This window comes from Rhipicephalus microplus, chromosome 6, assembly GCF_043290135.1.
Source record: "Rhipicephalus microplus isolate Deutch F79 chromosome 6, USDA_Rmic, whole genome shotgun sequence".
NCBI classification, from domain to species: Eukaryota; Metazoa; Arthropoda; class Arachnida; order Ixodida; family Ixodidae; genus Rhipicephalus; species Rhipicephalus microplus.
Window position 1 is genome coordinate 52,536,309 of NC_134705.1, and position 288,358 is coordinate 52,824,666.

Sequence of the window (288,358 nt, forward strand, 5' to 3'; positions counted from 1 at the left end):
TTTTGAGCGACACTTTATAAAATGGTGCTAAATGTAGGATAGATGAAATGTTATGTGGGCTTTAATGTCAAAACCACCTTATGAGAGACGCCGTAGTGGGGGGCTCAAGAAATTTAGACCTCCTGGGGTTCTTTACCGTGCACCTGAGCACATGGTCTTGCAGCATTATAGCCTCCATCGAAAATGCAGCTGATGCAACCTTCGACGATGGAAGAACGCGTTTGATGGCCTACCACCATCGTTATTAGATACTGTCAGTAGAAAAAGCCCGCTCCGGAGGCGGCTACAACTCGTATCTGCTCCGAGGGTGGCTAAGGCGTAGCATTGAGATTGAGCCGACGCCGCCACTGGCTACCCACCGCTTCCACCGGCAGCATTCATTTTTAAAGACGATAGTCTTTTAAAGACGACGGTCTTCCTTCGGGACCTTCAGCGTGAAAAATTTGGTCTGTCTGTCTGTCTGTCTGTCTGTCTGTCTGTCTGTACATTTGTCAGTTTGTACACTCTTAACGGCATCGGGTACTTGAAACGGCCGACCCCATCCGCCGCACCCACCTATGTTGCTCAAGGTTAAGCGTTCGTGCTTGTGCAATTGTCAATTAAAAAGCGATAATTGCGCATGTCTGGGGCACCATAACAACACTTATATATACTGCATGTGCGTCTCTTAGTAGAAAAGGCATACGTAACTAATTCTAAGAACCATAGCGCCTATCACGCCGCGCTTACCAGGCAACGCTTGCACGGAAAGGCGAGTGTTTCCAACGCTTTGCTAAAACGAAACGGTGGTGGCACCTACCGGTCGCCTTGCGTTTTACACCTTAACACCTCTGAGATGGGCGCGCACACCCGTCTCAGAGCCACGCGTTTTGTTTTCTAAGACAACTGCGAAATGGCGCTTATGTCTTACGTGTGACCTCACTTGATGCGTTCGTTCGCCTCCGCTGCACGCTCGAGCCACTCTAACACAGCAGCTCTAGTATACCATTCATCGATTTTCTTGCGCAGAACATCAAATAAATGTCTTGTTCACTCTCTCCACACGCAAGACTATCGTCTTTCGACGACATTTGCAGATTACGTGCCGATACGGAGCCAATTCTTTGGAGACGATAGTCTTTCTTGAGAACCTTCGACCAAAAAGTTTTCTTCTGTCTGTCCATTTGTCTGTTTGCCCACATTTGACGATGCCGGTTACTCTAAACGGCACCCGCCGTAACCCAAACGGCCGATTCCATCAGCAGCGCCAACCAATGTTGCTCAAGATTCAGCGTTCATACTTGTGCGATTGTCAATTAAAAGCAACTATTGCGCCTATCTGAGGGACCATAACAACACCTATATATTCTGTATATGCATCCCGGCTGCGGCTGCTGCATTTCCGATGAAGGCGGAAATGTTGTAGACCCTTGCGCTCAGATTTGGGGCATGTTAAAGAACCATAGAAGGTCGAAATTTCCGGAGCCCTTCACTACGGCGTCTCTCATAAACATATGGTGGTTTAGGACGTTAAACCTCACATATTAATCAAATCAAGTTTCTGAATGTGCGTCTTTAACTAGAAAAGGCATACATTAGTATTTTTTGTTCGCTTTCTTACACCACCGTGGCGGGAGCTTCAACGGTACATTTCAGTCATCGCTAATTGTATTTCACATGTGACACGACGAACAAGCATGCTTGGGTGTATTAGCAGTTTAAATAGTAAACATGACGACCGTCAGCACGCCGGACAAAGTGGCTAAGCCTCCGGGGGAAGCGATTGCGATCGGTGGAACTTTCTAAAAGTCCAAATGAACCTGCAATTCTCAAAGTCTGGATGGCTGCTGTTCCACGAAAAGCTTTCCAGGTGACAATCAAGACCTACATTCACGATCTTTATCTCGATTCCGAGAACCTACTCAAATGTTGTGAGCATATCTTAGGCGAAAACAATGTCAAAATTCCAAGTGGCAGGTGGACACTTAAGCTCTGTACTGTTCCTGGAATTTTCTCGAATATTCCTGCACACGTGCAATCCAGTGGCATTAAAGTACAAAATAAAATCACCGAAACGTAGAGAAACCACGAGTTTTGAGGGCCATGTGTCGGCAAGTGATGCTGATGTGCCCTACTTTAATCTGGAGAACAGCAATGTTGACGAAGCCACTGGCGTCTCCTGTGAACCAGAGTTAGGCCCAAGAATGGCAACTTGGTTCTCTGCATTACAAGACCAAACAAAGCTGTAGTCATAGATTGTCGAGCTTATGCAGGAAGAAAGTTTTTTTTTTCAAACTCGCTTTTCGTTTTGAGCTGAAAGCTTCAAAAGTGAAGTTAGCCTGTGGGTAGCGCTACAAAACCGACTAGCTGCCTTTGCCGACACCCTCACGCCTTACACAAGTGATAAGAGAATACATTGCGAATTTTGGTTCAATAAGGCTTCACTAAGCAGCATCAGCTCTACTGCTGGAGGAAGGTCAGTCATTAGTTTGTCCACTTGACTGGTAGATACTTTTCTGAGCTGTGTTTTCACTTTCGGAATGTCGTTCTTTGCTTTTTGTCGGAAAACTGTGGCCCCAATTACCGTCTTTTTTACGATTTTAGTAGTTGAGAGAAATGTTTCGTGAAGCCTTATGGATTTCGTAGGTTTCTCTTTTTTTTCTTCTGCTGTGCTCACCGCTTCTTCTTTGGGCTTTTGCTTGGTGAGCATAAGTCTTCCCGTGACAGTTCAAAACACTGGGTGCTCTTCCCCACGTCCCAAATCTTCTGGGCTGATGTTGTGGTCGAAATAAAAGAGAATAAGCTGCTATAACAGCCCGCGCATATTTTTAGATGATTACCATAACTTGGGAAACCTGGTACTATCTGCAAGCTCGTGAGTTTGAGCGGACTTCCCAAACCATTTTCGCTGTATGTGCTTGGGGTAACTGTAACTGTATGTGCTTGGGGTAACACGCTGTGTAAGCGCCGAAACAAGAATTGTTTATTCCAGATATTGTTGCTGTATTTATGCTGTGTGTCTTCGCGCATGCATGCGCGTACGTTTGTAGCAAGTCTGCTCTTTAGACGCCATGATATGGCACTTCCTTTCCCTTAGACGAAGCCCAGTCTGTCAGGCTGCCTTCTTATGTGCGTAGAACGCCTGGGAAGTTCAGACGCTGTCGATGCCCTTGCACCTGGTTCACTCGGTAACCATGATGTGCCCAGCGAAAAGTCGGTTGACATGGTGTCACCCGCCAGAGGTTGGTCCTGTGAAGGTGGATCACGTGGTGAGGGTTGTTGCTCAGAAGATCGGGTTGCGCAGAGCTCCTGCTTTGCAACCACTGTGCGGTGCCGTAGCCGCAGGTGATCCACGTGACGACACCATGGAGAAACATACTTACATAAAGAGCGGACACTCCCGTAGGGCCCTGCGGCCCAGCTACTGCGCTGCTTTCAGCGTCAGGAGTGGCTGGTCAGACCCGATAATGTCTTTCGCATGAATAAAATAAAAAAACATTTTCTTTCTAATGCTGGGATTTGAACCCAAATCCTCATGCTCTGAAAACGAGTGTCTTTACCATTAGGCTCCACACCTTTTTTTTTGCTTTATTGCCTGTTTATAGGCATATACATCAAACCACAAGCACAACAAAAACAAGCAGTAACAGTGCGACAGAAACTAAAATTCCCTAAGTGCTGCCAAGGGCTCTACCCTCGACAACCACTCAGGTAAAATCTTCTCAGTTTTCTGCAGTTCAACAAACTTGGCCATACATTCACAGAAATACATTCATGCAGGCCGTGCATCCTGATCGCGATAGAAACCCGCCATACCGGCCCGCCATAAACAGTGAAGTCCACATAGCATAATCAAATCAAAAGACATTCCCTCTTCGTCCACTATTGGCATAAATCCTATACCTTAGGAATTTAAAGGTAATTCTTTCTTTAACGTCCTTTGAAGTACATCCCAAAAATAGACTCCCTCCCAACAATGAAAGAAAACATGGCCTATAGTTTCCGGTTTTTCACAGATAAGGCAATTTGTCCCCTAGGTGAGTAAAAACCACGGTCTGCTTAAAATTTCCTGACAGATAATGTACATGTGTGCAGCTTGAAAAAGAAAGACTTCGCGGCAGGAGCCACTTGCATTCTTTTCACTCGTTTAAGCACATCTTTCCATTGACCTCCAGTGTACATGGCACGGTACAGATGTACAGGTAAAACAACATCACACACATCTTTGTACAACTTCTTGCGAGTCACTCAAAACCAATATTCATTGAAAAATCTAACAGATAAAAACCGTACACTTAGAATAACCTCCTTAATATACCCGCGGACAGCACCGGTCATGTCATTTGTGCTAACCACATATCCAGGTAAAGCCCGCATTAGTCTCATTTGGCACACTGTACGTAAGAAAGGGTCCCTTGTGTAGCGAAAAAAGAAACAACCTTTTTACGACTTGGCGTATAAAAAGATGCGTTAAACACAGCCCTGCGTGTTTCACTTTTCGAAACAGATTAGTTTGACTGCATCTCTCCTAGTTCGAAGCCCACACGTACACTGCGAAGATGCGATAGAGCTTCTGTATCTTTGCCCTTGAACAATGCAATACTTGCATCACCTACCGAAGTTTTGAGGCAAAGAAAACATTACAGACAGTCGCCCTCGAAAACACCGACAGATAATTACCGTTGCATCTATTGGATTTCGTCCGGATCTCTTTCGCTTATTCTTGCTAGTAGTTCTCATTATCTTTATAAAATTGCAGTGGCACCCCAAGGTACTTGGAAGGTGTGGTCACCCATTTACCATAAGCAAAATAGTCTGGTTTTGACGACCACTCTCCATGCCAGAAACCCAGGCACCTTCTCCAGTTTACTAGACTGACAGTTACATTACCGAACCTTTTGAACACACTGATGGTAGTGGTAACACTATTTCGATTGATACAACGAACAGCCACAACGTCGGTATATGCCAAAATTTTAACTTCGGATTCTTGTAATCTAATGCCACGAACGCAACTGTTTTTAGTTATTGCTGAGCAAAACGATTCTATATATAAACTGAAAAGTAGGGGACTTAGCGGGCAGCCATGGCGGACACAACGCTTTATGTTAATTGTATCTCCTAGCGTCTTATTGATTGCCAGTCGGGTCGTGCAGTTCCATTATGCCATAGATACCCATCTATAATTACAGAACCAACGTTGACATGGTCAAGACTGGCGAGCAGAAGGTTGTGCGAAGCATAATCAAAAGCTTTCTCGAGATCAATCTGTAGAATGGCTACTCCTACTTGATTGGCATTGCTACACTCGAGCACGCAGCGCATCTTGTGTATAATGGTCACACTGGAGCGTCCCATAATCCCACATGCTTGGTGAGGCCCTACCAATTATTTGATAACCCCTTAAAGTCGCCGTGGTAGTACTTTTATTATTACTTTGTAATCACAATTATTTAGTGATATAGGGCTATACGTATAAACTAAATTTACTTCTCCGAGTGTTCTGTCTTAGGTATCAAAACTGTATGTGCTTCACTAAAGGATCTAGGGAGGCCATTAAGTTTATAAGCTTGATTGAAGACATCTGCAAGTACTTGGGATAATTCATTTTTTAACTCTTTATAAAACGAAGCGCAAAGCCCGTCCAGCCTCGGAGATTTACCAGGATTCATTTTATCTATAGCTCTTTCTACTTCCGTTGGCGTTATAGATAGCTCTATAGCTAACTTGGTGTCATCTGACAACTTTGGCATCCTGCTGAGGAACTTTTGCTTAAATGCCTCCGAATCAATGGGCGTGGCAGCGAAGAGTTTTTTGTAATGTTTGCCAAACGCTCATCCTATGCTCTCATTGTCTGAAACTTCCATACCGTTGACTTCAATGGAATCTCTATGATTTCGTCTGGCATGACTCTTCTTTTATCCAAGCGCTTGCTTCGTCGGGCAATCGTCTACAGTCATTAATGTTGCTCTGGCTCGCACAAGCGCTCCGCGATAGCGTTCCTCCTCATATACCTTTATCCTTTCTTTGATACTCCGCAAATCGTCACCATATAATCCAGGTGTTTTGACATTCAAGAGCTGTTAGCCTCTCAAGTGTTCGTCTAAGCTCTTTCTCATTCTTTTCAGATTGAAAAGATAAAACGCTAGATCTCTCTATTGCTTTGATTTTAATTCGTTGCTTCAATAGGTTCCATTTTTCTCCTATTTTGTCCATACACTCTATGTTAATATTACTAATTTCTTTATCAACTGATGCGCTCAACGACTCATCCCTTAATCATTTTCCACTGTTCCCAAGAAAGGCGTTCCTTTCATTTTTTGACCCGCTATTGCATTTTACTAGACAGTGATGAGAAAAGGAAACAAAGACAACATTATAACTGCTACACTGGGCTCTCGCATCTGCAGTAAGGTAAAGTCGATCCAATCGGGTATTACTTGTGCCCTGAAACTGGGTATACTTCACATCTTGAGAACTATACAGACACTCCGCTACATATACTAATTCGTGTTCAATAATTACCTGCGCCAGTACATCACTGCTTCTGTCTTTAACGTTCCGACTGCTGATCTATCACTTTCATTCAAGACACAGTTGAAATCACCCACCAATAAAAGTTTCTTACCAGTACACATATGTTGTCGGAAATTGAAAAACAAAACTCGATCTTTCCTGGCCCATAGTTGGAGCATAAACACATATAATGGGCCATTCAGTGTCACAATAAACGATATCACGCCATACTACTCGGCCTGACGAGCAAGAAAAGACATTTTTTAGGATCAATCCTGGCAGTTTTCTAACAAAAAAACACATCACCCAGATGTGCCTATGGCCTGGCTACCAGTGGCAGAATACCGTGATGTAAACTTAAGCACCATGCTTCCAGTCTTCTCCTCACCTTCAACTTTCGTCTCCTGCACTCCAAGTACATCCGGATTTTGTTCCAAAAACAACCGATAGACTTGACTTTGCTTCTTCTTTGAAGCCAAGCCTCTAAAATTCAGTGTGGCGAAGCTAAATGATACTCGAGGTGCCATTTCAACCATGTGGAGTAGTTAAGCACAGAGCATGGCGCTTGCCTTGCACGTCTAGCGCTACGCAAGACGCCTTCGGGACCGGCCAACCGCCCGGTTTCACTGCACAGTAGAATTGATTTGTTCACAGCTTTCTTGTCCATGGTGCCACCAGCTCTTGCTCTAATGCTGGTGCGCCTTCCAGACGGCGTCTTTGCCCGTGGTTCTTCCACGCTACTTGCACTGTTTTTGTCTCCCGTCTTCACAGGCTCTTCCAATGGTCTTTTAATGGCTGGAACGGCACCGCTAGGCCAAGGACGCAGCTGGCATTGCACGTGTTTCCGTTCACCTTCATGTCCACACCAACGCTACAAGAGGCACCATCGACTACTTGGCCTTGTTCCGACGCATGGGCAGACGTTCCGGTTACTTCACAGCCTGCGTCTGTCACTGCATTGTCAGCTGTGTCGGTCGCTACATCTGCAGAACCTGATCGAGTGCCCACAGGTGCCTGTGTAGATTCGTCTACTGATGTTGTGGATGTGCAGTTCAAACTTGCTGCGACTTGATCTCCGCAACCTTCAGCTGCGTCCTCCGCTTCTGTCACGTCCATAATGTGTTCCGACGCATCCTCGGCCTTCGTTGACGTGGTAACTGCGCCGCACGAACGGACGCATTCCGCGTCCCCATGCCCGGAACGCTGGCAGTGAGAGCACCGCGGCACCTTACACTCGCGACGCATATGTCCCGTTCCGCTGCAACGCAGGCATTGCATAGGCCGACCTGGGGCTACCACTAGGACTAAGTCACCGGTGACTTCTAAAACAAGCTCATTTCAGTTCTCTTGTGGCAGGGACGTCTATATAAAAGGTCGCTATAGAGTCGGATGTGCTGCTGCGACGTCCGTACCTTCAAGGCCAAGCCCTGGCCGCCAGCCTATGGTCTCTCGTGTTGGACCTGTTGGTGCCCACGTGGGAGCTGCTGAGTGGCACGGGGTGACCTCTGCATCTGATTAGCTCGTGCTGTAATAAAGTATTACTATCTCTTCTTTTCTCCACAGCCCATGCAATAAAGAGTTGTGGAATAGCCCTTTGTCACAAAAACGATGACGAGAAGACAATGTTCAGATGTCTAAAACACGGGCACAGAAAAAGCGATGGTAGGAAACTCTTGCTGGGCTCTTGCTGCAGGTGTCCGCATTGCCAAAGAGAGAACAAAACAGTATTACCGAAAAAAAAGGCCCCCGCCTCCCCGAAGAGAATCGTGAGGAAATGCGAATACATTGCGTAGCGTCCACATTGGCGTCTAGCGCGTGAAAACCCAGCGTTAGGAGAACATTGCTTTTTCTTATTGCAATGGCGCTTATGAGGACACTCTCGGCTAAATTTTCTCGCCAGCGTCGACGTCGGCGTCACCGTCGCTCACCGCATATGTATGCGTATCTATGTATATGAAAACGCAAGAAAGCAAAAAATCCAGAAAATGACTCCGGTGAGTGGATTCTAACGTGGAAACTCGAAGACGTGAATGTGAAGCATTGACCACTGAAACACGAAGAAGCACGTCTATGAACGTTCCAACGGCAAGCTATTTACATCTACCACTTGCCGCTGGTGATGCGCATCTCAGGGGAGAACTATCGTATTTCCAGTATTTCCAGCAAAGTAACGCAAAGAGCGCGCGTCGCAACATTGTCACGCCGTGTCAGCGCGTGCTCTCATTTCCCACGCGTACTTCACCCCGCGGAGAGGAGAGGTAACACCCACTCGCACGTCCTTATCTCGCAGTGGGGAAGAGCGTACTTTTTTGCTGGTCTTTGGCCTTCAGTGAAACGATTCTGTTGTGGTTTCCGGGCCCAAAAAGGTCACTGCAATCGCACAGTCTCCGCTGGCAGAAAAGAGAGCGCATTTCAGACACAGCATAGAAACAAGTTAGATGCTTATTCGCGTTAATCTGTACCTGTGACTACATTTTATTCATTGTTTGTGTGGGCAAGACAAGAGGCTCGTTTCGATCTGCTTCCCATTTTGCGTGTGACCTTCCATTTTTTTGCTATTGCATTCACTGCTGACCGTTTGTGGCAAAGCTGTGAATTTTTTAGGGGCGAAGCTTTTTATAGCGGCACCTGTTCGTCCGTCGTAGCCGTTGCAGTATGTAGCAAGTATAACACCTCGACCTCCAAGAAAGTGCCGGTGAGAGATTTCTTCTGTGCGTTGTTGAACAATAAAAAATAATGCTGAATGTATATGACAATGGTTGCTAATAGGGAATGAAAGACAGGAGCACTCGGCTTTTAGTTAACGCGCACACTGTGATCCCCATTAGCAGCCATTGACATGTACATTGAGCACTATCTAACAAGAAAGGGTTGCTACATTATACTCACTGGATGTAAACTCCTTAGTTTTAGAAAGGTTTAGCGAGCGTTGAGCTGCAGTGCCATGAATACAGTGAACTAGTATATACCATGAACTCGAGGTGTTTAAAGGCAGTAAGTAGGCCCGAAGTGCAAGCCGTAAGAAAGTGTGCGTGTGCCACCTCTCGTTCAGTCCTTCGATTGTACGCTGGATGGCGGTTCTTCTATATAGAGAATATATGATGAAAAGATGCGAGATGGTGGTACTTGGTGTGTTGAATAGATGGACGAACGTACACACAGACAGATGCATAGATTAACGCATGAACGGACGCAGGGGCGGATGTATGGGCAAACGCGGGGACGGACGCACGAACAGACGCACGCATGGACGGGCGGATGGACGCATGAACGGTAACACGGACGGACGCATGGACGGACGGAAGCAAGAACGAATGGACGGATGAATGCTTCGCCCCACTCTCCATCATTCTCTCCGTGGATATGCTGCCAATTTTTTTCTTACACCGTGCAGCCAAGAGCGCTTTTTGCCGCACGTGGCGTTTTTCTGTCGCGAGAAAGGCGGTATGCGTATCCAGCTCTAGTAGCTCGCATGAACAATTAAAATTACTATGAAGTGAGCAAAACAAATAGCGTTCTAGGCTTGGCATTGGCGTTTCACAGCGGCGTCTCGAGCATGTATTTCCGGATATTCTTGAGATGCGCCGAGGCAGCAAACGGTCGAAAGTGAGGCGCGAATGAATGAGAAAGTGGGGCGCAGGGAGCAGAGAGAGCTAGCGGCGAGAAAAAGAACGGCGATTCACGGCACCTGTCATTGTACCTGACGGCCATGTCAGCGTCTTATCAACACAAAAACTACGCAAACGCTGGCCGCACAAACGCCACAAAGGTATTTCAAACGCGCTGCATTGAGGCGGTAGCAAGTCACGTTCAAGTGAAGAAGGTGGGGGCTGCTTTTGGTAGGGGCGAGAATTAGCGCGTGCGCCGCAGCTGTTGCTTAAATCTGCTGAAGCCGAAGCGTGACATGGTGGGGGCTGGAGTTGCTAGGGACGTGCGCACCCACAGTTGTCGCTATGGGAGAGGGCGGTGGACGGGTCCCGACAGGAGCCTGACATAGCCCGACTACGAAATTCATTCGCATTTAAAAGCAACAAGCGGAAAAAGACGAAGGTGAGGTGGCCTTGTCGGGTGTAAACGTTCGGACAGGATAACACATTTTGTCGGCACCTATTCTAGCTTCAATGAACGTGGTACATCAATGCAAGAAATATCCCACTTCTGATAGCCTGCAGACGGAAGAACACACACCATAAATAGCCTTCTTTTCCTCAAATAGAAACAACAACAAAAAGTGTCTGCTGTAGATGTAACGAAGGCAGCTCCGCCAAGGCCAAACTCAGAGATGCTCTGATGGCTCGACCTCTTTTGCAACCACACTTGCAACGTGCCATTTGTTATTGCCCTAGTTTTTTAGCTGTAGCTCGATAAATCCTTCAACGTACCATTTATCACTCGTAAAGTTGTATTTCGTAGAATTTCGTGATTTTTTGTAGCATCTTGCCATCCCACCTGCGTTCAAACTAATCGAAATATTGTTTCATTTTCGTTTCCTGTGTTCTCCTTGAGGCTCTGGTAAAGCGTGTAAAGGCATTCTTCAAATATTACGCTGCTAAATAAAACTTACTTGTGGTTCCGAGCATGCAACTTCTTTCATTAGGTCCTCAGTATCATAGACTTTATCAATAAATTTTACAAAAATTATACACTTCACAATGCAGGAAGCAAAACCACGCATGAAAAGCTACTGTAAAGCTGTCCCCTCCCGCCCGCAAGCGCACACACACAAACGCAGATACAAAGAAGCAGGTACAACTTTCATGTTACCTTGATCACTCGCCACTGTGACTGGGCGACAACCTGCAGTGCCTCCTAGAACAAATACAACATAGCTGTTGTGAAGTTTTCGCATGCGTTTGCCTTTTGCTTTTCGTATATGACACAGTCGCGGTGAAACAGCTGCGCCAGCGGTTTTTTTGCATTCCTTCCGTCTCATTTGCCAGTAAAGCTTACCAGGCGGCTTTTCGGGGCTCTTTCGTTGTTTTCCTTGTCCTAGAAACAGAAATTTCTTGAAGTTGTGAAACTGGGTCCGGTTTTCAAGAAATAAAATTTGCTGGAGTCTTTAGTTACTTGCGCCTGTTGTATCAAGAAGTTGTGTAACTGGTATACTCGGTGAAACTTGTGTTAAACTAATTGTGTGTATAGAAATGTCGACCCGAAGTACAAAGGCCACTCTAGACGGTGTAAGAAAATCTGTGCAAGTCTAGCCTCCGTAATCACAAACGCTCCTCCACTCAAGGGCTCCCCTCGACTTGATGAAGGCAGAGCGTGCTCTTTCACTCAAGGAGCCGGTGCGTTTATTAAATGCTCCACTAGACTTCATTCGCCAAGAGAGGCCTCGGAAATGCTCCCTTCACTTGAGTAGACTGCATGGGCCGAGAAAAGCGCCTGATAACAAGAGTAATCATAACTGTGGTTAATAAATGCCTGTTTCTGTACAATAAATGAGTGTTTTTTCTAATTATTCTTTTTTATAAATTGACACTAGAGCAAAGTGTATGCATTTAGAGTGGTAGCGCAGTTTTCTTAAGCTTTGAGCTGGTATAGAGTTAGCGAAACCCCCCCTTAATGTCTGGCAACAGCTACACCTAGGCAGCTGAACGAACAGCTGATAACGTTTCGTCTGCTGCTGAACGTTTCCACGTGTTTAGTTTATTTCGTCTGGTATGCGTCTGCTGATCGCGGTTTGTATTTACGGTGGCGTCTGCGTGGGTTGTTTGAGATCCTGCTTTCGCTAGGGTGACTAGTAAACTACGTGAGGGGTGACAGTAAGCACAAAAGGCGGTTTGTTGCTTTGTTCACTTTCACTTTGCTGAAATGTTTCTGATCACTAGTGTAGCCACCGAACGGATAACGCGGTGAAGTGAATGAATGAATCAATAAACTTTATTTAAAAAGTGCGGCAGTTTTCACCGGGCGAGGTGGGGAAAGAGGGAATTAATCCCTGTCTCTTCCCACTCTCGGTCGGTTATCATGGCGGCGCCTCGGGTGACCGCTCGGAGTCCTTGCACCCGGGCGGCATCTTCAGCTTGCCGGACGGCCCAAAGCTGGTCGGCCAGCTCGTCGGTTGTGAGCGCTGCCTTCCAGTGGCAGCGCAGCTGACACCAATTATCGGCAACTGTGTCAGTAATTTTTATTATATATCACATTACATTGGCGTTTCGGCTTTTGTTTGTAGAATATGATTGCTGGGAATACCTAAATGATCGTGGTGTCTATGCTGTATTCCAAAGTGATGGCAGTACATAATTTATAGAAGTTTATTGTTCTGTAAATCATAAAATTTAAGCCGCTTCTGCCTTTTGGCGCAGTTCTGCCTTAAAAACGACCGTGTGAGTTCTCTAAACCTTGCAGAAAGTGTTGTCAAGAAGCTGAGCATTTTACCCTGCTGATTTAACGAAGACCAGTGCAACAAAGTGGTAGAAACTGTTCAAGGCTATTGCAGTGATCACGGACATATCTAGGCAGAACCCTGTAATTAAAATATACGCTATTGATGCAACATTACCATGTCTGCACATTGGAACCACGCCATCTCAGTTTCGTGGAAGGGGAGTCGTGCTGCTGTACATAAAACAAGTTTGATTTTTGTAGAACTGCTTTCCTGGATAACTGCAAAAGGGGTTTTTGTGATCCTTTCTCATTCTGAAAAGACCAGTATGACAATAATTATGTATTAATAAATGAGCAAACCAGTAATTGCAATTGGCAAAATGAACCCTTATTCCATGTTGCTGATGAAGAGCCATGTGGCAAACACAAGAGTGCAACTGCAAAGTGTTCATAATTCAAGCTTATGCAGCTGACACACAGTCAAAATAAAGTTCGAGATCGTAAGACATCATAAATAAGATCGATGTAGCGTATCTTATGCAGTGCACCATAGCGTATCTTATGCAGTGCAGCTGCACGCATTCACTGCATATTTTGTCCTTTTGTATACTGCCGTGCAAACTCTGCAATGCATTGCGAATACAGCACATTTTAGAAGACCATTCCTCTGTGTTCTTCTGTCGGCAACCTGGCCCCTGCACAAAAGAGGCAAGAAACAATATTAGAAAAACCCAATAGCTAGGACGCCAATGCGCGTTTTTTTTTACTTCTCGCGGTGCACGCATTCATTATTATTTCTTGCGATAATGAACAGACATGGCTGTGTTATTCAGCTTTGACTATTTTGATACATGCTTCGCTCAGGCACTTGGGCAGCTGACCAGGAGTATGGTTATGTAATTTCATTGCACGAATCAGTGGCGTAGCCAGCAATATTTTTTCGTGGGGAAGAGGGGGGTTCAACTGTATAAAACAACCATATAATGCATCTGGAGTATTTTTATTTCATGCGCTTACTATTTTAAACGACACTCTATGCATTGTTGCATACATACACGTTTCACAGAGCACCAACCTCTGCTTGATTGCCTAAAGCTGCGTTTCGTAGTTACGTGGAATTGTGAGCTGCATAGACACTGTATATAAAAGCTATGTTTCACGCGTAGTATTAACAACAGCACACTCATTGGGCCCAGTCGCATTGTGTTTTTTTTCTTAACTGTTTCTAATAGTGATCTGACCTAAGCAGGGTGGAGATAAAAAAAAAGGTAACATGGAACCCATTTTCTCGTTCATACAGACAATCATCTGATGAAGATGTGCTTAGCCGTTTATTCCGGCTAGGGCAGCTAAGAATCAGCGGAGATAAAGCTGCTCAAGAGTACGGTGTATGCAGCACATCAAATGTTTGCTGTTATGTTTCCTGTCCACTTGTTTGTCAAGCTTCCGCGCTACGCTTGAACTGGTGTGGTTGGCGAGCTTCATCGGAGCACTTCAAAGCACTGGAGTCCGCACTGATTCTTCGAGCCCTCACACGATGAGTATACGCATACCCGTAGGCAGGTAATCCAGTGTCTCATGCACGGAACACAACACATCATGGCACTAGTGAGCACTCCTCTTGACACCACGCCCACCTTATCACCACAGTAGCCTCCTATTGCGCTTCTTTTGACACCACACTAGCCGTTGCCGAACCGTTCAAAGACAGCTCCGTAGTAAACGCGTGCCGTCACTGTCGAAAGAACACTGCATTGGCAGCCCAAGTGATCGAGAAACGCCGACAAAGCGAGACGGGCTCCGCCATGGACGCGGTGTTGGCGCAGAAACTTCACTCGAGGGACAATTCAAGGCTGCTCGATCACTTCCTGGAGAATATCGAGAAAATGCTCGAGATTTTTTCAAGTGAAGGAAGCTTTTCAAGTGAAGAGCGGTTTGTGAATGGGAAAACGCCACTCGAGTCGAGAAGAGTTTGGGAATAAGGGGTAAGTGGCAAAATATGCAGTGCCACAGTGTTGCGTAAATGTGTATATGGTGGATATGTCACCAAGCTGACATATCCACCGCAGTTTTGTCACTTGGCGTAGCAGCATACAACTCAAGGCCACGGATGCCTTTACCAGCAACGGAAGCAGTACATCAGTGGGAGGAGTTTCAAGAATCCTATAGTGTGCTGAAATAGATTCCTAAGATTACGTTAAAAAACACCGGGAGTTAACTGAACAATATATTTCGTATTTTACTACCAGAAGACTGATATTGAAAATCTAGGGCTAAACAACAAAATGTTCCTGACCTTCGACCACGTAGTTAGGATTGAGATGATGGATGTAATCCCGATGGTTCAGACGATCACCGCGACACATTGAAGGACAGGACTGCTTGCTCACTTCCTCAAAAACTTCGGTTTATTTACGCACTGACACTTATTTACAAACAATGCATGGGGGGGGGCACTAAACTAACCGCACAGTAAGCACTTGCATGTATTAATATCAACGTTGGCGTTACTTGCCGAACCCTTCGTATGTTCCACACATCAACACCGAATTTTCGATGAAGTATCAACCCCAGATCACAGTCTGCACTAAGCACTACCTCTGTCCTCGCTTCCCGATCTCGTTCTCGAGCACAAAGCTCCATTTTTCTCCAATTATTTTCATTAAATGCCTCCTATATTATCTGAGACAGCCTCATGGGACGAACCCCTACTCGATGCTCCACCAGTGGAGCAAACAACTTGCTTTCCTCCGAGCTGGGTCTACGCCTCTACGTTCCCACACTTTGCTATCTTCCGAGCATCGTCTAAGAAGAACTCCGTCAATTCAACGACGTACCGCCTAAATGATACTTTCGAGCGACAACAAGCCTGTCTAGACGGCCAGTCGGCTGTCGGGCGTTAGTAGACACGATTGTAGCTGTATATTCACACGTATTGCTACAGCGTGGCGCCACATTATATTGTTAGGAGCCGTATCGCGGCAGCGACCACTTATTTCTCAGTCTGGCTCACCGTGAGAGCGCTACCACCGTTCGGGTGACTCCGCAGCTGAAGATGAGATGAACAAAAACTCACGGGGTTCGACGAGAAAGACGCGTTCCGAGGAGAACGGCTTAGTCTACGTCTTGGAAGCCTCTTTTCATTAACCTTACTTTGCGTCGAGTGCCGTCTACTGAGTGGCCTTGCTTCACGTGTCCCCAACATAACTTCTCCTAGCCCAAGAAGGTTGTATATACGCTTGTTGTACATACAACTTCATGAACCGTATGGGGAGAGGGGCGTCATACTAGGCGGGCTGCTGACACTTCGATTCGTGTGCAAGCATCATACAAAAGTTATTAAAACAACAACAAAAACATGTTACAAGGCATTCACTCCAATAGTGATTACATCTTTACAAAGCGCTGTCACAGAAGTGTTCTTCTTAAAATGGTTGTGGTCCCCCAAACGCACAAAGTCATGCAGTAAATCATGAGGAAGGGCACACAATCGAAAAAGAAAGTGCAGAGAAACGCACTCTAGTAGTCACAACCGCGCAATTGTCAGATCGTATCTCGCTGGTTCGACCCTGTCCCGTACATTCCTTTGTGCACCATGCCGATTAATCGACATTCAGACATCGTGCCCTTGCTACCTGCCTAAATATAACAAACTTCCAAAATACTACTTCACAACGTGCCAATTTCGTAGTAGTCAAAAAAGAAGAAAAGAAAAATACTTCAATCCGTCTCCCTAAGCTTACTCTACTGATCCCCGCTGTCCAGTCGCAACAAGGCATCGGCGCACTTATTAAGACATCTCTTTATGTGAAAAAAAAAGAGATGCCCTTCTGTGGTGCCAAAACCAAGCGGGTCAGGCGAGCACCAGATCATATGGTGCGGGTCAGGTACGCGAGTGGGTTAGGTGCCGTTACGTCCTTAACTCTGTCACCAACTGGCCGCAAGTCTGACAGGCTGAGTGTCCACATGACGGTAAACAACGCTTTTTTACTTGGCAACTATTCTAGTTGCTGAGGACTGATAATATTTCTGAAAAAGACGATTGGTCTCTTTTCTCCGTTTATCCCTTGAGAAACATGGGCCCCTATTGACTTTTTTAAGGTACCTGTCACAATTGTTATCTGGTTTCTCAGATGCAGGACGCTTGTCTTTAATACGGCCTTCAGAGTCAGCGCAACAGCATTGAAACCTTCAAGCTCAATAGGAAAGTAGGTACATAGTGGTTTGTAAGGTCCGTGAATGGGCTCAATAACTCTGAGTGTGCGGGTATCTCTTTTCAATAATATTTTACGTGTGTCATCACACTGTGCAGGTCTCTTTTAGCGCATGGAGTGTTAAGTTGACCCTCCGCACCTAACCTATCGAACTTAAGATAGTGACAACTGTAAACAATGTGTCCGGGGTAGCTCATCTGCGTTTGTGGCAACGAACATCTTTCCAGCTTCATCTCAAGGCCCATTGATATTATAACACCCAGAACCGAAGTTAGTGTGAGCCAAAAGTATGCTCTCGGAATGCACTTATTTGTTTTCTGTCCTATAAACATTCCCCGCTCACTGTCCAGTTCGTGCTCGCATGTCATCCGCAGTTAGCTTTCTTTTTATTTATTTGATTAATTTGAAATACTGCAGCCCAATATAGGGCTATATCAGTAGTGGGCTATATTTACATGAACAAAATACACTGATTACAAGGTTGACATCAAAAAAAAAGATTTATTATAACAGTGCGTCTACAAATTCCGACAACAATAGTTCACGAATACTACCGGGTAAGTCATTACATTTAAATAACTCTAGGAAAAAAACTGTTCTTGAAAATGTTCGTGTGTGTAAAAAAAGGCTTTAAGTTGAGGCTGTGGTAACGTCTAGTTGAAAGAGTATCTGCATATGAGATGTAATCATCTGAAGATAGTCGACAAGATGAGTGAAGAAATGAATGCAATAGCTTCAAAAAATTGATATCCCGTGTGGTGGATAGAAGAGGGAGTTTCAAGGAAGTCATTGCTGATGAAGGTGAAAAGTTATAATCGTAGCGATGGCAAATGAAACGAACCGCCTTCCTTTGAACAGATTCAATTTTGTTCACGTCGCATGTTATATACGGGTTCCAGACACATCAAGCGTATTCTAGTATAGGGCGTATGAGCGTTTTATACAACAGTAACTTGGTGCATGCCCCGCTGCAGTGGTCTAGTGGCTAAGGTACTCGGCTGCTGACCCGCAGGTCGCGGGTTCGATTCCCGCTGCGGCGGCTGCATTTCCGATGGAGGCGGAAATGTTGTAGGCCCGTGTGCTCAGATTTGGGTGCACGTTAAAGAAACCCAGGTGGTCAAAATTTCCGGAGCCCTCCACTACGGCGTCTGTCATAATCATATGGTGGTTTTGGGACGTTAAACCCCACAAATCAATCAATCAATAACTTGGTGCATTTCGGAGATTTAGATGACGTACGATGCAGGTAACCTAATGTTTTCAGTGCTTTGGATGTGATGTAATCAATATGCCGCGACCATTGTAAGTTGTGGGATAAGATAACCCCAACGAATTTATACTCTTGTGCCCGGGGAATAATTGTGTTTTCGGTAGTGTAATCATACAGCAATGGAGAAGGGCTGTTAGTGAATGAAAGCACTACAGTTTTCTGAAAGTTAGTGCGCATCTGCCAAAGCCTGCACCATGTGCAAAAGCTGGTGAAGGAATCCTGAAGTAAGGCATGATCGCTAGGAGAAGAAATTACTTGATATAAGACGCAGTCTTCGGCATAAAGACGAACCTGAGACTTCAAATTCTTCGGAAGCTCATTTATAAATATTAAAAATAATAAAGGTCCTAGAACGGATCCCTGTGGAACACCCGAAGTTACATCGACAGTTGAGGACGAAGTGGAGTGGAATGACCCATATTGAGATCGAGATTTAAGAAATCTAGCTATCCAGTTGGTGTATCGAGGGTTGTTTAAAATAGCATCAATTTTACTTAGCAGCTCATTTTGTATAACAGTGTTGAAGGCCTTGGGAAAGTCTAGGAATAACGCGTCAATCTGATTGCCAATGTCAAGATTGCTGAATATGTCATGCGCAAATTCGGCCAGTTGTATTAGTGTGATGAAACCACGACGAAAGCCATGTTGAATGTTCAAGAGTAGGTTATTTGACTCAAGATATTCTGTTATATGATTGTGAATGACATGCTGAAGCAGTTTACCGGAATTCGAAGTAAGTGATATCGGTTTGTAGTTGGACAGGAGTTGCTTGTTACTAGACTTATGCAAGGGCAAGACTTTGGCTAGTTTGCAGGACTGGGGAACAGTGCTTGAAAATACGGATTTTCGAAAAATGATTGACAAATAACGTGCACACCTCAGAGAGTATCGTACAAAAAAGCTGTTTGGAATGTCGTCGGGACCAGTACACTTTTTTGTGTCTGACTTAAGAATCATGTTAAGGATGCCGTTCTCGTTAATCAATACATCATCAATAGCGAGCTCATGATTAGGGCTTCTCAATATTAGGAGAGAACTGTTGTCATGCGTGAATACAGACTGAAAGTAGACATTGAAAGCGTTAGCTATTCCAAGTGGGTCATAAATAGCCTTACCGTCTAGCATAAACGATATGGTATCAGTTTTAGTTGGTGATATGGAAGTCCAAAATTTGCGTAAATTGGATCGAAGTAATCTTGGAAGCTCTACTTGAAAATAAAAGTCTTTAGCTTTTTGCAATTCGGTACGTAGTTGCAGCCCGGTATTATGAAATTGAACAATACTGTCAGGATCTTGTGTCTTTTTTGGCGCCGCAAACGATGAACGCTACGTGATGTATGCAGTATAGTGCGATTCATCCAAGGGACTTTGGGATTTCTTTTTTTAGACTTAAGGGGGACAAAGTTATTATTGCATATTTCAACGATGCGCTCATATTCTTCAACCAGTTTATCAACGTTTTCGCCTTCGCGAACACCAAGCGCTTGAAAAGGATCAAAATTAAATGCAAGGGTGTCGGTTATTGACGCGTCATCAGCACGAGAAAAGTCAGGGAAATGAGTAATATTGAGCTGTACTTTAGTCATTTGAGAGGGTATTGAAACGAGCACAGCTTTGTGGTCAGAAATGCCATCGATTACTTCGTACTGAAAACCAGTTTCAACTAGATGAGAACTTAAAAAGACCAGATCAAGGACAGATGTGTTTCGGGTAGGTGTTTGCACGATTTGAGTAAGACCAAGGGATAATAAAAGAGATAAAAGTTCCCTATAAATGGCCAGATCATGGCCGGTGCAATACAGAGTTCGCCAATCAATATCCGGAGCATTGAAATCCCCCATCAACACAATCTCCGAGGTGCCGAAGTCCTGTTCGTGCATGAACAAGCTAAGCTTTTTTAAGGTTTTTATTGGAGAACCAGGTGCTCTATAGCACACACCAACAATCATAGACAGCCCTTTTAAGCATAGCTTACAGCAAGTAACTTCGACATTAGGCGTATCAGGGAGTACAGAAAATTTTATGTCCGAACGAAGAAGAAGAACGACACCACCCCCTTTACCACAAGATCAGTCGTTCCGTATTGCTACATAGCCTGGGGGTGTAAATTCGGAATCGTACACGTCGCTGTTTAACCAAGTCTCTGTTAACGCAATTACATGGAGTGAATATGATGATACAAGAGCGATTAAAGGTAAAAACTTGTTCACAATGCTTCTTGCATTCAAACACAAAAACTTATACTGCGGTTACATGGCCGCAGTCAACAAGAACTTGCTCCGGCCGTAGAAGTAGAAGTGCTTTGTTGGTAACGCGCTTTAGCGTGTCTGTATCAGTGTCCCACATGTAGCGTACATCATCAATATAAGCCTGATCGTAGCGTAGTTTAACTCTGCATCCCTTATCACGAAAACTTCCCGTAGCGTCCCACAGTTTCTTACGTAAGGCGCGCACGTTTGGTGATAAATCCTCAGTGATATGAAAACCAGAACCTTTCAGTTTCATGACGTTTTTCATAATCCGCATTTTTTCCCTGTAGTCAAAAATATTCAGTATAGGGGGCGCGGTCTCCCATCCCGTGGTCGGCCCACACGGTGACAGCGCTCAATATCTGGACTTGTTAGTTTAAGATGCTCTGTTAGTACTTGCGAAACAGTATGCAATAAAGAATCAGTTCATCGTTTCCTCACGGACATCTCGCCCCCGGTCTCACTACCTAAAGCCTGCACTTGCATCGCAGCCCCGGCAAATGAAACCTTTGTATTTGGCTGCTCTGGCACCATATCTGCTTTCATTTCATATTTACGATCTACCGCCTGAACGATAACTTGCTCCGTTGTTAATATATGAACCGCCAATTGTGCCGACCGTGCTTGAATCTGCTTGAGTTCTCCAGAGAGCTTGGCGTTAGTAGGGCATGTACTTCTGCAACTTTATTTGTGATTGCACACAGTTAAATCCGCCCAGGGGCAGCTCCTCTTTCACAAGTGTTCAGCCCCAATGGGAAGTACATCAGGTCAGCCTGAACGGCATGTCCAAATGCTCCTCTCAGGCATACTTTCCCTATTCGCTGGTGTTTTGTTACAGCAGGGATTAGCTCCTCTCTGTGAATGTTTATGCTAGATCCTGAATATAGACACGCTTTAAACGTGTTATTCCGGTTTACTAAAACAACCCATGTTACCTTGACGTACTAATCATGTCTGCTATATAAACTTTGTCTTCTGTCATAGGTTCGAACACTACTTTCGCCATCAACCATTCAGGCGGGTGTACTTCTTGCCCCCCTTCTGCTGCCGATGTTTTTGGTGTCGCTTGCGGGTATTGCCTTTGATAGTGTCCACTTTCCCCGCAAGCATAGCATCGGAGCGTCGCCTTCTCGTTTCACTAGCGATGGCCGATCCGCTGCGTGGTGATTAAATGATGCCCCCCCCCCTTCGATTTAGCAACGTTGGTTTCGCCCCATCTTCTGCTCGCCGTGCTTTCGTCATATTTCTAAGCAAGCATCGCTAGAGGCAGGGGCCTGGGCCACTCTGCTGTCTTATTTCGTAGGACGTATGTCCACATGTCTTTATTCATTAGCTGTTTGACGCGATCGAAAATCAATAATGCACGTAGCTCCTGCAATGTTTTCATCTCCCTGCTACCAAGGTAATAGTCAAATAGGATCTCAAGCATACTGACAAACTGCCCCCACGTCCCACCTTCTTCTGACTTGTGTAAAAACGGCGTTTGTATTTCTCGGGAATAGCTTCAGTTCCTGGAGGATGAGGTCACAAATCTCTTAGTAAGAAAAGACTCGCTCCTCAGCTCGGTTCGCTACCAATATCAGAGATTTCTCACCCACTGTCGCGTCACTTTCTGAAGAGTTCGAACAATATATGGTTGCTGTTGATGCAAAATTGGAGAAATTTTCTGCATCACTGGACGCGCTGAAACTCGCATTGGTAGACAGCAAGTCTGCTGAAATTAAGGATCTACAGCGTGAACTAAACGAGATGAAACTTTCCATGGATTTTATGAATAAGACGTTTGAGGCTGTCAAGGCGGAAAATACCACCCTTGTTGCCAGTAACAAGTCACAGGCTGAGTGCAGTCATCGCCTTTCCAAAAAAGTGTCTCAAGTCGAGCAATACTCACGTTTAAATAACATTGAAATTAGGGGAGTTCCTGTAACTCAAAACGAAAACTGCTCAGAGACCCTGGAACTAATCGGAGAGAAAGTCGGTTGCCCAGTGACTCCTGATGATTTTGATACTGTGCATCGGGTCCCCACACATGTAAAAAATCAACTGAACATCATTGCCAGGTTTCGGTCACGAGACAAACGTTCCAGTTTCCTTTCTGAAGCCCGCAAACCCCGTCTTGCGGCCTCATCCCTCAATTTCAATGATCGCGAGAATTCACCCATTTTTATCAATGAACACCTTACCCCGGAAAACAAGAGATGGCTCGGAAAGGCGCGCGCGCTAAAGAAAGACAAAACTGGATGTTCGTGTGGACCGAGAACTGTGTTATTAAGGCGCGTAAAACAATCAACAGTCGTGTATTTCGGGTACTGACTGACCACGACCTTGCAATTTTTGAAGAGTAGGCTACTTTCCTTGACTGTGTAGCTTTCTCTCTTCTTCTGTAATGAATTGTGCTTCACCAGCACTGGTGGCTAAATGTTTAGGTAACGCGAATGTTTTCAGCGCAATACATTTCAGTGCTCGTAGCCTTAAAAAGAACTGTAACAAGATTTCTACACTACTTCATACTTTGAACCATCATTTCTCCATCATCTGCTTCTCCGGAACCTGGCTTACTTGTGAAGATCGCGATATGTATGGCTTTGCCGACTATGGTTGCGAATACGATCATCGTAGTGGTAGCCCTTACGGGGGCTCTGCCATTTTCGTTTCAAACCAGCTCTCGTATTGTCGACGCAAAGATCTAAGCATAAATGTTCCCAAATGCGAATCTGTCTGGGTTTAACTCGATCCAATTGATTCTTCAAATGTTAATAGGACAGTCTTTGGCTCCGTTTACCGCTCTCCTTCATCTAATGCAGCTCATTTCTGCGATGCACTTTTTCTTGTGCTTGATAAGTTGTCTTTCGAAAACAAAAATGTGTTCATCATGGGTGACTTTAACATCAATCTTCTTGACTCTGCGAATCCTATCACTTCGATCTACACTAGTGCCTTTTGTAGCTACGGTTATGAGTCACTGATAAATACGCCTACACGTGTTGTAGATCATTCTTCCCATTCCCTCCTTGACCATATTTTTTCTAATCATGATTCCCCAATAGAAGCTGGCACTATCGACTGTGATATTACCGATCACTTCCCCGTGTTTTTTTACTTGCACAAGCAGGAAAAAAACAAAACTGAAACCTTCAAGCATTCTATATTTGATCGTGAAAAATTTTTAAACCTTGTATCAGAAATAGACTGGTCCAGCATATTCAATGTCTCGAATCCTGATATCGCTATACAGCAATTTTCTGATGCAATGATCAATGCTGTCGGTGACTTTACAACAATAACAACTTCCAATAGGCGTTACACTGCCCCTCGGTGCCCTTGGCTTTCAAATTCCCTTCTTCTTGCCTTGCGTAAAAAAGATAACCTATACAAAAAGATGAAGCGCAAACCTTTAAATTATAATCTCCGAGCACGTTATAAACGCTACTCTCAAGTTCTGTGCTCGCTCCTTAAAGCCGCCAAGCGCCGCTACTACGACAATGAATTCAATAGGTGCGGTAACAAGATAAAGAAAAAATGGAAGTTAGTTAAGAAATTCCTGAATAACGCTACTCAGCACAAGCCCATCAAATCTATTGTTCAGGGCGACTCATCATTTACTGAACCTGCAGATATTGCTAATGCATTTAGCAATCATTTTTCGGGTGTATGCTCACAACTTCCCTCGTGCCCTTATTCTTCTGACCTTTTGCGTTGCCCCCAATCGTTTTTTCTATTTTCTACTTGTTCCGACGAAATCGAAGCTACCATTGCAGGATTAAAGACTACCAGGCCTGGCTTAGATGGTATTCATGGGTTCCATTTGAAACTTGTACGTCGACTTGTTGCGCCACTACTTTGCTATACATTCAACTTAATTTTTAAAACCGGATTATTTCCACAGTCCTTGAAAATAGCAAAAATTGTTCCTGTACTCAAAAAAGGTGATGCGCGCTTTATGGATAATTATCGACCCATTTCTATTCTTTCCTTCTTAGATAAGGTTCTAGAAAAACTTATTGAGACCCGTCTTTCCCGCTACCTTAAAAAATTCAACTTACTCACCCCCTCTCAGTTTGGTTTTCGTGCTGCCCTATCAACTAATATTGCGACTGCATGTCTAACAGATAAAATTAAGTCTTTCATTGATCACAGCGACGTTGCTGCTGCTGTTTTCATAGATTTTTCAAAAGCATTTGACACCATTGACCATGACATTCTTTTCACTAAACTGGAGCGTTACGGCATTACGGGTCCTGCTCTAACTTTGTTACGCAGCTTTCTTTTAAACAGGCAACAAATAGTTTCTGTTTCCACAGCAACATCACCCCCGGTCACAGTTAACAGAGGCGTTCCACAAGGCTCAATCTTGGGCCCACTTCTTTTTTTAATTTACATTAATGACCTTCCTCGCTGTTTAACCTCTTCACAATGCGTACTATATGCTGACGACACTACCATCTTTAACTCCCACCGAAACATGTGTACCTTAACGCAAATGCTCCAAGCTGACCTATTTTCCCTCGAGCGATGGTGTCTCTTCAACAAGTTATCTATTAACGTTCTTAAAACTTGCTTTCTGCTTTTTAGTTCCCCGCAAAGAAAAATTTCAGAGTTCCCTTCCCTGTATATTTCCGGTATTAAAATTGAACTTCGTCGTAGCACTAATATTCTTGGCGTAATAGTCGATTCTCACCTTAAATTTCATGAGCACGTAATCTTCATTTCAAAGAAAGTTATGGTCGGCATAAGAGTTTTGATTAGAGCTAAGCCATACTTCAACTTGCAAACTCTCCTAACTTTGTATTACGCTTTTCTCCACAGTCACCTAAATTACTGCATTTCTTCCTGGGGTGGTACGTATCATACCCACATCGCCCCATTAATAACACTGCAGAAACAAGCGTTACGCATCATTACATTTTCCCATCGACAAGCAGAATCTTCCCCGCTGTTCTATCAGCTCCGTGTTTTGCCCCTTCATCATCTGTTCAGGTACAGCATTGGTATTTTATTTTTTAACGTTTTGCACGATCACCTTGTCTTAGATATTCTCCCTCATTGCATCACTAATAATCTCAATTCAACGCGCTATGCCTCACGCCAGAATCTCTTACTTCCGTGCATACACACTAACTACGGCAAACAAATGATTCTATTCTCGGCCATTTCGCTCTGGAATTCACTTACCTCTGATATTAAATCTTCTAAATCACTTTGCGTTTTTAAATCCAAACTAAAGACTTTCTTGTTAGGCCCTTCTGTTTGATTGAATTGTAACTGTATTATCATGTCTTTTATTGTTGTGGTATTCATATCCACATTTTTTAAAATAGATTGACTATGTATTCCTTGTTTTTTAGTGTTCCTGCTTATTATTCTAATAGTTTTTTGTTTTCTTTTGTTTTTTTCATCGTTCTCATTTTTATGCTGTGTTTATTTGCTGACAATGTATTTCAGTGTTGCTTGATGATTACCTTTTTTTTTCATCATGGGAGGTCCCGCCTGCGGTTCTTACCTTGGGACCTCCCGGTGAATCTGTACCCATGCACTTTTCCATGCACTTTTCCATGTTCTCTTGTAGGTTTCAAATCAAATCAAATCAAATCAAATCAAAGTTTATTTACATCCTGAAGATGTGGGCAAGCTTAGGCGAAAAGCGAAACAATTCGCTTGAGGAAAGCCCAAGCCCCCATATACGAGGCATAACAGTAGAGACACACAAAGATGTGAAAACGCTATCAGAAAACAAACTAGCGCGTTACATACATGAAAAAAAATACTAACACAGATACTCTCACGGAATCATACCAGCGCGTTACAACAATGATACAGGGTATGTGTAAATGTTCATGCCGATAGTCAATCGATAGAGATAATGATTTGACCCAACAATTTATTCAAAAACAACAGGCAAACATCAAACAAACAAAAGCAATATAAATATATCTCTCTTCATACAGTACAGCAAATATTTTTTTTACGGTGATTGGTTACAGGAAGTGTTTTTTAATATGACTTATACTGCGTTTCTCTACTTCTATTTCGCTTCTGAGGAGAGTATTTAGCAAGTGAGGCAAACAATACTGTAACATTTGTCGTCCGTATTCAGTTCGGCAGAAGGGGATGTTCCAGAAGTCTTGTTTGCGGAGAGAATAGAAAGGAGCATTTCCTCTTAGATTAGCAAGATTTAGAAGGTCATGCTGATTTTTATAAACAGCCTTTTTATATCTGATAGCTAGTTTCCAATCATAAAATTTTTCTATGGGTACAACGTTAAAACGATGAAACAAATCCTTTGTGTGCGCATGATATTCAACGTTAGCTATGGACCGAAGAGCCCTTTTTTGTAACATTAATATTCTATGGTTATTTCTCTGTGTGGAATTTCTCCACACCAAAAAACAATAATTTATGTGAGATAAAAAAAGCGTGTTGTACAGCATGAGTTTTATCGATACAGGAAGAATGTGTCGAAATTTTGCAATAGCACCCACACTTTTAGCCACGTGAGATTGAACGTGGTCGAAATGATCGTCCCAGGACATATTTTTTTGAAACAGCACACCTAAAATTTTTATTGAGTTCACAAATTCTATAGGCGCCGTGCCTAAAAATAAGGAACTATCAATGGTGACTGAAAGCTGACGCGGATGAAAAAGAACGGCCTTTGTTTTTTTATCATTGATCAACAGCGAGTTTTCTATACTCCACTTTCGTATGTCTTCAAGGGCGTTATTTATTTCAGGTGCTAAAATTTGCAAATTTTTTCCAGTGAAAAATAGGCTGGTGTCATCAGCGTAAATTGCATAAGTTGGTGTTTTGTTGATAGTGTTTATGTCGTTTATGTAAAGAATGAACAATAAAGGACCCAATATGCTTCCTTGCGGAACGCCAGTGACTACCTGCTGTAACGATGAAACGGCCGTTCCTATGCTGACACATTGAAACCTATGCTTCAAGTAGGATTTTATCAAAAGCAGTGGCACGCCGCGAATACCATATAGTTGCAGTTTTTCTAACAAGGTTGCATGCTGAATCCGGTCAAAGGCCTTAGAAAAATCTATGTAAATGCCTACACATATCTGTTTTAATTCAAAAGCCTTAAGAATGATTTCCTTCTGGGTTAGTAGTGCAGATTCAGTTGATTTGCCGTGGAGAAAGCCATGCTGAGACTCATTAATTAAATTGAAAGCGTGACTAAATTTTGTTATTCGTTTATGAATAATCTTCTCAAGGCCCTTTGAAAATATAGGCAATACAGAATTCGGACTGTAATTCGACAACTCATTCTTATCGCCCTTTTTGTGCAGGACACTAACTTTAGAGATCTGCATCATTTTCGGAAAACAGCCTGTTGCTATTGCAAGGTTGTATATGTGGGCAAGCAAAGGAGCAATGACGTCAAGCACAAACTTTACCGGCTTGATCTGTATATCATCAATATCCCTAGCTCTGCTGTTTTTGAAAGACGCATAAATATCTCGCACCTCGTGTTCATCCGTTGGCTCTAAATAAATACTGTGCTTATTTTCCTTAATACCTCAAGTTGCAGGAGGGATGCACTGTCCGATACTAACCGCATCCCGAAAGAACTTATTGAACGCTTCAGCAAGTTCTTTTCCTCATCCAAAACAGAAAACCTTGTCTTTGACTGCATGGCGTGGCAGTGTGGCATTCAACACATTGTCTTATCATTGTACTTGTAGCTCACTGCGAAAAAGGAATAAAAAATTAACCATTCCTACAAAAAAAACGGCATAATAATAGCACCCTGTACATCTTCGGGAATACCGCAACTTCTAAGCATATTTTCAGCGCTGCGGAACCACGCAGGCACCTACTTACTAGAAACCGGCATTTGTGGAAGAACTGCTCGCAACCGATCCGCATACCGGGTCAAACCAGACCTGTCACTCGGCTCCACCTCAACTCCTGCCTAAGAGAAGCTTCAACTTTGGTAACCCAATTTGGAGCTTCAAACTCTCTGTTTCTAGCTCCTTCATTCAAACTTCAACAGCAGGAGCCGTGCTTTCACTAGCAACCACAATGTCACACCCGCCGATGCCTCATTACAATCTGACTCTTTTTGCTCAGTAGTCCCATCTGCCTTCTGACTTCTCGTCACCCTAGTCGCCATGGTGCTCCCGGATAAAAGGGAACTGAGACCCACCTGTGGTTCACTGTCGTAGATGAGTCAGCGCACCACCTCCGGATAGAAGTGCCAGTCAGCAGGCAGCGGAACCAATATTTGGCTGCAGCTGGATGTACGTGCACCACTCAGTCATTCCCTTGATAGGTGCACCGGTCATCAGTCACCCGCTGGCTCTCTCCATAATTCCAGTCGTCGCCAGCCACTCTGGGTGTGAACCGATGTCCGAGCGTAAGAAGCCGCCACTCTCAATTTACACTCAGCTGATTGCCACGGTCAGTGTTGCGCAGAGTTCTGGTTTCTTGAACTGCGTATTTTCGTCTCTGCTGTGACGTTACCTGATGATATTGATACAAAGTATCACTACCAGGAAAAACAAGGGAAGCGTGGGCACAGAAGGAAGATGACGTTGCCTCCACTGCGATCCCCCTGAGTGGGTACGAGCCATGGCGGTGGAGATCATCATCATCATACTGTGATCGCGGACTCAGCGCCCATTAAAAACCCCCATTAAGTTACCTTGCCTTGTGTAACAATTTGTTGGAACGTGCTGGGTAGGACGAACTCAAACACGGGAGCTTCACTACCAGGACTTCGTCGCAGCCGCCGCCTCGCCGGACTTCCACCTTCGCCGATCGTAATGACCCAAGAGCATCCATCCAACGCTTCGAGGCCAACTCCGATGGGTTCCGTGCCGTACTACAGAGTGCCGCCAAACTTCGGCGGAACCTCAGGAGAAGACGTCGATGTGTGGCTCAAGAACCACAAGCGGGTGAGCAGGAGCAATGGCTGGGACTCGAAGGAACAGCTCAATCATGTCGTATTCTCGTTAACTGACACAGCCCTCATGTGGTACGAGAACCACGAGGACATGTTCACGACTTGGGAACGTTTTGTTGAAGAAGTGCAGAAGTGTTTCGGTGGTTCGGATGCGAAAAAGAAACGCGCGGAGCAGACATTGTCTCAGAGGGCACAGCTCCCAGGAGAAACATGTACAACATACATTGAAGAAATATTGAAGCTTTGCAAGATCGTGAATGGGAGGATGTCGGAAGAAGACAAAGTTGGACACGTTCTCAAGGGTATAGCCGAAGACGTGTACAATTTCTTAATTGGGAAAGACTGCTTGAACTCCGTGTCTGCGTGATGAAGCAATGTCGAACCTTTGAGTCCCTCAAGATGCGACGAATTTCTCCGAAATTCGGCCGCCTGTCCAACGTCCCCACTGTGGCTAGTGTTGAAACAGTGCCGCCTAACGATCTTGCTTTGACCATACGGCAGATCGTCAGAGAAGAGCTGCTTCGATTTCAGCAGACCTATCATCGCCCCAGCGATTTTCAGGATGTGTACGTAAACGAACCAGAACGTGTGTGGACTCCTGTTTCTCGTCCACCATGGCAACCATCGATCAACGCAGCAGACGCTTATGAATATCAAGGCACACAGCAGGCTGGATTACCACGTCAACCACCTCCCAACTACGAACGAAGTTTTCGCCCACCTGTTTACCCAACATCGCCTCCCTACAGGGCCCCCGAAGGACGGTATCACTATCCCATGCCTTCCGAGAGGAGTCGTTACTCTGAGCAACAACGTGCCCCTCGACCAAGTCCGGTTTGCTACAACTGTGGTGTCCCGGGTCACATTGCACGTTTTTGTGACCACCGCCCATATCAGCGACAGTCTTGGCACATGTCTCACCAACCATTCGACCATCCGCTCTCCACGTCACGGAAACCACGCCCACCTACCGGATCACGCTACCCCTCGCCGGCCTCTGATCGAAGTTTGACACCACCACCAGCTCCCCGTGCTCCACGATCGCCTTCGCCACGGCGACGCGCACGTACACCGCCGCCGGAAAACTAGTCGGTGCGGCCAGTGGGGGTGAGGCCGCGAGATCACAGGTGCTATCTACAGGTATACCCCCGTCAGCGTTTATGTTGAAGAACAAAGTTCATGTAGTTGTCGATGGTGTGGCTACTATGGCACTTGTGGATACAGGCGCGAAAGTCTCGGTGATGAGTGTAAATTTTAAAAACCTGCTGGGACCAAAAGTGATGTTTTGCCTGAACCGTGGGGTGACATTTCGTGGTGTAAGTGGTGACGTGTTGTGTCCGGTGGGATATTGTACTGTGGACGTCTCACTGTGTGGCAGGGTGTTTTGCACAGAGCTTGCGGTTATTCCGCGGCCTACACATGACGTTATCTTGGGTATTGACTTCTTGTGTGAGTGTGGGGCAACTGTAGACTGCAGAAGTTGGCATCTTTCTATACATGGTACTTTCCCAACGGCGCTCTTGGAAAATTCCCGTCCGGAGGAATGTATCTTTTTCGTCTCCGTGGACACAGTCGTTCCTGCATTTTCTGCTGTGTGTGTTCCCGTGACATGTTCGAGCAACAACTGGAGCACGTTTGACGCCACGCTCGAACCGATTTCCTTGGCATGCCTGAAAAAGAACATTCTCATTCCCCATTGTATAGTGCCAGTCGTTGATGGACGGGCCGATGTGTGGACAATGAACAGTTCCATGGAGCCTGCAATTCTGCCAGGCGGCATGAAACTTGCAGTATTTAGACCCGAATCATGTACGACGCTGGTTGCGCTTCTTGATGCTACAAGCCAAAATGAACATCTAGGCTTAGAAGGTTCAGAAGATGCCCAATTGCTACAAATGGTCAGCGAGTCACTTGACCAAAGCGAACGTCATAGACTGCTCGACGTTCTGTCTAAGCACTCGAAAGTGTTCGATTTTTCTAAATACAGCCAAAGGCCCTAAATCCCAGCGTCCCGGATACGTCATCAGATCCACACCGAGTCGGCGTATCCCATTAGGCAGAAACCTTACCGAGTGGCACCATCGGAGCACAAGATCATCAACAAGCAAGTCCAAGAGATGCTGAAAAAGGGAATAATACGGGAATCGGCAAGTCCATGGGCTGCTCCCGTCATTCTACTAAGGAAGAAAGATGGTACGTGGAGATTTTGCGTTGACTACCGCCGACTGAATTATGTTACCAAGAAAGACGTCTATCCACTGCCACGCATCGATGACGCTCTAGACTGCCTGCATTCCGCGTCCTACTTTTCATCTGTCGACCTGAGATCAGGTTACTGGCAAATTCCGATGCACGCAGCTGACAAAGAAAAGACAGCATTCGTTACGACCGACGGACTTTACGAGTTCAACGTTATGCCATTCGGATTATGTAATGCTCCTGCGACATTCAAAAGATTTATGGACTCTATTTTGCGTGGTTTAAGATGGCTTATATGTATGTGTTACCTTGACGATGTCGTAATTTTTGGACGTACGTTTGAGGAGCACAACACTCGCCTAGACCTCGTGCTCAGCTGCATTGAAAAAGCTGGCCTTGTATTGAATTCAAATAAGTGCCACTTTGGTGAGCGACAGACATTGGTGTTAGAACATCTCGTCGACAAAGATGGCATTAGACCTGACCCACAAAAGACAGCGGCCGTTGAATCGTTCGAGCGTCCTAAATCTGTGAAACAACTGCGTAGCTTCATCGGGCTCTGCTCGTATTTCCGCCGGTTCGTACCCAAGTTTGCGGATGTCGTTCACCCCCTGACGAGCCTTCTACGCAAGAACAGCCAGTTTCAGTGGACCTCCGAGTGCGATGCCGCTTTTCACAAGCTGAAGCGTTTGTTAACTTCGCAGCCAATACTTCGGCACTTCAATCCTTCGTCGCCCACGGAAATTCACACAGACGCAAGTGGCATCGGTATCGGTGCCGTTCTCGTTCAGCGTTCTGGCAAGAAGGAACACGTTGTGGCGTATTCAAGTCGCTCTTTAAGCAAGCCTGAACGCAACTACACAGTGACCGAACAGGAATGCCTAGCGGTAGTCTTTGCCGTGCAACAGTTTTGCTCATACATCTATGGTCGCCCGTTCACTATCGTCACAGATCACCATTCGCTGTGTTGGCTGATCAACCTTCATGACCCATCCGGCCACCTCGCAAGATGGGCCATTTGTTTGCAAGAACATGTCTTCACCATCTCATACAAGACTGGCTTCTACACGCTGATGCGGATTGCCTCTCCAGAATGCCGCTACCATCGACAGATTGTGAAGCCGATAACTTTGACCATCTTATCGATTCTCTGTCGTCTGGCTTTCCCGATGCCGTTACTTTCGCCGCTGAGCAGCGTAATGACCCAAGCTTAAAAGCTCTCTTCCCTGGAGCGAGAAATTTATTAGGTGAAGGCCGATTCTGCGTCCGAAATGGTCTTCTTTACCAGAGAAATTTGTCCACGACGGGCGCCCGCTTTCTGCTGGTTGTTCCTGCGTCCCTCCAAACGTCTGTTCTGCGTCTCACGCATGATGACCCCACCTCTGGCCATCTAGGCACCGCACGAACACTTAGTCGCACGAAAGAGCGGTTCTATTGGCCGAAAATAAGCAAAACAATTCAGAACTACGTGGCCAGCTGTACGCAGTGCCAGAGCCACAAGCGGCCCTCCTCGGGTCCAGTTGGTCACCTGCAACCGGTAAAGCCTCCCGGTTCCCCTTTTGAAAAGGTTGGCATTGACCTGATGGGACCAATTCCACGCTCCTCAAAAGGTAACCGGTGGATAATTGTATGCGCCGACTACCTGACGCGGTACTGCGAGACGGCTGTCTTATGCTTCGCCACGGCAGTCCAGGTTTCGGAGTTCCTGTTGCATTCAGTCATCCTCCGACACGGACCTCCTCGCGTGATAATAAGTGACCGTGGACGACAATTTACCGCTGATATTGTCGAATCATTACTTCGTTTGTGTGCCTCCAAGTTCCGACACTCAGCTGCGTATCATCCGCAAACTAACGGTCTCACCGAGCGCACAAACCGAACGCTGATCAACATGTCAATGTACGTCGCCTCTGACCACAAAAACTGGGATGAAGTGTTACCACTCGTCACGTACGCCTTCAACACGTCGAAACAAGAAACGACAGGCTACAGCCCTTTCTATCTGCTCTACGCTCGCTCACCTCGACATACGCTGGACGCTATCTTTCCTTTTGTCATCCATGACGAGCTAACAATTGCGGAAACCTTGTGTCGTGCGGAAGAGACCCGTCGACTTGCCTGCTTACGTACACTGGCAGCGCAAGAGTCCTCCAAAACTCGCTACGATAGTCAACACAGGCATGTAACCTATGCCCTCGGTGATCTAGTGTGGGTGTGGACCCCAATACGCAGACGTGGCTTGAGCCAAAAGCTACTGGCACATTATGCCGGTCCTTTTGTAATACTCCGTCGTGTCAGCGAGGTCAACTATGAAATTGCACGCGTCACCACTAGTGGCCGACGTTCATGCAAGACAGAGGTGACGCATGTTGCCCGCCTGAAGCCGTTTACACGAAGGATGCAAGAATGACTCGCCCAGAGGGCTTCGTCTGAGAGAGGAGGAATGATACAAAGTATCACTACCAGGAAAAACAAGGGAAGCGTGGGCACAGAAGGAAGACGACGTTGCCACCACTGCGATCCCCCTGAGTGGGTACGAGCCATGGTGGTGGAGATCATCATCATCATACTGTGATCGCGGACTCGGCGCCCATTAAAAACCCCCATTAAGTTACCTTGCCTTGTGTAACAATATTTTTCTGTTGCCCCCACCTTTGGCTTTTGGTGTGTGTGTGCCAGGAAGGCAGGATTTCTCATTGTCCTTCAGGAAGCAGCCTCGACCTCCTGCCGATTGCGCCTGTAAAGAGTGGAATGATGGATGTAATCCCGATGGTTCAGATGATTACGACGACACGTTGAAGGACTGGACTGCTTGCTCACTTCCTAGCCAAGTTCAGTTCAATTACACACTGACACTTATTTACAAACAAAGCCCGGGGTTGCCACTAAACCAACCGCACAGTAAACACTTGCATGTATTATTATCAACGTCGGCGTATCTTGCCACGCTGTTCGTATACTCCACACATCGACACCAACTTTTTGATGTAGTATCAACGTTATATCAGAGTCTGTTCTAAGCACGACCTCTGTCCCCCTCAATGTAGTATCAACACTGGATCACAGTCTGCGCTAAGCACGACCTCTGTCCCCGCTTCCCGATGTCGTTGTCGAGCACCAAGCTCCCCTTCTCTCGATTTGTCTTCATAAAATACCTCCCGTCTCATCTGAGACAGCCTCGGGGGACAAACCCCTATTTGATGCTCCACCAATGGAGCAACGAACTCCCTTTTTTCAGAGGTGGGTCTCTGCCTCTGCGCTCCCGCTCTTTGCCATCCTCCGAGCATCGACTAAGAAGAACTCCGTCATGTCAACGACGTACAGCATATATGATACTTTCGAGCAACAACAAGCCTTTCTAGACGGCCGGTCGGCTTTATGACGTTGGTAGACACGATTCTGCTATATATCCACACGTATTGTTACAGCATGACGCCACATTATCTTGTCGGGAGCCGTGTCGCGACAGCGACCACTTAATTCTCAGTCTGGTTCACCTTGAGAGTGCCACCGCCGTGCGAGTGACTTCCAGCACGAGGTGCGGTGAACAAAGGCTCACGGTGTTCACGACAAAGACGCGTTCCGAGGAGAACGGCTTAGTCCGCGTCTGGGAAGCCTCTTTTGATTAACCTTACATTTCATCGGGCACCGTCTTCCGACTAGCCGTCCTTCGCGTGCCCCAAACACAACTCACGCCCTCACCTAATGCACGGCCTCCTTACAGACAAGGAGCGACAGAGGAAGCAAGCGTACTCTGAAAGCTCTCTGTTAATTTCCTTCTCCTCGACTAGCTTCTACGCTATCTAAGGAAAGAAGATGTTTGAGGTTCGGAATGGGTCCCCTTGATGACACGAGTACACGGTGGCAGCGCGAAGAAAGAGCCGTAGTCCAGTGAAGAGACGCTTTATTGCAGCCTCAGAAGTCTGCCCGAGACCAAGCCCGAACCTTCCCTATCGTATTTTAAATTCAAACGTCTTCTTTTTGACCCTCGGTTGAACAAAGGGTCTCTACACAAGCCAATCACACGTGTGGGCTCGCATCGCCACACCCAATCGCAAAAACACTTTCACAACAAGCACTGCATTGGAGAAAATCTCGTTACAAAATACAACATGAGAGGGGATAGGTTCTCAATGTTTCATACTCTTTCCCATGCCAGACCATGTATCGGCCGACCTGTGTAGGTAGCCGTTCTCACGCCCGGGCTCCCTCAACTTTCTCATTAACGTCGCTTCGTAGAAGCCTTCGCAACCACGAAGATTACACTGTTTGGCCCTGTGCGCTGACCAGGTGTGCGCGTCACAGTGAGGCGCCCCACCATCCTAACAACCGACGGTAATGACGTATAGCGGGGGAGAGTAAGCTCGTCTGGGTGCCGCCATCATGTCTCGGACAGCCCAGTGGTCGCGTCCGTGCGTCATTCTCAATGGCACGCGTGTATGCCAACAGTGACTTAAACTCAGATGGCGGTGCTTGGCCAGCTTCTTGCAAGAAACACTTCCGAGTAAGCTTTCCCCTTCTAGTACCAGATGGGGGCGACCTTGACAGCTCCGCTCGTGAAGCGTGTGATCGAAGGAGTCTTCTTTTTTTGCCGTGCTCGGGTCTTCCGCGTTCGCCTTCGCGGAACTTATCAGCTTTTTTAGTTGATGAGTCGGGAGCTCGCTCCATGGTCTGCATCAGCCGCACTATTGCGCTACACACAACACGCCGGTAATTGTTGCCTCATACTAACTCTTCTTTCACCCGTTATCGCCGGAGGAATGGTTGCCGCGCTCCTGCGTTCTAGATTATGTATTGTAGCTTTGCACACAAGCGTTTATCTTGTAAAAGAATGTTGGGTCACCACATTGCTTTGACAATGAAGTGTTAATATAAAGACTCGTGTACGCTTTCTTAGAAGTGTGATTACGAAATATCAAAAGCCGCCGTAGCCAAGCGTGAAACGTGGTGTGATCTAGCGACGCAGAAACGCCTGCCTGTTTAAATCACATAGTGGCTAGAAAAGTTGTTATAGGGCCGTGAACAAGGCTGATAGAGTTTATAATACAGCCTTCAGAGGGCGCAGCCGCTCGCTGGCAAGCTTCGTTTGCGCCTGGCAGCGTGCGTCCTGAGGAGTTCCTAGCGTTGAAATCAAGTATTGTGGTGGTGGTATGAGCGAGTTGTGTTCGACACACTTCGTGGCAATAGCTTTTATATGAGGAAAAAATCACAGCATATTCACGCAGGGAATGATGATGAGTGGGGCGAAGTGTCCATCCATCCATCTGCCAGTGTGTCCGTGCGTCCGTGCATGCGTCCATGCGTTCGATCGCATCCGAGAATGCAGGTGGTGCGTGGGCAACACCGACGATACGTGAGCCAAGGAAGCCGAGCGCAAGCGTCTTCAACGAGCATGGCGCTCTGCTCCGTTCTTGCCCCACCAACGATACACCACGTACGGTGACTATCCAGGACACTGAGAGAGGCACTCGTTCGCGCACTATGCAGACGGCGCTCGGGTAACACCAATGAGGCACGCACTCAGACAAAGCGCGCGCAGCAGCCAATTGCTGAGTAGCGGCACAGTAACGCCATCTATAAAAAAAGCCGACAAATGGTCATGCAGCTCTCTTTCTTCTCTATTCTTCTTTCGGTTACATGTTACTAGTGACAAGGTTAGACTGTAAGGAGCTTCGCCACTAAAAAAAGGTCTGCAGACTAGTCTTCAGAATGCCTCTTGCACCCCGCAGACAACCTCCACTCCCCAACGTGCCGGCAACGGACAACACTGCCGCACGATCAACAGAATCCGGTTTCTCCGCCGCTGCTGGGGAAATCGCACGTTCACGACATTAGATAATCATCACGTAGGCTAGCTGGGAGGTGAACCGCTCGTTCAGGGTAAGAAGCGGGCCTAAGGGCGAACGAAGGTAGGCCACAGCCTCCTTGAACAGAGGAAGTGCCAAAGAAGCTCTCATCGAGGGCTCGTCAGAAAAGCTATCAAGGTGACATAAGGCAGCCACACAAAAAATGAAGGCTTTTTTACTGAGGAAAGAAGCGTTTACTTGTTTGGCCCCTGGCATTCGCAAGTAGAATATGGCAATTCTTTCAAAAATCATAAAGCGCGTACAGAATTTATATTGATACTCAAATCCCGGCTATATATCTGTGAGTGCCGGAGGTTGCGAGCTTCTTGAATTCCCGCATAATTCTATCAGTTTTCACACTCACAGCACCAGACCAATTAGGATGTCAAATGTTAGGTTACAATTTTAAATTAAAAGAGCGTACTTTTTTATTCTTTGCAAAATAAATAAAAAACACATACCATCTTGTATGTAGATGTGCCCGCATCTTTTGTTCCTTTCCGCAACGTGTAATATAGCTTTCTCCTGGCAATATCATCGTTTAACGGCAAGGCATGTTAGGAATATGAAGTGCTCACCTTTTTTTTCTACCGATGTGACTACTCTGTCACATCTTGTGGTTACAAAACGTCACACTTTTTGTTTACAATAAATTATTCCATCAAAGCTGCATGTTCTTACTAGCTACTTTGTGCGCTTGAAAATGACAGCCGGTTTAATACTCTTGGCTGTACTCATGGGAGAACAATTAGTCGCAGCGAGCAATTAGGTATGTCTGACGTTACACCTGCGTGGACAAATTTCTTTATTACTCCTAATAAATGTTGTGTACACGTTTGTCCGCTTGTTAAGATAGGTCGCCAAAAAGGCAATTTAGAACTAACGCCAACTCAATCAAGGATATTCTCCGCTCTTCGGGCTCCCTTGGCTTCTGATTCTCCAAATATTTCTTCAACTGGACCCACTTAAATTCAGGCTAACTGAAATATTATTCATTTTCACTCACCAAGACTCACCGCTCAAGCCTAGATGAGCCAGACCCTGGGCGAGTCGACTCATGAGTGATTTTGCGAGCTATGCAAGTAAGCAAAGCGCTTTATGAACACCTTGGGATTCCACGGTTATACAGTGTGGCTGTTTACTTGGCTATCTGTAACACTTGGCAGCTCTATGAAGTCTTTTTTTCCAAAATAATTTCAAGCGCCAGCATAGAGGTATGGCAGAATACTTGACTGGAACGCAATGCCTGCATTCGCTTCCAGCTGGAACAATGATATTATTTGCAACACTCAAAATATCTACGTCACGGTGCGCTTCGGGTCATGGTCACCGGCTCTCCACTCATGGCCAGCACGAACATAAATGCCTAAGGATTAGAAGAATGGATGGCCGAAGGTATTGCTAAGCAAGGCTAGACTAATAAAAATGCGTACAGCAAACAGTGTTTTAAACGCGAATCAAGATTGCCAAAGGTTTTTCAATAGTACACACGCCGTGGTGGTCTGGCGTTTATGGTTCTCGACTATGGTTCTCGACCTTGAGATCTGAGTATTGAATCGCGTCCGTGGCAGCTGCACTTCATTAAAGGTGCGCGAATTAAATTCAGACTGACGTTAAAGAATCTCGAGTTGTCAAAATCATTGTAGTCCTCAGCCAGTGTGCATATCTGAATATTGCAACGTGCTTTGTGTGACGTAACAGTCCAATATTTATTATATTTTCTAGTTTCTTTCTATGCGATGTCGAACATAACAACTCGGGGGCCTCGCGAGCTCGTTCTAAATGGCTTTTTGACGACACTTTCATTGTGGTTAGGATTCGAAAATTCGGACAGGGCTTGAGCTGCATTATTTTGTTTTGGCTGGTCGCCGCGATAATATCACTTGTTTGTATGTTTTAGGAGTGAAGCTCATAAAGCCGTGTGTCTGTCCCTTTTAGCTCGTACGTGACCACCTAGTTCAATGACAGACTCAGCAAGCGCGGGCGGACGGATGGACGTATGAACAGACAGACAGACAGACAGACAGACAGACAGACAGACAGACAGACAGACAGACAGACAGACAGACAGACAGAAAGACAGACAGACAGACAGACAGACAGTTAGACAAACAGACAGACAGACAGACAGACAGACAGACAGATGACCGGATGGACACATGGATGGACAGGCAATTCAAGGTTTACCTATAATACCTTCCGAAGCTTCAACTTACTCATCATCATTCACTCCGTGGATATGATGTGATTTTTGTCAAAGCGAGGCTTCTCGAGTACTTTTTTCTCTCGCTCGACATCTTAAGACACGTGCGAAGCTGTAACTGCATGCTCTTGTTCATAGGCTTTTGTATGATTCGAGTCGCAGGTATTGCTGTTAAGTACTCGTGACGTGACGTGCAGCTCCGTACAATGCGTGCTAGGCGAAGGTGACGGTATTGTAAAACGTGTATGCAGGACGCGTGCTTTGTAAAGCAATAAAGCTACTTGCACTGCATTGTCAAGCAAAAGAAGTTACTTTCAGTGTCTTCACAATCAGACGCGTGGCCGTGTGGTAGAACAAGCACTTCCCCCGCAAACAAGGGGGGTTAGATCCCCACTCAATCCAGTAATTTTATTATTTAGTTAACTTACAATATTCTAGATTTTTTCGTCACGCACACAAGAAACTGACTTTCTGCTCACAAGCAATGACACCGACGACATCACCGACAACGCAATTTCTTCGAAACGAGATCGCTAATGCTATCGCGTTGGAACCGACTGCTTGGTTCAGTCAGTTTAACGGTGTTTCACGGTATCTTTATTTATGGTGCAATATTTGAGAGATGGAAATAATCTGTTGTAGCTTCATTATTACGGTGACCGCTGCTCAGTGTTATATTTGCGAACGATGCAAGATAGTTCAGTCAAAAGCTAAACTAAAGAGAGTATGTGTACTCTAACTTGACGCGCGTTGAGGATATTAGATTTGTTACAAATACTCTGGATTTCCTCCATAGCGGTGACGTACAACGCTGCTAAAAATTATTGTTCCAAGCCCCCTTCACCCTTTCCCGAAATAAATATTTATTTGTCTGCTACTTTGGAACGTAAGCAATTGCCTGCTCGCGCTCACAATGCACGTTGTAAGGCGACTTGTGTTCGTACGCAGGGACTTTACATATTCGAACATTTCTTACAGCACAATACTAGGTATACAATTTGATGTTCTTTGCACAGGTGTCTTTCAAAAGATCATCGCCTAGACAAACTTATGCTACCACCAAGCAATATTCGTCACGGTGCTCTCCTCCCGCCCCCCTTTTCCCGTATGCAAAGTTGTACTTTCCCTCTTCGTTGTTAGCGTGAAGGAGAGGATTCAATGCGTAGGCCCGCTAACGCTAAAAAAATCAGTTCTGTTAGAGCTTTGAGGAAGACAACATTGCTTGTTGAAACATTGGTTCGGGCACAGAATTCCTGTTAACGTATTCGTTGATGGCCATCACAAGAAAACTTGGGACAGTTAGCCGCTCTTGTTAATGAAAAACCAAGAAAAGAGCAAAGGTTGTGAGCAAAGAGCAACGACATGGTTACAATTTGTAGCACAGCATTTTGACATTGATCATGCGCTTCCATTTTTACTTTTATGTGGGTTCAAGGCAGGAAAAATTAGGGTGAACTGATAAAGTTCCTGTCTGCTGGGATATAAATGAACATATAACATTTACCGGCAAACGATGACGTAGTGTGCCTCTTGCACAGCGCCTTGTTTACAGGCTGACAGTTTCTGCAACATTTTATGATCGTGGCATAGGAATCGGTACTCTGGTTGGCTTCACTGGAAGCAGACTCGCCTGCACGCCCTCGAGGCATGCCATTTCTGTCGGCGGGCCCCTCGGGGAAGCGGAAGAGCGAACACAGTGACACTGACAGGGAGTCTGCCGAACTGTGTTTGGTAAGCAGGGACGTTTCCGATTAACTTCACGCCTGTTTACATTCGCAAACCAATAAGAAGGTATCTGGGTGTTCAACCAGCCGCAACTACAACTACTGAAAGACGTAATCTGCATTCAACAAACTAAGACGCCTTATTTGTGCCTGTTACGTCATTGGACAATCTGAGATACCTGAATCGGCAGACCATCTCCAGAAAACTCGAATTTCTGGCCACAGTCGACATGAAAGACGAATGTTTTGGCCATCCGCGTTGACATATCTTCTTGCTCTGACCAGCATTATCGATTATCTTGGCATAATGGTGCAAGCTTCCATTCCAGTTAACAATGACATTGGGGTAAGTGTAATACACGATGTCGACATCCCCATTCCTCGTGACGACCTTCCAATTCTCATCAAAGAATTTAGCAGCCATGGCAACATCATCTAAGCCTAACGTCTGGTGAACTTGCATTAAGTGATCATTGTTTTGGAGCGTTACACATTGGAATCTAACGTGTACGTTACACACTTTCGTCACGTAGTTCACCCATTTGAACCAAGTGCTGATAATGTTGTAAAGTGGGTGTTGACGAGTGGGCAAAAACTAGGTCCTAAGGTCCATAATGTGTAGGTTGAGCTCACCGACTAGTATAAAGGTCGAACATGTGAACGAATGGGCCGACAGACGGATGGCGCAGGTGATCATGTGCTGTGTGGTCAGGTACGTAATATATGTACGCGTAAATTCAGCTTACAGAAACCTTTTGTTGTGCAGGTGTTCAGTTTCAGCTTTGTGGAGCGTGACGAACACCAACAAAGCTCGGCCATAAGGAGCTTCATCCTGTAAAATTGGTCATGCAGGCGGAGTTCGCAGGATTGGGCTGCTCTGCCCCGGCTGTGCACAACCATACAATGTGGAATCCTGCCAGTAACTGCCCTTAAATGTACCAAATACCACACATTACACGAAGCCGCATGAAGGGATTGTTCGTCAGAAGAAAAAAACTAATGGAAAAGCTTAACTTACGAAGAGGCTGTTGATATTGTGAGAAAAACACAAAGATAATCACGCTGGCGACTAAGTTTTGAGACTACTCCTACCCGATTTGAACTGACGCCGAAATCTCCTACTTCGACAGACCACTAGACTTTTTTTAGGCGACAGCTACCACCATTGCCACTTCCAGATCATACAAAAGACGCAGATGCTTTTAAAGCCGTGGTGGATGTCGCATGGTACTAAATGCTACCACTCTGCACTTATAAAAGCTGATACAGAATTCGCCGCAGCGAACTTCATCATTCTCGAATGGTTGGCGAGTAAAAATTTCACAAGTTCTCATGTGGTAATGTTCCTCATGACCGTGAGTTACACACACCTTAGCAGAACGACAACTTCGTCTGCTCAATGCGCACTGCAAGATCTCAATTCCTCTGAGCGCTTGTAGGCTTTTGTGTTAACATCTCAAATTCTAGCCTACTTTTGGACTGCCGCAGAGGAATCATTTCTAAATAATCTCGTTAGTGGCTATGTTTATATTTATGTTTCTGTGAACACCGATGTGTGTGCACGTATTACTTCTTTATTTTCTCTTCCTTGCTTTTTTTGTTTCTGCTCCCTCTGCGTGATTTAGCAAACGCGGTAAAACTTGCATTTCTTGCTTTTGCTTTACCTATTCCTAATTATTTATTTACCGATAACACCTATGTAAGTGATCTAAAGTCAAAAAACTGAGCACGCGTCACGTTTTTTCATGACTTCAGCGATCCCCTCCAAAAATGGTGAAGGGGAGGGGGACATGTATGAACCAATTTTAAACATTGAAAAATTGCACTTTTTCATTTTCCTAAAGTGTTTCGAAGACTGTTTGAACATTTATTAAATGGTACATTTCCCAACTGAGTAAACGGGCACAATTAAGTGCGTGAAGGTACGCATTTATGTGATTCTTTATTTTTAGCAGAGATAATGAAATAAACAATATATTCGACTGATAGTTGTCTTGCCTGCGGGGATACAGCCATTCACTGGTGTTATCTTGTTTCGAGCAAGGGAAGTTTCAGCTTGTAACTTCATTTAAAACCACAATGGCTCATTCAGCTCAGCAATAAAAAGAGCTCCCTTAGAGGAATTATGCTTGTCTGTTATAATTTTTCACGGGTCTGTTATGTGTTCCCGTTCTTCAGCCTGCCATGGCCTAAATAAATGAAGCAACAATAAAAGATCTTTAAGGCATTCACGAGACTCGTCCTTGAAAGAAGAACGTACCTCAAAAGGACACTTTGTCGTCTACTCGGTAGCTCATAAAGAGCAGTCTCTTTTGTAGGAGAAGTAAAATAAAAATCTCGGTGATCGCTTGGTCGCTTTGTCAGCAGCTCTGCCTGTCGAGCTGTAACTCTTTGTAGAAGTAGAACGCATGCGTTTTCAAAGAATTTAAGCCAGCTGCAGTTGGATACTTTGAGCACTTTTTATTTTCTGAAGTGCGTTTATTCAGCCTAAGGGCGGCGACCCGAGAGCGCAGCAAAGCGAGTTCTCAGGCTACACTTGGTCCAATGTTCGTGGCGCTCGCTTGCTTTTCAAGAAGAAACGGGGTGTTCGTTTGCTTTTCAGTTGAACTATGTATCATTGTCACAAATGTGGCGGACTGCCAGAAAAGCTAAAACATCGTTGGCTTTTGAAAGAGTTCCCTGCTTTATCGTGTCCTGCACAGTCCTCTATGCCATCTAATACACATGGCAACGAGTAAAAAAAATTTTGTATCAACGTACAATCACATTAGGGCAATATACTGTAGAGATACTCAATTTGGCTCTTAGTGTAACACTAGTCAGACGATGCCTGTCATTGAAAGGCACATAATTGTTGTGTGCACATGCTAATACAATCGTGTTAGTTCCTTAGTAACTGTAGTCATCGCAATATAGCTACACAATATATTTACCTCGGGTAATTGCTCTTTTAAAGTTATTCATCTTTGGCAACGCATATTAGTAAACAGTCATCCAGGCAAGAGAAAAACGCATTACGTCTACAACGTGCCAGATTTTGGCTGGGCTGGCTGCATTAAACCGCAACGCTGTTTGTATTGCCCTGCATCCAAAAATGATCAGGACCCACGTACTTTAAAATGGATGATATGCGAAGGTTGATCATGAAAGGTGACTGCGTTGTAAGGTTTTCATTGAGGGAGACGTTATGAAGTGGCGCTAGAGAAATGTTTAAATGTACGCGCAGACATGCGGTAAACAGCCGCATTTGTTTTTATATCCAGTTGTTTACAGTTGCGTGCTGATGGCACCAGCAACATGAGTATTCGCTACACCATTAGTGGTAATATGATATCAAGCGCAGGTGCTCGCGGGGATGATAGCCCTGGACACTAGTTCTTAAATCAACTTCAGCGGACGACGCCATGGTACAATTGACGTTAACACCTACGTGACGTCTATATCATAAGAGTACATAAGTAATGTTTTTAAAATTAGATAGCCGGCACAGTTCAAACTTTGATTCACGTTTAGCAAACATTAGGGTCTATTTCAAAAGTAGTTGAGACCTGGCGTGGCTCTGTGGTAGAATAGCTGATTGCCACGCAGAAGGTTGGGGTTCGTTTTCTGTTGAACACTGACATTTATTCTTTGGATTCAGCTGGTCAGCGCTGCCGATCTCATTTTTTTAACACTCACACGTTAAAACTACCCATTTGTGTTATCACCGTTCTTAGACATAAATGTCAATCACACTTGGCACCATACCTGCACACTATTGCCTCATATATACTCGCCAACGGGTATGTGTCACTGTCTTTTGGAAAGTGTTTGACGATGTACGCGACGGGGATGTGACATTATTTACGCCATGACCAGCGAGTCGTATTCATCCAACCATCTCACCATCCCATACTAGTTTTGGTTTGCGCTTAGTTAAGGGGGTGATCACAAAGCACACAGATGTATACAGCCAGATAAATAGATTAAAAAACAACGATTCTTTTTACAGTGATCCATCTATGCTCTAATTTGCTTGGAATTAAGATTGTAGGAAATCGATGATCTGACAAAGAAAAAGTATTATTGGGTACATAAGTGAAGTATATCAGTATATACGAAAGTGTAACTTATTGTCGATATCTGTTTGACAGGAATTTTCTGTAGTGAGCACAACGCCGCACTCTTTTAGCTGCTGGGAAAGGGTAGTTGTAAGGAGAAACTGATGTGAGAATGTAATAGATGATGCACAAGTGAGGTGTTTTAATGATCATCTTTGAAGGAACATAATAAACAGCATACTTCATGAGTTGTTAAGTTGGGGGGGGGGGGGGTCACCTTCTTCGGTAGCTCGTGTGCCGTGCTGTAAACTGTACTTCGATAGGATGGATACTACGTTTTGCCTAGCAGTCTTGAAGGAGGTTGTATGTTAGTAAGTGTACTCATTACTTGCTTGACTGTCTCCTGCTTACGTTTTACCTTTCGATAAATGAACGGGGGTTAATAAACGTCCGTATTACTAGGCTGTCACAGTTCGTCGATATGACTGCTTGAGTACTTGACGGGTTACCTAGCGTTAATACTGAAACCAGCCGTCGTAGGTCTCACAAGAATGGTGTGAATGCTGTGAAAAATTTAGGGAAACAGTAGTTTTCCCCATTAGGTTCAGAAAGAAGTCCCGGTGTTTTTTTAATCACCTTAGACAACTCGAAGGCGAAAGCCTTCTTTTTATCAATAGTTGGAATTGATCCCACCCCTCCCCAAAAACTTCGCGCACGTGACATGGTTTCGAACTATTTCTTGATTGGCAGCGTCGCAACCGTATGCATCTTACGTGGTTCCAATGTCAGTGGATCTGAAATCGGCACACGTTTGTTGAAGTGGCTATGCGGCTGCCTGACGTCGTCATATGCCGTTACCTCGTGCTGACGTTAAGGTGACTTGTCGGCTCCATCATCAAGACGTCGTAGAGTGGGGTTACCTGGGAAGTCATGATCGCGCAATCACAGGACTTTATTCGCGTGACTTCTTAGAGGCGATACCGAAGCCATTTCTCACGTTATAGGAGTCATTTAAGACTCTCGCATTAATGTGTCTTGGGCTTCATCATGGCAAACTTTTATAAAAATAGCCTGTGCAAAAAACTAAGTTCAAAGCACGAGTCATTCGGCTCGTGTGCCGCTGATGTTGGCTTTGCGAACTGCGCTCCGTTACGCATAGGTGGTGTTTTGGTTTTGTTGTCAGCTAGACTCTCGCTAGAGCAGCAGCATTTTTTTATGTTTCGTCCACGTTGCACGTCATTCACAGACACCTCTCTGTGTTCTCTTTTCATGATAGTTCTTTGGATCACTGGTTGCATCACAAGAGGTTAAGAAAAGTTAAAATTTACCATGTCTTCCATATGCCTGCAGTCATAGGGTTCAGCATCATACCCCCGCGTTTGAAGCATCATACACTGGGCTGAATGGCGTTGAAAGAGTTTGCGTGAAAGCGAAACTGTCCCTCTAAGCGAGTTTAGGCCCGTATTCACAAACGCTCCTTCGCTCATTGACTCCCCTCGAGTGACGAAGTCAAGGTGGAGCGTGCTCCTTCACTAAAGAAGCCGATGCGTTTCATGAACAATACTCGACACTTCCTTCACCAAGGGAGGCCTTGGAAATGCTCCCTTCACTTGACTGAACTGCATAGGCCGAGAAAAGCACCTGATAACGAGAGCATTCGTATTTGTGGTTAAGAAATGCCCATTTCTCCGTAATAAATGAATGCTTTTCTTAGTTATTCTTTTTTACGACTTGGCATTACAGCAAAATAAGTGCGTTTAGAGTGGTAGCGTGGTTACTGTAAGCTTTGAGCCGGTAGAGTTAGCTAAACATCTACTTAAAGTCTGGCAACAGCTTCACCCAGGCAACAGAACTGCAGTGTCTAGAAATGTACTGCCTAGCACGAAAGAAGGAAAGGTAGAAGAGGGCATGCCCAGCCGGCGCGCTACGTGAAAAGTGTGGAGGAATTGACTTCATGGCGGCCATATTCACTGCGCACAATGGCGGCGTTGCTATGGTTACGTGTTGTGCAGTGGAGCTGGTCTAGCAGTCAGCGGCTGCGGCTGGCGGCGGCATGCGTGCCTCCCAAGGTCTTGTGCTGAGCCGTGGCGGACAATATCTGTGCTCGGCGCCGCGTTTTTGGTTATGCAGTGTTCTCCTGACAGTTACTGTACTCTTAGCAACGTTTACAAATCCTTTTGCCTATCACGGGGTTTCAACAGTGCGTAGAACGAGTGCATATCCATGTGTCGTGCGGCGGATGACGCGGATGAAGCAATAAGTGTTCAGCGAAATTGCGTTGGACCCCATGACGAAGTGGAACGATGACTAACGTCTTGCACGTCAGTGACGGTTGGGCAGTGCTTCTGCTTGCGAAAACGGACGACGCTGTTGAGCCCAGTAAGATGCATTGAGCACCATGTGCACATTTGTAGTCTTGTGTTGTGTGTGTACAGTAACAACTTGCATGTGCGTATTAAAACACCTTTTCTGTTGCGCTTCGTACACTCTCCCCAGCATTGCATGTAATCTCAATGTAACAGCAACCGCGTGCAAGTGTCACTAGCACCGTGCTCAAAGGCACCACGGTCGCAGTATGCTGACGCCGGTGAGTTTCACGCGGAACACGGACAGAGTGGACGGACGCTGCGTCGGCCGCGTGGCGGAATGCAACCGTAGAAGGTGCACGAGCGATCATGTTGTCTGTACGGTTGCTGAGTTTATGACGTGAAAACACTCGCCGTTGTCAGTGCATCTAGCACGCGTTCTCTTGTACTTGCTTCGTTGTCGGTGAGCTGTTACTTGCTGCTAGTACTCGGACGAAATGATTTCGCCGAAGGTGTCACGCTGGCCCAGAGTGTTGAGCTTCGTTCCAGTAATTTCGGATCGACACGACACGCGCACTGCGCAGCTCACGTGGTTTCCGAGCCGGACAGAGAGTCGTGCCTTCTGCTTTACATTCCAATGTAAACCAGAGAGGACAATTTGCCCAGTCAATATGGCCGACTTCCGGCTTCATCTTGGTTTCACAACGAGTGACGTCAAGGCCTCTCCTACCTTTCCTTCCTCCGCGCTGCCTAGTGTGCTGAGCGTGGGCTAAGAGATGGCCCCGCAGCTGATGACTTCTGGCGGCGCCTATTGGTGCGCTGCTATGCGAGTGGGTGCGTTTGCGTTCAATACTTTCGCTCCGCAAGTGCTGCGAAGCTTTCAGGAGGCCGAGCCGGGCGAGGGCAACTATTGTTTTTACAGAATTTTCGAAGTGTTTTTTTACATAATGCTTTATTGTATAACAACTACTCGATGGATTTCACAGTACTGGTGCTTTGCAATATCAAATGAAGACCATTTCGTGGCATACATTTCGCCATCCGCTACTGCCCACAAAAAAAGAGAGGCAGATCCCACGTAACTTGGGAATCAATGCTATGCAAGGTGACTGTTGTAATTTTTTATTAAGTGAAACATTATGAAATGGTGCTAAATATATGCGAGCAATTAGATAGTCAACACTGGAACCAGCATTGGCGTTTCACGAACATTTGGCTCTTCTTGCAAAGTATTTAGAAGACCTGGCGTGGCTCTGTATTAGAATACTTGGTTTCCACGCAGATTGCTTAGCTTCGATTCCTCTGCTAGGACACAAACGTTTAGTATTTGCATTCGTAGGGTCAACGTTGCCAATGCCAGCTTAACGCTCACGCGTTAAAAAAAAAGATGATGTGGCGACAAGGTTTGATAGCGTACCTGACGAGATTGTAAGCTTATTCATGTCAGGGCCAGCGAGTAATATTTATCACACCATCTTACCCGCCCGCACTAATTTTGGTTTACCCTAAGTTAAGGGGCTGATCGTGAGGGCACCCAGACGTAGGCGATTGGCCAGACAGACAGACAGACAGACAGACACACAGACAGACAGACAGACAGACAGACAGACAGACAGACGGGCGGACTGACGAACGGCTGAACGAACAGACGGGCAGACAGACGAATGGACAGAGAGACGGGCAGATGGACAGACGGATGGGCGTACAGACGGACTGACAGACAGAGGGACGTACAGACAGACGGACGCACGGACAGACAGACGAACGGACAGACGGAGTAACCGACAAACGGAAACCGAACGGATTCAGGAAACCGTGATTGATACGTTAATGTGGGAAACAAGACACTTTTTCCTTGTTCGCCCGATAACTTCTTTGACACAGCGGAACAATACACGTCCTTTCTTTGCATTGCCGCTGAGCTTTTACCATACCAGGGTGTTGCAGTGTACATAGGGCGCCATCGAACGTCACGGTAAATCAGATGACAACTGTCACACCGATTTTAAACATGGTGAGGCCCAGGCCGCAGCAGGACGAGAGGAATTTCGCGCGTTTGTGCACCCTCTCGACACGCAGCGCCGCTTGTGGCTTTTCAGTGCAGTCATCAAATGCGGGGCCACTCTCTCTCGTACGTGATGCGCGCGCTTAGCACACTAGCCAGTATACTTCTAGACACTGTAGCTGAACGAACAGCTGATGGCGTTTCGTTTCTGCTGAACGTTTCTTCCCGCTTAGTTTATTTCGTCTCGTATGCTTCCATTTATTGCAGTTTATATTTACGGTAGTGTCTGCGTGTTTGTTGTTTGAGACCCTACTTTCGCCGGGGTGACTAACAAACTGCGTGAGCGATGACACGAAGCACAACAGATGGTTAACTTTCGCTCTGCTGAGAGCCTTCTCATCACTAGTGTAGCCACCAAACGGGTAACACGGTGAAATGAGTAATTTTTACATTATATAACATCACATTGGTCTGCTTTTAGAATTCACCGCTGCATTGTGTACAAAAATTACTTGAACGTAAGTTCATTCTCGCTGCGGGAGTACGTGCAGAGTTCCTGAATTCAGGAGACTGTGCTATGTTTATTTTTCTCATTTACTGTGAATTTCAACATGGCACTTCCATAGTTGTTCCTCTGCATGTAATAGAAAATTTGGAAGACAATGCTTGCAACTGCTTTTCAAGTTTATACCAGGGTAGCGTAAAAACGTTGGTATGGGATACTCGTGGCAGAGCGTTTGAATTAAACTGGTATGCAAGTTAAAAAAAACGATCATGTGCCTGTCTTCAACGAATGGCGAGAACAGTATTTTGAAAGTGGATGTTTTCTTCAATGAGCATCTTATATCGTCGGTTAACAGTGTGTGTTTGCGTGTGTGTGTGTTTAAATTTAAAATTTTCACACTTCCAGGATGCCTGAGTAAGCTGCCATTTTTTCCATTTTCTTTTCTCCATGCATTTGTGCATTTTATATTATGACCAATTCGAATAAACATAACCTTTAAATCTCTGTAGCTTCCGTCTCAAAGCTCACACAGCTGCCACCTTTTAAAATTTTTGTCCCGTATACTTCATCTGCAAGCTCAGAAGCACATTCATTATTGCACGAATGACCTTTACACATATGTTTTGGATTTTATTTGCAGAATATGAATGCCGGAAATACCTCTTCAAAATGGTCGTGGTTTCTGTGTTTCATTCTAAAGCCTCGGCAGTACATAATTTACAGGAGATGTTTTATTCTTTTGGAAATCATAAAAATGAATCCCCTTCTGAGTTTTGGCGTTGTTCCGTCTTAAAAATGACCGTGTGGGTTCTCTGAACCTTGGAGAAACTGTCGTCAAGAAGCATACTATTTTACTATGCTGATTTAACAAAGGTCAGTGCAACAAGGTGGTAAAAATAGTTCAAGAGTATTGCAGTCATCGCGGATACATGTGGTCAGAACCCCGTAATAAAAGATCCGCTATTGTTGCGACATTTGTCTTTGTGCACGTTGGAACCACGTCATCTGCATTTCGTGGAAGGGGAGTGTTGCTGGTGTATATAAAAGAAGCTTGATTTTTGTAGAACAACTTTCCTGTAAAATCAAAGAAAGGGCTTTTGTGATTCTGTCTCATCCTGAAAAGACAAACATGACAATAAATATGTATTATTAAATGAACAAAAGAGGAATTGCGATTGGAGAAATGAACCGGTATTACATTTGGCTGATGAAGAGCCATGTGGCAAACACAAGTTTGCAACTGCAAAGTGTCCATCAATCAAGCATATGCAGCTGACACACTGTCGAATTAAAGTTCAAGCTCGTAAGGCATCATAAATAAGATCGAGGTAGGAGAAGCCATAACGCGTCCTATTCAGTGCAGCTGCACGCATTCACTTCAGAGTTTGTCTTTTTGTATACTGTCGTGCTAACTCTGCAATGCATTGCGAATACGCCACGTTTTAGGAGACCATTTATCTGTGTTCTTTTGTCGGCAGCCTGGCCCCTGCACAAAAGAGGCAAGAAATAATATTAGAAAAACCTAATATCTAGGACGCAAAAGCCGCATTTTTCTTTACTTCTCGCGGTTCACATATTCATTATTATTTCTTGCATTAAAGAACAGAAAGGTTGAGTTATTGAGCTTTGTCTATTTTGACACATGTTTGGCTGAGGCACTTGGACATCTTACCAGGCTAGTGGGTATGTAATTCGGTTTTCTAATTTCACGAATCAATGGCGTAGCCAGCAATATCTCTACGGGGGGAGAGGGTTAATTGTAAAAAAACGACCTTATAATGTATCTGCCGTATTTCTATTCCATACGTTTGCGTTTTATACGGCACTCCATGCACTCTTGCGTAAATGCACACTTCACAGAGCATGAACATCTGCTTGATTCCCTAAAGCCTGGGTTGGTTGTCCATTGGTGCTGTGAGCTGCATAGACACTATATCGAAGCAATGTTTCACGCGTAGTAGCAACAACAGCACACTCATTGAGCCCAACCTCTGCTTGATTCCCCAATGAACCTCTGCTTGATTCCCTAAAGCTGGGTTTGGTTGTTCATTCGTGCTGTGAGCTGCATAGACACTGTATATCGAAGCAATGTTTCACGCGTAGTAGAAACAACAGCACACTCATTGGGCCCAACCTCTGCTTGATTCCCTAATGAACCTCTGCTTGATTACCTAAAGCTGGGTGTGGTTGTTCAATGGTATTGTGAGGTGCATAGACACTGTATATTGAAGCTATGTTTCCCGCATAGTAGAAACAACAGCACACTCATTGGGTGCAAATTGCATTGTGTTTTGTTTTTTCTAAACTGTATTTGATAGTGATCTGACCTAAGCAGGGGTGAAAATGAAGAAGAAAAAGAGAACAGGAAAACTTCCCTTGTTGTAGATACAGACGATCATCTAAGGGAATTATGCTTCGCTATATATTTCGGCTATATGGTAGCAAAGCTTCACCGAAAAGAAAGCCGCTCAGGAGTACGGTGAATGCAGCGCATCGAAAGTTTGCTCTCTACTTGTTTGTCAAGTTTTTGCGCAAGGCTTAAACTGATGTAGTCTACGAGCTTCATCAAAACTCTTGAAAGCACTGGCGTCCGTAGTAAGTCATGAAACACTCGCACGACGAGTATACGCACGCCAGAAGTTAGGGAATCCACTGGCTCATGCACGGAACACAACGCATCAAGTCATTGGTGAGCGCTCTTCTTGACACCACGCCCGCCTGTCCTTTCGCTACAGTAGCCATCGCCGAACTGTTCGAAGACAGCTCCGTACTAAATGCGTACCATCATTGTCGAAAGAACGCAGCGATGGCAGCCTGATTGATCGAGAAACGCCGTCAAAGTGAGACGGACTCCGCCATGGACATGATGTTAGCGCGGGAACTTCACTCGAGAGACAATTCAAGGTAGCTCGATCGCTTCCTTGACAATCTCGAAGAAACGCTCGGGATTATCTCAAGTGGAGGAAGCCTTTCAAGTAAAGGGCGGTTTGTGAATGGGAAAACGCACTCGAGCAGCGTTTCGAGTGAAGGGTGGAGTCGAACAGTGTTTGTGAATACGAGGGTAAATGTATTCTACTTGGAAGAGAACAGTGATCAATTTAACCGCTTATACGCACATGCAAGCGTTGTATGAATAGGCTTGACATGCAAACTCCTCTGTCAATTGTATGCATGCAAACCTGTGTACACTAACCGTTTCTCGGTGAAATTGAGGGCGAGGAGGCAAGAAAGATGAAAGTCATGTGGGATGCTGGCGTCTGCGTTTTGCATGAACGAGTGAACATTTTCACAATTTACCCAATCCCCAGACAGAGCATTTCACTGAGTGACAGTGCACGGGAGAAAATGAGTTTTGAAAGCCTTTTGTTTTACAAGAATACGCCTTCAGTTTTTTTTGGATGCTCGGAACGGATAGACTAGCGGTGAACAGTCGCTCTATACACTTTTTCGTGAATTCGCACCTTCTTGTGGTAAATAAAAACCTTTACTTTGATCGCCCATGTTGCTTTCTTGCCTGCTATGCATTTAGGTGAGCTCTTTTCAAGACTTCACTAGGCGTCGTAAGATAGCTGTAGCAATCAAAAACAAACCTGATTGGTTTTCTTCGAATTGTTCTGAGTGTTTTATATCTACTTGGGTTCGATAATCCCAAATCACATATGAGTACTCAATGATCAGACGAATAGTTTTTGTACGCAATTTGAATTTTGGGGTAGATTTCCACAAGGAACATCGCAGAAATTTAGATTTCTGTACAGCTTTTTTTTTCATTGTTAGCTGTATGCTCATTTCACCTAAAATGTGTCCTTAATACAACCCCTAAGTATTCATGAGTGTTAACGAACAATAGTCTTGCACCATTGATAGAATATCAGTGTTGCAAAGGAAGCGCTAATGTGTTACGGTCATAGCAACCGTTTTCTTTTTTTTTTTCGTTGTTAACCTTCATCTGCCACACTTCACACAAGAAAATATTTTCATTAAACGTTTCGTTTAAAAGAACCTGGTCATCTGTGCTACGTGTTTCCCGGTAAATATTGCAGTCATCCGCAAATAGCCCAATAGTAACCGGAATGTCATGGGCAATATTGTTTATACAAATTAAAAAAAAAGAAGTGCCCCAAGCTCTGAACACTGAGTGATTTCCGATTTTGCCGATCGTGAATCGCGGTAAACGTTGTCGATACGAACTATTTGATTTCGGCAGGAAAACTAGGCCTCAATTCTTGAAATAATGGATCGTTTTACAGTAATTCTTCATGCTTAGATAGATATTTTGGATATGACTTGCAATCAAATGCTTTTTTGAAATCTAGAAATATTATGTAAATCTGACCTTGCTTATTCAAAATCGCTGCATTGTCAAGAACAGTTTCGAACTGTGACAGTTGAGTCGCCTTTTAGAAAACCGCGTGGTCAGTCATCGATTACATTGTTTCCATTTTAGCAAAGCCATGTGGTGCTTGAATACAATGTATTCTAATATCTTTGCGCATGACCAAAGCATAGAAATTGATCTATAGGCGCAGACGAGAGAAGCGTTAGGTGATCTTGGTATAGAGATAATTTTTTCTAATTTCCAGTCTTCTGTAAGAGCATGCTGTGATATGAATTTGTTGAAAATTATACGCAAGAACTTCGAGCGCTATTCAGCATACCTCGCAAGAAACGCTTTAGGTATGCGATCAATACCCGGCGTCTTAATGGGATCTATGTTAAGAAGCAGAGGTAGGATTCCTGCTTCAGATATTGAATTGTCACTCATTGGTGCAATATCATGCATCGTTTTTTAACATGACTTTCTATCATCTTTATCAGTAAATACTGAATAAAAAACGTAATAAATGATTCGGTGATAGTTTCTTTGAGAGTAACGATTGCTCCATTTAAACATGTACCATGAAGCCACTTCTTTTTCGGGGGAGACATGTTGCCAGAAGTTTGCTGGCAGCGTTATGGAGTAGGTGCGAGCTTCTCGAGTATTTCTCGAAAACACAGAGACCTTTTCTCCGACAATAAAAACAATCCCTCCACCCCTCCGTCGAAGAGAAAACTGCTTTTCGGGCAGGCCTTTGACGTGCGAAAGATTACAGTTTTGTTCAGTTAAGGCTTGCAACAACGAAAGCGCATTCTGCAAAAAGCTGAAGCGCACGTCTCATTAGCCTCGTACAAACCAGCAGAGTTGTCTGGTGTCCCCCTTCGTTCAGCTCATCCGTGTGAGCGGGGTACATTAGGGCGTAATTCACTCTTTGAGCATACGTCACTAGGCCTGGTCTTAATGCCCCGAGGGTATGTCCTCCGTGAGAATACCCCTTAATTATCAGTAATTATATAAAAAATATTTTACGTACTCAAGGCAGGTGATATTTGGATGGGCCGACGAATCACTGTACAGTTAGAAAACATAAGCACTGCACGAGTATAGAAACATCATGTCGACTATGACAGCAAATGCTGCGCAGCCTGCTTTTTGATGGTTGATAGCACCCAAATGGCCCCCGCCGCGGTGGTCTAGTGGCTAAGGTGCTCGGCTGCTGACCCGCCGGTCGCGGGATTGAATCCCGGCTTGTGCGGCTGCATTTCCGATGGAGTCGGAAATGTTGTAGGCCCGTGTGCTCAGATTTGAGTGCACGTTAAAGAACCCCAGGTATTCGAAATTTCCGGAGCCCTCCACTACGGTGTCTCTCATAATCATATGGTGGTTTTGGGACGTTAAACCCCACATATCAATCAATCAATCAATCAAATCAAGCATCCAAATCTGTTGCCTATCTAAGATGGGACAAAGCGAATGACACCGTGTTCTGTGAGTGTGTGCGCGTATGTTATTGATAAGTACACCAAAAATGACGCAATGAAAAGTCTAGAAAATGGTAGTTAAATAAATCGTAATGTAAATATGAAGGAATGAATGCGGACGATAAGATATTTTGTGACTGGTACCATTACTTGTGCCCTTGAAATATTGCGTCCGATGTCTACCGCTTAGATACGTGGTGGTCATTCCTCCGTTAACCTCATGTATTAAATGCGAAGCATCTTTTTCGCATGCTGCAAGCACTTCTGGTATCTCTGAGGTTAAATACTTACCCTCTGGGTTATACTACCCTCTGAGGTTAAATACTTAGCATATACTTAGGATATACTTAGCATAAACTTAGCATATACTTAGCATATACTTAGCACATATACTTAACATATACTTAGCATATACTTAAACTAGCATATACTTAGCATATACTGAGGTTAAATACTTAGCATATGCTTCTATAATTAGACCTAAACTTGAATACCGCGGCTATGCACGACTGAAAAGCGGGTATGTGCCACAGATTATTTATTTATTTATTTATTTATTCATAATACCCCTAAAGGCCCTCGTGAGAGGGTATTACATAGGGGGGGTTACATGAGCAAAATTACAAACAATAAACGTCAAAAACGTAAAAAAGGTCAAAAAATTCAAATTTTTGGACGCCTTATATATACACAGGAACTGTGATATCCCACATCGGTATACTGAATGCGTGAGCATTAGGGAAAACCTGACTTCGGCTGCATTGACCTGATAAATGTGAAGAAAGAATGTCATGGTCCGAACAGGAATCAGACCCAAGCATTCTGCGTGGCACTAAAGCATTCTACGACAGAGCCACGCCAGTTCTCGGAACTACTTTTCAATGAACCCTAATGTTTGTGAAACTTCACTTGTGGTTGCAGTGCTGCATATCCAAGTGTATGAAAATTATACCTACTCTCCTACAATACAGCTATTATGTAGGGTTCACGTCACTTATTAGGTGCCATGCGCTGAAGTTGATTTATGTAGCAGTGTCAGAGGCAACCATCCTCGCGAGCACCAGCGCTTCGTATCAGCTTATCGCTTCAGGTGTTGCTTATAGTCATGGTCCTCTTAGCATCGTTGTGCAAGTGCAAACAACTTGTTATATAAACACATGACATACTTCAACGTTTGTCTGTGCGAGGAACATTTATACTTATAGTTAGCGTCTTTTCATAAGGTGTCACTGAAGGGAAAAAGTACAACACGGTCATGTTTCATTCGCATGCTTCGCATAACGTGTATTTCCAGGGTACGTGCGATCTGCCGAATTTTAAACGTGGTGTAGTGCTTCAGACTCGCAGCAACGGCAACAGGCGGCGCTGACTGACGCTCCCAAGTGATTGACGCTTTCACACGCTACCGTGGCTCGGTGGTAGTCAACGTTTTTAAATATGTCAGTTAGGTAAGCGCACGTGGTCGCAGCGGTAAGGAGCAGCCCCCTCCCACATCCCGCAGCGGCGGCGCTGCTGTCGCTTTCTAGGGGGAAGCTTGTTTTAGGGAGAAGCTTGTTCCTGCCATATGGCGGCGTCTAAAGTGCGGACTCGGCACCAACGTATGCGCATGCGTGCGGAAAGACATACCACATAAATACAGCAACATTATCTGATGATGATGAACAAACTTTATTTATTTAGCAGAAAGATCCTCTTCCCCTTTCAGGTGCGAGAGGAGAAGGGGGACCAAACCTAGAAGTCGGCCATGATCGCTTGGTCCCTGGCGGCGTCTTCGGCCTGCCGTATTAAGCAGGCTTATCCCCCATGAGAGGAGAATTTCCAGACGGGAGTGAATGGGATACCGCGCTCCTCAGCTCTGACTCTCAATTGCAACATTATCTGGAGTAAATTATTTTTTGTTCTGGCACTTACTCAGTGTGTTAATGCTACAACATGATAGTGCAGTGGTGACGAGGATGAGATTTAGCTGAAACACCCCCTGCTAGCACGATTGGCAGCGGCACGCATCGGTCGGACGGTGGCATCACGCCCCCCGGGGTTCGACGAAATGGTGAGCAGCTGGTGCACGCACCGGATACACCTGGAAGCTTATTTCGACGGAAATGAAATCACTGACAGTGCGAAACGCCGCGCTCTTCTGGTGTCTTCCTTGAGTGATAATATTGTCCGCCGCTTGCAAGATCGCCTTTCAACCTTGTCGGTAAACAGCCAAACCTACGAGCAAATCGTTGAAAACCTCGAAGAACAGCACAACCCCGAAGGTAATGAAACAGCAGCAACTTTCTTCTTCTTCATTCGCAAACAACTGGATAGTGAGAACGTTGGGAATACATCTTAGACCTCCGAAGATTGGCGAAGAATTGCAACTTCGGCGACTCCCTTGATCGGATGCTGCGAGACCGCATCTTATGCGGCATTCGGCATGACGATGCTCGTCGTTGCCTCCTCACGCACAAGAAGCCAACTGTCAAGGAGGCGGAAGAATTCGTCATTGCATTGGAAAAAGCACTGAACGATGTGCAAGACATGTGCGAAGGGCTCCCGGAGACGACCACGAGCAGCACCAACGTGTTGAGGTTACAGCGACGGTGGCAGCACTGGACTCAGTGGGGCAATAATGAAGCAGGCTGGCAGGCGTGCTATCAATGTGGTGGCCCCCACGCTACGTGCACAAGCCATCATTGTAATGCAGGATGCTATCATTGGGGCATAAAAGGACACCTAGCAAAGGTGTGCCGCCAGCGGCATTCCTGGGAGACGGGCGAATATGCAGTAGAGTCAGCAGAAGCTGAGAGCGAAGAAGAGATGCTGCTTGCTCTCCTTGCTCACAGCTCGGGCACTGGTGCTACAATTAAACCACGTGAGGAAAATTTGACACGGCAGGGTGGGACTCTGCAGATGATCATAGACACGGGTTCTCCGGGCGCGTCATCCCAATGAGCATATTTGAGAAACACCGCAAGTGGTGGCCGGCTCTGGAGAAGACGTCACTCCAGTTAAAATGCTTCTTGGGGTCGTTACCTGTGGTCGGTCAGATAACTATAATGCACAGTCGGGTTCAACGGTAGTGGAGAGCACTGTAAGTGTTGTGAGCTGTGAGAGACCACTGCTCTGCGACCGTAACACTATAGAAGCATTGCGCAGGGTAGGGGTGTCTCTTTGGGACGACGGGAATTCGTCGAATACAAATGCGGTGTGTGAAAACGTCGAAGCGTATCTCTTGTTCGAAGAATTTGCGGATTTATTTGAAAACAAGCTAGGTTGTTGCAAGGGACCACCTGTGAAACTGCACTTCAAAGCGGGAGTCCGCCAAAATTTCTGTAAAGCACGTACAGTGCTGTATGCTATGCATTCAAAACTCTCAGTCGAGATCGACCGTCTTGTACAAGACGAGGTGCTTTCGCCCATAAGTGTTTCGGAATGGGAACTCCGGTGGTCCCAGTCACAAAGAAGAACAGTGACATACGGTTGTGCGGCGACTTCAAGTTGGAGGTTAACCTAGCATTCCATTTGGAACGATACCCCTTGCCCAAGGTAGAAGACATTTTTGCGGCTCTTTCCGGAGGGGAAGTCTTCACAACGCTGGACTTGCGCAACGCCTACAATAAGCTCCCACTGGACTGGACGCAGAAGCCAGAATGATATTAGTGCTAAACGCACACCGAGGCCTGTACTGCAACAATCGACTGGCATCTATCTAGTATTGCTTCAGCCCCCCCCCCCCCATTGTTTCAGCGACGCATTGAATCCATACTGCAAGGGGTGCCGAACGTATCAGTTTACCTCGACGACATCAACGTGGCGGAAAAAAAGGAAACGACACTTCCGTGATCCCGCAGGCATTTCAGCGGCTGTGAGAAAACAACCTGAAGCTGAACAAAGAAAAGTGCCGATGCAGAGAAGCGCAGGTGTCATTCTAGGGCATCGCATCGACGAGTATGGCCTTCATTCCCTGCAAGACAACCAGCAGGCTGTACTAGCAGTGCCGAAGGCAGCTTCGGGAAGGCAGCTGAAGTCTTTTCTGGGCTTGGTGACACACTATGCGAACTTTCTGCCTAACTTGTCAACGACACTAGCTCCTTTAGATGGCCTACTGAAAACAGGAGTGCGACGAAACTGGGGGCCAGCACATGACAGGGCGTGCGAGGCTGTAAAGATTGCCTTAAGTAAGGCTTAATGTATTGCCAAATATGACCCGCAAAAGCCTTCAAGACTGTAGTGCAACGCGTTGGTGGTCGACCTTCGGCGCAGTGTTGGCACACCAGATTGAGGGCAGAGACTATCTAATAGCTTTTCGCTCGAGAACCTTAACAGCAGTGGAGTGCAGCTACTCGCAACTGAAAAAAGAAGCGCTCGCACTGGTTTTCGGGGGGGACAAGGTTCTGAGACTACCTTATTGGGAAAAACGTTTCTTTGGCGACCGATAATAAGCCACTGACAGGGCTGTTTCATCACGACAAACCTATTCTGCGAATGGCAGCGGCCAGGATTCAGAGATGGGCACTGCTATTATCCGCCTATCAGTACGACTTTGAGTACTTAAAGGGGCCATTGAATATGAATGCTCACACCTTGAGCTATTTGCCTTTGCCGGAACCAGCGCACCATGATGAAGATGAACCCGTAGAGTATGTGCTGCATGCGCAAGCATTGAAAGATTTATGTCCTTGCACGCAGTAGATGGCGGACAGCACGAACGATGCCGCTCTCCTGAGGCAGGTGAAGGCATGGATTCTGAACGGCTGGTCTAAACAACTAGGGCAGGAGCAACAGGGCTTGCTGTCGTATTTCACCCGCAGACACGAACTTGCTCTGAGTAAGGATCTAGTCTATCGGGTCATAGGGTGGTTTTGGCCGAAGCAGTGCGGTTAAATATGCTGCAACTACTCCACAATACGCATTTTGACATGACGGCTATGAGACGTATGTTGCGCGCATTGTTTTGGTACCCCGGAATTGACCACGACATAGAATGTTTGGTGCAAAGCTGCCAGTCATGTGTCCAGAATCGGCACATGCCAGCAAGGCAGACGATCAGCTGGCCGAAAACCAACAAACGTTGGTCTCGCCTGCACATCGACTACGCAGGGCCGTTGGAAGGGCACATGATTTTGGTCGTAGTGGATGCGGAAACTAAATGGTTAGAAGCAGTACCCCGTCAAAACAGCTAGTGCATAAACCACAGTTGAAGCACTACGGGGTATGTTCGCTTATTTTGGCCTGCCTCAAAGAGTCGTCTCCGACAATGGGCCACAATTGAACAGTTCAGTGACTAAAATTTTTTTGAAGATAATCAGGTGCGCCATGTCAACTCCACCCCATACTATTCACCATCAAACGGATCGGCAGAGCGCTCTGTGCACTATTAACGAAAGAGTCAATAAAATCAAAGTGGGGAGTTCGCTCAGTCGAATTGACAAGTTATTACTACGTTACAGGACAACACTGACTCAAGGCGGCCAATTGCCCAAAGAGATGATGCTCGGTTTTCAACCAAGGACCCGCCTAAGCGCACATTTTCCAAAGAAAGTGGACCGGGACCCAGCGCAGAAGCTGTGGTTTCCTCTGGGGCTGCCTCTGTGGGCACGCCAGTACAAGCAAGCCGGCCAGAGATGGTTACCCGGCATGGTGACGGCACCGAGAGGCAGGCACTTGGCCATGGTGGACGCCACCGGAGGAATTCCGTGTCGTCATAGAGAAACGTACTATATAAAGAGCGGCCACTGGAGCCTCCTCGCGGCCCAGCAAAGTAAGCTCTGACCAACCGCTAGACCACGCGCCCATGTTGGCTTCTATTCTTCTGTCACCGCATTTAATAGCCGCCTCAGGAGGTCAATGAAAACATAAGTTTGGAAGGGAATTTTCGCAAAGAAGAAATTTTATTGATTTGTGCAATTTTCACACATCCACTTCAAAACGTGTCCCACTAAGAGCGTTTCTTGCTTTACCGTAAAATACATTGAGGTAGACTAGAAAGAGTTGTTTTTTGCATTTATTTTGCACAAAGGGTACAAAGTCATGCGGTTTAGTTGTGCTGTAGATGTCTTCCTTTCGTGCACGGATGAGTGTGGAGCCTAATCATCCTTTCGCCGGCGCTCACACGCGTCGGACGCAGAAATCATGGGCTCCCGCGGAGCAGCAAAGGCGGTTCTTGGTTGCCGCGGAAACAGGATTACAGACGAATGTGACAAGTTTTTTGAGATAATTTTGCCAAATCTACCAACAGGATGCGTTGTTTTGAACAGAGTGTTTTTGCACGGTGATATTCACGTGAGCCTTTCAAGTTCGAAGATTTCCGGGATGCCCTGGACAAGGAACGACTGCTTCCCGACGTAATTGCACTGGGCGCCTACCAGAGCAACCATGTGTGGGCTATCACCTTTAACAGCCAGGAGGTGGCGAAGAGGTTGACTGAACTGAAAGAACTCCAGGTCAAGGAACGCCGCAGCCTTGGTATCGACCCTCAGGAGCAGAAGGTGAGGCTGCGGCTTCACTGGCTGTTACACGGCGTTTCGGACGAAGATGTCCGCACGGCGTTGGCAGCGTTCGGGAAAGTTACCATGTGACCCGGGAACGCTGGCGTGTAGAAGGAGTAAATTAGAGCAATTCGACGGCCTGCACTGTTTTCAGTAAGCTGAAAAGCGGTATGAAAGTTGAGGAGCTGCCTCATCAGATACGAGTCACCGGTGACTTAGTCCTAGTGGTAGCCCCAGGTCGGCCTATGCAATGCCTGCGTTGCAGCGGAACGGGACATATGCGTCGCGAGTGTAAGGTGCCGCGGTGCTCTCACTGCCAGCGTTCCGGGCATGGGGACGCGGAATGCGTCCGTTCGTGCGGCGCAGTTACCACGTCAACGAAGGCCGAGGATGCGTCGGAACACATTATGGACGTGACAGAAGCGGAGGACGCAGCTGAAGGTGGCGGAGATCAAGTCGCAGCAAGTTTGAACTGCACATCCACAACATCAGTAGACGAATCTACACAGGCACCTGTGGGCACTCGATCAGGTTCTGCAGATGTAGCGACCGACACAGCTGACAATGCAGTGACAGACGCAGGCTGTGAAGTAACCGGAACGTCTGCCCATGCGTCGGAACAAGGCCAAGTAGTCGATGGTGCCTCTTGTAGCGTTGGTGTCAACATGAAGGTGAACGGAAACACGTGCAATGCCAGCTGCGTCCTTGGCCTAGCGGTGCCGTTCCAGCCATTAAAAGACCATTGAAAGAGCCTGTGAAGACGGGAGACAAAAACAGTGCAAGTAGCGTGGAAGAACCACGGGCAAAGACGCCGTCTGGAAGGCGCACCAGCATTAGAGCAAGAGCTGGTGGCACCATGGACAAGAAAGCTGTGAACAAATCAATTCTACTGTGCAGTGAAACCGGGCGGTTGGCCGGTCCCGAAGGCGTCTTGCGTAGCGCTAGACGTGCAAGGCAAGCGCCATGCTCTGTGCTTAACTTCTCCACATGGTTGAAATGGCACCTCGAGTATCATTTAGCTTCGCCACACTGAATTTTAGAGGCTTGGCTTCAAAGAAGAAGCAAAGTCAAGTCTATCGGTTGTTTTTGGAAGAAAATCCGGGTGTACTTGAAATGCAGGAGACGAAAGTTGAAGGTGAGGAGAAGACTGGAAGCATGGTGCTTAAGTTTACATCACGGTATTCTGCCACTGGTAGCCAGGCCATAGGCACATCTGGGTGATGTGTTTTTTTGTTAGAAAACTGCCAGGATTGATCCTAAAAAATGTCTTTTCTTGCTCGTCAGGCCGAGTAGTATGGCGTGATATCGTTTATTGTGACACTGAATGGCCCATTATATGTGTTTATGCTCCAACTATGGGCCAGGAAAGATCGAGTTTTGTTTTTCAATTTCCGACAACATATGTGTACTGGTAAGAAACTCTTATTGGTGGGTGATTTCAACTGTGTCTTGAATGAAAGTGATAGATCAGCAGTCGGAACGTTAAAGACAGAAGCAGTGATGTCCTGGCGCAGGTAATTATTGAACACGAATTAGTATATGTAGCGGAGTGTCTGTATAGTTCTCAAGATGTGAAGTATACCCAGTTTCAGGGCACAAGTAATACCCGATTGGATCGACTTTACCTTACTGCAGATGCGATAGCCCAGTGTAGCAGTTATAATGTTGTCTTTGTTTCCTTTTCTCATCACTGTCTAGTAATATGCAATAGCGGGTCAAAAAATGAAAGGAACGCCTTTCTTGGGAACAGTGGAAAATGATTAAGGGATGAGTCGTTGAGCGCATCAGTTGATAAAGAAATTAGTAATATTAACATAGAGTGTATGGACAAAATAGGAGAAAAATGGAACCTATTGAAGCAACGAATCAAAATCAAAGCAATAGAGAGATCTAGCGTTTTATCTTTTCAATCTGAAAAGAATGAGAAAGAGCTTAGACGAACACTTGAGAGGCTAACAGCTCTTAAATGTCAAAACACCTGGATTATATGGTGACGATTTGCGGAGTATCAAAGAAAGGATAAAGGTATATGAGGAGGAACGCTATCGCGGAGCGCTTGTGCGAGCCAGAGCAACATCAATGACTGTAGACGATTGCCCGACGAAGCAAGCGCTTGGATAAAAGAAGAGTCATGCCAGACGAAATCATAGAGATTCCATTGAAGTCAACGGTATGGAAGTTTCAGACAATGAGAGCATACGATGAGCGTTTGGCAAACATTACAAAGAACTCTTCGCTGCCACGCCCATTGATTCGGAGGCATTTAAGCAAAAGTTCCTCAGCAGAATGCCAAAGTTGTCAGATGACACCAAGTTAGCTATAGAGCTATCTATAACGCCAACGGAAGTAGAAAGAGCTATAGATAAAATGAATCCTGGTAAATCTCCGAGGTTGGACGGGCTTTGCGCTTCGTTTTATAAAGAGTTAAAAAATGAATTATCCCAAGTACTTGCAGATGTCTTCAATCAAGCTTATAAACTTAATGGCCTCCCTAGATCCTTTAGTGAAGCACATACAGTTTTGATACCTAAGACAGAACACTCGGAGAAGTAAATTTAGTTTATACGTATAGCCCTATATCACTAAATAATTGTGATTACAAAGTATTAATAAAAGTACTACCACGGCGACTTTAAGGGGTTATCAAATAATTGGTAGGGCCTCACCAAGCATGTGGGATTATGGGACGCTCCAGTGTGACCATTATACACAAGATGCGCTGCGTGCTCGAGTGTAGCGATGCCAATCAAGTAGGAGTAGCCATTCTACAGATTGATCTCGAGAAAGCTTTTGATTATGCTTCGCACAACCTTCTGCTCGCCAGTCTTGACCATGTCAACGTTGGTTCTGTAATTATAGATGGGTATCTATGGCATAATGGAACTGCACGACCCGACTGGCAATCAATAAGACGCTAGGAGATACAATTAACATAAAGCGTTGTGTCCGCCATGGCTGCCCGCTAAGTCCCCTACTTTTCAGTTTATATATAGAATCGTTGTGCTCAGCAATAACTAAAAACAGTTGCGTTCGTGGCATTAGATTACAAGAATCCGAAGTTAAAATTTTGGCATATACCGACGTTGTGGCTGTTCGTTGTATCAATCGAAATAGTGTTACCACTACCATCAGTGTGTTCAAAAGGTTCGGTAATGTAACTGTCAGTCTAGTAAACTGGAGAAGGTGCCTGGGTTTCTGGCATGGAGAGTGGTCGTCAAAACCAGACTATTTTGCTTATGGTAAATGGGTGACCACACCTTCCAAGTACCTTGGGGTGCCACTGCAATTTTATAAAGATAATGAGAACTACTAGCAAGAATAAGCGAAAGAGATCTGGACGAAATCCAATAGATGCAACGGTAATTATCTGTCGGTGTTTTCGAGGGCGACTGTCTGTAATGTTTTCTTTGCCTCAAAACTTCGGTATGTGATGCAAGTATTGCATTGTTCAAGGGCAAAGATACAGAAGCTCTATCGCATCTTCGCAGTGTACGTGTGGGCTTCGAACTAGGAGAGATGCAGTCAAACTAATCTGTTTCGAAAAGTGAAACACGCAGGGCTGTGTTTAACGCATCTTTTTATACGCCAAGTCGTAAAAAGGTTGTTTCTTTTTTCGCTACACAAGGGACCCTTTCTTACGTACAGTGTGCCAAATGAGACTAATGCGGGCTTTACCTGGATATGTGGTTAGCACGAATGACATGACCGGTGCTGTCCGCGGGTATATTAAGGAGGTTATTCTAAGTGTACGGTTTTTATCTGTTAGATTTTTCAATGAATATTTGTTTTGAGTGACTCGCAAGAAGTTGTACAAAGATGTGTGTGATGTTGTTTTACCTGTACATCTGTACCGTGCCATGTACACTGGAGGTCAATGGAAAGATGTGCTTAAACGAGTGAAAAGAATGCAAGTGGCTCCTGCCGCGAAGTCTTTCTTTTTCAAGCTGCACACATGTACATTATCTGTCAGGAAATTTTAAGCAGACCGTGGTTTTTACTCACCTAGGGGACAAATTGCCTTATCTGTGAAAAACCGGAAACTATAGGCCATGTTTTCTTTCATTGTTGGGAGGGAGTATATTTTTGGGATGTACTTCAAAGGACGTTAAAGAAAGAATTACCTTTAAATTCCTAAGGTATAGGATTTATGCCAATAGTGGACGAAGAGGGAATGTCTTTTGATTTGATTATGCTATGTGGACTTCACTGTTTATGGCGGGCCGGTATGGCGGGTTTCTATCGCGATCAGGATGCACGGCCTGCACGAATGTATTTCTGTGAATGTATGGCCAAGTTTGTTGAACTGCAGAAAACTGAGAAGATTTTACCTGAGTGATTGTCGAGGGTAGAGCCCTTGGCAGCACTTAGGGAATTTTAGTTTCTGTCGCACTGTTACTGCTTGTTTTTGTTGTGCTTGTGGTTTGATGTATATGCCTATAAACAGGCAATAAAGCAAAAAAAAGGTGTGGAGCCTAATGGTAAAGACACTCGTTTTCAGAGCATGAGGATTTGGGTTCAAATCCCAGCATTAGAAAGAAAATGTTTTTTTATTTTATTCATGCGAAAGACATTATCGGGTCTGACCAGCCACTCCTGACGCTGAAAGCAGCGCAGTAGCTGGGCCGCAGGGCCCTACGGGAGTGTCCGCTCTTTATGTAAGTATGTTTCTCCATGGTGTCGTCACGTGGATCACCTGCGGCTACGGCACCGCACAGTGGTTGCAAAGCAGGAGCTCTGCGCAACCCGATCTTCTGAGCAACAACCCTCACCACGTGATCCACCTTCACAGGACCAACCTCTGTCAGGTGACACCATGTCAACCGACTTTTCGCTGGGCACATCATGGTTACCGAGTGAACCAGGTGCAAGGGCATCGACAGCGTCTGAACTTCCCAGGCGTTCTACGCACATAAGAAGGCAGCCTGACAGACTGGGCTTCGTCTAAGGGAAAGGAAGTGCCATATCATGGCGTCTAAAGAGCAGACTTGCTACAAACGTACGCGCATGCATGCGCGAAGACACACAGCATAAATACAGCAACAATATCTGGAATAAACGATTCTTGTTTCGGCGCTTACACAGCGTGTTACCCCAAGCACATACAGTTACAGTTACCCCAAGCACATACAGCGAAAATGGTTTGGAAAGTCCGCTCAAACTCACGAGCTTGCAGATAGTACCAGCTTTCCCAAGTTATGGTAATCATCTAAAAATATGCGCGGGCTGTTATAGCAGCTTATTCTCTTTTATTTCGACCACAACATCAGCCCAGAAGATTTGGGACGTGGGGAAGAGCACCCAGTGTTTTGAACTGTCACGGGAAGACTTATGCTCACCAAGCAAAAGCCCAAAGAAGAAGCGGTGAGCACAGCAGAAAAAAAAAGAGAAACCTACGAAATCCATGAGGCTTCACGAAACATTTCTCTCAACTACTAAAATCGTAAAAAAGACGGTAATTGGGGCCACAGTTTTCCGACAAAAAGCAAAGAACGACATTCCGAAAGTGAAAACACAGCTCAGAAAAGTATCTACCAGTCAAGTGGACAAACTAATGACTGACCTTCCTCCAGCAGTAGAGCTGATGCTGCTTAGTGAAGCCTTATTGAACCAAAATTCGCAATGTATTCTCTTATCACTTGTGTAAGGCGTGAGGGTGTCGGCAAAGGCAGCTAGTCGGTTTTGTAGCGCTACCCACAGGCTAACTTCGCTTTTGAAGCTTTCAGCTCAAAACGAAAAGCGAGTTTGAAAAAAAAACTTTCTTCCTGCATAAGCTCGACAATCTATGACTACAGCTTTGTTCGGTCTTGTAATGCAGAGAACCAAGTTGCCATCCTTGGGCCTAACTCTGGTTCACAGGAGACGCCAGTGGCTTCGTCAACATTGCTGTTCTCCAGATTAAAGTAGGGCACATCAGCATCACTTGCCGACACATGGCCCTCAAAACTCGTGGTTTCTCTACGTTTCGGTGGTTTCATTTTGTACTTTAATGCCACTGGATTGCACGTGTGCAGGAATATTCGAGAAAATTCCAGGAACAGTACAGAGCTTAAGTGTCCACCTGCCACTTGGAATTTCGACAACGTTTCCGCCTAAGATATGCTCACAACATTTGAGTAGGTTCTCGGAATCGAGATAAAGATCGTGAATGTAGGTCTTGATTGTCACCTGGAAAGCTTTTCTTGGAACAGCAGCCATCCAGACTTTGAGAATTGCAGGTTCATTTGGACTTTTAGAAAGTTCCACCGATCGCAATCGCTTCCCCCGGAGGCTTAGCCACTTTGTCCGGCGTGCTGACGGTCGTCATGTTTGCTATTTAAACTGCTAATACACCCAAGCATGCTTGTTCGTCGTGTCACATGTGAAATACAATTAGCGATGACCGAAATGTACCGTTGAAGCTCCCGCCACGGTGGTGTAAGAAAGCGAACAAAAAATACTAATGTATGCCTTTTCTAGTTAAAGACGCACATTCAGAAACTTGATTTGATTATTATGTGAGGTTTAACGTCCTAAACCACCATATGTTTATGAGAGACGCCGTAGTGAAGGGCTCCGGAAATTTCGACCTTCTATGGTTCTTTAACATGCCCCAAATCTGAGCGCAAGGGTCTACAACATTTCCGCCTCCATCTGAAATGCAGCAGCCGCAGCCGGGATGCATATACAGAATATATAGGTGTTGTTATGGTCCCTCAGATAGGCGCAATAGTTGCTTTTAATTGACAATCGCACAAGTATGAACGCTAAATCTTGAGCAACATTGGTTGGCGCTGCTGATGGAATCGGCCGTTCGGGTTACGGCGGGTGCCGTTTAGAGTAACCGGTATCGTCAAATGTGGGCAAACAGACAAATGGACAGACAGAAGAAAACTTTTTGGTCGAAGGTTCTCAAGAAAGACTATCGTCTCCAAAGAATTGGCTCCGTATCGGCACGTAATCTGCAAATGTCGTCGAAAGACGATAGTCTTGCGTGTGGATAGAGTGAACAAGACATTTATTTGATGTTCTGCGCAAGAAAATCGATGAATGGTATACTAGAGCTGCTGTGTTAGAGTGGCTCGAGCGTGCAGCGGAGGCGAACGAGCGCATCAAGTGAGGTCACACGTAAGACATAAGCGCCATTTCGCAGTTGTCTTAGAAAACAAAACGCGTGGCTCTGAGACGGGTGTGCGCGCCCATCTCAGAGGTGTTAAGGTGTAAAACGCAAGGCGACCGGTAGGTGCCACCACCGTTTCGTTTTAGCAAAGCGTTGGAAACACTCGCCTTTCCTTGCAAGCGTTGCCTGGTAAGCGCGGCGTGATAGGCGCTATGGTTCTTAGAATTAGTTACGTATGCCTTTTCTACTAAGAGACGCACATGCAGTATATATAAGTGTTGTTATGGTGCCCCAGACATGCGCAATTATCGCTTTTTAATTGACAATTGCACAAGCACGAACGCTTAACCTTGAGCAACATAGGTGGGTGCGGCGGATGGGGTCGGCCGTTTCAAGTACCCGATGCCGTTAAGAGTGTACAAACTGACAATTGTACAGACAGACAGACAGACAGACAGACAGACCAAATTTTTCACGCTGAAGGTCCCGAAGGAAGACCGTCGTCTTTAAAAGACTATCGTCTTTAAAAATGAATGCTGCCGGTGGAAGCGGTGGGTAGCCAGTGGCGGCGTCGGCTCAATCTCAATGCTACGCCTTAGCCACCCTCGGAGCGGATACGAGTTGTAGCCGCCTCCGGAGCGGGCTTTTTCTACTGACAGTATCTAATAACGATGGTGGTAGGCCATCAAACGCGTTCTTCCAACGTCGAGGGTTGCATCAGCTGCATTTTCGATGGAGGCTATAATGCTGCAAGACCATGTGCTCAGGTGCACGCTAAAGAACCCCAGGAGGTCTAAATTTCTTGAGCCCCCCACTACGGCGTCTCTCATAAGGTGGTTTTGACATTAAAGCCCACATAACATTTCATCAATCCTACATTTAGCACCATTTTATAAAGTGTCGCTCAAAAGAAAAATTACAACGCGGTCACCTTTTCTCCGCATGCAAAGCACTATTTCATTGATTAATAGATACGTGGGGTTTAACTTTCAAAAACCACCATATGATCATGCGGAACGCCGTAGTGGAGAGCTCCGGAAATGTCGACCGGCTGGGGCTCTTTAACGTGCACTTCGCATAACTTCGATTCCCAAGGTAGGTAGTATCTGCCGAATTTTTAAACGTGGTGTAGTGCTTCACACTCTCAGCAATCGCAACTGGCGGCGCTTACCGACGCTCCCACGTCACTGACGCTTTCGCGCGCCACCGTGGCTCGGTGATGGACCATATCAGACACGTTCTTGGAAGGTGGCAGTTTCGAATCCTCCCGCTTGCAAGGTATCCTTTCATGCACTTTTATTTCTTCATAATCTCATTACTATCGCTTACAATAACATCTCCTATACTTATCTTGTAATCATTGTCACTTAGTTCTCATTAGCCTTGTGTCAAACACAGAAAAGGAAGGCCTTACAGTCTACACTCCTTTCCTTCTTTTTATGTGTCATTCGTCTTCTCCCATGATGCACTATACGTTCGCATCTTGCGAGGGCGATTTCTGGGCATTCCCCAATAATAAATCACCTTATAGTTCGTTAATGGAAGGTGTGCTAGCTTTACTCACAGATGAAGCAAACGGACGCCGCACTTGCAAGCCAGCACATCTACTGTGTACTTGCAAGCCAGCACATCTACGGTGTACTTGCACGAAAATGAGGGGCTCCGCCACCATCATGCTCGCTGCAGCGCATGCTTTTCTGGCTTTGTATAGCGGCCTTTGATTAACCTTCGTTAGGCCAATAACAACAGCTGTCCATCTACCCTTGGTGCATGTTTATGCACTGCAGCCGAAAGCAGGATCCCCAGGTTTTTATTCGGATGCAACTACAGTGTGCACATTCTCCGGAAGCGTGCTTTTCGATGAAAATGCTTTTTTTTCGAGAACACAGCGTGAGCGGATAACCCATATGTCTTTGCTCAAGGTAATTTTGGCTGCACTTCTTCCGCAACGTCATTTGCGTAAATATTAATCACTGCGACACTCGTGGCTTGCATGAGCGGAGGACCCTCAGGCCGTTGCCGCCTCATTTGCATACACTTTAATCTACATGGGGTCGTGCCCACCGGCTCCTTGAAACACAGTGATATTGCATACATTCGTACTGGCAGAAAAAAAGAGAGCTATCACCATAGGTCTTTTCTATGACTATGATTCCACAAAACTCGGCAAGGTCCTTCTAGGTACCATTTTTCATCATCATCAGCCTGAATGCGTTCACTGCAGGACAAAGGCATCTCCCATGTTCCGCCAGTTAACCAGGTCCTGTGCTTGCTGCTGCCAATTTATACCCGCAAACTCCTTAATCTCATCTGCCCATCTAACCCTCTGTCTCCCGCTAACCCGTTTGCCTTCTCTGGAAATCCAGTTGGTTACCCGTAACGACCAGCGGTTATTCTGTCTACGCGCTACATGCCCGGCCCATGTCCATTTCTTCTTCTGGATTTCAGCTATGATATCCTTAACCCCCGTTTGTTCTCTAATCCACTCTGCTCTCTTCTTGTCTCTTAAGGTTACACCTACCATTTTTCTTTCTATTGCTCGCTGCGTCGTCCTCAATTTAAGCTGAACCATCTTTGTAAGTCTCCAGGTTTCTGCTCCGTAGCTAAGTACCGGCAACATACAGCTGTTATATACCTTCCTCTTGAGGGATAGTGGCAATTGACCTGTCATATTTTGAGAGTGCTTGCAAAATGTGCTCCACCCCATTCTTGTTCTTCTACTTACTTCAATCTCGTGGTTCGACTCCGCGGTTATTACCTGCCCTAAGTACACATAGTCTTTTACAACTTGAAGTGAACTATCACCTATCTCGAAGCGCTGCTCTTTTCCGAGGTTTTTGTACTATACTTTCGTTTTCTGCAGAATAATTTTAAGACCCACCTTTCTGCTCTCCTTGTCTAACTCCATAATCATCAGTTGCAATTCGTCCCCTGAGTTACTCAGCAATGCAATGTCATCGGCGAAGCGCAGGTTACTAAGGTACTCTCCATCAACTCTTATTCCTAACTGTTCTCAATCTAGGCTTCTAAAAACCTCCTGTAAGCACGCGGTAAATAGCAATGGGGAGAGTACGTCCCCCTGCCTTACACCCTTCTTGAATGGTATTATGCTGCTTTCTTTATGAAGCACTATGGTAGCAGTTGATCCCCTGTAGATTTCCTCCAGGATGTTTATATATACTTCATCGACGCCCTGATTCCACAGTGTCTGCATGACGGCTGATATTTCTACTGAATCAAATGCCTTCTCGTAATCTATGAAGGCAATGTATAGTGGTTGGTTATATTCTGAGTATTTCTCTGTTACCTGATTCATAGTATGAATGTGGTCGATTGTTGAGTAGCCTCTTCAAAATTCTACTTGTTCCTTTGGTTGATTGAATTCTAGTGTTTTCTTTACTCTGTTAGCAATTACCTTTGTAAATAGCTTGTGTACTACAGAGAGAAAGCTAATCGGCCTGTAATTCTTCAAGTCCTTGTCATCTCCTTTCTTATGTATTAAGATGATGTTAGTGTTCTTCCAAGACTCTGGTACTCTTCCCGTCAGGACACACCTCGTAAACAGGGTGGCTAGTTTTTCTAACACAATCTGTCCTCCATCTTTCAGCAGACCTGATGTTACCTGATCCTCACCACCAGCTTTGCCTCTTTGCATGCTCTACAAAGCTTTTCTGACTTCTTCTATCATTACTGGTGGGGTGTCGTCTGGGTTACTGCTAGTTCTTATAGTATTAAGATCGTGGTTGTCTCGGCTACTGTACAGATCTCTGTAAAACTCCTCCGCTATTTTAACTATCCTATCCATATTGGTAGTTATTTTGCCTTCTTTGTCCCTTAGTGCATACATCCGACTTTTGCCTATCCCAAGTTTCCTCTTCACTGCTTTGACGCTTCCTCCGTTTTTCAGAGCGTGTTCAATTCTCTCCATGTTATACCTTCTTACATCGGATACCTTAAGCCTGTTAATCAACTTCGAAAGCTCTGACAGTTCTATTTTGTTGGTTGTACTTGAGACTTTCATGATTTGACGCTTCTTAATGAGATTCTTCGTTTCCTGGGCAAGCTTACCAGTGTCTTGTCTAACTACCCTGCCTCCAACTTCCACTGCACACTCCGTAATGATACTCGTCAGATTGTCATTCATTGTATCTATGCTAAGGTTGGTTTTCTCACTAAAAGCCGAGTACCTGTTCTGAAGCGAGACTCTGAATTCCTGCACTTTCCCTCTCAGTGCTAGCTCATTGATTGGCTTTTTGCGTATCAGTTTCTGTCGTTCCTTTCTCAAGTCTAGGCGAATTCCAGACCGTACCATTCTATGGTCACTGCATCGTATCTTGCCAACCACTTCCACATCATGCACGATGCCTCGGTGTGCTCTTATTATGAAGTCTATTTCGTTCTTATTTTCGCCATTACGGCTCCTCCGTGTCCACTTGCGGTTTCCTTGTTTTCGGTAGAAGGTATTCAAAATCCGTAAATTATTGCGTTCTGCGAATTCTACTAGTAGCTCTCCTCTGGCGTTTCTAGCACCGATGCAATAATCTTCTACTGCCTGGTCTCCAGCCTGCTTCTTCCCTACTTTTGCATTAAAGTCTTCCATCAGTATTGTATACTGTGTACCTTACTCATTGCCGATTTCACGTCTTCATAGAAGCTTTCAACTGAAGCGTCATCATGGCTGGATGTAGGCGCGTAAGCCTGTACCACCTTCATCTTGTATCTCTTTTTCAGTTTAATTACGATACCTACCGCCCTTTCATTAATGCTATAGTATTCCTCTATGTTTCCAGCTATGTTTCTGTGAATTAGGAACCCCACTCTCATTTCTCTTCTGCCAGCCAAGCCCCGATAACAAAGGACGTGCCGATTCTGTAGCACCGTATAGGCCTCATCTTTCCTCCTAACCTCACTGAGCCCTATAATATTCTATTTAGCACCCTCTAGCTCCTTGAATAGTACAGCTAGACTTCCCTCACTAGATAAGTTTCTAGGGTTAAACGTTGCCAAGTTCTGGTTCCAATGGTGGCCTGTCCGGATCCAGAGATTTTTAGCACCCTCTGCAGCGTTGCAGGTCTGACCGCCGCCATGGTCAGTTGCTTCGCAGCTGCTGGGGACTGAGGGCCATGAGTTATTTGACGTATGCATGTGGAAGTTAGTGGCCAGATACTGCACCAAGGTGGCCAATCCTTCTCTGGTGAGGGAGTGCATTCCCGGTGGTGGTTACCGGTGAGGCCGGACCCCAGGCCTCGTAATGCAGTTCCATCACCACGCGGATTTTTTTTATCCGGTTGGGAACTGCGTGGCACCGGGATCAGAACCACGGACCTTTTGCATGCGAGGCGGATGCTCTAACCACTACGCGATCGCTGTTTAATAAATAATAAAACATATATCCGTGCTTCATTGTCAACCGGTGCCTAAGCAACTAAATTGTCTTATTCGCAAGCAAACATATGAAGGAAGCAATGCAACTCAAAGAACAGTGATTACATGTGACTATTCTTTATAGATAAGTGAGTGAGTGATTTATTTATTTATTTATTTATACTGTTAGCCAAATGCCAATACAGGGTGGAGTACTGAAATATTCTTCACACAAAGACACAAACACTACACAGTCAATCAAGACAGACAATGCATCTGGCAGCTTTAAAAATAACTATAGACCGTACAAATCGTAATGCAAATGAAAAGCAAGTCCAACCAAAAGTACAACGCACAAAAGTATTGAAGTTTTACACAGTAGTGACCAACATTGAGCAGAGTTGTACAAAGATGTGTGTGATGTTGTTTTACCTGAACCCCTGTACCGTTCCATGTACACTGGAGGTCAAGGGAAATATGTGCTTAAACGAGTGAAGAGATTGCAAGTGGCTCCTGCCGCGAAGAATTAGCAGTGATTTGGACACATGCACTACACTCAACATACACTGTTATTCAAAATTATAATCATCAAAGTAAGGAACTTTTTATAATTACGTCTAAACATTTGAACTGATGTAAAAGCATACAAGCCACCTTTCACTGGAAAAAAAGGTAAAAACACTTATATACGGTTGCTTTGAAGAATACTAGGCCAGTATCATTTTTTTCAAATTCCTCTGAAGAGTTCATTTTAGTTATACTGTTACGATGGGGCGAGTTTATTCAAGAACGAATGGCAAAGGGTAGCCGTGCCGACATCGAGCTGCCTCCAAACAAACCATTTCGTTCTCTTCTTACTTTCTTCACACGTTGCCGCTTCAGCGTAACACTCCCCCTTTCCTAGATAAAGCCCCCTGGGGGAGCATCAGTCACGATGATGAAAGCGCTTTAGGCAGGTGACATGAACAAGCTGCGTCTGCCTAGAACGGTAGCCATGAGACACGAGACGTGCGATTTAATATGTCACATCACTTAGGCGATCAACGATGACAAAATGACCGGTGTAACAAGCTAGGAACTTCTGGTATATGCCACGCTTGCGAAAGGGTGTCCACAGCCATACTTTTTCTTCTTTTTTTCCGTTCGACACGTTATTGTGCCGTGAATCATAGGCGAACTTGGAGCGGTCTTGAGATGCCAACGTACGGAGCTGAGCTCAGTGACGTGCCTCCTCTGCACGGCAGAGTGTCTGGGCAATGCAAGAGTCCACATGAGCATGAAAAGGCAGAATAGTGTCAAGAAAGTGGCGGGGTGGTCTGACATAAAGAAGATAGAATAGACTGTATCCAAAGGATTCATGCTTTGCTGTGCTATAGGCGTAGGTGATAAATAGCAAGATGTCATCCCCGTTCTAGTGCCTCGAGTCAACTTACATCGAAAGCATGCTGGTAAATGTTGAGTTGGGGTGCTCGACGAGACCATTTCTCTGCGGGTGATATGGGGTCGAGTGGCGAAACTGGCAAGCACAGAGACGCAAGAGTTCTTCTACAACATTGGCTACGAATTGTCGACCACGATCACTCAGAATAATCCAAGGCGGTCCATGGCACAGTATCACAGAGAGGAGGAACCTCGATGCATCAATGGCCAGGGCCTTTAATAGCACTTTGGTTTCCACATAACGTGTCATGTGGTTGACGCAGACTATAATCCAACGGTTGTTGTTTGAAGACCACGGAAATAGACCGAGGAGATCCACTCCAACCATTTCGAAAGGAGATGAGGGTGACGTCAAGGGTGTAAGGAGACCAGCCAAGGTAGTACTTGGTCGCTCTATTTGCTGGCATTTATCACAACTGTCCACATACTTTCCTGCACTGCATAGTATAGTAGGCTAATACAATTGAGCCAGCAGGTGGTGGTACGTTTTGGCGAACCCCAGGTGCCCTGCCGATGCATCATCGTGCATAGCGTAGAGTACATGCGTTCTCGAATTCATGGGGACCACTAAAAGAAGGCGAGCACCAACAGCTGCGTAATTTTTTTTGCAAAGCAATCCATCTCGTATGATAAAGCCATGGCTACCTATCGGTTGAGCGGCTGAGTCAAAGAGATCATCCAAGCTGCGGTCGTTGCGCTGTTCTTCTCGGAAGGTGGTGAGGTCAGGAAAAGCAGTATCGTCGATGGCAGCTAGAAAATCGTCAAAATTGTTGGCGTCACATAGAGTGGTTGGTAGGAGAAGCCTCGAGAAACAGCCGGCGTCTGCATAATGGCGGCCACTCTTGTAGCATATTGCAAAGTTAAATTCCTGCAAACGTAGCGCCCATAGCCCGAGGCGACTAGAAGGGTCACTTAGACCAACCAATCAACATAGTGAATGGTGGTCACTCATGATTGGGAAGTGCCGCCCGTAGAGATATGGACGGAACTTATGCACAGCAAAAACCACAGCGAAGCCCTCTTGTTCAGTAACGGTGTAATTCTTCTCGGCCTTGCTCAACGAACAACAGGAGTAGGCGATGACATGCTCGGCGTCATCAAAGCACTTGATGAGCATGGCACTGAGACGGATGCCACTCGCGTCGGTGTGCACTTTTGTCGTGGCAGATGGGTCGAACTGGTGCAGTATGGGTCCAGACGTGAGAAGGAATTTAAATTCACGAAACGAGGAATCACACTCTGTTGTCCAGATGCAATTCGTATCTTCGCACATCAGTGAAGTCAATGGGTGGGCAGTATCAGCAAACTTGGGCACAAATCGGCGAAGTATGAATAGAGACCCAGAAAACTTCTTAGTTCACGTTGTGACTGCGGTTGTTTGAAACAGCAAACTGCAGCAACCTTCCGAGAGTCTGGGCGCACACCATGTCTGTCTACAAGATGACCAAGTACAAGTGTTTCTCGCTGACCAAAGCGACATTTCTTGGAGTTCAGGGTAAGGGCAGCTTGTTCAAGTCATCTTAAAACAACCTCAAGTCGATGGTTGTGTTCAGCAAAAGTGTGTCCAAAAATGACGATGTCCTCGAAGTAACATAAACAAATCTCCTATTTGAGTCCATGCAGTACCATGTCCATAAACCTTTCAAATATCGCAGGGGCGTTGCACAAACCAAACGCCACGACACTGCATATAAACAAGCCATCTGGTGGGACAAAAGTGGTTTTCTCTTCGTCCACAGAATGCATAGGTCCCTGCCAATAGCCCGATTGGAGGTCCACAGATGAGAAGAAGGATGCCAAATGAAGACAGTCGATAAACTCATCTATAGGGAGAAGTGGATGCACATCCCTTTTCGTCACCGAATTCAGACACCGGTAGTTGACGTAAAACCTCCAGTACCTGTCTTTTTTCTTCACAAGGATGACCGGCACAGCCCAGTGGTTCGAAAAGTCTGATGACGTCTTTAGCCAACATGTCTTCCACCTGTTCGGCGATCACCTTGCGCTCCGATGCAGACACACAGTAAGGTTTCTGCCTTATCGGATGCGCGGACCCTGTGTCAATTCTCTGGCAAGCGCAAGCCCACGTACTGGGAACACGAACTTCAGTAGCGTGCTGGGTGAAATCAATCAAGAAAACACGCCTGCTAAGGACGGTGACCAGAGCATGACGCTTCTCAGAGAGTAGTGCCTTGTTAATCATGCTCAAAAATGGCGAAGAGTCTTCAAGTACACCAGGGCTAGTCTCATGCGCACGGTATTCGTTCGAGGCATCATTGCTTAAGGCGTCAATATTAAGTCTTATATCCGCTTCGAGCGAGAAAAGTCGCATACCGCTTGGAAACACAACAGACTGGTTAGATAAATTTGACACCCACAATGTACTTGTGCCACTGACCACAGAGACAATACAGCGAGGCAGGAACACACCCTTCTGTGCAACGATTGAAGACATCGGCTCCACAATAGCGTGGAATACATCGTTGTCGGCACTAGCAACAGTAACATGGACGCTGGATAACGAATGGGCTGTTACAACGGAATCCTCACTGGCGGCGAGAGTGTGCGAACAAGCAGTAGGTTGGCCGGCAACAAAAAAAAGACAAAAAGGTTCGCCGGTACTGCAAGCAAGAGTGGCAGCGCACTGTTGCAGGAAATGTAGACCCAGAATTGCATTATGCGTTCATTTAGCGGGCACTGTGAATTCAGCTTGATAGACGTTATTAGAGAAATAGGCGTTGGCGGTGCACTCCAAGAGGTCGTAGCAATTCTCCACTCACAGCATGAAATGTGTCGTCATTATCCCACTTGAACGTCATCTTACGTCCTAATTGGGGTTTGAAATCTATGCTGATAATGGAGGCACTTGCTCTCGTGTCCACTAAGGCTGTCGTAACATTGTTCACAGAAACACAAATCTTGTGAGACGGATGGTCACTGGTGGAGGCGTAGCGGCATAGAGCTGAAGATGGCTGGCGACCTCCCCTGCATCGGTCGCACCGCCCGAAATGGGACATCGTCGAGAAGATGGGGATCTTCGGTAGCGTGAAGGTGGAGGCATCAAACTGCGCACAGACGCCGGTGAATCACTGCGGTGATTCGCCCGACGGTTTCGCCTACTGTCAAAATCTAAAGGCCGGGTTGTCTCACCAACGTGCTGAAATTTGTGCCCGTATAAAATGCGTGGTCGCCCATAGGACGCTCCTGCCATGCGACGGCGATCGTGGCAGAATCGGGCGACATGACCACGGATGCCACAGTTAAAGCATACGGGACGTTCCCGAGATGCGCATCAGAAGGATGAATAGCTCGGCCTTTCCATGCCTGATAAATAGTAAGTGGTCTGTGTGCGTAGTCATCATACAATGGGTAGTACGGACGCATAGCTTGCTTGGCCCTTGCTGACAAGGCGTATAGTTGTAGGCATGTAGGGAGACGACGTTGATAATCGTCACGCTGAAGTAGCAGGGAGCAAAGAGCTGTCCGACATTAGGTGCTGGCCAAAAGCCGCCTCACGTAGGTCAAGCTTTTTGCGCACTACTTGGCGAATCATGGATGCGAGATCCGATGGGGCTGAATGCACGTCGACGCTGACGACATTAGTGACGTTGGGCAGGCGGCCGAACTTTGGTGTAATTCGCCGCGCTTTCAGTGCATCAAACGTTCGTGCTTGATGACGTCACTTACACTCATCAGACTTTCTTTTGCGATGAAGAACTGGTAAACGCCCTCCACAATTCCTTTTAGAAGACGAGCAACCTTGTCCTCTTCTGTCATCCAGGGGTCCACTGCCTTGCACAACTTGAGTACCTCCTCGATATACATCGTGCAGGTTTCCCCGGGGACTTGTGCTCGTTGCATAACAGTTTGCTCGGCACGCTTATTTTTCGCTGGCGGATCCCCGAAGCACATCTTGATTTCATCAACAAACTTCCACCACGTCGTCAGGCTTTCTTCATGGTTTTCAAACCATATGAATGTGTTCCTCTGAGAAAGAGTCCCACAATGTTGAGCTGGCCACTAGCATCCCAGCCATTAAACTGACTCACTCTTTGGTAGGAGCTGAGCCATGCGTCGACATCTACCCCAGCTTGTCCAGTGAAGGATGGGGGCTGGATGTAGGGCTGCCACAGAATGCGGTAAGCAGGTAGCTCGTTGTCATTGTCGTTGTGAGACGCCATCGCAGGTGGTAGACCAGCAAGTTGTCGACTTCGGCGAAGCTCCACGTATTGCGCCTCAGTGGTTGACGAGCGGTTATGGCCAACAAGGATCCTGAGGCATTCCTGCAAGCTCAGAAGGAAGTGTATCAAGCATCGGAGGAGCGCTATTACCACTCTTTTCTGGTGAGCGAAGCTTACCATAGCATGGTGATCGAGATGCAGAACCTTCACCTGGACGTTGGCACCTACAAAAAAGGTAGGGTCACTGCACTGGCCTGGCAATATTGTTTTTCATCGGGGGATCTCTAAGCACAAATGTGAATATAAATAATATTTAAATCATATTAGCAGCTAGAAATTCAAATGCGCATGCAGTAGTTTTGAGGGCCATTTTGTAAGCGTTCTGTGACAGAACGGAACCAAATGTCGTGAAATGACAAAAAGGAGCGAATAGCCAATAACCGAGCTTAGACTATTCAGAAATATTTTCCAGACATGAAGAAGTATAGAATTATCATAGGTGAAAATCAGTATTGGCAGGCACCATTTTCCAAAGCTTGAAATTGAAGAGCGCGATGAATTTAATAATTTATTTGTGTTAATTCCTTTAGTGGACGCTAGATGGTGTTACAGTTTGATGAGTCGTTTTGTGGCGGGGTACTGGTTGTCATTTTCACGAACTGTCGCTGGAAGACTGGCGCAAGTCAGACACAAAGCTGGTTGATTCGATTCTCCAGCGCCAGCGCTTATGTTCCAATACAATCTAAGTCCTCTGGAAACTGTTTTGTAATCGTCCTATTGGATAGAATGAGACTTATATTCGTACCTTCGTTCTGTGCCTGTTTTGTGCAAAAATGGTTAACAGCATTGCCATTTCTGGTTCATATTCATACATATTCATCATCAGAAAAGCCTCGACCAGTCTCGTGGGGCTCCCTCTCGTGACACTTGGTTGTGTTCTATTACCATACCTGCCAAGTCTCCTGGAATAACTGGTATTTTGAATGTTTCTCCCGGTTGTACGGGTCATAGGAAAATCTCCTGGAAATACAGTTTTGCCCTGCATGTCCAGCGCTTTGTCTGGCCACTTGAGCAAAGTGGTCTGGCATCGTAGTGAAAAGTATTCTTCTTTGTTTTTAACGATAGCAGCAATGTTCAACTCGATTCAATGCAAGTTTTCGAGAGGCCAAAATAGCGCCAGAACATATGACCTGTCGAGTAGGAGCCGCGAAATCCCGCATGGCTGTGCAGTTTCTGAAGGTCATGCACATTAACAAAAAAAAGAAAACTTTATTGTAGTGGAGGGAGGGCAATGACCCCGTGGTAGGGTTGATGCTTTTGATGGCTGCTGAATGTTCCAGCATTCTAGGAAGTAATAGTGGTCAGACTGCTCACAATGCTGTGCCACTGCACTCCGCTGTTCAACTGACGGAGGTCGTTCCTGCGCTGCCGTATATTTTCTTGGAATTTCTTTGTTCCCCGATGTAGGAAGTGGGCAGTCGAACATTCACGCAGCCATCCAACGCCCTGCCACGTCACGGCACTGGTTTTAGGGCCAGACAGACAAGTGCCGAATGTTTACGTTTCATATTACATGCCAGAGTAGGTAGTGACGTACAAAGAAGACTCTACCTCGTCCTCGTTTCACGTTTGTATTTTGCGAGAATGCTGACTAGGACGTAGTTCACATTTACCACGCGGGCTGCGTATTTTTACATTTATCACGCGGGCTGCGTTTGCAAACGGGCGCACGCACGGAGAAATGCGGGGCCATCTTTGTGGCTGTTTCATTGTACGGATGCACCCACGCCTTTAGGCATGCGAACGTTAACCTTTTGGGTTGAAGGGGGGTAGGGCATAGTTAGCCATTTACATTGACATAATAGGGAGGAGCACGGCGACTGAATGGACAGGGAGGAGGCAGGGGGTGATGCTGCGATGGACCTTCACTCTCCCACACCTGTACGCGGAAGGGGAACTGCGCATGCTCATGCCCACCACTCACTACACACTATCTGTACCTTTCCTTTATGCGTCCACTTTCCATGCTCCCTCAAGAAGCTAAGCTGAACCGTGATTCCGCAAGGGTTCTTCGAACCTACCGTATAAACTCGACTATAGGTCGAGTGGGAATATAGGTGGACCCCCCAAGTTCAGGTTACTGAAAAAGAAGAAAAAGTAAAACAACCCAAAACTGCCCAACCACATTTATTTTCTAATTGGGCGCACCGCACCCCGATCGTCGGAGCTCCCGTCAACCACCATCGCAACTGCTCCTATTCGTGCGATGAAGCACCACTGTCTTCTGAAGACGAGAGTTTTTCGCTGGTCACCTCCCACAGTGCGTCGTCTACAGTGCCATCCAGCGAGTTGCTGATGCAACATTTCTTGAAAGCATTTTCCACCATGGAATCCGGCAAGGAGCACCAGGTGAAAAGCACCCAGCCACAAACAGTCGCAAGCGGAGGCCTCTGTAGGCGGCCCGTCGGTGTCTTGGGGTAGTCGCCGGACATCCACTCTTGGTATTCCAGACGCACTCGGTCCTTGAATGGCTTGTTTAGCGCAACGTTGAGCGGCTGGAGGGTGGAGTCATACCACCTGGTACCACAGTGAGGCCCGTTTTCCCGTCGTCGAGCATGCGTTTCACTGCGTCGTCTAAGTGGCCCCGAAACGCATCCAACACCAGAATATGCAGCATGCTGCGAATACGCAGCAGTGCACCTGGCCGATGGTTCCACACCACTCGTATCCATTCGAGCATCACGGCCTCGTCCATGTATCCCTTTTTGTTGACGTGAACGACAACACCGGGCGAAAACACTTTCTTCGGCATTGTCTTGCGTTTGAAAATGACGAAGGGCGGAAGTTTTCTACCATCTGCCGTGCATGCCAGCATGACGGTGAAGCGCGAGTGCTCGTTGCCAGTGGACAATAGCTTCACATCCTTGGCGCCGCACTGCGTCATCGTGGTCGACGAAGGCATGTCAAACCACACGGGGGTCTCATCGGCATTGCCAATCTGCCCCATCATGTAGTCGTTCTCCTCCCGAAGCTGGTTCACGAAGTGCTAAATGTTTATGCGCTTGTCCTCGAACTCCTCCGGCAACTTTTGACAGATGGATGTGCGCCGCCGAGGAGAAAATCCTTCGCGTCACATAAATTGACACACCCAAGAGTGCGGTGCACGAAGCTCTTCTCTCGTGAGCCCAGCTTCTCGAGCGAGTTCAACGGCTTTCTTGCGAATGGTATCCATGGTCACTGGCAGCAAGCGCGCACGAACTTCCCGCACAAAGTCCGCTAGCTTATCCTCCAGCTGTCGATGAACGGCACTTCGTCCACAAAACGACATTTTTCGAGGATTGCACATTTGCAGCTTCCCTTTCTGCGCTCTCCAATAACGCACGCTTTTTTCCGATACACCAAAGCGGCACTGAGCAGCCATATTCCCGTTTGCTTCTGCGAACTCAAGAACATCTAGTTTAAACGCAGCTGAGTACTGCCTTCTCACACCGCTAGACATATTCTGTGAACGAAAAAAAAGGCCACTAAAAATGCAGCGCAATGTCAAGCGGAGCGAAAACTCGAAACAGATCGGAAGCAAATCACGAACACAAAGAAAACAGACGGAGAGAAAAAAAAGACTGCGATTGGATTTGGATGTGGATATGGCCGCGTCCGGCTTCACAAGCACATGCAAGCCATATGTTGCCATACAGCGCCGCACTTTCGGCTAGACACCGCTATATAAGACGAGGGGCGACTTTAGCTTAATATTTCATTGAAAATATCTCGACTTTTATTCCGGTATATGGCAATGGCCGTTTGCCACGATTAACGAGCGCTTCTCCTTTTCGCAAGTCAGAATTTTTTTTACTTTCCCCCTGTTTTAATTAGACCATTTTCTTCTCTCACTGTCTCTTTTATCCCCATCTTCCTTATCGAACTCTCCCCCTCTCCCATATCCTGGGTTTTTTCCTTCAACATTCTTTTATTTTTCTGTTTTTTACTCATCCGCAAGGGTTGCTGAAAAGAGTGCATGTTACGCGCCCGCGTCTGGACTACGATCGGAGAAGGCTGAGCTGGGGAAGGCGGGTGGTCCGCGGGACTGTACTATGGTCCCTTGCCAGACGAAATAGCTCCTAAACAAGCGACGACACTCACGACAGGCCTCGCATGCGGAGGGATGTTATCGCATGTGCCCTTCGCGCGATGGTGACAGCTGGGTCGTTCCATATTTGCTTCAGCTGCGTTCGTCCCCAGCACTAGCACGCTTTTAATCGCACGTAAAACAGACGATGCGTAAGCGATCTTATTGGTTTGGACTCTGATGACAGCGTTCATATAATTGCAATCGCAATAATTGCTCTCGCGATTCCATCCACTCCCATCTGGGAATTCGACTCTCATGGGGGCCTGCGGGCAGGCACAGAGAATGTGGCTCAAGTCCGCCCTGTTAGAAAATTTACACTTGTCTAAATGAAGTTTCGGCACGCAGCGGTTCATCGTTACCGGACTAAGGAACGTAGGGGTCTGAAGTAGGCACCACACCACCGCCTGTTCTTGGTTCAATGACGAGTGTGTGGGAGGACAAGTTTTCCTGCTTAGCCTGTAATACAGCGTAATATTTCTCTGAGTGGTCATGCGCTCAAATCTCTCATCATCATCCCAGCTCGACCATGGCAATCCAGAGGCTCGGTCTGTGAGTCCTCGAGATGTCTGGTGTGCAGATTAATTGCTGCCTAAGGAGGAGTGAGCAGGTTCGCTGGTCTTCCTTTTCAGCCAATATTCTTAAAGTGGCGGTCCCACTCTAGTAGCACCTGCTCCACATTTTATTCATTGTTTGCTGAAGCACTACGCTTACTGCACTCACCGTATTAATGTGAATCGTATTACAAAGCTTGAGTTACTTCACTTTCTAAAGACAGCTAGTAGCCTAGTATGAAGCGGTATTGCATAGCAATGAAACCAATGCAAGCAAGAACCACTTTTTTTGCTGTACAAGCCATCGTTGTACTGGCCGTGGGGCAAAACTGTTCAACATAACCAAATGAAATTTGCTGAACCTCTCAAAAGCATTATGCAAGGTTTCTATAAAAAGATATAGCCAGTAAAGCAATTAATAAGTGCCGCAGGCTCCATTGAAATTGGGCAAAACAATGTAAATTTATGAGTGAATAAAATTTTTTTATTGCGATAGCAGTTATATGGACACTCTTGACAGGATTTTGCCACTGGCGTCGCCGTCACTCACCATGTATACGTATTTATATATATGAAAATGCAAGAAATAAAAAAAATACCGAAAAAAGACTCCAGCACGCGCAATCGAACATGGAACCTCTGATATGTGTACACCACAATATTGAATGGGTTTCTAAGCTACAAGATACTTCAAGGGGCCAGGAAACACTTTTTCAAGTGCCGTATTTACTCGCATAATTCTCGCACATTTTTTGCCGGACAACTGATGCAAAGTTGGAAGTGCAAGAATTACGCGGGAAAAACTTTCCACGAAAACACACAGAGCGAAAAAGAAAACGAAGTGGCCGCAAATCGGGATTCTCACACCAGCAACTTACAGCAAGCTTTAAGAAGTGCTAATTAGAACTCACCTCAACAATAAAAGCAGAGGTTCAACACAAGGCAAGATTTATTTGAGACACAAAAAGTGCAAGCAAAAAGTCGAAAATTGTAATACCATACGCAATGCTTGTGGGCGTTGCGGGCGTAACGGTAGCGTTCGTCGCTCAACAGCAGCCCTCAAAAGGTAAGCCTAGTACGTCAGTATAGGGCTGATAGATATTTAACCGAATCGTCCGCAGTTTCCTTCTGAAGAAATAAATTTTACCATAAATCTCAGCTTTAGGCACACGGCAGGCCCAACGCGTCTTGGTGGCTTTCAGCTGCCGTCACCAGTAGCGAACACAAAACTCGTGGGCTCCGAAGGGCCTACCGGCGGTCCTGTTGCCATCGTTTAGTGTATGATCAATCAGTTGCAACTTGAAGCAGCCGTGTTGCTTCAGTATCACCCCATAGCGTGCCAAGATTACCGACAAAGCGTACAAAACGCGCCGCAGCGCGCACTGGCCACTTCGGCTTGGCTTAGATTGGATTTATTCTGCGTGCAATAGTACGCTTGATGCTTAAGAGATGGCACCAGATAGTGCGTGCTATCATCATTAGTGGCTGGAACGAGCAGACGGCATTATGGCAGCAGTTTTCGGGGGGTGCGATAATTACTCGAGGAAAAAAGAACTCATATTTTTCTTGGGCGATGTGGGGGGTGCGAGAATTATGCGAGTGCGAAGATTATGTGATTAAGTAGGTTAATCATTGAATGAATTCACTGAAGGAGCTTATTGCCTCACAAATCCAATGCCGCAAATATTTTAGGAATCTGTCTAGTGCGAGTGTAGTTACGAATATTCGTCGCATGCTGCGATCGCATTCTCTCTTCTCTCGTTCAGACGAAAGCGCTGGAAGCTAAGTAGGAAGGTATGGAAGGGGCAAAGAAAATACATTGCCAGTGCCTCGTGACCTTGAGCACTTTTTCTTTTTTTTTTCTTCGAATGCGCAACTTTTTCAGTGTGATCGCGCGCATGGACAAGTCGCAACCTCCTGCGGGGATCTCTTGAACGACCGAGCGAGTGATTTTCAAACCAGCCAATGGTTGATAGATGGGCTTTCTACGAGTAATTTTTCAGTGCCTTATGTCACTTGTTGAGAGAAGAGAAAGCGATTTTAAGCTGACTTTTATAATTAATTGTGAATTCCACGCCGCGTGCTGCGCTTTATTATTTGACTCGCGTGTTGTCGGTAGACTCTACTACTAATTGGCAACGTTTTCTGAACATGCTTAAAAAGTGTTCCAGGGCTTCTTTAATGCCTGCGTGAAGTTGTTTTTCGTTCTGATGAATAGTTTATGAATTATTAATACCTAAATTCGGCAATTTACGGCTCCTTATGTTCAAGCATTACTGAGGACGTGACAAAACTATTCAAGGTAAAACTGAAATTTTCAATATTCAAGCAGCAAGGTTTTCTCTGGGTTTTTATGAGGAGAAAATTGTGTTAAAATACTTGCAAATCGGCTTGCCAGAATCGTACAAATTTACTTTTTTTATAGGCTAATTCACTACAAGTATTGCACATCAGCAGGACCATGTAACGTCTTGCAATTACTAGTGCTCACTAACTTTGTGAAGTCGCGTTAAAAACAGCACAATTTCAAAAAATGATAAATCTCGCAAATATCTTTTCGTGGTGGCGCCATCTTTGAAAAAAAAAACATGCAATTGTCTCATGTCAGTTCAGAGGTTTGTCAAAAGTGACCCCGCTAAACATGACTGCCGCCGAAATACGTATGGGTTATTCATTCAGACTTCAGTGTTCAGCCCAGTCGCTAAATCTAGTCTCTATGTCTTCAATGTACAATGTAACTCACGAGGGGCTGCTAAAAAAAGAAAAGAAAGAAAGAAAGGGAGTGACAGAAAGAAAGAAGGGAAGAAAGCGTGTCACATTCCTGACAAGGAGTTAAGGCTATTGTGCTAAAAATTCTAGGATGAGCATAGTTGCTCGCCTTTGTAGCCAGGGAACTGTAGAACCGTTTTGAAGTACACAAAGAACTTTACCTTGCTTTGAGACTCGTAGGACATTGCCTGGTAGTCTGCTTTCCCTTTGCAGGCAGTTCATGAGTGTTTGGCAGTTTGTGTTCGGCTATTTCACGTCAGACAGGTTGAACGATAGTATAACACTGGACCTTTTTCGAGAGACTAGTCTGCTCATGCGAACGGGCGGTGCCTTCTTGATGCACGCCATGTTTTTTGCGGGGAAAGAAGGCCAAAAAGCTTCTCTAAATGTTTCACAAGGTTGCAACAGGTGCGAACTGAGGGGCACCTGGCGTCGTTTGCTAATCCTTCCAAAAAAATATCAGTGCGTGGCGGATGACTTCAGAGGCCACGAATCCCCAATTTCAATTCCTGTGATCTCCATGGAGGGGCTGCTCAGACTTGAAAGAGGCCCATGGACAAGCTTGTGGATAGTTTGCGAGCAAGTTTGTGGGAAACATTCTTGCTCGCTTATGTGCAGTAACAATCTTGTAAGCCCTGAGTTAGCGAGCCATATTTCCCCGACTGCAGCAAAAAGTGTGGATGGCTTCATGAGCTCTAGCGTTCCTTGCAGCGCTCGTTAAAATGTCATGGGTCCCTACAAAGTTTGGAAACATGATTTTCAGTAGGTGTTCTTCTCGATAAAAGAAGTATTTGCTAGCGTAATGATTACACTCGCATAACGGTAACACATGTGTGGCAAATGATCATTGTGTTTTCGAAAATTGTTGACGTGAGTGCCATTTGCTTGTGGCAGTGGACAAACAACGACTGATATAGCAGAAAGGTAGCTTGGAGTGCGCGAAATAGACAAGACGTGCACCACTTACCTCTAGTAAAACTAAAGTTTAGCAAATAATCTGCTTGCTCATGTATATCATGATATATTTTATTTTTTAGGCACCCAGCTTTCACTGACCAAAGTGCGTGACGTAGCTCTTTTACCCTCTCTGTATCGGCAGCATCGGCCGCCATAGACGCCTAGAAAATAAGACGTTTGCAGAGAATGAAGATGCGCTCAAGCATGTCGCTCCAATGAACCTTTTCAGCGACTGCTCAATGGGGGCAGCCACAAATGTGTGAGTCACCTATTCTCAAACCATGAATGCCATACTCGGATTGGCTTTGCAGCTACCACTCGCTAAGCCAAGGGTCTCAATCAGCTAGCGTGCTATCAAGGCACTGGGAATGATGGAAGCCAAAGGGGGTGGGGATTCTAAACTTAAAAAAAAGAAGACTTGGAATCGTGAAAAAAAAGAAGGCTGCCCGCAAATTTTCACGATGGTCAGCCCATATGCTGGTGCCATGAGTGCCACTAATAAAGCAACCGTTTCGTGTAATTGCTTCGTTTACCGCACCACTGTGCTGCGGTTCTGAAACAGTAATGAAAAGATCTGCTGTACCATGTGCGTGAACTGATCAAATTTTTACAGGTGCACCGTCACATTCGCGAAAGCCGGGCAAGTGGGCAGGAGGTGTGCGAAATTTCTATCCCAATAAAACCCGCAATGTCTCTTATACGTTTCTCCAAGAGGATTCCAACGCCACAGCAGTCTTCTTTTTCTTCAAAGTCGACTGTATCCCCCCATCGAAAGCTTTCTGCACCTCACGCGGTTTATCAGTCTCTTGGGGTCTGCCCACTTTAGACCAAGTGGCGATGTCGCGTGTTGATGTCACGATTTCAAAAACTTGGTGACCTGCTACATCAACTAATGACTTTTTTAGCACTCGTGTAGCCCTCACCGGACACTTTTCGTTCTTGATGGGGCCTCTAAGCTTTCCCAACCATGTGTACTGTGCTGTTTATTTTGTAAAAGCGCACGAATACTAACTTTTCCTGCTGAATTGAGTACCGTAAAAGGCAAATTTGTAATAAACACTTTTCTATTATAAATCTAAGTAAATGAAATATCAATAAATTTATTGACTCCTAATATTTTCACACCACCCTAATTTCATTTCCAACAATGTCACTTCCGAAGCATGCTAGGAAAGTGCTGCTGTTTGCATGATAGTTATACGAGTAGGGTGTACTTGGCGAGAATACACGGTCAATTGAGAGCTATGACCTGTTGAAATATACCCATATAGTAAAGAAGGTATAGAATTTGTGCATATATGTATATTCATTATTACACTTAGTGACAATGAAACACGCTTGCTTCAACTTTAACCCTCACAGATACATACAAAACAGAATGTCTTGCATTTCGCGGTCTGTCAGATCCAGCCATCAGGATCAATTTGTGCCCATACCCGCAAGGGTTGATACCTTTAAATACTCCTTCTTATCGGAAACGATTGAATAGTGGAATATGCTACTGCATAATATTGTTACGCTGAAGCCGCAACGTGTGAAGAAAGAAAGAAGAGAAGGAAGTGGTCTGTTTGGAAGTAGCTCGGTGTCGGCGCGGCTACCCTTCGCCATTCGTTCTTGAATAAACACGCTTGATCGTAACAGTTTTTTGGTGAGAGGTGCTGGGTACGAAAACGGCGCCCCCGACGAACAAAGTTCGTCAACCATTTTTATCAACCACTAAAACACACTTTTGTTCTGCGATTTCAGTGTCCCCATAAAGCCCACATAAAACAGACTGTCTAGGTGGTCGGATAAATTGTCGTTTTTCGTAAGGTGTTTTCGTGCCCGTTTTGTTCTTTTCGGGCAATTTAGGTGTCAACTTTTGAGCAGTATCTTTCTTGTCTTGCGTTCGTGAACATACGTCTGGAAACTAGCAGAGAATGGTCATTTCTTATTAGAATCATCGCCGTGAGCAGAAAACGTATATATGGATAGGAAAGAGCAAAGAAGTGCATCTTACGTAAACCAGCTCTTAAAGGTGTAAATATAGTTACATGCATCGTGAAGCCTTCGACATAGTGACCTGTATTCGCCCAGACAGGCGTGGAAAATAAGGTTTTATAATGTGGTGGCGGGCATGAGTAGCACGATTATACATGTTGGTTCCAGATTATCATGATATATTTTAGTACTATTCTTAACCAAAACGAATGAGCATCAATGGGATAATTTTGTACATCGATATTCGTCGAAAAATTGAACTATCAATATAACGTGTAGCCTGATTATCTTGCCTATAAAGATGTACCGGTCCTTCTGCAGCCTAGAGCTCATCAAAGGCTGCGTGCTACGTAAGGCCGGGCCGGAACAAACTGTTAGATAATTGATTCCATGGCAACCAACTGTCTCGTCTAACGGCACTCCCATGGTTTCGCTCATCTTGGGGAAGGCGCAAAGGAAACGGACGAAGGCAAAAAGTAGCACGCTGGCGCTGCTGACAACAAAAACCTTTATTATCGTCGCCATGCAAGCTTACTGACATACCTATATTCCCGTGACCACTCGTAGAAAACATTAAAAAAAACGAACAACACCTTCGACAATATGGAAGGTCTGCAAACTTCCTAAGAAGACATTGAAGGCCCATGAATAGCGGGCAACGCGGCAAGCCTTAGCGCGTGCGCAGGTAGTCATAGTCCTGTTTACTTCTAGACAGTGACGTTTTTATAGCACAATGAGCTTTCTTTACTAATCTAGTTATTTCAGGCTTACTCATGCGCACTATAACAGCATGGTACAAACAGCGTTGGTACTTGCGTTTATGGCAGTATAGCTCTGAAAACTCGTCAGAGAGCGATTAGCCAATATTCTTCCTATAATCTTTGAGCCTATCAATGAGGCAGCGGCTGGTCTAACCTCTGTAAAAGCAGACGCAAGACAAAGGCCTTTGGTATACCATGCATAATTCGCAAGAAACAAATGACCTATTGTGATTCTTTGCGCATACAACACTGCCTTTCTTATAACGATACCTTTTTTAGACAAGTTACTCAGTTTGTATAGGGTGGTAAACAGAAGATGGGTGCTAGATTTTCTTGAAATGTTTTTGCGGGTGTGCGATACATGGTGAATGTAAGGAACCCCTGCAACAATATCTTTCCTAGAGGAGTACTCACACGAATCGAGATAGAATTGAGTGGAGACATACACAACTTCCACGAGATGACAAGGGCAAATGTAGCCTATAAGTTATTTGAAATCACTTTTAAAGTGCACGCCAAACGACTAATCGAGATTGGGAGCCCGTCATGACGCCTACGTCAACGCAGGGACAAGATAAAGGAACCTACGTGACGAGATTCTGTTGGCTTCTTGCTGGCCTGCCTTTTGTGTTCGTGCTACGGGCGATTTCCTCCTCCCTGCCAGCCGCTTCGCGAGTACTGGTTGGGCTGGCTGTCAGTGCGCTCACGCGCGGCGCCACGTCACAGTGTTGCGTGGTCGCTTGGCCAGCTCTGTTTACTTTTCCCTCAGAACTGCTTTTTTCTGGCTCAATTCCCTTTGAAACCGATGCTGAGATTCGGCACTCTAATAGCGTTTCTAAATAATCATCGCTCAAAGAAGCTTTCCGGCCACGATAGGTGGGTCGAGCTACCTATATAATGCGTTCATATATATATATATATATATATATATATATATATATATATATATATATATATATATATATATATATATATATATATATATATATATATATATATATATATATATATACATATATATATATATATACGGCAGAAAAAGTGGTCGACAAACGTGCGAAAAAACACTAGTTTTACTAACGTTTCGGCAGGCCCACCTGCCGAAACGTTAGTAAAACTAGTGTTTTTTCGCACGTTTGTCGACCTCTTTTTCTACCGCAATTTCCACCGGCTCCATTGAATTTCGCCCCACCATATATATATATATTGGTTAGGCAAACTGGGAGTTACACCTGCTACGCTGTTCGCTAAACGTATATTTATTATTTTAAAGTAAACATTGCTACAGAAAGAAGCACAACAGAGAAATATTCAAAAGTATGTACATGCAAGTTTATCTCATAGAGATCACGTGTCCTCTGCTGGTGCTGTTCGGCTAGGTGCATTTCGATACCGGTAGTTTTCTGCTATGCTATGAGTTCATTTGCTTTGTCTAGTTTTTTAAAATGCAATTAAAATTTTATGATGGAAGACATCCTGATGGTTCGGATGATTTTGACGACATGCTGAAAGACAGGGCGGGCCGAACCGCGAAATTCTTGGCAAGTTTATTTATACAAACTAACACCTGTTAACAAATGAACGCCGGGGCGGCAACTAAACCGATATTGCGATAACAACTAGGCTTGTTTCATACCAGACATTTTCTTCCAAGCCCATAGCACACTGCATATCTCAACACTTCTTTCTCGATGTATTTTCTCCTCCCTGAATCAGCGTTGGCCCCAAGCCCGACCTATGTCCACTTTTCGCGATATACTCCTCAAGCACAAAACTCCCCTTTTCTCTTACTCTCTGCTTTGAATACCTCCTGTCTCGTCTGAGGCCACCATGTGGGACCAATATTTTTTTGATGCTCCACCATTAAAGCAAAAGAAAAAACATCTTTATTTCTCTCAGAGACGTGTCTCCACTTTTACGTCCTCACACTTTGCTACCCCAATCCTGCAGTATATCCACAACAGAAGCAAGAAGTTGTTAAGTCAAGATACAGCTGAGATATACCGCCGGAGAACCAATATGCCTTTTCTACGCAGTCGGCCACCTGTCTTGAGTTTGTATGAAGAAAGATGTCAACACTTGTTCAATATTACTGTCAAGCACGTCACTACTTCTTGTCGATAGAAGCGTCCCGACTGGAACAACTTGATTCTCAGTCGGACTCTTCGTGAAAATGCTTCCACCACACAGACGCTTTACCAGCGTAAATGTGGTGAACAAAACCTTGCAGGGTTCGGAGAAAAAGGCGAGTGCACGGGGTAATCGCTTGATGGTCCGTCTCAATAAACGCATTTCATAGTGCATCGTTTTTGTCAGGCACCGTATATTGACCAGTCATCGTTAGCTGGCCTTGAACATAACTTATGCCGAAGTCATACACGTGAAAAATGTGAGCGGCAAGAGAGACCACACACGCCCGCTTATGCGATTTATTCCACCACAGCTCCACTGACGTACTTCTGTCACAGACATTGCGGTGCAAAATATATAATAATAGATTCCAAAGAAAGAAACCAGAAGACAACCATCTGCAACGCGGACCCTAACGAGAGACCTTTATAATCTCAGTGTGCGGTGCTAACCACTACGCCACAGAGCGTACATAGTCTCGGGCGCTAACCCCAAGCTCTTTATATACACCATACACCGTTTGGCAGTCCTCAGAGCTTCCTAATTTTAGCGTGTTTTTGTTATCAGTGGAGAGATGGCGCGACAGGCTCAAGTTTGGCATGCTCGCAAGGTCGTCGCCAAAACGAAGCGCCACCTCCACAGAGCGTCGTATCTCTTGCGCACGCGCTTATCAGACTCAAACTTCGAGAGGGCGAAGGTCACTTCACACGCTGCGACGGCCGCCTTTAGGAAAACAATGCGCTGCTCACACACGACGCAGGAACAATTATGACAATTGTTCGCGCTTGTCCTGTGTGTACTTCAGCGCCCGTTTCATGCGGCTTGCTATTTCAACAGCATGCTTTAAGATACCAGTTGTGACAGTTGTAAGTCTGGGCTCGCCATTTGTATGCTAATTTCATGCGCGCTTTTTTCTTGAGGTGTGCGCTGCAAGTTTCAATCTGCTTGCCGCTTCTAACTTCACTCTGTAACTTGTTGCTGAAACAATGCGCAATAAACGCTCGACTACCTCTGTAAAGACACGTTTCACTGGGTGTGTTCTAATACACACCTTAGACGGCTAAATAGATAGCTAAATGGACGGCGGCCATATTAAGTCCCATTACAATTCTCACGTAGCCGGCAAAGTAGACAGTTCCGAGAAGACCACATCGTAGACAAATACGATGCAGGCTACTTTGCTGTCTAAACAAGATGGCGGCTCAGCGAATCGCTCAGATAGATCAAATCTCACAAGAATGGCCGTCTGCACAAACGCAGACGCTTTCCCAGACGCTCAATGTGAGAACCATTTATTTGTTTTTTATTTCAACACGAAATAAGCCAGAAATTACGACTGTTACCTTTGTTTCTTCTAGCTTCTTCTCGACGCGAGGTGGTGCATCGTCGCGTTAAAGCTGTCTAAACGTGTTCCGATTCTCGGTCAGCATGGGCTCGGTGCGGTCTTCTAAGCATTCTGCGTAGACTATCTACGTGCTGTGTAAGAATTGGAACACAGCCACTTGCGTGCTATACTGATTTGTATATATACAGAGATCTCCCACGTTTTTTTTTGTTTTTTTGTTTTTCACTTATACAGATGGCTCTTGCAGTCCAACGTGCGTAGGGCACTTGCACATTGTCGGCAGATTTCATTCATTTTCGATAGTAATTTTGACACGCTCGAGACGGGTGTGGGGGAGAGAATGCCGTTTTATTCCACAAAGCTACAGAATATATAGCCCCGAGCAAGGGGGCGTATCTTGTTGTGCTTAAGCGCGTGTGCATGGCTTTGCACGACGCTATCGCTACGTCACATCTCGCTTTTTTGTTTATTGAGCCAGTGCGCGAGGTTTAATACTGTTCTGGCTTTGGGTATCGAGTCGGTTAATAACACTTTTGTTGGCTTCTCTGCAATGGTTGTTGCGTAGCAGACCGAGAAGTCTCGGTAGCTGCAGGGACAGGTGGCACTGCATCTTGCCCAGTGGTTGTGCGAGATGGTCTGAGGTGTTCTCTTGTCCTCTGAAACTGTCGTCCATCTTCCCTTTCCAGTATGTAGGAGCGCGGGCTGTCACCTTTCTGAATGATTGTGGCGGGCGACCATATTCCTGAAGGCACACTATATACAGTGACTAGGGCTCCCAGTGGCAGCTCGGGTGGAGGCCTGGAACCTCTGTTGTAGTATGTGCGTTGCTTGCGAAGGATGTCATGCAGTCTTTGCTGGACGTCCTTTGGTTGCACCGTCCGAGGCTACAAATGGGTAGCCGGAACCAGCATGAATGTTTTGTTCAGTTGACCCGTGAGCCGTAGCGAAGGAGACTTTAAAACGTCATCGTGCAGTGTGTTCCGCCACTCTAGCGAGGCAGCACAGAAGTCAACAGGAGCCAAAGTGATACTTCTCTTGTAATTTTTTGTCCTCCTGCACTCCTCGCTCAGCCATGCCGTTAGAGCGAGAATGGTATGGACTCGACCGAACGCTGTTTTTTCCTATCTAGCTGATGAAGTCTTGAAACTTGCTATTACTGAATAGTGGTCCACTGTCTGTGATGAGTCTGTTTGGGAAGCCATGCGTAGCAAAGATGTCTTCCAAGGCAGAGATCACTTTGCTCTCGGATGAAGACTGCACTACTTTGATTTCAAACAACAAGGAGTAAACGTCAACGACGACCAAATTTTAAGTTCCTTGATGGTAGCAGAGGTCTGCTCTAACGACTTCCCACGGTAAACTTGGCGATTCATGGCTGCGCAATGACATTCTGGCATTTCTGGGTCTACGACGCTCGGACAATTTACAGAGTCGCACTGTTTCTTTTTTTCTATATCCCTATTCATGCCAGGCCAAGACAGAGAAATACAAGCACGTGCTTTCATTTTTTCTTCTCCCACGTGTGTGGCATGCAGGAAAGATAGAAAGTCACTAGGCATTTTTGGAGGGATAACGAGCCTGATGCTGCAAAGCACGATGTCACTTTCTGTGCGTAGCTCGTCACGAATGTTCCAGTAGCTGCGCAACTCCGGAATGACGTCATGCTTACTGTCGGGCCAGCTTGTGCTTGTGCAGTCACGAAGCTGACGCATGGTCACGTCTTTTTTTGTTTCTAGCAGAACCTGTTACAAGCGTTTGTCTAAAGTTGGAAGATAGGCCAATGAAATGACATGAAAGGGCTCATCGTATTCAAAATTTGAACAGGGTAAACGGGATAATGCGTCGGCTATAAGAGAGCTCTTTTCCCGGCGCATATTTGACTCGCACACGATATTTGTGCAGGTTGAGGCGCATGCGCTGAAGTCGAAGTGGGCATTGGCACAAACGTTTCTGAAAGATCTCAAGTAGTTTGTGATCCGACTCCACTGTGGCCTCAGACTGCCCAAGCAAGTAGTCCTGAGACCATGCACGGTCGCTAGCATTTCTTTTTCTATCGGCGCGTATGTCTGTTGAGTGTTCGATGGAGAGCGCGATGATTATGCCAGTGGATGTCCATTTTGCATAATCACTGCACCGATCCCATTCTGGCTGGCATCTACCGAAAGCGTGACAGGCTTGTTCTTCTGGTAATATGCGAGAACGGGTGCCTTTGTTAAAGCTTCACGAACGGCTTCGAAACTAGCTTGGTGTCTGTTTTCCCAGTTCCATGTGGCGTCAATCTTCAGAAGTTCACGGAGAGGAGTTGTGGTTTCAGACATATTTGGAATTCTTTCTTCCTTTGTGGGGTGGATTTTGAAGTATGTCCTCCAGCTGCCCCTTATCGCGGCTGAGTCCTTTCCGAGTCAGAACATGACCGAGGTTCTTGACAGATGTCTAAAGAAAAAAAATGACATTTTGCGTGGTTCAACTTGAAGTTGTGCTCCCGGCACTGGTTTAGCACGTTTACAAGGTTGTGGTCCTGCTCTTTCTTTGACTTGCCCCAAAGGAGAATATCGTCCATTACAACTGCAGTTCCCTCGAGGCCTGCCAATATTCTGTTCACTGCTTGCTGGAAAATTTCTGGCACTAGCGCTCGAACACATATAAAGCATGATTTAACCTCTCAGAAATCAATTCCACCTACGCTATTTAAGAAGACCCCACAAACGCATGGCTATACACACACGCACACAAAAACGTTCCTCTCAGATTTATTGCCACTTCTTTTAATAAAAAGTTTCCCGATTATTTGAAGTTTCATTGCAACACAAAATTGACAGTTTTTGACGGGAGGTTGTTGTCAGAAAAAAAAAGCTAGATTCTGCTCTCTGAAACGCTGGGAGCCGAGCGAAAATGTTGTTCGGCAGTAGTGCGGAAACACAATATTCTTATTAGTGCTCCATATTTTTATCTAGATCATATCATATTTTGGTTGCGAAAGTGTTACGAGTTAAGAGAAAAATTATTTTATTTAGCGCATCTCGAAAGAGCGAGATGCCACAATTAGGCAGTGAAAAAGACAATTTTCTGCAAACGAATGATATAGTTCTTCTCATTACACAGAGGATATTTGTTATTCAAAAAATACGTGCGTTGAAAATAAAATAGCCTAGAGATTGTTGCCTCAAAGAGACCTAGAAAATGTGCCACAACAAATTAAAAAAACATGAAAACTGATATTTACTCACAAGAGTTTATTCTAATTGTCTTTGTCACTCCGAATCAGAATTTATATTTCTAATGTATTGTACATCCCCCCGTTTCTTGGCCAAACGCCCTGAGTGGATATGTGCATATAATATTTTGGTAATCAACAGCATCAACCGTTGATGCTGTGGTGAGGTTGCGCGGTGCCCCAAAAACGTTTTCCAGAGGGGCGTTAAGCAAAATAAATATTATTGTAACAAAGTGCTTTACAACAAGAAAAGCAGCTCACGGAGCTCAAAGAAAGTCTCGCAGTGCTTGACCTTTGGAAGTTGTGGAGAACCACAGCTCCAGACGTTTTTGAGATTTATTGGACACCGTATAGTACATGACGCGTGCTCAAGACTCTGACAGGGGTCACAAAGCAAGTTTTAAGGCTTTTTTTTGCAAAAGCAACTATTCGCAATGTTTCACGTTTTTCTGCGTCTCGCGTCGCAAAAGGCTTCATTTTGCTACAATCTGCAGAGTAGGCTAATTTTTGCCATTATTGATTTAAATTCACAAACACTAAAGCAGCCGGAATATAGCTATTTCTTGTACCACATGCCTTGTATCCATATTTTATGGCACCCGGTTAAATACAGAAGTATTCACTGCTTGCGAATAAAAATTTCGTTGGATTTAGTCCGTCTTCTTCAAGAGTATTATTTGAAAGTACATGAACAGCAATTCTTTGCGTACGCTGAAAGCACCTGCAGCATGCAAAGAAATGCATCGCATTTAGAAGCTTATCTGCGGAAAGAAATAGAGCTGACAGGTAGGAGTTCAAATATCATGAAACCACGGACTTAGTAAAATTTATCATAGAAACGGGTGTCAGTGGTCGAAGCTTCCACATTCCATGCGACAGCGTTCAATATGGTGACAAGACCAAAGCTGAGAAACGCCTCGCTGAGGCGGTAAGAATAAGTTTTCAATTTAGATTAGCTTTTTTTCATCGTATCCTGACTTTCCCTGATTTATGTACCTGTCTTGAAATACCACTCAAGGAGATATAAAAAAACTTGGAGGCGACACTAACAGAAACAAGAAAAGGCTGCTCAGCAGCACGCACGGAAGGGTACAGGAAGCACACGCGAGATATGTGGGGTCTCTTGAGGGGCCTGCCACAAATCTCAGTGGCTTCGCGCTCCTACCATTTATATCGGAGATCCAATTCAGCAGGCAGACAGCAACAACACTGGTGTTCGAAAGGAGGCCAGGTTCCTCACAATCCAAGCTAAATTATGTCATCCATATTATGGCTGCTGCGAGTGAGTTACGATGTTGAACGTAATGAGATAGGGTTTATGGTCATACGCCAAGAACAAATGGGCCACAATTAGTCATTTGAGGTACTCCCATGTTTGTAGCCCGTTCACTTCGCTTGGGATTGTGTGGTTTTCAACAAGCATTTTTTGTTCTAGGCAGGGACTTGGTTGTTTTGTTTTCAAGGCGGCGCTAATGTGAATCATTGAATGCACAAAACAAATTTATGGCTTTGCGGGGGAAATAAGTGATATAGAGACGCCTGCACACAACTCAGCTTGTCATTCATTTTTGAACTGTGCTTACAAACAATGCGGCAAATACTGCTTCTTGTGAGGGTCTACTTCGAAAAAAAAACTGAAGCATTGCAAGCAGAATTGATGTTTTTGCTAAGTTGCCTAGTAGTGCGCGTATCATAGGCTTTCCAGTCATTTGGAGTGTAGAGGCGTGAAAGGGCACCTCACAATGTGATGTAACACTGACACACACTTTAAGATAGGTTAGGCTTATCAAAACAACATGCACCTTACAGCACAATTATGTGCATGTCATAAGCATTAGTTGTCGGCATATTCAAGCAACGATCGTTTTAGCCTCAGGAGGCCTTGGTTATTTCGTGTAAAATCAGAACGCGAGCACGGTGAAAATAGAGTACGTGCTTACCCCTGGAGTGTTTTTGCTCATTTACAAACTCTGACCAACGGCAGTTGGGTCACACTGTGTACGAAGCTATGGAGACGAATACGACACCGCCTGAAGTTAGACTTAGACCATAGATAGATAGATAGATAGATAGATAGATAGATAGATAGATAGATAGATAGATAGATAGATAGATAGATAGATAGAAAGGACGACAGATAGATAGATAGATAGATAGATAGATAGATAGATAGATAGATAGATAGATAGATAGATAGATAGATAGATAGATAGACAGACAGACAGGCAGACAGGCAGACAGACAGACAGACAGACAGACGATCTTTAAAAAAAAATATCTAAATATAAGCTTTCATGAAAGATTTCTTTGGTCTGATTTCTTCTGCCCCGAAATATACACTCCTTTAAGAAGACTACTGAAACTGCGTGAATGGCTTACAGATTTATTTCAAGGCAATAGCATTAAAGAGCTCATTTCACAAAAATTGTGATGTTAGCGTCAATAGTTTGAGTAAAAATCCTCACTGTGCATGAATAGAAAATATAAATATAAAAAATCTATAACAAGTGTGTTCGGTCCGAGCCATAAATTGAATTCAAGCCTTATGCGTGGCAAGCTAATATCCTACCAACGAGCTACGCAATTGCTTGAGGCTGCATCGGAAACACAAAACGTTCCAATGTCACATAGAGAAAGGATTCGCCTTAACGAATGTGATATTGCGTTGCAGAAGCGTAAACTCGCTCCAGGCGCCAAAACATCTCCATTTTGCAGTGAGAGGGTGTCTCATGGCCCATCAATTTGAAAGTGTGCAGACCTATTCAATGATTATCAGTGCCAAAAGTATCAACAAAAGAAGCAGCTGCATAACTTCGCGTGTTGCCTTTCGGGCGCCTAGTGAGTCTTGAACTGACTCACAAAAAAAATAACAAGCTGTTGTTCTGTGTATGAATGCAACCGATGAGTGAAGTTTCTTTTAAATGGGGTGCAAGTGACTAGCGTCCGATCTCGCTGCTGGCATTCACGAAGGTGGTAGGGTGTGGAGCAGAAGGGAAGAGGGGGGCAGCAGCGCGTCAGCAGAGGCAATAAATAGACCACTGGATGGACGACAGAACGAAACATGGAGGAAAGAAAGCTGGGGAGAGGCGCTCGCAATGCGAGCTGCAGAGAGAAAAGTGTACTGGAAGTCAAGTGCTTTTGCGGAGAGTTGTGGGAATAGGCGGGCACGCCGGCGTCTCATATCGTCTGCATTACCACTCGTATGACTGCGTTGTTGATAGCCGGCGGGAATTCGGAATGCTTTCGTTTTTATACTGTTGCACTTCAAAGATGATTCAAAGTGTCAGAAGCGTACAGTGAGAGTTGGTCTTCATGGTTGCGAGTTTAGTTTAAATCGCTTGAGGTTGAAAGCAGTTGTTTTCGAAGCTCGTGACCATTTCTCCAAAAGTTATTGGCATCCTAACTTCGCTGTTGTCTTTCGGCTCTGCGATTGCCAGCCTTAGAAAAGAAAGCCTCTTATTTAAAGACGAGAACAGCAGCGTCAATGGCTTCATGCGAGAGGTGGTGGTGAGCCATTTCTGTGTAGGACGGTCACAAGCAGGAGCGTAGCCAGACATTTTTTTCGTGGGGGGGGGGGGGTTCACACCGTCCCAACTGGGGGGGGGGGGAGGTACAGTCATTAGCTTTTCTCTGTGACGTAATTATTGGTGTTATTTTGAGAATATTGTGTACATGTATATCAATTCATGAGACTCCCCCTCCTCTACCCCCAATCCTTATGTGTATATGTGTGAAGGGAGTAAGCAAAGGTAAAGTAATAACAGTAAAATATAAAGTAAATGACCGGTACAGTGGTAGTTTCAAACAACGGCCTCTCATGGCACCAGTGAATGAACTACTCTTCGAAAACGCATCACTGCGACGACGCGCCCAATCGGAGATGACATTGTTAATTGTTAATCTCTGTTAAGCGTTGATGGCGTGATCCTCGCCGGGGTGAAGTGCATTTTACAAGTCAAACGGTTTCGCTTACAACATGAAATGCGAATGACTGCATGCCTACGGAATTGATTTTTCGTTTAGCTCCATATGCCAAGTAGCCCTGCTACAGTGATAACTTTGAGTCAACAATTTTTACTTTACTGCGCACATCCACGCACGCTTGCGATACGCAATAAGTATAAATTTTTGTAAATTCTGCTGCACGTTGGCAATACAATTTTACACCCGTTATTTTGCAGACAGACTTCCTCGCAACCATGGTTGACATTACAGTTGCACTGTAACTTTCGATATCAATGAAGTACTGCAATCGCAGAAATTTTATTGTGCAATCTGCGAGGGCAAGGTAATCATTGTTGAGAAATCTACACTCAATCAAAATGCACCTGAGACTGACAATACCTACTGATATAAAATAAGTTGTCCGCTTTGTATATGCACTGGGAAACCTAAATATGTGCAAAGTCTTGTAATGTTCTCTTTTTTTTTTAAATTTCGTAGCTTTCATCGCTCTGCTCCCTGAAACGATAGCGTTGCATCAAGGTGTATTCTGTTGTTCCCAAGCATGCAGCCGTCATTTATTTTACGTGAACAGATTAAGAACCATACAGAGTATTTCACTGCGCATCATGAATATGCAATTGCCATGTGTATACTGTTCCATCTAATTTGTGCATTCATGTTTGCAGCACTTACGCCGTCGCGAACAGGAGGAGCCTCGTACCACACAAAATATCGAGCGATCGGTTCACTAGTGATGAAGGAAAGAACTCCGTTCTTCTTCAAAGCATAGTGCACCGTAATAAATTTCTCAGAACGCGTGAACTCCAACAAGAATTGCCAGTGCATGCAACACAAGTTTATGTACTCTATAGTGCACCATCAGTGCCTGTCGGTTGTCTGTTTAAGGTAATCTGATGCGAGGCGCTGGTACTTCACTGCTCGCATCAACAGCTTTGCGTTAATTAACGTTTTTTCTATGGCATCACAACGCAAAATAGCCCACCAGCCTTCTGTAAGGGCGATATCACAAACGCGAGATCTTATGCGTGCAGAGTAAGATACCGGGGCGCGTGCGACCTTACCGGCACATGAAGGGAAGCGGAGGAAATGTATGCCAGCAAATCTTTCCGTTATGGAAAAAAGAGGAGCTAGTGTTCAAGGCGGTATTTTACCAGCCGACATGTATTCGGTAATGTTCTTGTTCCTCTCATTCAGTGTCACTGCCCGAACTTCGCTGAGCGCGTTGCGTCCTAGCAGTGCGAAGTCACCCCATTGAAATACGCTGCAAACACGTATATTGCTGGGTAGTTCGTGTTCTGTCCCAATCAGCGCCCCTTTATGAGACTCGATAGCCGCGCTAGAGTACAATCTAGCCGCGTCAAAACGCCGTAAGGTAAAGCTTGATGATTATTTCTCGAAAGGCGACGCTGGTCCCAATGCACACATAGCTGGCGTAAAAGCTATAGCAGCCGAGAAAAAGGTTCCCAACTGTACTTCTGCCCTGGCTGAATACGACTCGTGTGCAAAGAAAACTCCTAAATACCAATCAGAGCATGATGGAGCCACCAAAACCGCGATTCCTGACAACATTGATTCTTACGTGTTCAAAGGGCCAAGACACCAGAAGTTGCAGCACGACGAGTCTAGACAATGTTTGCTAATGACGCCATGTATGTAAACCAGGCACTCACTACGTACAGCATTCCCTCAGTTAGTAAGGATAAACTGAAGTTCCTAGCTCACCGGTAAGAAATCTTTACTTGGTTGCTGGTGTATTCCAAGTATGATGAGGGAGCAAGACATGTGTGCTTTTTGGAAAAGAAAGTTGAGGCAAAGGAACTCACCAATTTCTTGGTGCAAGCATGGTCCCCTCTCCGTTCACACGTCGGAAGAAGGCGCTCGACAATTTCAGAAGCCTAAACGAGCGTGGCTAGAACAAGATGCTTTCTACGCGACAAATTTTCTAGAAGCACTAAAAGGTGAGTCAATCACTCAAAAGGTGGAGTCACCATCACAAGCAGAAAATGAATTTAAAAAAAGAACACTACAGATCTCCATCGTAGACACTGTGATCTTCTGTGGGAGAAAAGATGATCATGAGAGACGATTATGAGAACTACAATATGATTATGAGAGACGCCATAGTGGGGCGTTCCGGAAGTTTAACCACTTTGGACCTTTAACATGCACCTATATCAAAGTGCACGGGCCTCGCGCATTTTCGTCTACATCAAAAATACGACAGGGATTCCATTCCGCGACCTGCGGGTCAGCAATGAAGCACCATAACCACTCGACCATCATGGTGGGTAGTAAAAATGACGGTTAGAGTAAAGTGGTTATGAGCTACTTTTCACCGAGCTGTCAGAGCACAAGTTCAAGCTATTGAGATATATTGCTGAAAATCTCTACTACACCGTGCCAGAGTGATTCCGTTGTCTCTCATTGCCTACTTCTTGGTTTTCGGTGGCACCTTTCACTTGAAGACCTGGTTCGGGGATACAAAACGTCTGAACGGCAATTCAGCATGTCAAAATGGCATGTAACGATTCTCGTGAATTTGGGGTAACATATTCGGCATATGATATGAAATGTAACGCGCAGTATCATCTTTCTCTCAATGGAAGAAGATAGCAAACAGTATTCCGCTGTGTCATGTGTCTGTTCTTTGCATGAAATATCGCTTCCACACAGTTCATTTCATCTGAAAAAATTATGGTCACTATGTATATTGTTCTTAATATTGCATAATAGCATATCCACGTTCATTCACGTTTATTCATTCTGTGCATTTCTTGATGTGCGTTATGTTGCTAGTTGCAGATATCGCTCGGTGTGCCGTAGCTTCCAGTCATGCCAATGCAAAGGGAAGAACCGATGAAGCAAATCAATATAAATATTTTTATTTGGTCACATATTTTTTCAAGTTTATGTTCTTTATTTTTGTGCTGTTTTCCACCCTATTGAACAATAAAACTTGTTCACACTAGAACTTCCCAAGCTACATTTCTCATTATGCTGCTTTAGGTTTGTGACCATCATCTTGTTTTTTACATCATGGGTATTTAGTAGGCTTTTCTAAGGTTGTGATTGGCGTGCACGTTTACCTGTGTTTCACCTTCTCACTAGACAACACTTCAGAGTCAGGACATAAGAAAAGAGGTAATATATATTGTACATTCGCTTAGAAGTGTAGTTCACTGGATAAACCAAATATTCTGTCACGCGCACGCGTGCGTGTGTGTGCCTTCGTGCGTGTGAGTGCGCGCGTGGGGGTGTGTTCACGTGTGTGTGTGTATGTGTGTTTAGATGTTACCAGAACGTGTGAAGGTTCAATCGAAATGTAGGTCTCTAATTTAGGTGTATATTGGCACATGTTCGAAGAGTCGCAATGTAAAATATGCTTGAACATGGCCTATCAGACCTTGAAACTGTGTATGGGCTTTACAATTAAAACGAACCTCTGCCTAGAGAAATTTTTTCATAGCAATCGACTTCGGCGAAGTCTTTTTTGGCGGATACAGGTATGACCACTGGTGCAGCATTAATCTCGTACTTGAAACGCTCGCGGCCCAGATTCCTGCCTAATAATTTCACGGAGAATACTGTTGTCTTACAGACGTACTCATATATCACGGGCGTATTGATCTCGTATTTTCTGTGGTGAAATGCGGATCAGTCCAGCTCGAGTTTGCCGTGGCTTTCTTCAATCTAAGAAAAGACCTATCATTGGATCTATTTATCGGTCCGCATTATCATCTTACAGCAACTTCTGTGTTGAACTGGTTGAAATTCTAAGTTCGTTTACACCTGGAAATTACAATGTGATCATTTTAGGCCATACACATTGACATTACAAATGCTAACGATACCTCTTGTGTTCAATACTCATACTGTGGCATGTGGCTTGGTTTAGAATTTCCCCTGGATTCTCCAAAACGATGTATTTCTCCCAGCTGCAACACGCTTATTGACCATTTACCTGTAACGTAATATTGGCGTAAAAAGCCGATGTGGTCAATTTCAATCTGAAAGACCATAATACAAAATTTCTACAATTATTTACACATACTATTAGCAAAACTAAAACGGCCCATAAGTGTTCTTTAGATTCAGCAAAGTTCGTTGATATGGTATCGTGCTCCGGCTAGGAGGACTTAACACAAGATCCTTGCGTCAACAAAGCGTTCAATGCCTTGACTGAGAAACTTACAGGTTTCATGAATTCGTGCATGTGTGCATTCATCATATCACGTTGGTACTAAGCCCCTAGAAACCCATGGATTACGAGAAGCCTGCTGTGTAGCATAAGAAAGGACAATTTTTACAAAAAAGTAAGGCTCAGGCCTTTCAACATGTCTATTCGGGCCCGCTTTTAAGTGTATGCACAAACCCTTACTGTCCAACTTAAAAAAGTTGAACGAACCAATTATGAAAATAAAGTGCTTGAGAATGGGAATGACTGTAGAAAAAACTGGAGCGTAATTCTTCGTTTGTTTTCTATTTCAATAAAAAAAGAGTTTCTACATCTTGATCAGCCAGACACACTTCCAACAGTATTTTCGAATGGCACCAGCACTATAACCAACGCCAGAGCTATCACCAATTCATTTAACGAATCATTTTGCAACAGCTTTGTATCGACTCTCAATACTTTGCTTTCCACCTGTCGTACTAACTTATATTGAAACCCACATCACCTGATGAAGTTCTACGCACTATAAAAAGTTTGAAGACAACAGCATGTGGCCTTGATCCAATTTATTCTTCCAAAATCAAACTTGTTGCCCCTGATATATCATTTGTGCCTTCAGATCTTATCCACACCGCATTTCGGTCTGGCGTTTTCCTACTATTCGCAAAAAAGGGAAACGTAACACCTATATTTAAATAGGGAGACCGAAATGTTTTGTCCAATTATCGTCCAATAACAATCCTCTCATTCTTTGTTAACGTTGTTGAGAAGCTCAATGTTAATCGCCTGAAAAACTACCTCACAAAACTTTATGTTTTGTCACCCAAGCAGTTTGGTTTTATTGATAAGCTGTCAGCCTAATTAGCACAAATAAAAATAACTGATAGCCTAAATAAGTTTATATAAAAAGGTCTATGGCTGGGATGGTATTTATTGACTTAAATAAAGGGTTTGATACCATTAACCACTCTACCTTAATTGCTAAGCTTGAATCCCTGGAAATTTGTGAGCCTACTCTAGCACTTCTACAACCCTGATAACAGGACCCAAAGTGTGAACTGCTGCGGTGTTTTATCTTCTCTAGTGACAACTAGAGAAGATAACTGGGCACGGTGGCACCACAAACATGCGGACCGCTGCTAACCCGTTCCTGTTTATTATACAGGTTTTTGGCCTCCTGCATAACGTCAACGCCACGCGTCGTGGCAAGTGCAATGGCGGTCCCACGGCGCATGACCAAGAGAGGACCGACTGCCTCGTGCCGTACCACTTGGAAGGGTTGTCATGGACTTTGCTGCCCCGTCACTCGTCCACTGCGCGCGCAGAACGTCACGTGATGGAGCTGCGGATGACGACACCCGTCTACTCGGCTATAAAAGGAAACCCTGCTCAAGGCACGATCACTGGGCACGGTGGCACCACAAACATGCGGACCGCTGCTAACCCGTTCCTGTTTATTATACAGGTGAGAAAGCGTTACGGAAAGTGCTTTTGCTCTAGCGACCCGTTTGTGGTGGTGCTGCCGTGCCCACGGCTTTTCTGTTCAGAGATTTGTTGCTTGATGTATGACGCTGCTCCGTTGTGCTTGAAGATACTCTTGCTAGGAGGGGATATTGAGACCAACCCTGGTCCAGACCTGGCTAAAATAGCGAAACAACTTAACGAAATCGCTAATGATAATAAAGAAATCAAAGAAAAGCGGCTTGGAGATATTGAAAGGAAACTTGATACCTTAACAGTGCTTGAAACCAAGGTCTCCTCATGCCAAGAACAGATTGCTTCCACGTCTACTACAATTCAAACCCTTGAGAACAAGCTAGATGACCTCGAGAATCGTAGCAGAGGGTCTAACCTTATCATTTACGGATTACCTGAAGCTGAGGACGAAAGTAGCGACACGTTGGAACATACTGTAAACCAAGAGATAGTCAAAGGCATTCTTGATTTGGATTCTGTGGGTATAGAGCGCATTCATAGGCTGGGAAGGCCATCGCCCAGAAAAGTAAGGCCAGTAATTTTCAAGCTGCTGTTCTCAAGGGACAAAGTTGCCATTTTGAAAAAAGGAATCAAATTAAAAGGCACAAATTATTCGATAGGCGAGGATTTTTCAAAAAGAGTGAGAGAGTTGAGGAGGAAGCTCTGGCAAAGTTCTAAGGAAAACCGCGAAAATGGAGAGAAAACTTCGCTTAGTTTTGATAGATTATACATAAACAAAAAGGCCTATGTCTAGGATGACGAGAAAAACGACAAAGTTCCTGCCCAAAAAAACGAAATCGCAGAGTCAAGCCGCCCAATCACGCGAAGCCAAGGGCAATCACAGAGCTAATTGAAAGGCATGTCAGCGTCTCAACTGTACGCTCCGCCGATCCATTCACTGCGAGGATCACATCGTCTTGCTCAAACACAAAAAATGTGGTAAGTGAAAAACAACTAAGGCTACTGAATATAAATGCACGCAGTATCATTAATAAGATAGATTCACTGGAAATTCAATTATTGCAACATGATCCGCACATAACCGTAATAACTGAAACTTGGTTGAGAAGTGAAATAGGTGAAGTTTTTCCGCCCCATTACAACGTATTTCGCAAAGACAGGGCCACTAGAGGAGGGGGCGTAGCCGTCCTAGTGAAGCCGCCATTAGAGGCTAGGATTCTAGCAGATGTGGGCAGTCTTGAAGGTTTATGCCTACAGATTACGTGCTGGGGCCATAGCTTTCTTTTGTACGCGTGCTACAGGCCTCCAGACTCATCTCCAGATTATCTAATCACGTTGCAAGCACATATGTCCTTGTATCTTAATAAAAAATATTTTTAATAGGTGATTTCAATTTGCCCACCATCGACTGGGACTGGTTGCAAACTTGTTCGCAGCCTAACAAAAATGAGAATGCTATTTTTCACATCATGCTCACACACGACCTAATTCAACTAGTTAAACAACCTACTCGTGTGCAAGGACAGTTGAGCTCTATTTTAGACTTGGTGTTTGTGAATCGCGACTTTTCTGAGCACTCTGTATTAATTGAACAAGGGTTATTGGATCATAGCCTTGTCAGCGTATCTATTCCGCTCCTGAAATTCGTTTGTTATAAAAAACCGTCCGTTCAAACTTTTAACGATTATTCTAGAGCAAACGACGCTTGCGTGATTGAACATATGGAAGCGGCCTTAGTTGACTTCAGCAATGATGTCAATGACGCATGCGCTCTTTGGGATCGCTTTTTGGAAATATGCCGCTACTGTATCACCAACTTTGTACCGAACAAACGTAAAAAAAACTAACAAACGCACACCTTGGATGACACGCAGTATCATCCATCTAAAGCGGAAAATTAAAAAATTGAAAAAGAGGCATGCCCAGCGAGATGTGATCCAAAAGCTACAAAGAAGCCTCGCAAGTGAAGTGCAACAATCCAAAGACTATTACTTTAAAACGTTAATGCCAAACTTTATTAAAAGCGACCCAACAAAGTTCTGGAGTTATCTATCCGATAACAAAAAGCCAGTGACGTCAATTTCTGTCAAAGGGCGCACGGTAACAAATCGCAGTGACATCCCAAATCACTTCAACAGTTATTTTCAGAGCGTGTTTGCCAATTCAGCAATATGTGTACCAGAAACGTTTTTGTTTGAACCATGTGAAGCGAATTTCATTTCTTATTCTGGTTTGGTTTCAATGCTTTTAAACTTGAAAGCAAAAAAATGCTGTGGTCCTGATGACCTTCCCAATGTGTTTCTTCGGCGTTATGCTGAATACGTCGCCAAATTTCTTGTTGTAATCTTCCAAGCGTCCCTGTTAACTGCAGCACTACCACGTGACTGGAGGATCGCTAGAGTCATCCCTATCTTTAAAAAAGGGAATCGAATAATTCCGGACAACTACTGTCCTATATCTTTAACTTCAACATGCTGCAAATTAATTGAACATATCATAGCCAACCGTATTCTTGAATTCCTTGAAAGACACTCGATTCTAACAAGCTTCCAACATGGTTTTAGGAAAGGCTATTCGACTGTGACTCAACTGGTCACCGTCACACACGAGTCTGCAAAAGCCCTTGATAATAATGTTCAGGTAGACACAATTTTTCTTGATCTTAGCAAAGCATTTGACAAAGTTCCTCATGACAAATTAATTCAAAAATTAAAAAATATAAATCTTCCCGAAAGTTTGGTAGCGTGGGTGTCTAGGTATCTGATGAATAGAGAGCAGTATGTCTTGATTGATGGTCATGCCTCGAGCTGTCTTCCTGTCACATCCGGAGTGCCTCAAGGTAGTGTTCTGGGGCCGTTGCTTTTTCTGTTATACATCAATCATATCGTCACTGTAGTTACACCCACCACTCATGTCCGGCTGTTTACAGATGACTGTATTTTATTCCGTGAAATCTCCAGCATGCAAGATCAAATAGAACTTAACACAAACCTGGACAATATATACAGTTGGTGCAGGGATTGGGGCATGGTTGTCAACGCAGAGAAAACTGTTTCCCTCCGCATAACGCGCAAAAAATCTCCATTCCAATTTCAGTACACACTGGGATCATGCGCAGTGAACCAAGTCAACAGCTTCAAATACTTAGGCGTAACGTTCACTAGTAATCTTTCCTGGAACTTGCACATAGAAAACATCTGCTTCTCCGCTTTTCGAAAACTGTGTTTCTTGAGACACAAACTTCGTAATTCGCCTCCAAGTGTTAAACTTCTTTGCTACCATTCATACGTTAGACCAAAACATGAGTATGCTGCTGTAGTATGGGACCCGTATACCAAAAATAACATCGATAAATTGGAAAAAATTCAGAGGAAAGCTGTCAGGTTCATTTTTTCAAAATTTGGTCGCACGGATTCTCCCTCTGAATTAATGATTGCCAATAACATTCCCAAGCTTCAGTTAAGAAGACAAAAATTTCGTCTCGATCTCCTCTGCTCACTTACTAAGCATGAATTGGCTATCGACCCCTCCCTGTATATATCCGCCCTGACCACAAAACACACGCGGCACCATAACCCTAGATCGCTAACACCATACCAAGCGCATACCGATACTTACAAATTTTCATTTTTCCCGCGTACCGTGGCTGAATGGAATCCCATTGCAGAGCCATACTTATTAGATACTGTATAGCCCCATTGTTTGTTAGTGTTGTTAATTGTGTGTTGGATTGACAATGCAATGTCCGCCGTTTCATTTTTGTCCCTTTTTTGCTATTTTTGTATTATTGTCCTATTCAAGTGCTAGTCCTGCCAGGACCACAACTGTGGTCTGCAGTATGTATTAGATAAATAAAATAAATAAAACAAATAAATAAATAAAATAAATAAGCTAACTAGGGAGTTGCACAAGGCTCAATTTCTGGACATAGAATATTTTTCATCTACAATAATGAATTACCACCATTTGCTTACTTTTTCTGACTGCATCATTTGCGCTGATGACACTACAATATTCCCCAGTGACAAAAATCACACCAATATGCAACCAAAACTAAACACAGATGTCGGGAATCTTGTTTCATGATGCAATAACAATCTTTTGAAAATAAACTCTAGTAAAAAAACTTGCTTATTATTTCACTCACATCAAAACGACGTCACAATATATCCACAAATACACATAGATAACTGCGCCATTATACCATCAGAGTTCGTTGCTTTTGTAGGTGTAAGATTAGATCCTCACCTCAAGTTTAACTTTCATAAAAACTATGTCATCAAGAAGACTGCTTACGGCATCCGTATACTCATTCGCCTAAAACATCGTTTTCAGCAATGCATTCTCAAATCACTTTACTATGCATTTATTCACAGTCACCTTATTTGCTGCATTTTATCCTGAGCCAATACGTACACTCATCTGGCATACACAATTCACCTTCAGAAAAGAGTAATCCTTATAACTACTCATAGTTCACACACTGCATCCACAGCATTTCTCTTTACCAATCTCAAAATTCTATCTATCACCTTCACTTTTAAACTCAAACTTGGTGTTTTATTATTCAGGCACAGAACAGGTGACATTCACACTGACACACTTCTTCTGACACATGCTCACAAAAATAATAACGCACGGTTTTCTGAAAATAGCAACATTCTGCTTCAAAAATAAACAATAACTACGGGAAAATGAGAGCATTGTTTACTGTACTTTCATCTTGGTACTCACTTCCATCAATAATTAAATCGAGCCCTTCATTGCATTATTTTCGGCGTTCACTCAAACAATTTTTACTAATCACATGCATCACCTGATCGTATTTGTGCATATATATATGTATTGGTTTAAATATATTTATTTTCATGTGTGTATGCTCACTATGTATGTATATTATTTGATAAATATTTAAATAAGTGCTAGTTTGTTATATTGAAATAGTTTCTTACGGTTTCTTAGTTGTCAATCTTTGTTTACGTTATTTGTACTTGTTCTAACAGGAGGTCCCCCTGACAGTTTTCGCTTTGGGATCGGCTTCTGTATTATACGAATTTTCTTTCATTGAAAGAGTGTCAAAGCCTAAATTTCGCATGCAGGCATTATTTCGCATGCAGACATTATTCACTGTTAAATTGCCCAGGAATTACTTGTGATAATTGCACTGCTTAGTTTCTAAATCATGTCAGTGTGAAGGAACAAAAAAAAGAAAAGTGGCGCGGAGGGGTGGTGTTGCGCGAAAAAGTTTGGAAGGGGGGGGTTGAACTCCCTTAACACCCCCCTTTCGCCACGCCACTGGTCTCAGCTGTCGGAAAACAGTACGTGGCCCACTTTTCTCACTGGATCTTGCCGACTCAAGAATTAGACGTGCCTGACACAGAAAGTGATTTATTGTTTGAATTGTCGCTTCCTGTTACCGTTTTGCACTTGGTACTTCATCTTTTTTTGAAGTTACTTTTTTTCTGTGTTCGCAGTCAGCTGACCCGAACGCTCCTGCGGACGATATTTGTGAGCGTGTATTGTGACACACATGGCAAAGAATGATTCGGAAGTGCTTCATCTGGTTGAAGAGCAAGATAAAGTAAATCGGATTTCACTGTTAAATCATGTTCTATACCCTAAAGTTGCTGTATTTGCAGAAGAAAACAGCCTGCCCTGGTGATTATCCGGCCAATTCGCGCCGTTGCTCTCTTGCATTTAGTGGATCAAACAGGTGCAAAGCCGAAAGTGCATTGCAGATTCACAACATGAGCCATAATGTGGCTGCGAATAGCACACAGGCACTCCTTAAGCGAGTACAGCAGCACGTTTGGTCATAATCAGCACAAAAGTTCGCTTTTCCGGCTCGTATATCAGATGGCAGCAGTGGTGCAGCCCGACGCGTCCGAGATCGGCTCGCGCAAATTGCCTTCCTCTCGCTGGCGGCACCCATAGGGAATGCGAGGCCGCCACAGCGCGCCCAACGTTGCGAGGAGGAGTCCTCTACTCTCCCCTACTTCCGGCTTCACAAAATATGACGTAATAACCTCTCTTCAATTTATTCTCTCCTCCAAAGAGTTAATATACAAACTTTATTCGAGAAGCACCCCATACGGCCCACGCATTAGGACCTATAACCACTCGTGTGCCGCCGTGATGGAACGACACACTGCTTCCTGATGATGTACGCACTCACCACTGCTTAACCCCTAGAATTTTTTTTTCGGTTTTGTGCATCACTGTTGCATCGCAGTAAGATACTGTCACATAAAAACGAGTTGTTCTCTCACGGCAACAAGAAACACGAATGATGAGGGGCAAGCGAACCAGGGGAATAGGCCGCATGCCGCACAGACTTCGCTTCTAAATAATTATGGCGTAGTGAGCCCTTAAGAACTGTACCTTCAATAGCTATTCTAGGATTGCTTGAAACAGGGAACGTTACGTGAACCGTCGTTCATTTTCCATTAGTGTCGATGAGGCATATAGCTCATATGAGGTATGCAAAGCAGAGGTTCGGACTTGGATATGGGCAGAAGCCAAAGTGCTTAAATAAAGAATCTTTTTACATAAATAAAGAAACTCACGACTCTTCCTTCGCGCTGCCACCGAGCACTCAAGTCATCGAGGGGCACCCATTCCGAACCCAAAGCATCATCCCTCCTTGGCTAGTGTAGAATACAGCGAAAGGATAGAAAAATAACTGGCTTTCACCGAGGACCTAAGCAGGATAGCAACGCAAACTGCGAAGCACACGATGCAGTATTATGCTATCACGGTCTTTTATTGAAGCTGAAGCTTCAACGTCTTCCGGGCTCATTGTTTATTTTTTGCAACAGTTTCAAGCACTGACATAGTTCAGTAATAGAAGTCCTGCTCGCGAGGCTGACCAAATGAGTTCTGTTCTCCTGAAACTGAAGCAGTTTTTTAATTTGGATCTTTGTAAATTTTTGGCTCAAAGACAGTGCTAATTTTTTTGCTCACAACAGCACCAATGCCAAAGCCTGCAAAACAAGGTCTTTAACAATCTTGCCTTGAAGTGAATGCAATACCTAAACAAGGACTGAGTTGCCACTATGTCACAGAGTACGCGATTACTGTTTCATGAACATAACTGTTTGTAAGTACCAAGCCTAAATTTTCTTCCTAGCTTGTAAGGGCAATGATCTGCTTCAAGAATCTTCCAATGGAAGCTTCTAGTTAATATCGCCTTTTTTACGTCATAGTAAAATTAAAACACCCAACGCAAGAAAGCAGCAAACAATTCAACCGCTACAGCGGATAGTTGTGCAAGTTGAAAAATAAGTTTTTGTTACGTTAATTGGAAAATTGCTTGCGCATGCGGTAATGCCCCAACACATCCTGCTAGCGCTTAAGTTTTGATGGCCCCATGAAAAAAAAAAAGAACACTCAAATCACGATAGTGTTTCATACTGAGAGCTCTTAAAAAAGCAAAAATAAATAACAAGGTGCTGCATCAATTTTTTTATCAGTACGCGAGATAGAAAGGACATTACCTAAACAGCCCCGTTACGTCACCTCTCATTGTTTGCTAAGTATACTCTAGGTTGTGTAATATAGGTGGATGCCTGTATTGCATCGCGGACTTTGCATTGTACATTTGTGTTCTAGACTGCTCTCCAAATAAAGGTGCGCAAGCTAGAAGCGCGGTTTTTCTTGCGTCATAGTCACTATACGTCACGCGCATCGATCGAGTATGTACGTAATAAGGGCTACTGCATCTCTGCACGTACTCGTACGTGGGTTGTTCTCGTGCGTCACCATAGTGCCGAGAGGTTGACACGAATATATCTGGCTGTACGTTTATGGCAGTTTTTTTATTACACTCTCTATAGAGGCATTACATATTGCAACAGCACTCGTGCCACTTACCTGCTTTATAAAACTCCACCACAAATACTTGTTCGCGACGTGATTACATCACTAGGACAGAGTCAAATAAGGCAAAGGAGAGGCACTCACATCAGTGACCCTTTCTTTGTCCTTTGTCTCTGTCTTTTTTTGCATTTGTGCTGATCTGTTTCGCGCTAATCCTTCAACATGTTCAAAATCAGCCTTCGTGACGTCAGGTCCGTCGAAGCTGAGTGTCCTTTTATAAAGCCATGGTAGCGCTCACCAAACCCTGGACGAAGTTATAGGGTGCGAAGCAGGGACGGTGCATACAGAACTATTGATCACTTGCTGTTGCTTAACGGGCATTGATATCGAACTTTACATATGCCACTAGCCTTGCGCTTACATCAATATTCACCACAGTCGGGATAAAACCTGCGGCTTTCCGATCACGGTAATTACTCTACCTCAGAAGTGATCAGAAGTGTCATTTCACAGCACTTGCTGTACCTTGAAGCGCATTCAGAAAAGCTTGTGTGGGGTCTAGTTGGAACACACCACAGGAAAAGGCTGCGCTTCAAAGTTGAGGAGAAAAAACTTGACTCCCACAAGGAAAGCGCATCTAACAAATGAAGTTTATTGAAACGAATAGCAAAAAAGGGGAGTCGAGTAGCATACAAAAGAGGGGCTATTTGTTTCAATAAACATCAGTTTTTATATGCGCTTTTCCTGTGTCAGTCCAGTTTTTCATCCTCAACTTTGAAGCGCAGCCTTTTACTCCTTCAAATGTAGCCACGAACTTCAAAAGGCATAATAACTAGGAATAAGCTTTGAACAACTTACAGGTTCTAAACGTTTTGGTCAGGGTTTTTGAGGAAACAAGTAGGTGGTCCAGAACCGCTGAGGCTTCAATGGTCTAAAGCCCGATTTGTTGAATTATAGAAAACAAACAGTGCATTCCTCGCGCACGTTTGACTTCGATGCTCTAACTAGTGATGCATAGTTAAAAAAAAAGCTTTAACGCATGTGGCTCCTGAAAATTTATATGCCGCATTTTGTCTATTTCAATACGTGTTCTAAGGTGGTAGTAAAACAAACTTGATCTCTCAAATTTTAAAACGACCGCTGTGTTATTCTTGTGTGTCCGTACAGGAGGCTCACTTATTTATGTAGCCATGTTGCTGAAAATTGTTTAACGCTGTAGACAAAGACACTTTCCAAAAAACATTCCTTACTGTTAAGCCTACTTTCACTCCGGTGGCTCTCACAATTACCGCAAATCGGTAAAACATAACTCTCTTACCGACCAGCTGCATTTATTCGCAAACACAGTTTTGGGAGATGATTTTAACTCCAACCAAAGTTTTTGAAGAAACCCGACGTTTCGGAACTGATGTGGTTCATTCCACAGGCGAGACTGCAGGACTATATAGCAGCGGCATCTTCAAAGCACTCGCGGGGTGGGTAATGACCCCCCTTTCTCTCTCTCTCGTTTTCCCGAGTAGCACAGTCAATGTGTATACACTGCAGGGGAAGGGCTCCGAGAGAACGGTTGATGTTTTGGGGCTGTCCGCTGTATATGCCACGCTGTATATGCCACGAGCAATCATATACCCAACCAGACAGCGTTTTGTCGAGTGTTTACACTCAAACACAGCTTTGCACTACAACACACACCTTGCTTCACAGTCGTATTTTGCCAACAACATAGAGCTTCGCAATCCATCGCTGACTCTAATGTGCTTTAAAAATCTCAAACAGAAAGCTTCACGTTTACGACGACGTGTTGACTGGGCAGGAAGGAAACAGGCCTTCACGTAACTCTCTGCCATATAGAATGAAAAAAAAAAGTAAATGGTGATGAAGCAAAGCTAAGTTGCCAATTCAATAATGTTGACGCTGAAGTCGCCGACTAGTGAAAACAACAGACAGAGGGCCAACACTAGCATTAATGGTTGGACAGGCGCCCACCTGCGTGAACGGAAGGATGGCCGGATGACGCACAGACACACGACGGGCAGATGAACGAACGGACAGATCGACGGACGGTCACAGATACATGAATGGTCCGGCACGTGCTTGAATGGCCAGAGTACAGTAATTTTTAAATCTATATGCGTTCTATATGAACACTCCATGTACGGTACTTGTAACCGTACATGGAGCGCTCATATCTGAAACATGTAACGCCTCTGTTTCAGTCTGACGGGAAGCTACATGGACTCAGCTTCCCGTTTTAGGAGCTTCGTTCCTAAAAAAAGTTCATTCCTCCGTTATAGAAATCTGTAAAACAGAGAGTAAAACATGCCCTAACCAAAGAGGTTCTAATGTTTACTGCACACTGATATAAAAGAGCTTCCGCAATGGTGTATTGGTGTTTGAAGGCTATAACACCAGTTAACGACGATGCATCCCGGTTGACGCTAAGTCATCCATCTCCATCTCGATCGCTCACGTCCATTATTATAGGTCAAACATGCCCTCGTGGAAATAGTGATTGGCCACTAGGGGTCTTGGAGTGCGACAGCACTTCACTCCGTCTCCACACAACTTTAGCGAAAGTTTCCAATCGCTAATATGTCGAGTGCCTTCAGTATCAGAGAACGCCTTCGTCGAAGTGAGCGCTCTTGACTGACCCCGCTTGAGGTTGCGGCGGCATTTTGTTTTCGCTTCCTGTTACTGTTATGCATACGTACGATGTGAATGGCCTGATAATTTGTGCGGTAGCTGGGCTCAACAGAATTATCGCTATAGCTGATGTACCTTTAAGTGCACGGGCGAGAATTCCCTTTATTTTCAGCGGTGAAACTGGCATCACTAACTTACTTTGTGCTCCACGCTGATATTGTATCATACGGACATTCAATAAATGAACACTGCAAGACAATGACGTGGCGAGATGCCTGTCGAGGCGTTACAACTTCTTCAAGAACGTTGGGTGCAAAGTGATTGATATGCGATACTATTTTAGAATGTTAAAAAATACGAATTATGTCACCCTACATGTATACACCTTTTCACAGAAGGAAAAAAAGCACCGCCATGGTGGGCTGCGCGCGGCGGTACGCAGGCTAAGCGCGCGGCCTTGTCAGTGTATTTTTGATGGGTCATGCCAATTTGTGCAGCCCAAAGAGGACCATGGCGGCACCCAAAAAGACATTTTTGAAAATGTCTATAACAACTGTTCCTCACTGCTCCAGGGAGATAATATATTAGGTGGTAAGGAACCGTCTTCGACGAGTCCTACACAAGTGTGCAACATAGTTATTTAGTTATTCTCTTCCAAGCGACGAAACCGAAACCACGCTGTTGCTGCTGTAATGCAGCTTAGCTTTGCGAACGACAGTAACCATTTCAGAACATCCTTATTGGTCAACTATATTGTGAAAAAAGTATTAATGAACATGAAGGAACCCCGATGTTCACCCTATACTCTAGCACGAGCCTAGCCAGTAGAAAAAACTGTATAAGCGTATTCACAATAAGCACGCCTAAAAGCAATCAAATTTTGTAACTTTTTGAAATCAATAAAAGAGAAAAAAGATCAAGAAAGAAAAAAAAACTGGCAGGCATATCTGAACGTGGAAATTATTTCTGCATACCAATGACTTCCTGCAAACAACTGTAACTTCTTCGACGTTTCGGGGTAATAAACGAGCTGCAAGTAAAAAACAGCCGCTTCAAAGTCGAGTAACAAGTACGATAGACAACAGACGCACTGGAGCATGGCGCATTCACACTACACGTGATATACACCAGACGTAGCCCACACTGCAGTGATGCAGGACTATGGTCGGCCAGATTTCACGCCCTACGAAAGCTATGATAGAATTATTCCGTTTGAGAGAGCCTGCGGCGATGCGCTTACTTGAGAAGTGGTGTTGTTATGGAGAAAAATAACTTAAATGTCTTGAAAAAAACATGTAACATGAGTATGCAAAAAGAAAGCAGTTTCGCGATCCGATAAACTAGCTGGGGGACTGGTGGCTGCACTTTTCGTCGCATCATGTGTGGTCGTACTGAGTGGCGGGGAAATTAGCGCAGTGGCCGTGGTTTCCTACCCTTGGTTGTTCCATTGACCATTGTGCTTCTTCTATGATGGCGTTTCTGTTCTGAATGAGCGCATATAAATTGAGGTGGTTAAGCAGGAGCTTCAATTCATTGTCCATAATGACAGGCCTCGAGACCCTTGACACCATCTCTTAATTCGCAGACAGTATTTTCTTCGGGACAAGTAAAGTCAGCTTCGTTAAAGACACATACCGACTACTGCTGTTGAATTGCCGTACACTTCCGCGCACTTCTTGTAGAAACTTGTTTTTAGCGCATTTACAATGATGACATAATGACAATGCTTGCGCAGTTATCAGAATGTTTTTGTCGTAAAGGGCCACTCGGCAAATACTAAAGGACGTCGAGACTGGTGGGTGCACTTCACACGAGCATAAGCAAGTTAAGTAATCAAAAAATCGTATTTTGTCACCTCCCTTTACGACCTAACACGCGAGTGCACTTTGAATCGAGAAATATTCACAATGGTTGTGGCACAACCTATCAGCCTTCTGTTCGCTTCGATGACATATCGGCCGCAAAGCCCCTCTTCGCGCCTGATTTTTCGCTTTTTCGCTTTATGGAAAGCCCTGCGCGCAGGTTTCACTAAACAAGTTGGCTTTCTCCTTTTTCTCACGCACATAGGTCTTTAGAAAGTGCAGTGCTTTGGTATTGCAGATTTTACTTAAGCAGTTAACTTTTTGTTGTTGCTCTAGTTTTACAAAGTGTATACCTGCAGAGCTGCTGCGTGGTTGATATAGGCTGTGGCACATAGCCCCCACCCCAAGGCCGATGGAAGAGCCAACATGCGCGTCCTCATTCAGCTTGCTGGGTACATCAGAAGAGTAGAGAGAAAGTGTGTGACAATTTATTAAATGGCAGATAGGTTGGCGCGAGCTTGGGCACTCTACCCTGCCACTTCACACAAGGGATAGGAACAGAGGAAAAAGGAGGAATGAATGGTTATGAGGAGGACAGGAAGACGTGGTGCATATGTACAGCAGCCGCTTGGCGCAGTACCCTAAGCAGAACAGGAGGTCATGAAATAAGCAACCGGCTGCTAACCAAAAGTTGCAGTCATATAATTGGCTGGGTTCGCATCAATGCGATGTCACTCTGCCCGTGCTACAAGGCGAAATTCACAGCTTTTAATAGACGCGTTCTCCATTGACCCGATTAGGAATATTATTTACGACAAGATGGAAGTTATTTGAGGGTGCAGCAAAAGCGCCTGCACTAATACTTTCGCGTGAGCCTAGCAAGATACTAGATACGAGCAAGATACTACATCTAGGGCCATGAAAAAAACACATTTGTAAACTATTACCATGGCCGTGATGTTCCCAATGTTATGCTGCAGGCTATCGCTATAGGAGCAGTGAATACGACCCCCTGCTACCGACATCTTTGGGCAAAGTTCCTCAGAGCGTAGGCTAGCTTCTCTCCGTATCGTAGCTAAACGCTAGTACTCAGAGTGCTCACTAGCAGGTGCTGCAGCGCTCGCTTCTACCAACAGCTCGTTCGCATGGTAACAACTTGAGAGTCGCGGGAGCTAGCAGTCAGGCTGCTCACATACATGTCGCTACAGTGCTCGCTTTCATCACACGCTCGTTCGCGCGGCAGCAACTCGAGAGTGGCGGGCGCGAATTTACGGACAAAGGGCTCAACCGTTACCTGGCGTTCATGCGGTGCGTGCCCAACACGGTAAAATACTGGCAAGAACGCCCCAAGGAGCGCTTTGCTATGATTCGCCAGATGGGGAAACCGAACGCGTTCCTTCCGCTATCTGTTCTCGACATACACTGGGAAATTCTTTTTGAATCCATGGGAGTAAGATTCATGGTGTACCTATGTACATCCGGTGCTTCGCTCAATCATCATCATTCATTCTGTGGATGCGGTGTGATGTTTTAATTCAGGCTTTGTTTCACTAATATCGAAATAACAAGAAAAGTACATTAACTTGATCATTCGTCTTATGCTTCTAAGAGGTCATCGTCATCGTTATCAGCTGCATGATAATGACAGCGCCTATGCCGGGAAGGTATTTCAAGTCAACCCGCTTTGCTGTGATTGTTGCGTCCATGTCATACCCGCACACGTAATTGCATCTGCCCTCCGATCATTCAATGTTCGTCTCGCATGTTGGCCGTCGATTAGGAGCCAGTCTGTTAGGATACTCGTAATAACTAGTGGTTCTCACGATTGCGGGCTACATCTGAAATAAAGCCCATATATATTTATTAGGCCGTTCTTGAAACCCGTTTATTCACACACCCACTTTGTTTTCTGGTTTTCTTTCAGGAGATAACAGCTGTCATTTTAATGAAGGGCTGTCAACCTCGCATTTGCCACTGTTGCGCAATTTTGTCTCGTAAGGGTCAGGACTGGGAAAAAAAATAGAGGCAGTGTTAGGGGGGGGGGAGGTGGAATTCATAAGACGCCTCGCGAAAATGAAATTTCGAACCGCTCACTCCTGTCAACCTCCCCAGTATACTTACTAAGAAAATAAAACGAAAAATACTGGATGGAGAAAATCATGTGCGGGCTCCGGGTTTGAGACCTATGTTTATCGCATAGACAGTCAGCATACTTATTTTGGAACTTACACCTTAGTTCAGCAGAACTTGTATGTGCACACAATTCTGGCTGCGAGGTTCACTTCAAGTTTAGCAATACATCATAACTCTTTCTCTTCCCTTTCGGGGACACACAACGCGTCAATTGGCACAGCCTCCGCCTCGTCATCAGCTAGCCCGGCATGACTCGGCTGCGCCCTGCACTGCGTCTTGGATAACACACAACGCCACTGTAGCGTCACCCGTGGCCTAATCACCAGCCCTGTCTACAATAGCAGGCTGCCACGCGTGGAAGAAGATATTTGTTCCGCTACCGCTGACGATATAATCCGTGCTCGATGCCTCTGCTAGTTGAATAAATTGTTGTTATGTCTTTATGCTGGGATGCTGGGATTTGTCGTTTCGTCGGCTCGGTAGCCCGCACGTTGAAAACCCTTATCACCATTAACAAATTGGCCTTTCACTGCCTAGCTTTTGACCACTTTCATAATGTACTACGATATTACATTGGTGAACCATTCATTTCAACAAAATGCATAAGTACTTATACTAGGCTACGACTTATCAGAAACCAAACGTACTAGCCAAGCCAGTAAAATATGCATTACAATACTCCAGGCAATCACGGACATCCGTCCTCGATATACTGATCCTTGGTGTAACAGGCCGGCTTTATTGTACTTTATTCTTTATTGTACTTACCACGCTTATCGCTCATGCTTGCGTAAGTTTCATATCTTATACACGGCTTGTAGTGTAGCAAAGGCGATAGACAAGAATCGCCGACCGCGCTAGACAGTGTTCCAATGCACTTAGACGTGACTTCCGTTCACTGGTAACACGTCCAACAGTTTTGTCAGATATCGTCACCATCATGCTCACTACACCCACATAGCCCAAAGCAAAGCAAAGCGATCGTCCAGGTACCGCTAATCAAGCCGGTCTCGTGCTTTCTGTTGCCACGTTATACCTGCCAACTTCTCAATCTCACTTGCCCGACTGTTTTTTTTTTGTCTGCCCTTAAAATGTTTATTTTCTTTTTAATCCAGTTGGTTATACCTGATGGCCAGTGGTTATCCTGCTCACGCGCCACGTGCAAAGCCAATTTCAACTTTTCTTTTTAATTTTGACTATGATAGCGTTAACCCCGGTTTTTTCTCTGACCCATTGTGCTCGTTTCTTGTCTCATACGGTAACACCTATCACTTTCTTTTCCATCGCTTGCTGCTTCGTCCTCAATATAACCTGGGTCCTCTTTGTAAGTATTCAGGTTTCTGCTACGTGGGTAAGTACTGGTAAGGTGCAGCTGTTATATAGCAACCTCTTGAGGAACAGCGGCAGAGTGCCATTCATGATTCGGGAATGCTTGCCGAATGAGATATACCCCCCCCCCCTTATTCTTCTAGTTATTTCGCTTTCTTGCTTCGGCTCTATGATTACTACCTGTCCCAAGTAGACACGTTCCTTCAGACTTCCACTGTCTAACCACGTAACGCAAAACAGCCTCTACCGAGACTGCTGCAAGTTATAGTTTTGTGCGTATTAGAATGAGTTCAAAAAGAATAGGTTGTAATTCATGCCCGGATTTACTGATCAGTGCAATGTCATAGGCGAATCACGGGTTGCAAGTGCAAAGCACATCTTAGCGAGCTTCGGTGACTTTTGGCGTATCTATCTATCTATCTATCTATCTATGTATCTATCTATCTATCTATCTATCTATCTATCTATCTATCTATCTATCTATCTATCTATCTATCTATCTGTCTTTATATCTATTTTTCTATCTATCCATCTATCTATCTATCTATCTATCTATCTATCTATCTATCTATCTATCTATCTATCTAGCTAGCTAGCTACCTACGACTTTTAGCTCTCCTGGCCATTGCGATAACGGTATCAATACCAAACTTGGTGTGGTGTAACATCACTATAAGAACAACATAGTTGACTAGTCATGACAAGAAAATTATGACATGTATGCAATGAATAGAATGATTCAGATTTCATAATCCTGCAGCTTTTGCGGTGCTTTCGTTCACAAGGCATGTTGCAAAACTTGTATGGTATAGCATGATCCCATGGCGAGCACAAGCGACAAACCCTAACAAGAAAATCATGGCATTCGTGTCATGTAACAACATCACTACATGCCATGATTGCCATGCACCAGTCATATATTTCGTCACCCCAAATTCGGTATATGTGGAGCTAGCAAAACGGCCACGAGCGCATCTTGAAAGACCCAATATACTCCCATGTAGCGTTGACGCACGCGCACGCTGGGTACAGTGGCGCTACGTTAGGACAACGCGAGCACTCTATAATCTGACCCCAGGCGCGACAAGCGTCCGTCGGCGCAGCCCGACGGCACCCTACAGGAAATGCGACATCCTGCATTTCGCGCCGATGCGTTACCCAGAACACTCCGTCTCCCCTTTTTCGTGACGAATGGACGTCATATGCGCTGAAACACCGATGCGCCAAAGCAACAGAGCACGGTGCGTGGCTGCGAGTATATGGCAGGACCGGCGCCTGGCGTGGCAACGCTGGCGTGACGCTACTAAATGAACGCCGGCAAGCACGTGCACCGCGTCACGTCGAAATCTATTGGCGCCTTGACTGTGGCATGTAGCCATGTTCTCACATGACACCCATCTCATGGTTATCATGTTTGCACCAGTTACATACTTTCGTCATCTATTGGCATCACGTAATACCAAACTTGGCATATGTGAAGCTAGCGAAACTACCCTGTGCGCATTATCAGTATGGCATGTAGTAATGCTGGTACATTACATGCTAGTCTTGATTATCATGTTTGGATGTGTCATTTAACTTCGCAATTCATTGATGTTAAGCAATACCAATTTGATATATGTGAAGCTAGCAAAACCACCGCGAGCGCACCATGAGCGTAGCTTGTACACATGTTGTTGCATGACACGCATGTCATGTTTTTCATGTTTGCACCAGTATCATACCTTCGTCATCCATTCACGTCCCGTAATGCTAAATTTGGTATAAGTGAAGCTAGCGAAACCGCCAACAGCGCATCATGAGCGTGGCAGGCAGTCATGTTGTTACATGAAACGTATCTCATTATTATCATGTTTGCACCAGACACAAACCTTCGTCATCCATTCACGTACTGTTATGCCATATTTGGTATATATGAAACTAGCAAAACGGCCGCGAGAACATCATGAGCGTGGCATGTAGTCATGTTGTTACATGACACACATATCATGATTTTCATGTTAAGGAATGTCGCTTGTGTTCGCCATGCAATTATGCCATTCCATACCAGTTTTGCATCATGCCATGTGAACGAAGCCACCGCAAGAGCTGCAAAGCTATGAAATGTAAATCATGCGATTCATGACAAACATATCATGATTCTCTTGTTATGTCTAGTGAAACATGTTCTTCGTACGGTCATGTTATGCCATGCAAAGTTTGGTATCGATAACATTATTCAAGCGGCTAGAAGAGCTTAAAGTCGTAGGCGGATAGATTGATAGGAGAATAGATACGCTCAAAAGCGTCCAAGTTCGCTAAGAATTGCTTTGCACTTGAAAAATACAGAACTGATCATTGACTCAGCAAGGCAATTTTATTGTGTCACATAGGAGTTCGCATAGGGCCCGGCAAATGTTCCTGTCACTGAATTCTAAGAAATCAGCTCAAAGGACAAAACCTTCGTAGTGCTAAGTGATTTTTCTAGTTTTTAAACAGTTTTGATTTGATTTTTAAACGGCTTTTTGTTATAATAAATTAGTGTGTATTATCAGGTTCGTTACATCTAAAGCACAAAGGGCATGGTAGCAGACCAGACTTGTATATGTAGAAATTAAAGGGTGGTAAACGGTAACGTATTTGTGTTACGGAGACTTCCAATTTACGCATGGAATGCTACTTTTCATTCCGTTCGAATGGTAGCTCTAAAAATGTGGATTCGGTATCGTAATCTCTGATTTGATCGCAGGGGCGGAAAGTTTTCTGAACCTCGTTGCTGTTACATAGGTTGTAAGAGGCATCACTTGCACCATCGGAAGATCAAGGGGTGCTCGCGCAAGTTAGTCGGCCACCTCATATATATGTATACCACCGTGACCTGCAACACATATCCATCGCATTCGACGAATGTTTGTTGATATCAATGATGTAAATGTATCTAGTACTGCCGATGCAGTACTAGGCTATCTCATAAATATATTGTGGTGACTCTATTATGCCATCCTATATATAAGTATACCATGGTGACCGGAAACTCATAACAATCGCAGTAGATGATTGTTTGCTGGGATCATTGATGTAAACGTGTCCAGTGGTGCTGATGCAACGACGATGATAAAAATGAACGCACGGTTAACAAGTCAGTCACTTTGACAGCTGTCCAATAAATCGCAGGGAGTGTTCGAAGAGCTAGCATAACAGCCATTATTCCCGCTTCAGATATGGGTGTAAATCTTGGAGGCGTAATGAAAAGGACCAGGATAATGAGAGAGAAATTACACCCACACCTGTTTCCTCGTCTTTCATATATGCATGCGTTGTAATTACAATATTAGAACCTATTTGAGACAGTTGTTCTTCTAATGAGCCAACCAAATACTTATAGAGCAAACGGTTCATCAAGTTCTATTCGTATTTCGTAGATTCGTAGATTTCATCTATTCTATTCGTAGATTTCATCAAGTTCTATTCGTACATAGCCTATTGGTTTTTCTGATGGTATGGTTTGAAATATGTTAACATTTAAAGCATCTAGAAGTGTTTGAACAAACAGCACTTCAGGTTTACATACATAGAACCAATGGTCATTGAAAACAATACCAGCCTTGGCAAAAAATACGAGCTCCTGCTTTCCTAAAGGGGATTCAGAAAATATAAATGTGTTTTCAGTGTTAAAATACGGAACCTGCAAGCAAGATAGGGTATCCAAAATTCTTCATACAGAACAATGTTAGCTGTGAATTTAGGCACACATAAGCAACTTCGAAGAGCTTTCCGCTCAAAGAGAATCAATGGGTTCGTTTTGTATGCTGGTCCAGCAAAGATTAGAACTCATCCAATTTCAAGAATTGGGCGAACATACGTGCAGTATATTATGATCAGCGTATCTCTGAAAAGACGGAATAGTGCCAGCTAAGTCGACCTATCATACCAACAGCGTGTGTAGCCTTAATCCTAATATATAGGTTATTACGCCAACTCAGTTTTTTGTTCAAAAACAAATATTTATAACACTAAACTTGTGCAATACTTCTTGATGGTACTGAAAAGAAATATTACTGGAAGTCCAATGAAAAAACTATCAAAACACTTTTATAACATTCAAATTCATATGAATATTCTAAAAGAAATTTTCCAATGTTGTCATGTATAACTGTAACGTTGAGTGTTGTGAATGAATTTTGCAGTCAGTTGCAAAAACGCAGTGTCGTCTGCATATTCGTATACTTGTACCTTATGGCAGAGTGGTATTTAACTTCAAAAAATGTTAAAATAAACTGGCGATAGAACATAGCCCTGTTCCTAATGCGTATTTCAAACAGTAAGAGAGGGAAACCTTTTCAAACTTGCTATGCACCCACCATACGTGGGCTTAAGGAAATAGGCGCAGTAGCGTGTGTGCCTTTTGTAGTGAAGTAGTGGTTTGCAACCACGGAGCTAATATGAAAATCATATTCTTACGCCCTTTGGCAATGGATGCCTAAGCACGCACCATTACTGCAATATTTCATGTTCCAGTGTGAAAAATGTATACAGGATGCATATGTTTGTGAAGATTAAAAGCTGCTTTCACTGCAATTCCAAGCAGAGGAAGTTTTAAAGACAATAGTGTTTCTTGGGGACCTTTGATGGAAAAATTTTGGTCTGTCTGTCTGTCTGTCTGTCTTTACATTTGTCCGTTTGTTTGCCATATTGGTACCTCAAACGCCACTAAACAGCCAACCCCATTCGCAGCGCCCACCAATATTGCTCAAGCTTTAGCGTTCATAGTTGTGCGATTGTCAATTATAAAGCAATCATTGCGCACATCTGAAGTGCCATAACAACACTTCGAAGTTTTGTATGTATGCCTTTATACTAGAAGAGGCACACAGGTAACTCGAAGGAATGTAGCGTTTATCTCACTGCGCTGACAGTGCAACGCGATGCTCACAAAGGTGCCTCCAACAATTTGCTACGACGTCACGGAGGTGGCACCTGCCCGTCGCTTTGCGTTCCACATCTTATCACCTCTGAGACTGGTGCGCATCCTTATCCGCGGGCTGCACGCCATCGGTTTCGAAGATAACTGCCAGATGGCGCTTGTGTCTAATGTGCCTCGATGCGCTCGTTCGCCTCCGCTACACGCTCGAGGCACTCTCTTTTTCACTTATTTCACAAGCAGACGCGTGGCCGTGTGGTAGAACGTCCAGCTTTGACGCAAAGAAAGTTGAATTGACCCCCCCTGGGACCAAATAAACCTTGTTTCAATGCCCCACTCAGCCCTAGGATTGATTATCATTTATTTATTTTACTTGCATTCTGGTCAATTTTTTGGGCACACATGCCTTGATTTCTCGCTCAAAACCAAGCATGTTGGCACCGACACCGGAATTTCGGCGAAACGACCTCTTTAAGCTATCATGTTAAAATTGGATAGCCATCACTGCATTCCCAACTTGCGCTTCCCGAACATCATGGTCTATTTGAAAAGCATACGTGATACATGCGTGGCTCTGTGGTGAATGCTTAGTCAACACGCAGAATGCTAGCCGTCGACTCATGCAACAACGTTTTTTTTTACGTTCGCCGGGTCAGCCAAGTTGATTTCAGCTTTTCCTTAACACTCACGCATTAAAATTACGCATTTGTGTTTTCGCCGTTCCTGGGTAGTTGAAGTGTCAATCACCTCCGCCGCATCCCCGCTTACGAATGGCACACACCATCCAGCGGGTATGTGCCAGTGCATGGCGGAAAGTGTTTGACGAGGCACGCGACCGGAATGTGACAATCGGGAGGTTCAGAATAGCGCACAGCACGCCCTTTTAGTAAGTTCTTGAGGTGTGGTTGCTGCTACTGCGCATGCGTCGTAACACGAGCCACCGTTCACGTTCGCGGCCCGCCCACAGAAATTCTCAAATAGCGTGTGGCGATCGCAGCCTCAGAGCCCCCGAGGCCTGCTAAGTGGTGTGTGTAGCTTCGTCCATTTGGATTTGCGATCGGGGAAAATGTACCTTGACTTTTTCCAAGGGGGAGCAAACGGTATTCTAAGACTCATGTGGTTCCCGAAACTAAAGCAACGCGCCTGCGAACGTAATTCTAAACCTCCATATTATACGTGCCATGACCAGCGAGTCGTCCTTGTAAAACCATCCTTGCCTCCCATACTATTTTGGTTTACCCCAAGTTAAGGGGATGATAAGGAGAGCGCCCAGACGTAGCATAGATACGTAGATAGATACTAGAACGCAGAGCTTAGTCTGTGTGCCTATGTGTGTCTGGGTCTGTCTTTCTGATTCGCTTACCCGACCCGATATATTATATGGCGAAAGTTGAACCGCTTCGAAAGTGACCAGCCATTTTAATCTCGTATTTGGTTTCACACATGCTGATATTGTCAATAAAAAATAAATAGTAGGCCTATATCAGCACAGCATCAGTACGGCGTCAATCGGTAGTGTGTGACTTTATTTCTGAAATACATATAGACCTAAATATACATATATATGGGAATATACATATATATGGGACACGCTTCGTCGATCAGTGACAACCTTAAGCAAGTCGCCAGCAAAAAGAGAATGTGACATCACCGCGTAACTAGAGTTGCTAACCAGGCACGTTGCCGGACGTATGCGCTACCCTGCTCCCGTAGGGAGAATATACAGTTACTCTGGTGCTGCCACCTACCAGTGACCGTATGTTCTAGTGAACCTTAGTTTCTTCAATTACTGCTAGTTTGCACAAATATCTCACGCAGCACCTACTCGATGATTTTCTCGCGCAGAACGTCAAATAAATGTTTTATTCTCTCTCTCAAAAGAAAAAGTATATCATCTTTAGTTGACATACGCCTACAAAGTACACAGATACGCCGCCAATTTTTATGGCCGGTTGTGTCACGTTACCTTAAGCAAACTTCGGTTCTGATGTCTTATGTATCCAATATTACTGAAGAAATTGAACAAAGAACACTGATTTCATAAAATTTTCATTTTTCAGACAGGATGTTCCATTTCAAGTCAGACAGGAAGTCAGACAGGATGTTCCATTTCAATATATCGCAATAGTCTGGGCAACAATTTGTTATATTCTAAACACCACGGTGAGTTCTACGAAGAGCTGCACAGAAGCTGAAACAACCATTATGATATCATAAGAAGCAATAGTGGCTCAAAGGAATGCCATATTCTACGAGTTACGACCGGGGAAGTAAAGAAAGCCCTAGACGGGATGCAAAGAGGAAAATCAGCTTTTATGAGGAGTTTGTATCACTACCGAAATTCCTATCGCACAACACGACTGTATGAACAGAATAATTGACTGCTTATAACATTAAAATCATGAAATGTGTGTCATTTCAAGGTCTTAATGTTCTTGCGATGGTTTCGTTCACTTGACATGTAGCACAACTGGTATGATATGACATGACTGCGTGGCAAAGACAAGCGACAGACCCTAACGTGGAAATAGTGACATGCATGTTCTGTAAGTTATGATTACATCTACGCTCATGGTGCACTCGTGGTCGTTTCGCTAAATTCAAATTTCGCTAATTTAGTATTGCGGGACCTCAATGATGACGAACGTATGTGTCTGGTTCAAACATGATAATTACGAGATGCGTGTCATGAAACAACATGACTTCATGCCACGCACATCATGCGGCCACGAACTTTTTGCTAGCTTCCCTTATACGAAAGTTGGTGTTAAGTGACGTCAATGTACGACTATGGTAAATGACAGGCGCATACATGAGATTCATAAGATGCGTGTCATGCAACAACATTACTACATGCCACTCTCATGATGCCCTCACGGCCATTTCGCTAGTTTCACATATACCCAATTCCGTATTACGTGACACGAATGAACAACGGAGATAGATGACACGTCCAAACTCGATAATCATGACATGCGTGTCATGTAACAGGATGACCACATAGCAACTCATGATGCGCTCACTAACTTCAGGCTAGCTTCACATATAACAAATTAGTATTACGGGACGTAACTTGACGACGAAAGTAAATGACAGGTTCAAATATGATAATCATGACGTGCGTGTCATATAACAACATGACTACGTGCCACATTCATGATGCGCTCACGGTCGTTTCGCTAACTTGGCAAACTGCAAATTTCGCATTGCGGGACATAAATGGATGACAAAGGTATGTGACTAATGCAAGCTTGACAATCGGGAGATGCGTGTCATGTAAGACATGACTACATGCAACGCTCATAGTGCGCTCGAGGTCGTTTCAGGCGCTTCACACAAACAAATTTTAGTGTTACGTGACGTCAATTGATGATGAAGGCATATGACTGGTGCAAACATGATAGTCAAGACATGTATTGTATGTAGGAACTTGACAACATGCCACGCTGATGATGCGCTCACAGCCGTTTCGCAGCAAATTTGATACCGGTGGTTTTCGGCTATGCTAGGAGTTCCTATGGTTTAACATTTTTTAATGCAATTAGTAATGTGTGATGGAAGTAATACTGATCGTTCGCATGATCACGACGACATGCGGAAAGACAGGGTGGGCCGGGCTGTGAAACTCTCGGCAAACATTAGTTTTTTTTACACACACCGACATCTGTTTAACAAACAAAAGCCGCGGTGGCAGCTAAACCGACATCAAAAAAAAAAACAAGGAGGCTGGTTTCATACCAGATGTTTTCTTCCAAGCACAATACACACTGCATACATCAACACTCCTTTCTCGATGTATTTTCTCCTCCCTGAATCAGGGTCAGCCCCAAGTCCGACCTATGTCCACTTTTTGTGATATAGTCCTCGAGCACAAAACTCCCCTTTTCTCTTATTCTCTGCTTTGAATACCTCCTGTCTCGTCTGAGGCCACCATGTGGGACCAATATTTTTTTGATGCTCCACCAATGAAGCAAAAGACAAACTTTCTTTTGCCAGTGGTGTGTCTCCACTTTTACGTCCTCACACTTTGCTACCTCATCCTGCAGGAAATCTACCACAAAAGCAACGAGTCGTTAAGTCAAGGAACAGCTGAGATATACCACCGCAGATCCAACATGCCTGTTCTACACAGCCGCTCGCCTGTCCCGAGTTTGCATGGGTAAAGGTGTCACCGCTAGTCCAAAATTACTGCCAAGCATGCCACTAATCTCTGTCGACAGAGGCGTCCCGACTGGGACAACTTCACTGCCAGTCGGGCTCTAGGCGGAAATGCTTCTGCCGCACAGCCGCTTCACCAGCATAAAGAGTGGTGAACAAAATCTTGCAGGGTTCGGCAACAAAGGCGAGTGCACCGGCCAATTGATTAATGGCCCGCCTCAGCAAAAGCTTCTGATAGTGTTTCCTTTTTGTCAGGCACCGGTTATCGACCAGTCATCGTTCGCCAGCCCTGAGCATAACTAATGCCGCACTCCTACACCTAGAATGATTAACGCCAGGAAGGGTCACACACGCCCACTGATCTGGTTTATTTTAACACGAAAGTTTTTTTTTTTACTTCGGGGTCCACCACAGCTCTGCTTACGTACTTCCGTCATGGACGTGACGGTACAAAATGTGAAATAATAAATCGCGATGAAATAAACCAGAAGAAAAGCATCTGCAAAATGGACTCTAACCAGCAACCTGCAACTCGAAACTCGAGCCAATAACGTGGCGCTAACGACTACGCCACAGAAAGTAGGTTGTGTACGACGCTAACGCTGAGCCATTTATATACACCATACACTGTTCGGCAGTCCTCAGAGCTTCCTAACTTTAGCGCATTTTTGATATCAGTGGCGGGAGCCCCGCCACGGTGGTCTAGTGGCTAAGGTACTCGGCTGCTGACCCGCAGGTCGCAATTTCAAATCCCGGCTGTGGCGGCTGCATTTCCGATGGAAGTGTAAATGTTGTAGGCCCTTGTGCTCAGATTTGGGTGCACGTTAAAGAACCCCAGGTGGTCAAAATTTCCGGAGCCCTCCACTACGGCGTCTCTCATAATCATATGGTTGTTTTGGGACGTTAAACCCCAAATATCAATCAAATCATATCAGTGGCGGGATGGCGTTCAGTTCAGTTGGGCATGCTCGCTCGTGTCAGTTGGGCATGCTCGCAAGGTCCATGAAGCTCCACCTCCACTGAGCGTAGTCTTTCCTGCGCGCGCACTTATCAGACTCAAACTTTGCCAGAGGGCGAAGGTCACTTCACACGCTGCGACGGCCGCCTTTAGAAAAGCAGTGTCCTGCTAACACACGACGCTAGAACGATTGTGACAGTTGTTTGCGCTTGTCCTGTGTGCACTTGTGTGCTCGTTTCGTGCATCTTGCTATATGAACAGCGTGCTTCAGGATACGAGCTGTTTCAGTTGTTGGTCCGGGTTCGTCCTTTGTATGCCAATTTCGTGCATGCTTTCTGCTTGAGGTGTTTGAAAGTTTCAAGCTGCTTGCCGTTCCTAACGTGACTGTAACTTGTTGCTGTTGCTAAACAAATGCACAATAAACGCTCGACTACCTTTCTAAAGACACGTTTCACTTTCGTGGTATACCGCTTTTTATATACAAAGGGATCAGCCACGGTTTTTTTTTTTGGCACATAAAGGCGGCTCTTGCAGCCCAGCATGTATCGTGCGCTTGCGCGTTCTCGGCAGATGTCGTTCGCTTTCGATACTATTAGATACTGCCACATCCCACGGTAAGTGTTAGGCCATACTGCTGAGAAAAATAAAGATTGCAAGAATGTCCTCGCAATAGAGCACATGAAGAGATAAAGAGTAGGAACAAAGTTTCCAATACACACAGCACGAATTCGTTCACCGGTGTAGCCCGGGGAGAAGGGGGAAAAATTTTCGTATGCTGTCAATTTGTTTTCAAATTACAGGTCTATATTTCACGCACAGACGCATGCGGATGCACAAACACACATGAAGCTTGTTCGAATCAGTCCGAAAAAAAACTCCACCTACGCTATTGAACAAGACCCCCCCCCCCCCCCCCCGCTTAACACAGAATAAAACAAGTTCCTCTGAGATCCAATGCTAGTTTTTCTATAAACGTTTTCCTGATTGTTTGAAGAGTTGTTGCAAGTTTTTGTCGGGAGATTGTTGGCAGCTCAAAAAAAAAAGCTAGATTCTGCTCTCTAAGTGCTAGGAGCCGAGCGGGAATGTAGTCCGACAGTAGTGCGGAAACACAATATGTATATTATTGATCTGTATCTCTTTTATATCATGGCATTATTTAGTTGTAAATGTGCTAGCAGTCAAGGGCAAATCAATTTTATTTGGGGCGTCTCAAAAGAGCGAAATGCCACAAAAAGGTAATGAATCAGGGCAATTTTCAGTGAAGGAATAATTTTGCTACTCACATAGTAGAGAAAATATAGTTTTCTTCGATAAGATACGAGCATAAAAAGAAAAATACCCTAAATGTTGTTTGGATCAAAGGGACCTGAAAATGAGCCAAGAATATTTAGGGAAAAATATGAAAACTGACATTTACTCAAAAGAGTTCACTCTAGTTGTCACTGTCGCTCCCAATCAAAATTTAATTTCTAAATTATTGCATATCCACCCACGTCTCTGCCAAACGCTCCAGTGAGTAGGTGTCTATAATATTATAAGAATCATCACCATCATCATACGTTGTTGCTATTGGGAGGTTGCACGGTGTCCCGAAAAATATTATAGAGGGGGGCGTTAAGAAAAAGAAATAAAATTGCAACAAAGTACCTCACAACAAGAAAAACAGCTCATGGAGGTCAAGGAAAATCTCGCAGTTTTTGATTTTTTAGGATGTTGTAGAGAACCACAGCTCTAACTTTTTGTGAGATTCACTGGGCACCGTATGGTAAATGGCGAGTGCTCAAGACTCCGCCAGTCGCACAAAGTGAGTTCCAGGTCTTTTTCCTGCAAAAGGTACTATTCACACTTTTTTATGTTTTTCTCGCCTCGCTTCATTTTGAACGTTAGGCAAATTTTTTTCATTATTGATTTACTTTTGCTAACGTTAAAGCAGCTGGAAAATAGCTATTTTCGTGTACCACGTGCCTTGTATTCATAATTTATGGCACCCAAATAAATTGAGAAGTATTCACGGCTTGTGAATTAAATTTCCGCCAGATTTAGTCCGTCTTAATCAAGAGTATTTTTAATTACACGAACAACCATTCTTTGCGTACGCTGAAAGGGCCTGCAGTATGCAAAGAAATGCTACGCATTTAGAGCCTTCTGCGGGACAAGACGTTGAGCTGACATGTAGATGTGCAAATATCATGAAACCACATACTTAGTAAAATTTTGATAATAGACACTGGGTTCAGTGGACGAAGCTTGTACATTCTATGTGACAGAGTTCAAGACGGTGAGAAGACTAAACCTGAAAGACGCCATGACGCCATCAAAACATATTTTCAATATGGATCAGCATCTTATGCATCGTATCCTGACTTCCTTTGATTTATGTACCAGTCCTGGAATACTACTCAGAGAGACATAAAAAAACATGAAGGCGAAACTGAAAGAAACCAGAAAAGGCTGCTCCGTATCAAGCGCGGAAACGGTAGCAGGAAGCATACGCGAGATATGTGGGGTCTCAGGAGTGACCTGCCCCAAATCTCAGTCCGTTTGTGCTCCTAGCATTTATATCGGAGGGTGAATGCAGTAGGCAAGCAGCAACAACGCTGGTGTTCGAATTGAGGCCGGATTCGTGACAAACCAACGTAAATTATGGCATCTGTATTTTGGCGGATATGAGTGGGTTAAAGTTTTAATTGTAATTAGATAGGGTTGATGACCACGTGTCAAGAACGAATGGGCCACGCTTAGTCATTTGCGGCGCTTCTATGCATGTTTTTAGCCCGTTCACTACGCTTTGGAGTGTGCAGTTTTCAACAAGCATTTTTTGTTCTAGGAAGGCACTTGGTTATTTTGTTTTCAGAACGGCGCTAAGATAAATGATTGGCTCCACAAAAGAAATTGATGGTTGTAAGGAGGGAAAAGAGTAATACAGAAACGCCTACACAACGCTTCAGTTCGTCATTCACTTTGGAAGGGTGCGAACTAAAAATTCCAGCAAATTCTGGTTATTGTGAGGATATACTTCTAGAGAAAAAGTCAAGCATTAAGAGTAGGATTAATGTTTTTTTGCTAAATGTTCTAGTAATGCGCGTATCATAGGCATGCGAGCCATACGGTGTGCAGTGGCTTGTTACGGGCTCCGCGCGACGTAAGGCTGACGCATGTTTCATTGTGGTTTAGGCTTATCAAAACAAAATGCAGTCATAATGTGCAACTCATATGTATTAGTTGTCGGCATATTCGAGCAACGCTTGATTGTAGCTTTTGAAGGCCTTATTTATTTTGTGGAAAAGCCTATCGCGAACACGGCGACAATAGAGTAGGAAATTTTTAGAAGTGTTTTCGCTCATTTCCCAACTATCACTCGCGGCAGTTAAGTCACCCTCTATTTGCAAGCTATTGAGACGAATACGAGAGAGCCCACACTTAGCCTGCTGATAGATAGATAGATAGATAGATAGATAGATAGATAGATAGATAGATAGATAGATAGATAGATAGATAGATAGACAGACGGACAAGCAGACAGACAGACAGTTAGATAGATAGATAGATAGATAGATAGATAGATAGATAGATAGATAGATAGATAGATAGATAGATAGATAGATAGATAGATAGATAGATAGATAGATAGATTGCGCTCCTAGAAGGACTCGCGATAAATGAAACAAAAAAAAACGTTTGTCCCACCTAATGCTCGGTTCCTGTGATACCGCATTTGACTGTCTCGTAGGAGAAAACACGCACAGGCGTGTTTCCTCCTACAAACTTCGCGACTGAACCTGGCTTGAAACGTACGTTTTTTTTGTTTTTTTTTATGTGAACCATTTTTTTAGTGAGTTTCGGCGACATTTAGCGTATCTATCTAGCTATCTAGCCGCTTACGTTTGGGTGGTCTCTTGCTCACCCCCTCAACTTGGCGTGAACTAAAATTAGCCTAGGAGGGTAAGATGTTTTCATGATAATGACGTGCTGACCGTCCAACCACATCAGAAAACGCTGGTCAGCCTGTGAAATTGCGACGCACAGTGACTGATCAGTTGAGTACGAGTGTGTCTGTATTGCTTACTCGAGTAGATTGCAATTGTCCTCCTCATAACAGGTTAATTGTACTGAACGACCTAACGGAGTGCGATGTTAAGGTGAACTGTGTAAGACAGGACCCTACAGTGAAGCAATACTGATGATGGAGCCAGAGTATTTGTATCAAAGTTCTAGAGTTAGCGCTAAAGCCACGCAGCGCGCAATGGATAAACAGAATGGCCTGGCAAGAGAGCCGCGAATGACTAACGCTGCGTTGCTTGTTGAGCAGGGTGGTTCCAATGTCGCGCTCTCGCTGCAGAAGGTACTATGGAGAACAGCGAGTGGGTTGGTCGATTCAATGTAAATCCGCCTGCAGGAAAACAAAAGGAGATGAGCCACTGGCCAATGTGCAGCGTCAGGTGAAAGAGGATGGCGCGTCAAAGTGTCTGACGGACAGTTACTCTATCATAGGGAGTAATTAGATGGGGAACAGCGCTTCCAGTGAGTAGTTGAAAAGTCGCGTGGAAGCAAAGTGTTTGCGCATGACAACTCTCGCGGTGACAACTTCTCAGAAAAGAAAGCGAGAAAGCGCGTTAAAAAGTGGCTAGCATTGAGGTTCATCGGTGAAGCAAGTTCTTTCTAAGATTTTTGTATTTTTTGTCCAAAAGAAAAGTCGTCCAAACAGGACCTTCACGTGCGTGACCCAAGTGTGAAGTGGAGCCGTAAGCTCTTTGGAGAATCCTGCTACCAGATTTTTTGAGGTTAACCTTGTTTTGAGTTATTGATCCTAAGTATTCACAAAGTTTTTTTACGTGATCACTGCAACGAGGAGTTATTCTAGTAACTAGTTCTGTGAGTTTTTTTTTGTGTGTTTAGGAACTGCGTGTTACCGACGGGTGGTTACGTTGTGTCCCCAGTTGCCAGCACCAGACCCCAGCAAATCGTTTTGTTTTGCTATGAACGCATCAAGAACGGCAATTGGAGCATGCCTCTCCAAAACGATAGGTGAACATGAATGACTGGTCACCTCCCTCAATAGCAGGCTGAGCCAGTCGCAACGAAGGCGTCCACGGTTGAATGAAAGCCGAATGCGACACTAAGATTGTTCGTATTAAATGCGCGCTAAACAAGCCTGCTGATGCTCCTTCGCGTGTCGAATGATCATCGGGCTGTATGGTTGTAACGATTTAGTAGCAATATCATGTTTTGGCTGTGTCGAGTGTCTGCGTTGTTGTTGTTGTTGTTGTTGTTGTTGAGCCACTGAAGTATTTTCCGTGAAAGGAATGACCGTGCAGGAGTTTGCGTCGCACGTTCAGGTGAGTGCTGTGCGTGATGTTAATTTATTCGAAGAGACTATAGTTTCTGTATGCTGGTAAAAGATTCTCTTTATCGTATCGAGCATTTTTGTTGTTGTTGATGTTCTGGTGTTTGCAATACGAACCTGTTCCAAATTCATAGAACTAATTTTAGGTGTATCAGATGAGTCTGTAGCAATAAGTTTGTGGATGAAATAATTAGGGTAGCGTATAAGAGTAGGGTTCATTATAATCATTTTCTTGGAGCTTGATGCGATCCTTTTAAACTAAGATATACATAGCGCTCCGCCCGTCGCTCCCTTCCAGTGTGTTATGCAGATCCTGCAGGGTGCATGGAGTAGGTTTCACGTGTTGTAACAATGAAAGTGTGGTGTGGTAAGTTTAGGAGAATATGACGCAGAACTCTGCATGGTACGCGTGCTCTGTCTTATGCTATTGCGAACCTATTAAACCGACTATTTCATACAGAGTTGCTCTCTATTGTTGTGCATTTCGAGGTTGTTTTCTTTCGAGGGACTATTTTGAGTAATATATACACAGGTTTCCGTGTACATTTTGCAGTAGGACTCAAAAGTTCTCGCTTTGATATTGAGGTGAAAATCAGTTAACTAATGTGCGCGCACCGAGAGTGAGTTACTTATTTTGAGTGATTTTTTTTTGTTGCACCGCGTGACTGAACACCGAGTGTCCAGTAACACTCTTGAAGGTAAGGAGTTATCATAAGATATGCCCATCGGAGGCTCGGCCTTGCACTCAGGCAGACGGCTGAGTGCTGCAATAAGTCGTCTCTATATTGGACTACAGCTCTTACTTCACGCAGCCACCGAGCACTCGATTCATAGAGGGGCACTCGTTCCAAACCTCAAACACCTCCCCTTCAGAGCTAGTGTAGGAGCTGGCCGAGGATAGGAAAAAAACCGGCATGCACCGAGAACTGAAGCAGGATAGCATTTCAGAGGGCGAGGCGCGCGAGGCGCGGTTAGGCTATCACGATCTTCTCTCGAAGGCGAAGCTCAAGCGTCTTGCGGGTGAATTATTTTTTTCATGTATAGTTTCAAGAACTGACATAGCCCCGTAGCAAAAGCTCTGCTCGCTAGACTGACCAACTGAGCTTTGAACTAAAGCACTTAATTTATTTATATATTCGTTGATTTTCCGCTAGACACAACACTAACTCTTCGCTTACAACGGCACTGATGCCAAAGGCTGTCAAACAAGATCTTTAAGAACCTCGCCTTGAAGTGAATGCGATACCTAAACAAGGGTAGAGTTGCCGCTAAGTCACAGACTGTCCGTTCTCTGTTTCATGAGCATAACCGTTATGTAAGCATCAAGCTTTCATTTTCTTCCTGGCTTGTAAGTGAACGGCCTGCTTCACAAAGCATCCGAGGAAAGCTTCTAGTTGATATCACCATCTTTCCCTCCATAAAATCAAAACACATACAGCAGAAAAGCAGCAAATAACTCAACCTCTACAGCGGATACTTATGCTAGTTGGAAACTCAGTTTTAGTTTATTTCATAAGAACATTGCTTGCGCATGCATTAATGCATCAACACACCTTCATGCCGCTGAACATTTGACGGCCCCGTAAAAAAACACTCACACAATGATATAGGCACATATGAGCAGCTCAAGGCTGTCCTAAAAAGGCTGTTTCTTATAAGCGAAATATAACAAAGTGCTGCATTTATTTTTTAGTACAGGGAGAGATAAATAGGACATTACCTAAACAGCCCGGTTACGTCGCCTCTTCATGTTTGCTAAGTATACTCTAGGTTGTGTAATATAGCTAGCTGCTTGTATTGCGTCGCGCGCTTTGCATTGTACATTTGCGTTCTAGTCTGCTCTCCAAATAAATGTGCGCAAGCTAGAAGCGCAGATGTTGTTGCGTCATAGTCACTATACGTCACGCGCATTGAGCGAGTATGTACACAGTAAGGGCTACTGCATCTCTTTACGTACTCGTTCGTGGGTTGTTCTTGTGCGTCGCCAAAGTGCCGAGAAGTTGGCAGGAATATATCTGGGTGTTCGTATTTAACGGTTACTTTATCCCACTCTCGATAGAGGCATTACATATTGCAACAACATTCATGCCGCTTAAGTGCTTTATAAAACTTCGCAACAAATATTTGTTCGCGACGTGACTACATCACTAGGACAGAGCAAAAAGGTAATCTAGAGGCACACATATCAATGCTCCTTACTTTATCATTTGCCTCTGTCCTTCTTTGCATTTGTGCTCATTGCTTTCGCGCAAATCCTTGAAATGTTCAAGCACACCCAATACACCCAAATGTCAGTTCATTCTGAAACGTTTCACATTGCCCTACTTAAAGCAAATGGAGTCAGCTGTTTAATCAGCCGTAGTGACGTTAGGCTAGTCAAAGCTGAGAATTATTTTATATAGCAATAATAAGCCAAGGTAGTGCTCACTAAAACTTGCATGTAGTTATTATGTGCGTAGCAGGGATGGTGTATACCGAACTATCGATCACTCGCTGTTACTTAATGAGCAATTATCTCGACCTTTACACATTGCTTTAGCATTGTGCTTACGTCAATATCTACCACAGCTGAGATAAAACTTGCGGCTTTGCAATCACTGTAATTACTTTACCGCTGAAGTGATCCAAATTGGCATTTTACAGCACAGGCTGTACTTTGCCATGCAGCGGCGAACTTCGAAAGGCATATTTAGAAAGAGCAAACTTTGACCAACGTACAAGTTCCAAACATTTGTGTCAATCTTTTCAGAGAAACCAGCAAGTGGTCTTGAACGATTGACGCTTCAATGATCCAAAGCCCGATTTCTCGAAATATAGAAAACAGTGTAATCATATCGAAGGTTTGACTTCGATGCTCTAAGTAGCGTTGCATTAATAAAAAAAAGATTTTCTAATGCATGTGGCCCCTGAAACTTTATGCCCCCGTTTCCTCTGTTTCAGTATGTGTTCTAAGGTGGTTGTAAAATAAACTTGATCACACAAATTGTATAACAACCATTGTATTATTCTTGTGTATCCATACAGGAGGCCCATGTATTCATATAGCCTTGTCGCTGAAGTTTGTGAACGCTGTAGGTAAAAGCATTTTCTAACTCATTTGCTTACTGTTAAGTCCACTTTCATTCCGGTGGTTTTCGCAATTACCACTGGTCGGTAAAACAAGACCGTTTTACCTACCAGTGATGTTTATATGCAAACGCTGTTTTGGACGACAACACAAACTCCGTTTCACAGTATCCTTTTGCCAACCTGATAAAGCTTCACCATTCGTCACTGACTGTAATGAGCTTAGAAAATCTGAAAGAGAAACTTTCACGCATACGACGACGTGTTGACTGGACAGGAGTTAAACTGGCAATAACGTTACTTCCTAAAAAATAAGTAAATCGTGATACTGGAGCGAAGAGACCTTGTCAATTCCATGGTGTCGACGCTGAAGTCACCAACTAGTATAAACGACGCACAGCTGGCAAACACATGGATGAACGGTTGGACGGGCACATGCACGCAGCCACGTAAAGATGGACGGATTGAGGCACAGACACTCGGGCGGGCAGATGAACGGATGGACAGATCGACGGATGGTCACACGGATGGACAGATACACGAACGGTGAGGCACGTGGTTGAATGGACAGAGTACAGTCTTTTAATTTATATGCATGCTATATGAGCGCTCCATGTACGGTATTTGTAACCGTACTTGTAGCGCTTATATCTGAGATATGTAACGCACGTGTTTCAGCCTGACGGGAAGCTACATTGACGCAGCTTCCCGTTTTAGGTGCTTCGTTCCTAAAAAATAACTTCATTCATCCATCAAAGAAATCTGTAAAACACGAAAGTAAAACATGCTCTAACAAAAGTGGTTTTATTGTTTACCACACATTGATATAAAAGATCTTCAGCAATGGTCTATTGGTGTTTTAAGGCTATAACATCAGTCAACGTGGATGCATCCCCGTTGACGCTAAGTCATCCATCTCCATCCCGATGACTCACGTCCATCATTATAGGTCCAGCATACCCTCGTGGTTATAGTGCTAGGCAGCTAGGTGTCTTGGAGTGCGACTGCACTTGACTCCGTCTCCATACAACGTCAGCGATAATTGCCAATCGCTAATATCTCGAGTGTCCTCAGTATCAGAGAACGCCTTCGTCGAGGTGAGTGCTGTCTATTGACACCGCTTGAGGTTGCGGCGGCATTTTGTTTTCGCTTCCTTTTATTGTTATGCATAAGTACGATGTGATTGACCTGATAATTTGTGCGGTAGCTCGGCTCAACGCAGTTATCGCTGGCACTGATGTGGCTTCAAACGCATGGGTGAGAATTCCCTTTCTTCTCAGTGGAGTAACCGGCATCATAAGTTTACTTTGTGCTCCAGACTGATCTTGTACTATACGGACATTCAATAAATGAACACTGCACGAAAATGACGTGGCGAGATGCCTGTCAGGACGTTAACTGTTTCGCAAGACAGTTGTTTGTATGATGATTAATATGCGATATGAATTCAGAGTGATAAATAACTACAATTATATTACCTTACGTGTATCACAACTGTTGCTCACTGCTCCAGGAAGATAATTTATGAGGTGGCAAAGAACCGTCTTCAACGAGTCCTACAATAGTGTGCGACGTTGTTATATAGTTATTTTCTTCCAAGCGATGAAACAAAAACCAAGTTGTTACTGTTGTATTGCAGCTTTGATGTGCGAATGGCAGTAAGAATGTCAGAGCAGCCCATCTGGTTGAATAAATTATCAAAAAATAATAATGAACACGAATGAACCCCGATGCTGATCCTAAACTCTAGCACGAGCCTCGCTCGTATAAGCGTCTTCACACTGTGCCCGCCGAAAAGCAATCATATTTCGCAACTTTTTAAACACCAATAAAAAGTAGAAAGAAAAAGGAAAAACAAACGGGCAGGCTTATAAAGATGGAAATCATTTATATATACCAGCACCTCCCTGTAAACAACTGTAATTTCTCCCACGCCTTAGGGCAATAATCTAGCTGCGAAGAATAAACGGTTCTTTCAAAGTCGATAAACAATTAACATAGACAACAGTTTGTGAGCAAAAAAAATATTCTGTCCTCACCACTGAATTGAAACTTCACTCTCAAGCTGACTGTGAATGAAACAAAAAACAAAGAAAAAAATTTAGTAAAAAGTTTTGTTGTGTTCACGGAAGGTGTCAGTCCTTGAGTCCTGAGTAAACAACGAATAAACATGTTTGCGTGTTTTCGCAACCGAAATACAGCGTATAAATTATGTGGCGTGGATTATTTGCGACCCGTAACGCCCTCCGCCCTCTGAAAGCATCATCAATCCTCAATAGATCCAACATCCTCAGCACCTCTGAAAGACTCGTTTTTGTTAGCTGGACGGCACCACTTGATGCGAAGTGCAGTGCGTCAGAATGAAAAGGCCGACTGCAACTGGTGCCATACAGACGTGCCATACACACGTATAACTTCGCACAAACAAGTGGGTTGCGAGACCTGAGACGGCGTCACCCGATATAGGTAATGTGGCGACTCCCATGAAACAGAAAGGTGTACATTCTCGGTTAATAAAGTATGGTAAACTTTAACTAAAGTGCCAATAGCGATGACTAGTCAATTTTCACAGTTTATATGATGCTGTGTAAGCAAGACCAAGGGACAAGTTTCGCTAAGTTACTTTTGGTTGTTAATAAGTGTTAGAACAATAAAAAAGTTACAAAGGAGATGCGCCAAAAAAGCTTCTACATAATTTGATTATCTTCTAATTTATTATGTCACTTGATCCAACGTGCAACATCTTTTGATAAATATTAGCAAGTTTTATAGATAACTGAACCACCGGAGCTCTTCTGTGTTGAAAATCGGGAAAGGAAGACAGGTTGAACAGCTATTCCGGGCGCTAACAAAACTCAATTTTAAACTGCGTGCTTGAAAAGGTTTCACTAACATCTTATCAATTGATCTGCTCAGTGCATTCGCCAGGGTTTTGTCATTTTACGCAATGCTTTTTTTCGAAATGATATGCGAGTAATGAAGAACTTTTTCAATAAAGAGCTACCCAGAATCAAAATGCTTAAAAAGAGAAAATTCGTATTAGTTTTTCGCTTTGGGATTTTGCTATTGGACAACATATTATCGTGCTCAAGCGGTATAAAACTGTATGTGAGTTGTTATGTAGTCAAAATGAGAAAGGCCCATTTTTCACAAAGACAAACACATCACATTTAACATAAACCACAACACAGAAAAGTGAAAATGACACCTGAGGTCATGGCCCTAAAAAAAGAAGATAAGGCGAATTTTTTTTTCAATTTTTTCCCAGTATATATATATATATATATATATATATATATATATATATATATATATATATATATATATATATATATATATATATATATATATATATATATATATATATATATATATATATATATTGCCTGGGGCTAGACTAGGCGATGTCACGCGCACAACACAACGCTCTCTTTTGTTTATACAGTGGAGTGTGAACAAGAAGCTCATGAGTGTCCTCTTCCACGCTAGGGGCATCTCACGGACCAGAAACGAGAAAGTCGAATGAATATTTTCATTTTCAGTATAACAGCATTCCACCAATGCCAGAAGCTGCAAAACATCACGCGGTCCGAAAGGTCGTTTCGTAGAAGCCGCAGTGGCATTTACTACACAGAAAGTATACTTTATCTCGGGGTCGCATAGGTTTTGTGTCCGTAGCCTCACGTCAAGACTCACTGGAGCATGGCGCTTTCAAACTATACGTGATGCACTCCAGACGTAGTCCACACTGCAGTGATGCAGGAGTATGGTCCGCCAGAATTCACGCTTTACGAAAGCTGTGACAGAATTATTCCGTTTGAGAGAGCCTCTGGTGCTTACTTACTTGAGCAGTGGTGCTGTGATGGAGGAAAACAACTTGAATGCCTTGGAAAAGACATGTAACATGAGTATGCAAAAAGAAAGCAGTTTCGCGATCCGAAGAAACTAGCTCGGGGACTGGTGGCTGCACTTTTCGTCGCATCATGTGTGGTCATACTGAGTGGCAGAGAAATTAGCGCAGTGACCGTGGTTCCCTCCCCCTGGTTGTCCCATTGACCATTGTCCTTTTTCTCTGATGGCGTTTGTGTTCTAGGTGAGCGCATATGAATTGAGGTTGTTCACCAGGGTCTTCAATTCATTGTCATAACAACAGGCCTCGAGACCCTTGACACCATCTTTTAATTCGCAGACAGTAATTTCTTCGGGACAAGTAAAGTTGGCTTCTTCAAACACACACACCGACTACTGCTGTTGATTTACCGTACACTTCCGAGCATTTCTTGTAGGAACTTGTTTTTAACGGATTTACAATGATGACATAATGACATTGCTTGCGCAGCTATCAGAACATTTAGGGGCGAAGCTTCTTGTAGCCCTAGCAATCGCCACGGTGCCGAATGCTACGATCGTAATCAGCGACTCGCAGGCAGCAATCCGCGGCTTCGCGCGCGGCCGCGTCTCGCGGGAAGCGGCCCGCATCCTTAAGATGTGCGGTGATGGGGACTCAGCGTCGCGATCGCCACAACAAAATTTAACAGTCTTCCTCCTTTGGACCCCGGCACACACCGATGTCCCGCTTCCTGGCAACGAGGCGGCCCACGCCGCGGCTCGAGGTCTCACTCGCCGAGCCGCGGCACATTCCGTGGCCGCCGCCTCCGCTCCCGAGAACGGGGCTTCTGATCTGCCGGATCGAGACACTTCGACAGACACGCAGCGACAACACAGACCACAATGGTCGTGGGGTGATCGTCTCATCACGTTCCGAGATATTACGCAACACTACAGACTGGAAAGGCGAAAGTTCCCGCCACCGCATGACAAATTAAACAGACACGATGCCGTAAGCTATCGCTTACTACAAACCCACTCTTACCCCAGCACGGTCGTCTTACGCCGCTGCTACCCGCACTTGCACATTACCGATCTATGTAAAGCATGCGGGCGCAGAGCAACGCTGCGCCACATGCTCTGGGAATGCGCCGGTAACAATGGTCGAGAAACGGCCGCCGTTCGCGATGCGCCTATGGCGGCTGCCAATACCAGGCAACAGGAAGCCTCGAGCTCACTCGTTCCCGCCGCCGTCCCGTCTGCGGGAACCTTGGGGGACCTTCTCCGTCGGCGACGCCGCCGCTGGGAGGCGGCGCTCAGAAGCTCGGAGCTCAACGACCAGCTCTGGGCTGTCCGGCAGGCCGAAGATGCCGCCCGAGTTCAGGGACTCAGCGCCGCCATCTGAGGCCACCAAGACCAAGCTGCCGGCCAAGTTCTAATAAAGTTTCCTCTCTCTCTCTCTCAGTATAACAGCATTCCGCTATTGCCAGAAGCTGCAAAACATCACGCAGTCCGAAAGGTCGTTTCGTAAAAGCCGCAGTGGCATTTACTCCACAGAAACTATGCTTTATCTCAGGGTCGCATAGGTTTTGTGTCCGTAGCCTCACGTCAAGACTTACTGGAGCATGGAGCATTCACACTACACGTGATGCACTCCAGACGTAGTCCACACTGCAAATATGCAGGAGTATGGTCCACCAGAACTCACGCCTTACGAAAGCTCTTATATAATTATTCCGTTTGAGAGAGCCTGTGGCAATGCGCTTACTTGAGCAGTCGTGCTGTGATGGAGGAAGATAACTTCAATATCTTGGAAAAGACATGTAACATGAGTATGCAAAAAGAAAGCAGTTTTGTGATCCGAAAAAACTAGCTCGGGGACTGGTGGCTGCACTTTTCGTCGCATCATGTGTGGTCGTACTGAGTGGCGGGGAAATTAGCGCAGTGACCGTGGTTCCCTTCCCCTGGTTGTCCCATTGACCATTGTGCTTCTTCTCTGATGGCGTTTGTGTTCTAGATGAGCGCATATGAATTGAGGTTGTTCATCAGGGTCTTCCATTCATTGTCCATAATGACAGGCCTCGAGACCCTAGACACCATCTTTTAATTCGCAGATAGTATATTCTTCGGGACAAGTAAAGTCGGCTTCTTCAAACACACACATCGACTACTGCAGTTTATTTGCCGTACATTTCGGAGCATTTCTTTTGGGAACTTGTTTTTAACGGATTTACAATGACGACATAATGACATTGCTTGCGCAGTTATCAGAACGTTTTAGGGGCGAAGCTCTTTAAGACCTCACGATGTCCACCGTCTCCCGTCTGTCCATAATACCATGTAACCTTCAACATTAAGCAACAGATGGCGTTGATGGTAACCGTTTTGCATGTAACCTTCAACTTATAAGCAACAGAGGGCGCTGTGGTTAATTGTAGATGTGATGGCGCTGCTGTCAACGCTATATATATATATATATATATATATATATAACCACATTCCATACCACACATTCTACCTTAAGACCTAACGATGTCCGCCATCTCCCGTCTGTCCGTAACACCATGTAACCTTCAACTTTAAGCAAGATAGGGCATTGGTGGTAACTGTTTTGCATGTAGCTTCAACTTATAAGCAACAGAGGGAACTGTGGTTAGTTGTAGATGTGATGGCGCTGCTGTCAACGCTATATATATGTCACGCTATGATGAATGGGAGACGTGGCCTGGCTCATGCGCCGTGTTTTTTTCTATTTCACTTCTTTCTCCTCTGCTTCTACCAACCGTCGCTACCTTCTTACGTCACATGATTCCCCCTCCCCCCGAAAGAAGGCATGAGTTACAACTTACAAACAAGAAAAAGTAAACAAGGAGTGGCTTGGAAGTCACCAATGTCAAAATAAAGATGTAGTCTCACAAATTTTAAAATGCACGTGTTGTCTTCTTTGTCGCTAAGACTTGAGGGAAGAGTGTGGCAGTCCGGTGATATCAATGATAGATCTGGCGGGCGAGGCTGATGGTTTCGTCCTGGATAACACAAGATTGCTTTGGACGTGGAGACTGATGAAATAGCTGGAATTATTGCGAAGAGTGGACGGTGTTTGAAAGCGTTGCAGTATATCGGTCTTCGGCGTCGCTGTCTTTGCTGCGTATGTGCTCGTTGTCGTAAACTAATGGGATGGTGTCTGAATCCTTGCGTGGTGGAACTGGTGACTTCTTGTCTTGTTCGGTGTTTCCTGTAGTTTCGGAACTGTAATCTTAGGCGCAGTCTTGATCTTTTGTGCCAAATGCGTTTCTGGCGCCGATTCCTTATGCGAAGATGCCTCGCTTCTTGAATTTGTTTTAAGACGCTTGCTTTGCGTCGTCGTCCTTGTTGGCGTGTCCGTTGTAGTTCCTAGAGTTTGTGGAGTTGCCTTTGCTGAAATTGCTCGTCTTTTTGCGAAAGTTGGTCAGATGGGCATCTTTCAGGAACATTTGTATGCTTTTCTTTGCATGGTGATTTGATCAGTAAATAGTCGATACTTGTTAGGGTGCCGCGATTCGTGTCAGGCAATGGAGATAGTGTGCCAGAATTGACAGAAAAATCTGCTGAGGCTCGTGCAACGACATTCCTAATGGACGTTCCTGGCACAGGCAAGTGCTTGAAAGTTGATACTTCCGAGCCTCCTGTGTTGATTGGTCTCTCAGGTTGCTGGGAACTCGACGGTGACACGGCGAGAGGATTGGTTTGTTCAGATTTTACTTGGGGCTGTTTCTCTGTGTCCGCACCTTGGGAGATAAGCTGTTCTGATGCATGAATGAAGACGGTTGGCCCTAAGCTTGGATGAGTATATTCGGAGTTCCACAGCTCTTTCCCAACCGTAGTGGGCGAGTGAGGCGTGAGGTGAGCGTTGTGAGCGATGAAAGAGAGAAGTGATGTAAAACCAGGATGCGGGCCAAGTCTGCGAGACGGGGAGTAAGCTGTTGCAATGCGCGGAGACTGATTTTTACTGTTTGAGTCATCTTGGTGTTGTTTGGTATTTTCTCCAGGTGTCAGCTGGTCTACCATGAGCAAGGCGTCCTTACAAGGCAAGTGGGGAGCGTTAGGAGCGCTTGAAGAACCGCGTGACGAAAACCCAGGTGGTGGACCACGTATGCCAGGCGAAGAGTGAACGGCATCAGTTGGTTGGGCAACGTCTCGGGTCATATGCTGAAGCAATGGCTTCGCAAATGCCGACTTTCGTGCAGAAGGGAGGCGCGCTCGATGGCTGTGTTTTTCCCAAAATACGCGTTGTCGTCTGCCACTGAACTCGTGTGCCACTTCGCCTTTTGTCAGAGGTCGAATCTTGTTGTGTGTTCGAATGGTTGAAAACTGCCTGTAAAATTGACGACTAAGTGAGTTGTCTGTGGATGGTGGGTTACAAGCAAGTCTTCGTCGTAGTCGTTATCGTATTTTTTAAACCAAACGATCATTTCTTGTTTTAATTTTTGCCAAGACTCATCATTGTCGAATATGTGGGTGAGGTAAAATTTAAATGCCTCACCGGTGACGTAGTCGCTGAAGTTCGTAACCATTTCCCGTTCCGACCAAGATGCAGCGGTAGCGTGGAGCTCGAACAGGTCGAACCAGTCTTGTACGGGTCCATCGTCCACTGCTCAGGTGTACTTGGGGATGGGAAGATCGGTCGATGATTCTGTCATGGTGCTGGTCGCTGTGTGCGGCTAGGAGATGATTCCGTTGTCGATGTATGGTCAGGGCGTCTTGTGTAGAACTGCGTCGATGATGAGACACTGATGAAGTGGCTGGGAGGTCTTCATCCTGTCGACTTGTGTGACGCTATGATGAATGGAATACGTGGCCTGGCTCATACGCCATGTTTTTTCTATTTCACTTCTTTCTCCTCTGCTTCTACCAACCGCCGCTACCTTCTTACGTCACATATACATAACCACGTTCCATACTACGAATTCGCTTCTCTCATATGAACGAATACGAACGCCAGAAAGCGCGACGTGCTGAGTATCAGCGTCGCCGTCGACGGGAAGCTACCGTGGAGACAAAAGAAAAAGAAGCGGATGCAAAGCGGCGACGGCGACAAAAAGTTCTACACCACAGACTAGGACTAAGGAAGCAAAGGCTAAGCGGGAAAAACACCAAGCTGACGCGCAGTTGAGACAACTTGAAGCGGATGCAAGTCAGCAATACCGACAAGAAAATTCTACACCAGAGACGATAGCTAATGAAGCTGTGATTATGAAGTCAAAACGTAACCCGGAACTCGGAACCTGATATCAGCTATAAAGAAGAATCACCACTATACCACAATTGGTCTCAGCACTATCTCTTTGAATAAAAAATATATAAGTATCACAACCACAATCAGTCTCAGTACTATCTCAACTTTATTCACAATAATTCCCTACGAAAGCTTCGCCCCATAATCATCTTGAAGCAGCTTGAAATGCAGTAATGTTCTTTGTCGTAAAGGACCGCTCGGAAAACACTAAAGGACGTCGAGCCTGGTGGGTGCACTTTACATGAGCATAAGCAATTCAACTATTCGAAAAATCGTATTTCGTCACCTCCCTTTACGAGCTAACACGCGAGTGCACTTTGAATGGAGAAATAGTCACAATGGTTGTGGCACAACCTATTAGTCTTCTGCTCGCTTCGCTGACATAGCAGCCGCAAAGCCCCTCATCTCGCTTTATAAAAATAAAACATCTGCTTAACATTAATTTTTCCCACGCAAAAGATAAACGCTATTTCGCTTTATGGGAAGCTCTGCGCACAGAGTTCACTACAAAAGTTGGCTTCCTCCTTTTTCTCACGCACACACGTCTTTAGAGTGTTCAATGCTTTGGTATTGCGGATTTTACTAAAACAGCTAACTGTTAACTTTTTGTTGTTGTTTTAGTTTTACGAAGTGTATACCTGCAGAGCTGCTGCGTGGTTGATATAAACTGTGGCACATAGCCCCCCCTCCCCCCCAAGGCAAATGGAAGAGCCAACATGCGCGTCCTCATTCAGCTTGCTGGGTACATCAGAGAAGTAGAGAGAAAATGTGTGACACTTTAATAAACAGCAGATAGGTCGGCGCGAGCTTGTGCAATCTACCCTGCCACTTCACACAAGGGATAAGAAAAGAGGAAAAAGGAGGAATGAAGGGTGATGAGGGGGACAGGAAGAGGTGGTGCGTATGTACCACAACCACTTGGCGCAATACCCTAAGCAGAATAGTAGGTCACGAAATAAGCAACCGGCGGCTAACCAAAAGTAGCAGTCATAGAATTGGCTGGGTTTGCATCAATGCGAAGTCCCTTTGACAGTGGTGCACGGTGAAATTCACAGCTTTTAGTGGACGCATTCTCCATTTACCCAATTAAGAATAATATTCACGACAAGACGAAAGTTATCTGAGAGTGCAGCAACAGCGCCTCCACTAACACTTTTGCAAGAGCCAGATAATACATCTAGGGCCATGAAAAAAAGCACATTTCTTAACTCCCCGCAGAGGCGTCTCCGAAATGAGGCGTTTGGTGCGTAGTGACACCACGGACCCGAGCTAAACGGGGGAGTTTTGTCTCCCTCCCACAAGTAGCCGTGCGTGGCTTTGCCTTGTTCGTAGAAAAGGAGATCCTGGGGGTTAAGCCAACGCTGGGTGATTGGACCTTTAAGGCCCCCCGGCAGAGGCAACATACTTCTTTGGCTCCGGCTTCACGTAGACGGCACCCCTGGGCTGACCCACCCAGAGGAAATTGGCAGTCACCTTTTCCTATCTCTCTCCCCAAGAACTTCGCCTTTATCTCTCACTAGCCTGTCCTGTCTACTTATCTGTTCTGTTTACTTCCAAATTGGCGGCAAGGGTTAACCCTGTGTAAATAGCCTACCTTGGCGTAGGCGCATTGGGTTATGGCAGTGTTGTGCGGCTGACGTCTGCAAGCTTCCATCACCCGCAAACTTGCAACGTGCCCTTGTTGGGCTCCATGGTGGGTGGCCGCCAACGCTGCTGAACAAAAATAAGACTGGCATGCAAAGAGCATTCGCCCCACTTACTGAGCATACCGACTTAATGCTGGTATGCACTGACGACATAAAGTTTTTCAACCAGCCAACAGAAACATTTTCTCGCTCCACGTCATCCACTGTGAGAAAGCTGGAAAACAAGCCAGAACAGTATCTCCTTCGTACTTGGCAGGTGTCTTACCTAAACTCTCGGGGCTGGATAAAAGGTAACGAAAATGGCTAGCTGAGACCTCCTCCTCGAAATTCGTAACAAAGAACAATTTGAAAAGCTAGACAGCCTCTCATGTTTAGTGACGTACCGATCACCATAACACCCCACAGATCAATGAACATAACTCGCGGAGTAGTATCTGACGCAGACCTACTTGACCTGACTGAAACTAAACTTTGGAGGGGTGGAAGACCCAAAATGTGACTAATGTACAGAAAATTATCATCAGAAGAGATAACAAGGAAACACCTACAAAACACCCAATACTCACGTTTGCTTCCAGTAAACTGCCGGAGTGAATTCAAACAGGGTATACGAAGATCTCTCTCAGGCCGTACATACCACAGCCTCATCGTTGCTTCCAATGCAAGAGGTAAGGCCATGGCTCTAAAAGCTGCTGTGGTCGCCAGACATGTACACAATGGGGAGTCCTAGGCCACGTGTCTGAGAACTACAAACAGCCGCCACACTGTGTAAACTGCGAAGAAAACCATGCCGCATATTCACGCTCCTGCACATACTGGAAGAAAGAAAAAAAATAATTACTTTGAAGTTGAAGGAGAACATTCTATTTAGGGAAGCAAGGAAAAGGGTCTCACCATTTTATGGTCCAAAATATGCATATGCAGCGCGTCACGGGGTACCGCCTTACCAGCCATCGCCACTCCTTCGGCCCGCGCACACCGAGCCAGTGGTTGTGGCACCTGCCCCTAAGGCGGCTGTAGTCCAGACTACACCGCCTACTCCCGAACAGAGACGGGAGACTCCAGGGTCCTCAGGTCTGAAGGCCTCATCTCACCAAGCGAGGCCCAATATTCGAACTACCAGCTCGCATGTGCAGGCATCCAGGGCCTTTGAAGAAGAAATGGATACATCGGTACCCTTGGTGCCGAAAGAGCGGTTGGCTCCTTGGAGCGCGCCAAGAAAAAGAAACAGATAACAGGGCCTGGTGACGGCCCTGTTAGATGAACTCAAACTCCCCGCCTAAACAGCCACTCACTTTTCGTACACACAGCACTACTTTATTCTCACCTTGAACACTGAAATTATACATTGGAACGTCAGGGGCCTTATCAGAAACCTTGACGACATCCAAGAGCTTTTACACGAACACTCACCAAAGTGCTGTGTGTACAAGAAACACATCGTAATTCAAAACACACCAACTTAAGTCTTCGTAAATACGTTATTTTCCGAAAGGACCGTGATGATGCCATGACATCATCCGAAGATGTTGCCATTATAGTGAATGACGAGATTGCATGCAAACACTTACAACTCCAAACTTTCCTTAAGGCAGTGGCTGTTCGAGCTGTTCTTTTTGATAAACTGATCACAATTTGCACTATTTACATTCCTCCTAGCTCTCAGCTGCAAAAACGTGATTTGTTTAGAAAACGTGATTTACACTGTGTAATTGATGAAATTCCGGAGCCTTACGCTCTCATTAGAAACTTTAATGCGCACCAACTTTCCAAATTGGCGGCAAGGGTTAACCCTGTGTAAATAGCCTACCTTGGCGTAGGCGCATTGGGTTATGGCAGTGTTGTGCGGCTGACGTCTGCAAGCTTCCAGCACCCGCAAACTTGCAACGTGCCCTTGTTGGGCTCCATGGTGGGTGGCCGCCAACGCTGCTGAACAAAAAATAAGACTGGCATGCAAAGAGCATTCGCCCCACTTACTGATCATACCGGCTTAATGCTGGTATGCACCGACGACATAAAGTTTTTCAACCAGCCAACAGAAACACCAAATACTGTGTGACTGCCCGAAATACAACCTGGAAAGACAACACCTTTCTAATAAACTAAACAGGTTAGATGACCAGCCACTGTCAGAAGAAAGGATACTGCGCCATCGTCATGACTCATCGTCACACAAGAAAGCCGTGCAAGCGCTACTGGGATTCTTACGAACTACTGGCCTGTCGGAACGCCTCTGAGTGGACTGATTTTGTGTGTGCGTGTGTGTCGGTGTTTTTCTCTTATTCATGTTTTTTAACTCTCCCTTTCTCTTTCAACCCCCTATTCCCCAACCCCAGTGTAGCGTAGCATACCGGATACTAGCATCTGGTTAACCTCCCTGCCTTCCTCTTTTCTCGTTTCTCTCTCTCTTAATGCGCATAGCAGGCTATGGGGTGACTCTCATTGCGACGCGCGAAGTTGACTGATCGAACAGTTCCTCCTCTCGTCCAGCGCGTGTCTCCTAAATCGAAAATAACCAACCTATTGTAATATCGCTAATAATACCTGCTCCTCCATAGACCTAAGCATAGTATCGCTGTCTCTTGTGCCCTCTACTCCAGTGTAAAGTTGCCAGTAACCTGTACGGAAGTGACCACTTCCCCGTAGTTTCGAGCACAGCTACAGCAACTGAATGTCCACCATGTGTTCCCAAATGGCTCATAAACACAGCAGACTGGTAACAGTTTTACACTATCGCTCGTTCAGGTTGGAGTGACATATGTACTTGGAGCATTGATGTTGCTGTCAACTACTTCACAGCGTTTTTGATTGATGCTGCAACAAAATACATCCCAGAAATAAATGGACACCCTGGAAAATGGCGTGTGCCAGGGTGGACCTCTGAACGCCGAAACGCACGCAAACAGCCAAAAAGAGCATGGAGGTTGCTTCGGAACTCACCGACAGCCAAAAATTTTTACACCTTCAAGAAAATAAAGTCTCAAGGCAGGAGAACACGTCGGCAGGTCAGAAGAGAAAGCTGGCAGAAGTTTTTGTCAGGGATCAATTCATACACACAGGAGGCTAAAGTCTGGAACATGGTTGGTAGAGTAGCAAGAAAACTACACAGTAATTTTTTACACCCTTAAGGGTGTAAACTGGCTTGTCGCCAAAGGAACAATCCATGGGTGTTTTCAGATACACCCTACTGAAAGGGTGTTAGCTGAACACCATACTCGAAGCGTGTTCAGCAAAATGTTAGGGTGTTCTTATACTTCAACACCCTTCTAAGAGGGTGTTGAAAGGGTGTGAGACCTTCGAGTAAGGCATTAATCGAAAGTCGCAGGTTCGGTTCCTGTCCATGGCAAGTTATCTTTTCACCCACATTTCTTCTTATTTAAATTCCATTGGTTCTCATAACTTCCTTCATACATTCCTTGGCTTTACTGCCTGTTAGATCTCATTATATATATATGTGTGTGTGTGTGTGTGTGTGTGTGTGTGTGTATAAGCAAGCTTACTGAAACGCAATGATATTCCTCAAAGCCTTCTTTGTAAAGCCGACTATAGAAATTTAGACTGCCTGTTATGGTTATACAATTAAATACAAATATTTAGTGTTAAACAGCATACGCATCTCGGGTATATCAATTGGTGGCTCAGTGAGTTGATACAGCAAAAGTGCTTGGTATGCGTACGTTTGTGTAGACACAGAAACACATTATATTGAAAATATTATTACCCGTAACAGTGCACACGTCTCATGCAGGATGTAGACGTATACATATTTCAGCAACTTAATTTGCAGTTTCACTTGGTATCGCGAAACCATGCGAGTTCAGCCTCATGTAGTTCATTTCAAGCTTTCTGATTATACAAAAATAACAGAGCTGCTTTGGTAGACATCGTTTCCACTTATTGATAAATATCATTTTCCACTTCCTAAAAGTAGACATATATTGGCGTAAGATAAATGTCAAGTACATATACCACAACACAGGTTTTCCCTCAACTGAAAGCAAACACATTTATTATGATATTTCATACATACTACAGTTGAAGTTGAAGTTGAAGTTGAAATTTTATTTCACCACAACGATACACCGTGATTTATACAAACAAGAAACAATTGGGGCATGGAAAGTAGGAAAAAAGCTGCGCTATAGAAGCTTGACTAGCCCCACCTCCCATTTGTACAAGGCAACAGAAACAATGGCACACCAAAGTCCATACGGTGCTCACGTATGATTGAAAGAAAAAAGAAAAGGAAATAACATCCTAGTGGTTGTTTATGAAGTACAGAATAGATGCACGCTTGGATGTTTACAAACAAACAATTATTGGGAAAAAGGCAACCAAAATAAGACGCTATAACAGAAAGGGGTACACTTAAAATTTCATGCATTTACATGTACTGGGTGCAATTTTTCTGGATTTATAGCTCCTTATACAAACAGGTTTAATATATCACTACTTGAAAGGAGACGCAATTGCTGTTCTGTGAGCTTGAACTTATTTAGTATATGGGGAACAGAGTGCTTTAGCATTTGGAGTCCGTAATTTGTTCGCGGTCGGGGGATGTGCCAGTGTTCAGAACTCCGCATCGGACGCAACGAAATTTTCGGCTGTAAATGTGCTAAGCCTCTCAGGTTTGCGCAATTCTTTCGAATTTCAGACCTCAAAGACAGCAACAAGTTATGTTCATATGCAACACAAAATTTTAAAACTTTAAACTTGACAATCAAATGGGATGTGTGTTTTCTGTAACCTATGTTTGCAACAGCCCGTAAAGCGCTTTTTTGAAGTGTATACAACTTTTGTTTTGATGTTTCAGTTCCAGAAGCCCATACCAACTGACAATAGCGTAGATGAGAACAAAAAAGCGTATTAAAGATAAGAAGTTTCTGATGGAGCGGTAGAAACGACTGACACCTTCTCAGCACGCCAAGGGCTTTTCTTAGCTTCATACATGAGGCTAAAGAGCATTATAGTTAGAGCATTATACCGACAATATTCGAACAGGTAAGGTCAGCGGCTGAAGAAAGATGATTAACAGATCAGCCCTCACCCATGAAGCTTCACCACATATTAAAATTTCAAGTTTTATTTTTCAGCATCTTTCTAGGAAATAGAAATAGCATCAGCATCCATTTCTCAAAAACACACTCTTCACAACAAAATCAAAATGAGAACCGACAGGTGGAAATGCCTCAGATAGGCTGACCAAAGTTTCGATAGGAGAAACTATTTTCGTCAAAGGTGCCTAGCCTTCTCATCCTTGGCATGTTAGATTTAAGGGGGTTAATTGAGACGTCTTCTCCTGGTGGTGGTGCGTCTCCTTGTTGGCAATTGCCGTCGGAAAAGAAAAAAAATTAGAAAGCAAACAAGTGTAGTCCTCACTTCACTTCGAGTTGGCTGGTAGCAATTCACAATGTTCTCGGAGGGTAGAGAAAAAAAGGGAAGCAAAAAAGAGGCAACACGCAAAGTAGGAGCGGTGTGCTGCCGCTACAGACACGAAAAAAGCAAAGAGCTTGAAAGTTCGAAGCCAGCAGACGGTCCCTGCGTTTGGCCATCACAAAGGGTTGCTGGCGATAACGGCCTATGCTGTTCTCTAACATCTATGAATGGAACTCATAAGAAAGAGGTTACAAAACGGCGCAAGAGAGAAGCAGGCGGCAACTTTTAAATTCCAAGATGTCAAAGGTAAGCGACACCAGATCGTTTCGGTTCAGCAGTCGGTTCTTGCTATCGCCAGCGAATAGCAAGAGAAACCATTTTAATGTTTGCCCATGCCTTCCAACCACGGTCAGATTAAATGCATGAAATCAGAGAGTCTGTGCTAGTGCTCACTGCCCTGCACACATAACAATGCAAGCCCCAACTAAATTTCCAGCAGGATATCTGAGCACAGGCATGCTAGAATTCTTACAAATGATAATATGTAGAAATGTGACTGGCTCAAATTTTAACACATACATGATCTCCTGCTGCGGTCACTATTAAGTTGATTAATAAAACTTAATGGCACCGCTGACAGTGATAATTATTGTCTCACATTGCAACCTCCTGGATACATAGCTATCCTCAGAGGTGGCTTTTACATACATAACTTACAGCGCTGACTTCTCTTTTAAGAAAAAACACAAGGGTGAACTTTGAACACCCTGAACCTTTGTGCTCCTTGAATACAGCTACCAGGTGGCTCTCTGCAGCTCGCTATTCAGAAGAAACAGAAGCCATGCGCTGCTGATGTGCACCAGCAGTCAAAGTTTCCACGAACCAGCCTTGATGATGGGCTAGTCCAGACGTCTCCCACACTCTCTTCCTACGACGAGCATGTATAGGCGGCGAGAGAAACAAGAAAACAATTTACTGATGTGTCTGTTGGCGAAGCAGAATTTGGAACTCTATTTAGAATGAATTGGAACGTTGTGTTTTAAGAATAGGATGTACGAAAACCAGACATGTTACAACAAAAACATCCTCAATGTTTTTGGCGAACATAGCTGCAACCTTACGAAAGAATATGCATTTTCCACATAACAGATGTGTAACAAAATATACTTGAATAGCGCTCTGGCATAGTGCGTATACATGCCTATTCATTATTAGGGCAGCGCGTACATGACGGTATGCGCTTTGATCAAGTATCCATTGGAGGTAACACAAAATTAAATTACGAATTTTAGTTTGAACACAACTAATGTAACTTTCTTCTGGCTGCCTACATTAGAACGATTATGCCGATAACATAGAAAATTAGTTTCACTAAATTACTATTGTCAACTGTTAAATTATGGCTGTTAATTCAATGATTCCAGGTGGCTAAAAAGGCAGTGCCCCTCACTCATCTCTAACATACCCCTCATTACAGGCTGTCTAATAAATAATGATAAAGAATGTGGAAATGCTAATACAATGCACCCGTCTTGAGCTAAATACCATCCCAATAAAGCATGCAAGCTTCTGCAACAATCTCAGTAACAAGAATACTGGAAGGCATTGGTCACAATTTGGCAATACACAATAAACATTTGATGAGACTGATTTCTGAAGTTGTGTGATTGCATCAATGCCAACAGGTTAAAAACACGCAGTCTATATTTATGATTGTCAGATGAACATACTGTCCAAGTTTCACAGTAACATGTGCATGCCTTATGTATGCATACTATGATGTATAACATTATTGCAAGTTTTGAACGTTAAATAATTCAATTGTTTCTCCAAACACCACAGATCCCTTCTATAACTGTAGCGCATGCTTATAGAATTTACCTAGGCTTGTCATCTGATGTGAAGACAATTAAAACAACATGCTGACCCCAATTGAAAGCATGACGTTTTGGCCCCCACACAGGAGCCCTATTCACAAGTGACAAACACTGTGCTTTTATTTGTGGCCAGTGTGTGGTTTCTCAATGTTTTCATGTGCGTTTCTGAGCAGACGGGCATAAGCTTGTAATCTGTTATTAAATGCCGTTGGAGGTATGGTCTAAACTGTCTTTACTGTTCGTACAAGTAAAAGTGCTTAGCAAAGTTTGAACACAAAGTTTGGGCGAGGCACATACAATATTTAATAAACCACCACAAAGTAATGAATTCTATGCATAGTGAAAACAAGCTGGATAAAATAAAATGTGCTCTACCGCATGAACTACTGATCAAATTAGGGCTCGCACAGTTAAGCTACAGTTATTCGGCCCCAATAAGCCATGAAAATTTTGTTCGGAAATACAGTTCAAGTTTAACGAACGGCTCAAAATTCATGGGCCCCGAACGCATCAGCAACCTATATGGCGGGTGTATAACGTAAGCTCAGATTTGACTAAACCGGCTACATAAACACCTAAGCGTACATACGTGCAAGCCTTGCGAGCCGTATCTAAGACGAGGCAGCATGCAGCACGCGAACTCGAGTAACACGGTAGTTCAAAGATGCGTGCCGGCGTGGATGCATACACCAGCATATGTTCGGCTACCCGCAGAAATTTCTGATAGCAGTTTAAAAAAAGGACGTACAACATATGAAACTGTTTTCAAACTGTTTTGAACGAACAACATATGAACCCGTTGACTCCTGTAGCTTACATTATGAACAGGCATGCAAAAAAAAAAATCCTCAAGTTAAGGGATCCAAACATACGCGCCCTAGGCGTAATCAACGCTTACAGCTAACAAATGCCGTCTTCGCCCAACAATTATTTAACGAAAATATTGGTCCATCGCGAGCAGGGCCCCCTGCCAACACTACTGGCGACAGAGGCGGGCGCCGTCACAACTCGCACAAACCCGCCGCCGAATTCCCACTGCGCACGCACGCGCCATGTGCTTCACACACCGAAGCATGCTTAAATCGAAAGAAAAAGCTCGCCCACGCTTGACTTCCCACAAAAACGCCTTCATCCTGATGAAACGACACACAAAAACAGGTTCGCTACGTTAAAAAACCTCACTTATCGCCTACATGAAACGGAAAAACGTAGCATGGCGTCGTTATCACGCTCTCGGTGTTGACAAAGCGCAGACAGCAGGAAAGTGGTACGTACCTGGCGAGCGTTCCAAAATGCGACGCCACATGTCTTCGCTTGAGTAGAGCTCATCTTCGTAATAGGCAGCACCGGCAGAACACAAAACACAAACACAGCGCGCAAGCACACCTCACAAAACGAGAAAAATCGATGCAGAACCGACCAGCTGCGAGGCGCCCGACCAGCGACGGCAGCAAGCAAGCACGCCCGAACAAGTATCGTGGTTACAGCTCCGCAGACGTACAATGGTGCAATAAAATGCATTGGTGATGCATTTAAGTATAAAAAGTAAACGCAAACATATATACCATATAACTAAGGGAAAAAATTCTTTTAACTCCACGAACAAACAAAACTAACCTATAAATTTTGCGCGCGAAGTTTGAAACGCTTACAGGTACAATGCATTTTTAACAAATGAACAACAGCGGTAATAATCACCAAAATCACTCATGTTCTTGAATTCCAAATATACTATTGTTGGCCTACACATTTACACGCACAATTTTATTGCAATGATTGATGGTGCCTATGCATAGGCGTGCCCACCGCGGGGGTAGGGGCGCGGGGTGGCCCTTGGTCACTTAGGGGGCAATGTAAATCCCTATACGTACAGGGAGAAATAGAGATGGGCACTGTAACTCGACGGGGGTTGGGGGTTGCAGTGCCCCCTGCTGATCCCCTCATACCCCCCCCTCTAAGGGATGTCAAACTGAATAGATAGCAAATACAAATTTTACGGCGTGGGTCGCAGTGTCCCACAATATATATATATATATATATATATATATATATATATATATATATATATATACATATATATATATATATATATATATATATATATATATATATATATATATATATATATATATATATATATATATATATGTGTGTGTGTGTGTGTGGGGGGGGGCGAGAGGCGTGTCTCTCCCTCCTCTCGTAGGCGCTGTGTGCACTGACCATGCCATTATCTGATCTTTATTTCTTGACCTAAAGATTCACTTCTCGTGCTCCGCATGGTTGCAGAAGGTATACTGTGGATTGTTTTCTTTTTCGACCAAGCACGTGTCATCTTCGATAATCTTGTGAAAACGACTTGCACTCGAACGGCTTTTGACCGAGCAAGGGTTTTTGTAATAAATTCAAGCTTTTTTTATCAATTGCTTCTGCATATGAATATGTGCTGTCCGTAGATCGTGACAGCCCATTCTTTCATTCACATATAATGTGGACGATATAAAGTGGCAAAGCATGTCGAATCGTACAGTGCGAGTAGAAATTAGTCTCTTTTACATTTTCTCAATTATTCTTAGAGTGTTCTGTAAAACTTTGACAATGCCTCAATCATTTTTTTATTTTTTTCATCCCTACGACATTGTTATCCTATAGGAAAGGCATTCCTTGCGCTATGCGTGGTATTTCATTTGCAAGCATGGATGCAGCTCGATTCTTGCACGTGCACTCCCGCGCCAGCAGTCTGGTGCTTATGGTGCTGAACTGTTGACCCGCAAGTCGCAGGATCGAATCCCAGCAGTTCACGGCGGCCACATTTTTGGTGGACGAGAAATGGTGCGAGACCTGTGTAGTTAGACTTAGGTGCACCTTAAGTATAACCCCAGGTGGTTTAAATTTTCGGAGACCTTTGGTACGGCGTCTCTAATGATTATATGACAACTTTGGGACGTTAAACGGAACAATTTTTATTGCAACAATTATAGGTGTACACCCTTCTGTTCTTCAACACCCTCACGAACGGCATAATACCACCTTATGCCCATTACACCCTTCTCTGAGCGTGTACCAGCAAAAAAGAGTGTTACATTCATTCTAAAAGGGTTTAAATCTGTAAAACACCCTTTTTACACCCAAAAGGGTGTAAAAAATTTTACTGTGTAGTACGCACACTTCCACTCGTAAACACACAGGGTGATACCTTGCAAGATAAGGCGAACTTCCTCGGTGCACACTTCGAACGGGTGTCCAGCTCGTCACGCTATACCAACACTTTTCAAAAATACAGAACAAGAATAGAAAAGCAGAAACTCAAGCACAAATCCACTAGATACGAGGCATGTAACCAAACTTTTAGTTTCGCTGAGCTCCAAACATGTCTAAACTCCTGCAGTACTTCTGCCCCAGGTTCTGACTGTGTGGTGTATCAAATGTTAAAAAACCTACCAATCGAAACACAAAAAACCTTTTTTGTTTGTACAATGTTATCTGGTTTTCTGGCGGTATCCCTATACTTCTCGGAAAGAGGCTATTATTATTCCCATTTTGAAAGAGGGCAAGAACCTTTCTTCAGTTTCGAGCTATAGGCCGATTGCACTTACAAGCTGCTTATGCAAAGTCTTCGAGAAAATGATAAACCGCCTACTTGTACATCTCCTTAAAACAAACAATTTACTCGACCCATTTCAGTTCGTGTTTCGAGAGGGTAAATTCACCACAGACCACCTTGTTCGTATTTAGGCACAGATCAGAGACGCTTTTGTCTATAAACAATATTTCCTCTTTGTGTTCCTCGGTATTAAAAAGGCTTACGATACAATTTTGCGCTTTGGAATATTAAGAGACCGATCCCATCTTGGCGTGCGTGGAAGAATATTTAACATAATCGAAAGTTACTTGTCAAATCGAACATACCGAGTTCGAGTAGGCAGCATTCTTTCCGAAACATTTGTCCGAGAAACAGGCGTGCCGCAAGGTAGTGTGCTTGTTTGCACATTTTTTATTGTAAAAAGGAATTCTTTACGCTAGTCTAGCCCTCGAAATATCTTTTACTCCACATATGTTGACGACGTCCAGTTCGGTTTTAAGTCTTGAAATTTGGCCATGTGTGAGTGGCAGGTTCAGCTTGGTTTGAACAAAGTCTACAATTGGGCTGAACAAAATGGGTTTCGGCTGAATGCACAGAAGAGCACGTGTCTCTTGTTCTCCAGGAAGAGAGGTATTCATCCCGGACCCGATATTCAACTGCATGGGCAACGCCTTTCCGTTAATACCGAACACAAATTATTAGGCCTAATCTTGAACACCAAGCTAACTTTCATACCACACATCAAATATTTAAAAAACAAGTGCATAAAAGCTATGACTGTTCTAAAATTGTTGTCTCGCACTACGTGGAGAAGCGACAAGAAATGTTCAATGAATTCGTATAAAAGCCTCGTTCGCACCCGCCTAGACTATGGTGAAATAGTATATCAGTCTGTGACACCTACTGCCCTTAAAATGCTTGATCCTGTTCATCATCTAGACATTCGTCTCTCTACGTGTGCTTTTCGCGCTAGCCCTGTAGAAAGCCTGTACGTGGAGTCGAGCGAAAGGTCACTGCATCTACAGAGATGTTACACGTCTTTTAAATATTATCCTAATGTAAACGCAGACATGAATCACCCATCACATTTCACAATTAGGGAACATGTAAAGCCTTGCTGTGTTTAAAAAACGGCCTTCTGTAAGACAGCCCTACTATCTCCGTGTGAGGGGCCTAGCGAAGGAAACCGGTTTGCCACTCGAACACCACTTGATGGCTCCCGCAGTATGCCTGCCACCGTGGCAGTGGCAGGCAATAGATTGCGACATGTCTGCACCAATCACACATATCTAGACATACTTCTTTGAACTACAACATAAATACGTATGTTCTGAGTTCTTTACGGATGCTTCAAAGTCTAACACTGCGGTCTCGTAGGCAGCCGTTGGCCCATCCTTTTCGGAAGCCGGCGTTCTGCAGTCTGATACAAGCATTTTTACCGGCAAAGTTTATGCCATACTTGCGGTCGTTAAACACAATAAACAAATAAAACTACAGAAGGCAATTATATGTACAGATTCTCTAAGCGTAGTAAAAGCTCTGAAAACACCTAAAAAGCACAAAAACCCTGTCCTTGTCTTGCTTTATTCACTCCTACGCACTGTGTACTCATTCAAGCAGCATGTTGTAGTCTGCTGGGTGCCTGAACCCCCCGAAACGCAAGGAAACGTTCTGGTGGACCAGCTAGCTGGATCTGCCAGCAAAATGGCTAGCAATAGATCGATTCATGTACCTGCACTCGACTTGAAAGCCTTTCTAAAACGAAAGCTCAAGGATTATTGGCAGAGCACATGGGACACACACACAGGTAATAAATTGCATGCCATCAAGCCGCAACTTGGTCATTGGCCACCAGTATCAAAATCACGCCACACAGAAGTAATACTCACAAGGTTGAGAACAGGACATACACAACTCTACACATTCATGTCTTTTGTCTGGTGGCGATCCACCTTTGTGTGAAAGATGTGGAGAAGCGCTCACCATACTTCAAATTCTGATCTAGTGCAAAGAATTTGACACGCTAAGAAGACAACACTTTCCATTACCCTACCGATAGCAGATACCCCTTCACCCTGCAATGTTTGTCGGTAGGGAACCACTTTTTACACATAATCCATTGTTAGCGTTTTTAAGAGAGGTTCATACTTTTCATATTATATACCCGGGCATTCCGTAGCATGACCTCTCCTGAGAAGTCTCCGCTGTGGTTGCTACACTCAACAAAGCACTTGCCTTATGGCCCTTGGACGCAAGGATGTGAAGGATGGAGGCACTTGTGCGAATTCCATACATGTGTATCATCATTTTTATTATCACAAACTTTTGTCATCCATTAACGCCACATGCTTTTCATGGCATAGTCATGTTTTTATTACTTTTATATTTTACCCGCCTTAGAGCGAAGAATTTTATGGCCCATATACAGCCGCTTACCACAATGACTGTCCATATCTCTTGTAACATAAACTGGTACTCTTTAGCCATGAAATGGCTCTTGAGCTACAAAACATCAAACATCATCATCACATTTGTAAACTATCACCACGGCCGTGATATTACAAGTGCTATGTGCTGGCCATCGCTGCAGCAGCATTGAATACGACCCTCTACTACCGACATTTTGGGGGCAAAGCTGCTTAGGGCGTACGCTAGCCTCTCTCCATTGTCGTAGCAACAAGATAGTACTAGAAGTGTTCACTAGATGGTGCTGCGGCACACGCTTTGATCACCAGCCCGTTCGCATGGAAACAGCTCGAGAGTCGCGGGAGCTAGCAGTCAGACTGCTCACATAGCTGTCGCTGCAGCGCTCGCTATCTTCAAAAGCTCGTTCACGTGGCAGCAACTCGAGAGTGGCGGGTGCGAGTTTATGGACAAAGTGCTCAACCGATACCTAGCGTTCATGCGGGGCGCGCCCAACGCTGCAAAATACTGAAAAGAATGCCCAAACGAGCTCTTTGCCATGATTCGTCAGCTGGGGAAACCGCATGCGTTCTTCCCGCTATCTCTCGTGAACATACATTGGGAAATTCTTCTTGAATTCATGGGAGTAAGATTCACGGTGTACCGATGTACATCCAGTGCTTCGCTCACTCATCGTCATTCATTCTGCAGATGTGCTGTGGTTTTTTACACCAGGCTTTCTTTCAGTAACATCGAAATAACAAGAAAATGCATCCCCTTGATCATTCGTCTTGTGCTTTTAAGAGCTCATCGTCATCGTTATCATCTGCATAATAATGACAGCGCCCACTGCCGGGAAGGTATTTGAAGTCACCCGCCTTCCTGTGCTCGTTGCGTCCATGTCATATCCGCACACGTTATTGCATCTGCCCTCCGGTCATTCAATGTCACCTCGCATGTTGGCCGTCGATTAGGAGCCAGTCTGTTAGGATACTCGTAATAACTAGTGGTTCTCTCGACTGCACGCTACTTCTGCAACTGATGACCGTTTATTCTTTTCCATTAGGCCGTTCTTGAAACCCGTTTATTCACCCACTCACTTTGTTTTCTTGTTTTTTTTCTTGAGATAACAGCTATCATTTTATAGGAAGGGTGTCAAACTCGTCTCCACCGCTGTTGCGCACCTTTCTCTTATAAGGGCCGAGAATGGGAAAAAATGGAAGCAGTGTTGGGGAGAGAGAGGCGGAATTCGTAAGACGCCTCGCAAAAATAAAATTTTGAACCGCTCATGCCTGTCAACCTCACCAGTATACTTACAAAGAAATTGAAATGAAAAATACAGGATGGAGAAATTATAGTGCGAACTCCGGGTTTTAGACTTAAGTTTATCGCATAGACAGTGAGCATAGTTATTGTGGAACTTACACTTTAATTCCGCAGATTTTGTATGTGCCCACAAGTCTGCCTGCAAGGTTCACTTCAAATTTAGCAATATATCATAACACTTCCTCTTCCCTTTCAAAGACACACTGCGTGTCAATTGGTACAGCCTCCGCCTCGTCATCAGCTAGTTCAGCAGGACTCGGCTGCACCCTGCACTACGTCTAGGATAACACACAGCGCCACTGTAGCGTCACCCGTGGCCTGATCACCAGCCATATCTACAATAGCAGGCTACCACTCCACGGTGGTCTAGTGGCTAAGGTACTCGGCTGCTGACCCGCAGGTTGCGGGTTCAAATCCCGGCTGCGGCGGCTGCATTTCCGATGGAGGCGAAAATGTTGTAGGCCCGTGTGCTCAGATTTGTGTGTTCATTACATAACCCCAGGTGGTTGAAATTTCCGGAGCCCTCCACTACGGCGTCTCTCATAATCATATGGTGGTTTTGGGACGTTAAACCCCACATATCAACCAACGAATAAGATAATTGCTCCGCTACCTCGAACGATACAATCCTTGTTCGATGCCTCTGCTAGTTGAATATAGTTGTTATGTCTTTATGCTGGGATTCGTCGTTCCGTTGACACGGCAGCCCATACGTATAGAACCCTTATTGCCATTTACAAATTGGCCTTTCAATGCCTAGCTTTTGACCACCTTTCTAATGTACGACGATATTACAACGATGAACCAATAATTTCAACAAAGTGCGTAAGTGCTGACACTAGGCTACGACTGGTCAGAAACCAAACGTACTAGCCAAGCTAGTGTGCAATACTCAAAGCAATCACGGGCATCCGTCCTCGATAAACTGATCCTTGGTGTAACGGGTCGGCTTTATTATATTCTTTATTGTACTTACGGCACTTATCGCTCCTGCTTGCGTAAGTTTCATATTTCATACATGGCTTGTAGTGTAGCAAAGGCAATAGACGAGAATTGCCGACCACGTTAGACAGTGTTCCAATACACTTAGAAGTGACTTCCGTTCACTGGTAACACGTCCAACAGTTTTGCCAGATATTATCAACTTCATGCTCACTAAGCCGATATAGCACAGTGAAAAGCGAAGCCGTCTTACAGGTGCCGATAATCAAGCTGGTCTCGTGCTTTCTGTTGCCACGCTGTACCTGCGAACTTTTCAATCTCACTTACCCAACTAACTTTGTGTCTGCCCCAAAAATGTTTATTTTCTTTTCAATCCGGTCGGTCATACTTAATGGCCAGTCATTTTCCTGCTCACGCGCCACGTTCCCTGCCAATGCCCACTTTTTCTTCTTAATTTTAACTATCATAGCCTTTACACCGCTTTGCTTCCTGACCCACTGTGCTCTCTTCTACTCTTATGAGGTTACACCTATCATTTTCCTTTCCATCGCTTGCTGCTTCGGCCTCAATATAACCTGGGTTCTCTTTGTAAGTATTCAGGTTTCTGCTACGTAGGTAAGTACAGGTAAGGTGCAGCTGTTATATAGCTACCACTTGAGGGGCAGCGGCAGACTGTCATTCATTACTTGAGAATGCCTGCCGAATGAGGTCCGCCCCACCCTTATTCTTCTAGTTATTTGACTTTCATGCTTCAGCTCTATGGTCCCAAGTAGACACATTCCTTCACACTTCCATTGTCTCACCACTTAACGCAAAGCAGGCTCTGTTGAGACACCTGCAAGTTATAGTTTTGAGCGTATTAGAATAAGTTCAAAAAGATTAGGTATAAGTTATGCCCGGATTTACTCATCAGTGCAATGTCATAGGCGAATCACGGGTCGCAAATGCAAAGCACATCTTAAAAAGCTTCGGCGACTTTGGGCGTATCTATCTATCTATCTATCTATCTATCTATCTATCTATCTATCTATCTATCTATCTATCTATCTATCTATCTATCCACCGACGACTTTTGGCTCTCCTGGCCACTTCGATAACGGTATTGATACCAAACTTAGTATAGCGTAACATGACTGTATGAAGAACATATTTGACTAGTCATGACATGAAAATCCTAACATGTATGCAATGAATATCATGATTTAGATTTAATAACACTGGAGTTCTTTCGGTGGTTTCGTTCACATGGCATGTTCCAAAACTGGTATGGTATAGCATAATTCCAAGGCGAACACAAGCGACAAACCCTACAATGAAAATCATGGCATGCGTATCATGTGGCAACATGGTTACATGCCACCCTCATGATGCTCTCACGGCCGTTTAGCTAGCGTAAAATATACCAAATTCGGTATTACTGTACGTGAATGGATTACAAAGGTATATGACTGGTGCAACCTAATAATCATAAATGCGTGACATAAAATAACCTGACTATATGCCACACTCATAATGCGCTGGCAGCCATCTCGCTTGTTTCACTCTTACAAACTTTGGTATTTTGGGATGTGAATTGATGACGAACGTATGATACTGGTGCAAACATGATAAACATGAGATGCGTGTCATGTAAAAATATGACTACAAGCTACGCTCATGATTCACTCGCAGCAGTTTAGCTAGTAGCACATGTACCAAACTCAATATTATGCGACGCGAACGGATGATATGGGTAAAAAACTATTCCAAACACTGTAATGATGACATGCGTGTCATGTAACAACATGACTACATTCCACACTGATGATGCGCTCGCGGCCGTTCAGCAGGGTTCACATATGCCAAATTTGTTATTACGTGACCACAATGGCTGACGAAAGTATGCGACTGGTGCAAACATAACTATGAGATGCGTGTCACGTAAGAGCATGACACTACTTGCGACAGTCAAGGCGCCAAAACAATTCGACATGACGCGGTGATCGTGCTCACCGGCGTTCCTTTCGTCGCGTCACACTGGCGTTGCCACGGCAGGCGACGGTGTTGCCACGTGCTGCGCTGCGTTGCTTTGACGCATGCGCGTTTCAGCGTGTCGGGCATCCCTCCGTCACGAAACGATGAAGACGCAGTGTTGTCTGGGTATCGCATAAACGCGAAACGCAGCATATCGATTTCCGCGCTGGTCGCCGTTAAGCCGCACCGACAGACGCTGATCGCGCCTGGCGTCAGACTATAAATTGCTCGCGTTTTGCTAAGGCAGCGTCGCTGTGCCCAGCGTGCACGCACTTCAACGCCACATTGGAGTATAATGGCCCCTTCATAATGCCTTCGCGGCCGTTTCGCTAACTCCAAATATACCAAATTTGGTGTTACGTGACTTCAATGGATGAAGAAATATATGACGGGTGCAAACATGATACTCCTGACACGCGTGTCATGTAAGAACATGACAACATACCACGCTAATAACGTGCTCGGGGCCATTTCACTAGCTCCACAAATACTAACTTTGGTATCACGTGACTTGAATAGATGACGAAGGTAAACGACACATCCAAACATGATAATCATGGCACGGAAGTCATCAACGGCATCACTTACCTCCACCTTGTAACGTTGTGCTGATTTTAAAATGACATATCAACAGTTCACATTGTGCTTCACACATAAGCGATTCTCACTGTACGTGGAATCTGCCTTTTTTTGCTAACTCCTTTCAGCATAAGGCGTCGAAAATCTCCTGTAAACGCACAGTCAATATCATTGGAGACATCGTGTCTCTCTGCCTTACACACTTGTGTATTGGGATTCTGACACTTTAGTTATGGAGGACCATGCAGACTGAATGCAAAGTTGATTTCTTTCAGTATGTTTAAGCTTCGTCAATGACCCAGTTTCATAGTGCCAGCATGACTGCTGATATCACGAAGTTATCAAATGCCTTCCTCTTATTTACGAAGGCTATATAGGGTCAGAGTTTGTTGTATTCTGCACATTTCTTTATCGCCTATTTGATAGTCAGGATATGATATCTGGTTGATTAGCCTGTAAAATTTTATAGAGGTTTCACCAGTAAAGTTTATTACCATTCAAATGAAAGGGCAGGTACGTTTTCATATTTGGGGTAGTGCATTCAAATACGTGTGGCCTGTCTCCAACCCCAAACCGCACAGTTTTATTTGGGGCGCGTTGTTTGTGACCTATCAAACTTTCATTACAGACGTTGATGTTTTTTGATGAGCCTTTGTTTTTTTAGCCATCACGCAAGAAATTCTCCAACTAACACGTATGACGCATATCACTCAGAAAAGCTGTTTGTCTGCAGTGAATTAAGGCCGGCGACCTCGTCTTGCCTGTATTAAGTGGATAACTGGAATGAAATGCCATCTGTACCTAAGTCTTCACTTAGGCAACCCTGAACACACATACATGCATACATACATACGTGCATACATACATACATAATACATACATACATACATACGTACGTACGTACATACATACATACATACATACATACATACATACATACATACATACATACATACATACATACATACATACATACATACATACATGCAACATACATACATACATACAAAAAAGCTTTACTGAAAGATCACAGTGACTTCCTAAACGATGTTGAAGAACCCATCAACCGGTCCGCGGCCCCACTCAGGTCGGCCCCGAAAGGTGAAGACCCTTCACGACCGCTCGGGCCCTCTAGCCAGCCAGTAGTCACAGACCCAGGTCCGCAGTCTGTTAGGTTCGCCGCCACGAACTCTTCTCAGAAAAATCCACTTCCACAATTTGTGCGGCACTGCTAAATCATATGATGCAGTGACCTCATGGCTGAGCAAATATTCTTTATTGTTAATCAACAACAAAGATAAATGCTTATTGTTCCACGCATTTTGCTAATTTTGCCAATATTGGTGCTTAGGTAAGCTTTAGTTATTCTGGCGAAAATCCTGAGTATATGCGATCATGTTAGGGAAAAAAGATAACTATAAAATCACGAATCTCACTACAAGTTGTTTTTGTCTAAACTATTTATTCTGAGCCTTATACACATATAAGCGAGCGTCAAGAGTACGTACAAATATGGTGCCTAAAAAGAAGAAGTCCACGTTTGTGTGCCTTGGGCGGTGTCCTCTCTTTCGTCACGGCTATCGAACGTCTGAATCAAGCCTCTCTCATGAGGTTGCGAAAAAAAAACACCGAGCATATATGTATGAAGGTAAAAACGCAGCAAAAATATTCAGCAGATCGCCATCTGGAAAAGAACAATCTTTTTTTCTCGTCTGCTGTTGCCAAGAGCACAAAAATATAAAAAAGCTGCTTGGTAAGACAATGTTGACGCGCTCGTGCCGCAAGGTAATCTATCCCGGCTTACCGTATGGAAACATCTCAACTGTGCTTCCTTGATATCTCTTTTCCTTACCGGAGACTTCTTGGAAGCCTCCGCTTCCTTACTTTCTTTCGGCAGTCAACCGAAACAAAAACTTGTTTTGTGCTGAGAGGTTCTACGAGTGAGATTATTGTAAGTGAGTAGATTCATGCAAATTATTCAGGCACGTCGACCTTGGTTTATTTATATCAGGTGCACTGAATTAGATTTCTCTTTACAACCTAGATCTTCGAGGCTAAAAACATCTATGCGATAATCTGTTTTAGTGTTTACGTGACATATCCACGATATGCTATTGTGGCGCGCTGTTGTTGAGGACTCCGGGTAAATCTGCATAACAATAACGCTCTCAAATTTAAAAACAAATGCTTATTAACGCGTTTCCTTGGTTAATATAAACTCTAAATTACCTTGGATGCATTGCGCTCAAGTAAAGTTGGGCTTAACGTGACATGATGGCTGTATTGTAGGAGTACATATGTAGGGTATAAAAAAAAATAAGGGAACCCTAAGACTTCGTCCTTAGGGGTTGAACGTGATAGCGACATCCTTGCTTGTTTACTTCCTTGATCCTCTCATGTGGCTCTTACCCACTAAGGGGAACCGGGGAAGAAGCCGGTGGTCAATGTGAGTGAACAATTTAGCTATACGCAGACTAAAGAAAGATGATTACTTCGTTCCAACAAACGGGATATTTTTGCCACGAAGTGAGAAAGGTGAAACAAGAGAAATAAAAGTAGTTCTTGAATAACTGAGGCATAATCATAATACATAAATTTTCAGTAGGTCAAGTCAATGCTGTGTTATTGTGAAGTACTAAGTTTAGGTTTAATTAGTAAAAACTCAAAACTGACCAATGACTCAGCAAGGCAATCTTGTTGTGTCACATAGGGTTTCGCCGAGGGCCCGGCAAATGTTTTTGTCACTGAATCCTAATAAATCAGCCCCAAAGGGCAAAATATTCGGAGTACTAAGTGAATTTTCTAATTTTCTCACATTTTTCGTTTCATTTTTTTTGGAAACGGCGTCTTGTTCTAATAAATAAGTCTCTATTATCAGGTTTGATACACCTAAAGCACAGAGGGCATGGTACCAGACAAGACTTGTATATGTAGAAATTAAAGGGTGGTACGCGGTAACGTAGCTTTGTTACGGAGACTTCCAATTTACGCATGGAATGCTATTTATCATTCCGTTCGAATCGTAGCTCTGAAAATCTGGATTCGGTATCGTAATCTCTGATTTGATCGCAGGGGCGGAAAGTTTTCGGAACCTCGCGGCGGTTACATAGGCTGTAAGAGGCATCACTTGCACCATCGGAAGATCAAGGGGTGCTCGCGCAAGTTAGTCCACCACCTCATATATATGTATACCACAGTGACCTGCAACACATATCAATCGCACTCGACGAATGTTTGTTGATATCAATGATGTGAATGTATCTAGTACTGCTGATGCAGTACTAGGCTATCTCATAAATATATTGTGGTGACTCTATTATGCCATCCTATATATAAGTATACCACGGTGGCCGGAAACTCATAACAATCGCAGTAGACGAATGTTTGCTGGGATTAATAATGTAAACGTATCTAGTGGTGCTGATGCCAACGACGATGATAAAAATGAACGCACAGTTAACAAGTCATTCACTATCACACCTGTCCAATAAATAGCAGGGAGTGTTCGAAGAGCTAGCATACCAGCCGTTATTTTCGCTTCAGATATGTGTGTAAATCTGGGAGGCGTAATGAAAAGAACCAGGATAGTGAGAAAGAAATGACACCCACACCTGCTTCCTCGTCTTTCACAGATGCATGCATTGTAATTACAATATTAGAACCCAATTGAGACAGTTGTTCTTCTAAAGAGCCAACCAAATACTTAGGGGGCAAACGTTTAGCATTCATTGGGAAGATATCATCAAGTTCTATTCGCACATAGCCTATTGGTTTTTTTGATGGTATCATCTGAATTATGTTAACATTTAAAGCATCTAGAAGTGTTTTGACATACAGCACTTCAGGTTTACACACATGTAACCAATGCTCATTGAAAAAATACCAGCCTTGGCAAAAAATACGAGCTCCTGGTTTCCTAAAGGGGATTCAGAAAATAATAATGTGTTTTCAGTGTTAAAATACGCAACCTGCAAGCAAGATAGGGTATCCGAGATTCTTCATACAGAACAATTATAGCTGTGAATTGTGGCACACATAAGCAACTTCGAAGAAGTTTCCGCTCTAAGAAAATCAATAGGTTTCTTTTGTATGCTGGTCCACCAAACATTAGCACACATCCGAGAACAAGAATTGGACGAAAATACATGCAGTATATCATAACCAGCGTATCACTGAAAAGACGGATTGGAGCCGGCCAAGCTTACCTATCATACAAACAGCACGTGTAGCCTTAATTTTAATATATAGGTTATTACGCCAGTTCAGTTTTTGGTCGTACCAATATTTTTATAACAATAATTTTGGGCAAGAATTTCTTGGTGGTACTGAAAAGGAATAGTACTGGCACGTCCAATGAAAAATCTATTAAAGCACTTTTATTAACTATAAGATTCATATGAATATTCTAAAACCAGGTTTTCAATATTGCCAAGTATAACTGTAAAGTTGAATGTTTTAAATGAATATCACAGTCAGACGCAAAAAAATGCAGTGTCATCTCCATATTCGTATACCTGTGCCTTATGGCACAGTGGTATTTAACTTCACAAAATGTTAAATTAAACTGGCGAGAGAACAGAGCCCCTGTTCTCAATGCGTGTTTCAAACACTAAGAGCGGGAAACCTTTTAAAATTTGCTATGCACCCACCATACATGATCTTAAGGAAATAGGCGCAGTAGCGTATGTGCCTTTTGTAGAGAAGTAGCGGTTTGCAACCACGCAGCCAATATGGAAATCACATATTCTGACGCCCATTGGCAATTGTGGCCTTAGCACGCGCCATTACTGCAATGTTTCTTGTTCCTGTGTGAAGCATGTAGACAGGATGCATATGTTTGTAAAGATTGAAAGCTGCTTTCACTGCGATTCCAAGCAGATAAAGTTTTTTCCACCTATTTCACAAGCAGACGCGTGGCAGTGTGGTAGAACGTCCACTTTCGATGCCAACGAAGTGGGCTCGATCCCCACTAGGACCCAATCAACTCTGGTGCGATTCCCCATTCAGCTTCAGGATTAATTATTAATCATTTATTTCATTTGCATTCTTGTCAATTTTTTTGGGCACACATGCGATGACTTTTCGCTCGAAACCAAGTATGCTGACGCCGACACCGGAATTTCTGTGAAATGAGCTTTTTATGCTATCGCGTTAAAGTTGGATAGCCAACACTGCATCACCAACTGACGCTTCCCGCACAATACGGTATATATGAAAACCATACGTGATACCAGGCGTGGCTCTGTGGTGAATGCTTAGTCAACACGCAGAATGCTGGCCTTCGACTCCTACAACAACATTTCTTCGTACATTCGCCGGGTCAGGCGAGGCGATTTCAGCTTTTTCCTTAACACTCACGCATTGAAATTACACATTTGTGTTCTCGCCATTATTGGGTAGTTGAACTGTAAATGACCTCTGGCGCATCCCCGCATACCAGTGGCGCACACCATCCCATGGGTATGTGCCTCTGCATGGCGGAAAGTGTTTGACGACGCACGCGACCGGATTGTGACAGTGGCGAGGTTTAGAATAGCGCACAGAATGCCCTTGTGGCAAGTTCTTGCGGTGCGGTCACAGCTACTGCGCATGCGTCGCAACGCGAGCCGCCGTTCGCGTTCTTGGCCAGCACGCAGAAATTCTAAATTAGCGTGCGGCGATCGCAGCCCGAGAGGCCCCCGAGGCCTGCAAAGTGCTGTGTGTAGCTTCCGTCCATTTGGGTTTGCTATTGGGGCAAATGCTCCTAGACTTTTCTCTAGGGGAAGCAAATGTTAGTCAAATGGTACCCGCAACTAAAGCAACGCGCGCAACGCTTGCGAACGTTATTCTAAACCTCCCTATTATACGTGTCATGACCAGTGAGTCGTGCTTGTAAAACCTTCCCAGCTTCCCGTACTATTTTAGTTTGCCCCAAGTTACGGGGGTGATAAGGAGATCATCCAGACGTACCATAGATAGATACATAGATGATAGAACGCAGAATTCAGTCTGTCTGCCTATATGTATTTGTGTCTGTCATTTTGATTTGGCCACCCGACCCCATATCTTCTATGGCGAAAGTTGAACCGCTTCGAAAGTGACCAGCCACCTTAATCTCGTATTTGGGTTCACTCATGCTGATAATGTCAATAAAAAAACAAAAATTATGCACATTTCAGCACAGAATCAGTACGGCGTCAATAGATAGTGTGTGACTTTATTTCTAAAATACATATACACTTAAATATACATAGTGTTGCGCACATGCACGATGACAACGAAGCGTATACAGCGAACGCACTTGCAACCCGGAGTGAGAAAGGAAGAAGAGGGTCAGGAGGATCTCTTACCAGTCGGCCACTTCTGAGCTGCTCCTGACGACCCGAGAAACAACCACTTTCAGGCGCTACTGGTCTATTTCAAACATAACAGAGTGGTAAAGGTGCTGGGTAAGCGCTTCACCTACGAAACGATCACTGCCACAGCTTCGATGAAGCCGTCGACTTGCCTGTCTCCCACCATCTGCCGTGAGTGACTTTGACATGCTCGAAGAAGCAGGCGTTCCCAGGGCAGCACCGTCTGGTCCGCTTCCGTGCTACAGAGTTCCACCGCCCTTTGGAGGAAAAGCCGAAGAAGATGTCAACGCCTGGCTCACTAAGAACAAACGTGTGGGCAAGTCCAATGGTTGGGATGCAGCTGCTATGCTAGCCAACGTAGTGTTTTCTCTGACGGACACCGCACTGGTAGAGTACGAGAACCACGAAGATGCACTCACGACGTGGGACCTTTTTGTTGAAGAGCTCAGGACGTGTTTCGGCGAAACGGTTGCTAGAAAGAAGCGGGCTGAGCAAACACTGTCACAACGGGCACAGCTATCAGGTGAGACATGCACCACTTAGATAGAAGAAGTGGTAAGGCTGTGCAAGGTGGTCTGCGGTACCATGTTGGAAGAGGACAAAGTTTTGTTATCTGCTCAAAGGGATTGCTGAGGACGGGTATAACTTTCTAATTGGAAAAGAAAGCCTAAGTTCTGTGTCCGACGTCATTCAGCATTGCCGAACGTTTGAAACGCTCAAGATGCGTCGAATTGCGCCCATGTTTGGTCGGCTGGCTCACATTACAACTTTTGCCAGTGTGGACACGAATCCTGGCCTCGACCTATTTTCTCCCATTCAACAAATTGTTGGCGAGGAACTGTCCAACCGAGAAATGTTGTGTTTGACAGCTGACCATTCCGAGTTGTGTCTGCCACGTGAGGCTATGGATGTGCCTCCTTGGACCCCATGGCAACCGATGATGAGTCCGGCAGTCCGGCACCTCCCACAGCCCGACAGTCAAGCCCCACAGTCAAGGATGACAACCCGATTTCCCGCGTCGCGGTGTGACCAACGCTCTCGGCCCATGCCTCCTCGACACCCGACGTCTCGTTACGATGTATGCGACCAGTACATCCGTTACACAAGAACAAAATGATGACACTCGATTCATCGACGAGCGACCAACGTTTTGAAATTGGCCGCTGAGCTATTCCTGCGGTGTGCCAGGCCACATATCGCGATTTTGCAACCGTCGGGTGACTCCTTGGAAAAACCATCCAATTTTTCACGACCCTTCAAACAGTCTCAAGGTGTCCCGCGGCCGGCCCACATACCACCTGATGACAACTATTGGTCCAGCGATTTTTGCAACCACTTCCTCGCATGTTATAGGAGTTTAGCGCCCCCACCGCGACCCCGTGATCATCATTGCCCTACAACGCTGCGTCGTAAAGCGTTCTCTTCGCCACCGGAAAACTAGCCAGCACGGCCTATGAGGGTGAGGTCACTGAAAACGTGCTACTGACAGAAATACCTCCTATGTGTATGTTTAAAAACAAAGTGCGTGTTTTGGTGGATTATGTGCCTGTGATAGCCTTGGTGGACACAGGTGCAACAATTTCCGTGATGAATGCTTTCTTTAGAGACGTGTTAGGGCGAAAAGTTTTTTTTTACCTGGGATGAAATTTCGACGTTCTGTGGAGTGAGTGGGGAGCCGTTGCTCCCTATTGGTGTGTGTAGGGCCGAAGTATTTTTGGGAGGCCTTATCGTAACGACAGAGTTTGCGACTATTCGTCGGTCGACACATGACGTAATTCTCGGCATGGACTTCTTGCGAGAATGTTGTGCCACTGAAGACTGTCATAGGAGGAAAGTCTTTGTGGGTGGCCAGATGCCCATCAGAACTTCTAGAAACTGCAGCGGACGACCAAACAACACTGTGTGTCTGTGGAGATATGTTCATACCTGCATTGTCTACCGTACGTGTTCCTGTTCTTTGTCGCAGCGCGGATCTGATAGCTTCGATGCAAGCGTACAACCGATGCACAAAATTTGCGTGAAGAAGAATGTGTTGGTTCCTCATTGTGTGGTGTCGATCGATGGCGGACGAACTGGCCTATGCACTGTAAAGTGTTCCACTGAGCCCGTGACACTATCCAATGGTTGAAATTAGCTTCAGTCAGCAAAGAACACGCGACCTTATCAGTGGTCCAGCTCACAGACGTGGCGGAAGAACGTGACAAAACTGGTTGTCACAATTAGGAAGGGGCACTTATGGCAACGATAAATAAGTCGCTTAGCTCAAGCGAGCGCCCAACTTTATTTAATGTACTGTTGAAGCACGTTTCGGTATTTGACATTGCACAAAAGGGCAAAGTAATTCCATCCCCCTGTCTCGAATGCGCCATACCATCAACACTGGCGTGGCAAGTTCGATTTGCCAAAAACCATATCGTGTTTTTCCGTCAGAAAGACAAATTGTCAACAACCAAGTGCAGGGAATGATGCAAAAGGGAGTTGTACAAGAGTCAGCCAGTCCGTGGGCAGCACCGGTAATCCTTGTTAAGAAGAAAGAAGGATCTTGAAGATTCTGCGTCGACTATTGCCGACTGAAAGCCGTGACTAAAAGGGGCGTATACCCGCTGCCCCGTATAGAGGACGCAATCGACTGCTTACATTCGGCCTCTTCTTTTGCCTCCGTAGACTTACGATCCGGCTATTAGCAAATTCTTATGCACCCAGAGGACAAGCAAAACACTGCCTTTGTAACTCCTAATGGTCTCTTTTAATTCAACGTGATGCCATTTGCATTACGCAGTGCACCGGAAATGTTCGAGAGGTTTATGGACACCATTCTGCGTGGCTTGAAATGGAACATCTGCATGTGCTACCTCGACGACGTCGTTATCTTTGGCCGCACGTTCAGTGAACACAACTCTCGTCTGGATACTGTCTTGAGCTGCATCCGAAACACTGGCGTAGTTTCAAACTCGAATAAATGCCACTTCGGAGACCGCCAGACGCTTGTGCTGGGGCATCTCGTTGACAAGGAAGGCATCCGCCGTGACCCCCAAAAGAGAGCCGCAGTTGAGGCATTCAATACGCCGCGTTCCGTCAAGAAGCTTCGTAGTTTCCGGTAGCTTTGCTCGTACTTCCGCCGCTTTATTCCGATGTTTGCCGACGTTGCGTATCCTCTCACATGCCTCTTACGAAAGGACAATTCCTTTGAATGGACTCTGGAGTGCGATTCTTCATTAATAAATTGAAGTTTATGCTGACGTCACGACCCCTCCTTCAGCACTTCAGTCCCTCTGCTTCGACAGAGCTTCATGCGGAGGCTAGCGGCATAGGTGTTGGAGCCGTCCTAGTGCAGCGTTACGGTGACCGCGAAAACGTCATCGCATACGCAAGTCGCTCCCCAAGAAGGCCTGAACGAAACTACTCCGTCACTGAATAAGAATGCTGGGCGGTAATATTTGCCATTCAGCGATTTAGGTCTCACCTGTACGGACGCCCATTCGAAGTCGTAACCGACCACCACTCGTTGTGTTGGCTTGTCAACGTTCGTGACCCTTGTGGCCGCCTTGCGTGCTGGGCACTCCGGCTACAAGAATACAGTTTTAACATCGCTTACAAAAGTGGTCGTCGACATGCTGACGCGGACTGCCTTTCACCTATGCCACTCAGCACAACGGACTGAATCCGAAGACCTTGACCAGCGTGTAGCGTCTGTGTCAAATACATTTCCGGACTACCCCAGTTTCAGAGCAGAACAGCGGAAGGACGCTAAACTAGCACAGCTATTCACCGCTGCATCCGCTTCCACTATTGCACGCCGTTTCTGTATGCGTGATGAACTGTTGTTCAAAAGGAACCTCTCCAGCAGTGGCGCGCGTTTTCTTCTAGCACTCCCGGAGAGCCTGCAAACAGTTATTATGAGTCTCATGCACGACGACCCTACATCTGGACATTTAGGTTTGGCGCGGACGCTTCACCGGACTAAAGAGCACCTTTATTGGCCTGGTATGCAGAAGTCCGTTAAAAGTTATGTGGCAAGCTGCATGCAATGTCAGCGTCACAAAAATCCATCATCTGGTCCAGCTGGTCTTATACAGCTGATGCCAACTCCAAGCGCACCTTTTGAGAAGTGGGCATTGACTTTCTGGGCCCCTTTCCAAAATCGGCTAAGCGCAACCGATGGATAATTGTTTGCGTCGACTACCACACACGCTACTACTAGACGGCGGCCATCCCCTCCGCAACTGCCAGTGACGTCTCGTCGTTTTTGCTTCAGTACGTCATCATCCGACACGGCCCTCCTCGCCTGATTATCAGCGATCGTGGGCGATCACAGCGGAAGTCATGGAGGAGCTACTTTTTTTGTATGAATCCCGCCTGCGTCACTCGACACCATACCACCCCCCAAACTAATAGGCTGATGGAGCGTACCAACCGCACCATTATCAACATGTCAATGCATGTCTCATGCGACCACAAGAACTGGGATAACGTACTCCCGTTCATTACTTACGCGTTCAACACCGCGAAGCATGGAAATACAGGTTATAGTCCTTTCTTTTTGCTTTATGCACGTTCGTCCCGGCACACAATCGACACAATCTTACTTTTCTGTGATCATAACATTGTCACTGTCACCGAGACTCTCTGCCTCACCGAAGAGGTGCGTCGCATGGCTCGACTACGCACATTTGCATCGCAAGACAAAGCGAAAGCACGCTATGACATTCACCATCGACCAGTGCTTTATCACCGTGGCGATCTGGTGTGGTTGTGGACTCCGATGCGCAAGCGCGGTTTATGCCAAAAGTTTTTGGCCACTTTCGATGGACCTTTTGTCATTGTCGACAGACTTACAGGGGTCAACTATGTAATAGCTCGTTTCACGGCGAGTGGTCGACGACCTGTCAAAACTCAAGTGATTCATGTTGCCCGCCTGAAACTGTACACGCCACGAGAACTTGAATGACTCGCCCGGCGGCCTTCGTCAGCGCGGAGAGAAATGTTGCGCACATGCACGAAGACAACGAAGCGTATACGGTGAACGCACTTGTCACCGGGAGTGAGAAAGGAAGAATAGGATCAGGAGGATCTCTAACCAGTCGGCCGCTTCTGAGCTACCACTCACGACCTAATAAACGGCCCCTTTCAACCTCTACCGGTCTGTTTGAAACGTAACAATACATAAGAAAATATACATATATATGGGACACGCTTCGTCGATCGGCTACAACCTTAAGCAAGTCGCCAGCAAAAACAGAGGTTGACATCACCACGTAAATTGGGTTGCTAACCAGGCACGTTGCCGGACATACGTGCTACTCTGCTCTCGTAGGAATCATATATAGTTACTCTGGTGCTGCCACCTACCAATGACCTTATAATCTAGTAAAACTTAGTTTCTTCAATTACTGCTAGTTTGCACCCACATCTCACGCAGCACCTACTCGCTGATTTTCTCGTGCAGAACGTTAAATAAATGTTTTATTCTCTTTCTTAAGAGAAAAGTCTATCGTCTTTAGTTGACATTTGCCTACTAAGTACACAATTACGCCGCCAATTTTTATGACCAGTCTTGTGACGTTACCTTAAGCAAACTTCGATTCTTAATATAATTCCATTTATAATTATAAAAATATAATTATAAAAATATAATAAATATATTATAAATATAATCGATTCAATTATAATTTCATTTTAGAATCAGACAGAAAGTTCCATTTCAATATATCGCACTAGTCTGGGCAACAAGTTTGTCACCTCCTAAACACCACGGTGATTTCTACGAAGAGCTGTACAGAAGCTGAACAATTCATTATTATATCATATGAAACAACAGTAACCCAAAGGAATGCCATATTCTACAAATTACTACCGGGGAAGTGAAGAAAACCCTAGATGGAATGCAAAGAGTAAAATCAGCTTATATGAGGAGCGATGGTATCACAGCCGAAATTCCTATCGCACAACGCGACTGTATAAACAGAATAATTGACTACTAATAACATGAAAATCATGAAATGCTTGTCATGAATGCAATGATCTATATTTATTGGTCTTGATGCTCTTGCGGTGATTTTGTTCACATGACATGTTGCAAAACTGGTATGATATGACACGGCTGCATGGCAAAGACAAGCGACAGACCCTAACGTGGAAATCGTGATATACATGTTCTGTAAGTTATGACTACATCTAAGCTCTTGGTGCGCTCGGGGTGGTTTCGCTAGCTTCAAATATCGCAAAATTAGTATTGCGGGACTTGAATGATGACAAAGGTGTGTGGCTTGTGCAAACATGATAATCACGAGATGCGCGTCATGCAACAACATGACTTCATGCTACGCTCATCATGCGGCCACGAACGTTTTGCTAGCTTAACCTAATTTGGCGTTAAATGACGCCAATGTACGACGATGGTATATGACTGGTGAACATGATAATCATAAGATGCGTGTCATGTAACAACATGACTACCAGCCACACTCATAATGTGCTCACGGCCATTTCGCTAGCTTCATATATACCCAATTCCACATTACGTGACACGAACGGCCAACGGGAGGTAAATGACACGTCCAAACTTGATAATCATGACATGCGTATCATCTAGCAGTCAGACCACATGGCAAACTCATGATGCGCTCACGACCTTTTGGCTAGCTTCACATATAACAGATTGGTATTACGGGACGTGAATGGACAACGAAAGTAAATGACAGGTTCAAATATGATAAACATGACCACGTGTCAGATTCAAGATGCACCCGCGGTCATTTCGCTAGCTTCGCGGGATGTAAATGGATGACAAAGGTATGTGACTGATGCAAACCTGATAATCGTGAGATAAGTGTCATGGAAGAGATGACTACATGCAACGCTCATAGTGCACTCGAGGTCGTTTACGCCCTTCACACAAACGTATTTCAGTGTTACGTGACGTCAATTGAGGACGAAGGCATATGACTGGTGCAAACATGAAAGTCATGCCATGCATTCCATGTAAAAATTTGACAACATACCACGCTGATGATGCGCTTACAGCCGTTTCGCAACCAATACGATACCGGTGGTTTTCGGCTATGCTGTGAGTTCTTTTGGTATTTTTACAAATTTAAATGCAATTAAGATTGTGTGATGGAAGTGATACCGATCGTTTGGATGATCACGACGACACGCTGAAAGACAGGGTGGGCTGGGCAGTAAAATTTTTGGCAAACATTACTTTTTTTTTACAAACACCGACATCTGTTAACAAACGGAAGCCGGGGCGGCAACTAAACCGATATCGTGATAACAACTAGGCTGGTTTTATACCAGACATTTTCTTCCAAGCCTATAACACACTGCATACATCAACACTCCTTTCTCGATGTATTTGCTCCTCCGTGAATCATGGTCAGCCCCAAGCCCGACTTATGTCCACTATTCGTGATATACTCCTCGAACACCAAACTCCCTTTTTTTCTTATTCTCTGTTTTGAATACCTCCTGCCTCGTCTGAGGCCACCATGTGGGATGAGTTCCTTTCGGTGCTCCACCAATAAAGCAAAAAAAAACTTTCTTTTGTCAGACGCGTGTCTCCACTTTTACGTCCTCACACTTTGCTACCCTCATCCTGCAGGATATCCACAAAAGAAGCAAGAAGTCGTTAAGTCAAGGTACAGCTGAGATATACCGCCGGAGAACCAATATGCCTGTTCTACGTAGTCCGCCACCTGTCTTGAGTTTGTATGAGGAAAGGCGCCAACACTTCTCCAAAATTACTGTCAAGCAAACTTTCTGTCGAGAGAGGGGCCCCGACTGGGACAACTTGATTGTCAGTCAGGCTCTCCGTGAAAACCCTTCCGCCACGCATGCGCTTTTCCGGTATGAAGAGTGGTGAACAAAATCTTGCATGGTTTGGCGACAAAGGCGAGTGCACGGGCCAATCGTTTAATGGCCTGTATCAAAGAGAGCTTTTGATAATGTTTTCATTTTGTCAGGCACCGGCTATCGACCAGCCATCGTTCGCCAGCCCCGAGCATAACTAATGCCAAACTTCTACACCTAGAATGCGTAACGCCAAGAAGGGTCACACACGCCCACTTATCCGGTTTATTTTAACACGAAAGTTTTTTACGTCGGGGTCCACTACAGCTCCGTTTACGTACTTCCATTTTGGACGTGACGGTGCAAAATGTGAAATTATACATCGCAAAGAAAGAAACCAGAAGACAAGCATCTGCAAAACGGACTTGAACCAGCAACCTGCAACTAGACACTCGAACCAATAACGTGGCACTGATGACTACGCCACAGAACGTAGGTTGTGTGCCACGCTAACGATGAGCCATTTATATACACCATACACCAGTTGGCAGTCCTCAGAGCTTCCTAACTTTAGCGCATATTTATTATCAGTGGCGTAGTGGCGTGGCAGGCTCAAGTTGGGCATGCTCGCAAGGCCCATGAAGCGCCACCTCCACTGAGCGTAGTCTTTCTTGCGCGCTCTGATCAGACTCAAACTTCGCCAGCAGACGGAAGTCACTTCCCACGCTGCGACGGCCACCTTTAGGAAAGCATTGCGCTGCTAACACACGACGCTAGAACAATTGTGACAGTTGTTCGTGCTCGTCCTGTGTGTACTTGTGCGCTCGTTTCGTACGTCTTGCTATTAAAGACGATAGTTTGTCTTGGGTACCTTCCCGCAAAAACTTTGGTCAGTCTGTCTGTCTGTCTGTCTGTCTTTCTGTCTGTCTGTCCACCGTTACAGCGAACATGGAACTCGTAACAGCACCGGACGATACTCCGAACGACCAACCCCATCCACAGCGCCCGCCAATGTTGCTCAAGAATCAGCGTTCATACGTGTGCGATTGTCAATTAAAAAGCAATTATTGCACATATCTGAGGCACCATAACAACACATATATATTCTGTATGTTCGTCTTTTACTAGAAATTGCATACATAAGTAATTCTAAGGAACATAGCGCTTATCACGCTGCGCTGACCATGCAACGCTTGCACGAAGAAGCGAGTGTTTCCAACGCTTTGCTAAGACGCGATGGCGGTGGCACCTACCCGTCGCCTTGCGTTCTACGCCTTATCATCTCTGAGACGGGCGTGCACGCCCATCTCAGGGCCACGCACTTTGTTTACCAAAAAGAACTGCCAGGTGGCGCTCATGTCTCACGTGTGGCGTGACTTGATGCGCTCGTTCGCCTCCGCTGCATGCTCGAGGCACTCTTAGCAGTGCCTCCAGAATACCATTCACCAATTTTCTTGCGAATAACACCAAATAAATGTCTTGTTCATTCTCTCCACACGCAACACTATCGTCTTCCGACGACATTTGTAGATTACATGCAGATACGGGGCCAATTTTTGAACAGCGCGCTTTAGGGTACGAGCTGTTTCAGTTGTTGGTACGGGTTCGTCCTTTGTATGCTAATTTTGTGCGTGCTTTCTGCTTGAGGTGTGCGTAAGTTTCGAGCTGCTTGCCGTTCCTGACGTGACTGTAACTTGTTGCTGTTGCTGAAACAATGCGCAATAAACACTCGACTATCTTTTTAAAGACACGTTTCACTTATCTGGTATACCGCTTTTTATATAAAAAGGAATCTGGCACGTTTATTTTTTGCCACATAAAGGAGGCTCTTGCCGCCCAGCATGTGTCGTGTGCTTGCGCGTTGTCGGCAGATCTCGTTCGCTCTCGATACTAACAGATACTGCCACATTCCACGGTAAGTGTCAGGCTATACTGTTGCGAAAAATAAAGATTGCAAGAATGATCACGAAATAGAACATATAAAAATATAAAGAGTAGCGACAAACTTTCCAATACACACAGCACGAGCGCATCAGCCGGTGTAGCAAGGGGCGTAGGGGAAACAAAATTTCGTCTGCTGTCAAAACTTTTTAATTTTACAGGTCTATGTTGCACACACAGACGCATGCTCACGCAGGAACACACTTGAAGCATGTTTGAATCACTCCGAAAAAAAATCCACCTACGCTATTTAACGAGATTCCAAGGCTTTCCACACACACAAAAAAGTTCCTCTGTGATCCGCTGCTAGTTCTTCAATGAAAAATTTTCTTGATTTTTTGAAGAGTTGTTGCAAGACAAAATCAACAGTTTTTGTCGGGAGGTTGTTTCCAGCAAAAAAAGGCTAGATTCTGCTGTCTGAAATGTTGGGAGCTGAGCGGGAATGTAGTCCGACAGTAGTGTGGAAACACAATATTTGTAATATTCATCTGTATCTTTTCTATATCATGGTATATTGTGTTGAGAAAGTTTTATGAGTTAAGGGCAAAATTATTTTAAATGGGGCGTCTCAAAAGGGCGAAATGGCACAAAAAGGTATTGAATAAGGGCAATTTTCAGCGAAAGAATAATTTTGTTACTTACATAGTATAGAGAATAACTTTTCTTTCAATAAAATACGAGCGTAAAATTGAAAAGAACCTAAGTTTTGTTTGGATCAAAGGAACCTAGAAATTGAGCCAGAATAAATTTAGGAAAAAACGTGAAAACAGACATTTACACAAAAGACATATTGCAAGATGTTTCAGCGCGCGAACAAAGGAAAAAGGACAGGGTAGACAGAAAGAGCGCTGTCTACGCCAGCGCTCTTTCTGTCTACCCTGTCCTGTAGAAACAGCGCTCTTTCTGTCTACCCTGTCCTTTTTCCTTTGTTCGCGCGCTGAAACATCTTGCAATATGACTACGCACCAACTAGCCCAAGTTTCCACTCTTGTGAGTTACACAAAAGAGTTCACTCTAATTGTCGCTGTCACGCGCAATCAAAATTTAATTTCTAAATTATTGCATATTCACCCATGCTTCTGCCAAACGCTCCAGTGGGTATATGCCTATAATATTACGGGAATCAACATCATCATACGTTGATGCTATAGGGAGGTTGCACGGTGTCCCGAAAAATATTATTGAGGGGGCGTTAAGCAAAAGAAATAATATTGCAACAAAGCACTTCACAACAAGAAAAACAACTCATGGAGGTCAAGAAAAATCTCGCAGTGTTTGATCTATAGGATGTTGTGGAGAACCACAGCTCCAACTTCTCGTGAGATTTACTGGGCACCGTATAGTAAATTGCGCTTGTCAAGGCACCGCCAAGGGTCACAAAGTGAGTTCCAAGTCTTTTTCCGGCAAAAAGTACTATTCACACTTTTTCATGTTTTTCTCGCCTCGCTTCACTTTGCAACAATCAGCACGTTAGGCTATTTTTTTCTATTATCGATTTACTTTTGCTAACGTTAAAGCAGCTGAAAAATAGCTATTTTTTTGTACCACATGCCTTGTATACATATTTAATGGCACCCAAATAAATTCAGAAGTAATCACTGCTTGTGTATCAAATTTCCACCAGATTTATTCCGTCTTCATCAACAGTATTTTCTTTTAATTACACGAACAGCCTTTTTTTGCACACGCTGAAAGAGCCTGCCGTATGCGAAGAATGATTCGCATTTAGAGCCTTCTGCGGGACAAGACGTTGAGCTGACATGTAGAAGTGCAAATATCATGAAACCACATACTTAGTAAAATTTTGATAATAGGCACTGGTTCCAGTGGACGAAGCTTGCACATTTTATGCGACAGAGTTCAAGACGGTGAGAAGGCTAAAGCTGAAAGACGGCATGCTGATGCCATCAAAATATATTTTCAATTTGAATCGGCTTCTTATGCATTGTATCCTGACTTCTGATTTATGTACCTGTCCTGAAATACTACTCAGAGAGACATAAAAAACATGAAGGCGAAACTGAAAGAAACGAGAAAAGGCTGCTCAGTATCAAGCGCGGAAACGGTAGCAGGAAGCATACGCGAGATATGTGGGGTCTCGTGAGTGACCTGCCTCAAATCTCAGTCCGTTCGTGCTCCTAGCATTTATATCAGAGGGCGAATGCAGCAGGCAGGCAGCAACAACGCTGGTGTTCGAAATGAGGCCGGATTCCTGACAAACGAAGCTAAATTATGGCATCTATAATATGGCGGATGTGAGTGGATGAAAGTTTTCATTGTAATTAGATAGGGTTTATGACCACGTGTCAGGAACGAATGGTCCAGGTTTAGTCATTTGTGGCACTTCTACGCATGTGTGTAGCCCGTTCACTACGCTTCGGAATGTGCAGTTTTCAACAAGCATTGTTGGATCTAGAAAGGCTGAGTGATTCATATGTGGAATTCAACGTCCCAAAACCACCACATGATTATGAGAGACGCCTTAGTGGAAGGCTCCGGAGATTTAGACCACCTGGTGCTCTTTATTGTGCACCAAAATCTGAGCACACGGGCCTACAACACTTCCGCCTTCATCGGAAATGCAGCCGCAGCAGCCGGGATCAGAACCCGCGACCTGCGGGTCAGAAGCCGAGTACCTTACCCACTAAACCACCGCGGCGGGCTTCTAGAAAGCCACTTGGTTGTTTTGTTTCCAGAACGGCGCTAAGATAAATCATTGTATGCACAAAAGAAAATGATGGATGTAAGGGGGGAAAAGAGTGATATAAAAACGCCTACACACAACTACTCAGCTCGTCATTCACTTTTGAACGGTGCGAACTGAAAATTACGGCAAAATCTGCCAATTCTGAGGATATACTTCTAGAGAAAATGTGAACCATTACGAGTAGAACTGATGCTTTTGCTATATTTCCTAGTAATACGCTTATCATAGGCTTGTGAGCCATATGGAGTGCAGTGGCGTGTATAGGGCACCGTTCGACATAGGGCTGACCCACATTTCAATGTGATTTAGGCTTATCAAAACGAAATGCAGTCATACCGTGCATGTCAGATGTATTATTTGTCGGCATATTTGAGCAACGCTTGATTGTAGCCGGAGAAGGTCTTGGTTAATATGTGCAAAGGCATATTGCGAGCACGGCGACAGTACAGTAGGGTCTTTTTAGAAGTAATTTCACTCATTTCTCAACTCTGACTCGCGGCAGCTGTGTCACCCTCTATTAGCAAGCTATGCAGACGAATACGAGAGAGCCCAAACTTAGCCTGCTGATAGGTAGATAGATAGACAGATAGATAGATAGATAGTTAGATAGATAGATAAATAGATAGATAGATAAATTGATAGATAGATAGATAGATAGATAGATAGATAGATAGATAGATAGATAGATAGATAGATAGATAGATAGATAGATAGATAGATAGATAGATAGATAGATAGATAGATAGATAGATAGATAGATAGATAGATGGCTTGTGCTGCTAGGATAATTCGCGATAAATGAAAAAAAAACGTTTTTCCAACCTAATGTTCTGTTCATGTGATACCACATTGAACTGTCTTGCTGCTGCTTGAACACGCACAGGCGTGTGTCCTCCTCTTTGCTCCGCAACTGAACCTCGCTTGAAACGCTAGTTTTTTTATGTGAACCATTTCTTAGTGACTTTCGGCGACTTTTAGCGTTTCTATCTAGCTATTCGCCGCTTACGTTTGGGTGCTCTCTTGGTCTCCCCTCAACTTGGCGTGAACTAAAATTAGCCTGGGAGGGTAAGAGGGTTTCACGAATATGACGAGCTGACCTTCCAACTGCTTCAGAAAATGCTACTCAGCCCGTAAAATTGCGATGCGCAGTGACTGATCAGTTGAGTACGAGTGTGTCTGTATTGGTTACTCGAGTAGATTGCAATTGTCCTCCTCATAACCGGTAAATGGTGCTGAACTACCTAACAGAGTGCGATGCTATGGTGAAGTGTGTAAGACAGGACACTACACCGAAGCAATACGGATGATGGAGCCAGAGTATTTGTATCAAAGTTCCAGTTCTAGCGCTAACGCCACGCAGCGCGCAATGTAGAAACAAAATGGCCTGGCAAGAGAGCCGCGAATGACTAACGCTGCGTTGCTTGTTGAGCAGGGCAGTTCCAAAGTCACGCTCTCGCCGCAAAAGGTACTATGGAGGACAGCGAGTGGCTTGGTTGACTCAATGTATATCCTCCTGCAGAAAAACAAAAAGGAGATGAGCCACTGGCCAATGTGCAGCATCAGGTGGAAGAGGATCGCGCGTCAAAGTGGCTGACGGACAGTTACTCTATCATAGGGAGTAATTATACGGGGAACAGCGCTTCCAGTGAGTAGTTGAAAAGTCGCGTGGAAGCAAAGTGTTTCCGCATTATAATTCTTGCGGTGGCAACTTCTCAGAAACGAAAACGAGAAAGCGCTTTATATAGTCGCTAGCATTTAGGTTCAGCGGTAAAACAAGTGTTTTCTAAGTCTTGCGTATAATTAATTCAAAAGAGAAAGTCGTCAAAACGGGACCATCAAGTGCGTGACCCAAGTGCGAAGTGAAGCCGTAAGCTCTTTGGAGATTCTAGTTACGAGATTATCTGAGGTTAATTTTGTTTTGAGTTGTTGATCTTAAGTGTTCACGGATTTTTTTAACGTGATCGCTGCAACGAGGAGTTATTCTAGTAAATAGTTTTGTGAGGTTTTTTTTAGTGCTTAAGAACTGCATGTTACCGACGGTTGGTTACGTCGGGTCTCCGGTTGGCAGCACCGGACCCAAGCAAATCGTTTTGTTTTGCTATGAATGCGTCAAAAACGGCAATCAGAGCATGCCTCTCCAAAATGATAGGTGAACATGAATGACTGGCCACATCCATCAGTAAGAAGCTGAGCCAGTCGCAACGAAGGGCGTTCACAGTTGAATGCAAGCCGATTGTGACACGAAGATTGTTCGTATTAAATGGGCGCCGAAAAAGCCTGCTGATGCTTCTTGGCGTGTTTAATGATCATCGGGCTGTATGGTTGTAACTGTTTAGTACCAATAGCATGTCTTGGCTGAAGCATGTTTTTCTGTACCATAGGTTTGCGCTTTTCTTGTTGTTGTTGTTGCGGTTGTTGTTCTTGTTATTGTTGTCGTCGTTGTTGTTGTTGTTGTTGTTGTTGTTGTTGTGCAGGAGTTTGCGTCGCACGTTCAGATGAGTGTTGTGCATTGTGTCAAGTTATTCGAAGAGACTAATACTTTCTGCATGATTTGAAAAGGTCCTGTTTATAGTATCGAGCGTTTTTGTTTTCGTTGATGTTCTGGTGTTTGCAATGGAACCTGTTCCACAGTCATAGAACTATTTTAGGTGCATTAAATTGGTCTGTATCAATAGGTTTGTGGTTAAAAGAATTAGGGTAACGTTTGTGTGCTAGGTTCATTTCAATGATTTTTTTGGAGCTTGATGCGATCCTTTTAAACTAAGATATACATAGCGCTGGGTCTGTCGCTCCTTTTCAGTGTGTTATGCAGAGCCTGAAGGGTGCACGGAGTGGGTTTCAAATGTTGGGCAATGACGGTGTGGTGTGGTGACTTTAAGAGAATATGCCGCAGGACTCAGCACGGTATGCATGCCCTGTCTGAGGCTATTGAGAACCTATTAGCACCGATGATTTCATACAGAGTTGCTGTCTATTGCTGTGCATTGCGAGATTGTTTTCTTTCGGGGGACCATTTTGAGTAATATATACAAATTTTTCCGTGTATACTTTGCAGTAGGACGCAAACGTTATTCCTTTGATATTGAGGTGAAACTAATGTGCGCACACCGAAAGTGAGTCACTTATTTTGAGTGATTTTTTTGTTGTAACGCTTCACTGAACACCGAGTGTCCAGTAACAATCCTGAGGGTAAGGAGTTATCATAAGGTATGCCTACCGGAGGCTCAGCCTTGGCCTCGGGCAGACGCCTGAGTGCTGCAATAAGGCGTCTCTACATTGGACTACGGCTCTTACTTCACGCAGCCACCGGGCACTCGAATCATAGAGGGGCACTCGTTCCAAACCTCAAACACCTCCCCTCAATAGCCAGTGTAGAAGGAGTAGGACAAGAAAGGCTAGTAGGCTAGGAGTAGGACAAGAAGGAGTAGGCCAAGGAGTAGGACAAGAAACCGGCAAGCACCGAGAACCGAAGCAGGATTTCATTTCAGAGGGCGAGGCGTGCGACGCCCGGTTACGCTATCACGATCTGCTCTTGAAGGCGAAGGTCAAGCGTCTTCCGGGTACACTGTTTTTTTTTGCGATATTTTCAAAAACCGACATAGCTCAGTAGCAAAAGCTCTGCCCGCTTGGCTGACCAACTGAGTTTCAAACTAAAGCACTTTATTTATTTGGATCTTCGTTGACTTTCTGCTCAAAACAACGCCAACTCATCACTTACAACGGCACTAGCGCCAAAGGCTGTCAAACAAGATCTTTAAGAACCTCGCCTTGAAGTGAATGCGATACTTAAACAAGGGTAGAGTTGCCGCTAAGTCACAGACTGTGCGTTCTCTGTTTCATGAGCATAACCGTTATGTAAGCATCAAGCTTTCATTTTCTTCCTGGCTTGTAAGCGAACGGCCTGCTTCACAAAGCTTCCGAGGGAAGCTTCTAGTTGATATCACCGTCTTTCTCTCCATAAAATCAAAACACACACAGCAGAAAAGCGGCAAATAATTCAACTTCTACAGCGGATGCTTATGCTAAATGGAAACTCCGTTTTAGTTTATTTCATAAGAACATTGCTTGTGCATGCAGTAATGCATCAACCTACCTTCTTGCCGCTGAACGTTTGACGGCCCCGTAAAAGAAAAAACGCACACACAATATTAGAGGCATATATAAGGAGCTGAAGGCTCCTTATATATGCCAAACAAGGCTGTTTCTTGGAAGCAAGAAAAATAAAATGTGCAGCATCGCCTTTTTTAGGTAACGTTCCCTTAAAATCGAGAAACAAGTAACATAGACAATAGTTTGTGAGGAATGAAAAGATTCTGTCCTTACCACTGAATTAAAACTTCGCTCTCAAGCTAACCGTGAATGAAACAAAAAACAAACAAAAATTGGGTAAAAGTTTCGTTGTGTTTCCTGATGTTGTCAGTCCTTGATTAGCATGCTAAATAATGAACCAACATGTTCGCGCGCTTTTCCAACCGAAATATAGTGCATAAAATATGTGGCGTGGACCACTTGCGACCCAAAACGCCCTCCGCCCTATAAAAGCATCATCAATCCTCAACAGATCCAACATCCTCAGCACCTCTGACAGACTCGTTTTTGTTAGATGGACGGCATCATTTGATGCGACGTGCAGCGCGTCAAAATAGAAAAGCCGACAGCAACTGCTGCCGTACAGACGTGCCATACAGACGTGTAGCTTCGCACAAACGAGTGGGTGGCGAGACATGAGATGGCGTCACCCGATAAAGGTAATGTGGTGACTCCCATGAAAAAAGAAAGGTGTATATTCTCGGTTAATAAATTATGGTAAATTTTAACTAAAGTGCCAATAGCGATGACTAGACACTTTTCACAGTTTATATGATGCTGTGTAAGCAAGACCAAGGAACAGCTTTAGCTAAGTTACTTTTGGTTTTTAATATGTAACGGAACATTAAAAAAGTTACAAAAGAGCTGCGCCAAAGGAGCTTCTACGATTTCGATTATCCTCTAATTTATTATGCCACTTGATCCAACGTAGAAGATTTATTGATAAATAATAGCATGTTTCAATGATAACTGAACCGCAGGAGCTCTTCTGTGTTGAAATTTAGGAAACAAAGAGAGGTTGAACAGCAACTCCGCGCGCTAACGAACGTGAAGTTTAAAATGCGTGCCCTAAATAAGTTTGACTGACATTTTATCAAATTATCTTCCCAGTGCATTTACCAGGGTCTAGTCATTTGATGCAATGCTTTTTTCCAGTTGATATGTGAATAATGAAGAAATTTTTCAAAAAAAGCTAACATAAAAATGCTTGCAAAGAGAAAACTTGCATTGAATTTTCGTTTTCTGTTTTCGCTATTGGACAACATATTATTGTGCTCAAGCGGTATAAAATAGCAAGTGTATTGTTATGTGGTGAAAATTAGAAAGGCGCATTTTCCACAAAGACAAACACATCACATTCAACATAAACCACACCACAAAGGAAGTGAAAATGACGCCTGAGATAATAGCCCTAAATAAAGAAGATAAGGCATATATTTTTTATTTTTCCCCCAGTATATATATATATATATATATATATATATATATATAACCCCGGGCTCGACAAGGCGATGTCACGCGCACAACACAGGCTCGCTGTTGTTTCTGCAGTGGATGGTGAATAAGAGGCTTATGAGTGTCCTCTTCTACGCTAGGGGCATCTCATGAACCATAAACGAAAAAGTCGACTGCATAAAGTAATGTGCAACATAACAGCTTTCCGCCATTGCCGGAAGCTGCAAATCATCTCGCGGACCAAAAGGTCGTTTTGTAGAAGCCGCAGCGGCATTTACTGCACAGAAAGTATACTTTATACCGGGTTCATATAAGTTTTGTGTCCGCAGCCTCATGCCAAGACTTACTGGAGCATGGTACATTCATACTATACGTGGTGCACGCCAGACGTAGTCCACACTGCAGTGATGTAGGAGTATGGTCCGCCAGAACTCACGCCTTACGAAAGCTCTGACTGAATTATTCTGTTTGAGAGAGCCTGCGGCGATGCGTTTACTTGAGCAGCGGTGTTGTGATGGAGGAATGTAACTTAAGTGTCTTGGAAAAGACATTGGTATGCAAAATGAAAGCAAGCTCGCAATCCGAAGAAACTAGCTCGATGACTGTTGGCTGCTCTTTTCGTCACCTCGTGTTTGCTCAGACTGAATAGGAGGGAGATTAGCGCAGTGAGCGTGGTTCGCTCGGTTCTCTTATTGACCATTGTATTTCTTCTCTAACGAAGTTGCAGTCTTCTGGATGAGCGCTTTTAAAATGAGGTGGTTCAGCAGAGTCTCCATTTCATTTTCCCTAATGACAGGCCTCGAGACCCCTGACACCATCTTTTTTTCGCAGTCGGTATTTTCTTCGCGACGAGCAAAGTCGATTTCCTTAAACTTACAAACCAACTACTGCTGTTGCCTTGTAGCACACTGTGGCGCATTTCTTGCGGAAACTTGTTTTCAGCGCATTTACAATGACGACATAATAACATAGCATGCGCGGTTATTAGAACGTTTTTATCGTAAAGGACCACTCTGAAAACACCGGAGGACGTCGAACATGGTGGCGTGCTTTTGACACGAGGATATACGAGATGACTAAGCAAATAATCAGTTTTCGTCATCTACCTTTAAGGTCAACACGCGAGTGTACTTTGAATGGAGGAATATTCACAACGGGTCTCAAAAGAGGTGAAACTGGCACTACGACCTATAAGCGTTCTTTTCACTTCGCTGCCATAGCGGCCGCAAAGCCTCTCACCGTGCGTTATAAAAAAAGATAAAAAAACCTAGCAAACACCAATTTTTTTCACGCAATAGCTGAACGCCTTTTTCGCTTTACGGGAGGCTCTGCGCTGGGTTCACCAGAAAAGTTGTCTTCATCCTTTTTCTTATGCGCATGCGTCTTTAGAAAGTGCAGTGCTCTAGTATTGCTGATTTTCTTAAAACAAAGGACTTTAGCTATTTTAATTTATTTGACAAAGTGTTATACCCACCGAGCTGTTGCGTGGTTGGTATAACCTGTTGCACCAAAATCATGGTGAAAAGCCAATTAGCGGCAGATGAAAGAACCAACATGCATGTCCTGACATTCGGGAAGCTGGGCACGTCTGTAGAACCGCATAGAGGAAGTTCGTAAAAATTTATATGATGGCAGATAGGTCAACCTGAGTTTGTGCGCTCTAGCCTGCTACCTTACACAAGGGATCAGAAACGGGGGAAAAAGAGGAATGATGGGTGATAATGGGGGCAGGAAAAGGTGGTGCACATGTACAGTAGTCACTTAGCACAGTACCCTACTAGAGAAGAACAGTAGGCCATGGTGTAAACACCTGGCCACAAACCAATAGTAGCGCCCATAGAGTTGGCCGCTGTTCGCATCGACGCGATGGCACTCTGCCGGTGCTGCACGGCAAAACTCACAGTTTTTGCTAGGACGCGTTCTCCTATGGCCAGATTAGGATTATTACTTACGAGAAAATGGGAGATACCAGAAAACGCAGCAAGAGCGCCTCAGCTAACACATTTCGCGCGAGCCACATGATTAATCTAGGTCCATAAAAAACCTTGGTAAACTGGTACCACGTGGTGTTGCTAGTGTTATGTTGCAGGCTATCGCTGTGGCTGCATTGCATACGTTCCCCTACTACTGACATTTAATGGGTGAAACTCCGTAGGGTGCAGGTTAGTCGCTCACCGTTGTCGCAGTCACCCGCTGGTCCTCAGAGTGCTCACTACGGTGCTCGCTTCCATCACTAGCTTGTTCTCGTGGTAGCAACTCGTGAGTGGTGGGCGCTAGTATTTGGATCGCTTCCTAGAAGGCACTTCAGCGCTTTCTCTCATCACCAGCTCGTTCATGCGGCAGCAGATTGAGAGCAGCGGGCACGATTCTCAGGACAAAATGCTCAAACGGAGACCTGGAGTTTATGCACGCCGCACCCAACACGCTACAATACTGGCAAGAACGGCGCAAGGTACTCTTTACCATGATTCGCCAGGTGGGCAAAGCGCACATGTTTCTCACGCTATTTACCATGAAAGTACACTAGGACACGCTTCTAGAAACTGCGGAAGTGGGGTTCACATTCTGCCGGTCTACCTCCAGCGTTTCTCCTACTCATCATCATTATCTCCGTGGATATGGTGCGTTTTTTTATGAGTGCATATTTTGTTTCTGCCATAATAAAGCAACAGGAAAACACATCCAATTGACAATTCTTGTCGCGCTTGTCAGAGCATATTGCTATTAACATCATCTCTATATTATTGACAACACCCACTGTCAGGCAAAAGCATTGCAAGTAAACTCGTCTTGCTGTGCTTGCTGTGGCCATGTCATGCCTGCACACGTAGTTGCATCTGCCCACCCGTCAATAAATTTCTGCCTCGCGAGTTGGCCATTTCTCGGAATCCAGTCTGTTTGGGTTTTTCTAATGAGCAGTGGTTATCTTGCTTGCGGGCTACATCCGCAAGCCATGCCCGTTTATCCTCGATTTCAATGTAGCTGTTCCTTATGCACAATTATTCACATACCCTCTTTGTTTTCTCCTTGTCTCTTGAGATAACAGCTATCATTTTAATTTAGGGCTGTCAAACTCACCTCCACCACAGTAGCGCGATTTCGTCTTGCAAGCGCCAGGGCTGGGAAAAAAATAGAAGCAGCGATGGGGCGGGAGAGTTGAAGTTCATAGGACACCTGACAAAAATAAAATTTTGAACAGGTTATACCTATGAACTTCAGTAATATACTTGAAAGAAAATGAAAAAAATGCCGAATGGAGAAAGTCATGTGCGGGCTGCGGGTTTGGGGTGGTGTAAATGAACACCACCTCAAAGCATAGACAGCCAACACAATTTTCGTAAAACGTATGCCTCCAATAGCAGGACTCTTGTGTGCACAGATTTCCAATTACGAGGTTGTCTTTGCAGTTTAGCAATATATGATTACTCTTCGTCATCTTTTTGTGGCGACACATTTCGCGTCAATTGGCACAGCCTCCGCCTCGTCAGCAGCTAGCCCGGCATGACACGGCTGCACCCTGCACTACATCTCCGATAACACACAACACCATCATAGCGTCACCCGTGGCGTGATCACCAGCCATGTCTACAAAAGCGGGCTGCCCAACGTGAAAGAAGACTATTGCTCCGCTACCTCAGACGTCAGAATTGTCGCTCGATGCTTCTGTCAGTTGAATAAAGAGTTGTTACGTGTTTTTGCTGGATTAGTCCTTACGTCGACTCGGCAGCCAGCACATTGAGGACGCCTATGGCCATTTACAAATTGACCTTTCAATGTCTAGATTTTGACCACTTTTTTCTGGTGTTTGACGTAGTTGCAGTGGTGAATCATTCATTCTAATAAAGGCCGTAAGAACGGACAAAATTCAACGACTGATCAGAAACCAAACGCACTATCCAAGCCAGTAAAACACGCAGTACAATAATCGAGGCAACCACGGTCATCCGTCGCCGATTCTTGGTGCAACAGGTTGGCTTTATTGTGTTCTTCATGGTACATAACGCACTTATTGCTAACGCTTGCGCAAGTGTCAGAACCTGTACACGGCTTTTAGTGTAGCAAAGGCATGCAATAGACGAGAATCATCGACGTTAGACTGCGTTCCAATAGCTTAAGACGTGACTTCCGCTCCTTGGTAACACGTCTAACACTTCTGCCTGACATCCTCAACAACAACCTCACTACGCCCACATAGCCCATGGCAACGCAAAGCCCTCGCACATGTGCCGCCAATCAACCTGGTCTCATGTTTCTGTTGCTACGTTATACACACTAAACACAAATAACCTAAAATTCCACTGTCTCCCCTTCTCACGCAACGCAGACTTAGCTGAGACTCCAACAAATTACTTTAGTTTTGTGCATATTACAATGATTTCACAGAGAACAGGTTGTAATTCATGTCCTGCTTTAATCAATAATGCAATGTCATATTTATGCGAATCGCTGGTTTCTATGAAACTTTCAATCGACTCTTATTCCTTGCTCTTCTCAGCATAGGGCATTGAAAATCTCTTGTAAACACGCGGTCAATATCATTAGGGAGATCGAGTCTCCCTTCCTTACACCTTCTTTATTGGGATTGGAGCGCTTCCTTTATAGAGGACCATGGAAGTTGATGATGCACAGTAGATTTATTTCCGTATGTTCCTATATGCTTCGTCAATGACCTGGTTCTGCAGTGCCAGCATGGCTGCTGATTTCTCGACGTTGTCAAATGCCTTCTAATATATGAAGGCTGTATAGGGACATAAGTTTGTTGTACTCCGTGCATTTCTCTATCACTTAATAGATAGCATAATATTGATATTTAGTTACTGCGGCTGTAAAATTTTATAGAGGTTTTACCTGTAAAGTTCGCGACAATTGAAATGAAAAGTCCGGTACCTTTTCATATTTATGGCTGTGCGTTTACATACATGCGGCCTGTCTTCATTTACGTTTTCGAATGATTTCCAGCAACCCTGAACAAGATAGCTTTAGTTGAGGCGCGTTGTTTGTGACCTATCAAACCTTTGTTTTAGACATTGATGTTTTTCGATTAGCCATTGTTGCTAAATGTTTAAACTATCACGCAACAAAATCACTGACACATACGTACAATGCATATCGCCCTGCAAAGCTGTTTATCGGCTAGTGAATTAAGGTGACGGCCAAAGTTGTTAACTTGAGTGAAATGCCATCTTCACCTAACTCTTCACTTGGGCATGGTTGAACATACATACATACATACATACATACATACATACATACATACATACATGCATGCATACATACATACATACATACATACATACATACATACATACATACATACATACATACATACATACACACACACATACATACATACATACATACATACTGCAACGAGCGAGGTCACGTAAAAACACTGGTTATTATTCAAGAAGCGTTAGCCGGAACAAGGTGGTACAGGGAGGAACCCAGCAAGCCCGAGCCACACACGGAAGTCAACGTCTTCTTTCACCCTGGCACAGAGCTGGCGTCACTATGCTCCGGTACAATTACTCCCCGCGCAGAAAGGAGCCATCCTGGCGACATAGGGAACAGACACGACAAGGGGGTCATAGCACGGTTTGAGGCGTGATAAGTGTACTGTTTAACGCCCACGGCAGCGTTGGTCCGAAGGTGAATGAATGGGCTCAACTTCATATTGACAGGAGATGTTTGTCGCACCACATGGTTGGGGCCTTTGTATTTCCACGATACTTCGGGGAAAAGCCGGGAGGGGTAGACGGTACCCAGAGCCAAACCAAACTTCCTGGGTTGTAGTGAACACTAGACGCCGAGGCATAGTGGTCAGTTTTCCGGGGCCATTGGTCTAGTGTTATAAATGAGCGAGCGAGTGGACGACACTCTTCGACATAAGCAGCTGCTTCTCGAACAGGCTTCGCTTCTGAAACATCAGGCCTGTAAGGGAGAATGGTGTCCATGGAGCATTGTGGCTCACGTCCATACAGGAGGAAGAAAGGAGAAAATCTGGTAGTTGTTTGTGGCGCAGAGTTGTACGCGTACGTGACGAAAGAGAGCACTTGGTCCCAATTAGTGTGGTCATCAGACGCGTACATGGCAAGCATATCCTTGAGACGTCCCCCGCTACGCCACCGCTTTCCAAAGACAGGGAAGACCACTCAACCCCTTGTCTATCCGGTTCCCTCTTGGCTATGTGTCTCAATCACTTCTCACATACAGGAATTCGTGCTAGGGCCGGGAAGTGAGGGACGCTACGACCTGTTTCTGTTTACAGATTCATTTATTAACTTCAAACATCGTATAGCCGCGTACATTAACCACTACACAAAATTATAACACATGATTTACATTCTCGCGACGTGCGACGCAGGATACATAAGGGAAATAACTTTGGCAATACATTGGTGCGACGATACAGAGTAAGCGCATTACGACACAGACACAATGATGTTATCAGTTACCGAAACCCGCAATGTCTCAGCACGCCACTTCCTTTCCCGCAAAGCTAATCTAAATAAGGTGAATAGAGTCCGTCTCACGAAAGGTCTATGTTGACGGGGGCCTCGGAGCTGGCTGTTCGAGTCGGAGCTCAGGGCTTCTTCCTGGGGTCATTGTACAATTCGTCAGCGTCTTCATTGTCCTCGTCATCGTCGCCTTCGTCGTGCCTCTCAGTGGTTTCCAACTTAGCCTTCTCTCGTAACGTTCCATTCACTCGCCTCCTATCCCTAACTTTCATTTCTCATGGTACCGTCCTTGCCCCAGTCATCATCTCATCGCCTCTCATCGCTATCTCTTCACACCGTTATTTTCGTTTTCCATTCCGTCTTTCTACCATCTCAATCTCAACGCTCCGTCTCTTTCTGACCCTCTTCGTATCGTCTCGTAGTCCCTTTTTGTAGGACCCGACTCCGCCCTACCGGGGCACCAAACCAATCGCCAACTATCGACGCGGCATATTTTCTCGTCAGTCAGAGTCTATCATCTTCGGCGGCCACCCCCACGGCCCACACCAGTAGAAAACCCTCTCCCAAACAAAGCCGAGCAAGTAACAATGTACAAACTCAAGCCTCAGAGAGAGAGATGGGCGAGCTGTCCCAAGACACTTTAATTACGGGCTAACAATGGTCCCGATGCTTCCGGTACTTGATAAGCCGATGTCCAGACCAAGTCTCAACATTTCCATGCAGCTCGGTGTCTCCTGCGAAATTCTCCGTAGCCGCTGATTCTTCGTCATTCAACGCCGCGGGTGGCCATCCGCGCAGAACGCGGTAATGAGCCCTGGAGCCACGGAGGCTGACGAAAAGTCAGACCGGACCCGGCACAGGCGCTGCGGCAGGGTCGCATTCCCCGAACCAACAAAATGTGCTCTACTGCTCCCCCATGCCACAAATCTGAAGGGTGGGCGCGGATGACCTCCACCGTACACTGTCACACTGTCTGTAGACGACAAGGCACCGCCCGGTCCTCGTGTTTGCGCGGGGGGGGGGGCGCGAGAACAGTAGATATAATCCTTCCAGGTACTCCACTGCGGAATGCCCATTCGTTACACCAAAGGCTTTTGTTCCTTTTTTTTATGCGTGGGTTTAAGAAACGAGCGAAAAATCTCGAAAAGACCGGGGTTGAGTCCGTGTTTGCGGGAACCTCACATACTCAAGGGTACGATTAAAGAGTTCTGTCATGGCATTGGTCAGAGGATGGTATGCCGAGGTTTTCTGATGGACAGTGCGACACGCCTTGAGCAGCTCGTCGACGGCGTTCGAGAGAAACACGCGTCCACGTTCACTTAGTAATTCACGAGGTGCACCATGCTTCAAAATGAGATGGTGAAGAAGAAAGGACGCTAAGTCTTTCGCAGTGGTAGAAGCCAGCGCAGATGTTTCAGTGCAGTGAGTCAAGTAATCAACGGCGACGATAATCCACCGGTTGCCTCGAAGAGTGTTAGAAAGAGGACCATAAATACCAGTTCCGACGCAGTCGAATTGTCTCGCTGGGCAGGTTACGGGTTGCAAAGGGCCAGCAGTGCTGTGATAAGGCATCTTGCGGCGTTGACACGTGGTGCATAAGTGAACGTACTGGCGAACGTGCCAATACTTGCCGCGCCAGTAGTATCTTAGACGAAGGCGAGAGTAATCTCGAACATTCCAGCATGGCCACACAGGGGGTCATCGTGAAAGGCAGCGCAGATGTCCGAACGAAAATGACGAGAGATGACAAGGAGCCACCTACGGCCGTCCGTCACCTAACTGTGGCGACACAACAAGCCTTCACGGACAGCAAAGTGTCTTGCTTGACAAGAGAGGGCACGTAAAGTCGATTCTGACGAACAGTGAGAGAGGAAGTCGAGCAAAGAATTGATTCAGGGATCGTTGCGCTGCTCGGATGGCATGTCGGTGATGCTTAACGATGACGAATCGCAGGTGGCAGTTGGTAAAGCAGGCAAGGTCAGGAGGCAGTGGAGAACAGGATAGGGAATCGGCGTCTGAATTTCTGCGTCCTGAGCTCTAAATAACACGGATGTCGTATTCATGAAGGCGTAAAGCCCAACGAGCGAGGCGGCCAGTGGGATCTTTCATGGACGCTAGCCAGCATAAGGCATGGTGATCTGTGACAGCATCAAAGTGGCGTCCATAAAGGTAAGTGCGAAATTTTTCTATAGCCCAAACGATACCCAAGCACTCCTTTTCCGTGACGGAATATTTGGACTCTGCCTTTGTTAGGGTACGGCTGGCATAGGCGACAACGTACTCTTCGCAGCCATCCTTGCGTTGAGCGAGAATGGCACTGAGGCTGACACCACTAGCATCCGAGTGAATTTCAGTGGGTGCATTGGGATCAAAGTGACGGAGAACTTGCGGAGACGTGAGTAGCTGGCGCAGCGCCGTGAATGCGTCATCGCTGTGGGAATTCCAGCCAGAGAGGTCCACACTGCTAGAGAGAAGCTGAGTCAGGGGGACAATTTTGGAGGCAAAATTGCGAATTAAACGCCGAAAATAGGAACACAAGCCTACGAAACTAAGGAGGTCCTTTAGGGTAGTACGATGGGGGTACTCGGCAATGGCACGCACTTTGGCAGGGTCTAGTGATGTTCCTTTTTTTTTGAGACAATGCGGCCAAGAATTCCGAGTTTGCGGGCGCCAAAACAACAATTCTCGAAGTTTAGTTGCAACCTGGCTACCGTCAGGCACCAGAGAACTTGTTCCAGACGAGAAAGATGAGTTTCAAAATTTGCCTAGAATACAACTATGTAATCTAAATATCGAAAACAGAGGTGCCGGTTAAGTCCCCTTAGGACACTGTCCACCATCCATTCAAAAGTCGCAGGCGCATTGTAAAGACCGAAATGCATTACATTAAATTCATATAAGCTGTCAGGGGTCACAAACTCCGTTTTTGACAGTGTGGTTTGGCCATTGGCACTTGCCAATATCCAGAGCGAATATCCAGTGAAGAGATAAAATCCGCACCTTGAAGGCAATCCAAGGCGTCATCAATGCGTTGCAGGAGATAAACATCCTCGCGTGTGATCTGGTTTAGTTGGCGATAATTTACGCAAAACCTAGTGGAGCCATCCTTTTTTTGCACAAGGTCCACCGGCGATGCCCAAGGACTGTGTGAGTGTTGAATAACACCACGTTGCAGCATCTCGTCGACGTGTTGAGTGATGACGTCACGCTCAGCCTGCAAGACGCGGTAGGGGCGCTGACGAAGTGGATTATGATGACCGGTGTCTATATAGTGAGCGACAACTGACGTTTGTCCCAACGGAGGTTGTCCGTGGTCGAAGGAGGCGTGAAAACGGTCAAGTAGTTGAATGAGCTGACTGCGCTGGTCTTGTGTAAGGCCCGTGTCTACGCTGCGCAACAGAACGTCTTCGTCAGGTAGTGAGGGCGCGGCGGCAGCTGTGACAGCGTCCACGGACGTCGGCGTCGTATCAGAAGGAGCATCGAAAGGAAAGATGTCATCATAGGTGTCAAGACGGCCAATACATTTGCCATGCATTAAGGTAGCGGGACAGGGGAACGGATTGCACACGTACATCGCACTGGAGCCATCGGCAAGTGTTATGGCGGCAAACAGGACGACAAGGTTCCGGCGACGAGCGCATTCTTGCGACGGCATGAAGAGGGCAGTTGAATCGGGGATGGAGTTGCACAAAAAAGATACCACGGCGACCGAAAAAGTAGAGATGACGACGTCAGCGGCGGCGATCACCTTTTTGGGTGAGCAAGGGAGATATATGAATGTCGTGCTGAATGGAAACAAAACGAGTTGAGCACGAGCGCAGTCGACAGCCACATGATCAGCGGAAAGAATGTTCCGTCCCAGGATGAGTTCATGAGACGCACGCGGAAGGACGACATATTCAAAAATGTAAAGCACTCCTTGAATTACAACACGAGCAGCGCATGTGGCGTAAGGTAGGACGTGCTGCGATTTCGCTGTGCGTAAAGTAATTTCAACTAGTGGAGTCGTCACTTGTTCAGTTTGCGGCATGACACTTTACTGAATACACAAATAGCGGCGCCTGTGTCGACTAGAGCAGTTGTGGCCAAATGGTCCACAAACACGGCAATCTCGTTAGGGGGCGAAAAATGAGGCCATGGAAATTTCACCGGTGGCGCAGCTCTTGCCTCAGGAACTGCGACTGTTAGTTTTCCTCCTGGACATGGTTGGAACGGCGAAGCATGGGGGAAGGAGACCAAGGATGGGGTGAAAGAGATCGACGTCGGCTGAAGTCTGGTCGACGTGAGCGGGGGTCAGGTGCATCAGGTGTCACATGCGATTCTAATTGCCGAGGTATGTTGCCTGAATGCTGAGCAGCATAAAAAATAATTCACGGGGACGACAGTAACGCGCGACATGTCCTGTAATACCGCAGTTGTAGCAGACCGGCCGGTTATCCCGAGTGCTCAAAGAGTTCACAGGTTCTCGAGGTGGTGGAAAGAGCCAATGTACCGGATAAACCGAAACTGGTGACCCGTAGTAGTTGGTGGCTGGACTGTATTGAGGGAGCGGTGATTAGACAGGAGGTTGGTGGACGGCTTCTGCATAAGCCAGCGGTGCTGCAACTGATATTGGGGATGCGGGTGAAGGAAGAGCCTCGGCAACTTGCGTCTGAATAGCATGGCGAAGTGAGTGCTCCAGTGATGTGGGAGTCTCGTTGATGATGGCCACAAGAGAGAGCTGTCGAGCAACTTCCTCCCGGATGTACCTTTGAATTTGAGGCATTAACATGCTGTAGTCAAGGCCACTGCTTTTGCACTGCAAAGCTGAAATATCCGCTGTTTGCGTATTAGCGCGACGTGTAGTAATTCGCTGCTTGCGCAGCTCATCGAAATTTTGAAATAGCTGAATCGCGGCCGTGAGGGTCTCTGGCGATTTGCCACAAGCATATAAAAAGCGTCGTCATCAATCCCTTTCAATATATTGTTCATTCTGTCAGCCTCCGTCATCCTTGCATCAACTCACCTGCAGAGGCTGATCACATCCTCAATGTTGCTCATGAAGCTCTCACCACTTCACTCTCACCATTTCACAGGCCAAGTTCAGCGCGAAGCTTGCGCATGGCTGGACGACCGAGGTCACGGTGTCTTTGAAAACCGACCAGGCGGGGATGTCGGATTGGTGGTTGGTGAACCATAGGTAGGCAAAATCTGTCAGGTAGAAGATGGCGTGAGTGAGCTTCGAAGGGTCATCCCATTTGTTAATAGCGCTGGCACGCTCGTACTCTGCCAGCCACTCCTCGACATAATGATCTTCAGTGCCGTTGTATACTGCTGGGTAACGCAGATGGAGTACACCAGGGCACATGACAGGCGGCGGCGTGGAAGAGGCTTGTGGGGGATCGACGCGCTCGGTCATCGCGGAATGAGATGGTAGCTTACGGCTGCGGAGCTTCAGGACGTTACAAGCACGTTTCCACCAAATGCAATGAGCGAGGTCACGTAAAAGACTGGTTATTATTAAAAAAGCGTTAGCCGCAACAAGCTGGTACAGGCAGGATCCCGGCAAGCACGAGCCACACGTCTTTTTCCACCCGAGCCACACGAGCCAGACTTCTACGTCTTTTTTCATATTGGCACAGAGCTGGTGTCCCTATGCTCCGTTACAATACATACACACATACATACATACATGCATACAGAAAATTTTTACTGAAAGACCAGTGTAATTTCCTAAACGATGTTGAACCAATCAACCAGTCGGCGGCTCCACTCAAGTCGGACCTCTAAGGTGAAGACCCTCCACGACTACACGGGCCCTCTCGACCGCCGGTAGTCATAGACTCAGGTCAGGAGTCTGTAAGGTCCACTGCCACGAGCTCTTCTCAGGTGAATCCACTTTCACATTCGTACCGCACTGCTAGATAAAGAGAGCGAGTGACCTCGTGGCGGAGGAAATATTTTTACTGTTAATCAACAACAAAGACAAATGCTGATTGTTTCACGCATTTCACTTATTTTGCCAATGTTGGTGTTTGTGTAAGCTTTAGTTATTCTTGTAATCATCTTCAGTACATGCGATCAAGCTATCGAGAGAAGACAACTATAAAATCGTAAATCTCACTACAAGTTCTTTTGTTCAAAATATTTATTCTGAGCATTATACACATAAAAGTGCAAATGTACAATATGGTGCAAATAAAAGTACAAATATGGTGCCGAAATAGAAGTCCACATTTTTGTGCCTTGTGTGGGGTTGTCCCTTTCGTCATGGCTATCAAACGTCTGAATCAAGCCTCCCTGACGTGGTTGCGAAAAAAAGAAAACACCGATCATATATGTGCAAAGGTAAAAACACAGCAATATTCAGCAGATGGCCATCTGGCAAAGAACAATCTTTTTTTTCCAACTGCTGTTGCCAAGAGCAGCAAAATATAAAAAACCCGCTTGTTCAGACATTGTTGACTCGTTTGTGCCGCAAGGTAATCAATCCCAGCTTAGGGTGTGCAAACATCTCAACTGTGCTTTCTTTATAATTTTTTTTACTAACAGGAGACTTCTTGGAAGCATCCGCTCCCTTACCTTCTTTCGGCAGTCGACCGAAACGAAAACATGTTTTGTGCTGGGAGGCTCTACGAGTGAGGATATTGTAATCGTGTTGGTTCATGCAATGTATGCAAGCACGTCGACCTCGGTATATTCATAGCCGGTGCACTGATCTAGATTTCTCTTTACAGCCCATATTTTTTAGGCTAAAACCACTGATGCGATACTCAGTTTTAGTGCTTACGTGACATATCCACGATATGATATCATGGCACACTCTTGTTGAGAACTCCGGATAAATCTGCATTAGGTTAACGCTCTCGAATTTATATTACCAATTCACGCGGTTGCTTGGTTGACATAAACTCTTTATTTCCTTGAATGAATTGCGCTCAAGTATAGTTGGGCTTAACGTGACATGATGGCTGCATCGTAGGAGTACTTATGTAATGTTTTTAGAAAAATAAGGGGACCCTAAGAATTCGTTTGTAGGGTTTGAACGTCAAAGCGACATCCTTGCTTGCTCGCTTTTTTGATCCTCTCCTGTGGCTCTTACTCACTAATGGGAAGCGGGGAAGAAGCCGGTGGTCTATGTGAGTGAACAACTTAGCATTACGCAGAATAAAGAAAGATTATTACTTTGTTTCAACAAGACGGCATATTTTTTGGCACGAAGTGAGAAAGGGGAAAGAAGACAAATAATAGTATTTATTGAATAACTAGGTTACGTCAGTGCTGTGTAATCGCGAAATACTAAATTGAAGTTTATATGTAAAAATGGAGAGCTGATCAATCACTCAGCAAGGTTATCTTCTTGTTCCACATAGGAATTTGCATAAGGCCCCACAGACATTCCCTTCACTAAATTTTATTGAATTCAAAATATCCGCTGTTATAAGTGAAATTTGTGGTTTTTATGTGTGAAACGGCATCAACCATCTCATTTATAATTATACCACGGGGACCTGGCACCCATATCAATCGCAGTAGATGAATGTTTGCTGAGATTGATTATGCAAATGTATCAGCAGTGCTCATGTCAACGACGATGATAAAAATGAACACGCAGATAACGAGTCCATCACTATCACAGCTGTCGAATGAGTTGGAGAAAGTCTTCGACGAGTTAGTATAACAGCCTTGAATTCAATTCAAATATGGGTGTATAATCGTGAGGCATAATAAAAATACCAGAATATTGAGAGAGAAAAAATACCCACACCCACTTTCTCGTCCCTCATAAATGCATCCGTTGCAATTACAATATTAGTACCTACTGAGGACAGTTGTTCTAATACGTCAATCAAAAACTTAGAGGGCAAATGTTTACCATTCTTTGAAAAGATACCAAGAACTATTTGCACATGACCGATGTGTTTGTCTGATGGTATGATTTCGAATATATTGTTACGGAAATGTTGTAAAGCAAGACGAAGGGCAGAAGGGCTGACAGGTGTGCGAGTATGGAAATCAGCCATTGTGACTCTTGCCTGTGGGTTTCCTCTACTAACGCTTCTTGTAAAGAAGTCACCATCCCCGGAACATATTGGTGAGAGGTGCTGGGTAACCATCAAGCAACCGAGCTCCGCAGCGGACGTCGCATCGCTATTCCAGCCCGGGGAATGCTGAGCGCTCCGTGTTAATGTCAACGTCTCCGATGAACACGGCGTCACAACCATACGTTTTCCCGCTACTTAGGGATCCTGGTGCATTCTGTGGCGCCGATGGCGTCGACGTTGACGATTGGTCGGCCATGTTAGAATGGGTGAGTGTGCTGAACAGATATGATCTCACACGTCATTTGGCTAATGTGCTGTCTTTGAAATGGACGGCCAAGGTATGGTCTGAAAACGACGAGGAAATTACAAGCTGGGACCAATGCAAAGAAAAGATGCGAGAGGTGTTTGACAAAACCGCCAGTCGTAAGATCACCGCCAAAAATCAATTGGCCTGCCGTGCCCTATCCCCAATGGAATCATACCTTACATACATTCAAGACGTGCTGGCCCTCTGCCGAAAGGCCGAAAGTGGCATGACAGAAGGTGGCAAGGTCAGGCATGTCCTGAAATGGATTGCCGACGACGAGTTCAATCTCCTGATGTGCAAAGGCTGTTCCACCGTGCGTGCGATCATCAAAGAGCGTCGTCAGTTCAAGCAAGTGAAAAGGCCTCCGCATTCTGCAAACATTCGCCCGACTTCCAAACACCGCTGCAACATCGACTTGCGAGGATTAGTCCACACCACAACATCCATCGCTGCCGGGAGACCTTACACGCATTGTTCGTCGCGAACTGGAAGGAATGGCGCCCTCAGCGTTCTGTTCGCGCAGCACCAATTTCACTCCTGTTACTTTTCCTCTTGTTTGAGCCACCGTGCGCCAGGAGCTTAAAAACATCGGAGTACATTGCGTGAGCTATGTCACCGCTCCCAGAGTCAGCGAACGCCCTTTCGCAATGTCTTCCTCCAACCGACGGTTTTCTCCACGTACTCGCAACGCGACTGAGTGGCGAACTGCAGATTACCGCCCTATACGTTTCAACTACCACCGCATTAGACATATTGCTCACTACTGCCGCAACACATGGTCCTGGCCACCTCGTGCAACGACCAATATGTCCCGTTTCGATGGAACCACCCCCACCTTTCCACCTGCCCATGAGTCCAATGCCGTTGACCAATCTCGGAACCTTAGGTACAGCCGCTCGCCTTTACCACGTAGCCACCAGTTTTGTTTGCCGCAAATGCATCGCCCATCATCCCGTTTGCCACAGCCGCGACGCTTATCATCCCCCATGGCTTCCAGCCACACCCTCTTGGAAAACTGAGAAATGCAGCTCCCGGAGCTGGTGTTGCATTGAATACTTCCACAGGAAATACTCTCTCCGTGCTCACCAGACAAAATGTAATAGACGCTGAAGTACACGGCGTACCTGTAAAAGCACTTGTCGACACCGCCGCAAGCATTTCGGTCATGAATTCAAGCCTACGCACACGTTTAGGGAAAGTTCTGACACTCAGCGGCTGCACAAATACTGTGCGTGGCCGATGGCGGCACAATGATGGCTCTCGGTCTGTGCACTGCCCGCTTAAGTATAAATGACCACACTACTTCTGTCAATTTAGTCGTGATTGTCCACTGCCCTTATGACGTTATCTTAGGCCTAAACTTGTTGAATCATTCTCGTCTTATCCATTGTGCCACCCGCGTCCTTCAGGTAGAGCTGCCTCACATAGTCGCTGAACCCCAGACTGCCCCACCGCGCCTTTGCTCTCTTCAGGATGCGCACCTGTAACCTCGGGATGCCACCTACGTTGCTTTGACCGCAAAGCCACTGGTTCCCGATGGTCAATACATCCTTCTTCCTCTCGCTGACGTCATTTGAGCCGCAGCATCGCCAGTCCCCATACGATTGTGACTGTCACTAACAACTGTACCTCGCTCGCACTTCTCAATTTTATCTTATGCCATCAAGTGCTTCCTCGTCGCATAATCTTGGCCAATATATCTAATGTTGAACTGCCTGCTCGGTGCTACATACTTCTAGTTTATTGATCTGTCCGGCTAGTGGCAGATTTCTGTCGATGAAATGGACCGTGAGAAGACGGCCTTGGTTTATACCAGTTTAAGGTCATGCCTTTTGAACTATATAACGCCCCTGCGACATTCGAAGGATGATGGACTCTCTCCTGCACGGTTATAAGTGGGCGACTTGTCTCTGTTACCTAGACTACGTGATAGTCTTTGAAGTCCCCTCTGTTTTTAATTGAAGTTCCCTCTGTTTTTAATTGAAGTCTCCACTGATCCAATTGAAGTTCCCTTTGAACCACTTTATCGTGCGGGACTCAACCTTATTGGCTCTTTTCTATCACCGACACTGGAAAATAAATAGATCGCCTCCGCCACAGATTATGCGACCCCGTTACGCGGTAACAAAGGTCATGCCCATCAGTTGCGTCACCGAAATCGCGGATTTTTTAGGGGCGAAGCTCCTTATAGTGGCACCCGTTCGTCCCTCATAGCCGTTGTAGTATGTAACACGTATAACATTTTGACCTCCAAGGTGGTGCCGGTGAAAGATTTCTTCTATGCGTTCTTGAACAATAAAAAAAATTGGCAGCATATCCACGGAGTAAATGATGCAGAGTGGGGCGAAGCATTCGTCCGTCCATTCGTTCTTGCTTCCGCCGTCCATCAATGCATCCGTCTGTGTGACCGTCCATGCGTCCATCCGCCCGTCCGAGCGTGCGTCTGTTCGTGCGTCCGTCCCTGCGTTCGTCCACGCATCCGCCCCTGCGTCCGTCCATGCGTCCATCCATGTATCTGTCTGTGTGTCCGTTCGTCTATCTATTCAACACTTCAAGTACCACCGTATCGCATTTTTTCATCATATATTCCGCATATAGAAGTACCGCCATCCTGCGGACATTCCAAGGACTAAGCGAGAGGTGGCCGACGTACACTTTTTTACGGCTTGCGCTTCGGGTCTACTTCGCACCTTTAACCACCTCGAGTTCATGGTATATACTACTTCACTGTATTCATGGCACTGCGGCCCAACGCTTGCTAAACCTTTCTAAAACGAAGGATGTTACGCCCAGCGAGTATAACGTACCAACCTTTTCCCGTCAGATAGTGCTCAATGTACATGCCAATGGCTACTAATGGGAAATGAAGGACAGGAGAATTCGGCCTTATTTTCTTACGGCTTGAATTTCGTATCTACTTCCCACCTTTAACCACCTCGAGTTTATTCATAGTATTTACTAGTTCATTGTATTCATGGCACTTCGGTCAACGCTCGCTAAACCTTTCTAAAACTAAGGAGCTTACACTCAGCGAGTATAACATAGCAACCCGTTCTTGTCAGATAGTCCTCAATGTACATGCCAATGGCTGCTAATGTAGATCACAGCATGAGCGTTAACTAAAAGCCAAATGCTCCTGTCTCTCATTCCCCATTAACAGCCATCGGTATGTACATTGAGCACTATTTTTTGTTGTTCAACAACGCACAGAAGAAATTTTTCACCGGCACCACCTTGGAGGTCAAAATGTTATACTCGTTACATACTACAACGGCTATGAGGTACGAACAAGTGACGTTATAAGGAGTTTCACCCCTAATAATAGTGCTCAGGAGTGTAGCACCAGCAAGGGGGTGATGAAGAGAGCACCCAAGCGGAGGCGGATAGATAGATAGATACTAACTAGGACGCACAATTTACAGTATATCTGCCTATCTGTGTCTGTGTCTGTTTTCTGATTTGGTCACCTAATTTATAATATGGCGAAGTAACACCTTTGAAAGCGACCAGCCATATTCTTCTCGTTTTTCTGTTCACACGTTCTGACACTGGCAATAAAAAAAAACAAACACGCATATTTTGCACAGCATCAGTACGAGTTCATTAGTAGGTGTGCGAGTTTATGTCTATAATGCATATAAACGTAAATATGAGGACCGCAGCGCTTAATATGCAGCGCTGGCATTGACAAAGAATGCGTTTTTCAATGCTTAACTATAACCTGATTAACTTTTAGGTAGCAGAATAGAGCATTTGTTTTCAGATGCCGTTAGAAACTGTGCGCTGTGGAGAAGCTCGTGCACACGCGACACCACCGAAAGCAGCTGCCGTCCACCTGAAATCTATCAAGTGACCATCGTGCGCTCTGTAGCTCATTAGCTACAAACTGGTGCATTTATTTGCTTTGGATTCATGTTCTGAAGCTCCGACAGCAAACTATTTGCGTGGATTCGGGGCCGTTATCGAAAAGCATGCTGAAGTAGTCATAGCTGTAGGGTTAGTGGGGTGCTTCATGAATTTAGGAAGAGCTTTTGTGTGTCTTAGTTCCTGCGTAGCTTCCATAGATGGCCGCACTTGAGTAAGAGCCAGTGGCGTTGCATGTTATTTTGCACTACGCTACGCCTTTGCGCTTTGAGTTACGAGACATGCTGGATACGCTTTTGAACTTCTGTGGCGCCGTCCTGAAAACAGGTGTTTTGTTCCCTCTTCACCGGGCTTTGACACGCCAAGCATGTCGACTGGTGATCTGCGACATGCTTCATCGATCGGCGATAACCTTAAGAGAGTCGCCAGCAAAAACAGAGGGTGACATCACCGCGTAACTATGGTTGCTAACCAGGCACGTTGCCAGACCTATGTACTCTTAAAAAAAAAATGGACTGATGTTCTCTCCATTTAGGCAGAAACGGCGATGTCCGAATCGTTGGTATTTAAATGGTGAAACGTTGCTCCCTTTGCCATGAAGAAACGTGTTTCTGCCAATGAGAATCAAGATGGCTGACCCCGGGTTAGCGAAGCGAGTAGGCTTGGCGAATGCATCGATTCTCGACTAGAAGAAGTACAGGGCTATGGCAATCGCAAAAAAAACGGTCCCGCTGAGCTTGATATCGAACGAAATGATTAAGAAAGCAAGCAGACAAACCTGGGGCGATGAAAACATCGTCAAACAGAACGGCGGAGCTGGTAGGTTTCGTTCGGCCAGCGAGACGACGTTCACTTTGAAAGAGACGGATACAATGGCGTTCTCACCTGGTAAGTGCCTGCTATGCTTTGTGTATTTATTTCTCGCAGATTCTCATAGTGTATCGACGTTAACCACGCAATTACTGGGCCGCAGGCCACGAGATGTGCCTCCAAACCATAGACTCGACTGCAGCGAAACCATTCCAGCTCAGCAGTGCAGTTTCGATAGATAGATAGTAAACGTTATGTGAGTAGCTGGAGGTGTAAGAACGCCACAGCCGTGAAGTAGGCGGTAGCTGGCGCCATGTGAAGGGACTGAACGATACTGAAAAAAAATGTTGCCTCGCACCCGACGGTGTTCTTTCGTGAGCGATGGCTGTGGCTCTTGGCATCGCAGCAACTGGATTACTTGAATGGACAAACTAGTGCTACAGTGCATGAATTTTCTATAACATTATAGCATGATGTGCCTATATACTTCTCGCTTTCAGATTTGTCTCTTGGTTTACCTCGCGTGCCAACTTGTGGTCATTGTTAGTGCCACAATTGTGTTAGCGTGTGACTGTGGTGGTTACTATTATTCTGGATTTGGAATACTTGTTTCACAAATGTGAGTCAGAGTGTTAGTACTTACCTTCTGTGTACAGCTGTTACTAGAATTGCATTTTTTGTCGAGTTTCACACGACAAATGAGAATCATGTGGACGCGACAGGCATACTGCTCGCGTATATGATTCCGTCCTAACTCTCAGACCTCGCCTTGGCAATTCAAAACACATGCGACTAAGAATTTGGTTTATTTGACAGAAGTCATTGGCATACTTTTCAGAAAAGTGTAGTTATGATGATGTTTAAAAGGTTTCTGATGATTGTGGCCCAGTCTGGCAAATGAATGCTCAGTGAAACTTTGCAGCCCGTTTCCCTTTGTGCTTTCACCTGCCGTGGTCATAGCCTCATTGGATGTCGTGTTAGTATTCTGAAGGGTGCAGGTTCGACTCCCGGCCATGGTGGCCATGTTTCGATGGGGGTATATGCGAAGAACACCCATGTGCTTATGCTTGAATTCATGGCAAAAAACTTCATTGGGCCGAATTCACACGCAGACCCCCATGGCGTGCCTGATAATCGTATGGTGGTAGCGGCACGTATAACTTCAGCAATTATATTTGATCGCGCTTTCACACATGGACTGTGCAGTGGTCTCACGTTTTTTAGAGTGTTGAAAATTTGGGTGTCACTTTTCCTAGATTGTTGAAAATTTAACTGCGACGTTTTTTTTTGTGCGCCCCGTTGAATTGATGGGTGCCATTGGTACCGTGCAAAACTACAAGCGCGTATTTTTACCAATTATGTCGACACCGAAAAAATGCATTATTTGTGTACAGTCTGGAGTAATCAATTAAGCAAGACTGTTAAGACGAGCAGAGCTCCTTGTATTCGTGACAAATTTGTAGTAAGAAACAACACGAGACACACACGAAAGTATGGGGAGCATTGTGCGCGTGCCAGGCGATGAAAATTAAGGCTTTTACTCTGCACCAATAAAATAAAAGTATAAACGTCACTCCTGCATTGCTTGCATCAATCGTAGGTAAAAGAAATTGCACGCGACTGGCCGCAGCTGGCCAGGCTTGGCGAGCGCATGTGCACGTGCAAGACCCCCGTGGTTGAAGAGAATTACTGAAGGGGAAACGTTGTTGGTCCTTCTCGTAAGAAGGCACAACGGGAGAGTTGGCCCAAAGGAAGAAAGTCGGAGCGCCGAAGGAGAAATAGTGCCCGTTTCATCATTCTCGCTCCCCTTTTTTAGAGTGTGCGCTACTCTGCTATCGTAATAAGCATATACGATTCATCTGATGCTGCCACCTACCAGTGGGCTTGTGTTCTAGTAAAACTTCGTTTCTTCAAACCACTGCTAGTTGGCCTCCACACCTCAAGCAGTGGAGGGTTTCTAGATGCAGTGCCTCCCGCTACCGCCTAGGAAGGTGCAGACATTGAGGAAGGAAAAATATAGGAGAGGCCATGACGCCATATTTGTGAAGCCGCCGCATTGCAAACTACCACACTACCTACTAGTGGAGAAGCAGATAAACATTTCGCGATTTCCGGCGAGCAACCGCCGCAGCGACCTTGCAAGAGGTGTTCTCTGTCGGTAGCGAGTCAATCCACGAGTGCTGCTTCTTTTCGTGCTTTTTTAGAAAAACTATGAGATTCCCAGCTGTGGTGTATACTCGGTGCCAATGGCGTGCACCGCCGGATGTACCTGGTGGCACTTTTCACGTATGTTCACTTCACTGTTGATGAAATTTGCATGCGGAGCCCTCAGCTGTACGCTCCGCTGGTTCTTACTCTTTGTGTCAACTGAGAACACACGCGAACTTTCGATTTAGTGTTGTAGGCATCGTGTCGCGTCTTTAGAATTTGTGTCGTTCATATGGAAGGACAATAAACTTTTCTTGTTACCGGACTAAGTGTGTATGCATTTTATGGTGTACACTCGCTGCGTGTTAGTTGTGTGCGCACTAGAAATACACACTTTACGCACACGATCACGTATACAATACGGCTGTGCCTACTTACCGAAGTGAAGTACGTCTAGTACTAGGCTAGCATTGCATGGAATAGCTACGAAGCAAGCTCTCGAAATTGTGCATTGCCACACTGACACTACATACGAGCAAAAAAATGCTAATCGGTTCGTAGATCAAGAAATCTAGGTAAGAGGGTGAGAGAGAGAAAAAAAAGCCCTTGCGTTGACCAGAACGCGTAAGACACTGCCGGGTGAGTTCAAATTAGATGTTGGAGTGACTGAATGATTTTAATACAAGACGTACCAGTGCTTTCTTTACTGTTGCACAAAACCACTCCACGAAGTTTTTCAGCACGCCGTGCTCGGCCCTGCTATGCACGAACAGTCTGGCAAAGGTGTGCTCGCAGCATTTTACTGCATGCAAATCGTACAGTACGCGTTAAGTTAAAGCCAGGACTATAGAAGCGAAACAGCGCTAAGAACACGCAGCGCAGTGTCTTGGCTGTTTTGTTTGCCCCGTACCGGTTTGTTTGCCCCATACATTTGACGTCTCTTCTGCCACACTTCTCGCAATGTCATGTGATACGATAGGGCCTCTCCTTAGTTTTTTCTTCCTCCATGGATGAAGACAACCACTTTGCCTGTTACGCAGTCCGCCATTACGATACCTTCCCCGCAAGCCGCGTATACAGCAACGATGGCTAGCCAACGAGTGTTCCGCGGCTGCATACAATGTTTGTTGCGTCAAAACGTGTGGTACTGATATAACATGAGAGAAATAAAAAGTTTTCGCACCGCGAGCGTGAGTTAAGGTCTTAGATTTCTAGTGTCTAGTCTTAAATTTTGAAGTGACATTAGCAGCTGGAGTGTCTCGCACCAGAAAAAAACTGTCGACTCCAGCCGCGTTAACACCTTCATTTAGCGTCTTGTTGGACTTGTCGGTAAATATTTATATAGGTTAAAGATGTGAAACACACGCACGTAAGTCACATGATCTTTCAATATGTCTGTGTGTTGTGTTGCTTCTACAAAAGTGAAAAATGGTTTGCCATTTGCCAGCTGGCTGGAAAAAAGAATCAAAATACGTGCTGCCATGAGAAAAATCGCAAGATAACCATGCAGTGAATGATAATGTGTGGGGCGAAGCACCCTTCCGTGCTTCCGTCCATAATTCCGTCCGTACGTCTGTTCATGCGTCCGTCCTTGAGTCCGTTCGTCCATACGTGCGTCAGACCATGCGTTCATCCGTCCAGCATATCCACGTAGCGGAGCATAGCACGAACGAACGAATGCTTTGCCCCGCTGTGCATCATTCATGGTGAGTTGGGCGAAGCGTACGTCCATCCTTGCTTCCGTCTGTCCATTCGTTTTTGCTTCCGTCCGTCCATCCGTGCGTCTGCCTTTCCGTCCATCTGGGTGTCACTCACACGAGCGCCACATGCTGAGTGAGTCATACAACTAGGTGGTTACGAACCGGTCACAGACAAACCCACGGCTTCAGAAGCTTCACCCTCAAAACTGTGTTTCCGTGCCATATTTTCATATATTGTTTTTGAATTGTTCATTAGCTACCTTATTAACAGATCACACCCTGCAACGCAGAGTATATCGTATTTTATTTTGTTTTCATCTCTTTTACCTTACTGCAAACAGAACATTGAAAAAAAATTTTGCGAATATATCGCACTATTTGGTGATCCACATGTGGCTTTTAGGGACAGAAACTCTGGTTAGCACGCAGACATTGACTCTCAAATCAGGCTTAGCGTGTTTCTATAAGAATATAGTGTAAATTAGCAACGTTTCAAAGAGTTCATTATTATTGGTAAAATAAAGACCACATAGCTTCACAACAATGAGCGCTATACCTAACTGCAAGTTGCACTTTACGTGAAAGAACGGTAGTAGCGACACTCGCGCGCAGATCCCTGTTGTGCACCCTTGCCGATGCACTTATACTTCTTGTGTGTCGTGTTCCTGCTGTCCTCTGTACACAGTACATATACACTGCCGAGAATCGGCCAAGTATTGGGCCATTTTTTTTCGTCGTTTCTGCGCTTTATAATCGCTGCGTACCAGTTAGTTGATAGTCTCTATCAAATGATCAGTGAAAATTCAAAAGCAAAGCAGGAAGGGGAAGATGGAAGCTTGTGATAAGCAATTAGAGAACAGCGGGTGGGTGCTGGATCCAGTGTTTGGAAAAGCGAACTTGTGTAATTTAAGGCTACAAGTGATTTCGTCAAATCTTGTGTGTGTCAAGTCCTGTGTGTAAAACTATAAAAAAAGAAAATGGCAAACCTAAAGGGGAAGGGTCTCAACAAGTTTCAATTATTACCTCTGCGACTATCACAGGCACTTCGTAAAATATTTTGTCCGCATTTCCGAGCCCCTAATAAACCTTACCAGGAACAAAGTAAAGTTCAAGTGGGAAAAGCAGCAGGCGAAGGCATTTCACGAACTGAAACGACGCCTGCAGATGGCTCTGCTATTTGCCCGTTTCGACAAACTCGCAGAGACAGAAATACACACCGACGAGAGCAGTGTAAAACTCAGCAATATCTAAGGTCATAGTAAATTATTCAGCAACGTCAAAGGGGCACTTGCCAACATCTTGACTACGTCGAAGTTTCACCACAACCTCAACAGCAGGCTCTTCGAAGTTGTAAGTGACCATTTTACCTTGTGTTGGCTAGGTACCTTGGAGGACCTTTCAGGTCGCTTCGCACATTGGAGGCTGAGAATTTAAGGCTATAACATTACCGTCACTTAAGATTGCGGCAGAAAACACTTCGACGGCGACTGCTTTTTGTGCCCTCCTCGGCCCACCCCTGCCCGGTGATTCGGATGACGACTGACGGATCTTTCTTGGGAATGACAACAGCTGAGGTCTTCGCTAAACGACAGCAAGCCAACACGGAACTGAGGGTCTTAATAGACTACTTTGAGGGTATAGCCACCGTTGTTCAGATATATACAAGCAGACACTTGCGTCGTTTTTGCTGCGAAACGGGCTTCTCCAAAAGAACAACTTCTCATTTCGAGCTAAGTACTTTTTGTGGTGCCTTCAGCTCTGTGTATTGAACACCTCCAGGCCCTGCACGATGATCCGGCAGCAGAACATCTTGTTGCTTACTACGCGATCGTGAGGACACAGGAAAGGTACTACTGGCCAAGCTTTAACCTTGACGTCACTTGCTACATGAGGACATGCCGAAACTGTCAGCGACGAAAGACACGGCCCACAAGACCAGCAGGCTTCCTCCAGCCCATCGGTACTCCCCAGTGACCGTTCCAGCATATCAGAATGGACCTCCCAAGTCCGTTACCAACGTCGATTTGCGAAAATAAGAGAAATGTCGTAGCAGCTGACTACATCACCCGCTACGCCAAACCAGAAGCCCTAGCCAAAGGCATTGCCGCTGAGGTAGCCAAGCTCTTCGTACAGAACATTGCTTTTCGACATAGGTTCTCATCACCCATAGAGATACAGGCGATTTTGAGCCATAGCCAGACAAGTCCCTGCCGCACCATCACCTACTACACACAGATAAATGGCCTCATTGAACGTCTTATTAAGACCATCGTCTACATATGTGCCATGTGCATCGACGTTCAACACAAGACGTGAGACACCATCCTTCCGTAGGTGACCTTCGCATACAACATGACCGTGCAGAGACGAAGTCAATGACGTCATACAATTTGGCATTGAAGAAACCTGGCTACGACGCTTAACGCCATGTTTCCAAGCGTCGCAGACGAAGATAACCTCGAGGTCACCATCTATTTGCAGCGTGCTAAAGAAGCTCGTCAACTCACCTGCCTACGCATCAAGAATCAACAGACGACCAATAGCCACCGTTACATTGTTCGATGAAGCTTCACGGCATACCAGCCCGGTGACCATGCCTTGGTGTGGAGGCCGTTACGCCGACGTGGACTCAGTGAAGGGTTTCTGCGACGTTACTCCGGACCTGGAATAATATTTAAACCTCTCGGCGCACTTGATAATCGGGTTGTACCCGACTGCCTGAATAACTTTCATCGACGCCGTGCACGACCTTGAAGGCCAGTAAACAAGCCTCAAGTCCAAAAAAATAAAAACAAGATATATGTGCAGTTTTTCTTTGCGAACATGCTGCCGCAAGAATTTTCCGAATACGTGCTATATTACGGACGTTACAGCGGTTAGAACATTGGTATAAGTTAGTTTCAAATATTTGTGCAGCCTCAACCCCCTTTTTCTTTCCATGAAGGGGAAAGCGTAGTCCATCGTCGTGACTCCGCCCACTTCGACAACGTGACACAACGTCAGCGATTGACGTCATCGTTCGTCAAACTCAATCGTTAGCAACGCCCTTCCACTTGCTGCGAAGCGTGGTTGTTTGTTTACCATTTGCCGCACCAGCCACAGGTCAACTGTTGAAGCGTCAGGTGCGCAACATCAACCACAGATGATCAGGTCCCCGACGTACGTCGCTGGATGGCCGATTCACTTCAGCCATGCAGCGCGCAGGGCCCCATCGTGAGGCACCCGGTGCCGATGCTTCTCCGCTGCCCAGTCGCTTAATTTGCAGCCGATGACAGAGCAATGCTTTTTACCCGTGTTGCTCATGTCAAGGGCGACGTACGTTTGTACGTGCGCACAGGCACTGTATTTAAGCGAGGAGTATACACGTGCGCGCGACAACTGCGAGGCTGGTTCTTTCACCACAGTACTGTGGGGTCTCGGCGAGGCGAACGCGCGCATCGCCACGCCACGCTCTCGGAGTGAACGGACACAGTGGACACGGTCGGTACAAAGCACACAACATACATAGATTTATTAACTAACTTAGACGACGATATCGTCCGCCGAATGTTACATCAATTTTAACTAACACGCTACCATACAAACAACATAACGCAGTGACACACTAAACACACAATTGCATGATAAACACACACTAACACACCCAACACCCTAACACATACCAAAGGCGGCGTCGCCAACGCCCGACTTTTCACGCGGGACCCCGGCGCGAAGCCCGCGGTGCCGAGCACCGGGGACCCGCGCTACAGACAACCGTTCGCGGCAGCCGCCACGCGCAGAAGAGGCTCGCTCAACGCTCGCCCACCACCAAGGCCCGCCTTCCGCCAGGGGCCACCACCGGCGCTGCCACTCTACCAACAGTGGTACTCAGAGCGAACACAACGCCATCTATCGCCCGGTGGTGGTCACCACCGAAATAACGCCCTGGGGCGAGACACGTGCGCCACGCGGCGCAGACAACTTTACAGGGGGGGTGTCAGCACCCCCACATTCCCCCAACCTTAAATCAAACCATATCCCGAAATCAGAAATTAGCTACACGAGCTTTAACAAAAAAATGATATCGCACGACCATAATGTCCTTGCACCACGACACCGCCGCTGGTCGACACTGCTGCACTCTCCGGCTAGACTTCACCTCAGTACCGGCCCCGCAACAGCAACATTGCCGTCGGCGCGACGATCCGTCGCTAGCGCCGACACGTCTTCCAGTTGCGACCAGCACTCACGAGGGCGCCGGACTGCAGGCAGTTGCGCAGGTCCCAGGCATCTTCATCGCCCGAACTCACGACCGCATTCCTGGCCAGCGACGCTGACGATGCGCAGGACAGCCGGCCGTGGATGACATCCCTCCCGCTGAATACATCAACAAAAAACAAAACTCGAAAGAAACAAAGGAGCGTGGCCCAGGGGAGGGAGCTTCAGGCTTTTCGGCCACGTGGTACGGTGGTTAGTACTGCTAGCTAATACATCGGTGGCGGCCGAGACGCCCATCAAAATAAAAACAAAAATCACTTTTCCTAACTCGTGCTCACAAGAAAAAAAAAAGTGAGGGAAGCAGAGCGCAACACCTCAACGCTACGATCCACCTAGTTGTGCCACGTGCGACAGGCGGCTGCGCAGAGCCTTAGGCCTAATGAGTCGCTCGGCAACAACCGGCATCCACCCAGCACCCAGCCTAGGCGCAGAAGAGGCAGCCGCGAGGAGACGTCCACTCTGTGAGGTGGCCCTATCGCTCGCCGCACACAGCAGCTTACCGAGCGATCGGCGTCCACCGCCCCGGGCGGTGTCACGACGCCCCGGCGTCGAGCCGCAATACAAGTCAGCAACGACGCCCGGCTCCCTGAGCCCAAAGAGATAGAAGAAGCTATTTACAGAAAATCGGACCACCCACGAGGCTTCCGTACTCACTCGCTTCGGGCCTGGCCTACAAACCACGTGCTCTAGGCCTTGCTCACCCCAGGATGCGGACCGCATGGCTCTCGTCCTAATTCAACAACGTTTTTGAAAACTAACAACAAAAAGATAAGAACACTTGCGAGCAAAAAAAAAAATAGAAAGTCAACCTGCCAACAAATTGAAACACGTTACAAAACCAATCCCCTCGCTTCTCAACAAAGCACACCACCGACGCTAGCAAAGAAGTCGCCCCTAGGCCTACTCTACTCCGGCTCTAACAAAATCCCTGTACCGAACCGCAAAACTGTCGTCCGATACTCCAAGAGCCCCACGTTGGGCGCCAGTGTGGGGTCTCGGCGAGGCGAACGCGCGCATCGCCACGCCACGCTCTCGGAGTGAACGGACACAGTGGACACGGTCGGTACAAAGCACACAACATACATAGATTTATTAACTAACTTAGACGACGATATCGTCCGCCGAATGTTACATCAATTTTAACTAACACGCTACCATACAAACAACATAACGCAGTGACACACTAAACACACAATTGCATGATAAACACACACTAACACACCCAACACCCTAACACATACCAAAGGCGGCGTCGCCAACGCCCGACTTTTCACGCGGGACCCCGGCGCGAAGCCCGCGGTGCCGAGCACCGGGGACCCGCGCTACAGACAACCGTTCGCGGCAGCCGCCACGCGCAGAAGAGGCTCGCTCAACGCTCGCCCACCACCAAGGCCCGCCTTCCGCCAGGGGCCACCACCGGCGCTGCCACTCTACCAACAGTGGTACTCAGAGCGAACACAACGCCATCTATCGCCCGGTGGTGGTCACCACCGAAATAACGCCCTGGGGCGAGACACGTGCGCCACGCGGCGCAGACAACTTTACAGGGGGGGTGTCAGCACCCCCACAGTACCAAGAAACAAGGGGCAGTTTCATAGCTGTGGGTGCGAACGGGAACTGACGTTGCCTTCGCTACTGTTTTTTCACACCTGATTTAGACCTATCGGCAAGCTGCTTCGGCGAGCTGCATGCTACATGACGTTGCCGATCACAGAGTTGACGTCACTGCGCGTGCAAGGGGGTTGGTCAGGCGTAGTAAAGATGCGCGGGAATTGTTTTTCGAAATAGAGGCTTTGTGCGGCGCCCAGCGCTGTAATATTCAGAAAACGTGATCACTGCGGTCTAATCTACGAATTGCCGAGCTTGTATGGGGGGAATAAAAAATATCGGAGCCTGTTTACTGGCCCTTTCAGTTGTCCTTGTTGTGTGCCACAAGCTTTATTATGCGAGTTAGCGATCATGAGGGCTCCATCGATTTTACTAATTAGTTTATTTGTTTTTTCTGCCTAGTTTTTAGTTCACTTTCTTTTTTGTTATTTTTTTGTTAAAGCAACAAGGACGCCCCGCTGCGGTAACCTAGTGGCTAAGGAATTCGGCTGCTGACCCGCAGGCCACGGGATCAAATCATGGCTTCACCAGCTGCATTTTCGATGGAGGCGAAAATGCTGTACTCACGCGTGCTCATATTTGGGTGCCCGTTTAAGAACCACAGCTGGTCGAAATTTCCGGAACCCTCCGCTATGGCGTCTCTCATAATCATATGTTGGTTTTGTGACGTTAAAACCTACATATACCAAAGCATGAGGGATGATGGCTTTTCAGAGGGAGGCCTTGCCACATTCGTTTCTCAAGTTTTATTATCTCCTCGTTACACTGTAAGCAATTTTTAGCGCAAACCGCGTCTGTGTTTGAGAAGCTTCACGGCTCTAGTAGATCGTATTGTTATGATTACATGCACAAAGCGAACCCTACACAATATTCTGGAAAGCATGTGGCCGCTAAAGATAGCGCTGGAGGGTCGGGAGTGCATGTTTATTGCCGAGGCACGTCGCCGTTTGTCAGTTATCGATGGAGGATACTCTGTTGACCGCTATCAGTGCCAGTGTGCACCATTGTAATCTGATATTCTGTTCATCAATTACAAGTTCAGCTTCATAAAACAATTTAATATTTGGCCTTTGCTCTCTTCATCACCGTCAGGACCCCATGATAACACCCAGAATGTTGAACAAAGTTATGCAGTCAAAGTAAAATACTCAGGGAAATGCAGAAATGTTTGTTTATTTAAATTGTGTAAATATTTCTCTAAAAAAACTTGAAGTATGTGGCCATATATTTTGATTTGCATGAACTTCCGGTCCGATCAAACGCCGTGTAACATGTGGTATTGTTCAATTCACGGGGGAGCACTATTGATAGCAACTATTTGCAAATCAGGCAATTCAAAGTTGTAATGAGCGTTGTCTCATTGGTGCCCTCGTTCATGTGGCTCACGTAATTAATAAACGGCCTCAGTGAGTCAGAGTCTGGTATCTTGCGTTATATGCACATACAGCATAATGAAGCTAGGGTGTAATAAACGCAACGAAACTTTAGTTACGAGTGATTTATCCAGACCAGTACTTACGAGTGTAGCAGGACGTTGCCACGATGCTGTATGAAGTCTCGGCATTTAACCTCAACTCTTTTTCTAGTGAGATGAAGTCCTGAAATTACTACCAGGACAGCGTGAGACTGCTTGCTGAGACAGCGAGTACATAGTAAAACAAATACATCTGCGGTGGTATTCTCAGCCAAGCGCTTTGGAGATGCCTTGCGAGCCTCGGCACTGAATGGGTTTTTGCAACTTGGCGTAGAGCTTGTTACACAGGCAAAAAATAAAAACTGTCCATGGCCAGAAAAGCAAATGTGTCCGAAACAAACAAAGCTTGTGGAAGTGAAAACGTCATACCTCCAAAAGGAGCCGCTCCTGAAGAAACAACATCTAATAAATGTAAGCTATTCTACGAGTAAAAAACACGACTTGAAAACACAATGTAGAATAATAGGGCATCAAATCAAAAACATGTTTTTTGCTATGTACGGACGTCAGAAGGTGGCTGCCGCGGCCGAGATTCGAACGAAACTTCAGGTTAACAGCGCGACAACACAAACCTGATCGAAGCTTGTGAGGTGGAGTGCGGTAACCATTCGCGTTTGTACTGAACAAAATTTTTTCTTGGTTTTACTACGAGCATTATTAATGTTGTATTCGCCATTTACCTGAACCTTGTGTGAAGCTAAAAGCGATAGCAAACGAGGGAGAAGCAAGTCGACATTCAGAGCAAGCAGCGTTTCCGGTTTTACACTGGATTTTTCAAAATGTTTTGGTAACCTTGTTGATGAGCTAAAGGTTTTTTATAAATATTTGGCAGAATATGGGAAAGTAGGCTGCACTAGCGACAGATATCTTAATATTATGGCCGTAATGTGCAGGATATTACGAAAAATTAAGAAATGGAAAAAAAACTAATCAAAGGCATATGTACATACTATGTATAATATAGGGCTTTTAATGCGTGCATGATCACAGTATGTATGGTGATTCCTTAGTGATTCCTTAGTTTAGCGCGTTGTTGATCATATTGCGGACATTCTATAGGAATATGCTGATCTGGCGTTCTTCTTTTTATGCCGCATAAAAAAGAAAAACGTCCCCGCACCGGGACCATTGCGATCATTTCGATGCATCAGAGGAGTAAGTGGTGTTGATACCTTTTTAAAGCACTGGCACAGTCAGTTTGTTTGTATTTTGGGAAAATTCTCAAGTTTCTGGCTGCGCCATATTCAGGTAAAAGAAAGAAACAAGTCGTCCTCCGACTCTCTACGCTACTCGATCCGTCTTTACTTCCCATTTTTTCTTGCTCTTTTTTATACGCGTTTGGTAAAACAAATTGACATTCATGTGTAAACATCTTCATGGCCATGTGTGAACTGTCTTCTTGCTGAGCATAAAATGAACATATTCAGCCAATCGGTCCATCAAAGTCCTCACTACATTTGAGGGCGTATACTCCTTGTTTTTGGCAGCTAATGTGCAAAATAAAGCCTTCTTTCCATGCAGTACAGTACACCTTATCTTCAATTTACCATACATGGCATAACTACTTCGTGTATTGCACTTCGCTAAAGACTTCCTAAAAACAAACACCGTCATCATAGGCTTTCTCATAATTCATTCTGTTTGCACGAGGAATGAGTCTTCTTTCCAGCGGTGTCTGCGTCTGCATCTTGCTTTTGTCCCGTTAATTTGCTGGCTTCAAGTATTATATTAGCGAACTAGACAAATGTCAACTCTTTTTAGTCTTCCTATTTACGGATTTGAAGACACGAAGTCACGCAGTGTATTGTGATATGCGATTGGTTTATATTCAGTAAATGTCAAGCAACCCAACTCAGTGTAGATTGTCAAAACATGGATAATATGGCTACCCAAATCCTAAAAAAAGCAATATTAGTGCGAGAAGTATTCCGTAGCATATCAATCTATCTTCGTGTTTTACGTGCCATTATTACGACATGTTTATGAAGCATGCAGTAGAGGAGGACTCTAAGTTAACTTTGACAAAATGAGCGTATAGTTAACGTGCGAGGAAAATGAATCACATGGATATCCTCTGCAATTTCCTGTAATCAAAACTGGGTGTTTATATCCGCCAATCAAACCAATGCTTTCGAGCTTACTAGTGCGCCAACCTACGTGGCAGGCTACCTCAGTGGCTCAATGAAAGACTAAATGCAGCTTATGGCACATGGCCTTAGAAAAGAGCTATGACGCTCACGAATGTATGAATTGTTGAAAAGTTGGCTCTTTGTCATTTAGGAATGAACTGTGTTCGCAACAGCGTTTATTGAGACCGTTCCTTTTGCACCTACACCCTGCATCGGCCGCACAAACTGACAACGACAACACAGATCGTGCCGCGCCGCAGTGGTCAAGTGACTAAGGTACTCGGCTGCTGACCCGCATATAACGGGATCGAATCCCGGCTGAGGCGGCTGCATTTCCATTGGAGGCAGAAATGTTGTAGGCCCATCTGCTCAGATTTGTGAGCACGTTAAAGAACCCCAGGTGGTCGAAATTTCTGGAGTCCTCCACTACGGCGTCTCTCATAATCATACGGTGGTTTTGGGACGTTAAACCCCATATATCAATCAAACAACACAGATCGTGCAGCTAAAGACCGGTTCGCTCGGAGTTTTAGTGGAATGTTCGAGCTTTCCGTGCTTAAGAGAGCGATTTCACTTCACTGAGTTGACACGCCAATGCAAAAAAAAAAAAAACATCTGACACGTCGTGCATCCACCTTTTTTATATATAAGCAAGAAGCTTAAGTCAAACAAACTTTTCGTTGTTATGGTACTCACATCATGCGTCATTCCCCGTTCCTGGGAAACGTCGTAGTGGTAATCAGGGGGAGTCTTTTCTGAGCTCAAGGACAAAGTAGATGTACGTCAACCCGAACATAGGGAACTTCGCAATCAAAGGACACTCCAACTCAGTGTGCCACGCTATACATATAGAATGTCGTGATGTTGTGCGAAGAGCTTCATTTCACAGCTATGGCAAACATTCCGTCAATGCACAGGCGCTAAATTGCTGGAGATGGTACCTCTGTGACAGCCTCAAATTTCATTCCACTAGCTAGGGTTCAAAGTGACATGGAAGTTTATCGCTGTTTGTTGTTGGTTGTAGCGCACTGTGGTCCGTAAAGTTTTATGCTTGTATAGCGGCACCGCATTACTTTCACCCAGGCAAAACAGGATCAGATACATGCGCCTCTTGCTTTTCAGAATACTGGCATCTTGTTTTTCCTCGCTAATGAATAACGGTGTTTTTTCGAAACTGTTGAGAAATCTTATTGCACTGCGCTGCCAGAAAAAAGAGAAACTTCCAATGCGAACTATCACGTTGCATGTACTCCACATCGCTGCTTTCATGCTCGATCAGCATTTACTTTGGCAGCATACGTTTTTGTTTTTCTTATAGCTTGCTTTGACAGCCGACAGCATCCGTACCACTCATACAGCATTATTGAAAACAATACAAGAGTCACACTGAAGCAACGTGGAAGCGATTTAAATAAAATTTTATGTGCTGGTTTGCCCTACGACAAGGTAACGATGCATTTGATTGAATACGCCAAAACAGAAATTTATTATTTCCACAATCTTCTCAGCTCGTTTTAACATAAACGATGTGGCCACGCTCCTTTTTGTCGTCATCGTCACCAATTTCATAATATTTCACGCAGTTCACTATCTCCTTGAGCAAAACCCTTCAGTTGTCACCTATGAGACATACACCCCTCTACGTTCGGTGCTGCTTTGCTAAACAGTGAGGTGGGTTTAATTTTCTAGCTCATGCGTCTTTCACGATCATACCGTGATTTTGGAATGTAATATCCCAGGAAATAACATTTTTGATATTGTTATTGTTATAATAACATTATTATTCTTAATAATAAGATTAGTAGTAAAAGTAGTAGTAGTATAGCAGTAGCTTCATTACAATAATAATATTCTATTTTTATACTTGTAAAAAGCGTACGAACCTGTGAAACATACCAATTTGTTAGAAAAGCTATTCCGTTCGGGCTGCAGAGGGCCTTTTTATGATGTGCTCTATAAATATTGCTACCTGTAGGCTGCCACAATTATGCTACCTGTAGGCTGCCACAAACCATAGTGCGAATGCGCGTGTGCGCCCGACGAGGAAGATGAGGCTCGCTGGCTGCTCGAGCTCGGAGCCAGACTGGCCAGTGCTGCAACCGCTCTTGCAAATATATTTTTCGAATATATTCGCAATACTTTGTCTCGTTACTCACGTAACATATTTGGTGGAGGTGGAACGATCCCCGTCCTCACCACGCAGCTCCGCAGTGGCCGCATCCTCCAGCTTTCCGCCATGGCTTCCAGTGACAACGCGTCCGCTTCATCATCTGCGGCTTCTCCGACAACCTTTGTCGCCGTCCAAACACCACGTGATCCCGGGACATTTTCTGCGCAACCTGGCCTCGACGTCGACAAATGGCTTCGCCTTTATGAACGGGTCAGTCAAACTCACCGTTGGGACCCTACCATGATGCTCGCTAATGTTCTCTTCTACTTGGACGGAACCCCGCGTGTCTGGTACGAGACAAATGAGTCCGAACTCACCAGCTGGGACACGTTCAAGGAGAAGCTACGTGACATCTTTGGGGACCCGACCGGTCGCCACGCAGCTGCACGACAGGAGCTGGCTACCCGTGTCCAGTCGCCAACTGAATCGTATGTGTCATACATCCAAGAAGTTCTCGCTCTTTGCCGAAAAGTGGACGAGGCGATGTCTGAGGCTGAAAAGGTTGGACACGTTTTGAAGGGGATCGCGGACGACGCCTTCAATTTGCTGGTGTACACTAACGTCTCGACCATCGACCGTGTAATTCAAGAATGCCGCCGTTTCGAAACAGCAAAAAGCCGTCGGGTGCGCCCTCCTTTTTCTCGGTTGCCAAACACGGCGGCTACGTCCACCTGCTCCGATTCTACCGTCACACCGCCCTTTGAGCAGAGTGTAACGCGTATCGTTCGACGGGAACTTGAAGCAGCAAGTCCAGCGCCGCTTCAGCCCACTTCTTTCGAACATACGATACCGACAACCCCCGCGATCTCCGTTATTCAGGCGGTCGTACGACAAGAATTCGCCAACCGCGGGTTCCCTGATGCTTGCCCCATCTCTTGCCCCTCCTCCAGACCAATTCCCACTAATGCACCTCGACGTGACCCATTTGTTGCTCCACGATCTCGCAACCCGGCGGAATGGCGAACTCCTGACGACAAACCGATCTGCTTCCGGTGCCACCGCGTTGGACATGTCTCCCGCTACTGCCGTGCCTCCTGGACGCCGCCACATAGGAGCCAGTTTTTCGCACCTTATAGCCCATATGAAGATCTTCGCCGGTATTCGTCCAGCCGTACCGCCCCTGCTTTCGACACGTCTAACAGCCGCCTTCCTGCTCGTTCTCCGTCCCCTCAACGCCGTCGTTCCCCGTCGCCCCAGCCACGCCGCCATCACTCGCCGCCTAACTTTTCATCGTACCCGACGGAAAACTAGACAGTGCAGCCCCTGGAGGTAGTGCTGCATCATCCCTGTCTGAACCAAACCCTCCATTGACGCTTCATACGAACAAAAATCTTGTCGATGTACACGTGGACGGTATTTCTCTGTCGGCACTAGTCGATACTGGCGCTCATGTGTCCATAATCAGCGTTCATCTTTGTCGCCGCTTAAGAAAAGTACTCACGCCCCCTGCTACCGAAGCTGTACGTGTGGCCGATGGCGGCACTGTTCCTGTCATTGGCATGTGTACGGCTCGCATACGCATCGCCGACCGTTACATCCCTGTTCTATTCACGGTGCTCCAGAACTGTCCTCATGACCTCATCTTAGGGATGGACTTCCTGTCGACCCATTCTGCTCTCATCGACTGTTCCGCTGGTACTCTTTGCTTAGACCTTCCTCTTCAGCCGGATATTCACCCTGAACCTCAACACGGCCTTTCTGCCACAGACTTCCTCCGCTTACCGCCTAAAGCCCTCACATTCACCGAATTTGCCACGACCTCACCCGTATTGGATGGGAATTACATCGTCACGCCGATTCCTGATGTCCTACTGGCACGTGACGTCACCGTCCCTCACTGCATCGTAACTGTAGCCTCCAACCGGACCCGTCTACCCGTCATAAATTTCGGCTTCACAAAGCAAGTCCTCCCTGAAGGCATCCTAATTGCCACGTTGCGGTCCTTAGCCGATGATCACGTCACCACTTTCGCAGCCGACGCATGCCCCAATTTTCCTTGTCGCCCACTCGATGCCACATGCCTCGACATGTCAATACGTCCCATGATCGACCCTGACCTTCCCCCAGCGCAATCAGCCGCTCTCGCACGCCTTCTAGCTTCCTACCGTGACATCTTCGACCTTGACGACCGCCCACTCGGCCAAACTTCTCTTGTAAAGCACCGCATCAACACCGGTGATGCTGCTCCCATTCACCGTCGACCGTATCGCGTGTCCGCGTCGGAGCGCCAGATTATTCAAGCTGAAGTGAATAAGATGTTAACTAAAGGCATTATTGAGCCCCCATCAAGCCCATGGGCGTCACCCGTCGTCCTGGTTAAAAAGAAGGACAACACATGGCGTTTTTGCATCGATTACCGGCATCTAAATCGAATCACCAAAAAGGACGTGTATCCTTTACCACGTATTGATGACGCCCTCGATTGTCTCCACGGCGCACGCTACTTTTCATCCATCGACCTTCGTTCTGGTTATTGGCAGATTGCCGTAGACGAGAAAGACCAAGAAAAGACCGCCTTCATCACTCCAGATGGCCTATACCAATTCAAGGTTATGCCCTTCGGTCTATGCAATGCCCCCGCCACGTTCGAACGTATGATGGACTCTCTGCTACACGGGTTCAAATGGTCAACATGCCTGTGTTACCTAGACGACGTCCTCGTATTTGCACCTACGTTTGAGACCCACCTTGAGCGTCTGTCGGCCATTCTCGACGTCTTCCGCAAAGCTGGCCTCCAGTTGAACTCCTCGAAGTGTCACTTCGGCCGCCGACAGATTACCGTGCTGGGCCACCTTGTCGATGCTTCTGGTGTGAGACCGGACCCTGAGAAAATTCGTGCCGTCACGAGTTTCCCAGTACCCCAATCCGCCAAAGATGTCCGGAGCTTTGTGGGACTTTGCTCCTACTTTAGGCGGTTCGTGAAAGATTTTGCGGCAATCGCCCAACCACTTACCGATCTTTTGAAGAAAGGCGTTCCATTTTCGTGGGGGTCCACTCAAGCTGCCGCCTTCTCTCACCTCATAACACTTTTGACGACGCCCCCTATCCTCGCCCACTTTGACCCATCTGCCCGAACTGAGGTCCGAACTGATGCCAGTGGTCACGGTATCGGAGCCGTTCTCGCCCAATGCCAACAGGGACACGACCGCGTTATCGCGTATGCTAGCCGCCTCCTTACACCTGCAGAGCGTAACTATTCGATCACGGAGCGAGAATGCCTTGCTCTTGTCTGGGCGGTCTCAAAATTCCGTCCATATTTATATGGCACTCACTTTTCCGTCGTCACCGACCACCACGCGCTCTGCTGGCTTTCATCCTTAAGAGATCCTACAGGTCGACTTGGTCGCTGGGCTCTGCGACTGCAAGAATACACCTTTTCTGTGATATACAAGTCTGGACGCCTGCACCAGGACGCCGATTGCCTTTCTCGCTATCCAGTTGACCCATCGGCCACCATACCTGACAACGACGCCTGCGTGTGCTCCGTTTCTCAACTGAACCACATAGCCGACGAGCAACGCCGTGATGCAGCCCTACGAGCTATCATTGAGCGCCTCGACTCCTCCCCATCGAACCGATCCTATCGCTCGTTCGTACTCCAGAATGGCACATTATACCGGCATAACTTCCATCCAGACGGCCCATCTCTGCTGCTTGCCATACCCAAACACCTCCGCTTGGCTGTACTCCACGAACTTCATGACGTTCCTACTGCCGGTCACCTGGGTGTGTCCCGCACATACGACCGGATTCGCCGTCGCTTCTATTGGCCAGGTCTGGCACGGTCCGTCAGAAGATACGTCGCGGCGTGTGAGGAATGTCAGCGCCGCAAAACACCATCGACGCTTCCGGCTGGGCGCCTTCAACCACTCGATATTTCTACGGAACCTTTCTTTCGCGTCGGCTTGGACTTACTCGGCCCTTTTCCTCTGTCTTCTGCTGGCAACAGGTGGATAGCTGTGGCCACAGACTACGCCACACGCTACGCAATCACACGTGCCCTTCCAACAAGTTGCGCCACTGACGTCGCCGATTTTCTTCTACACGACGTGATCTTGCAACATGGTGCTCCACGCCAGCTGCTCACGGACCGAGGCCGCACATTTCTATCGAAAGTCATAGCGGACATCCTACGCTCTTGTGCAACACGCCACAAGCTCACTACGTCGTACCATCCGCAAACAAATGGCCTCACAGAACGCCTGAACCGAACCCTAACTGACATGCTTGCAAAGTACGTTTCCTCAGATCACTCTGACTGGGACATCGCTTTACCATACGTGACATTTGCCTACAATTCTTCGCGCCACGACACGGCTGGTTACTCCCCTTTTTTCTTGCTGTTCGGCCGCGAACCCACATTACCCCTCGATACGACGATTCCGTTACCAGCAGCTCCAACTTCACAATATGCTCTGGACGCCATCAGCCGGGCCGCCCACGCACGCGAAACCGCTCGTGCTCGCCTTCTGACCTCCCAAGCAAACCAACGGCGTCGGTACGACCAACGACACCGCGATGTGCACTTTTCGCCCGGTTCGTTGGTTCTGCTGTGGTCTCCGACCAGGCACGTTGGCCTGTCTGACAAGCTGCTCTCTCGGTACACAGGGCCCTACAGAGTGCTTCGTGAGGTGACTCCCGTCACTTATGAAATCACTCCTGCTGCCTCGCCGTCTTCATCCACCCCTAGGGCCACCGACATCGTACACGTCGCACGCCTGAAGCAGTACCACTCGCCCAATGATCTTGACATCTAGATGCGCCGAGACGGCGCCTTTGCCGACGGGGGTTATGCTACCTGTAGGCTGCCACAAACCATAGTGCGAATGCGCGTGTGCGCCCGACGAGGAAGATGAGGCTCGCTGGCTGCTCGAGCTCGGAGCCAGACTGGCCAGTGCTGCAACCGCTCTTGCAAATATATTTTTCGAATATATTCGCAATACTTTGTCTCGTTACTCACGTAACAATATTTACAAGACAGGTCACAGAGCTAGCTGGTTAGGGATGCAGGGAAGTAATTAGCAATAGAAGATATATTACAGCGAGTGTGCCATAAGGATCGGTGAAGTCACCGTTGTTATTTAATTTATTTATGAATGACTTTCCCTCAGGAGTTTGTAAAGCCAATGTGAACCAATATGCAGATGACACAGTGCTATTATTATATAACATATGTTATGAAAGAGCGCTTTTCAAAGTGCAAATCTTAATCCAATCCTAAGGTTTGAAGAAAACTCCTTAACTTTAAACCAAATGAAAAGCTGACTTATCTGCTTTTGAAGCCTTCTGGAAAGCACCGCCGTGGTGGTCTAGTGGCTAAGGTACTCGACTGCTCCCCCGCAGGTCGCGGAAACAAATCCCGGCATCGGTGGCTGCATTTCCGATAGAGGCGGAAATATAAGCCCGTGTGCTCAGATTTGCGTGCAGGTTGAAGAACCCTAGGTGGTCGAAATTTCCGCAGTCCTCTACCACAGCGTCTCTCATAATCAAATGATGGTTTTGGGGCGTTAAACGCCACATGTTAATCAAAGTCTTCTAAAACACAAAAATTCGTTATACTAACTTTTGTTCACATCGAGCAATGCAATCCATGCAATTGTTCTGCAGTGAAAATTGTTGAGACATTAAGATAATTAAACATAATTTTTCATAGTGTTTTTTCTTGGCAGCATCACATGGCACTTATATGTTTCAAACTGAGAAGCCGGGCATGTCTGCTTTTCAACATAAAATGTTTGGTGCTCTACCAGTTAAAAAGTGATAGTTCATTCGCTACCATATAGTGCGGTGAGACATGGTATTACATTTTTCGCATTTTGCCCAGAGCGCTCGAAAACATGCAAAAGTAAATTGCTTCCGAATATTCTAAAAAGTGTTGCTTACGATTGTAAGTTAGATTCCAGTAGTATTTTTCGTGATTTTAGTTTTTGTGTGTTTCTGGATTTGTTGACTAAAATAGTTGGAGATACAACTGGTGTGATGTCTTTAAAGTGCCGTAAGATGCGCATCGTCTCTTGAGAAAAAAAAAGCGTCGTATGGTACCACAGTTTTCTACCAGATATAGAGAAGCGCGTAGAAGTGTATAAATTTTCAAAAATTTTCAATGAACTACCTGAAGAGTTTTTTCAGCTAGTCCAAAAAAAAGCAATTAACGATTTACTCTCTGAGTTGTAAAATGACACGGCTATAGTCTTCTTCTATGTCACGTATGCTCTGAGTCATTTTGTTCTTGTTTGATTTACTTACTGCCTTTGAAAAAAAAAACAATGATGTCAATCAATATTCCGTTCGTTGGCAAGAAAAAGCAAAGATAGTTTTTGTGACCTTGTAACCCTATTGCTGTAACCGGCTCTCCCCGGCCTAGTCGCACAAGTACTCGGGACTTAGGCCCGTTTTATTGTATTTCGTCAGAAGGTCTACAATAAAGAATTGTTAATAGTATTACTAATATCACTATCTATAAGTTGTAATTGGCCATCAGTATGGGTTTCAGAAGAACAAATATAGTAAAAAAGACCACTATTATATAATAAAAATAATATAATCGATGATTTTGAGCAAGAACACATTACATCGATTGATTTCATTATTTAAAGAAAGCGTTTGATTCCTTAAGGCACAAAAATTTTTACAGAACCCTAATGAATACGAAATGGGAGGCTCATCACCTAACTTATTACTAAGTTACCTAACCAAGCGGTTTCACTATACTGATATGAAATACCAAGTCCCATATGGGAAAAATAAATTATGGCGTCCCACAGAATTGCATACTCGGGCCACTTGTGTACTTTATGCACGTGGTACTAACGTAATGTTTTCTGGTCAGGATATGCAGTCGAAAAAAACAAGCAAAAATTGAGCCAAAAATTTTTCTTTTACATATTAAAAATATACAATATCATTTAACCTCAAAATTCTTCTCTTCTACGAAATACGCAGCTCTTATTCAGAGGAGGTGTGTTATAGCAGGTTCAGGCTCAAACGTTCTTGGTGTAATTTTTCACGTAATGATGAACTGGTCTAATCACATGGACAAACTTCGTGCCCTGGAGTCACGGCCCATTGCTACATGTAATTAAAAAAATAAGATGCTTACTACTCCTTTGTGTGACAAAGCAGCTTTACTACACTTTAGTTTGTTCGCACATACTTTAATGCGTGTTAATTTGGAAATCAACCACAAAAAAAAATAAAACTGATACTCAAACACTACAAAAAAGAACTTTGCGCATATTTCAAATTGCTCCGCGTTGAACGCCTCCACTCCAGAGTTTTATAGGCATTGTATCGTAACATTTTAAATTATCTTAAATAAAAAGCTGGTGGCAATCTTTCCCAATCAAACAAAATCAAATGTCGATACGTTTAACGATGCTTACCTCAGCAAACAACAAACATGCTGCATTAGGAAAACCACCTGTTGCAGTGAGAGGATTAGAACTAGCTAGGGAAGACAAAAGCTGGCACTCCTCATTTCTTCGTTTTTAAATTCAAACAGCATAACCATCAGCATATTGAACGAACGTCGTTCATCAGCAATTTTAAAAAAATAAAGATACATCATTATCTATTGAAGCCTTAAGAATGACACATCTATTTTCTTCTATTTTTTATGAACCTTGCGCATCTCATGTTCTTCAATATAATTCACGTGTCTCAATTCTTTGAAGCCATGAATTATCCTGATAACTTACTCGCAAATTATCACTTGTTTCTTGTGATCGATTGATATGTGTGTTTTATCGTCTCAAAAGCACCACATAATTATGAGAGACGCGGTAGTGGAGAGCTCCGGAAATTTCGACAACCTGGAATTCTTGAACGAGCACCCAAATCTGAACATATTAGCCCACAACATTTTCGCCTCCATATAAAATGCAGCCGCCGCAGCCGGGATATTTGATCCCGTTACCTGCAGGTCAGCAGCCGAGCATACTCGGATGAGGCATACCTTAGCCAGTAGACCACAGCGGGGAGGGGGGAGCACTTGTTTCTCTGGTGTTTATATAAGCGGTTTTCATACTTGGTTGCTTTTTGTGTGTTGAATTCTACGAGTGTTCAATTATTTCTCCTCCCATCTCTTTCTTTCCTTTTTCGCTGTATATCTGTGCCGAATGTATTTCTCTTTATTGAGTTAGTGCATTTTTCCTTTAAATTGATGTAGTCATTGTATTTGATCAGTGTATAGTATTTATGCATTTACACTTCACATATTTATGATCTACATGAACGTATACGTAATTACTGAGTATTGTGCGTTAATGTGGCCAGGGCAGGGGTCGATGCACTCCCAAACACTCAGTTGTCTTTTCCTCACCCCTTTCTATTCAACCACTTGATAAACGAATGTTCTATGTTTTCGATGATAAATAAACTTCAAATAATAATAATAATAATAATAATAATAATAATAATAAAGTTAACGTTAAACCCCACATAAGAATCAATCAAACTTAAACCCATTCACATAGGCACCTTTCGAAAATTGTGGGAAAGTGTTATATGCTCTATTAGGGTCAGTACAGCGAAACACGGCACTACAATGTGCCTTTCCCATTACATTATAGGACATGCTTAGCAATTTTCTGGACAAGAGAAATCTTGAAGTGACGAGCATTCCCTAAAACTGCACTGAATGGACAGAACATTACGATTTACTGTTTTGATAATGAACTTCCGAAAGTAGCAACTAACTATAAGTATCTGGGAGTTATCATTTCTCACGATCTTAAATGAAATGACCACATTGACTACATGCATAGAAAGGCAATGAAAAAACTCGCATACTTAAGGAGGCGCTTGAGTAAGTACTCTCTAGAGGTTAAAATATTAACATATAAAACATTTATTCGGCCACTCCTGGAATACTGTGCCGCTGTTTTGGATCCATACACAAAAGACACATTTCAATATTGAAAAAAATACAGAAGAAACAAGTTAGGTTCATCTTTTATCAATACAGCTGGGAGGCATCAGTAACATCTCTTCTAGAAACGGCTGAGCTGGAAAAATTATCAAATCGCCGATACCGCGAACGAATGAAAATATTTTACCTTCTTTATTATGGACACTTAGGTATCAAAAAGGATACATGTCTAAAAGACTCCCGCCGGTGGCCTACTCAGTTCCTTCATAATAAAAAAGTAAGCGAGTTTTCTAGTCACACCAACATTTTCTGGTATAATTTTTTCCCGAGAACTGCAAGCAATTGGAATTCCCTCCATTCGGCTATGGTGGAATGCCCGTCGCTATCATCCTATCTACAGGCCCTTCAGTTCATGGGACATAGCTCTGACATAGTTTTACATGAACCCTGATGCTTTTTTACATATGTTTACGTTGTCATGTTTTCACTAGTTATTTAAATATCTTGCAGCTGTTCTTGTAGGAACTTGTTGTACTCTTCTTCTTTTGTTGTTATTATAGCCGCGATGCTTCATATGTGTTTATTGTAACCCGTTTTTTGTACTCATTTGTACCCACTCCTGTCTAAGGTCTGAAGATCAGACCGGCAGTACTGTAATAAATAAATACATAAATAAATAAATAAATAAATAAATTTACAATTGTCCCCTCATGCTAGTTGCGATAGTACATGTTTTCCTGTTTTCTTTAGTAAAGTTTGTTATGAGTAAATGACAGCATATCTATAGAGTGAATGATGACGAGTTGGGCGAAGTTTGGAGGGGTTTTATCGACAAAACGCAAATTATTCGATGTTCGCGTCCGTCCGTCCGTCCCTCTATCAGTCAGTCACTCAGTCAGTCAGTCAGTCAGTCAGTCAGTCAGTCAGTCAGTCAGTCAGTCAGTCATTCCGTCTGTTTGTCTGTCTGTCTGTCCGTCTGTCTGTCTGTCTGTCTGTCCGCCCGCCGGCCCACCTTTTGATCGGTCAGTCCATCGGTGTTTTGTCTGTCTGTCCATCTGTCCGTCTATCTATCTAGTGAACATTCCAAGTACCGCTAACTCGCATCTTTTCATCATATATTCGTCATATACATGACCACCACCCAGCGGACATTCCAAGGAATAAAACGACGGGTGGATACTACATACAGGAGACGCACGACCCACGCTTCAGGGAGCTTCTCCCCTAAAAGGTCAAGGAGGCTATCGGAAGTGCGGCTACGGCACGTAGGTGTTCAGACACGCAGTCGAATACTTGTGCTGCGAAAAGTTCTGCCGTGTGTAAATGAGCGCATGCCTTGTGATTGTGGGTGATACGTGATAGGGTGACTGCAGTGGCAAGCAGTTTTTCTGGCACGTGCAGCAGGTGACACTAGTACTGTATTGTCTTGAGCAGTAGTCTCTGAATACGAGGTGGCATCTAGCTTCACCTTGCCCAGAAGTGAAACGAGGGGCAGGTGCCACGAAGGAATTTGTCAAAATTTTCAATATCCCACGTTGTTGCCAAACTTCTTTTTTGGTCTGGCTGTAACGCTCTTCAGTTTCAGTCATTCACCTCACAGTGAATGCGACTGGTTGACGTTCCTTTGAGGGTTGAGTCTGCAGCAATACTGCGCCGAGTCCGAAATATCTTGAATCTCCAGGCACTGCCATGGCATACGACGGGTGGTACTTGGCCATACACCTGCTTGACATCAAGAGCTCTTTGACCTTCTTGAACGCTGCTCCTTGCTCATGCTGCTGCACCCAACGCACAGATTTGTTCAGTAATGATCTGGTCAGCGCTTTGATGTCTGAGATGTGTGTCAGAAGTCTGACGAGATGATTCACCATTCAGAGCAGTCGTCTAACACCGGCGATGTCTGTGGGAGCTTCCATGCCTTTGACCGCTTCGACCTTGCATGAATCCTGTCGGATACCCTGAGCTGAGACGACAGGTCCGAGGAAGGTGGTCTCAAACACCCCAAAATGACACTTGTCCTCGGTCAATGTGATACGTGCTTAAACAACGCGAGATATCATCTGGCTCAGATTGGGGTCATGCTCCGTGCGGGTGCATCCAAAAGCCAAAACATCATCGATCATGTTGGCGACTCCTTGTTGGCCCTCCAGGATTCTTGCCATCTTTCTCTGAAAGTACACGGGAGCAGAAGTGATGTTAAAACGAAGCCGGCAAAACAAGTGTTGGCCATGCGGTGTGACGAATATTGTCCGCTATCGGGAACCGGCAGAAAGCTTCACCCGGTGGGCGCTTGCAGTTGCATACAGTCTCGAAAATACTGTTGTGTCACCGAGGAGGCCAAAGACTTGTTGAACCGTTGGCGAATTACGGCATTAACGGTGGGTGACCTTGCTGAGCCAAGACGACACTTATAGCTGGCAGGAGCCGTCGTTTTTTCTGACGACAAGACTAGAGCATCGCGGATTGGGCTTGTAGACGCTGTGGATTACGCCCATACTCTTCAAATTGTTAGTTTGCGGTGGGGACCTCGAGCCACGGAATGGCGATACTGCGTGGGACACTCAGCGAAAAGGACATGCCATGCCTTGAATATTGGGCACGGAACGCCCGATCCCTAGAAGAGCTCGGCATGCAGCGTGGCATTCGGAGTCCTCAGTGGGTCGAAATTTTCACAGCTTCGAAAGCCTCGAATGCTGGCAGTTCCAATAGCGGAACAGTGCGTGACTGGATAACGTGTAGGTACTGGCAGCTTGTTTTCGCTTCCCGCCGAAGTCGTTCTAGACACGAGCCCGGTACGCAAAGTGGCTGTCCTCCAGGACCAGGGAGCAGACTGTCGACTTTATTGAGCTTGGTAGGCTGAGTGACTACACCTCGCAGTTCAAAGTACACTCCGGTGCCAAAGTATCTGCTGAGTGACTACACCTCGCAGTTCAAAGTACACTCCGGTGCCAAAGTATCTGCTGTACTGAGCAAGTTTAAAAAACTTGCTCAGTACAGCAGATACTTTGGCACCGGAGTGTACTTTGAACTGCGAGGTGTAGTCAACAGTCACTTTGCCTTGGTGGGCGGGCCAATGGCATGCAGGTGAACGAAGCCGAGCTTGTTCTGCTAGTGCTGCTGTGTGCGACATTATTCGGCAAAGTGGCCTTTCGTTTCGCAGAAGCTGCAGGTGGAACGTAGGTCCGGGCAGTTCAAACGTCGCGAAGGCGTGCGGCCACAGGATTCGCATGTGCACGGCGCGCGAGAACGCTCGGCTGGTGGCTGCGACGTCCCATGAAACACCAAATAAGCTATTTCACGTCTAATAAACGCCTTGAATGGCTAGTCGAAAGATCTAATATATGTCTAGGTCAAGACAATTTGTAGTCGTAGATGGCTATCTGACAGTCGGATAGCTGTGCTGATTTCTGGCTACACTCGAAGGCAAAATTACTCGGAAAAAGGAGTAACAAAGCCTAATAGGCGTACGCCACCAGCGGACAGACAATTGAGAAGTAACCACAGAGGAATGCGTGCCGCGTGCAAACCACTTAGTCTCCAATGGGATGAACCGCGTGGAAGATGCGGGCATCTAGGCTCAGTCTTTCTCCTTATTTTGCTGGATATGGTTGGCTCTCCGTAGCGCTTCGAGAGCGCGGCCATCTAAGAATTGCACCACGGTGCTTTCTGCGTACGTTTGAATGAGCATGCGCAGCTGCTTTTACGTTTCGCCGCACCCTTGAAGTCTGGAGAAGGTCTCCAAACGTTGCCATGCTGCGCTGTATATTTCTGGCTTAGTCAAGATATTCACGACCAACTCACGACACCACCAATTGGGAATAAAGGCCAACATGGTGGCTGAAAATACAGCAGGCCTATCGTATATGTTGTTTCAGTCTGACTGATGACACAAATAAGCGCTCGATTCTTTTACGTGTAGGTGATCATTCTCTATTCTGCCTTACTTGTCGGGTGTGTGATACGGATCGCGCTTGCCGGCAATGGGCTCTGTCGTTTTGTATATTGCATGCACGAAATGCACCGCGAATCTTGGCTTCGGCGTCTGTAGTTCACTGGGATTTTCTAACGTCTGGAAATTGGTCGCCATTACCCTCGGCCGCCCGGACATCATCGACCTCTCGCCTGTTTTTGCCGCCGTGATGAGCTCCGGGCTAATGATGTTCGGCGGAGAGCTCATCATGGTTTTGCGAGTCGTCCGAAACACGTTGCGGCTGCTCATAACGAGTGTGATTTTAGTATGTCACGCGCTGTAAGTGCACAGGCATGGACTGGTGGAGCTTTTGTTATCGTTAGAATCGAGTCTGTAAAATTGGTTGTCATTACAGTTGGCTTTCTCGTGAATCAGTTGAGAGCAGCTCGGCACCGGCCGTTGGTTGCTGCCACGGCCGCGGACTCGCATTTGCTCGCTGCACTCACTCGTGTTTGTGGAAAAGGGCTGCATTACCGTCGATTTTTCAGGCGCTCTCTCCAAACAAAATCGGCGCTGTTCGTGGTGGCGACCCATCGTACAATCACTCTCCTCTTCGAGGTTCGCTGGCGGCAGATGCTCCGTGTGCAACGTCATGTTTGGTCTCACGTTCGCCTGCTTGAGCTGAACGGTAGTGTTCGCTTTGAACTCCCCGCATCGCTGGCGGCACGGTGGCTCACGGTGCCTCGGAGTTATGACTGTTGCCACCACGCTTATGCTGTTCCACTACGGGGATCGAAATGCGTCTTTGATGATGTGTGACATCACGGTGAAATTATCTGCATGTCCTATTTTGCACGCATGTTTTCATCTCACCTTGCACGTGTTTGTCATACTCATGCATATTCATCATTTGTCACTTGTAAATACCTACCTCTAATATCTCCTTGTGCAGCCGAGGGCACACACCGTGCAGAAGGCTATGGCTGTGTACGCTGGCGTCTGCTAAGCCTGTCATCTATCGCTTTCGTCAGAGCAGCTTCAGAACGACTGTAACAGATGTGAATGTAAAGTTATTTGCATGTCATAATTTACACGTATATTCTTTACTATCAACTTGCACGTACTTGTCTTATGCGTGCATCCTCAACTTCTGTCATGTCTGACCAACTTTTTTTACAATCTTATTGTACAGCCGTGGGCACAAACATGCAGAAACCTGCGTGCGCTGGCGTCTGCAATGCCTGTCATCTATCGCTGCCGTCGGAGGAGCTTCACAAAGACTGTACAAGTTGTGACAACGAGGCTGGACTTGTACGTTTTACCACTAATTCTCTTAAAGAATGAATAAACTTCATATGTATAGGGAAAAATAAAAGATATGAATGTCTCTCTTTTGTTTTTTGTTGTTGTAATGACTGCAAAAGCAGTGACACAAACGTGGCTAAATAATTTCTCGCTTGTTATTTTCCGGATAATTTGTTTCTCACTGCACAGAAAAACAGGCGAAATAAGTATTAGACCTGGCGGAGAGTAAATAGAAAACAGTATATGAATGTGGGATAAAAAGTTCACCCGATTGAAGTATTTTAGAAGACGAATCGTTCGTAGGCGAGCTGCAACTGTGATTGATTGATATGTGGGGTTAAACGTCCCAAAACCACTCTATGATTATGAGAGACGCCGTAGTGGAGGGCTCCGGGAATTTAGACCTCCTGGGGGTTCTTTAACGTGCACCCAAATCTGAGCACACGGGCCTACAACATTTCCGCCTCCATCGAAAATGCAGCCGCCGCAGCCGGGATTCGAACCCGCGCCCTGCGGGTCAGCAGCCGAGTACCTTAGCCACTAGACCACCGCGGCGGGGCAAGAGCTGCAACTTTGAGGACTAACGATTGCCAGGTGAGGTGTAAATGCAGAGACTACTGGTAGCCCGATAAGGTGTATGTGTGAGGACTATACGTTAGTTCTTTGAGGTGAGTTGTGGGACTAACGGTTACCCGCTAAAGTGCTGTGAGGACTAAATATTGATTTCTTGAGCTGTTCTGTGGGGACTAACTGTTAGATCCGGTGCCGTTTGTCTCTAAAACGATGATTGATTGTGGCAGCCCCATTAGTTCCCGAAAGGATGAACCATACACCCTTTTAACACCCTTTTGCCTTAGAGTGTAGTTGTGATATAAAAGAAGTCTTGCGAAACCAAGTTTGGACGTTTGGTAGATGTTTGTGATTTTCGGTGCCCCACTTGTCACGCAACAGAAGTTTACTGCCAGTAGTTGTCATCTATGATATTTTTTGTGAGCTATTCTTTGCTCTCTTGCTTCTTTTGTTCATGAAGGTCTGGATGCCGCGAAAGCTGTTTGTTATTTTTATTTTTTGATGTACGAACTGTGTACAAGGGTGTTGGGTCTTCTGTCAGGTTATATGCCTTTAGCCCCAACATCCTTTTGTTTCTTGTGCCTCGTACAAGAAAACAATAAAACAAAGTTTGAAATTTGAAATTAGAAATTGAAAGAAGTCTTGCAAAACCAAGCTTAGACGTTTCCGTTTTTTTTTTGTGGTAGCAGGAGAAATCTGAAACAAGCAGTTACAACATATTAGAAAGTTGTCAACTTCCGCTTGTTTGTCATACTCGCAAACTGTTGCACGTGAGAGATCTAGACAAGAATACAGAAAGGCCTCTCTATGCTCCTGTCTACGTCTTTTACGTGCAACAGTTTACGGTTATGGCAAGCCAACAGGCCCAACTCAGCACCCTTCTAACATGTTATATGGCGTGTTTTGCATTTTTAGTTATGTGCGTCTCTTTGTTCATGTCAACTTTTCACGCACAAAAATGTATGAGTAAACCATTTTAATATATTTGGTTAGCAGCCTGACGACTACCTATGAAACTAAAGGAGACAGGAAGAGATTTCTTGCGTTTTACACTTTTCCTGTGTCACCTGTCGTGCTTGTGACCAAGAAATTCGGAAATATACTTGTCCACTTACCCTACCCTCACATATGTACATTTAAGCTTCCATTTAGCCTATAATAAATTTGGTCAGCACAGAATCGACACACTTAGGATTTCACTTGCATGTAAATGAACAAACTTACAAGATCAAATGTAATATTTACTCCATTGTTTGTAAAGAGGTTATTATTAATAATGAAACACAAATGAATACTGCACAACATTCAATTGAACGGGAAAGAGCAAGGACGAAGTTAGCTATGCCTACAGGAAAAACAATTACGGTTTCTCCATCAATGTGTTCCAGCACTCGAGCTGCTACAGAATATAGCACTGTAGTCTGCTCCGCGTGTTATGCTTGAAAGAAGCAGTGAAGATAAACTGCACACAAGAACAAGTAGGTAAAGCAGGTAAAATTTTAAACATTGCAGTGTCGTAAGGCAATTTAAATAAGGAGATACATGATGTTTTGCTAACTAGTAATAAATTTCTTTTTATCTAGAGCAATCTTGGCATCATATGCATTTGATGATGCTTAAATTTCAAACTTTGAAGAGCAGATACATCTTGAAAAATAAGTAGATTCAAACTAGTTAGTTATTTATTTCGTATTGATCGAGACATGCAGGCATAGGTTTAAAGAAATACGAACACGAATTTGGAAGGAGATAGAACTGGGAGTTTTTAGGTGATTGTGCAAAGTTATCAAGTAACTCTTTAAAAAATGCAGAACAGCTGTTGCCTGGCATGCGCATGATGGACGTTTCACACACAAAAAAAATAGTTCTGTGCGAATCATTCCTCGTGTCTCTCCATAGAGGCTATGTCAATTCCCCACGAAAATGAACCTGCTCGCGAGCAATCTTCATAGCACACTACCATATTTATGAGCGTCAGTTGGGGGTACTAAAGGGGCATTAGCCCCCCTCAACACACACCATAGTTTGCCCCCCACCTGGGCTATATGAACGCTTTTTTCTTCCGCAGATGCGATGCAACACTGTTTTGTATCCCTGAAGACAAGAGTGAGTGAGAATTTATTAGAAGGCAGAGAGGTCGGCCTGAGCTAGTTCGCTCTAGCCTGCTACTCTACACAGGGGATAAGGGAAAGTGGAAGGAAAGAGGGATGAAGGGTGATAATGGGGACAAGAAGAGGTGGTGCCTATGTACAGTAGCCACTTAGCATAGTACCCTACAGTCTAGTTTCTAGTCCAGTGGTTTTTATAAAGTCTAGAACAGCCTTTGTAGCAGTTTTTGACACTGTTTGGTCATTCATCGCTGACAATATGTGGCTTTCACTTAATGGTGTTCGTCCAATGCTTGCCAACGTTGCAGTTAGCATTTTTCTTTGCGCCACGTATAATGCACAGTCACAAAATATGTGAGCTATCGTTTCGCGCACTTGGCAGCGTTCACAATTTGGGCTGTCCGCATGGCCGATTAGGTGGGTGTAGTGGCGAGTGAAGGCGACGCCCAGGCGATTTCGGTGCAGTATGTTAGCATGTCTTCGGCTGATTTTATCTGGAAGATGAAAAGTAATACCGGGGTCTGTTTCCCGCAGGCGCTTGTTCCGGTGATCTGGTAGCGACCAGTAAGTGGCAGCGCATTCGCGCATGAGTGATCTCAACAATGTGTTGACGTCACCTCGCGAGTAGGGTACTTTGACGTACATAGGAGCGTTGTATATTGCCCCTGAAGACAAAATCTTGCCGAAGCTTATGATATTACCATCACATCAAAGGAAATGCGTAACAAGCACTCCTATTGAATGGCAGTGCAGACATTCAAGCTCTGGCTTACGGTGATGCAGAAAAATTGCAGGTACGCAGCAACATGGCTATAAAAAGGAAATCTCCATCTCGATAAAAAACACAGTATTATTTCTTTGTCTATTGCAATACAACAAGGCACGGCACACTCATACAAGTATTCCAATACATCACTTGCAGAGCCAAGCACAGTACTCTTATGCGAGTCGAACTTGAAGAGACAACTTCACTAATATGGACTGATGCCAAACACTCACGTGGAAAATAAATCGATATCTGTGTATGTGTTCTGTCCGTATCAGATAAACGTGCTAGACGATTGCAGGCGCGTAAAAGTCATGCATAAATGACTTGACAACAGCATTGAGTTAACTTTGCTTTGGTGGCAAAGATGAACCTTCCAGTGGCTTTTCATTCTTTCCGTTAACACAGCTGGAGTGCCTGAAAGTGTTCGCCCTAAAATTTGAAAAGTAAGCATGTCTCGCGACCCAAAATATTTTTCGTAAATACGAGCTTATCCCAGGTATGACTATCGTGCCAAAACGAAAGTCGCGAGCACGATTTAAAAAAAGTACAGTTTCTTACCCTTACTGCAAGCATGTCAATAATGGAAATGCTCGGCACTCGTTAAAAGGCGGCTCACCGGGTATCTAAAATCTTCACACAAAAAATAAAGACAGACTGCCAGCGCTCACTCTGGCAAAACGGTCACGCTAGAAACCTGATTCGCAGTGGCATGCTCACAGATGAAATCGGCACTCAGAATAATAATCAAGGTTGATTGCGCTGTTTATTAACAAAATTAAATGGTATCTTTGAAACGAGGTTCAACTCTACAAGGTTAAAAATGTGTAAATGCGTCCACGTTTTAGATGTTTTGAAAACGTAACGCGCATAATAAAATGTGACGTCGATGTTCTCAATAACGACGATCAACTCGCACTGCCGGTAGGGCGTGTAAAAATCAATTTATTTAAGCAATATAAGCAATATCATATGAAGAACCTCAAAGGCGTTGCTAACCCGACTCATCGGTTGAAAAAAATGTCTGCAATAAACTCAGAAATGAGTTTTATTGAAATTTTGGATTTACGGTTTTTTTGTTGAACACGACAGCCATCGCTCGTTTGACGTTTCGTTTGGCATTTTCACGTTATCAGCGAAAAATTCAAAATATTGATAAATGTTTTGAGAGGAAAGATCGCTTCTCTCAAAAGTCTCGAAACAGACGTAGCGCACGCGCGTCTGAACAAAACATCTGAATGACGTCTGAGAATAGACGTCATGAACTCGCTTACTGTAACGGGCTCCTTGACAAATATTGTGCAAGTGAAAAGTCTGACGACACATTATTCCAGATGCCGAACCAACGTGATTTCAAAAACATTCATTTAGGTCTTCTCGAAGACCAAGGCATATATAGTCGTTTTTACCTGTTTCAAGCCATTCTGTAGATGTTTTGTGTTTGGTGGGCATTATGGACTTAGCTGCAGTGTGACGACGAAATAGGAATTTTTCAGCTTTCGTGGTGTCGAGGTTAACCTCACGAGCGTAATCGGTGCAGTTCTGCGTCAAGTCCTTTTCTCTGTCGGCGTTTTGGAAATACGGGCCTGTGTCGATGCCTCCTTGAGCGTCAGCTTCACCTTTCGGCACAGCTGACTCGAGAGGCAAAAGTCACGGAGGCCGATGCGAACCAGTCACGTACGAGCCTTACCTCAACAATGGCTGACGTATAGATGCAGCGTTCCGCAATCCTGCACAGTTCCGCGTAATACGCGTTGGCGCTTTCGCCGGGTAGCTGAATACCCCCGTGGAACCGCGATGACTCACACAGTGCGTCGGCCGGGTGCACGAAGTGCTCAGTGAAGCGGGCGGCAACAACATGGTACAAGGTGAGTGACTGCGTGTCGAGCGAGAACGTCTCGAGGAGTGGACGTGCCTCCAGGCCCATGCAGTACAGTAGCAAGCGTACCGGCACGTCTTCCGACGCTTTTGTCAATCATGAAACCACCACGAATTCTTCGTAGCGGCCGAGCTATGTCCAGCCTGCCGGGTTCACGAAGTAAAACGGAACTGGTGGCTGAAGGTTGACGCCGTACATTTTCGATGGCTCGCCAGTCTCGAGGGTCGTCACGCTGGCGTTTCGTCGTGGCGAGTCCCATAGGGCGGGGGGGTGTGGATTTTTCGTAGTTATGGACTCCCTGTCATGCGATCTATATGCAGCCTTTTCTGACGCCGTGTCGTGTGGTTAGTGCCGCAGGGGCACGCAAGTGCAGAGACTGACGCGTGCACGCAGCTGCCGAAAGTGGTCCCCACTCCTTATTATAGACACGAACACATAAAGGATCCAAGTAACAAGGTGCGCCACGTTCCAGTGGCGTACTAACGAGCTGAATTTTTTTTACCTCTACGATATTATTTAAGCATTATCAAAAATTTATTCTTATGAGTAATTTATTATTATATCAATATTATTAGCATTATTATGATCTTCTTGTTGATGTTGTTTGACCTCGGACAATTTAAAACATCTTCAAGTTGATGAAGAGTGGCGAAGCTGATGCCAACCAAGAAGGAATAGTGGAAAACACGGTTACGCCAGATATAAGGGGGGAAATCGGCAGTTCCAACTTATCATCCAAATTGATGCAGAGAAAACGTGATTTGCGCGTTAAATTTAAGCCTAGCTAAACGTAAATAAATGACGCTAGCAAATGTACAATAGGTATGCACACAGATATGTGTGTAGAACCATCGCATTTCTTTTCAATTACTTGTTGTTTACAATTGACTGAAGAGGCGAACAGCAACATGGGTATTAGCAACACAGCAAGCGGTAAGCTCAAACGCGTAGCTTGGGCTTGCGATGATGTTAGGCTTGGCTATTGCTATGTAGAGAAAGTTTAGTGAATAGCGCTTATGTACCGATTTGACGTTAACCCGATGTGACGGCTCTATCATAGTAGTGCATATGTAAGTGATCCAGGCAGCACTGTTACGACCATGAAAGTTTCACCAACACTGTGCCTGCATACTTTTTTTTAATGAACAGTCTGAGTACTTGACATTGCTGTGTGGTAGAATACCTCAATGTCACGCTGAATGCTTGGGTTAGATTCGTGCTGGGAACTTTACATTTGATACTCATATCGGTCAGATGAACGCTGCCGATGTCAGTTTCTCTGAACCCTGTGGAGTTTTAGTTACCGATGTCTGTTCTAGTGGTTCTTGTGAACACATAAATTGTCAATCACCTGTGGCGCTATACCCGCATACTGCGCCTCATGTTTGTCATACGAGTGTGTGCTGTATGTGTCTCGAAAAAATAGATAGATAGATAGATAGATAGATAGATAGATAGATAGATAGATAGATAGATAGATAGATAGATAGATAGATAGATAGATAGATAGATAGATAGATAGATAGATAGAAACACTCAGGGAGCCTGCGGTGCGATAAGAAATATTTTGCATTCAAAGGACAACACGATAACAGAGAGACAAGCACAAACACATATACATGGACGATTTTGTGAGCTATAGTGCAGTATCGCAACCATGTAAGTACTCTTCTAAATAGTTATGAGCCACCCACAAAAATGCATGTGGTCTTTAACTAAACATGCTTGCAAAGCTAACTCCTAGCATCGTTTCGGACATGCATAATGCCATGAAAGCCCCATTGATACCTCATGGCAACCGGATTTCACGAGTACCTAGGTATTACCAGTGCGAGTTAGTGTAGTGTGCGTTCTAACTCTTCATTTCATTTTGTTTTCTGATCACTGATAACGATATCAAATGCATTCTGACATTTAGGATGCTTAAAGTCAGAGGCTATGTGTAAGCGTAAAAGTTATGTATTTAACATAAAGTTACGGCTGACACGAGATGACATTTTTTGGTCTTCATGGTTGCCAGAAGAGAAGACATGTGATCACCAGTAATGCCACATGAACGCCGCTCAATTCAAAGGCCGTAACGTAGGTGCTTTCTTTGATAGACCTAGCCCAGCAGCAGCTTTTGTTGAGAGGTTGCACTATAGATGTCTAATAATGAAGCTGGTTACAATATTCAACATTGCTATATAATGTAATAATAAAATACCTATCAGATAGCCTTGAGGGTAATAAAATATTTTGTGCTTTTTTTCTTAAGTAATCCTAATGTTTGTAACTGTCACACTCAGGGCAACATATGAGTTAGTCTATATCTGGCAAGCGACATCACCAGGTGTCTGTCTTCAGTCCTTTAATAGTGCGGATACGTTGAGAAGGTCCAGTGTTATTTCACGCTGGCTTAAGCATTGTACAATGATCCCCATCGGAGCTGACAGTGTGTGATATTGACGGCGGACTCATTTCACGCTTCAGATAACTTCATGTGTGAGGATGGCACCTCCGTATTCTCGGGTCATCCAAGGAAGCCGAGAACCATCTCTCTAGGCTCTGTGACCCCACGATATTGGCCCTCGATGGTGCCGACGCGAGCGCGTTAGAAACCGTGGCCCCGTCGACCATATTTTCTATGAATATCCGACGAGAAAGCCGTTTATTTAATCAAGTCGTAGAGAGACACCTGAAGAGTATTGCCTCATGCTAGCTTCAAAGTGAAAAAAAGAGTCGCGCCAGCGTTCTAACGCCTGATTGGCGACAAAAGTAATTATCAGCATCCGTTGAATCTATTATTTAGCCTGCCACAAAGCGGAAGTACGGGCGTTGAATAAAACTAAGTAGTGAAACAACGTGTTCACCCGACGCAATGCTTTTGTGTAATTGTATTTTATTTGCTTCTGAGCAAGCTTTGGGCACGTTTTGCCAATGTGAAAAGGAACACGCAAGCAGTATATTCCATTCGTAAATTACAGTATGAAATTTACTATTTTTCTTAGACTATTTACCTTATGCTGATTCAAGCACAGCGTTTCACATTACAGTACACTATAAAAGCCTCTGCATATGTATTTTTTTATGCTCCTACTGATCTAATGTGTAAAACCTATATCATGCATCCGCTGTTTCCAGTTTATGTTTATCTGATGTTCGACATACCTTCATGATGCCCTTCAAATCACTGCTCTCACAGATACAGCGAACACGAATAAAGATTCACGATATTTCCACACATGATTAACGACTGCCATGCTTTAGGCATTAAAATCAAATCTAGAGAAGAAATTTCTTTGCTCTAACTTAGTAATGTAATATTACAAATGAAAACTAGCTCTTTATTCGGTAAAATTCGTCAGTGAAAGATCAACAAATAGTTCACGATTCTATTTGCGCTGTTTCAAAGCAATTTCGTACTAACTTCCTACAAGGCCAGCTCCATCAAAATTCCGCTCTCGTGATGAAGAAATCTTAGTTCTCTTACACATATACAAAGTTTAATGTTTCGAATAACGGAAGCTGCTGAAGATGTCGTACTTTGACATGTATAGTAATTTTGCGGTCTCACTAACCCTCCCGAACTTCAGTGCAACCTTGAACATGTTACACACACAAGCGAACCAATTAACATGTGCTAGACGTCTCGTGCAATCGCAACAATAGGTTAAATGAATGAATTAGAAGGTGTTGAAGTGTTGTCGAAGATTAGCGTCGCATTTAGCCACTATTTTATTCTTTTACCTGCCACAACACCCGAGTGACTCAACCATTGTGAATGCCCATGGTCACATTAGCACGTATACATATTGTCTAGGTCTTGCTGTCGTAGCCAATACATGATGATATGGCAAATGTATATTATGCGCAAAATAGTACGTGGTGCCACGTCCAGACATGACACTGACTTCAAGGACTACCATATGGTGTGTTCGTGATCCCTGCCAGCCTTCTTGGTATGTTGGTAATGGTGGCCGGCGTGACTGTGCAAAGCGCTTTTCATCAATTAGCTTTTTTTTCTTTGAAATACCTGAGTGACGAAGCCAAAACTACTACACTATAGTGCGATGGCGCCGATCTGAGCATCTTGATTCACGGGCTTCTATATAGTAATGATTATACGGTGAGCTGTACAACTGTTAAAGCTTAGGCTGCCGGTCTTCGCACTTCATTTGAGTCCGATACAACTTCAAATTTAAGCAGCATCACGCGTTGTTTGGGCCAGTAAGTGTTGATGGCGTTACCCCGTGGGGGTTCTAGCTGCGCATCTGTTGCCACTGAATCTGACCTAAAGCATTAGCCGGAACTGATTTCAACGCGATATCGTTGAAGAGTTCATGTCACAAGAAACTATCCACCGGCGTCGGCCCCGTTGGTTCTGAGCGAAAAATCGTCTGTGCGTCTGTGACCGAAAAATCAAGTTACCGAGATAGCCACTGGAGGCCGATACTTGTCAACACGTGCACATGCGATCACACTGAAAAAGCCATGCATTCAAAAAAAAAAGGTGCTCAAGGTCACAACGCGTGGTAGTTTCTTTGCTCTGCCACCCCTCCCTGCTTAACTTCCAGTGCTTCCGTCGGGACGAGAGAAGAGATAATGCAATTGCAGCATGTGACAAACCTTTGTAACTCCACTCGCACTGGACAAATACTTAAAATATTGGCGCGTTTAATTCGTGAGGCAAAAAGCTCTTCTAGTGAATTCATTCTATTGTTACTTGAAAAAGTGTTTCAGGGCCCCTTTAACGCATTTTGTTTGACTGGTGTCACGACAAAAACGAACCCATTCAGCAATAATAGTGCGCTCTGGTCCAGTCTACTGCGTGCGTGTTTGTGTGCGTGTGTGTGTATAAAGCAAAACATATGAATAAGCATGCACTTAGTGGTTGAAGGGTGCACTAGGGGCCGGATTTCGCAATCGCATTCAACTCCTAAAGGCGAAGCTATAAGGTCCCCCATTTTTTTTTGAGACCTGTTTTCACCATAGCGGTTCATAGTAAGGCTTTTTTTTTATTTCGTAATATTCAAGTGGAGGCTCTACAAGCAGCCTTGCGGTACTCTACCAGGCTATGAAATGAAGCTCTACTGTATATGTTGTGCAAAATAAGCAGCAGGTATCAAAAAACAAAAAAAATTGTTGTTCTCTATAACGTAGGAATGGGTAAAATGAGAAACTGAAACTTGTCCTTTCAAAAGTACTTCATTGTTACCCTCAAAGAGGTTGCAAGGTACTGGACAGTATAGCACTCAAGTTAACGAACTGAAAATAACGATCAATGAGACATCTTCATTATGACGACTAACGTTCATGAATAATGATTACGCAAGCCCTTGTTGCCATGGATGGTTATGGTATTGGTAATAGTTAACGGTGGCAGCGGAGCAGAGGAAGCAGTGGGAGACACAGGAAAGCCTTCACTGAATGGACGCCGAACTTAAGCTAAGGTCACCTACTGGAGGCATGTTAGAGCATTAAACGCTGCTAACCTCTTGGAGAAAAACGCACCAGGGGTCGTGTTTAGGCCATTGGCCAGCCACAATTTTTCGTAGGACGAGCCTAAGTGGAGAAATTGGAGGTACTGTGGGGCGACGCAGAGCTATTTTGGTATGAATATATGCTATGAGAAAGGTCGATGCCAGAAGTAATGACGCCATGGAGTGTTATGTTAGAGGATAAAAAGGTGCACTTCTACGAACAACTCGACGAATGGGATGGAAGCGTAGAAACGATGCGCTGGAGAACCGATCTAGGATGTCACGGTCATGCTGCATTACTTCACTTTACCAACAGCATAGTGAAACGACAGCGTTAGATATAAAACGTTGTAGGGCATCTGACCTAGGCGCATTGGATAGCGTACCGCGCCTGTGTATAGCCGGGAACAAAAGAGCATGCATTGGACTTCCGTTGACGGATTGTTCTTTTTGTTTAGTGATTATGCGTGCTTTCGACGCCATTTTCGGGATGGGAATACGTCACGGAAGTATTGGTGGACCCCAGCTTAAAATATATTCGTGTTAACAGTACAGTTCTGAGCCAGCATGTCCATCGAAATTCTTTTCTCCGTCTTCAGGCCGATGAGAACATTGCGTAGAGCCGTTAAAATGCCGTAGTTTTGATCGTTCTGTTAATGCCTTCCCAATGCCTATTCGCCTTTTCACTTCGTTTTAAGATTGCATGATTTCACTTCGTTTCAAGATTGATCACGTGATACCTCTCAACAAACTTCAGGGGACCTTAATCAGCACTCTCGAAGAAAAAAACTCTTTATCACATCGACTTAACAGGAGAGGCTTAATGTTAGGGGCTAAGTCTTTTATGGCAGTGTGTAGCTCTGAAGAAAACACATTTGAAGTATCAAGCCAGTCACAGCTAAAAAGTTGTTCAGAATTAGAGGGCTACCTGCTGAGAATTTTGTGCCCCATCACTACTGCAATGCTGCGCCGGCACACAGTATAGAAAGCCACCTAAGACCTGAGTTTGTACATTTTGAACAGTGGGGTATCTGTTGTGGTCATCATAACAAGGAACACCGCACCCTTCAGCACTCCAATTCTTTCGTCTTGCTCTAGTGCTACATGTGGAAAGAAGAACGCACTATGAGGTGTACAAGGTACACGTAAACATGCGGTGGTAAAAGTTATTCATGTTACAACACCTCGTGCTATTTTGAAAAAAAAAGACATAGATACACTTTTAGAGTATTCACTCTTGATGTAAGCCCTTGTTATAAGAATAAACAGAAGAAGATGGATTTGAAGGAGTTACTTTGTCTTTGTTAAAGAGTTAGTAATGAGAAATAACAGGCAATAAAGCCAAGCAAAATATAAGCAATGGTATATCTAGGTAATAGCACGTCAATATAAATAAAAATGTGCACGAACAGATAACTTGGCGCTGGCAGATCCAAATCTACGCCCATGTAGGCGTCGGATGAATACAGCTGTAGCTCTGTTGGTAGCTCATCGGATGCGTTATTCCATGGTCGTGTGTTTGGTCTCTGCCAGGCGCAAGTTATATTTTCATCCACTTTTTTTTCGTCATACTTACGTCCTATTGACTACCAGTGATTCCTCTAGAATATCTTACGCTGTTTTATTTGAAGAAAAAAATCGATAAATGCGAGAAAAAGTGAGCTTTACCTTCTCTGCAATTTCTAATAAGTGCTATAGTAATAAGTACTTGACAAAATTACACTATTTTATGAACATTTTACATCTACAAGGCCAACAGGATACCCTAATTATACATTTGTTTGGTGGACCTTCAGATTTTCCGGTTAATCGGTATGAAATCCCGTCGCTCCCTTTGTAATCTAACGAATTCATACTTTGTCTCTATCACACACACTCTATTTAAAGCCTTATTCCCACAGCACATGTTACAAGCAAGTTATAGGGTCCATAGCAAGGTCATCCTCACGCGACTTATTAGTGAAAAGGTCACTACAGGAAAGCTGTTTAGCACACGTTTCTGCATTCTAGGTGTAGCTCTTTGTTACAGAGTCTGACGGTGAAATCATTCGGAGCTAGAAGGCCGAGAGCCAAGCCTTCTTTCGAAACCGATGCGTTCCAGTCGGCTTATAAGTGCATCACTGGACACAGGTGTATTCAAGTTCATTTGCTGAATAGGTTCAGTGAATATCTACCACAGTTCTTCCCGCTTAAGTAGATATACTAATATAATGTGTGCCTTTGGTATGATGACAGTGGGTAAGCATTTCGACAGTACCCTGGGTATCCTTTAGGTAAACACTGTTTGAGTGTACAATACTTACTTGTAACATAACCGTTTGCATAAAATCGTCCTTCAGAGCAGGACGTACACCAGCTTCAACTCAATTGTACGCATTCAATGCCTGAGAATATTGCGTCAAATAGTTTAGGTTTATCGCATGGCTCACGGGAGGTTCAAAACGCAGATCTTAACAAGTCAGTATGTTATCGTGCCAACCACTTGCATTCGCTGTTCACACTAAAAAGTCGACGGAACAAAAATGTTTTCAAGCTACACAAAATGCACCTGATACTCTAAAATATATATATATATATATATATATATATATATATAAATTTACATAAATATATATATGTATATAAGGGAAACAAGTGTATAATTAAGGGCTCGTTTTTTGTGTTTTTACACAATATTATTGAGATCTAATAGACAATAATGCCAAGGAAGGTATAGGGGAAGTTATTAGGCCAATTGTAATGTAAATGAGAAGAAATAAAAGTGGGTGAAAAGATACCTTGCCGTGGACAGGATCCAAACCTGCGACCTTCGAATAACGCGTTCGATGCTCTACCACTGAGCTACCACGACAGCCATCCCCCTAGCCACTTTATTGGGTATCTATGTCAATTAAACGTGGGAGTGTCAGTCAGCGCCACTAGTAGCCATGGCGGCGAGTGTGGTACACTCTTTATGAGCCTGTTTGGCATCACGTAGCACGTGAACTTATTACTAATTGGCAGCTGACCACTAGTCCACCGTATACAACCTAGTGGCAGCAAGTCTGCCAGTACGAGATCCTCGTTAATGAATAAGGGAAACAAGTGTGTACTTAAGGGACCATTTTTCGTGTTTTTACACAATATTAATGAGATCTAACAGACAATAATGCTAAGGAAGGTATAGGGGAAGTTATTAGGCAAATTGTAATGTAAATGAGAAGAAAGAAAAGTGGGTGAAAAATACTTTGCCGTGGGCAGGATCCAAACCTGCGACGTTCGAATAACGCGTTCGATGCTCTACCACTGAGCTACCACGACAGCCATCCCCCTAGCCACTTTATTGGGTATCTATGTCAATTAAACGTGGGAGTGTCAGTCAGTGCCACTAGTAGCCATGGCGGCGAGTGTGGTATACTCTTTATGAGCCTGTTTGGCGTCACGTAGCACGTGAACTTATTACTAATTGGCAGCTGAACAATAGTCCATCGTATACAACCTAATGGCACCAAGTCTGCCAGTACGAGACCCTCGTTAATGAATAAGGGAAACAAGTGTGTACTTAAGGGACCATTTTTCGTGTTTTTACACAATATTAATGAGATCTAACAGACAATAATGCTAAGGAAGGTATAGGGGAAGTTATTAGGCAAATTGTAATGTAAATGAGAAGAAAGAAAAGTGGGTGAAAAATACTTTGCCGTGGGCAGGATCCAAACCTGCGACGTTCGAATAACGCGTTCGATGCTCTACCACTGAGCTACCACGACAGCCATCCCCCCAGTCACTTTATTGGGTATCTATGTCAATTAAACATGGAAGTGTCAGTCAGCGCTACTAGTAGCCATGGCGGCAAGTGTGGTACACTCTTTATGAGCCTGTTTGGCGTCATGTAGCACGTGAACTTATTACTAATTGGCAGCTGACCATTAGTCCACCGTATACAACCTAGTGGCACCAAGTCTGCCAGTACGAGACCCTCGTTAATGAAGAAGGGAAACAAGTGTCTACTTAAGGGCTCGTTTTTCCTGTTTTTACACAATAATAATGAGATCTAACAGACAATAATGCCAAGGAAGGTATAGGGGAAGTTATTAGGCCAATTGTAATGTAAATGAGAAGAAAGAAAATTGGGTGAAAATAATACCTTGCCTTGCCGTGGGCAGGCAAGGTATCTTTTGGGCAGGCAAGGTATCATGAACTTCTTGCTCCACAACTTCAGTGTAGTGCGCCTATAGGATGCACCGGTGCTAAGTCACTAGAGAGTTCAAGGTTAATGTACATCGACTTCCAAAACCAATGGCTTGTCGTGTTGCTCTTTGCTGAACTTCGAGTTCCCCTCCTGTCGGACATTATTCATGACAACCCCCTTTAGATGCTGTGGTTACTGTATTAATGTCTACATAAGCCCAATCAGCTATGTTCAGTTCACTTCATATGTTTACTAAATCTTGCATAACTTTCCATGACTTACCGATGTGTTGTTATCGCAATAATTGCTTTGGCGTTGTGCCGAAAATGTTACTTTTGTTGAACAACGCACAAAAAACGCTTGAACTGGCGCTATCATGTAGGTCAAGATCCCGAGCCTATATATACGGGGTGGCCAGTGGATGAATCTGTAGAGCAAGCGGTCAGTTTTTTTTTGAACAAAATAACCGACGCTGCCTGCGTTGGCGTTTTGAGGTGGGAGAGCAGGAACCATAGGAGAGAATGAAGAGAAGGGGACGCTCATGCGCAGTATATGTGTAATTGTCTAGGGAGAAAGATATGTCTAGGGGAGAGTAAGGTGGTAGAATCCGGGGGGGGGGGGGGGGGGGGAGTGAGCGAAGGCTAGCATACGCGGCCTGCGTTGGCGTTGCGAGGTGACGCGCAACGCCAAAGACAGATTGGGGTAGTAGGAGAGAAGAAAGGGAATAACGGACGTGTATGCGCCCAGAAGACAGAGCTGAAAAGTAGGAAAAAAGAGAGAGGGAGAGGGGACGCGCATGCGAATTGGGTGTGTAAACACCACACACTGGATTTAGCCCCGCTCTACGACGCTTCACATGGGACAATTGGGAAGACACGAAAGCCCAGTCACAGTGCCGAAATTTTAGGTAGGACAAGCGTGAAACAGCGAATAGGCATGACATTCACTCGTTAATAGGTATGACATACGGTATAACGCTAAGGAATATCCCGCGCTTTTTTCATTTTCTGCCATGCATTGAACATAGATTTAAGGCGGTCAATGTATTAGTGCTTTTTCTCTGCTTTCTTTCACTTCTATGCATGCTCTGTCAGATTAAGCTGTGTGCAATGATGCATTTGATCCTTAAAGTGAATTCATTTAGTATACACAACAGGCCACACTTTCTGCTGCAATCCATCTCAGCGGCAAATTATTCGCCCGTCCAAGGCCAGTGCAACAGAATGCATATCCGAAGACCACGATAATGGACCGTAGTTTGGACAGCTTTTGCCTCAGATTTTCGTAAGCACAAATTATTTGATGTCTTCTTTGCTACTAGATGACTTCGCCTGTTCTTGAATACATGGCTTTGATTTCACTAACAGAAAATCTCTCAACGCAGATTCCACTAAACGTTTTTTGCTCTTGAACTTGTTTTACACCATAGTTGCAACACATTCGTTTGGTTCAAATATTTCCCAATCCTTCAAACTTCAGTCTTTGCGGCATCAGGCTGATTTGTCAGTGTAACCTTACTGCAAAGCAGTACTTGCGTAGCGTGGCTTGCATTCTAACTGTGTGATCGCAAAGGTGGGTTTGTCACACATTTTTGACAAGCAACATATCACGAATGTTCTACCAAAGTAAAGGCAGGACTACAAGCTCAGCGGGTTGATACCCACTGTGATCGTGCGCAGAATACCGAGTGCATGTGGCAGGCCAGACAGGACGACACATGTCATGAAATGGAGAGTAAAATAAAAACACACACGTGCTGTGCTGCTCTGTCGAAAACCTAATGGGGCACAATTGTATCAATACGTCGCGCAAAGAGTGATACAACGCAGCGAGTGCTCGTCACTGCGTGTAGTCCTCGACAACCAACACGTCTAAAGTCGAGCTGTCCTGCTTCCTCAATGGGAGTAAGCACTTTCTTAGGTCACCCCATGAGTGTCTCAGGAACATAAGGCGCAGCCAGGCTCTAAACACTAGAGCATGTAGCGCACCAGTTACAGACAAAAGCAAGGAACAGAGACGAGACGACAGCTAATCCCAAGCATTTCGTAAGGTGTGCAATGGAGAACAGTAGTTGCGTGCGATGTCTGCGTTGATGGGCGTAAGCTCACTACTACGTATGCGTAGTCTGGTCATGTGGGGTATTATCAGGTCGCTATATGGGGCGATATGTGCTTCCTTTCTTTTCTCTATTATCGTTTTTCTTACCTTTTTGTGTCTTTTTTGTTGATCAATTCTCCTTGTGCATTTTTTTCTGTTGCTGTACTTTTCATTCTTGCTGTGGGACGCTGTGCTCCTTTTGCTACCCTCGGCCTCGATCTTCTTCCCATCACACCCTGTTACCTTTTTCTTCTGCTGCACTTTAATATACTATGTTGTGCTTAGATGGCGTGCCTAGATAGCCGAGTAGTTTGAATGCTCGCCTTCAGATTGAGGGTGCGCGGCTGCGAGCCATACGTCGTCAATAAAAAATTAACGGAAAGTATGTGTCTTACTTTTTCATCTTTGTGTTGTTTGGGCCCTTCTGTTTCTTTCTATTTCTCTTCCTCTTCAGACTTGCTCTCTAAACTATCAGCTTTATTACAGGTTACGCTGAAGCAGTGAGTGGTCAGATTTTCCACTACTCATTGTGCCCATAACTCACTAGCAATTACTGTGTTGCGGTAACACGAGAACACATTTCGCACTACGTTCTGTGACATTCTGAGAAGATACATATGTGTTGAGCAGGGACGCTCTCCGGTGAGCTCTATCAGCTTCACTGTCGAAATCCTCGACAGCACACAATATATTAGGAAGCAACTTTCCGGAACTTCAAGAGGCCTTTCGGATGCAGCCTATACTTGCGTGAACACACGTAGCTCAAGATAATGTGACACGTGCTGTCATGCGCTGAACAGAATATGTTATCTACATCTTTCATTGAGTTGAATGGCTCATAGTGTATATGCTTGTAAATTAGTTATATTAGGTAATAACATGGTATGAGGCGCAAAAGTCTAGAACTTCACTTCCGAGTGCTGGATACTTAGTTTTAATATACTACAAAGCATTTTTTTTCTTTCGAAGCATATGTTCTTATTGCAAGGGAGTTTAATTGCAACGCAAGGTAGTAGGCAGGCAGCCGATACGGACAGAAATGCTCAAGCAGTCTAGCGTCTACAGCTGGTGCACATACTCGCGCTTCGCACTCAGAGAGAGGTGGTCCCACTAGTCAGTGCCTTGCGAATTCTCAACTACATACACCGGCGACGAAGACGAGCCATCGTGGCGACTCAAGGCGACTCAAGGTGACGAGGGCTTGAGGTGACTGACCTGGACCGTCTCACGACCAAGGCGGTGCATTAACCCTGAAAAAACCGAACAAGACAAGATCAGGCATACCTTGAAAAGAATAGACGATGATGCCTTTCAAATTTTGCAGGCAAAGGGCCCAAGTACCGTATCCGAACTTGTGACCTTGTGCCAGAGCTTCGAAGAGATTCTCAAGCAACGTGCATCAGTTCGGAGGTCAACGACAGCAGACGACTTTCTCGCTTCCCTGGCCGTCGGTGGTAACAGCACCCTGCTGGAGTAGATAAAAGAATATGTACGTGAAGAGGTCGCCCGACAGCTTTCGTGTCTCTCGTATCTGCCGACCACCGAAGCACCAATGAACCACCTAACGCCGACATTAAGACATAAGACAGGCTATTCAGGAGCAGGTCTCCGAGGCGTTGCAATTACCTACGCCTGCCTCTCCATCAACACCTTTTGCCGCGCCACTGACTTATGCCGCCGTCGCAGCAATGCCTCCGCCTCGAATGCCATTGTATACGCCACAACCTGTGCGACCTCCCACCGCGCCGTTTCCAGCTACACAGCAGCACGCTGGATATCCTTGGCGCACTGCTGACAACCAGCCGATATGTTACTTTTGCGGGACTCCAGGACACGTTGCATGTCTATGTCGTCGGCGCTTCGCAGCTAATGCACCAAGATACCCTGACTTCTTGTTTCGGCCTCCATACCACGCGCCTCGCGTGCCACCTGAAGTTCACGACCGCGATGTGCAAGCTGCTTGCGGCACCCGAACCTCCGCTTCTCGATGTTCTACTTCCAGCTCGCCTTCCCCTTCAACAAGTCGTCGTTCTGTGTCGCCTATGCGTCGACAACCCACCTCCATTGAGACGGAAAACTAACTGCCTCAGCTCCGGAGGCACAAGCTGCGTCATCGTCTAATCATTTAAGTCCTCGCCTGTCTCCCGCCAATCTTATCGGTGTAATCGCCGAAGGTGTACGAACACTTGCACTCATCGATACCGGTGCCGCGATATCTGTGATTAGTCAAAGACTCTGCCGCTCTCTTCGTAAAGTGACGATGCTTTCTTCCGTAGTTTCTCTTGGCACTGCAAGCGCCCAACAAATAGAGCCTGTCGTGGCATGTACGGCAAAAGTGGTTATCCGAGGCGTGTTGTACATCATTGAGTTTCACGTGTTGGCTTCATGTTCCCACGATGTCATCCTAGGATGAGATATCTTATCACGTCATCACGCCGTCGTGGACTGTGCTCGGGCCGAAGTGGAGCTGTTACCATTTCTTGATGTGTTTTCTGTTGATGCGGCCGTATCTAGTGTCGTCGACCTTGTCGACGCGACGGACATAGACCTTCCTCGTTTCAGCGCCCAGTTTGTCCCTGTCTACTGCACTTCACTTTCCGACGCTGCAGTCCTATTCACGCCATCTCACATCTTCGGTAGCCGCCATAACACATCGCTGCCATTCGCCGTTCTTGCGCTTTGTCAAGACACTACCGGAATATTTATTTCCAATCCCAACTCGTGCCCCCTCAGTTTGCGCCGCAACGAGACGCTTGGCCAAATTCAGCTTATCGATGAAGGTACTATCGTGCCTGCCGATTTCTTCGAAATCAAGCCGAATATGGAGCTGAACGCGCTGGTTCCCCACCTGGCCTCGAACAGTGTGTCGTCCGATGCATTTCATTGTTTTATTGACTGCCATCTAGCCCCGACTCAACGAGAGCAGCTCGTTACTCTGTTGCACAAATTCAGGCGTTCGTTTGACTTTCCCCAAGTGGTGCTAAGAAGAACGAACACCGTTGTGCACACACTTGACACAGGGATGAGTACTCCTTTGAGCCAGCGCCCCTATCGTGTGTCCACGGCGGAGCGTCGCGTAATTGCAGAACAAGTAGACGACATGCTACAGTGTGGAGTCATCAAGCCGTTTTGTAGTCCTTGGTCTTCCACAGTTGTACTAGTCAAAAAAAGGATGGTTCGATCCGGTTCTGCGTAGACTACAGTCGCCTGAACAGCATTACGAGGAAAGATGTTTACCCTCTTCCCCGCATAGACGACGCTCTCGATTGTCTCCAAGGTGCATAATTCTTTTTCTCGCTTGACCTTCACTCAGGTTACTGGCACGTCTAAATGGCTGAGTCTGATCGTCCAAAAATGGTGTTCGTTACATCGGATGGTCTCTATAAATTTACCGTAATGCCATTCGGACTCTTCAATGCGCCCTCCACATTCGGGCGAATGATGGACAGCATTTTACGTGGTCTCAAATGGAACATATGCTTGGGCTATCTTGATGACGTTGTGGTCTTTTCATCCGATTTCACTTCGCATCTCACTCGTCTGCGTAAAAGTCTACAGTGCCTTACAAACGCCAGGATTCAGCTTAGGCTGAAGAAATGTCACTTCGGGGCTAAACAACTCACCTAACTTGGTCATGTCGTCTCGAAAGCCGTCATCCTTCCCGACCCTGACAAGCTTCGTTCTGTTGCCGAATTTTCCAAGCCGACTACAGTTAAAGAACTACTAAGCTTTGTGGGCCTGTGCTCCTATTTTCGTCGATTTTTCCTGAACTTTGCTCCCGTCATCGCTCCGCTCACAAAACTCCTTACTTGCCCTGCAGATTTTTCGAATTGGACAGCAGCCTGTGACGAATCCTTCGCAACACTGCGCTAACTCCTTACCAAGCACCTCCACCACTTTGCAAGGGAGTTTAATAGCGACGCCAGGTAGTAGGCAGGCAGCCGGTACGAACAGAAATGCTCGAGCAGTCCAGCGTCTACAGCTCGTGCACACACTCGCGCTTCGCACTCAGAGAAGTGGTCCCACTAGTCAGTGCCTTGTGAATTCCTCACTACATTATATAATACGTGTTTATGCTTATTTTTTCTTGCATACGCACAGGTTTTCACGTTAGGCCTCCATTGAAGTGGTTATTATTCATTACATCAATCGTATCATAAAAGCAAACAATTTAAAGAAAGCAGGTGAATGCAACCAGCTTACCTTGTTTTGCACGTGGAGTGGAGAAGATGAAAAAGTGTTGTCGCATTCTCTGCTATATCTGGTCTTGTTGCACATAATAGGTGTGGCATCCACAGAGTGAGACTTGTGGGAAATGTTTCAATGTGTCTCAAACCTCTGACAGTTGTGTTTTCAAGCACAACCACAATGCCAGGGCTCCATGGTTTTCGGCCCTGAACCAACACCTCACTCACACCCCATTGCTTTAGATCATAGTGTCTACGAGCACTACGCTTACACGAAGTGTGTTTAGTACTCTTGCCCAATAGTTTTAAAGGGTACTTTATTACCCGTCAAACACTTCGCGCACTCACTATTCGTCAGAATCCCTTGTGTACCTAGGCATATGCAATCAGCTCGTTTCAAATTAATGTGAACAGCACGTGAGTATGACATCCGTTACTCCCTAATTGTTTTCACAATGCCCAACACCATTCAAAATTATTGGAGTATCATAGTGTTTTCGCCATCTAGAGGTGATTTTTTTAGTGCTTAAAATTGATCACATCTCATGTTTCCCTGAATATTGTGCGCGTAACAAATTATTCGTACAGCAATGTATTAAAAATGTTGAATGATTTGTTTTCTCCAGTATTTATGCAACAAGCAACTCTATGCCATCTAGAACTTGCTTGTGCAGCCTGCGTTATACTCATGACGTCTTTGTGAAAACAAACACAGCCTAGTGTGTCGTGCCGTGTAAATGAATGGTTGCCCTTATTTTGCCGGGCACCATATTTTAATTTTTGTGGCAGAGAAAAATTCATTAGCTATATATGGACGCACACACTGACATATGTGCGAGGAAAATGTGTAGAAGCACTTGCACAAGAGGCAAGTAAAGAAAGAAATTAAGTTCACTGAAGCACTGCCACTGTTCACTCACAGAAGAAAAATACACCAGGTCATCGTTTGTGAGAGGGCACGCTAGTGAAGAAATACGGACCTGAATTTTGTATTACCTTTATTTTCTATACGCATTACTAACATCTTTCAACAAGGCTGATGTTATTGTATAAATGGTGTTCAGTTTTAACAGCAGTATACTTTATTTTCTCCTTGTTGTACCGGTCACACGAAAGTTTTTAGTGACAGCTCTACGCAAGCACACTACCCAATAAAAACACAGTGTCGTATCGTAGAAGTAATGGAATAACGTGTATAAAGTGCTATATTGTGTATTCCTTTAATCTACACAATTGAGGGCGGTTGCTGTCATATGCCTGGTAAATCTTTCTGCACGCCTGGCAGATGTCATCAGACAAAAGACAGGTTTCCGCTGTAAACCTATATTTCAGCTTATATCTTCAGCAGATCACAGTATTTGAGAAAAATGAGGAGGATAAAAGATTACGCGGAAGGACACAGAGGTGAGCCAGATCTTAGACCGGCTGGCTACCATGCAATGGGGAAAGGGGTGAGGGGAATAAATACGATAGAAATTTTGCAGAGAAAGAGAGAAAATATAAAAAAACGAAAGAGGGAATGCAAAAGCAAAGAGCATAAGACGCTAAAATGTGTCTCTGAGGTCAGTTGTCTTCAAAAAGCACAGCAAAACTTTCAAAACCTTGTATGCCGAGGATGGGCGTAACCAATGACCCAGAATCCTTTGTTCTGACCAAGGCTGATCATCTACTCTATTCTAGCTTCAGTGTGTTCTTGTCTTGGAGCGTTGAAATGGGTCAACTAACATAAAAGGTGGGTGATGGTTTCTTCGCAGCTGCAGTAAGATCATGTAGAAGAGCTGGCCATTTCAATAAGATTGGAGTATGCGTTTGTCAAGGCCACTCCCAGCCACAGGTGGCATAGAAGTGTCTTTTCAGCTCGAGATATTCCTGAGGGAAGACTAAGCTTGAGATCGAGAACCAAGTTATGCAGGCACGCGTTTATGAATTTTGTCAAGGCCCACAGTACCAGTGTGAGATCACGTGAAGGCGAACGAAGTCTTGTAGCTGCGTCGGTTCTTGAAAACTGAATGGCGGTGTATTGAGTACCGCCGTGTGAAGATCTAGTGGCCTCATCAGTGTGGTCATTGCCATATATACCGCAATACCCTGGTATCCACTGATTCCCTATGCTGAGATGTTTCTCGAATGCTTGGGGAGGAAAAAGCTTTTTTTCAGCTACTAACTGTTCATTAAGCCCATGGTGAAAGGGTGACTTGAGACATTGAAAAGCTGTCTTCGAGTCCCAAAAGATGGACCAATTTTTCGAAGGTTTTTCGACTATAAACTCTCGTGCTACACGTATGGCGGCGAATTCTCCAGCTGTCGACGACGTCAAATGTGATGTGAAGAATTTAATTGTGATGAACTTCACGGGGATAAGCACCGCCCCTGCTGAGCTTACTGAAGACACAGAACCATTCGTTGATTTATTGATATGTGGGGTTTAACGTCCCGAAGCCACCATATAATTTTGAGAGACGCTGTAGAGGAAGACTGCGCGATTTTCGACCACCTGGGGTTCTTGAACGTGCACCCAAATCTGAGCACACAAGCCTACAACATTTCCACCTCCATCGGAATTGCAGCCACTGCAGCTGGGATTCGATAGCGCGACTTGCGGGTCAGCCGCTGAGTACCTTAGCTACTAGACCACATCGGCGGGGCACAGAGCCATTCGTGTAAATATGAAGGCAGCTGCTGTGCTTCTCTTGCTGGTAGAAAAATGTGGCCTGTTTCAGGAATAGATGCAAAGAGTTTTTCTTATTTAGGATGCCAGTGATGATTAGAATGGCTTTGAGTGGGTGTAGGCACCACAATGGTAACGGCGGCCGTGCTGCATTCGTGAAATGCAATGGAAGCACTGCGCAATGCTGAGCTACAGCTGCGCTGAATGCTTAGTGGGGCCCAGAAGTTTGAAGTGAGGCGAGGTGACGTGATAGAATTCGAGCGGATTATCTTAAGTGCATTCGTTGATATGATTGATATGTGGGGTTTAACGTCCCAAAACCACTATATGATTTTGAGAGACGCCGTAGTGGAGGGCTCCGGAAATTTCGACCACCTGGGGTTCTTTAACGTGCACCCAAATTTGAGCAGATGGGCCTACAACATTTCCGCCTCCATCGGAATTGCAGCACCCGCAGCCGGGATACGAACACGCGACCTGCGGGTCAGCAGCCTAGTACCTTAGCCAGTAGACCACCGCGGCGGGGGCAGGTGCATTCGTAACGCGTCAACGTGGATGTATGTATTGACTGAATAATCAATCTCAATGATGACAGTCGCTGCTGTAGATGCGCATCTCAGATAAATAAGGCATATTCGCAGTGCTTGAGCTTGGATCGACTGGAGAACTCGCAAGTTTGTTCTTCGGATCTCGCAAAGCACGGTAAGCGGCAGCGCATAAGACCGAGGAACAAAACAGTGCAGAGTTGAAGCATCGCTCGTACCGATGCAACCCCTTTTTATAAATCTAAGGATTTGTTTATTTTAAAGCAATGCATTTTCTCGTCACTTTTTTCGATCAGCAGATCCCACGTAACAAGGGGATCAACGTAACACGTGTACATGATTCACCCGCAGAGTAAGGCAAAATGAGGATCCAAACCTCCTGACCAGGCCCTACCGTACTGGGGCCGCAGAAGCAACAGGTTTGAAAACAGTTGATCGACGTAGCGCGTTTAGAAACATAGGACAAGGGAAGGGACAGAAGGGAGCGCTTACTTCCAACAAAATTTTATTTCAAGGAGCGTAAATAAATATGCTCACGAAATTCGAATACAACAGATAAACAGATGAAAAACCCTCTATTGCCAAGCGCTAAAAACTTATGATCTCAAAAACGACAATTCTTTGTCACAAAGACCGAGAGAAGGAGTGCTGACGCAGTTCAGCCCTAATCTACTAATCTTTTCTGCTTCAATAGTCTCTCTTGTCACTTTATTTCTGTTTTTTTCTATGATTACCGTACCATGAAAAAGTAGTTTGCAGCCACACGTGCTGCAATGTAGTGCCAAAAAACCATCTCGACCATTTCTTACGTTACAAGCGTGTTCGCGGAGCCGGTCATTAATGCACCTGCCAGTTTGTCCTATGTAGTATTTACCGCATGAAAGAGGTATCTGATAGATTACAAATGGCGCGCATGTGACAAACAGTGTTAAGTGCTTTTTAGAGCATCCCGGTTTTGCATGTGAAACAACTTTCATACACAAGTACGAGAGCTTTTTCGGGGCAGAAAACACCACTTTTACTTTGGCCCGCTCCCCAATCTTTTTCAAGTTGTGGGAGAGTCCATGCAGATTCCAACATGCCCAACTTTATACTCTAGTCAATTACCTTTGAAAACAGGCCAACTTGGGAAATTCTAAATAAATAAGGACATAATCATTATTATAGTAAGCCTATAATCACCAATTATAGTAATAACGTAGCGACAGTAATGAAAAAGAAGTAATTATGTAATCACGGTAACAGCATAAGCACTAAGCAAGAAACCTCAGTACGTGGGTTATCATGATGAACTTCGTTTTTATGTGAACGATGTGAGGACTCCAGGATAGGTCGCGATCAATTATGACTCCGAGGAATCGGTGGGTACTCACGTAATTGGTCATGTGTACCTTGATTTTATTAGCCTATGAATCCATCGCCTTATGTATAAATGGTATGAGCGAGCACTTCTCTAGACTGCTCTAGTCCCCGTTCTTCAAGGTACTTTGTCGCTAGTGTAGCCCCTCTCTCAAGCCAGGCACGCAAATGAAGGTGTGTTATGTCTGATTCCCAGATGCAGGTGTCATCTGCATATATTGATAGATGTACTGATTATGGAAGTGCATCAACTAGGCCGAGGAGCGCTAGATTGAAAAGTGTGGGGCTGTGAACACCAGCTTGAGGCACACCACGATGTATGCAATGATGCGTTGTTGTACCATTCTTCATATGTACAAAGAAAGTTCTGCCCTTCAAATAGCTGTTGATCCAATTGTAAACCCGACACCTTAATCCAACAATTTCCATGACATCCAGAACGGCTTCATGCAATACATTATCATATGCGCCTTTCACGTCCAAGAACAACACCGCAGGCAAACGTTTTTTTTTTGATACTGCACAGACGAGACTAAATCAACAACTTTATCAATAGCGGACCGCCCACGCTGAATTCCGTTATACCATCAATGTATACCTCGTGATGCTTCAGGTACCACTCTAAGCGAGTCAAAATCATCCTCTCAATTGCTTTCTCGAAACATCTGGCGAGCGCAATGGGGCGACAAGAAGCCAAGTCCAGAGGATATTTACCTGGTTTAATCACAGGGACGAGGTGGCTGGATTTTCACGAAGGAGAAATAAATCCACTGCTTCACGAGTCGCTGTACACGGATAGAAGGGCCTATCGAGCTGCTTCACCGAGGTTGCAAAGAGCCATGTACGTGATTCCGTCCCGACCAGGCGATGAGGATCGTTTGCTTGCCATCAAGGCTGCTTGAAGTTTCGCTAGAAAGAAAAAAATTGTTAATTCTTGTATCTCTGGAAACTGGTGCGTTTTCTAGGTGATGCGTGGCGCACGCGGACGCCTGACAGGCAACTTTCAAGCAGAAATCTTCTGCTACTTCAATTTCGGTGCAGCCTTAGCAGAGAGACGGACACTTGAAGGGGCGATGTTGGTACGGCGATGTTCGTAAGCCACCAACAATCCTCCGTATCTGCGTCAAAGGCTTGTGTAGATCCAGAAATTTGCACCAAAAATCCACCGAAACGACTGAAGTGAGTTGATTCGCCGCTGAATATTTTTATGCAGGCGCCCTGCCTCCCTCAAGTCGTGAATAAACTTAGTGCACCTATATCTTTGTTCAGCACGACGACGGACCGCTCTGAGCCGTTCCAATTTCGCCTCATGTTGACATTATTCTGAAGTATGTTCATTATGATAAGTCACTTCATGAGCAGCACCTCTGATTGCATTGTTGAAGGTGTCAAGAGGAGGTGCTGCATTTTCTTGGTACCTCTCTTCCATCAATGACCTGAAATTGGCCCAGTCGATGCGAGTCGAATTGTCGCAGTTTTGTGATTTTCCCAGGCCCTTTAGCATTAAATATGTTGGTATGTGGTCACCTCCAAGAGTTTCGTATTCTGCGAACCACTGAACCTTTCCACTTGGACTTCGTGACACAAATGTTAAACCAACGCAGCTGCTATATGTTGTTCCCCGTAGAAACGTAGGGCTTTCCTCGTTTACACAAAAGAGCTGCTGCTTCATAGCAAAAGAGAATACTTGCCTCCCATGACGATTCATCTTCTGACTTCCCCGTAGTGGGTGGTGAGCGTTGAAATCTCCGGTGATAATCCATGGTCCAGGTGTGGTTGTTAGCAGTGCACGTAGTGTTTCAGGCTCAGAATGGCTTGAACGTGACATATATATGCGACTGCGAGCGCGAAAGTGAGTTCTTACGCTTTACTGTCAAGCAGGCATACTGGTTGTCATTGTGAGGTATTACAGTGTGCTCAATGTAGCTAAGCTTGCACCTGATATAAACAGCAACTTTACTTTGTTCACTGCAGGTAGCGGACTTGAAGGTTTCGTACCTGGACAGTCGTATTGGACTGTGTCGCCGTGGCTCACAAATAACAATAATTGGAAACTGGTTTTTGAACATAAATTGCCCGTTATCAGAAATATGTGGCCTGAGGCCGCGGGCACTCAACTGAAAAATCGACGCTTCTAGAACTCCTTTACGAAAGATTTGCAGAGGATGAGCCATCGTGCTTTTCCAAACTTGACAGCATGGGCTTCAGCGCATCCACTAACAGAAGTGAACTCTTAGCAGCCGGACTGTTAATGCTAGTGACGAGCGTATGAATGGTAATCTTAAGGGCCTTTACCGTGGCTACGATTTCCTGATATCAACTATCACCACATTGTCGTTCTGAAGTGATTGTAGACCAGTGATGCAGCGGCTCACACGGCAGGTCTATTGCCGGCAGTGCTGTCCATGCTTCAGGCCAACCGGTGATGATCTTGTCTTGCTTGGTTGATTTGTCGTCGGCATGTCTGGACGCTTGAGGAAGTATGCCGGAGATGATTTAGTGAGGAGCAGTCCTTGCTTCGGCACTGAGCCTCCTCAGGAGCCTGCAGCGACGAGACCACCAGTGTCGTACTTTGGCAGCGGCCTCCGCGTGTGTTGAAACGCCCCGGACAATTTACCTCAACATTTGCATTTCCTTTTTCATGCTTAGGCAATCTTTCGACGATAGATTGTGAGCGTCGTGAGAGCTTCGATACACCTAAAGTTCTGCCTGGCAAGTGTCTGTGCTATGTGATTCTGAGCCTAGCGAGCACACAGCTGTGTTTGTACAAACAGCACTGTACCGTCTCATACCATGAAATTTCCGCCATTGAAGGGGGCTTCGGTACGAAGGGTCACACTTCGTGTTGAAAATGTCCGACCTAGAATTGCGATGGAAGGCTGTCTTCCTTGAACACGAGCATCACGCACCATGACTTGCCAAGGCGACGGACTTGCAGTATTGTGAGTTTTGTAGACACCGGTTTGAAGGGAGCAGAAAAGTCACTTTCGCGGATGGAAATGCCGACAATAGAGTCGCAGCCTTCAGGTATGCTTGAACGAACGTTGATGTTCTCCAACATCTTGACGATGTTCACCACTTCCAATGTGCTTCGTTGAGTGATGTCTGTGGCGAGGATATTCTTACGGCCATTAATCCGCACGTCCGCGATCTGTTCCTGGGCGAGTGCCTGAAGAAACCTAGGCGTGGCTTGACTATCTAGCCGGTTAGGACCTAAAGCCATACCGACCGGCACAAACAGAATTGTTTAAATCGGAAGCTCTCGCGTCTTCGTAGCATTCTTACTTGTTTATGAAGACGGATTCACTAGTCTTCTTTATGGCTGACGCCTTGTAGCAGGCAACAATTCGCCTACGTCGGAGCTTTCGTCGCTGGCCTTAGAATACATCAGAGAGTCCTCACTCTCAGCATCACTTGGGTGGCGCGTACGCATTCTCGTAGCAGCTGCAGACGACGTCGATGGTTGGGGTGGAAGCCCAGGCAAATCCACGTCATTCGCCACAGTCACTGGAATGGTGTCTTCCACAAATTCACAGAAAAACTTGTAAAAATTACTTAATGCGCCTAACATGCACCTTTAGTGTCACGAAGGGAAGTTTGCGAGTGCTCGTGCAGCCAGCTTTTATAGGACACTGCGAGGCTTTCTCTTCCACTTCCAATCACCTTCCTAGAGCCCACGATTCGTCTAAGGCGCAGGACCCCTTACCTATAATAAATTTATGAGCTGGTGTTTACAAATCTGGTACATTGCAATCAGAATGCAGATTGTTGAACAAGGTCTCATAAGCCCTGACTCGAATAAAAAGAGCTCAGATAACCGCCACTACTCTCCACTTTTCAAGACATTAATAAAATTGCATGACGCGATACATTCTCGCTAAACTGAGCCAGTTTGCCCCCGTGAAGGCTAGTGAGATTTTTTGTTTTACACGTTCTCTATTCGCGATGGTACCTGATTCTACTGGAATATGCATGTGGTCATGCACCCAATACTTTGGGTGGTTCCCCGAGCCACCACATCTCGTTCATATGGCTTGACTCATTGGCGTTTACAGCTTACATAACCTTGACTGGCGAGAATCCTTCTGGCATGGCTAGCGCACTTTCATGCCGTGCCATGTCACTTTCATATGCACACCAGCGTCCCCATAAAATGCTCCGATTGCTTGCATGTAGACTGCAAAGGCAATGCGCATAGAACACTAAATGACTTTTACGAGCTAGACTACACATCTTGGGCTCCCAACTGAACCTTATCGAGGCAGGTATGCGTCATTGTTACTGATTATGAAACCTCTTATCTATCCAACAAGCTTACCAAGAAATTAAGCTATCGACGTCACCGATTCTCTGCTTCAAGGCCTCTTCTTGCACAAATGAGCTCTCAGCTAGCCTTTTCCGCGCCAGGACTAATATTTACCATCATTACGGGACGTTTCCAGAGTTCATGTTCTACAAGAAGAAATTGTCAAGGACGCACCTTTTACTTCCTTTGTTTCACTTATCTTGTGAGGCTACGACACCACTCAACGCTTTCCGTTTAATCTGCTTTTGCAGCGCCGATCAATATTGCAACGCTGCTCTGAAGTTACTTTGTCAGTAAGTCCACAGCACCACTGGCAAAGTTGGAACAGCCGCGACATTTCGAACTATCACGCCTCGAATATGCAGGGAAGAAAAATGTGCTGTGTAAGTACCATTGAAAGTTCCCCTTGCCGGTGGCTTCTGCACGCGTAATGACGTCACGTTTGGACGCCACATCACGCGCACCAATCGTAAAAGCTTATTTCTCGTCAATAGGTCAACTAAGTTGCGCATAAATTGCCTGAACTAAAGTACTAAATGGCCAGACAGACACTTCAAGTGTCGCTTTCTGTGCGCTTCGCATGATGTACTTCACGTGGGTCACCTCAAGCAATACCACTTAGCCTCCATCTATAGGGTAGCGGATAGGCTTTGTTGCCACCGTAAGTCATGTCAGGATTATTTCAACATTGAGGCAAAGAAGGAAATCAGAAATAAGACAACTAAGTCGAGATAGTGTAAATTCATTAGGCAATACATCATAGTTGCGAAGCCCACAATAGTGTGCAAAAAGTTACTACGTATCATTGGTCCTTAAGCTCTTTTTGATTGCACCTAAATTTCTTTTATTACAACACAGTTACTGGGAGAAACTGCCTCGAATATTATTTTCTTCTTTTTGTTATCTATGGTAAAGCTCTACATATAAGGTTGTAAAGAGTACAAAACTACATTTTTATACCACCAGTTCCTTGCGGCGTTGTGAATTCAAAATTGAAGGATTTATGATTGAATTTTTATATGCCAAGTCATTTTCAAGTTGCCTTATCGCCTTCATAGACATGGTCACTAGGCTAATTTTGTTAGGGTCTCACCATACACCCACCACCTTTACAAGATGAACGAGCTCAGTGATTTGTTGCTGGCCGAAATTGCATTTTAGGAGTTTAGCTGGAGGCCTGCTCAACGAACCACATCGATAATGGCCGACAAAGAGTTATATGACTCAAACTTTCGGAAAAAGGCAATGACATCGCCGACGTAGTAAAGAAGGATGAACCATTTATAGCCGCGAATGAAAAGGAGTCCATCATACGTTCAAACTTTGTCGGGGCGTTGCACAGCCCAAAAGGCGTAACCTTGAACTTATGGAGGCTGTACGTTATGATGAAGGCAAATTTTCCTCGGTACGAATCGTCGCAAGTTTGAGCTTCAAGCGAAACTGAAACTTACGAACATTTCATGTTTTCACTCTTCAGGTTCAATACACTTTGACTATGAAGTGTGTGCGTGTGTGATCTTTTTTTTTTCATTTATACCTTGTTCTGTTGAAAAAACAAGAAATTTAACAGGCAATCGGGCCAAGGAATATATAGGCTATGTAAATAGAAGTAATTAAATGTACAAGCGAAGAAACAAAATTGGACAAAAAGATAATTTGCCGCTAGCAGGCTCTGAACCTGCGACCTTTGAATAACGCATCCGGTGCCCTCCCCGTCCAATTTACCGGGTATATATGTGAAATAAGCCCAAAAGCGCCCGTCGACACCACCAATAGCCATGATGACAACTGTGGAACACTACCTGTTTGGCGTAACGAGGCATACTACGAGCGGGCAGCCTAATGCACTTCAAGACGGGGACGGGGGGAGCTTAGCTAGTAGAGCATCGAACATGTTATCCCAAGGTCGTTCTTTGTCGACGGCAAGATATCTTCTCGTCCGCCTTCCATACATATACTTTGTGAAGACTTCTAATGGCATCCTGTATAATTTGCTGTCCGTTATTTGTCATTATTATAGTACACGACAAAGAATACGAGACCATAGGTGTACACGCTTTTTTTCTCTTCATTCATAGCGAGGGTCTCGTTCTAGCAGACTTGGTGCATTCAGGTAGTTTAGGAGAGAGTATTGGTCACCTGCCAGCTCGTAAATGGGTAATGCGCCCCGTGACGTCAAACACGTCGATAATGAGCGTACCACACTCACCGTCGTGATTATCTGCAGTGCAGACGGACACTTCCGAACATGTTTAGCACGTACACCCAAAATGAATAGGGAATATGCGTCATGGTAACTCAGTAGCTAGAGCATCGGACGCGCTATTCAATGGTCGCACGTTCGGTACTTACCCATGGCAAGTCATGTTTTCGTCCTGTTTTCTTTCTTCACATATAAGTTACGAGTACTTTTGATAACATCCCCTCTACTTTGCTTGACATGGTTGACATGGGTTGCTTGACATTTATAATGTGTCTAACAAAGAAAACAGCCCTAAAAATGTAGACTTCTTCTCTCTTTTTCATAAATTTTTATTACATACGATATCCTGAAACAAAACTGTGCATGATGACAAGTGCATCCTAAACTTTACTAAGCAAAAGTTCTCAAGGACACGAGACAGGATATGAAACTAAAGCAAGAGCCCAACACGTTTACCGATCAAGTTGTTGGAAATTATATATATATATATATATATATATATATATATATATATATTTGTAATTTTATGTTTTTTTTATATTCTGTTCCTTTCAGAAATAAACTTCAGTTGTGGGATCAGCGCTTGTTTCTGTTTCTTTCCTGTCTTTGTGAATTCTTGCGTGGTTAGATGCTATAAAAACTCTAAAGTGGGGGGCTTCTGCGGCGAAGAGATTAGAAGCATCTATAGGGAATGTCAGGTGGGTCGTAGCGTGTCATGCAACAAAGCGTTTCTCTCAAAAGATTCGGTTGGCTAAGCGCAACTGTGTGCTTCCGTCTATACGGGCAAGCCGGTGAAGCTACAACACTTGCCGGTGCTTTCTTTATTACGAGTTTCGTTTGTGTTTTAGAGATAATACAAGTGTTATATCTGTAGTCAACTTTTAAGGTGTGCTTTATGTGCTGCACGGAGTTAGTTTACTTCCTGTTGATAATAGTTCTCTTATGTACGTAAACCGAATGTTATGATGCTCACAACGAATTTTCACTGGTCCAAAGCAAATTTCTGTGGAATATAGCTTCGTGGAATTGCACTTTTAAATACAGCAACAATGCTATCATATACGCAGATTTCAATTGTTCTAATAATAAAATCTTCAAAATATTTATTTATGCTACTAAACAAAACACTATCACAGTTTTATACTTTTTCGTATACTCTAAAGATACGGAGAAATTCCCGAATCATTTATGGTCTGCAGACAACACCAAGCTAATTAAGGAAGCAAAATATTATCGAAGAGCTAGAGGTAGAAATTGTTCAAATAGAGCTGGCAATAAATACAAACAGGGTAATGACAACGATAACGTTACAGGGCCTGGCGAAAAAGAAGAAATACTTGGCTACTGGCAACTGCACTGTAGAAAATAAATCTATCGGGTATATCATGCCATTTCCCCACTGTATATACCACTCGAGTATGACAGCCATATGAACTTAACTCTACTGCTATCAGGGGAGGCTACGTATAACAGCCATATTAACTTAACTTCACTGCAATCAGGGGAGGCTACTGATAAAAAAATTGACCAGGTCATTAGGATGGAGTCGTGTGCATAAACTGCCTTCGCAACTCATCAACAGCGGTCTATCTCTCCTAAGACGAGAAGTTTAAAACAGCAGCATTTTTGTCCGTTCAAGTGCGTATGGGTTGTCAAGGTAAAATAGCGAAAAAAACTAAAGAAGTTATAAGGCACTTGAAGTATAAGTCAACTGTAAATTTGGAAAAGTATCATTAGAGGGTAGGAGATATGAGAAAAATGAGCATTAGTCTGTTGTAAAGTTTTCATGCAGACAATACGGCTGTATTGGTTTATTGAGCCATTCTTGTCGAGCTTCGTCTTCTTTCTCTCCCGACCTCTTCTTACTGGCGCTAGCGATGTGGATCGCTACACTCTCTTGGCCGGCAGTCGTTCCCCCCACGCTGGTAATATAGCCCCACATTTCCAGCAGACGCTTCCTCTGTTCTTCCACTTGGCCCAGTATATTACAACGTCTTGAAAAGTCCTCGCTATTTGGCCATTTTAACAACAAGGTATGAACCGGTGAATAGGGCTTTTGAGTCCAATTCTTTTCTACCTAGTATCATGAAACCAGGGTTGACCTCTGGTATCTTCATGTTGTTGCGACATTGAAAATGCATCTTCATTGTACTTCTGCATTTTTGCTGTTGGAGTTGGGTCTTGGGGCGTTCCTTCAGTGTGATCCTTCTAACTAAGCCCAGATCTTAGTCCGCTGGCAACCAAGGAACAGTGTCAAATGCAGCAAATTGCGGGCTGCCCCCGATGCCAGTGGTGTAAGACTTGTTATGATGATGTACTGCTGCCTCCAAAGCACTCTTCCTGCCTCCCTTCAATTCCGTGTATAACTTTTTATATATTTTGGGTGCCTAATTATGATTTTAGCAAGAGAATTAGCCTCTGGATGATAAGGCGCTGGGTATCGAAGCACGATGTTGCTTTCGCGGGCCCATTTTCGTAGCTTCTGACTCCTAAACGCTGGCCCAGTGTCGGCAATGATTACCTAAGTGTGTTTGAAAATTTCTCTCAGAAACAGCGCTATTACACAATTCGCGTCTTCTCTTCCAGCTTTCACGGCCGTGAAGCGCATGCACTCATCCACTGCGACCAGGAAAGCTTGGGCTCTTTTGACGCCTGCACTCTTTTTTTTAACTTCAGCAAAATCAACGTGAACGACTTTGATTGTTACAGTCAAATATTTTAGTAATACCATTCTATTTCGCGAGCCTTGTATTTTGACTTTACCATTTGGCACTCATGGCACGTCTTCACATAATGGACATCTGCTTTCATATTTTGCCATGTATATCTCTGAGTAAGTTTCTGGTACGTTCTCCGAAATCCGTCGTGCCCTCCTGAAAGGGAACTGCTCTGATATAATTACAGCACTTGGGGTCCTTTTGTTTCATGGACATACATCTTCCCATTGCGCACTTCCATGTCTTGCGTGCCCTATCATAGTTGCAGCAAGTTGTTCCTTCCATCAGGAATTTTTTGCGGCACGTGAAGATGGGACAAATCGTCAGCGTCCTGGTGCTTCTGCCCTGGTCTATGCATTACGTCGAAACTGAATTGATGGATCTCGCTGACCCATCAACCTTATCTGCCCTTTGGCTATGCAAGTTTCAATAAATCGATCAATGTCTGGTTATCAGTAAACAGCTTAAAATCTTTGTCTTCTAGGTAAATGATGGTAGGTTATCTAGGTAGGATGGTAGATTATCTAGGTAGGATCTAGGTAGGATGGGTTCTAGGTAGGATGGTAGGTGATGGCGTGCAGATACTTCTGAAGTATCTGCACGCCATCACAACCACTAAAGCTTCCTTTTCTGTTGTGTGATTTCCTGCGTCTTCGTGAACGTGCAAGAATAGTAGCCGATGACTTTAAGTTCTCTTGCGTGTAGTTCATTTTCATCGCGCTGATACAGGATGGCGCCTGCAGCATAGTAAGATGCATGTGTATATAATTTAAACGGAAGATCAAAGTCGGGCAGTGCTAGTACAGGGTCAGATGAATGGGCTCGGACAAGTTCCAGGTAGCTCTTTTGAAATTCGTTGGACCAGACGAAGGGAACGCCTTTCTGAGTCAGTGTGGTCAAGCATTTTGTTTTTTTTTTGGCGTAGTCCTTTAAAAATGCACAGAAATTGCCGGTGAGCCCAAGAAACACTCTTAAGGCGTGCATGTCATAAGGTTTTGTAAGCTTCTTACTGCGCTCGCCACTCTCCTATTTAGTGCCCTTGGTTCGCCCATAAAAAACTCTTCACAGAAACACTACTTTCCTGCAGAAGAGCTCGATCTTCTTTTAAGATGATCTTAAGTCTAGCGGTGCTAAGTGCTTCGAAAACCTTTTCTAGGAGCTCTGCCTGATCTTCTTGTGTTGTCGAGTATATAATAATTTCGTCCACGTATACACTACGGAATATAAGAAGCTTTTAAGTACGCCATTCATCAGCTTTGGGAACCATGATCCAGATTTCTTCTATCGAAAGGGTAGTCTGTTGTATTCGTAGAAATCGAAAGGGGTGACAAATGCGGTAAATTTTTGTATCTTCTTTTAGCAGAATTCGCTAGTATCTTTTGCATAAGTCAATGCGGGAAAACTACTGACATCCGACGGTTTCTTCAATGATCTGATCAATTCGTGGCATTAAGTATAGAAAAAGAATTGTTTGTTTATTATTGAGCCCATAATCTATACACAGGCGAAATTAACCATCTTATTTCAGAACAATTGTAATGGGTGAAGCAACACATGAAGCTGAAGGCTTTATGGCTCCCACCTCTAACATTCCTTGGAGCTCCCTCTTTAACCAGACTTTTATGTCATATGACTAAGGTTGTATGGTTTTCCCTTTACAATGCTGTTGTCTAGTAATTGAAAATGTACCTCAATCGCTCTTGTGGCTTCTGGGTATGCACCAACACACAAAAAGCTCGGGAAACATCAATGGTACGTCTTCTCTGGTAGCCGGCTTACGGTAAGTCTAGTGGGCAATATTTGCTTTAGCGCACTCTTTCTGATAGTAACTTTATCATTCCAAAGTATGTTAGTCGTCATATGTGTCAGATCAGGACTTCATAAAAGGAAGGCAAAAAAACTTCGGGCACTACTTGCTCTTTAACTCTAAACTTCTCGTCTTCATACTCAAGACATACTTCCACCCATCTGTGATACTCTCGACAAGAACTATCATAGCTGCACACACGAATGATTTTCCCAAGTACAATTGCTCTAGCATTTACTAGGTTCTCGTCCACTAAACTAACATAGGTACCAGTGTCAATCAATACTGATAACTTGAAACAATTGACTAGCATCTGGACACACAGCATTCCGGTCTTCATGAGAAGGACTGTTTCTTCGACAGTATAAGTATCTTTCGTTGTGTCCTCACACCGTGAACTCAATAGCATACTGGTGTGCAGTCTAGATTCAATCTGAGCCTCTCGTGCACCTACAGATGGGGGGGGGGGGCGGCGTTCTTGCCATAGTAATTACCTCTGCTCGCTTTATCAGGCATCTTGATCAGTACTGAGAGTAGCTAGTCCATAGAGGCGAGTGATCTCACTGACATCTCTCTTTGACAGCGCTTTGTCATGTCACGTATCACCAGAGCAATGAGCACTTGCAAAGGTTTTCCTCCGTGCGGCTCATGAAATGTTTCCATATGAAGTTTTTGTAATTCAAACCGCTTCCGCGCGTTCCCGCAGAGAAAAGTCCTCATAGTACGTACGCTGTCTTGATCAATGGTGCACTGGTTTTGGTGCATGCAAATTCACGAAAATCAAGCCATGAATCAGCGCATGAACTACCGTCAAACATGTCCGGTTGGACAGGAAATTCTTTCTTGTCTCTTACGTTTGCAACTGACACAAAAAGTTCTAAAAGCTGCTGTTGTTGTGCCATATACAACTTCTGTACTTTAAGTATGGCGTTAAGGGCACTTAAACTGCGAGTATCAGTGAGGCTTCTTGGTGTTCGCAATGTACGTGCCGGGGGAGCTGTTACCAAATGAGATGCCAAATCTTCAAGAGTCGTGTTCACAGACATACTACATTGAGCGACGATGCCATCCCCAGTATCTGTGGTGATACGGGCGATAGTCTCCAGAAGGCTCGGAATTGTAGTGTCTTCCTACAACTCCACGTATCTTTGACCCTCTGCATGGAAGCCCACAATGAGGGGTCGCTATTGACGACGAAAGTAGTCTAACTTGATCTTCATTTCAGGCTCCTGACCTCAACTTCGCCAATGTGAAGTTTTCGTGCAGACAATACGACTGCGTATATTTATTAAGCCATCACTACCTCGCCTTCTTACTCTCCTGGTCTCTTCTTGCTGGTGCTAGCAATGTAGATCGCTACATCTGTTTTAGAGTTAAGATCAAGGAAAGAACATGAACCAGGCAACAGACTCTACAGTGATGGTCTGGTCAGCGCTGTTCAGTCGATAGAAGATTCGATACCAATTTATGGCGCATCACGACAGGTTTGTAGATATATAGAGGCGGCTAACGGGAAGTTGATGGCAGTCAATGAAATGAACGGTGAATAGACATGTAAAGAAGCATGCGTCCGTCTATGCACATATGAAAAATGATGGAATGATGATGAAGACGAAGTTCTCAAGTATAGACTCTTCGATGTTCACGTGTCAGAGTGTCTTGCACAGTGAGATAATCTAGTTCATGTTTATTGGCAGATTGATATGAAGCCGAACATATTTCCCTAATTCCTTCTCTGTTTCAATAAACGCACAATTTTTGACGGCCTTGAAGGAAACCTCCTCCACACACCTGACCTCTTCACAGGGGAAATGTCTACTAAGCATAAAAGTATATAAAAGTATCAAGCTGGTTTTCTCCAATTTCTTCTGTTTTTGTGTTGCCTTCTTTTCATCTTTTTTTCCCGCCACGCCCACTGCAGTGGTTATGCCATGGTTTTGATGCTTGGGAGATGCGACCTTTGCAATCCTTACAAAACTATTGTGTAGAGTTAGGTGAGACGATGTCCTAAGCACTTTTCTTAGTGGTCACGAGACCATGCACCGTCGCCACTGGTTACTCTTTTTCACCTGATTTGTTCATCTCAGACGCCTTGTGGCTACAAATATTTACATTGGTGCCATGCCTATTTATGGCAACAAAGAACTTCTGTTTTGGCGCAGTCAGGCCCCAAATTTTCTATATTTGCCGGCAAGCTAAACAACAAAGCTTATAAACTCGCCTCTCTTTCAATTTTTTCGTCCCCTTCACCCGTCCTGCCCCATGAAGCAAAGTATCGAAGCAGCCGATGCAATGCACGCGTTGCCTGCGAAGACGCAGTGAAAAAATTACTATTATTTTGGCAAATGCGTGGCCAGCGTTTTGCTTACCATGCCCGCTATATGTTCTAACACCTGTCTCGAACGCTGATAGCAGAACATGTCCTGGCATCGGAGCTTAAAAAAACGAAGTTTCACATGAAAAAAAAAATGAAGTCTCTTGTGACGATGAACCCAGCAATCAATTTTAATTTGCGGCTTCAATGAAAAACTAATTGAATGTTTATGATTGCGGCAAAAGTGTCACGTGCCTTTTTGGCTGCAAATATGTCTATAAAAATAAGTGTCATGGCTACATGGGCTATTTTAGCTTCAATTTTGGCTATTTTTCAATCAAACCAACGCAATCCTGCACGGGACGTACAGGCACTTCATGTGGAGGTACTCAGCAGTGATCGCTTTTCCGCAAAACGTTCTCTGTAAATTTTATTGTGTGACGCATTGTATTTTTTGCCTGATCTGTTAAGCCTTCTGTTCTTCTTGCGCAGCCTTTGCGGCCAGAGGTTTTTCAATTTCATCCTTAACATTGAGGCCTTGTATGAGACGGAACCTCTTTAATGGCATTCCACATATTGGTGAATTAAGTTATCACCGACCCAAGTATGTTCATATCAATCTTCGCGTCATCATTTATTATAACCAGCAAAAGGGGGTCCAGTGTGTCAAAAGTGGATCGCTTCCAGATAAAGAATCCAGAATACAGGTGCAGGTAACACAGTTATCAGTTTTGTTCAACTGTGGCCACATCAATCAGCTTTTGTTTTGACAATCTAAATACAGAGAGCCAAATATTTCCTGGTTAAGCCTCCCTCAATTCTGTGCAGTTCGGAAAAATTGCTAAATGATTGAAACAAACAGCTGTGGTGGACATTTGGCTGTTCATAAAGAAACCTTTCGGATATTCACAATTTTATATGCCACACCTAGCGTACACGTAGATAATTGTAAGTGCAGTACTAACAGTTCACGATATACGAAGAATCTGACAGCTACCAAATAAACGACTTATAATTATTATACAAACTTGAAAGATAGCGACAGATTTATTGAGGAATGACCCTACTAATATTACCTGTAAGTGACCATATTACCTGATATGAAAATCTCTAAAAAGAGCTTTTGTCGAGCCGAAATTTCGACAAGCATACTTTCCTTTCTCAAGGCTGGAACAGAAGAGTTCTGCTCTAGCCTCGTCTTCATATGGAAACATTTCATGAGCCGCATGGAAGAAAACCTTTGCAAGTGCTCATCGCTCTGGTGATACGTGACATGACAAAGCGCTGTCAAAGAGAGATGTCAGTGAGATCACTCGCCTCTATGGACTAGCTACTCTCAGCATTGATCAAGATGCCTGATGAAGCGGCTGAAGTCGGCAGAGGTAATTACTATGGCAAAATTTGACAGCCGATTGAAAAAGCTCGAGGACAGAATTGTGGGTGACGTTAGGCCGAAGCTTCGAGAGACGGGATTTGATCTCGGGGCTCTAAATTCAGAGGCTAAAGGTATAGATGCTGGCCTGAAAATGCTTAACGACATTGTAGAGATTGTCTGTACTCAACAACAAGAGCTTTGTTCTACTAACAAGGCTTTGAAAAATGAGAACGAGACTTTAAAGAAGAAGGTGGCGGACCTGGAGCAGTACACTCGGATGAACAACGTCGAGATCAAGGGCGTTCCTTCTTTCCAAGGGGAGGACTGTGTTGCCATAGTGCAGTCGATTGGTAACAAAATTGACTGTCCTGTATCAGGCACTGATCTTGACGTTGTTCACAGAGTGCCAGCTAAATCTGGACAACAGAATATCGTGGCCCGTTTCTGTTCACGAGAGCATAAGAGTGAGTTTTTAGGAATGCACGTAAAGCTCTCTTGAATACACGTGCTCTTGGTTTTTCTGGAGAGAGCACCCACGCTGTCTTTGTTAATGATCACCTCTCGCCGGATAACAAGAAGCTTTTTGCCAAAGCACTTGTTCTCAAAAAAAACAGTGGGCGTTACTTTAGTCTGATAGCTGTCAGATAAAAGCAAGGAAATCTACTAATACCAGGGTATTTCGCATAAAATCAGAGATCGACCTGTCCATTATCTCCTAGTTATATCATACATTAGCAATTGTAGCGTCTATCCAATTGCAGGATGGCGTATATTTCACCATCTGAACTCTCATCACGGATGTCTCAACCATGTAGGGCATTAATTCACTTTAACACTCGAAGCATAAGAAAAAATTATGACAATATTACCTCATTGCTGTCGGCCATTGGTCACCAGTTCTCTATCATCTGCATCAGTGAAACGTGGCTATGTGAATATGACAGGGACCTGTTTAAGTTTCCTTCCTATTCTTCTGCATACTATCACCAAATCGACGATGCACATGGTGGAGCAGCTACTTTTATATCTTCATGCCTTCACTATCATAGGCGACTGGACTTGGCACTAAGTATTCCTGGTTGCGAATCCGTGTGGATCGAACTTCATGAACCACATTTTTCACAAGATAGTAAGAATTTAGTTGTTGCCTGCATATATCGCTCTCCGTCGTCATTTGTCGTGGAGATCTGCCTAGCTTTAGGAGAGGCGTTGAAAACTCTGTCATTTGAAGGGAAACGGGTGATTATTTTAGGAGATATGAATGTCAATCTTCTTGATGACACTAACGCGAATTTTTCTGAATACATTTCCTGCTTCAGTGGGTATGGCTATGAGTGCCTCATAACTGCACCAACTCGTGTTCCAATTAATGGCAATGGCACTATTATAGATCACATTTTGTTTAACCTCATTAGTCCTCCTGAAGCAGCTGTCATCGAGGTGCCTGTCACAGATCATTATCCTATTTATGCAAGCATAGGCATCTTCAATAATAATAAAATAGGTCGATGCCTCAAGAATATCTTAAATACTGCATCATTCATTAACATCATCGAGCAGTGTGATTGGTCGGCCGTTAAGAAATGCAATAATGCTGAAAGAGCCTACCAACAATTTTCCTCTACCATTTCAAATGCAGTCACGGCCGCTTCAACATTAGTAGTAAGCAGAACAAAGTACCTTGTCCCAATTAATCCGTGGTTGACACCTAACCTGTTAAAATGTCTTCGGAAAAAGGATAACTTTTACAAAAAGACGAAAAAGTGCCCTTTCAATGTTCACCTTCAAAAGCGCTATGAATAAACTTCAAACACTTTAGGAAAGTTACTTAAAGCCGCTAAATTAAAGTATTTCGAAGATAAAATAAAGCGAGCCTGAAAAGACGTTAAGCAGCAGTGGAAAACTGTAAACAATTTTCTTGGCAGGACTACGGTACATTCAGATATAACCTTGATTCACTCAGAAAAACGTGTGATCGATAACCCATCTGATATCGCGAACTCTTTTAATGACTCATTCGGCATTGATATTCCTCAGTCGACAGCACCCCTCGAACACACTTGTTCACGATTACCACATTCATTCTTCCTTTATCCGACGTCACCCGAGGAAATCTTCACCGTTATCAATAGTATTAGGAATACAAGCGCTGGTCTTGATAAGTTCCTTGCTGCCGACATGAAACTGAGAGCTCATTTAGTTTGTGATGCATTATGTCATATTATAAATCTTGTATTTGGAACTGGGTTCATCCCTACATCTCTGAGAAAAGCAAAAATTATTCCCGTTTTTAAAAAAGGCGACAAGCGTTTTATCTCCAATTACAGGCCTATAGCAATTATTTCATTCTTCAGTAAGGTGATAGAAACGCTTTTTGCGGGACGTTTACGGTGTTATCTAGACAAGTTTCACATTCTTTCTAACAAACAGTTCGGTTTCAGGCCTGGTTACTTAACTGAACTCGCCATGATAACGCTTACAGAGGAAAGTAAATATGGTATTGACAGCGGTAGTGTTGTTGGAGGCGTTTTTCTTGACCTTTCAAAAGCATTTGATTCTATTTCGCACGACATTTTATTTCAGAAACTAAAATCAATTGGTGTATCTGTCCCACTAGAACTAATTCGTAACTATCTGCGTGATCGAGAACAGGTGGAATATGCGTCTGGTACCTTTTCCAACCCTAAAACCATAAACATCGGTGTTCCACAGGGTTAAATTTTGGGCCCGCTTTTATTTTTAATTTATATAAACGATCGTCCTCAATGTCTAGCACATTCGTCCTGTATACTCTATGCGGACAATACCACTATATTAACTATAGATAAAGACGTTGACTCGATGTTGTTTAAACTAAATACCGACCTGATAAATATCGTTAAATGGTTCAATAAGAATAAATTAAACATAAATGCTAAAAAGTCAAACTTACCATAACACATTACCATAACAATTTCGTCACCCCTTCTGAGATTTTGTAAACCCTCCTGAAAGGTTTACAAGATGACTACAATGCGATTTTGGTAGATTTTATCATACGCTTGACCATCTTTGTTACTGCTCGCAAAGCTGTGATGAGGCTGCACTTGTTTTCGAGGCTATGTACCCTGTTAGGCCTGGATAACGATGATCGGTTTGCTTTTGTAAACCTAAGCCATGAGTCGTATTTTTACTCGTCGTATTTTTTTTTCGGCGGTGGAAACCTCCCGTTATTGGGACTGAATATATGTCTATAGCTTGATCCGTTTAATTATGAAGTATAATATTTTGTAAAAGTTGACAAATGGTTTCGTAACGTTGAATAACCATGGGTGATTGAAATTCGTGCTACCGTACATGCTACAGCATATGAAAGGCAATTAGTCATAATTATACAGCGGCATGCTGTAAAAAAATTACCCCGAGGTC